General features: G+C 36.9%; 1 protein-coding gene across 11 annotated transcripts; it reads right to left on the minus strand.

Moving 5' to 3' along the window:
* Positions 1-91,961: 91,961 nt before the first annotated feature.
* Fat1 (FAT atypical cadherin 1) lies at positions 91,962-215,371 on the minus strand. Of its 11 annotated transcripts, none has more exons than XR_015453444.1 (31): positions 211,881-212,019; positions 197,179-200,464; positions 163,460-163,774; positions 146,619-146,680; positions 137,385-137,714; positions 136,823-137,033; positions 135,581-135,649; positions 134,431-134,570; positions 129,430-129,705; positions 129,083-129,293; positions 120,123-124,190; positions 119,480-119,676; positions 116,251-116,404; positions 115,193-115,426; positions 113,851-114,240; positions 112,304-112,518; positions 111,954-112,091; positions 109,657-109,800; positions 108,842-109,039; positions 107,662-108,463; positions 107,416-107,547; positions 106,020-106,177; positions 104,637-105,099; positions 102,716-102,869; positions 102,435-102,545; positions 100,111-100,742; positions 99,409-99,546; positions 98,874-98,926; positions 96,720-96,779; positions 94,431-94,466; positions 91,962-93,397 (listed from the first exon to the last, which is right to left on the minus strand). XR_015453444.1 is itself a non-coding variant. In XM_087217149.1 (31 exons), exons 2-31 carry the CDS (start codon positions 200,444-200,446, stop codon positions 93,320-93,322), a joined length of 13,407 nt encoding a protein of 4,468 aa, XP_087073275.1. In that variant the 5' UTR covers positions 200,447-200,464; positions 211,881-212,019; the 3' UTR covers positions 91,962-93,319. The 11 variants fall into 11 exon arrangements, 9 of the variants coding, with proteins under 9 accessions (XP_087073275.1, XP_087073270.1, XP_087073269.1 ...); XM_087217149.1 differs by lacking the exon at positions 98,874-98,926 and adding an exon at positions 96,249-96,271; XM_087217144.1 differs by lacking the exons at positions 98,874-98,926; positions 211,881-212,019 and adding an exon at positions 214,506-215,371.
* Between the last annotated feature and the right edge of the window lie 11,062 nt (positions 215,372-226,433).

A 226,433-nucleotide genomic window follows, 5' to 3' on the forward strand; every position in this document is an offset into this window, starting at 1 on the left:
CTTTGTACAAACATCATAGAATATACTTACACAAATGAAAATGGCTACAAGATCACTACGTGATATAATTTTATGGGATCACAACTGTATATCTGGTCCATCTTTGACAAAAATATTATGTGATATGTGATTATACTTCTGAAACTAAATATTCACTGGGTGGACCTAATAGCTAATTTGGAGAGAAAGAAGTAAATATACGTAAGGTTAAGTCAATAGAAATTATCCAGTGTGAAAAACACAGAGAAAAGTTTGTTTAAAAATGAACAAAACTTCCAATATCTATTAGATTATATTAAATGCAATATGACTGTAAAGATAGAATTAGGTAGAAAAAGTATTTGAAGAAATTATGACTGAAATTTCTCCAAATTTTAGGAAAGATTTTCACATACAAGATATTAAGTGAACTTCACACAAAGAAAGCAAAAACAACCATATCAAGATATATCATAATCAAGATGCTAAAAGCCAAAGATAAAAAGAAGTAAAGTAAAAAGCAACATAAGCTAAGGTGTAGTGACACATGCCTGTAATCCTAGTACTCTGGGAGACTGACACAGGTGGATTGGAAGTTTGAGACCAGCCTGGACAACTTAGTGAGACCTCCTCTTAAAATTAAAAGATAAAAATTTAAAAATGGTCCAAGGCCGTAGCTTACTGCAAAGGCCCTGGGTCCAATCCCCAGTAGCACACAAGGAGGGAGAGGGGTGTCATCATTTAATGTACAAGGAAGGCATGAGGTAAGCTAGGGAGATTTGTCTGTTAGGGTGGGTTAATGGGGAGATTCATTTTTGAAATTTTAAAAATCACCTCATTCATTTCTCTATAGATCTACCTGTTGCCCCTCAAAAGCTTTGCTGAACACAAGCACTAGATCCATTACAACATCTCTTCTGTTTTTTCCATAGTCTAGGGAGAAGGTGTTGCACTTCCAGGCATTATAAATTGAATGTTGTCTGCTGTCCTCAAAGGATGATGATGGAGTGCAAACCACACACGAGCAAAATCCCCAGAGCCCAGAGTCCTTAGGGATTTGCCTGATACTAAAGCATTAGAAATTGATCTAAGATTTGATCAGTTTAGCTCTGCCTCAGTACAACACTGAATATGGGCCTTGTGGTCATTTCTAGCTGGGCTAAGACCTCACCTGAAACCTCCCGACAGGGACATCAGTCCTTTGATCTAAATACGAGTTATATGTTTCCAGAAGAGTCTCCAAAAGCTTGTATTAGGAACTGGATCTGCATTCCATGAGCAATTTCGAACCAACTATCTACTGAGCATTTCTGAGAAATCTCAGTAAGTCAAAAGGTTAGTGACCCAGGAAAGTACAAGTGCAAATATGGGGTTTTAAAACATGAAATGCTCGTGAAATGGCATTGTGTATGTTTGCTGGGGAGGAGACTGTAAATGAAGCTGATCAGGTGCAGATGCCTTAACAGGTGACGGAAGACTGCACAGCTGTCCAGGTGGGTTCCCACAGTGGGACATTTCCCATGCACCTGGGGAGGACGCAGGAACACTCCAAGCTAGGAGCCCACCTACCTCCTCTCCACTGTGCACATTGCCTGAAGTGTTCATGTCTTCTCTTTGTGAAGGCACAAGAACATCAGCAATCCCTGGGTGTGCAGTTGGTGCTTGTTATTCTCTCTTGAACTACAAATATTCCACTTGTCCCCAGAAATGCAGGACTGAATCAGAATCTCAGTGCTTCGGTTTTGAGTGAACATATAGAAAACTCACACACAATTAAGAACTTCTGATTTTGATCTAATGTCTGTTACTCTAAATGTGTAACTGTTATTTTAGCATCAACATATTGAAAGCTTATTAGGAATTAGGGAGATAAAAGCCCTAAACATCACAGTTCAGTTTTTAGTGAAGCCATTGCTTCGTACAGAGAACATAATCCATTGACCATGCTAAGGAAGTCTTTCTCAGTCAGAGGCTGTGACTGCTCATATTCAAGTTTTGTTCATTGCTATGCACACAAGTTGTAACAGAGGGTAGTGTATGAACAAATATTTGCCAACACAGCCCACATCCTAAATGGAACAGAGTGGATAAAACAATGAATGAATGAAGCAAGGGACCCAGTACAGACGGAAGAGCATCTGAGCCTCAGGAGCCCCAGCCCTCTGAGTCAAATGCAGAGTGTGATTTTAATTTTGTTAAGTGAAGCAGGTGAGACAATGAGGGCACCGGTTGGGCAGCTGTGAGTTTGACCCCAGACACCCCTTATCTTACCCCTAAGGAGTGAGGGTGATCTTGTTTATTGCTTACTTTATGGCAAACATAATGCTCCTGGTATTTGTTAGATACAGTAGGCTCTCACCAATAATTCTGAATAAATGAACAGCAAAACTAGCAACCTGAAGCTTCATCACACCCTACATCATGCATAGTCTCCAGTGCTTAGTGTACCAAATTGGTAGAAAATAACAAGGATTCAAATGATTGGTTTTTCTGGACTAGAGCCAGTGATTGGTCCAACAATCTAAATGAGCTATGTAGGAAACACAAATGTAATCTGTTCTGTAAGGGCACTTAGGATACACATTCTTAGGCTACATCTTAAAGCACCAAGTTATTAAACTGCACATTGGTGCCAGGGATTTAGCTCAGTGGTTTCACCACCTGCTGTGCAAGCGCAAGGACCCAAGTTCGATCCCAGTACCAGAAAAAAAAATGTACATTGGAGGATTGGGATGGGGATGAGAGAGAAATCAATTACAACGATAAGAAAACATTGAACATGAAAACATTGAGAGTATCGCCTCAATGTAACAGAGTACTACTCAGCCATCAAAAATGAGAAATTAGAGACATTTATAGCCAAATGGATGCACATTGAGGCGATAATCTTAAGTGAAATAAATAGGACACACATGTGTAAATACCGAATAGTTTCTCTAATGTGAGAAACAGAAAGTGTAAATAAGGACTAAAAGGTATAATAGATAATGTGAGATAGGAAGAAAAGGGGCAAAGGGGAGGAGGAAGTGGGAGGGGTAGGGGAAAGGAAAGAAGGGAATGGAATTAATATGAGAAAATGAAAAAATGGAAACAAAATCTTTATAAATAGGGAGGGATGGAGGGGTTGAAGGGAGGGCAGGGGAAGGGGAAAAAATTAAGAACCAAGAGAGTATGTAAAGGTGCATATCTCCAATGATGAATGTCATTATATATTGTACACCTAAAATGTACCAATAAAAAGATATACAAAAAAATGTGCATCCATTTAGCTAGAAATGTCTCTAGTTTCTCATTCTTTATGACTGAGTAATACTCCATTTTATTTAAAAAAAAACAAAAACCCACATTTTCTTTATCCAGTCTCCAGTTGATGGGCAGTTGGGCTGCTTCCAAGTTTTAGCTATCATGAACTGTGTTTCTATGAACATGGGTGCACATATATCACTGTGGTATGACTTTCTTGATCTGGCTCAGGATAATGAAGAGGGCTGTTGGCTGGATTAGTGTCAGTGGCAGAATGATTTGTATGTACTGCAAAGACAAATAAGAACTGCACTCCTTGGGATGGTTAGTGTTGATTCCTCACAAAACATCCTTTATGTCTCACTCACTCCTCCTTTCAGCAGAAGAAACAAGTTAAGCAAAAGAAATCATGGATTCAATATCATACAGCTAGGAAGTAGCAGGGTACAATTCTGAACTTGGATCTGTAAACTTGAAAGCTGCCCAAGGCCTAGGAATTTGAGAATTCACAGAGCAGTCCTCCTGCCCATAGAAATAGAAAGGACTGAACTTTTGACCCATGAAATAGAAGGAACCCAGAGGCTGCAGAGCTACCTAAACATTTTCTGACTTAGTGAAGGAACTCTCCACTGGCTCCACCTGCAGGAATTTCCACAGGGCTTCAGCCACATACAGAGGGGGTTTTGGAAAGGAGAGTGATCTGCCACCAGACTAACGTGTAGACACCTGGCCTTACTGCTGGCCACTATTGTCATCAAGAACAAATGATTCGGCTTCCCACATATAAAATAGGGATGATGATGCCAACAGATACTGCCCTACACTGTAATTGTAAAGATTATGTAGCTAAAGTTCATAGACTAGAGCCTGGTACCTAGGCTCAATTAAGTTTATTCTTGTTATTTTTATTCTGGTAAAGAATAAACCTGGCTTTGTTACTCAGCGTGAGTGATAACTCCAGGCACATGCTGTGTAAGACTATAGTATAGAAATTAAATGCAGAAATCTTAGTTTTCAATGACCAGTATATATTTTAGTTTTGTGAAATTCTCCATTGGAAGTTAAAACTCAGCATTTTTGAGAAGTTTTTATTATTAAAAATTTCTATTCAAGAAGAGATTATAGTTGGAGAAGGTTTCTTTGCATTTTGATCATTTTATTTAATTAGAGAAAATTGTGCTTTTAATAAGGTTTATAAATAAAATTATTTATTATTCATTTGAACTTTTAAAGGGCATTTTACATATAGGCTACCAAAATACACAGTAGGAAAAGGATAATCTTTGCAATAAATGCTTCTGGGGAAAATGAATTATATAAATTATATTTTTATTTTATCCCATATACAAAAGTAAAACCAAAATTAATGAAAAAACCTAAATATAATACTTGAAGCCATAAAACTCCAAGAAGAAAACATAAAGGAGAATTTCCTGACATTGGCTTTGGTAAGGAACTTTTGAATATTTCACTAAAAGCAAAAGAACAGAAGAGAAAATAAACTAATGAGACTACACCAAACTGAAAAGCTTTTGCATAGCAATAGCAACAAGAAAACAATCAATAAAATAACAGGGCAGACGAAAGATTAGAAGAAAATATTTATGAAACATATATTAGATAAGGGCTTAATATTCAAACTGTATAAGGAACTCATACAATTCAATAAAGTAAACTAATCAACAAATGAGCAAAGAACCTGAATATAGTAAATATTTTTCCAAAGAGAAAATATAAATAGCCAGGAGGCATATGAAAATGTGTTCAATGTCACTAATCTTCAGGGAAATGCTAACTGAAACACAAAAGAGAAAATTTCACACCTGTTAGAAGGGTTATTATCAAAAAGACAAAAGATACCAGGTGCCAGGTGTGGAGAAAGGGAACTCTTGTACAATACTGGTAGGAATATAGGTGGGTGAAGTCATTGGGAAAATCAGAATGGAGACTGATAAAAACATTAAAAATAGAACTACAGGGAGGAGGTGGGGCTCCTGTGTTTTCAGCGCTGAGAGGCCAAGGCAGGCCATCAAAATTTCAAGCCTAGCCTGGGCAATTTAGCAATTTAGTGAGATCCTGTTTCAAAATAAAATATTGGAAAGGGGTTGGGGATATAGCCCAGTGCAATGGCCCTGGGTACTGCACAAACAAACAAAGAAAAACAGAGCTACCAACCTTGAAGAACTGAGCATGGGAAAAAAAGTTTTTTAAAGAGAAATATGGAAAAAAGAAAAAGAATTATCATATTGATTAGTAATCCTTCTTCTGAGTATATACCAAACATAAAGGGATCACAATATAAAGCTATCCTTCACTCTCATGTTCATTGCTATATTATTCACAATAGCCAAGATTCAGAAATAAACCTAAGTGTCCACTGATTGATAAATGGATTTTTGAAAAGCTGGTACACACACAATGGAATATCATTCAACCTTAAAAAGGAGATCTTGCCACTTGCCATGTTAAAGATGAACTTGGAGGACATTATGCTATGTTAAATAGGTCAGATACAGAAAGAAAAACACTGCATAATCTCACTTTTATGTGAAATTGAAACCAACAAAAAACTCAAATATACAAAAGCTGAGAGTAGAAAAGTGGCTACCAGGGGTGGAGAACTGGAGGAAAGGGAAAATGTAGGTCAAAAGATACAAAGTTTGAGCAAGGTGAGACAATTAAGCCTAGAGATCTAATATACAGCATGAAGCCTATAATTAATATTATTGCCTTATATACCAGACATTTACGAAGAGAGATTTTAGGTACCTTCACTATACACACATACATATATGTACACATATACAAACAAATACGCAAAGTTAACTATGTGAGATGATAGATACGTTGACTTGCTGGACTGCAGTAATTAATCATTTCACTATGTATATTATAACAAAATAGCATGTGCACCTTAAATACAGGACTTTAAAAAGTATACTTCCACTTGAAAGAGGAGAAAAATACCCATTTAAGGTAAAAATTTTAAAAACACCAATCAGAAAACAAGAACATCATTTTAAAATGTCTGTAATTCCAATTTGTGGATGGTCTAACATTTCAAACTTGGCAAAAAGCGCAATTGTATTTCTAAGGCTTTGACAGGCGTGCAGGAGGCTGACTTATTCTCCAATAGTCTATTTGTCCCCTTTCCTGTATTCTCACTTTCTCCTAAAGCTATAGTGTAAGACCCATAAACATTAAAATGAATTGAAGTAACAGTCACTAGACATTTTGAGGATTTCATTTTACGCCTTGAAATAATTGGATAGTGGCTGTGCTTCAGAAAAACTGAGCTTATATTTATCATCATTTCTACAAAGACCATGCACTACTAGCACTTCACAAGATGTATTTGTTCTGATGACATATTCATTCACATGTGTCACACATTTTCTTTCTCTTCATATCTAGTATCATTTAAAAATGCAGCCTCTTAGTTCTCCAAGCTCTATAACAGTACAGTGACAAGTGCATTAATTACCTAAGTGTTCACATGGGTCGAGGTTTTCTTGGGAAAAAAATACTTGCCATTCTTTTCAAGAGGCTCATTCTATTTGCAGTAGAGGCAGTAAACTGCTAGTGAGAAAATTAAATTCTGATAAACAATTCTCCTCTCAGCTGGCGCCCTAATTGAAATTGAACCTAATGCGTTTGATGAAGAGCAATCAGAAAGTACACAGAACACCAGTATGCAAAAGATAAAAAGCAGCCCACATTGACCTTAAAAAGTTACCAACTAGATTCAGCAGAGTGTCTTCAGCAGGCTTAATTTCCATTCTCACTGAGTTAGTGTAAAAGGCAGCCCATCGGCTAACCACTGAAGGCTGAAGGTAGTGCCAGTTGGGATCTGGATAATTTTTCATGAAATCTGGTAGATAACAGACATCAAACTTACATTTATACAAGTTACTGAAAACTGATTCAAAATTATGGCCAATTTTACCAAGATAACCTGGTCCTTGTTTAGAATTTATTCCTTATGGAAATAAATTCACAGGAAGAGAAATGAGGGTAGGATTACGCAGAGTTCTCTATAGTAAAAGTTCCTTTTACAGAGATGTTGCCCCCTTGGCTCTCTGAGCAGTTGGGGCTGCATTACATGCCTAGACTGCTGGTTTAGAGCATCATTGTGCATCAATGCCATTGTGCAATCAAAGAACTACTGTTTTCTGCATATGCCATAACATGAAAAGGGCATGGAAAAAGAAATATCATAGCAGTATCACAGGAGAGAGCAACATCAGTGTTAAAGAAATCTTAGCACAGGGCCCATCAAAGTCCTATCTTTTATGTTAACAGAATTCTGAAATTTTATGATACTACATGCAATACTCTGAAAACAAATAATCTACATATCTAGAAATCTGTCCTGAAGAGCAACAAAATATACAAAGGTGTTAAAACTGAAACTGATGTGAAAAACTCACAACAACTTAAAGGAGCAAAACAGGTAAATAGCCAAGTTTTGATTGTCCCTAAGAAATATTATGCAGCTCTTTAAAATGACATATTTCATAAAAAGGATCACACACTTTAAGAAAAGTAGAGTTTCATAACTCGAATAAATTTAAGGTTGAAGTTGGATACAAGGTACTAATTTTGTAAAACATACTTAGATAATACAATCAGAAGATAAGTTCATATTAGGCACAAAAATGATACTTGTTTCTAGGTGATAGGACTATAATTCTGTATTTTTAAAATAGTTTACTTTTCTAAAACAAAAACTAAATGAAAAAGATAATTTTTAGGATGGAAATTTTGAATAGCGGATTGAATTCCAGAAATCTTAATTGGTGTACAAAGTGATTGTTTGGTTTCTATTCTACAGACCTGTAAATTATATGTTTGGAAATACAGTACAAATATGTTTTTTTAAAGTTATATAAAAATTATAAAAGAACTTTCTTCATATGCAAGTGAGTGACCAAAAGAAGAAAAACCCTGCCTGTTCTAATGCTGCCTACTGATGATTTGAACAGAAAGAAACCATGTATAACCAAGAACGTCATCCTGAAAACTAAAAAGGGAAATGTTTTGAATCCATGTACCTTTTTGGACAGTCTGCTATTCAAGTTACTTTGGGATCATCCCCTGGAACACAAATGTTAAAAGGCAGTAGGAGATGGAAGCTGGTATTTTTCCCAGTTTGGAGGTTTTTTAAATTTTTCCCTCAACCTTATTTATTTATGTTTTTTTGGTACCAGGAGTGAACTCAGGAGCTTGCCCTTGTGAGGCAGGCAGTGGAACCACTGAGCTAAATCCCCAGCCCCCCTCAGCCTTATTAAAGTAAGATTGAGGGCTGGAGATGAGGCTCAGTAACAGAGCGATTGGCTGGAACACAAGAGGTCCACGGTTCAATCCCCAGCGCCCCCAAAATAAGTACAAGTAACAGAAATTGTATATATTTAGGTGTATAATGTAGTGACTTTATACATATTGTGAAATGATCGCCACAATCAATCTAATTAACCCATCTATCTCCTCACATGGTTACCTTCTTTTGTGTGTGTATGGTAAGAACACCTATGATCTACTTTCTTAGCAAACTTCCAGCATACATTACAATTAAGTATAGTCACTGCTATGTACACTGTCTCCAAAACTTGTTAATTTTATAGCTGAAATTTTGTAACCTCTGATCAGTACCTCCTCATTTCCCCCTAGAGATTAAAGAGAAAATTAAGTTCCATAAGTGTTCATGTTTAGATGTTTTTAAACCCTACAAACCTTTACAATTTTCCTCGGATTATTATAAGAAAGCAAGAAGACAGAGCTCAGGGAAAGGAGTGTCTGCGCAGCCTGGAAGCACCTGGCACGTAGTAAAGCTCAATGAATATTTGTTACCTGAGTCTTCTGCCCGGCTCTCCTCCCTTTGGGCCCCAATCTGTGACAGAACAGAGGGGAGACATGGAACTGGGGCCCACCCAGGCCATCAGGAGGGTTGGAGGCCAAAGCCCAGACCACTCTGCAGGTCGTCATCATGGCTCTTACCAGAAGGGGCGCAAGTGGGCCCAGCAGAAAAGCGATGCATGTTAGAAGGTAATTTCAGAAGGGACACACAGAAATGCTACCAATTCATGGCTCATTAACAAGGAGAGGTCATGGCCTGGGGCATGAAGAGCCCACCCACCCTCAGGTCCTGTGGTGGAGAGAGAAACCAAGGCTCAGCCTGGCTCCAGGCCTCCTGCGAGGCCAGCCTGTCCCTGCTGTCTGTTAACGGCTCAGAAAAAGTCAGGCCCACTTCCTGGTCCTGAGAGGCTGCCTGGCTGTGCTCACTGTCACCTTTGCAGGTTGTGTAGCCCCTGTGGGTACCACATGGGCCCTGGCCAGGAGTTGCCCTGAGGTGACATGGCAGAATAAAGCTGTTACAGGACGGAAGTGACACAGTGTCCTGTGTGCAGCTCTGTGGGGACAGTGCCCAGCAACCGGCAGGAAGCACAAGGCTCTGCCTGACCACAGTTTGTGCTGTTTCTGCCCCGGGTAACCTTGTGCTCCTGAAACACAAGCAGCTCTGTCTCAGGCTTCTACCCCAGAGAACGGGAGAAGGCTCTGCGGGCTGCAGATCATCACTGGGCACTGCCCTTCTCCTCCTCTCACCCCCATCCTGGGGGCACAGGCCAGGGCCCTGGGCTCACAACCTCCCACACCTGCCCCTGCCCAGGAGGAGCCTCCCTCTTGACCTCGTCCCCCACCCTCCTCAAAGTGAGGAAGAAGGGCGGGAGTTATACAGGGGACTCACAGTGGTGGCCGGGCCTGACTGGACCTGTCCTGGACTCGGTGGCCCCGAGTGTCTGGTGTCCAGGTCCAGGGAGATCTGCCCTGGGCTCCCGCTCATCTCAGGTCCCCAGGTCTCTGGGTCTGGTGAGACCCGCCCTGTGCTGCCCCTGAAGGCCAGGTAGTTCCTGGTGAGTGGCCTGAAGCATGGGGACTTAGCCATCCATCCTCTCATTCGCACCCAAGTGCTTTCCCTGGGCGGGGTCCTACTGCTGTGGCCTCGAGGCCTGGAAAAGCAGCACAGCATGATCGCTGCTGACTCTCTCCAGCCAAGTGACTGTTAGGCAGCCGTCGCTGGACTGTGCTGCCCAGTGACTCCAGGGTTCCGAGTTCTGTTTGGACCTGTCGCCAAGGAAGTGAGGTCGCAATGCTAGGGTCATAAGCCAAACCGCCCCCTCTGATGAGAAGACCCCATGGCCCCTTCCTTTCATAGTGGAACACATCTATCTGTGTGCTTCTTAGAAACAGCAATGAGAAGCCAGAAAAGCTGCCTGTGATGTTAGAGTTTGATGAATCAGAAGTTTTACTTTGGCAAATGTGTAGATGCTTAAGATGCAGCAGGCACAGGGAGAAGTGTGCTTTCCCATCCAAAGGGTCCATTCTCTCTCAAGACACAGTGCTCATGTCAGCACTTAGAGATCTGATGGGTTTGAGGATGATTTTCTTTCCTGGGTTGACTTCAATTGCCTTTCAATTCCAACAGGGACTATGGAGATGATCCCAAAATGTCCAATGTAATTTTCCTTAAAGGATACAAAAGTTTCAGCTGATAACCCCTGGGTGGCCAGGAGTGGAGGACTCACAGCAGGTCATAACTTTCAAGTGCACATGGATAGCTACTTAAACACAGATACCGAACTCAACACAAAGTGCAGTATGCAGTGCAGAGACAGTGTGAGGGGACAGCAGTCTTTGTGAAACCTCCCACCCAGCGGGGGTGCAGAACACTCACGCATCACTTGGGAACGTCTCTTGTGGCGCTGCTATCCCCTCCTGTCCTCTCATCCCAAGCTGACCACGTGGTTTTTGTCCCTGGTGGAGTAGAGAGGGTGGAGCTGGAACCATTCCTTATAAATGTTTCCGGCAGGTCTTCTTCAAGCAGTAACACCAGGCTGGGATCCCTGCACGCTGCTCCTCCTCAGTGGTGGCACCGTCATGGGGGTGGAGCACAGCTGTCCCGCATCCTCTGCTGATGGCCATTCATTCGACTCCCAGGGTTGACCACTGAGCAGTTCCCACCAGCATCACTCAGGCAGGTGTCTTTTCAACCATGGATTCTTCTTCCAGGAGACACACTTGCATGTCTGTTTATTTGCTTTATATCACTATTTTTTGCCTACTTTTTTATCTACAACATTTCATTCCCCTTTGATGTTTCTAATGAAATCTAATAACAAATTCGGGTTATTATCTTCTTTAAAAAAAAAAAAGAAAAGATACTGCATCCATAAAATTACAAAAACATATTCTTTTAAATAGGCATGGAGTCAAGATACAATATTTGAAAATTTATGTCAAAAATTATTAAATAGGAAAGATAAGAGTGTAAATAAAAGGATAGTTCCAAGAATTTTTAATAAAAATATAAAATGATAAAATATTTGAGAAAACAATAGGATACTAGAAGCTTAATCTAAAAAAAATTGACATTCCAGAAACAGGAAAAAGTGAAAATGTAGAAGAAAATTTTCTATTAATAATGAAAGACTATGTGTCCTTCTAGGACATTACTTAGTTCATCAGTAACATTACATTATACTGATTTTACCAAAATTGTGAAATAATTAAATTTATATCATACTTATCATAAATGGAAAAAAACAAGGTCAGCATTTAAAAAGTCAAATAATAGATGAATAAGGATATTATGCGGTGATATAGAGGCTTACCAAGTGGAATGAGCTAAGGAATTAAATGTGTAAGATTTTGGACAGAAAAACCACAGACGGCGAGAAGTGGAGAGAGAAAGTAGACATTTCCCATTATACATCCCTCAGTTTGTGTTTTTGACGTTCTTATTCTATATATGTATTACTTATATGAAAATAGAAATTTATTGTAAAAGAATAATAAAAAAATAATTTACACTTTTGAGAAATGCACAAAAGCACATCTTACCAATATTGAGGTAGCCATAGTTCCTAATTGACAGTAGAGAATCTTGACAGACTGTACCTCACTTTTCCAGCTTTTCCCAGGGAATCAATGGTGACTTTGTTTCCCAGCCTTCCTCCCATGCTTAGGCAGTAAATTGTACAGGATTACATCCATTATTTGTATTCTATCAAAATCTAATTGACAGAATGACTTCAATCCTAAATCTGCAGATATTCACATGAAAGATATTTAACAAATGCTGCATCCTAGCAGAGGGGGTTGTAAAGTACTGAAGAGAGAACATGATTTTGAACTTAGGCAAACTCAAGTTTGAATCTTGTGGCTACAAATTGCTAGTGTGGGACATTCTAAATGTTTTTAATCCTTCACACCTCACCCATCACATGTGAAAAACAATAACAACCAACTAGTAAAGATGCTGAGCATACTCCATCTAATAATGCATATGAAATATTTAGTTCAGTGTTTGGCTATATATGGGAAGTAGTAAATAAATTTTAAATCATAGAATTAATGGCAACAGCCACAGTAACCTTCATTTTTTACTGAACAAAGTAGGTTAGTAAAAATATGAAAAAATTATCATTATAAATGCAGAAGACCCCAAATCTAATTTTAGTTCTTATTACAGTTTTTATCCCTAAAAACTTTCATCTATGAGTGATAATTAGGACTGATTGATTTGCTTTTAACATCTTTATTTTTAGTACTGCCCATTCTCTTAGATTGGCAACACCAGTTGAGAGAAGAGAAAAAGAATAAAATACTCAGAAATTTTAAAAAATTAGACATAATAAGCCTAATGTATCAAGAGTTTACATGTATCAGTATGCTCTTTATGAAGAAAAAGATGAGTCTTTCATTTGGGGTTGGGGCAGTACTAGGGATTAATCTCAGGGCCTTCACACTAAGCTACATCCTCATCCCTTTTTGTTATTTTGAGACAGGGTCTGGCTAAGGTACTGTATTGCCCAGATTAGGGTCTAACTTTGGATCCTCCTGCCTTAGTCTACTAGAGTGCTGGGATTTCAGGTGTGCACCACCACACCCAACTAGGACTGGTCTCTGGAGTTGTTCATAGGTGGTGAAGACTATGACTGTAAGAACATTTTAGAGCCAAGTGAGTGATATCTGAACTCTCCTTTCTCTTATATGGCTTAATGAATCATAATGTCTGATATTATGTATATTATGGATGATAGCTATCATGAGTAAAATATCTGGCTCTCAGAAAAACTAAGATTTTATACTTTCCTAAATGTCCTAAAGGTTCTATTTCTACTAGAGATTAAAGGGTAGGTTTTTTAAATAAGAAGATTGAAACTTTAGGACTTTATCAATTCAGACTGAGTCAGAAAATCCATTTCATGCTGATCTTTAGGCAACAGAGTAAGATGCACCCATTTTCAGTGATGGGAAGTTTAATGATAGGAGATGGGGCTGTCCCTTGGGCTTTCTGCATAGGAAAAGAAGTTTTCATTGTGACTACATCATTTGTTAATAATACAGGCTTGCTTCAATATGAACTGAGTTCATTATTATAGAAATCAAAAATAAGTGACTTACAAGATGCTGGGGATAAAAATATTATGCCCTTTTAACTGACAAGTGAAATGAAGCAAAGAAAGGGGATGAAGTACATTCCCATAAGCCACACAGTGAGCTGGGGAAATGTCCTTCAAAAATTACGGTCTTGACATCCCTGTCACATTCACCCTCCACATCCAGAGCCACTTTTCCCTGTCTTGGCTTCAATGTTACTCTAATTTATCTCTTCAGAGAAGGATTCTCTAAAAATGAGAGAATTAGTGAGTCCTCAGAGGATGTTCTTTCAAAAGTCATTTAATTTAAAAATAAGAGAAATAGCCATAGAAGCCTGGAAGAAAATGAAACAATTAATTAAGCATGTAAACTAACCAAAGAGACAGATAGCAATGTTAATACTGTACTAACCATCATAGCCAATTTGTGAAACTTCAAATTTTACATCACACACTTACAAATGAGGCCACGAGAATACCTGCTTTGAACTGTTCTGTGGCGCTTCAAAGGAAGGTAAATTCCAACTTCACTAGAAGACAATTTACAGTTTATCTTAAATCTTGTACTTTCAGAAGGCCTTAAAATGTTGTAAACCGTTAATAGACATGGAAAATGAATATTTCATCTAAAAAACAAATATCCTAAAGACATTTCCAGATAATCTCACTATTCGAACAGCGTTTTTCCATATATTCAATAAATTGTTGGCCTAAATACACTGAAATTAGAGACAAACCTGGGTCTCTCCTCTAACATTTAGCCACTTTTCTGTGTGAAAGTGGTATATTTCTGGGTATGAGCTATTATTTGTAAGACACATGGTTTCATCTGACAGAATTCTGCCTCCAGAGTTTGCCTAGAGCACCCAACCCCCTAACTGGCTAAGATTGACAGTTACGGCTTTTATCTCTCCAGTTAATTTTCATCTCTTGATCTTTTGCCTAAATATTGTGCAGGATTAGGAATTGTGGACAGGAAGCTAAAAGGATATATTTGTGGGTCAGATAGGGAGAAGAGGTTTTGAATGACATAATACACTGTCTAAATACTGGCAAGAGCTGCTCACTGAAGTGTTTTCAGGAAATACCTAGAGGGAAAAAAGGATACAGGAAGCTAAGAACAAAGGGTGTCAAGTGGCATTGTATTATTCTCCACTACTAGAAGAGAGACAACAATGACAGAATTCACACATAGTTGACCAGGTAGTGATTTTAGAAATCTGTACAAAAATGAAAGCTAACAACAACAAAAAAGCTACACATAGAATATCTCTCAAAATATTTGTATTATTGGTTCAGGCTATAGTCAGGTACAAAAACAACATCACAAAACTCCTTTAAAAGGAAGGGACTAAGAGATAGAGGGAAAGAAGAAGGATGGGTGAGGAAGCAGATGAGAAAAGAACTAAGATGTGTTGTGTACATGTATGAGCTCCTCAAAATGAACGTAATCATTATGTACTGCAAACATATACTTGTAAAAATCAAAATTTAAAAAACCAGAATGCAAAAACAAACCCAAAATAGACTATCTAAAGAGAGTATAATTCCACCTTCTTGTAGTTTATATTGGACTCCTATTCTCTTGATGACTCCTGTACTCCATTTCACTTCCTTCTTTGTATGTGCCCACCACACATAGACACAGATGAACTTCTTTCACATTCTCGTTCAGATTCCCTGACTCTATCTGATTTTCAATAGCTTGGTGGCAAGGGTGGAAAATAAAAGCCAAGAGAAACAAAGATATGGCAATATGTAAACGAGTGGCCACATCTAATTTAAAGTTATTTAAACTGAAATGCTCACCCACATATGCACCTGCAACTTTCCATTTTGCTTGTGTTCTGTGAATAGGAAATTACGACCTCCAAAAGTTTGTAGATGACGTTACTGTCAATCACTATGGGCTCATCCCATCCAAACATCTCTTAAAGTTACTCATTAGAATGATAACCTGTATTATTGTGTTATAAAATGTTGATGTTTAGATAAAGCCAAGCTGCCAGGATCTTTTACATTCTTAAATATCCTGACCCCCCCATAACAAATAGGTTTCTATTTTCCTGAGTCCCAGCTTGGAGTGTGTGGATTTTCTTCCATACATAAGTATCTTCTATTACAGCAGGTTGACATGTTCTCTTTTCCTCAAATATTTTTTGATGTGTTTGTGATTCTCAGAATTCTAGCTCCAAGTGGTAGAAAAAGGAAATTTTGTGTGAATATTTTGAAATCAGGCCTTGTCCTATTACAATGTCTCTTGGGATTTACTTGTGAATAACTGTTAAACTATGAAGTTAGGTTAGGAAGACAGACAGATGTTAGAAGAAGAAAAGATTTATTATTATATTAATTTAGCTCTGGCTACATACATATTTTATAATGCACAAATAACATCACTCTTATGTTTACGAAACTAAGAAGTGGCAAACAATATATTAGAAGCATTTGAGAAATTAAAAAGATTCAAGTAGATAATAATTCTTTGAAATTTCAATTTAATGCCCCTAGAGCATTTACTGTTGGATTATGCAGTCAGTTTTAATCAGCATTTTGATATATATTGTTTATTTCTACACATTTCTTAAGAATTAGCATCCACACTTCACAATTCACAAATACATTAGCACTTAAAATTCTTCTGATTTCCTACAAATAAACTTTCCCCATAATCTCTCATCTCATGTGAAAGTGCTCACTCTATTACTGAGAGAAATTAGGTAGAGATTAGAAAGTAGAAAGAGACAGGTAATAATAATCTTCACATATCTTTACCACAACTTTCACATTTTAAAAAATTATAAATTTACATACTATGAATTATAAAGTGTAAATTATGAATTTATGCATTCCTCTTTTTTACAATACGATAAACTATAAATACAGTACTTTTTTCAGAATGAAAGAGTAAACATTGGGCCTTTCCACTGAGCTACATCCTATCCCTTTTTTTATTTATTATTCTGAGATAGGGTGTTGCTAAGTCACTAAGTTGCAGGGGCTGGACTTGAACTTGTAATTCTCTTACCTCAGGCTTCCAGAGTCCTGGTATTACAAGCACTTGCCACCACATCCAGCTAAGACAGTACTAGTTTTTAGCTGACACATAAACTAGTCTGCCCCTTAGTAAGAAAACAATTAAATTTTGTTAAATGACTTAAACTGATGGTGAGAGGTTATTTAACAACATTCTTGAGTAGAAGTAGTTCAATACATCACAAGCACTATTCAACTAAACTGAATTTTAATAATGGCTGAAATGGCTAAAAACATTGGAGGGCTCTTCTCTTACTCCTAAGAAATAAAACTTAAAATACATTTCAAGTGACAGGTTAAAGAACATAAAAATGATGTTTTAAAAATTTTATAGAATTGAAACTGGGCAATGGTTGCAACATTGTGAATAGAAAACAAGCATTATTTAAAAGGAGTTTTAAAATAAGTAATCATTTAGCAGTAGAATTTAAATTTTATGTTTTGTAAATTTATTTTAAATGCCAATTAATTATTTTAATGCTTAAATGAAAGATGTCTTCACTCTTTTTCTGCTAAGTGATCAGAATGTTTCAGTCTTAAAATTTAGATTCCATTAGTTTGGCGTCTGTCCTAACCCTCATAAATAAAGATTAAAAAATCAAATGGCAAATATTTCAGACAGAGAGCTGCACACTAGTTAAATACTGTTATACAGGAGTAGAACACTCAATGTGAGCATTTTTCTCTTCCTATCATAGGTCAAAATGATTTTTTTTCTACTCTATACTAAGGGGACCTCAAGGCAGGCTGTGTATGAGTGTACTAAGAAAAGGAGGCGGGGATAAACAAGCTGTCAGAGTAAATTACCTGCCCAGACCCTGCTGTAGTACACATAATAAATACCTTGGTAATTCATCCATGCTAGGGAACCAACAAAAATTGTTACCACATTTCAGATTTTATCACAGTGGTCTTGCATATGAAAGATCAGGAAAAACAGTTCATTTCATGTAACATAGCCCACTGCAATAATTTTAAGCAGAAACGTGTAGCATTGCAAAAACTATTCAAAGCAAATTAGGGAAACTATGGGTTGAGTTATATACAATTGAAGATAATCAGTTCTTTAGAGCTGAACTTTGGAGACAGACAAGAAAAGTTCTGTAATTAACTTAGTATTTTAGAATAGTCCGATAATTTAAATAAAGACTACCACAGGACATAAATAAGAGGACAAACTCATAAATAATCTATTTAACAGAAAGGACCAGAATCACAACATTTTCCCTGGTAAACTAGCTTAACGTGCACAAAAACTTTAAAGAAATGATGGAAAAATGAATCAAATGTCTAGGTCATTCAAAATCATCCATAATCTATCATCTAGCTGTCTTTGTGCACACAAATCTTCAGCCCATTGAACATATACTTCTCTAACAGTAACACTGAATCAAGAGATGTTTGAAGTGGGGGATTTTTTGCCATAAACGTATATCCAGGATCTGGGACTTAAAGTTAAATCTGAGTTCCTTCCTTCAGCTGACATCTATAGACAGTGGTGGAGGGAAATTTTTTCTTCCTACTTCCACCAGCTGGGCATGGGGGAGGCTGGATACCTGTGACAGAAATATTTGCACATCTGACATGACCTCTGCTGTTATACACAGGTGTCACACTTTCTAGGCCTTGCAGACATTTTAAAGCTGAGGTTTTTGTGCAGAGGTTCTTGGGAGTTCTTTGAAGTATCCTCTTCCAGGCCTCATCAACTGCAAATCCTGCACCGTGGCCCCATCTGTACTTCATCCTGTAGTTTAAAATCTCAACTCAGTTACTATCCTGTTGATCCTTTCAACTTGTTTCCATGGAGGTTCCCTTAACCTGGAAGGCAAACCTCTTGAGCAAGATTAATTTGAAAATGAACAAATTGTCTCTGGTTCCAGTACTCACACACCCAATATCTTACACTGGTAGCAACACATTGTTTTGCCAGATACAGAAAGCTCTTCTGTACTAGCCACTTCAGCTTTCTCAAGTATACTGTGACAACAGGGCTCTGAGGCCTTTTAACTGCAAGCTTGCCAAGTCTTCTATGAGAGTATTCCCAAATGACCTTGGGTGTAGCTAGTGGAGAGGGTGTGGCTCCTTAAAAGAGTTTGACTCTTAATACCACCTCTACATAGAAATTGTCCTCATAAATACAGCCTTGCTTCAAGCTTGAGGCCCTGAGTTCCATTCCTGGTACCAAAAATAATAATAATTTTAAAATACAGCCTTGCTCTACTTTTTGAGTATTGACCTTCACTTTACCCCTGGAAAGAGATGCAAAAGCTAGCAAACAGTTTAAAAATAAAAATGAAAACTTGGTTTAATCATTTTTATTCTGGTAGTATATGTCAAACTTCACTTTGATTCTTACTATCGACTGTGGCTAGGTATCTAGGTTCAAATATCGAATACAATAGCCTAACACTTGTACATGTAAGTGTACAGCCAATGATGGCAAGTTGTTTTTAATTCCCAGGCCAATTCTGAGTCATTAACAGTACCTGAAAAAGAGGATAAAAGTTGAAACAGTACAACTCATATCATTGAGGTGATCGCATCTTTGTTGACTAGTGATGCCTGCCAAGGGAGCAGACATAACAATTCCTAATACTAAAAAGGATCTACGAAGGCAGATGCTATGCTTGTTTCATTCATCTTACATTTCCTGTCTTAGCAACATGCCTGGAGTCTAGTAGGTATTCAATAAATATTTGGTAAATATATGAACAAGAGTATGTATATGTAAATAAGTGTCTACATACATATACAGCTGCATTAATCACATTTATATTTTTTAAATAATTTTATATATGAGATAACTAATAAATTAAATAGTAGTTGGAGATGGTGGTGCATGCCTGTAATCCCAGCACTCTGAGAGGTTAAGGTAGAAGGGTCACAAGTTTAAGCCCAACCTGGGTAATGTAGTGACTTAGTGAGATTCTGTTCTTCCACCAGAAAAATTAAAAATTGCAAAAGCCCTGGGTTTAATTCCCAGTACCACAAAACAAAGCTATTGTTTGGTATGTGATAGTATGAGTTCAACTATTTTCAACTAACTTTTCTTATATTTATAAGAATAATTTATAAAATCCTAAGACAATATAATTCCTTGAGGCATTTTTTAAAATACACACTGGAAGTCAGCTCAAATGGCAATTATGACAATTATAACATTCTCTTGTAAAATAGCCTAAACAATGCTAATTGTTGTCTATGTTGTCATACAAAATATAATTTTAAATAAAGTTAACTTGAATTTTCAGAATATTTGACTATGTTAATATAATATCATCTACAAAGGAAAAATGACAGATCAGAAAAGATATAAAAATGAATAACTTTGTGGCCCTAAATATGTACTAATTGATCATGTTTGATAATTATTTATCATCTATTTGCTGGTATTAAGTTAATAATAAGCTTAGTGGTTGTATTAAGTAATTGATGATATAGATCTAAAGATACCATTGAGAACATTATGCTCATATAAATGTAAATGTGATTGCATTGTAAGAGATAAGGTAATGAGAAAGCTCAGTTTTAATAAATTTAATTTAATAAAAACATTAATTAAATCACTATTTCTGGAGAGACAGCATTTGTCTAATTTCTTAGACTAAGAAAGAAGTCTTTAGGTAGCTTCTACCTGGAAGTTTCCTTCAGGTGATGGATAAGCATTGTATGCATTTATCTGGAGAATTTCACCACAGGATCCTATACCTCTGGGAATTTAGAAAACATCTGGATGTTTCATAATATTCTTTAAATTTGCCATTTGTGTATTTGGTTTCATAGAAGCACACCTTCTTATATCTAGATCTAGATATTATATACATTGCCAGTGAATTTAATTAGATGACAGTACATAGTCAATAAGAGGAGAAACATGAATAAAAGTTAAACAAATCTATTAGATAAAATGGTATTAATAAAGGTCAAACAGTTTTCAGTGGTTTTCAAATCAGAGGTAGGTGATATTTTTAAAAGCCTAGTTTGGAAAATAGGATCTCAAGATCCATATATAGAATATAAGTGGTTAAACTTAGTAATTACTAAAGAATTATTCATAAAGTACAGATCTAATAAAGAAAATTCTGACTCACAAGATGTCCTATGTAAGAAAAAAATTTCAAAAGAAAATACAAGTGCTTGCTTCACTGAATTGAATTGTGAATTTTAGGTGGATGAGTGAATGAAACTTATTACCTACCAGTGGCAAAATGCACCGCTAGCAGTGAATATGCTCCAGAGGTACATGGACTCAAGGGATATGAGTGAAATCTGACTGATTATGCTCAAATTGTACTTCTGCAATAATTTTCAGACGCATCATTTGTATTCTGGAAAAGTAGTTCATTTTAATAGAAGAGCAGTGTCATATCTCTGAAATCAAAAAAAAAAAAAATAGTCCCAGTAATGTTACTTCTTTGGTGTGGCAAAGCTTACAGCAATTGCTTTCTTGATAACCAGTCCATGGCTATAAAGAAATGAGGATAGAGTTTACTTCTTTTTGAAGGATGATGGATGCTACTATTTGACTGCAGGCAATAAAATACTAAAAAGAAACATTTTAATTATTTTATTCTTTATCTCTTTTTGTTTGTTTTTTGAAATAATGTCTTGCTATATAGTTCAGGCTGGCCTTAGGCTCACTATGTACCCCAGGGCTGGTCTTGAACTCACAACAATCCTCTTGCCTCAGCCTCCTGAGTACTAAGATTATAGGCATGTGCCACTACTCCCAGCTTAAAAAGAAACATTTTTAAAGACCTCTTTAAAAACTAGGAGAATAAACTAGATTTTTAATCTGAATATATCCTAAAAACATACTACACAGGCAAGATGAGCATTCTAGACACATATTTGTACTACTTACTCACATATAGATAAGAAACCATATTGTATGACTCACAAGTACCTACTCAATATTTACTCTAAGTATCTATATGATGCTTGTGTTGTGTTAGGCTCTGAGAGCTGAGACAAAAATAGACAAATGAATTGATTTTTAAAATCTTATAATCTGTCAGATTTGCCTCTAGCTGCCCAGTTCCAGTGATTCTTTAAGCTTAGAATGGGTCCAAGTCACACTTTGTCCCACGGTCTGGACTTTTCCTTGTATTCCTGTGAGAAACTACCACTTCATCCCTGGGGCTGGAGCTCTGCCCTGAAAGATGGTAGGACCTTGAACCCATTAGGGATTTACCAGCTTTACAGCCTCAAAGGACAAACACAATCTCTCTACCCTCAAGATGCCTACTGGAGGCTTTACCAAAAGATAAAATTCCCTTTATTTCCCTGAAATTACTATGATACCATCCCCTAGCTGAATCTTTATCCCTGCCTAGTGACTTTCTGCTTTGATGTCTTATTCAACCCATTAGACCTCTGGAGACAGCACCCTGACCTTTCATGGCTGTATGCATGGTACCCACTGCACCCTAACACCAGACTTCCCCACAGGCAGAACAGCAAGGTGGATCCCATTTCCTGGATTTGTCTGTACCATCCCCTACTCCTCTGTTGCGGTTCTACCCTGTCTCATGAGTAAGAAATAACACTTTTATTCCTAAAATAATTAGAAAATAAATTAAACATATAATAAATGATTTGTTAAATATATCCAAAGCCTATTTCATGTGCTATGACCTAAACATGTCGCAAGAGAATATCAAAAGGAATATGTTAATTATAAATAATTAACATAATCATTACTAATCTGTTCAAGGTCTTTGGAATGGTCCACAATTATTCCCCTTATAAGCCACACATAAAATAATATTACTCTGACAAGAAATTCCTCAGATTACCACTTAGAGTCTAAAATGTTTTAACTTTTAATTCCTCCTCTGAAAATGCAAATTTTTCCATTCATCTTCATAATAAACATAATAAAAAGTTTTTAAAACCCTAAAAGTAACATTCAGAACTCCAAATTGCAGTTATTTGTGAAATGCACTTCTGTGTGGCTCTTTTAAGATCTCAGTTACTACTTGGTTGAAATGAATGAGCATAGAGAGCAAGAATGGCTCACAGGTTTGTTGCTATTATCCAAGGGAAGACAGTTTTGCAGAAAGTAAATTAACGGGACACTGCTTGTCAGGTTCTGCTTTGAAAAGAAGAAAACTTCAAAGGAATAAAATGCAACACTGGTTTACCCAAAATTGCAGAATGAAGAGTACCATTACTTTCAGCTTGAAGTTTCACCTCTCTCCTCCAACATCATCTCCTCTTTTTCTGATAATAAAGAACTTTTTAAAAGAGACTTTTTTCTGAAAGTATTTTAGTGTTCACAATTTTCTACCAAAAATATCTGTGTCTAAGTGACTGTCGCTTATCTTTCTTATGAACTTTGAAAGAAAATACTCATGATTGTTCTTTTGAATATCTTCTAAAATACTTAGATGCAATAAAAAGACAGTGTATATAAATTAAAAATTATTACAGTAAAAGACACATTGCATTAATCCCTTCCAAATAATACTCCCCCTCACTTTAAACACACTTATTCCATTATTTTTGCCACTTTCTAAAGCCGTTCTAAGTCCCCATTCACTCTTTACTTGCACCTTCCTGGGGGTCTCAGTGTCTGGAATCCATTCTCAACTGTTACCTTTCAGGTCCTTTTGACCTTGGGGAAGAGCCAGAAGTTGCCTGGTGCCTGATTCAGTGAATAAGGCTGATGAGGACCAGAATAATGTGTTCATGAGCCTGCCTTTCCATTGGATGGCAGTCAGCAGGGGCATTCACTGTATTTTTTATCACAACTGGTAAAGACATGAGACAGAACTTCTAGAACTGCTTCAGAAAGTGGCAAGAACACTTGTATAAGTGTGTTCAAATATGGGGAGTGGTTCATGGCAATGTGTCTTTTACAATTTACACCTTACAAAACATTCCACTGTTTTTCAATCACCTCTTGTACATTACCTTGTACTGGAAATAAAATCTTGTCATACCACAAGAAGAGTAACATTGGTTCTATGAGAAGAATAGCTTGGATAAGGACAGAGAGATTTGTTCAATATCAGATCAGCCAGGTTTTAATCTATTTCATTAATAATCACCCAGCTATACTTAGGTTTCTTTGAATACTTTATTCTAAATGAAACTCAGAAAAGAAGATGGAAAAAATAGAAGTATAGAATTAAAAAAAGAAGAAGATTATTGGAGGATGTACAGAAGAGTTAAACAGAAGGAATGCATAGCAAAAGTGTGAATTTTGACCCCTTGACTCTGCTACTTGCTATGTGAACCTTGGCAAGTTATTTAACCCTCTGTAGGAGGTTGCAGCTTTCCTTAAGTATTATTACATATGTCGGGTGCATAGATTCCAGGTCCTGAGTAGCTGAGCATTTGTTAAGTGACTAATATTAAACCATACATTTAGCCCCACATTCTGGTTATAACACATGTTTTATAAAGGTGAGTGATATGCAACAGTTTCTTGCCAATGAGAGACACCATGAACTCTGGTGAATATTGTTATATTTCTAGATTGTTACTGACAATTTAAAAATTATGTATTTTATTATATAAATATAATAAATGCAAATTGTTTTAAAATATATTCACATTTCAATACATACTAGTAATGAATGTACCTCTCTGATAAATGTGACCTCTGACCTCTGTTGTCATATTTTGGGTGGCGACATCCTGGGGATTCAACTTTTTGTGTCAAAGAATGATCTCTCTTCTCTGCTATGGGCTGGAAGAGGTAAATGAACTGGACCTGGTTTGAGTTATGTCTTAACTGGTCCTGAGGAACTGTGCTTCAAAGGTCACCTTCTAGAATTCTTGGGGTTTGGTCATCAATATATCTCATCTCTGGAACCTCAGACTTATAAAATGAGACAATGTAGCTCTCCATTTCATAAAACTAGCTATTATAATCATCTCAAATATAATTATTTTATATCCCTGTAGCACTGTATACAGACTACTACCTTACTTTTTTTCCAATTTTAATTTGAAAAGATTTAAATCTTCAGAAGAATTGTAAAAATAATAAAATGATACCTATATACTACTTTCACCAACTGTAAAAGTTTTCTTCCATTTTATCTCTCTACATACACACACACACACACACACACACACACACACACACACACATACATTTTTTGAATTATTTGAGGGTAAGTTGCAGATATCATGACCTCAATAACTGCTGTGTGTCTCTTAAGAGCAAAACTATTTTAAATAACCACAATTATCATACACACTAAATTTAACATTAATACAATTTTCCCAATCATGTTTTTTAGTAATATTTTCTCTGATTACATTTCAAATCTAAAACCTCCATAATATTTAGTAATATAATGGCACTTATAGTAACTTCGCTTTAGTAACTTTATCTTTAGCCAGTCTCCCTATATTAAACAAGATTATAAATTTGAGACACGTACTGTCTTAATTAACTAATTAATTAATCTCTCTGTTTTTGATATATGTACTGTTCTTGCCATAACAAAGGGTATGGTAACTATCTGATGAAAGACTATTTGGAGATCATGGGTGAGTTTTTCCCACTAACTTGAGGACTAACCACAACATTTGATATAGTATTTCATCCTCACAAAAGCTGGGAGAGATTCAGAAATTTTTGTTTGGTTTAAATCCCTATTTCTCAGAGGAGACCTCAAGGAAGCCAAGGAGTGCCTGAGCAGGACCAGGACCAAATGCTCGACTGCCAGAGCTTCATACTTCTGGGGCACTACTTCGGCTTTCCCAGACGCCCTTGGTATCTGAGACTCCATTATAAGAATGTGAAATGTAATTTTCTTGCTCAGCATCTATTAACTTGGGCAACTTCAATAATGAAAAGAATAAGCTACTTTAAAGTCATGCACTGCCCTTCTCTGTTCTGAGCTATTGACATCTAGTAAAACAAGTATGGCACTGAAACAATTTTTCATAATTGAGATAGATGGATATTTGCAATCACTGTGCATCAAACAACAGGCCATTTTCCACCATCACGTGGTACACTGTGCAGTGTTTAACTGGACTGTCAGAACATGAATATCATAATGAATTTAACAATTATCATTTTCCAAGACAATAGACACATTATTGGTTGGAACTGGAGGAAACACTTTAAACAGAGAGCCATTGAACAGCTACTTAATGGCTGCTTTAGTCCTTTCTTATGTAGGTTTAATGAACAAGAATGAACAGTAGGAAAAATTTACTTGAAAATTCATAAAAACTATTTTATTCAAACATTGTATATAATTTCCAATGTCTCTTCCAAAACTACCCTTAAAGAAAATAATATGAATTTTTAAAATTAATTCCCTTAGTGATTTTCACTGGCATACACATAAATTCTCTGATGTTAGCATAACAATTATATAAATTAATACATGTTTTCATTTATCAGCTTAAAAAATAATTGATATATATCCATAAGAAGAATCCAATTCATACCATATTTCATAATTTTACTCTAATAAAAATTATCCTTTTCATATATAAATTGTTAAATTGTAGTTTTTCCTTGTTACATGAAAAGGAAAGCAGGATTTCTTTGAGACTTAGGACAAAGAGATGAATTCCACTTTATTCCTAGTCACTAGGCAGATAAAGTCCCCAGAGTACTACTCACTTGATGAAAGCATTTCTTCTCTCGATTAAATTGATAACTGTAAGTGAAAAAAAGAGCATATGTCACCTAGTCTATAAAAAAATTGTGTGAGGGATAAGGGAGGTGTTGGAATGGGAGGGAGTAAGATTATTGATATTAAGAGGCTCATTTAATTTTCATCACCAGAATGACTGAGGCAGAATACCAAACTATTGAAGTATAATACAGTTTAAGCAGTTTTTGTTTTTGTTGTTGCTATTTTCATCTTTCCTCTTCTACCATACTGTAAACAACATAAGTAATTAGACTGCAGTCAGAAGCAAAATCTGAATCTTTGCTCTACTCTCTAGTGTTTGGCCAAGTGGCTTCAATGTGGGGAAATGAAGAAATACAAGATAAAAGTAGGTTAAAAAAAAAAAAAAGAAGGGAGTAAGGAGGGGAAAGAATAAAAGAAGAAAGGGAGAGAAAGGGATGTTCTTGCTGACCCAAGAAACCTCCTCCCCCCAAAATATAAATAATCTTCACGTCTCCTGCTATTTTAGAACTTTCCTCAAATTCTTTGATTTTACCATTTTTGTTTCCTGCACTCTCTTATCTCCTGCAAGAATCTCAGTTTTCATAAAATGGAAGCACAAGATTTCCTCTTCCAGAAAGCTTTTTACCATTTTTCCTGTTCTTCCCCAACCCATAAGTACAACGTTTTGACTCACATCTGAGAACCCTTGGTATTAGATCTATAAGGGGATTTAAGGTAGTTTAATCCAACTCCTTCACTAAGGGATGAAGAAATGGTTTAATGTACCCTATTCTAAATAGTTAATCATGGCAGAATAAGCTAAAAAAAAAAAGTTTTCAGGTTATTGATGTTTTTCTCTTTTGAAATGCTTTGAAAATTTCAAAACTTGATTGTTTTTCTGTTTTATTACCCCCTGGATATTTTAGAACACAGTTCCTACTAGCAATATCTTTTTTGCATCAATACAATAATCAAAATATAAAGAATTTAGCATTAAAAATTACTACCTTCTTGTTCACACATGACATTCACTTTCACCAATTGACCAAGAACATGAACTTTATAGAAAAAAAATCTAGGACCCTACTTGGTGATCATATCTCTTTGATCATCTTCAAACTATTAGAGAATAGTTTCTCAAGGTTTCTTTAGTTTTCAAGACATGGACACTTTTGAAGATTACAAACCAGTTGATCAGAATGCCTTTCACTCTGGCTTTGTCTCATTTCTCCTCATGACTGCATTTTGGCTACACATTTTTGGCAGAGCTATCATAAATGTGATGTTGTTTCCTCTTAGCACCCTGGTAAGTGTTACACAATTTTGCTTTGTCCCATGTGGTAACATTGATGACCTGACCCAACTGATGTCTATCAGACTTCTTCATTGTAGAATTATTCTTTTACCTTTTGTACAAGTACTTTCAGACAACATCCCATTCTTCGTCATATTTTCTACTACTAGTTTTAGCCTTCATTGGTGTTGTTTGTTTGGGTTGTAGTTATGATGGACCGACAAATGATTTCCCCTTTCTTATATATTAATCAGCTGACGATCTACCATAAGGAAAAAGGTTACTATCATTGCTTTTGATGCTAAAATCCTTCAGTTAGCTACCTGGCTTCTATGTCCTGTTGAAATGCCTTCATCATTCTTTGAGTACCTCATTTTTTTTTAGCATAATCAGATATGTTGTGTTTATTTTTAAAATAACTCTAATGCATCCCTAGAATCAGTCATTTCTCCCAGGACACCTGGTGTTTTTCTGGAATGTGATTTCAGGTATCGATATCTGTATGCTAGAAGGGACATGTAGGGCTAGTTTCACAACTCTCAGGCCCTCATATTTGACAGAGCTGCCAATTATGTGATTGCCTATGTATGTATGTACACACTACACACAAAAATACACATATATGTGCATCCTTAGCAATTTTTTTTACATATGTATAGATCTATCCATATCTACCTATTGAAAACTTTGTGTTTAAACAAATACCTACAATCTCAATCTAATACTACAGGGTTCATTTCCATTTTCTCTCTTTCCCTATTTCCGGCAGTGAGAAACCTAGCTCATTTTATCCTCACAGCACTTGTCTATTGACTCAGAGCCCCAGCATGTAACCAATTTCCCACCAAAGACCACCACTGATCTACATGTGGATGCTCTCTTTCCGCTTACAGCCCCTCTGCCACATGCCCTCCTGCAAAGATGCCTCCTCACATAGCCGGGGCTCCCATAGTCACATAGAGATGCTGCTGCCACTGTCTCTGTTCCTAGCAGGACGCTCTCCTCACCCCATTCTCACATGCATGACGCACAGTGGATTGCACCACTATGGCCCCTCACATAGGCAACTGTTGCCCTCCTCGGACTTCAGTGTTCCTTGCTAAGCCATGCATGTGCTATTTGCACCCTCTGGAGCTCCAAGTGCCAGGATAGGCCACAGTCATCCTCCTCAACATGTGGTTTTTCTCCTTCTTCTCCACTCAGCCTTCCATCCCCACCACTAGGCCACCAAAGCCACTGATTCTTCTTCCTGAATCACTACCCCGCAATAGGACAGCATGCTATCTGCCCCTCCCTCTGCAGAAACCTTGCTTGTCCCCAAAGGGACTTCAACACGCCATAGTACCCCAGTGAAGTAGTACCCCACCAGTATCCGTTGGACAGACACCACCTTAATCTGTTCAAGCCACTAGCCCTGTCCTGCATCACTGCACTTCTCCCTTGCAGGAGCCTATCTTCTTCACCCTCACCTCCTGGCATTTAACTGAGGACAATGAGAGGAAGAGAGGAAAAAGGAAAGGACAGACTCTGAACTTACAGGAAAGTTCTCTGCTTGACTGAGACATGTTTGTAAGCCTCTGAGTTGATCAGACATTATCAATGTCTCTTAAAAATCTAAGAAAAACAGATAGCTCATATATATTCATAGGTTCCTTTCAAATTATACCAAACACAGAGGACATAATAATGCATCTTCTGGAGTTCTCAACAAGTATTCATTGTCTGAAAAAATATATAGTTATAGTACCAGATAGATGTCAGCTCAATGGAAATTGAACTTCACATAATATTTTCTGATGGCCATAAATTAAAGATTGTGATTTATAATTAATGATTACATACATATAATGGATTGGATGAATAAAGTTAATCCAAGTATATTTCAGCAATAGTTCTCTCTACCTTTGTATTCTAGCCTAAAGCACCAGAGAAAATTCTTTTCTCTTAGTATTTTTAATGAAAAATCTATAGTGAATAATATTTTATTTTGAACTAAATCATTTTAACAGGCAGTGTGACATAATTGTGGCTGAAATCTTTGCTATCAAATTGACAGTAAAATGTCTATCTTTCAAATGATTTGATTTGAAAAAGCCATAACCTTCTGTCATAATACTGGTCACTCACAGTGAATTCCTTCTTACGCTTTGTCATTTGCAAAACTGAAGGAAAATCCACTTTTACAATGAAATCATAATGAAGGAATAAAAATTTTAAAAAGCCAATGCAAAATGTTAGAAGCTTAAATCCATCTAAACTGTGCTATTTTATGTAATTTATAATTGAGGATTTCCTAAAAACTTTGGTTATGACTCGTTTTCATAGTGAAGCTGTGTGATTTTTTGTTGGTTTATGACTTTTTAAATATTATTAAAGCCTTATAAACAATACACTGTACATACTCATAGAAAATGACAGATTACCTGTTTTACAGTTTTATGTTTGAAGTGATTGGAAATTTTACAAACCAGGAAATGAGGGATGCTAAGAACTAGAGGGAAAACAACACACCGCTTCTATCTATCTAAATCATAAGCTACAAGTAATTCTATGCTAAGTTAGACTGAGGAAGTAAGCATTGGAGAGAACTTACACAATAATTTGGTGGATTGAATTATGCTACATTGATTTTGATAAGACAGCATATCTCTCAGTGTACAATGTACCAGGGTATCCTTTTCCCAAAATCTCCAGTGGGCACTGTATTCATTTTGTGGGTCAGGAGAAAGAAAATACAGACATCTTATAATCCTTCTTCTCTTCAGACTCTAACTTTGAAACTTTCAGAGGCTGGGACTTTCCAGACTAAATTCCTGCTCTACTAGTGAAAGCATCGAAGTTAAATTTAACCACTTTCACTGTGAGTGATTGTGCATTTTAACACTTTCCTCTTGGGAAGAAGGTTCTTATCAATTCAGCAACCAATCATTTTTAGAGTATTTACCAAGCATAATCACCCCCGGCTATTTGGCAATCCAATGGCAGCTCCAGGTATGTGTGCCATTCACAGCCATCCTGAAGACAGGTCCCTTCATCTTTTCAGTCTTAGTCTAGTGATTCTCTATTGTCAAGTGGCCTATAACAATGCATATTGTGATTCTAATCAGATTAGCATGTTTTAATCACTATCTTTATTTCTGTGGTGTTTCACACTCATTAAAGCTAGTAAAATTTCCACTGCTAATTTAATTAATGAAACAAACCATCCTTGTCAGGCATCATCTTTCTTGCTCCATGTACAAATTTAAATAAAACCTAATGCCTCCAGTGACTCTCTTAAATCACCATTATAAGAGGTAGCAATTAGGCTTGTCTGACCAAGGAAAACCCTTCCCTTTCTCAGAAATTTCTTTATATAAGCCTGACAATCATCACTAAGAAGCAAGGTTCTCATTCAGCACCTCCAGTGATTTGGACTTGTGATAAGTTAAATTTGTTCAGTCCAATTCCCCATCTAAAACCTCAACATAATACACCAAAGTAATCATTTTAGCTAAACGACTTGTCATATCAAAGAGTAAAATAAAGAGCCTGTTGCCTTGTCTGTATGGACCTGAATTAATTGGTTAGTTTAGCTAAAAGTCTGCCGCAGTTTTCATACAAATGTAGCTATTATCCATATATTCTAAAATAAATATAACTCAGATTAACAAAATGTACAAATAAATTATATTTGTAAAACCATGTGTTCTGTTTTTGTTTTTCCTATATATGTAAATGGTATTTGGTTTACCTAGTTGGCCCAAAAGAGTACGTTTAAAATATAAATGCTTGCATCCAGGGATTTAGCTCAGTGGTTCCGCTGCCTGCCTCACAAGTTCAAGGATCCAAGTTCGATCCTTGAAAAAATAAATCCAAACAAAAAATAATAAAATAAAATAAAATATAAATGCTGGTCTAATGCACTAAAACTACTCAGCAAAACTCTACATCTTGATCTTGAAAGCAAGTCAACTCTCCTTATGGGGCTGTGCCCAGACTATTCAGTCTCCTTCTCCTCTTATTCCCAAACCACCCATTTGTTAAATGCTTCCAGCTGTTTTCCAAAAAGCAAGGGCAACCAGGAGTAAGTCACAGCACATGAAGAAAAAAGTTTAGCGAAGTAAGTATAATTAGTATGAATTTGGAAATAAAGGCTAACCAAAACCCTAGTACCTGCTTATATTTTTTTTCTTTCAGGAAAAAGAAATAGCTTGTATGCTGCAATTATTTACTCATGAGTAGTGGATCCTAATGTCAAGATACTCTGGTGAGTAGATTAGTCATGTAAAGAGGACTCTCCCCTCAGTACATCTTTGAGATACAACCTTCATATTTATCTGTATGGACTTCCCTAAGGACATTGGGTATTAAAGCTAAATCATGTTAAATTAGGAAGGGACAAATTTGGGGAATACTAATTGTTTTTACTGAGAATATATTTTTGGTTCTTTAGTTTTCTTAAAGGTTTGCTATCCTCAGGAATAAGATAAGATACCCTTTTATTTCCCTAGAGCTTTAGTTACTGTGATTGTGGCCTTTAAACTCACAAAGAAGACCCAAGCAGAGTTGTGAAGTCTTCCTTTTTGCTGTCCTCAGCACCCTGCTGTCATGGAGACAAGCTCAGGCTGATAATGCTAAGAGACACACAAGCTTGTGCTCCACCACCATTGCTGGCCAGCTGACATCCAGTCAGCCCCTGAAGCAGAGCTGCCAAGAGGACTGGCAGCTGACACAGATATTTGACTGAGGCCACCAGAAGAACTGTTCAGCTAAGCACATGCTCTAGTGCTTACACACAGAATTGGAAGCTAAATAAATAGTTGCCCTTTGAAGTCCCAGTTTTGACGTGACCTATTCAGTAGCAAAAGCTAACTTACACAAGAGAGAATAAAAAGACCCAAAACATTTACAGAGGTATAAAGGTGAAGATAACCTCCTTTTTCATAACTTTTCTTCAGTAGTGGAAATTAAACATTTTGTATAGTGGAAGGAACAACTCTAAGATAGTTCTGTTCATAAAAGAACAAGGTAGGAGAACTTTCAGCACTCAACTTCAAAATCACTATAAAGCTACAGAAATCAAGGCAATATGACTGCCATAAAGATAGACATACAGATCAATATAAATGAACACAAGTCCCAGAAATGTACACATATTTATGACCCATTGATTTTTTACAAATAATCAAAGATGAATTTTTAAGTAAAAGGTCCTGAAAAATTGCAATATGCAAAAATAAGACAATAATAACAACCTAAGATCCTTATCTGCTACCATTTCACATGAGAAATCAATTTAAAGTAGATGATAAGCATGAGAGACCTAAATAAAGTAGACCTAAATATGAGAGCTAAAACTATAAAAATTCTAATGGAAACATGAGAGTAAATAACTATTGCATTGGGCTAGGAAAAATTCTTTAGATGTTACTCGCAAGCCATGATCTATAAACAAATAAATGGATAAATTGGATTTCATCAAAATTTAAAATTTTCATCTTTTCAAGAAATGTCATTAAAGATAAAAGATAAAATATAGGCTGATTGAAAATCTTTTCAAATACATGTTTCACAAAGGACTTGCATGCAGAATACATTATGAACTACAATTCAATATTAAAAATCAAAAAACTAATTTAAAAATAAGTAAAAGATTTGTATAGGTCTTTCTCTGAATATAATATATAAATGGCCAATAAGCCTGTGAAAATATGCTCAACATAAAAAAAATCAATAGGTAATTGTAAATGAAATCTTCAATGAAATACCACTTAATACCCTCTAGGATGACAATAATCAAAATCCAGGCAGTAATGACAGTTGGCAAGGATGTGGAAAAATTGAAATCCTCATACATTGCTACAAGAAAGGTAAAATGATACAGTCTTTTTGGAAACAATTTCCACTCCTTAAAAAATGTTAAACATAAACTTAGCATATGAAACAGGAATTCCTTCTTGGGTATTACACAAGAGAAAGGAAAACCTGTTTACCTAAAGTTTTGAACACCCAAAATTGGAAATAAGCCAAATGTCTGTCAACTGGAGAATTCTTGATTTAAAAAATACAGTATATTCCCTAGATGTGGTGGTGTACATCATTCCAGCTACTGGGGAAGCAGGAGAGTGGCAAGTTCAATGTCAGCCTGGACAAATTAAGTGAAAGGCTGTTTCAAAAATGAAAAAGGTCTTGGAACAGAGCTCAGTGGTGAAGTGCTTGCCTAGTATGCAGGAGGTCCTAGGTTCAATCCCCAGTACTGGAAAAAAAACTATAGTTTTCACATACATTGAAACATTATTCAGCAATAAAAATGCAGAAACTACCAATACATGCTGTAAGACAGATGAACCTCAAAATTACTATGCTAAGTGAAAAATGCATTTTAAAATCAGATATTTTAGGATTTGATGTATATAAAATTTTATTTTTTACTATTTATTTTTATTAATACATGTTTGTGATACATGATGATTACATTTATTCTGAGAAGTTTATACATGTACATAACACATCTTAATTCTTTTTTTACCCTTTCCCTTGCATCCCTCCCAGCTCCCTCCAATTCTTCATCCCCTTCCCATTTGAAAAAGACCTCCCTACTTCCTATTATCTATCTTTTATTTTGCGATTTATATTCTGGGTTTCTCATAAGAGAAACCATGTGATATTTAAGTTTGTGTGTCTAATTAATTTCATTTAACATTATGGTCTCAAGATGCATCCATTTACCTACAAATGCCTCAAGTTTATTATTTCTTATGGCATTTTTATGGCATTTCTTATGGTTTATTATTTCTTATTTCTTATTATTTCTTATTTCTTATCCATTGTGTATAAATAAAACACTGTCTTTATCCATTCATGTGTTGATGAATATCTTATTTCTAAGATTCAGCTATTATAAATTGTGCTGCTATAAACATGGCTATGCATGTAATCACTGTAATATGATGACTTTCTTTCAAGAAGATCCCTAGAAGGGAATAACGGGGTCAAATGGTATTTCTATTTTTAGTTTTTTGAGGAATCTCCATGCTGATCTTCATACTCACTGTACTAGTTTACATTCCCATCAACGATCTAGAATATATAAAGAACTCAAAATTTAGACCCCCTCCCCAAAATAAAAGACCAAATCAAAAAACAGACAATTTAAATGAACAGACACTTCTCAGAAGAACTACAGATGGCCATAAATACATGAAAAAATGTTCAACATCTCTGGCTATTTGGAGAAATGCAAATTAAGCAAAACCGTGATACCATCTTACTCCAGAAAGAATGGCTATCATCAAGAAATCAAATAATAACAAATGCTGGCGAGGTTGCAAAGAGAAAGGAACAAATCTAGAGAGTAGAAAGTAGTTAATGCTCATCTACGACTGGGGATAAGGAGGAGACTTGCAGATGGGCACAGGGAAATTTTGAGGGTAATAGAAACATTCGAAAACTTGACTGCAGTGATGATTACTCAATTCTATACATTTACCAGCAAACTGATTTGAATACATGCAATAGGTGTATTTTCAGAGAAATAATACCCTGATAAACTTTTCTTTTAAAGACAAAATTTGAAGTCTCTTCTGAAAGATGAAAAAGAAGTAAATGCCTGAGTAACTATGATTTTAAAGTAGACAATAGTTAAAATGGAGTCTTTTAAAACTGACCTATTGTTATTCTCTCTGTGAGTGTGTGTGTGAGCATGTGTGTGTCTCAATGACGGATCTGATAAAATGATAACACTTTATTGGCATTTCTGTGGAAAGTGAAAACTTTCATAATGTAATCGTGTGATATGTATATGTATCAATTTCCCAGATGAATGCAACTGTGATATATTCACCAACATATACTAATAAAAAAGCAACTGAAAAATAAAACTAAAAATAATCAATCCAAGAAGGAGGGACAGAACAGCAGGGAACTTATAGCTGTGAACTACATGTCTGAAATGATGAAGGAAAAATGTATACAGAGCAGGCCCGCACTGACAAGGTGGTGACCCTATCTACGAAGTCACTCTACCCCCAGCTCTTCCCCCTCCCATCCTGTCCGTGCCAATCAGCACACAGGGGCCTGGGTCCTCATTCTCTCCATTCACCAGATACCCAGCCTCAGTTTCACACAAGGAACCAAAAGGTGGTCCTAAAGGAGCAAGCGTTTCAGTTTTGCTGATTTGGTCCAGTTGTTTGAAACTTTACAATTTCAAGCATCATGTTATTACTGTATTACAGTCTACTGTCCTTTAGTAGAAATTTGAGCAAGAGGGAAATGTGATTTAATTCTAGTTTCTCAAATTTGTGTAATAACTGTTTAACTACTTTACCATGGAAAAGAAGATTGCACCTGATTTTGTGTTTCTCCAGCCATAAAAAACATGTATGGCTGTGATAGATTAAATCTGGCAAGGATTAAGGAAAAAATCTCTAAGTGATTGCACAGCTTAAAGCAATATCAATAGGTCAGCTCAACATCCCTCTCCCAAGGATCAAGTGCACTTTAACCACACCCAGACAAATGAAAGTCTACTCTATTTTAAAAAATTTCCAAAGAGGAGGCTGGTAGGAATTTTTGCCCCTTAAAGCATTTAGTCTGTCTGAGAAATCCATTTTACCTAGGAATATAATAGCAAAAAAGGGAGCAAGACTGTCTGGCCTGCCAAACCCAAGAAATTTTTATTATTATTATCATTCTGAAATACAAAGGACAAAGTGGGAGATAAAATTCATGCAATGTGTCTAGTGTGTTTCTGATTAATGAATCAGAGGCTTATATTTTATTAAAGTTAAGTAAGCAAGCCCATGAGGGCTTGAGGCTTATGAGGCTGAGCTGTTGCATTTTAATTTGAGGAATTTCAACAATAATAAAGCTGCAGAACATAAACAACTTAAAGTCAAGAACTATTTTCCCCAGAAATCTACTATTCTTTTTCCCAGCTATTACACCGAAAGAGTTGTGGTTCAACTAGTGAATGATAGTTTCATAAATTTAACGTATTTATGGAGTATTCTCAATTTTTATTCTGGGATATAGAACATCTTCCAGCACAAATGGAAAACTGAGCTCACAAGTGGTTTAAAATGAAAAAGTCTGAATAACAAAAAAGTTATTTGACTATATGCCCATGTATATGAAATTATATGTATATGTCTATATATATGTCTATATATACATATATAGAGAGAGACATATATATACTTCTGGGAATATTTTAGTTTAAAAGAAATCAATGCTTTTTAAAAATAATTTTAATTACTCAAATTGCCTAATGTCATGAGGAGCTAAGCTGACTGAAGTGTGATACTAGGTAATGGGCACAAACTGACCATGTAAAAAGAACTCCCACAAAACAAGTGTTTCTCTACATTTCAGTGTGTTAAAAAACACATTAAGTGAGGACGAAGGGTGGAGCAAAGATGGAGCTAGCTTTCTGAATACCCACTGGCAGTGAGAAGAGGCTTACTGCATGTGTATCTGATAGCAGTGCCCGGTCAGGGGAAGCCTGACCGTGAGCATGAAGATATCACATGCCCAGCTCAGCACAGACTCAGGCCTCTGAGCTCCCACAGAAAGTGGCTACATAAGAACTCCTCACTTTCTTTTTGCCGCCACCTCCTCCCTACCTTTTCCTGCACCTTTGCTGGGATATATAGGACTAATATATAAATAAATGTATGAAACATGCAAAGTCCAATTCTGTGTAAGGTAAATATTTAAGGCTTAGCTCTTCCATATTTACCATTTCACCTGAAAGATATTAACATATATATTACTTACTTTATTTCCTCATGTGACACAGAAAATGAGCGTGCCAAGAATTGTAGGAACCAGCTGCTCCACAGTGCCAATATGCAAGGGAAACAGAGGTGGTCCCACAATGCTTTGAGAGGACGCCAGGGTCTTCTGCTTCATAACACCCCAAGGCACCTCAGATGAACTTTTCAATGGGAAGGGCAAAAACTTGACATGTGGTCCTGAAGAGAAAAGAAAGTGACTGCAATAGCAACCAACTCACACCCAAGAAAAAAGAGAAGGTAAGGCTGCCATCCACTCTGTCAAAATTGCAGTGGTTCTGTTAAGCTGCCAGTACAATGGACATGAGTTTCTATGAAATGATGGGCATTGGACTTAGCACTGTTAGGCCTTTTGCACAGACACTCCAACTATGTGCCAAAGACTGCCTTAAGATCGTAAAGAAATCACAGAATTCTGAGAAATGTGTGCATATAAACTGGCTTAGGTGTCTGTGCCTGCCTTAAAAGTAACACAACATTCAGAGCAAGAGGAAGGCAGAGAAAAGTGTTGGTTTTGCAATGGTTTAAATGTATGTGGTCCCCCAAAACTCATGTTAGAAGTTAAATCCCGAGGCAATGATATTAAGAGGTAGGACCTTTGGGAGGTGATCGAATCGTGAGTGCACCCTGTTCATGAACAGGAATGGTGTTCTCCTATAAGTGTTCAAGGGAATCTGTTGGTCTTTTTTGCCCTCCCCTCCTTCTGCTCCATGAGGCACCATCTTGGAAGCAGACAGCAGCATTCAACAGACACTGGATCTGCTGGTGTTTGATCTTGGAATTTCCAGCCTCCCAAATGATTACTATATGGTATTATTGTTTGTAATTTATCCAGTCGGTGGTATGTTGTTATTGCAGCCTCAGTGGAAGACAGTCTTCATAAATTTCATAAGATTTGTTTTCAAAATATGAGCTAACCCATTGAACAGAAGTAAAAATAATCTCTTCAGAGTTTACCTAATTCACTAAAGATTTAAATCCCACTTCATCATTTAAGATTAAAGAAAAGGTCCAATGAGCTAAAAGAATGTTCATGCAAATGGTGGCTAGCCATAAGAGAGAAAGAGGCAGAAACTACTACAGAAGATTTGGGGTTATCTGAATGAAAAAAATTTTCTGTAATAAAAACTTCTTAAATTTGCTAATCTGAGATGGGAATAATTAAAACTATCCCATGAAGCCATTAAACAGATGGTAATCATCCTTTAGTATCAACATCCACAGATGAAAATTCCTTACATAAAATGGTATAGTGTTTGTATATAACTTTTCCACAGCCAGGCATGGTGGCATACACCTGTAATCCTAGCACTTGGGAGGCTGAGGCAGGAGGATTGCCTTGAAAAAATAAAAACTTTTGCACATCCTCTGCATACTGTAAATCACCTCTAGATTAATTATGATCTCATATTAAGTAAGTGTATGTAAATAGTTGTTACACAGTGTTGTTTTAAAAATAATGACAAAACATGCCTTTGCATGTTCAGTACAGAGAGTGTTTTAAATATCATTGATCATTTGTTTATTAAAGCTGACTATAGCCATGGAGAGCCAATTGTATATTTAAACCTGGGGTTAGAATCTCCAAGCATAAAACTCCTTTGCACTCTCATATATCAGGCATTATGACATAAACTGCACACATTTTCTGCTTTAAAACTCACAAAACTGTTTCAAGGTAGCTGAATCAGACAGTGATTCTTAAAATCATAATGATTAAAAAAGAGACAATATCACTGATCTTATACTTGCAAAAGCAAGAATATGAATCTCAGGATGTCCTGAAGATAAAAATTTTTCATTTCTTCCTGTTAAGATGGCTGAAGACCTGGCTTTCTATGGAGGTTTTGAGGGCCTCCATTCAGGAAATTCCCTGTGGTTATGACTAAAAGATGCTAGGCTGGTGCCAGGGATTTAGTTTAGTGGTGCTGCGCCTGCCTGCCTCACAAGTGCAAGGTCCTAAGTTTGATCCCTGATACCAAAAAAAAAAAAAAAAAAAAAAAAAGATGCTAGGCTGGAAGAGATTAAGATTGTGCTGTAGCTCATGCCATACTACAGCCATTAGTGTTTGGAAGAGCCAGGGCCCCAGACTGAACCTGTGCCTGCACAAGTGCTTATTCTGAGTCTAGTCCCTCCCTTTCCCTCTTTAAGTGAAATAAATAGGACACACATGTGTAAATACCAAATAGTTTCTCTAGTGTGAGAAACTGAAAGTGTAAATAGGGACTAAAAGGTATAATAGATAATGTGAAATAGGAAGAAAAGGGTAAAGGGAAAGAGGAAGTGCAAGGGGTAGGGAAAAGGAAAGAAGGGAATGGAATTAATATGAGGAAATTAAAAAATGGAATCAAAGTTTTTGTAAATAGGGAGGAATGGAGGAGTTGAAGGGAGGGCAGGGGAATGAGGAAAATATAAAACCAAGAGAGATTCTGTAAAGGTACAAATTTCCAATTATAAATGTCATTATATTGAATACCTAAAATGTACCAATAAAATAAAATTTAAAAAACATAAAGAACATTAGTTATTGTACTTTATTATGGTTAGAATAATTTCATTATTTTCCAAAACATCAGATGTTAGATTCAATTATACCCGAGAATTTTTGTCTATTAGTGGTTGCCATGGACCAAAGAGCTTTCATTCATTCAAAAAAAAAATTTATGGAATACCTACTATGCATCCAGCACTATTTTAGTTACTAGGGGCAAAAAATTGAAATAATGCCCCTTTCCATTAAAAATGAAGACATAAACAGCTAGTTATGAAGCAATTTATGAAATTCCACAATAGAGTTATGTACAAATTGCTACGAGAGCTCAAAGAAAGAAGTAATCAGAGAGGCATGACAATAATGTACTAAGAAATCATGGCAAATGCTGAAGGGAAAGCAAAAAGGAAAGTTTGAACTCTAAGGCCATGCAGTCTAGCAGCCTTGACTGCCTTGCTAGTACAAGCTAATGCTGCTGCCATTTATGCTGACATCTTCACAACACAGATAAATCTAAAATATTTGTAAAAGAAGAAACAAAGAGAAAGAAATTAGTAAGGCAGTTCTGAAATGATCTTCCACAAAATCTAAATAAAATATGGGTATAAAAAAACATAAGCCCAATTAAGCCAATCCTTTAAATATTTTTCTTTGTCTTTCTGATCTACAAGTTTGTAACAACACACTGAGCTTGATTTCAAAAACACAATTAAAGGCTGGGGATTTAGCTCAGTGGTGCCACCACTTGCCTTGCAAGCAAGAGGTCCTGAGTTTGATCCCTGGTACCAAAAACCAAACAAACAAAAAACACAATTTAAGAGCTCACCTTCCCCTACTTCCACGCAACCCTGAAAACTGCTTCTTTTGCTGAAAAGAGAGTTATTTACAGCTAAATTTTTGTTTGGAATTTTTAAATAGCAGTTAACAAGTAAGAAAGTGGCCACCTCTTTATTAAGCAATGTAAAGTTGGACCACATGTTTATTCTGTCACCTGGGAAAATTATTTCAGATTTTTTTTGTCATTTGCTCAACCTTCCTCAGTTCCCCTCCCTCTAGTACGCCTAGCATTCCTTGCCTGAAGGAGACCACTGACTTCCAAGGCTGAGATTAGAGACAGTGAACGTCTTTCTTCCTTCCATGCTGATTTCCCTTCTCAACAGTGGCCTAGAAGCTGGAGTTTACCGGCCTCCTTTTTCCATGAGGGACAGGAGCAAGTTGGGGTGTTCAAAGTGACCAAAGTTGTGTATGAATATGTGAACCCAAGAGAAAACTTGAAGGTAGTAGGAGAACTTTATAAGAAGCTTTGAATGTTGTGATCTCCTAAAAACTGAGAACAAATTTCTTATAAAATCCTAAATAAATTATTAGTATCAGAATTAAATAAGTGATAGTTATATAAGAAAACACTATTTTTCATTCTGTCCTGTTGCATTATTTGATTTTTTAGAAACAAGGTTGTCTAAAGAGTGGAAATTTGTCAAGAGAATGATTAATAGGAATGTATGAAAAGACTCATGTGGAGCAGCCACTACCCCGAGTAATATCTGTCCTGATGGATCTCTTCCAGGACAGTTCCTCTCTGTGCTTTCTGTATACACCGAAGAGTCCTCCTTCTGCCCTCTTGAGGTTAGAATGGCTTTGGCTATAGTATAAAGGCAAAAAGGAGAGAAACAAAGAAGGAAGAAAGAAACTGGAATTCCAGAACAATCCATCTGGCAAGGCCAATAGAACGGCTCAGTGTTCTGCCTGATACGGTGCACACTGCATCTGTCTTCCCCAGACCAAAACCATCCCAGACCACTACCTTCACTATAGGTGCAGTCTGCCGCAGCTCAGCCACTTCCCGCCAGGAACACTCCCTCTTGCGTGACTCCACAGGCCAAGAAGGAAATAACTGTACAACTGTTGATAAATGTGTGTAGTAGAATCCTGTGGGAATAATAATGATACTGTTTCCAGTAGCTGGGATTCTAAAATGTGTCAGGCACTAGGGTAGGCATTTTAAAGATATTATCTCTAATTACAGTCCTGTAAAACCGAGGAAATTATTTCTTAGAAAATTAGATGCTGAGAAATTAAATGACTGGAGCATGTTTCTGTAACAACCGAGGTCCAGAGGTTGTGTTTTGCCATAATATTTCTTACTTCCCCAAATTTTAACCTCAGTATGAATCCTTTAAATAGTAGTACTCTTGGGTATCGTTTATTGAGCACTTATTGTGTACTCAGTATTATAATATATATAATATATGCATATATATCACCATATTTAATCCTCAGTAGAGTTTTTGATGTTAGACAATGTTATTTCCATTTTACAAATTCCATCTGAAGGGAAAACGCTTGCTACTCTAGATAAGGTTTTTAGATAGCTGTCACTATCTGTGTTACAACAGGCAAGCTGGATCTTGATAATCAGTGTTATTCAGGGAGGAGATGGCACTTGATGTTGTCTATATCTTGATAATTCTACAAGGATCTTGAGAAATGTTAGTTAACACTGTGCTCCTTGTGCATTTATGGAGTTGTGTGTGAGTCATGAACACTGTATTTTATCCACAAGGAATATTGGCTGCATTAAAGTAATGATAGAGACAGTGAGAACAAATTTTGGAGTCATTCCAAACTGGTTTAGCCTCTGTCTCTTAAGAGCTATCTGAAGTTCTGTAATCTAAGCCTCCATCTGCTCATTTGTAAATTATAGATAATAATACCTACTTCATAAACACTTTTATTGTGCAAATCAAACATGACAGTGCACAAAAAACACTTAGCATGGTATTTGGCATCTATTAAGCTCATTCTTTTTTTTTTTTTTTGGTACTGGGGATCAAACTCCGGTCCTTGTGCTTGCGCAGCAGGCAGCAAAACCACCGAGCTAAATCCCTGGCCCTTGGCACCTATTAAGCACAAAATGATTGGTAGTTTAGTTATTTTAAGACAATAAGTAATTACATTTTATAGATTACTCTAGTTAGTATTGGAGACAGCTGTATTTAACAGGAAAAATTCAGAAATAGCATAAAGAAGATAGAAATATATACATCTCTCATGTAAAAGAAGGACAAAGCAGAAACTCTGGGACATACTCTTATATGATGTCCCTGTAGTGTTACTAGGGACACCAAGGCTATTGCTTTTGTTCAGTCATCTATACAATGGCTTCCATTCTCAAGATCACCTCGAAGATAACTTCTGCATCTTCAGCCAAACATCTGAGTTTTGGTCCTCCCTAGGGAAAAGCAAGACAGAAAAAGGTACCCTTTAAGCTGAGTCAACTCCCCTTAAGCCACCTTCCCAAGACTCCTATTCAATTAGTTTGCTTCCTTCTCATTTTTAGGCCTTGGTTAGATGACTATACTGTGCTGCAAGAATATTGGTAAGTATAATCTTTTATTCTAGAAAAATGATATCCATCTAAGAGTATCAAGGTTTGTTTCTAAGGACAAGTGGAAAAATGGATGTTGGAGAAGGCAACTGACAGTCTCTGGCAAACAGAATAAGAATATTACCTTGATTATGCCATGTCCAGGCTAATAGAATGTTAACAGTCTTTTAATTCCATTGTTTGGTCTCAAAGATAAGTCAACTCTCACCCGAGGAGGCAGCACAGTATGTGAAAGATGATTTGTGAGTCAGGGGCAAATACAACTCACACTTTCTGACTTTCCACTGGCCCACAATGCAGTTTCCATGAAATTCACTACCTTTCTAATAAATGACATTGGGTTTTTTAAATGTATGTTTAGGGTTAATAGCCAGGTATTTTTTTTCAGACTTTCAGTTCTTATCTTGTCCACATTGCTTGACAGCTGGTGACTACCCAGTATAAAATATATTTGCCATTAGAATCACTTTGTAAGTAATAATCATTATTTTACCAAAGGCAATGAATACAATTTTGTCAATTGCTCTATAGGTACTATTTTCTAAGCCCTTAATTAATTTTTTTAACCCTCCTGAGTCCTCTTTATTGTTTTTTCTAGCCTAAAATTTATCCTATAAACATGCACTTTGCCCTTCTTGAGACACATAACAATCTTTAATTTGCAAGATTGTTTTCATTCAAAAAAATTTAATAGGAAGGAATGGAGTGGTTGAAGGGAGAGCAGGGGAATGGGGGAAAAATAAGAACCAAGAGTGGTTATGTAAAGGTGCAAATTTCCAATTATGAACGTCATTATACTGTATACCTAAAATGAACCAATAAAATTAATTTTTAAAAAATTTAGTTCACCCAACTCAATCTCTTTTAAGCCAAAATTTGCAACCTATGAGAATGCAATTTGACATTTGTGCACCACTTAGGTCTTTCTAAATAGAATATAAAGAACCTCTTATTCTTAGAAATAAGAAACTATATACGGCTAAAGGCTTCCTAGTACATGGGCACAAGCAGCAAAAGATTAGAAAGTCTAGGCCAGTGAATTTTAAATGAATATTAAATTAGAGTGATTCTCTACCTCCTAATTAAAGAGTTTAATCACAGATAATGAATGAAAAACAAAGAAGAACACATGGCACAAGGAAAGAAATCAAATTACTATATTTAGAAGGAAGGAATCTGAGGTGGTGGGGGCCTGTGCAGTCACCTTAAGTCATCGTGTCTCCCAGGTATTATTTCAAATTAGGAAACCCAAGAAGTTCCTTCTGTTTTCTAGAAACCTGAATATTCCTCAATCACAAATTCTTCTGAAAATGATTTAATAGGGAATTCTGGATTTTATCAACATGTCTTCTCATGGGAAAATGTTGATCCTTAGTTGGTTGGTATATAAAAAAGACAATAGATTATAAAGTCCTAGAATAAGATCTTGTTTGTTTTTTAAAATAATATATATAAACATGTATATTTTTAAAGTTCTAGAAGGATATACAACTGGATATTAATAGCAAATATCGAGTTATAGAATTGTAAGGATTTTTTCCCTTTTGCTCATATACACACATTTTTTTTAACTTTTAGACTAAATATGTACCATTTTTCTAAAAGGAAAAAATACAGTCCACTGATTGGTTTGGCACTGCCCTAATCCCAGTAGCCTAGATTATAAAAGGGCCATGAAACAATCACACACTCTAGATTCAGCAACATCTGAAAAAGCCCCACCTATGACCATGAGGTGTTGGGGGTACCTCTAGACACAAGCGATAACATACAATAAAAGCAACCCCCTAGAGGCCTCCACTCTTGTCCTTATACCTTTATTCCCTTCCTTAGTACCCACCTCCTTCTCCCAAGGAACAGGACACAGTGACAGGAGATAGAAACCAACATGAGACAAAAAGTAGGCACTGATTTAAAAAGTAGTGCCAGGTGATATCTCACATAGCACAGATCAAAGAGAAGTGCTCCTCTCATGCCTCAAAGCCCTTCTGCAAAGGATTCCGTAGTACCTCACCTTCTTCTGTAGCTGCAATAATGGAAAGAACCCAGTACCCATGGCAGGTACTGCTGCTTCAAATCTTTTTGTGTATGTGTCCTTCTTATACATGTAGTAAGAATTTATTTTGATCATAGCCTGTAATTACCATATTCTCCCGTGTCCATTTCTGAGTTCATGTATTTCTGGTTGTTAAACATTAGCAAAGCTCAATACAACTCTATATCCATTCGGCTTAGAATCTTCCTGGAAAGCAGTTCAACTAGGTGGCATTCAAACATAAGAAAAAGATACAACATTATCTCTCAGAGGTTTGTTTGAATGAAGACCCAAGGAGTCTTTGAAGAAAAAACACACCCTAAAGCCATATGAGCTGACTCATCACAATGTATAAGAGATTAAAAATGAGAGATTCAAAACTGAGTAATGTTTGAGTATTATGTCATTTAAATTTGCTCCCATTCTATTTCCCAAGGAAAAGGAGAGCTGTGAGTGAAAAGTGAAAACTCTACATCCTGAAAGCTCTATATATCAGGAGGACACAGCAAAGTCATCTTAGTCTTACTTAAGCAGAAAAAGGTAGAACATCAGTGAATCAAGCAAATAAGAATGTCCAGAGGCAGATTATCACCCAGAAATATAGGGTGTGTTCTTGCAATTTACTTTTGTATTGCTACATGTTTGCAGTACAGAATGTTTACATTCCCCATGAGTTGGTGCATGCACATAACACACGTTAATTCCTTTTTCATCCCTTTCCCTACCTTCCCTCCCTGTCCATTTCTTGATCCCCTTCCTATTTGAGAAAGATCTTCCTATTTCCTATTATCTGTTTCTTTTGCTCTTTATGTATGATTTGGGTTTCTCATATGAGAAACCATTCAATATTTAAACTTCTGTGTCTGATTTATTTCACTAAATATTATAGTCTCTAGTCTCAGGGTGCATCCATTTTCCTACAAATGACTCAAAAGTATCCTCCTTTATGGCAAAGTAGTACTCCACTGGGTGTAAATGCCAGATTTTCTTTATCCATTCATTTATTAGTGGACATATAGGCTGCTTCTAAGATTTAGCTATTATGAATTGTGCTACTATAAACATGGATATGCATGTAGCACTGTAATATGATGTCTTTAACTCTTTTGGGAGGATACTTAGAAGGGAAATAGCTGAGTCCAATAGAATTTTTAGTTTTCTGAGGAATCTTCATACTGATTTCCATAGTAGTTGCAGTAGTTTACATTTCCCACCAATAATGTACAAGTTCTTTTTTCCCTGCAGCCTCACCAACAATTATTATTATTCGATTTCTTGATGATGGTCATTCTCTCTGGGGTAAGATGGAATTTCAGTGTTGTTTTAATTTGCATTTCTTAAAAGCCAGCGAAATGTTGAGCATTTCTTCATGTATTTATTGGCTATTTGTACTTCTATGAGGTGTCTGATTATGGTTTTTTTTAACTGAGTCTTTTTTATTTTGAAAGTTCTAAATTTTTTGAGTTCTTTATATATTCTAGATATTAGTCCTGCCTGCGATAGAGTTGACAAATTTTCCCCATTCTGCAGGTTTTTTCTTTCCTCTGTTGGTTGTTTGTTTTGGTGTGCTGAAGCTTTTTAATTGGATATGATCCCTTTTGTTGATTCTTGGTACTATTTCCTGTACAACCAGGCTTGCAACTTAGATGTATTAATGTACAGACCAACATACCAAGTCAGATCGACTCTAGAAAAAGGAAATAGGAGTTTGTGTTTCCACCTTGATAGAACTGGACTTTGCTGTAGCCAGATGGCTCCAGGTCAGTGTTCACTTGTCAGGCCTGACTTTTGAAAAGTCTGAGCATATGCTTCACAGGGTCATTAATGCATAGGTTTCCAAGCTTCAGATGTTATACCAACTATTGACTACACTTCTTATCTGTCAAAAGTGAACCAACGAACTCACTCTTAAATCATGCCAAACCTCTTCCCTGTGTAACTTCTGGACTTTATCTTTCTGGATATGTCTCCTTTGACCAAATGATTACAAGAACTTGTTGCATTTTGTAGGGATACTCCCCCCAGGAATGTGGTTCTCGTCCTGATTTATCTGTCTCTCTGCTTGTGGATGCTCCTTCATGAGTGACTGGGGGAGACCAAATGCCTAGAGCCAGCTTGGTCATTCCCTCCTGTGACTGGCCACTGGCCCCTGGTACTAGGAAAGCATCACGCAGATCCCATTCTCACAATCCAGCTTGCCAAGAGCCCAACCAGATGCACACACAGATCTTCGTTTTCCCTTCCCTGGAATCTTTCTAGAAGCTTAAGTGAGTTTCTTTTTAAATATATGTTTATTGACAAATATACTTTTTTAAAGAGATGTTTTATTTTTATAGCAAAATTGAGCAGAAAGTACTGAGATTTCCTCCATACCTCTTTCCCTAAATATACACATACACACACGCGCACACACACGGCTTACCCCATTATCACCCAGAGTCTATAATTTTAATTATACTTCACTTTGATACTGTACACTCTGTGGATTTTAATAAGTACATGATGACATAAAGCCACCTCAACACTGTACTATCACACAGAATAGCTTCACTACCCTAATACTCCTCCATATTCTTCCTACTCACCCCTCCCTTCTATAAATTCATGGAAGCCACTGGTCTTTTCATCTTCATAGTTTTGTTTTCCAGCATGTCATATAACTAAAGTTATAGTGTGATGGCTTTCAAATTGCTGTTTTTTACTTAGAAATGCACATTAAAGTTTCTTCTACATCTTTTAATGGTTTGATTACTTGCGTTTTTAGTGCTAAACATTACATTGCATGGTATACTGCACATACTTTATTTTTCCATTCTCCTACTGAAGGATATGTTAGTTGTTTTAAGTTTTGACAATTATGAATAAACCTGCTATAAAACATAGATCTGTAAGTTTTATATGAACATATATTTCCAAAGTACCAAAGTGGGCAATTGCTGGATTGTATAATAAGATGAAATTTAATTTTTAAAGAAATTACAAGTTCATTTTTCAGAATGGCTGTACCTTTTTGCATTCCCAGGAGCAATGCTGAACATTTGTTGCACATTTCTGTTGCACATTTTCACTAACAATTGATGTTGTCAGTGTTCTGAATCTTCATCATTTTAACAGCCATATGTTGGTATCTCATTTTAGTCTTAATTGAGTGAGATTTTCATCAAGTCCCAGGACCCACGCCTGTCACATGTGGTTAAATGCCTTCCTATAGGGTTACTTCTCCAAATTATGGAGTTAGAATATCCAGAAACAAATCCCTCTAGAAGCACAGATCCTACGGAATTTATCAGGGAAAAAATAGAACTAATTCCAAAATGGGTTCCATTTCTGTATTAACTTCCTGTTGCTACTGTAATATAGTGCCATGAACTTTATAGCTTAAAAGAATGGAAATGTATTGTCTTACAGATCTAGAGGCCCAGAAAGGGAAAATCAGTCTCATAAGACTGACGGTGAGATGTAAGTAGGGCTGGTTCCTTGTGCAGACTTGGGAGAATCTACTTCCCTTCCTTTTCCCACTTCACCAACTACAGGACATTCTTTGTCAGGTGTCCTGCTTCCAGTTACAAAGCTAGCAGAGTGAAATAGTCCTCTGTCATCCTGTTGCTTTCTAATTCTGTATTCAAATCTTCCTTATAAGGATCTTTGTTATTACTTTTAGGTGTCACTGGGAGGTGATGAACTCTTTAGGAGGTGGAGTCTTGTGGAAGGGAGTTAGGTCACTGGGAGTGGGCTTTTGAAGGAGATATTAAAATCTTGGCCCTTTCCTCTCCATTTTCTGGCCACCTGAGGTGAGCTGTTTCCTTTGAATAATTTTAAGAGGAGACATTGACTTCCATATTTAACATGCATGCTATAGATATTCATGCTGTCATCTAACAAAATGTAAACAATACCATATACTAGGCATTGACTAGACATCAAGATTTAGAGATAAGTAAAACATGACTCTTGGTCTCATTTAGACCCCATTCTAAATAGGCATACAAACATGGAAAACAATAGTAGGCAAACCTTTGAGAATGTGGGAAAGGAGATATAAATTATGCAGATGGATTTTACATAAGATCTGAAAAATGACTAAAGTATTTACTCATGTGGACTGTCTTAGTTACTTTTCTTGATGTTGAGACAAAATGCCAACTCCCAAAGTTAAAGGAGACAAGATTTATTTAACTTACAGTTTCTAGAGGTTTCAGTTCATAATTGGCTACCTCCGTAGCAGGGTGGCATCTCAGAGGAGAAACAGTTCATGGTGGGCAGTAAGTAGTAAAGCAACAAGGGATGGCCATAGCTCTTTCTAGCCCTTATCCAGGCTTCTTAGGGCAAATAGCACTCACACCCTTATTCCTAGTGTCCTTGATCCTAGAATTGCACTGTGAATCAATTCCAGCATCATACGCTCTAGATCCAGCCACCTCTGAAAAAAAAACCTGTGACTGTATGAGGCTTTGGGGGGACATCTAGACACAAGCCATAACGTGGTCCATACTTTGAGTGGAAGGATAGATATGAAGCAAAAGTGATGTGCTGTAGTGTAAATGTTGGTGCCCTCTCAAAATCCATATCCTAATATGCAATGTGATAGTGTGAAAAAGTAAGGCCTCTGGGAAGTTACTAACTCGTGAGGGCTCCTACCTCATGAATGGGATGATTTCCCTTTAAAATAGGCTGAAAGGAGTGCCTTTGCTGCATTCACCTGGTGGGGACACAGAGAAGGTGCTACCCATGAGGGACAGACCATCCCGACTTCAAGTCTGTTGGCATTTTGATTCCTGACTTGCCAGGCTCTAGAACTGTGAGCAATAAATTTATGTTGTTTATAAACTATCCAGTCTAAGGTGTCTTGTTATAACATCCACAAGACCTAAGACACTGGATATAGATTTATGATGAATAATTAAAGGGAAAGTAGATGAAGAACATGAAATAATGGAAGCACAAAAGTGCATGCTGTTTTTTTAAGACTGTGTTCTATGCTGGTTAAAGAAGAATGTTTGTAAGGAAATAGATGAGACTGTGGAGAACAGAGTGATGGAAATTGAGAATTTAAGATTGGTGGGAGACAGATTATAAATGCTTTTAGCTACTATGTTGAGGAATTTGGTCTTAGCACTTTGAAGCTACTGCTTTATTGACTTCTACTTCAAGATCAATGTTCTTTGCCATTCCCTCTGCAAATCTGGTCCCAACTCCTTGCTTTTTCACAGTGCTCATGCTTAAATTTCTCCTTTATCATCATTCTTTCCTTTTTCCTTATATTTTTTCCTTCAGTTTAAAAAGCCTGAGTTGTCTTACATAATAAAAGAATTGAACACTTGAGGAATCCCACCAGCTACCAAGTTCTCCCTTTCCTACCCTTCACTTCGTGAAGACTGATTAATATTCTGTATAATTTCTTCATCTCCTCTCCTCATTCCTAATTCTGTCAGACCTTTGTAGGGACAAACATCACTGACCTGGCTATCATCCCTGATCTCATTTTTCATCTCTCTCCTTTCCATAACCTTAATTTCTATAACCACATAGTCTTCCTTCAGTTCTTCAAATAAACTGTTATGATTTAGATCAAAAATGTCCTCCATAGAAGTCTCATGTTTAAAGATGGGCTTTCAGAAGATGACTGAATCATGGGAGTACCACACTTCTCAGAGATTTAACCCATTGATGAGTTCATAGTTAGCCATGATGTTCAGAGATGGGGCCTGGTTGGAGGTAGGTCACTGGGAGTCTGGGAGCCTGGCATGGGTTTATTCCGGTCCCTTGCTCCTTCCTTCACTCTCTGATTCTTAGTTGCCATGGGTTGAACATCGTTCCTCTGCTATGTCCTTCTACCATACTGTTTCTGCCTTGGAGCCAGGCTACCATAGATTGAAACTGTGAGCTAAAATAAACCTCTTCTCCTCTAAGTTGTGGGTGTCAGGCATTTTGTCTGAGCAATGAGAAGAGTGGCTAATACAGAACCCAAGCTCTTTCTTACAACAGAAACTTTGTAGTGGAACACTCCCCCATTCTGCATGTGCTCATTTATTCCCATCTTTAACTGAGACCTACTCTGAGAGCATACCCTTAACCATCACAGCTAAAGTATGTCTGTCCCAGTTTTTTTATTTTTATGTGTGTTTTCCTTCATAGCATTCCTCAGAACTTGCACTTAACTTATATATTTGATTCTGAACTTAGAGACTGTAATTTCCAAGAGATCTGATTCCATATCTTCTCTGTAAACTCATCAGAAAGCTTGGAACACAGTAAGCTCTCAATCTTACTGTTAGTAGTTGTTAAATGATTGTGTGCTGCAGAAAATCTTCATAGTCCTTCACGTCCACATAAATTATCTCATCCTAGTACTGCTGCTGGTTTTCCTAGTAACTGCATGAAGTTATTGAGAAACACTGTGCGTTTGTCCTTTGACATCTTTTCTCCTGCTCCTATATCTGCCTGAACAATCACCTAGTTCTTTCTTCTAAGCCTGGATGACATTGTAAGCCTCAGCTCAGGAATTATCACTAAAGAATCCTCCTGAAAGCATAGGAAATGCTCTCTTCTTTCGCTCAGCTTTATTGCACAGCATGTGCCCCTCCATAATAATACTTTTCCTGTCACATTAAAATGATCTCTTTGATCTCCTCACCTTCATAACCACCCATACATCTACATTCAGATTTCTTAAGGAGAAGGCCTATTTCTCCTGCTTTGTAGCCCACCGCTAAAAATAGTGTTTAGTACCTAACTATTGTATACATCTTGAATGACTCTTCTGAAACTTTATTCTTCAGCAAAAAGCAGATTTCAAGAATATTAAGCATCAAAATTGTGGTGGTCTTGCAGTACTTGGAATCTCACCCAGAGCCTCACACAGCCTAGGCAAGTGTGTCCACCACTAAGGTACCCCCCAGCCCAATCTGTGGTTTTAAATAACATTTTGAAATTCCATGGAGGCTGGATTACAAGAGGAGGGGCCTAATGAAAGAAGGTGAGACACTAAGAATGAGCAACAAGAGATGTTGCCTGAGGTTCACATCAAGGTGACCTTAAGGAACATAGAATTAATAAGACAAGAGACTCACTTTGAAGGACAAATAACAGAAAATGTGAATCAAAAAAGAAGAAGGAACTGACAATGACAATATTTTCTGGTTTGCTTAACTGAGTGGGCAGGTATAAACATCTATAAAAATCAAAATGGTATGTGACAGGTTGTCAATGTGTTGTAATTCAGTGCTATTCATAATCTAAATTTTATCAAACTCTCCTATCAGTCAAAGAATATTCTATGTGTCCATTCACATTCCTGTAGTATTAGCTAATGCTAATTTTCTTTATTTGTGCTTTCTGGAGTAGTTACAATACTGTAAAATTGGAATTTAAGTACCTCTCAGATTTTAAGTGCATTAGTCTTTCTTGTTCATTCTGTGTAATTTAGAATGCAACCAATATAAGGGAAGGTAATTTTTATGTTTTGCTTTCCTAAAGAATAATTTATTCTACTCTTTAAACTGATTTTGCACATTCATTTCAATTGTGAATATCAACTTTCAAATTTCATTTACTCCTATCTTAACATCCATATAATTTTATATAATATTCAATTGCTTTCAATTCTGTCATTTAGGTGAACTTCATTATAGTAACTAAATATAGGATGCTAAGAAAATTCAAATAAATCCAAATTTCTCTCTCTCTCTCTCTCTCTCTCTCTCTCTCTCTCACTAAAGAAGTCTGAGTTAGACAAAAATCATTAAAATTTTCCTATAAAATTCTCGGAGAGGAGTGATTGGTCATGTTTGGATTATGTGACCACTCCTGGGTGATCTAATAACTAGAAACTCTGATTATTCAAGTCATGGTCCAGAATTTGGTTCAGGAAGGCAAGATAAATGCCATGAGACAACAAGATTCCAGAGAATTATGGAAGAACTAGAAAATAGTAAACCCTTTAAAGAGAGAATAACAAACAGGTTAAAAAAAAAAAAACAGTTCTCTGTTACAGTAATACACATTTGAAGTTGTTTGAAAGGATAAATTAGAGGATCTATAAAAGCAGATAATACAACTCAATCAATTATAATTCTACTACTAATTACTGAAATGAAATATTAATGTAATCATGAGCCTAAAAAGAAGGAGTTCCTGTCTTCCTGACCAGTTCTTGAAATTTTATTCTGCAGGTTAAAGAAATATCACATGGTTTCTCTTACATGTGAAACTCAAAGTATAAACAGATTAAGGAGTAAAATAAAACATAGATAATAGGAAACAGGAAGGAAGACTTTTTGCAAAAAAAAAAATGAAGAGAACCAAGAAATAGAGGGAGGTGGAAGGAGAGGGGAAAAGTAATTAAGATGTGTTACACACATCAGCTCATGATGAATGTAATCATTATATACAGCAAACATGCACTATTAAAAAGAAATGTAAGTCTAGATGATGCAGAAGAGCAACAGGGTCACATATGGAGTGAGCCCCTTTGAGTCCTTTGTTCTAGGCAGTTCTAGCTGCTGGGATGCAGGAGTGAAGCTAAACACATGAGGTCTTCACTCTTGTGTACTTATGGAAAAATAATTTCAGATGTATTTAATGATTTCTAAGAAAGTAATACAGAATAATAACATTAAAACTTAATTAGGAGTGAATTACTTTAAATTGGCAAAATAAAAGACACCCAGTACCTCTTAGCTAGAAAGTAGGGACTGAAAAGAAGAGTAGAGTTAAGGACAGAAAGAAATGAGAGATCTGTTTCAGGCTCATAATGAAAGATTTCAATTTGGTTCATTCAAATCTAATAGCAGTCAAAGCCATATGCTCTCTCTTTGAGCAGAGACATAATGAAATGTTATCTGTTAAAAGAATTAAAAGAATTGTGCTATTAAAGGAATTCTGCTATTAAAAGAACTGTGCTGGTTTGTAAAAACTTTTAAAGAGTAAAAATTAAACATTAATTTGAGAAAAAGAAGAAATAAGGCATTAATTAGGAGGCTTTTGCTTTTCATCTGATGACATTGGTGACATGGAATATCAAGTCTGTGGTAGTAATGAGAAGAAAAATGGACCAATACCAGATACATCTAGATGATAGAATTGACCAAACTCAATGTTGAGCTAGATGCAGACAAGAAAATAAGGTCAAGGATAGTTTCTAGATTTTAGTCTTAAGGAGCTGATGTATGGAAAGACAAGAGGAAGATGTTTTGGAGTTAAAGATAAACAAGAATATCCTTTGGTCAAGTGAACATTGAGCTGCCTATTAGACATGAAAATAACAATGTCAACTGGACAGATAGACATATGACTCTGAAAAGGTTAAGGTAATGGAAGAGTCTTAAGCATAAAGATATTATTAAAATATCAATATTAAATCAGATATTCTATGGAAAAATGTTGTAGCCTTAGGATTAAAGTACCTTAAACTAAACGCTGAGACTCAAGTATTTAGAAAGTCAGCACAAAATAATGAGACAATAATTTAGACTTAGAAGGATTCAGTGACTAGTTACAAAATGAAAAGCAAAGCATGAAATTGTGGTGTGGTGGATAAGAGACCTTTAAGAAGAAAGCAATCATCAGTGATGTCAAATACGTAGTGATCAAAACTGAGAAGTGACCACTGAACTGGTCAACACAAAGGCCGCCTTTATCATACTGGTAAGTTTAATGACCTGGACAAGAAGAGTTTCAGGGATACAGTGGGAATAGGAGTTCATTAGGCTGCACAGAAAAAATGAAATGAAGAATTGAAGAAATACTGAAGTAACCCTATAAGGAAGAACGGGTTCAGTGTGTTCAAGGGAGGATTTCCCTAGGCTATGAATTATTAGAATAAGCTGATGACAATAACTTAGAAGAGAGTGGGAATATGATATGCACACAACAGAACATTATTTGTGGGTATAAATCTTAAGATGTGAAGAAGGCTGAGATCCAGGATATCAGAGAGGCATTGCCTTTTATGGGAGCCAGAGACCTTCATCCACTATCACAGAGGGAAGACAAAGTGTGAGAATAGAGATAAAAGTATTTAGAAAGATTTGATGTTCTCAGTTGTATGGCTGACAAAGTTATTAGCTGAAATCATAAATCATTTGTTATTTAAGCCATCAGAGATATTAAAGAGAAGAAAAGGGATATAATTATTTCAAAGTGTGAGTAAGCAAACTGCTATAGGCTAAAGTGCCAAGATTGCAGGGCCATGTAGATTGTTGTCTGAGATTCATGGGCCTGGTTTGGGACAGGTCAGGCAGCCAGTAAATGTGTTGTTCCCCAGTCACTTTCAGTACACTGATAGTTGGGTGTTACCAAGTAATGATTTTGCTGGTAAAAAACAACACTGAGAAAGAGTAGCTAGGGTGTTAAGGTTAACTGTGAGGGATTCATTATATTGAGGCCCAGCATTAACTGAGATAAGAAGAAAAAGTAGACATGTTGAGGATTATGGATAATTTACAAACCAATAAGGTCAGTGAACACTGAAAACTCCTAGCACAAAAGGAAATAACAAATTCTGAAAATTTAATGGGAAAAAAGATTGTAGTCAGTGTGGACGAGATCAGAATTTGAGAAAACTTGGAGAGAGGAAACAAGATTTAGATGACAGTTGTGTATATGAAACATAAGAAAAACAATAATGAGTATTTTGGAGACATCTTGTTTATAACATGAATCTTCCTTGGCAATTTTTTTATGCAACTCAGCAAAGATTTACAACTGCTTTTTACAAGTATATTTTGCTGTGGGATTGGCATTTCTTTGACTCTGACCCCACACTGAATAAGTCTCCCTGAACTGTTCAAGGGATTGATTTTTTCATAATTGTCACCTCATCGGTGTGTGACCTAACAACCAAAACAGCTCTTATATGAGGTTTAATAATAAAATTTCCAATTTATTGTTCTAAAATAAATGTTGTACCAGAACACCACATGGCCCATTCATTTACACATTGCCCTCGGACTTGTTCGCTCAGCAACTGCTGAACTGAGTAATCACAGTAGAAATCAAATGGTCTTCAAGACCTAAAATATCTGTCTAGCCCTTTACAAGAAAGCTCCTCTACCTCTGAACTGGAGCATAAATCAATATGTTTCCCCCTTTATAAACCTCTCCAGTGGCTTCTCATCACAGTAAAAGCCTCACTCTTCACACTCGTTTTTCTCATTCTTGATCGAGCCACCTCATGATTCCATGGCCACAGAGGTCTACTTTCTTCTTAAATGCAACAAGGGCCTCTCTACCACAGTGCCTTTCCCTTGTCATTCCTTGTTCTAAGAACAGTCCTACCATAAATCTTTATGAGGCCAACTTGTCTTTCCTCTCAATCTGCAGCCTCAGCTGGGTGTTGTGGCACTTTCATACAATCCTAACACAATGGGAGGATGAGGCAGGAGGACTGAAAATTGTGCATCAGCCTGGGCAGTTTATTGAGATCCTGACTAAATAAAACTTTAAGAAATTTAAAGGGCTGGGGATCTAGTTCAGTGTGAAGGCCTTTGATTCAATTCCCAGTGATACAAAAATCAATCAATAAATCAAGCTTCAGTTTATATCCCTCCTCCCAAAGAACTGTTCTGTAGCACTGGCACTTATCATTATTGCATATATATATCCTTATTTGTATGCTAATAGTTAGCTTCTCTTCATGAGAATGTAAGGTCCGTTGAGACTGGATTCATCTCACATTTTTTGATCACTGTTTGTGGTCCCCAAACCTAGATCCTGGCTCAGAGTAGATGGTCAGCAAATATTGGTTGTGTGAATGGAATAAGAAGAGGAGTAAGAAAAATATTAAACACTTTGGCATAGTCTTCACTATACTCCTTTTTGGTCTATCCTTTAAGGAACTTACTGTCTAGTCAAAGCTATGAAGAAACATACTTGAGTATAATGCAATGGACCACATGTATAAAGTGTCATGCAGTGTTAATGGTAGAAATGCACTGCAGCTTATTTGAATGCTTGGCATGTGCTTTGCAAGTATATCATGGAGACTAATTCCTGTGGTTGTGATGGCTCTTCATGAATTACCCGGATTTAGCTGGACCATATAGAACACTAATAATAAATGCCCATGTGAAGTGAATTGGATCAATTGTCCAATCACTATATTTCAATCAAAATTAGGATTTATTCTTAAAGAATAACAAGAGTTTTCATTTAACTTCAGCTTGAGATTAAATTTCACTGCTCATCACATTCACTTAGTAAATATTTTGTTATTTATGAACATAAATTTTTTGTATTTGTATGAAATACAAGAAAGCAACAATAAGGGCTAGAGATGTAGCTCAGTGGCAGAATGCTTACCTAGCATGTGAAAGGCCCTGGATTTAAGCCTCAGTACTTATAAGTAATAAAGCAATACCAGATTCATAAGCAGAAGTCTGGGTTTATTTTCAAAACTCTTATTTCAATGAGACCTTTATATAAATTATTTAATGATCAATTCAGGTTCAAATTTTTCTGTTATCATTTTTCTCACCCACAAAAGTGTTTTTACATATTTTAAGGGAAGATAAATTAGGAACATTTACATAAAAATGTTTATAAAGTACGTTGCTCTTTTAGAAATGATTAACATTTTAAAATATATTTGATAACTACTGACATCAATTACAATTTACTATTGTCAATTAAATCTCTCCTAGATCTGTTCAACTCATAGAGGAGAGATTTAAAAAACTGTCCCTGGCAGTATTTTGAATCCCTTTGGGATGATTTTCATTAAATTAACAACAGATTTCTGTGCCATCTTTCTTAGGTTACATGGAGATAATATGGGTGGGACTAACAACTGAGTTTTAGAGTCTAACAGATCCACATTCAAGTTTTGACAAGAGCGAAGAGCTATGATATTGACCATATATATTTGGGCAAGCTATTTCTCTATATCTTAGTTTTCTCCTTTGTAAAATGAAAATTGAATATAGAACTATTCCATCAGTTAATCATTAGTATGAAAACAAAATAAAAAGTATTTGTCACCAAGCCCTACATATCATAAAAGCTCAGCAGGTATTAATCAATGAATTTTTAATTAAGTAATCTCTTTTAATTTCTGTATAAAAAGACAAAGCAAAAATGACAATACTGAGGTGACTAAAATCTTTGCAGAGGACATCAGGTATACAATCTTGGAGTCGGACATGTGTCCCTTGATAATTTCTTCATCTATATCTTGGTCCTCTCACACGGTAGCTTCATTCTCTCCAATAAGTGCCCCCAGATGGGTAGGATGTATGGCCTTTGCAAACTATGGCCAACATCTCTCATTTTGTCCACTAAAAAAACTTCAACTTTTTGTGCCAAGTTCTCATTTGAGAAATTCCAGTACACAGCTCCTGTTGGCACCTTCATTACTTATTTGTAGTCTAGTTGATCTATCTATTTGTGACAGTGGGGTGTTGAGGTCCCCCACTACAATTGTATTAGTGCATATATGACTTTTCATGTCCGTTAGTATTTGTTTTATATAGTTGGCTGCACTAGTCTTTGGTGCATAGATATTTTTGATTGCCATCTCTTCCTCTTGGATTGTTCCCTTTACAAGGATGTAGTGTCCTTCTTCATCTCTCTTAATCAGCGTTGGTTTGAAATCTACTTGATCTGCCAAGAGGATAGCTACTCCTGCTTTTTTTCGGGTTCCTGTCGCATGCAGTATTGTTTTCCACCCTTTAACTTTCAGTCTATGAGTTTCCTTTTGAATTAAGTGTGTTTCTTGTATGCAGCATATTGTTGGATTTTGCTTCTTGACCCATTCTGCCAGTGTATTTCTTTTGATTGGTGAATTGAGACCATTAACGTTGATGGTTATAACTGAAACGTATTGACTTCTCATTGCCATGAGTTTTTCTTTTTGTTGGGTTCTCCCCCTTTCCATTTAATTTCTTGTCATGCCAGATGGGTTCATTCTGCTTTGCTTCCTGGGGTTGTGATCCTCAATGTCTGTTCCTACCATATTGTGTAAAATTCTTTGGAGTGCTGGTTTTGTATTCATGAAGTTCCTAAGGTGCTCTTTGTCATGAAAGTATCTTATTTCTCCATCAATTCTGAAAGATAGTTTTGCAGGGTACATCAATCTGGGTTGGAGGCTGTTTTCTTTTAGGGCTTGAAATATGTCACTCTTCTTGCCTTGATGGTTTGCATTGAGAAGTCTGCTGTGATTCTGAAGGGCTTTCCTTTGTATGTGATTTGTTTCTTTTCTCTGACTACTTGTAGAACTTTGTTCTTCTGTTGTGTTTCTGGAATCTTAACAATTATATGCCTATGTGTAGATTTTTTTTTTGATCAAGGCTATTTGGAGTCCTATATGCCTCACTTATCTGTATGTCAAGCTCTTTTCCCCTGCTTGGGAAGTTTTCTGCCATTATTTCTGTGAGGAGATTTTTTTATGTCATCTGCACTCTCTCCTGTTTCTTCATTGAGCCCAATCAGTCTTATGTTATTCTTCTTTGCATCATCTAGCAGCTGCTGGATTGATTTCTCATGTTCCCTTATAATTTTGAAGAAATTTTTCTTTTCCTGGTCACTAATTGCAATCTTATCTTCTATATCTGAAATTCTGTCCTCACACTGGCTCATTCTGCTGTGTAGACTTTCAGTGGAGTTTTTCATGTCCTAGAAATCTATTCGCATCTGTTTTATGGATTCCATTTGTTTCTTATATTGGGATTCCATCACATTCCTGAGCTCCTCTCTAGATTTATTAATCATGTCTTGCAGTAGGGGCACAATTTCTCCTGTTATCTGAGAAATTATTTCTGATTTCATTTTTTCCAGATCCCCTTTTGTTGGCAGTTCAGTGGGTCCAGGTGGTTGAGTATCAGAGTGTTCCATCTCATTTCCCTTTGGGGTTGCTGTAGGTGATCTGGAAGTCTGGTTTTGAGACTTCTTTATGTGTTTTCTCATTTCGACTGGGGTGGGGGCTGTTAGTGCCTGCACGGATTACCTCCTCTGAGCTGGGTGAGGTGGGACAGGGGCCAGGAGCAGTGGTAGGGATGGTGATCCAAAAGCCCTTTCCTGTGGGCTGGGAGCAGCAGGAGGGATGGTGGCTGGGAAGCCCCTTCCTCTGGACCAGGAGCAGTGGGATGGTGGCTCAGAAGCCCCTCCCTCTGGGCCAGGAGCAGCGGGACAGTAGGTGGCCCCAAAGCCCTTTCCTGTGGGCTGGGAGCAGCGGGAGGGATGGTGACTGGGAAGCCCCTTCCTCTTGACCAGGAGCAGTGGGACAACGGCTGAGAAGCCCCTACCTCTGGGCAGGGAACAGTGGGACTCAGTACCTTGGTCTGGTGGTCTGGTGTTCTCTGCGTCTTTGTAGTGTGGAATCAGGTGGCTGCCTGTCTGCAGCGGGGTGATTCGGCGTGTTCTCTGCGACTCAGGACCTAGGTAGGGCATGGGCAGACCTGCCTGTCTGCATCGGGGTGATTCGGTGTCTTCCGCTTGACTCAGGACTGTAGGGGACAGGGGAAGGGGACGTTACCAGAACCTCTGCAGTTAGTCCTGGTCTCCTGCGAGCCACGGCAGCACACGGCGAATTACAGGAAAGGTAGAAAAATGAGACTGAGAAGAAGCTGAGCTTTGGGTCTGATCAGTGCTGCTCTGGGCAGCAAAGACAAAGCCCCCAGCTTACCACACCTTTTATTCAGTACATCGGGAGAAACAAATGTAACAAATGACTTGCAGAGAGTTCAATAGTTCACATTGGGATAAACAAGGTGTAACGGAAGGCTTGCAGAGAGTTCAGTACATCTCCGGCAAACAAGATGTTAATCAGTCCAAGAACAATGAGGAACTGAGCAGATGTTTGTTCTCCCAGGATGTTTCTTGTCCTGGAGAATCACAGCATCACTGGATCACTGAAGTCTCAGTTGTGACCGGAGGCCAAACTGGAGTTATTCTGTAGCTAGGCTGTAGGCAAGAGAACTAGGCTAACCAAATGATTTATCCCTAGAATTATGTAGCATTGCTCCCAACACAGGACCTCGTTAGGGTGTGCACAGACCTGCCTGTCTGCAGCGGTCTGATTCAGCCTGTTCTGTGCAACTCAGGACCTAGGTAGGGCATGGGCAGACCTGCCTGCCTGCAGCGGGGTGATTCGGCATCTTCCGCGCGACTCAGGACCTCCCTGTTGGCACCTTCTATTGGGCTTAATTGTGTTGTATGTGCAGTTATAAGCCAACAATTTCACTGTGATTGCTCTAATTTACTGTCTACCTGATAATACCTAGATTCTGGAGCCACAGTGAATTATTGCCTTGTTGTTTATTCAGTGTGTGATCTTTGAAAAAGTACTTAACCTCTTTATTTCAGTCTTTTTATTTGAAAAATGGAAGTAATTGTTGATAAATCATTGCTATAAACAAACTCATTCATACTAAGGTCTTCAAAGAATGTATGGCTTGTAATGAGCACTCAGTATTGACTATTTTAATCATGATCATTATTGTCATTATAATCATCACCAATATCCCTAGATCAATTAGCTCTTCCCAGCAAGGCAGAGTCCTTTGAGAAATTGGAAGCTTCTGCCATGAGAAGCTTCATTCAAAAGGTTAGAGTGGAAATTGTTCAGAGAAGGTATGGTATATAATTATGACCTTCAGTCTTATTTGAAAACTTAAAAGGATAAATTCATTAGGAAGAAAACTTTCCACAGAGTACATTTCAACTATCTTTGTGAATTTAGAAATAGATTATTTCTAAGGCCTTTCCAGTTCGAAGGTTTATGATTATTTCATAACCACAAATTCCCATGTAATAAAAACAAAGAAAAAATTAAGAAGTCATTTCCTATTTAATGTTCAACAAATTGTAACCTTTTAAGATCTAAGATATGAGCTAGTTTTTTATATTAATCCCAATTTATTAATATTTGCAGGTCTCACAAAGTTCTTCTGCCTATAAATTAAATAATATTGTACCCTAGTTCATGAATAAAGGATGTTAAATTATTTTTCCAAAGTTGTTCTAAAATTATTTTAAGAAGACATGGGATTAAAATAAATCATATATTCTAAGTTTTTCATCATTTCACCGAGTGAGCTCTCATTCATTCCTTAGCAGTCCTAAAGCAAATAATTATGTAACTTTCTCCTTTTAAAAAGTATAATCCTGGATGAAATTATCATATATTACCTCAAAGATATCAAAGTATCTAGGACACTTTCTAGACTATATACTCCTAACAGAAATTATTTTATGTAACATACAATACATTCAAATTAACTTAAAATGAGTAAAAATTAATTTCACATGAGAAATCAGACAGGTGTCAAGGGGAAATTAAAATACGTAACTACTGCAGAAGTTTCTTACTTTGCATTCAATGGCTGTTGCCTCTCCTGGTGCAATTAATCATATAGATAACCATTTAAGAGGCTGTGAGTACTTGTCTTAAGATAATAATTCTAAATATTTTTAGTTTATTTCTTTCTTTAGAACTCAATTAGCATCAAGAGAACAGATGATAAAAAAAGAGTTAATGAAAGACTGTTCTCATATGCCAAGACTCATGTATATAAAAGCAGTATTTATCAAATAGATTTATGCTGCATTTGAAAAGCAACATTAAAAAGTAGAAAAAAAGCTAACTTTTGCTTATTTCTTTTAACAATTTAAAACTGACCAAGATAAAAAGAAGAAACTTTCACTTAGAAGATGAATAAGTTCTGGAGGCCTTACTATAAACTATGGTCACTATAGTTAATTAAAACATATTACATACATGAAATTTGCTAAGACAATAGATTTTACATGTTTTCACTACAAAAGTGTAAAATAATTTAACTATATCAGATGATAAATATGTTAATTAGTTTGATAGTGGTGATCATATCACAATATATACATATATCATACAGCAATTGTATGTTTTAAATATGTAAAATTTTTGTCAATCATACCTCAATAACAGTACAAATGTACAAGTTCTTTAGAAAGGAATGGAAACAATTATACATATATATGAGTATATTTTTCATTAGAATTATTTTTAATTTATGAGGATGATGATGAATAGCATAAATGTATGGATCATTTTCATTAGCTTTACTCTTCCTTAATGAAAATAAGTACTGACCTTAAAAGTATAGTGACATTTATTATTACCATTTTTTGGTTCCTGGTTAGTGATTTTTGTCTCTCTGAAACTGGAAGAAAAAAAAGTAAATTCTCTTGAAATGTCCATGTCACTTCTGTGTCAGAGATGCCAATAGTTTTAAGGCCAGATGATATATGGAATATCACACTTGACCTGACAACCACCTATTCCCAATGGAATCTACAGCTTATTTCTCTGTTAAGAAAGCCAAATCAACTCAAAACAAAACCAGAAAGCCACATTTTTCAATTATGCAGCCAGAATGCATCAAAGGAACATTTTCTTAGAACAAAAAATGGATCAATGGGCATATATTCTGCAGTGCACAAATCACAACATTGAATTTCCACAGTTTTCTACTATATCTCAATGTTCCACAAGGGACATTTATCCTTGTTACAGTTACTAAACTCTTCAAATAAAGACATGTCCCAGACTCCTCCAGGAGATATATTCAATAGCAATTTGGGCAATTCATAGAACTCACCTATCCAGGGAAAAACAGATCATCTCACTGATGTTTGCTGAAGAAGAGAGGTTTTCTGAGTCTTTCCATAGCCCAATGCTATGCTCCCACTTTGTTTCATCCAGTAGGTGATAATACCCTCAGATGTGTCCTTTTTCTATTCTCATTCCACTCTCCTCTCTTCTTTCTGTTATTTTCCTTGACATTTTTCTAGCTTTCCCTCTTCCTACATTTATTTTCTCTCTTTTAAATTTGCAGAACACAGGAGGATATGACTCAGAGATGATCAATATAAATTGGCAACAAAATAACATTTAAACACTTTACATTTTACAAATTCTGACTGGATTCTTTCTCTGAGAAGGGCCTAAAGCACATTCAATAGAAGCTGTAGGGAGGTTCATAGTCCTGATAGGAAAGTTTTCGCTCCAATCACATTTATAGCATAATTTGGGGGAATTTGTAAAATAAGAGACTTATCTCCTATTAGTAACTTTCCTAGAGAAAGACTACACCTATCATGTAAGATTTGGACAAAAAAGAGAAAAATATAACTTTGCTATTTAAGCTACATACAAAAAACTGCATGAGCTAATTTGTGAAGGCAGAAGTTAGTATTAAGAAATGTTCTCCATGTTGGGATGTAAAAACTCAGGAAGAAAGAGGGGTCACAAAAAGAATCCAATAGGAATTTATGAAGAATACATTTTAAATGTACTAATTTTACTTCTATTTTTGTATATGTTCAATAATAATATATGGACATGATATATAAAGTACAGATTGAAATTTTTAGACTTCTAGATAAAAGTACCTGCTATACTTTTATTTTTAGTCATGAAACAAGCCCTTCTGTAGTGTTCTCTTTTCAACATTTTTGAATGGTAATTGGCAGTTTGGGGTAAGCCTTGGCTATTGAGGAGCTTGCCCTATCATTAATATTTGGGTTTGCTTCCGGTCACCTTTCTAAACCTGTAGATGGATTCCCATAGGTGTCTGTTGTCACCATGAGTTTAATAGTCTGACCATGAAACAGATGGTGTTTTCACTATTTTATCTAAATTCACCTCATCCCCTGCAAAGCTAGTTACCCATGCAACTGGTGCCTACAACCTACCATTCTGTGGGGTTTATGGAGGAAACAGCACTTTCTGAATATTTGTGTGGGAACTCTGGGAAGACACTCGCCTGGTGTGCAGTGGAAACCACATGTAAAAAGTTAGGCTATGATGCATAAGGCTCTGTTTTCCCTTTGAGGAAGAGCAGGGCTTAGATTTCCTTACTTTAACTTCTTGAGGACATGTTTGTAAAAGTTGGGAGTTTCAAAATTCTCTTTATACAAAGCACACCTACTGATTTCAAAATCATTTCAAGAGTCACCACGATGATCCAAGAGACCAGAAAAAAAACTTTAAACACAATAACTGTAAGAAAATAAAGTTCAGTATCAGGAGAAAATATTTCATATAAATAATACCAAAAAACAAACAAGGTAACCAATGATGGGCAAGTTTTAAAACAGCCTAGTATTGTCACTTCCTACCTTGAAGTAGGAAATGACATAGGAGTAAATTTCTTAATCATGTCATAACATAATTTCTCATTTGAAAAACTTGTACAATCATGATCTACTCAACACACATTTTGATGTGGATGAAAGCTTAGAATATGTTTCAGAATAAGTAAACTATATCTGCTATTATTATTATCATCATTAATATTATGTTAGTGATGTAGCTATTTAACCAAAACTAGTCATTATGTTAGTGGCTAGAATGATTTAGATATAGACACACTGTAGAGACATTTTTAATTTAAACTCAAGATGATCTCCTTGTCCTGAAAATGTTCATTGGTATTTATGTTAAGCAAAAGCGCTTTGGTTTCCATAGAATTTGTGAAGTTTAGGAGGAAAAGGCATGGAAGCTTGAATCTCTCTGATCTTCCATGCCAAGGTAAAAGATAAGGAACCTATTAGGTGCCACAGAACAAGCAGTATCTGAGAAGAAATGCCGACATGATGTACAAAACTTAGCCAATTCAGAATAAATAAAGAATGTTTTGCCTTTTGACAATGACCATGAGTTTTAGAACCAAACTCAGACTGAGTTGGAATCTCAGTTTAACTACTAGAGCTGGGATTAGTTAAGGTAGTAATTCTACCTACCTTAGGAGTAAATGTAGTAACTTCTACAGGCCTGGTTTCTTTGTGCAAAATACATCACATACATCTATTCTTAAAAGCACACAACAGTGATATATGTGCACCCATGTTCATAGTAGGACAATTTGTAGTAGCTAAAACTTGGAAACAACCCAATTGCCCATCAACTGGAGACTGGGTAAAGAAAATGTGGTTTTTTAATAAAATGGAGTATTACTCAGCCATAAAGAATGAGAAACTAGAGACATTTATAGCTAAATGGATGCACATTGAGGCCATACTCTTAAGTGAAATAAATAGGACACACACGTGTAAATACCAAATAGTTTCTCTCGTGTGAGAAACTGAAAGTGTAAATAAGGATTAAAAGGTATAATAGATAATGTGAAATAGAAAGAAAAGGGGCAAAGGGGAAGGGGACATGGGAGGGTAGGGGAAAGGAAAGAAGGGAATGGAATTAATATGAGAAAAAGAAAAAATAGAAACAAAGTCTTTGTAGATAGGGTAGTGGAGGGGTTGAAGGGAAGGCAGGGGAATGGGTGAAAAATAAGAAACAAGATGGATTATGTAAAGGTGCAAATTTTCAGTGATGAATGTCATTATACTGTATACCTTAAACATACCAATATAATTAATAAAAAATAATTTTTAAAAACCACACAAAGCAAACCAAATGAGACAACATCAGTGATGGTCCCCAGAATAAGGTTCAGTGCATTCTGTAGTATTAACTATCAGTTAGTTTTTATCTTTTTTTCCCATAGAAATGTGCAAGTTCCTAAATAACACATTTCCAAAAGATGAGGTGAAAATAAGCAATTGTGCCTGGGGGATATGCCTATTCAGCTCCTTGATAATTAGGGAGGAAATTAAAATTCTATATTTAGCTAAGAGACATTAAAGAAAAATAAAGGTATTACTGGGAAACCCTCAAAAAGTATCATCTTTTCCTTATTTCTACTCAAACTAATTATGGAGGACAACAGAAACATTTTGTTAATTCACACTAAGGGATGAGAAGCCCCACAGCAAATTACAGAATATCCCAGATTAGTTACTAAATAAATAAGTGCTGTTTTTTAAAAAAGAAACATAACAGTCTTGAAATATAGGAGACAGTGTGCTATTCTACAATTGTGCTGAATTTTAATTGTTTTGGATAATTCTTTATTCCATAGGATTGAATGTTTGTAAACACAGTTAAGGTAATAACCAGAAGGCTCAATGTTGCCATATTGACTAAAATCCTTACCTAAATAATGAAAAAATCAATTAAAGAATTTGGATGAATGATTGATATTAAATATACCAAATTCATAATTTAACTATTATTTTATCATTTTTAAAGTTTTAATATTTCCATAAATGCCAAAGTTACCTTTCTGAATTCAGCAAACAATGAAACTAGCCATGATTGTATTAATGTTTTCACTGACTCTTTTTGAACCATTAATGATTACAGTGGCTGAGGCAACTGTGTGATCTCTTGTGCCTGTTAAGTGGCTGCAATAGGTAATTCAGCTGTCCTCAGACTGTTTGGTTTAGGAGGAAAGATTTTCACTACCCAGCAAACCAAGATTGTTCAAATAAGGCAGTTAGAAGTAGAAGCCAAGTATACACGAAAAAGCAAATCATTATTCTGGAACTCAGAGCACTCTGATACATCTAACAAGGCTATAATAGAAATACCTTATCCATGTCTGATCCACTGACATGAATTTGATAACAAATAACTTATTCTTGAAGAAAGAGCCTCAAATTCAATTTATATCTTACAGTCCAAGCAAATAAGAAAAGACTGACAAATCTGTCTCCATAAATCCCCACAATTTCATGTCCCCTTTGGTTATCTTGAAGAAAAGGCATAGCAGAAAATGAAGTTTTGGGCTACTAATGGGCCACAAAAACAGAAAGTTTGTTTTTTAAGTACTCCAAAAGATCACAGATGTCAAGAAGACGGGTATAACTGGAAGTGATTACATTTATAGACAATAAAGGGAAATTAGAGGCAAAAGAGAATATATACTGTAAAACTATTTAAATGGATAATTATCACCTTGTTCTTAGTATTACATGTAATAAGAGTTCCTGTTTTAAGGCTAAGTTTGCAGAGAACAGAAAGTATGAGAGTACACAGTTGTCCCTCAATATCTAAAGGGGATTAGTTTTAAAATCCTCCTCGCCTTGGATACTAAAATCCCTTAATGTGCAAATCCCTTGCATAAAATGGCAAAATATTGGTATACATCTTCCCCTATATTTTAATCATCTTTGGATTCCTTATCTAATACAATAAAAATGCTATGTCGTAGTTGTGTATTGTAATGCTTAGGAAATAATAACAAGACAAATCTTAAGGAGGCAATTAGTTTTTTCCCAAATATTTTTGATCCATGGTTTATTGATTTCAAGATGTGGAATCCATGGGTATAGAGGGCTGCGGCACATGGTTCTGGGGGCTAAAGGAAAACTGACACTATTCGTTTCTGAACATTGTATATAATTATTTCCTAGTTTAGGTTAAAACAAGTAGTTGTAGTGACAGGAGCTCACACCTACTGAAACTAAAGAGATCCTACAACCTTAGTCAGCAACAGTGGGCTGACTGCATTTCACAGACAAGATTAGCTGTCCTTACTCTTGCTGACACTGGCTGAAGTACATGCTGGAGGGCAGGATTGCTCATTTTTCCCTACCTTTAAGACTACTTTCTACCATTATGCAAGCATCAGATATTGCGCTTAACTTAATAAAAGGGTCTTAATTCTACTAATTTCCCTGTTGACTTTTAAAATTTATGAACCTCTTTGCAAATTAGAACATAAATATATTTACTTTTGATATTTGTCTTTGATTATTATCTTGAATTTTACCTTCTCCAATTCTTATAAAGAATCAGGATAGGATGTATCTTTTTGTTCATATATCTGTATATTCTAAATTTTACCATAAGGTCAACTGTGATTGTCAGCATTATGGATGCTCACCATGTTTGTGCAGACCATTTTAGAAAAACTCACAAATAAATGGTCATCAGACTGCTACTGTCCTATTGAGAAGAGTTACATACTAAGAGTAAGCCTGTGGATAATTATGTGTTTATTGCATTTAACACATCACCTAGTTCAATACTTTAAGATAACTAATGGAAACCATTTCTTCCAGCTCCAAAATGAAGAAAGACTATGATTCTCCTATATATTCAGTAGTCTCTTTCTTAGAGACAATGGATTTTTTGCAAACGGTGTTGTTTCTCTTTGCTTTGGCTTCTGCATCAACCTAGAGACAAGACTTTGGCCTGCTTCTAACAAATAGAAGTACCAATGCATACCTGATGAATTAATTTCATCATGACTATATTAGTTATTTCGTACAGCAAAGCAAGTTACTTATAACATTAGGATTTAAAACCAACAGATATTTTAAGGGGTTTTTTGCTGTTGTTGTTGTTGGTACCAGGGATTGAAATCAGGTCCTTGCACTTGCGAGGCAGGTGGTGGAACCACTGAGCTAAATCCCCAACCTAAGAGACATTTTTAAATCTCATTGCTTCTGTGGGTGCAGCTTAGCTAGGTGCTACTGAGCCGAGCTCTTATAAGACTTCAATCAAATTTGGTCGGGCCTATGTTCTTACCTGAAGGCTTGACAAAGGGAGGATCCATTTCCTGCCTCACTCATCATAGTTGCTGATGCATTCAGTGCTTCACATGGTGCTGGGCTGAGGTTTTTCTCTTTCCCAGTGTCAATCGCAGCACACACCCCTCCCCTTCTTACCAAGTGGGCTTTTCTGTAAGGCAGCTCATAGCATGGCAGATTGAGCAAGCAAATCAGATTGAGAATGCAAATCAGCACCTTTTTGTAACCTAATCTTGGAGTGATATTACATCACTTTTGTGATATTCTATTCTCCATAGAAGCAAATCGCCAGATCCAGTTACAGGCAAGTGGAGAGACTTTCACAAAATCATGGATACAAAGAGGTAGCATCATTGCAGCCCACCATAAGTCTATGTTTTTTACTTTTTCATACATAATTCTTCTTACCAGAGTCCTCAATTATTTGTATCCTGTGCATTATGCATACACTTATAACTTTACTTATATGCATATATAAATCATATTACATATGGTATGTGTTTAATAAATGTCTTTTGTGTTAGACTGAATAATCTTTGTTTAAGACATTTTATTAACTATAATTTTAACTATAAAATTACTGTATTAATCCATCCATGATGTTTATAGTGCTGTTTTGAACAGTAGGGACTCCATAATTTAAATAAATAAAGTGGGGGGAAAAAAGGAAAGGGAAGGGAAAGAGAATGAAGCTGAGCAGAGGGGAGGAGAGGGAAGGGGAAGGCAAAGAGAAGGGAAGGGAAGACACGACAAAGAGAAGAGAAGAGAGAAGAGAAGAGAAGAGAAGAGAGAAAAAAAAGAGTGGCTCTCAAGCATAGATAAGGAAAGCTGGTAACGAATGTAAGATTTTAGTGATCACTCATCCGATCCTTTAAAAATCACTGATTCAGTGTCCAAAATTTTTTCAGCAACATTTCTACCATGGCCTTTTGATATTGAGAGATATAATATGGCTTGGAGAGTGACTGGAGCTCAAGTTTCAGGTGAAAATCCAAGATCCAAGTGTATATTACACACAAAAATTGGTGACATTTTCAAACAAAAGGCATAATTGTGGGATAATTTTGATCATAAAATTCGTGCACATTTCAAAATATAGGCTTCATGAAAAAACTATAGGAATGACTCTAGTCATTTAGTGTCAAAATACATATGTCATAGTTGCCCATGGAGTGTACCCTTTTTACAGGTTGCCCATGTAAAAGTGTCACATGCTCAGAATAGCATGCCTTCCACTTCCTTATGGTAGAGGTTTATATTGTTGGAATTATATTCTGTTACACAACTGATGTAACTGGTGTCACACAATTTATCTACAAGATATAAGATATTTTATTTGGTAAATTCATAAATATAGTAAAAAATAAATAACAAGCAAAGATATCATTAAGTATAAAAATTACATTTCTCTAACTTAGAGAAACAAAAACTGTAACGAAGTGAAAGGAAAAATAAAGATGATAGGACTCAACTTCCTCACATTGTTAGGAAGCTATGATACAAATAAGGTTAGAGGTAACTCAGTTTGTTAGCAACAATATAAGGGCAAAATTCATATCTCATGATCCCTGTCCCAGGGCCACTTCCAATACATTACACCACATTATTCTGAGAGAAATTGAGTCGCAGAATCTGTAATGAGTCAGACATTCTGCTTATTGCTTTTATTTTTTAAATTTTTTTATTGCTTTTAGTTTTAAATGTTTAATAGCAAATACTTAAGGAATTTTTAGGGATAAGGTTAACAAAAATAGCTCAGTATCCAGGTACATTTTGGAAAAATTTAAGTTGGAAAAGTTTACATATATTTTTGATAGCAAAATTTCTCTGAGATTTTAATAAGCTAATATTCAGTGTATATTTTATTCATATCTGCAAATTTATTAATGTGAATTATTTTTTAAATATACTTATTGTGGCTACCTAGGATAAGTTCAGGTTTCTCTTGATAAATTTTTCAATATATGTTGTACTTGTTTCTCTATTTTGTTTGGGGATTTTTCGAGAATTTTTGCATGAGTGAAATTGAGCTATATTTTTTCTTTTATATGTATTTATGCATGTTTGTAGCAGGTTTACACTTCCATTATAAAATGAGTTGGATTCTTCCTCTTTTCTAATCATTAAAAGTTTATAAAAACACCAAAAAAGGAACTCTATAATTTGAACATTTGATAGGATTCCCTCTGATTGTACTGGTTTATTCAAAGAAAAAATTGCGCCACTAGCTTAATTTTATTCATGGGTATAGGATAATTTGAGCTTTATATTCCTGTCTAAATCATTTCTACACATGATATTTTTCTAACAATTTATCTATTTCAACAACATGGTAGCTGGGAGTGTCCTTATTATCTTTTTAATTTGCAAGAAAATTCTGGGTTCCTTTTTATTCATAATATTATATATTTGTGTCTTCCTTATCTTAATCAAAAATGTCAGAGATGCATTTATCTTCTTGGATTTTGTTTTCATGTATTTCAGTTCTGGATTCTGCATCCCTCCTCTGACCTCTGCATCTCTAGAGTGCTTTCTTTTTGTTTAATAAAGTCCAGTCTCACTGAATTGTGAGTTCTCATATCCTATATGGCCTCCAGCCTCACTAACTCCCTGAGTTCTGATTTTCTTTGGTCTTAGATGAGATATTTGCTACTAATCTAGTACTGTGCACTTTATGTAATCCCAATTTTTCCCTTGTGCTAAGGAGAAAATTTTTATGGTATGTGATTGAATATAGCAAAATCTGAAGTCTACTCTATGCTGGTCCTTTGAACCAACCCTGTCTCAATCAGAAAACATATGCTCAGGATGGAGAACAGCAAATCTGGGTTCCAGAAGCTACTTTCCCATGTCTTTCCTCCTGACTTCTCTGCACCTCAGGTCCTAACTCTGCCCTGGGAGCTTCAGATTCTGTGATGCCATCACTTATACCTGGATGCTGTGATCTGGACAAGTGTCCCCAAAGGCCCACATATTAAAGGCTTGGTCCCCAGCCCATGTTGCTATTGAACATTTAAGAAGTCGTCCTCAGCCCATGGTGGTTGGCCATTTAGGAAGTGGAGCCTCCTTGGAAGCCTCCTGGTCATCTGAGGGCCTGTCCTTGAAGGGGATGTTGGGGCCCTAGTTCTTCCTGCTTCCTTTACTCCCTGGCTTCCATAAAGGTAGCACCTTCTTCTAGCCCTCATACCAGCCGTGATGCACTTCTTAACAAGGCCAACTGGACATGGCCTGAAATCCCCAAATCTGTGAGTCAAAATATATCTTTCCTCTTTTTAAACTGATTTTCATATTTGGCTATAATAACACAAAGTTACTAATACACTGACCAATAGCATTTATCCACTTAGCTACTATTGAGTCCTGGTCCAACTATTGAGAATCTGCTTCCTTGGTTTCTTTTGTCCTGCTTTCCTACCTATTTGCCTCTTGAGAGGTTGTAAGCCACTGAATTAGAAAGAAGACAAGTCCAGAAGAAAACTGGAAAATAGAGAATCGCTGCATATGCATGTGAGGAAAGAGTTCTGACCAAAAACAGAAGTCTGAAGTTGAGGCTTGGAGACCAAATATATTTTATCCCTGGTGTCAATCGCATTCATGTCTACACTTACTGCTATGTTGGATAATTTGAGTATAAAAAAGTATCCCTTAAACAATCATTTGAATTTTTAGAAAATATATTTAAGTTGACTTTTCTTTCTGTATCATACATGCCACCTAATTTATGACATGTATCTCATGCACATCTCAGAAATATGAGATACTACACTGTTCAGTCCAGTAAGTACACAAAATGTGTCTGTCCACCATTCCCTTATGACTTTCTAATACCTGCATTCTATCTTGATATGGCTTGCTACCCACAAAACAACAAAAGTAAAGCTGTCTGTTCCCATGACTTTGATGTTCTTTGGTCAACTATTGATAGGAGATCTAAATACAAAAATCCCATTATTAAAGTGACTATAATTTATTCTGTAATTTTTACATTTTTCTCTTTTCACTAATTGGCAATGAAGCTTCTCAGCCAAAGCCTAAGAAAGAAAAATCTAATTCTTTTAAAGTGGCTAACAAAGGCTATGTCATTTTTAATCTTACATGCAGGGATCAACCGTAAAAGGAATAAACAGGCACTCTCCCTGAAGGAAATTTATATCAAACGAACCAAAAATATCATCTCTGGTTTATATCAATCATTTGCCTAATTATCTCCATTTTCAGTACTCTGAATTTTTCTGAAACAAGGCTACAATGCCTGAGAAAATGGGAGGCATCCTTTGTCCCTTGAATTAAGGGCCCTTCTGCTGCCTGTGTCTTTTCTCTCATTTGTTACAGCTAACAATCTGAAAGTGAATGTGCTTAACAGGCTTTGTCTGTGAAGAGCTTCATTTCTTTCCTGTGAAGGAAGCTATAGCCTTGGAATTGTCTCTTCATGCTCTCCACCTTTTGACAGCCCTGAGTCCTTATTTATGAAAGAAGTTTAATTAATGCCCTTGGATAAACTGTTAACCTTTGAAATGGTTTCCTGATACATGGAAGCCCTTTCTTTTCTGCCAGGAATTGATTTTGGAAATGGCCCTGCCTCCTCATAACTTAAGATTCGAGAGAGGGAGAGACCATGCAAAGTGGAGCATAGAGAAGAGGCTGTGAAGGGTATTGATGAAAGATTTGCACTAGGACCTGGGAAATATAGATCATCAAAAATGTGTGGAGTCAACTTCAAAGAGAGATGATGACTTTACAAAAGGTATTATGGACTCATATCATGAAAGACAACCACAATACTGAAAACAGAAGGCTATTTTCAAATGAACTAAAGCTGTGCTCTAAATTTCTAGTAAGAAAATAAAGGAAGAACATAGAGGATGGATACACAGAGAGGAGAAGGAAGAATACAACTTTTACTCTAGCAAATTTATTATATTTTCATGACATGATTTCCAGAGACTTAAAAAAAAATCCAGAGTTCTTCAGAGCTTTAAGTCTTATTAATGCAGATATTGTTTGATGTAAAGTTATGTACTGAGACAGATGTTTATTAATTAAATGTTATTTTTAAAAAGTGACTTTTTCAAATCAAAACATGTAAGGAATATATTGCAGAAGTTACCTCAAGTCTGTATTCCCGTTCTGATATTATCTATTGGTAAAATTAAGTCACTGTGGTCCCTAATCTGTTACTATGGTAGTGTAGTCAATGGTAACCCCATTATCTTATCATTTTCATCATAGTCCCTCAAAATAAAACCATATTGGTTTGTTTGCACAAAAGTTATGGCAAACCTCATATGTAGTAGAGAAAAATAAATAAAACCATACTATAAGTTATGTTATTAACATTTCATTTTTTAGATTTTTACTTGTAAAATCTACACATTTTCTGTGTTGGAGATACAGGTTGCTTATTAAATTAAGAAGGACCAAGTAATAAAGATCTGCATAAAGTAACAATTTGGAGGCTACTGGACTATAAAATAGTTCCATTTTCCTTATTCAAATTCTCAGTGTTAACCTGCCTGCTGTGTAATGAGAAATACCACAGCATTTACCCATTCTGTAATGGGATTTGCAAATTAATGTAATGTGAGTATGTAGGTGCACCTGAGGTAATGTTGTCTACCTTCAAATTCTTAACCAACACTGCCACAGTTGGCTTAAAACTTTACCCTATTATGCAGGCTTCGTTTTCTACTTTGGGAAGTTGAGGCAGGATGAAGATTTGGTTCAATCCCCACTACTGCCACAAACAAAGAAACAAAACACATCCTGTAGAGAGTGCTGAGATTTAGTAGAAATTTTTTTAGAACATTTTTAGCCAGATCAGTGCATGTGGACGCATTACACTTTACTAATCAGGAAGCAGAGCAGAAACATTCTAGTGATCCATCACTCCTCCAAAGAAGCTCCACACACCAGGATGCTTCCTTAGCTTGTGTACTTTTGGCAAGATCTAAGCAAATGAGTGCAGCCCAAGCTATGAGGTTTGACCAGATGCTGAAGAACATAGAAAAAACCAGGAAATGTCTTGATTCATGATTTGTGATTTGGGGGAAGAAATAATTTCCAAAGACCCTTAAATGTAAAGGTTCTTTCTATATTTTATCACTATTGTTCAGAATCTAGAATGTTAGAGGATCACATAATGCAATCACTGCTTTACTAATCAAAAAATTAAGGATCAGAAAGTATTTGCTAATTTTCCCAGTGGTATACAGCTTGACAAGAAACAGCAGTGTTTCTCTAAGAATCTGATTCTTCAAATTCTCAATCTGAAGTTTATGACAATATATAAATGGAAATATTATTTTGATGTAAAACTTAAAAAAAAAAAACAATTGTAAATGTATTTTTCTCCAATCAGTGATGAGAGGTTGTGGTGGAAAGTGTCTGTGACTGTCAAGCACATGCTAAGCACTCAAAAAGGGTTCCCTTCCCTTCAAAGGGAAAGGAAAAATTATGAGAAATAGAAAAAAAGGAAACAAAGTCTTTGTAAATAGGGAAGGGTGGAGGGGTGAAGGGAGGGATAGGAATGGGGAAAAAATAAGAACCAAGATGCATCATGTAAAGGTACAAGTTCCCAATGAGAAATGTAAATGTGTTCTATGCCTAAAATGTACCAATAAAAGAATTTTTAAAAAGGGGGATTCCCATTGATGCAACCACTATGGCTGCTTCCCAAGAGGTTATAGGAGGTGAAGTGGAAGTGATGGGTCTATTTCTTCTTTGAAACCTACAATAAGATTAATATCTAAGATTTCAATTAAGCCTTATCTACTGAGCTATAATAAAAAGTATTCATTTTTCTAATTTTCCGAAAGAAAACAAACTTCATGTTCTGTCATTCCTGAATACTGCATAACACCCAAATCTCAGAATTATGGCCAGGGATGCAAGATTGTCATAACCACTTGAATACAACAATTCCAGGCATCACTTTTAAATACTTGTTCAACATCTGAATAAATTATGGACATCTACTTTGCACACATTTAAACCAAGTTCCATGGCTTCTAGTTTTCTTTCTGGTACTACAGTTTGCAGTGTACATAGACAGTATAAGTTTTCATAAGTTTTCCAATAATCCCACCTTGAAGACGCAAGTGGTCTCTGAATTTTATATTACATCAGATTGCTGATCTTCACCCTGAGTTTCTGACTCAGTATTATGTCTGGAATAGAAACCAAGAATTTAATTTCCAACAACTTCCATGTGATAATGATGGTACCATAAGGGAACACACTTGGAGAACCAACCACCACACTAAAGAAACACAAACTATATGTCATTATAAAACTATAAAGAATTAAATTTGTCACACATACTCTATAAAGCACTGAAAAACATTTTCTGATAGTAACACTTTAGTGCCTATTTTTATAATTGTTAACTCTCCTTATTGAATTGTTCCCTTAACTAACATACAGTTACCTTCTTCATCTCTTCTGACCAGACTTGGCTTGAAATCCACTTTGTCTGAAATTAGGACAGCAACTCTTGTTTTTTTCTGTGATTCCATGGCATGGAATATTGTCTTACATCCTTTGAATTTTTAATCTGTATCATTTTGAATTAAATGTATTTCTTGTATACTTCATATTGTTGGGTTCTCTTTTTGATCAATTCTGCCAATCTGTGTCTTTTGATTGGGAAACTGAGACCATTCACAATGAGAGTTATTACTGAGAGGTATTGACTTGTTCCTATCATTGCCTTATTTTCCTGTTGCTGATTTCCTCATTTTTCCCTTTTTGCTTAGGTGCTCATCATGTCAGGTTTCTTTTTATTGCTGCTCTTTTTTTTTCTTTTTTTTTTTTGACTCACTGACATTGTCAGCTCCAATGTCTCTAGGATATGCTCGAGAATTTTTTGTAATGCTGGTTTGGTGGTCCTGAATTTCTTGAAGTGCTCCTTGTCATGGAAATATTTTATTTCTCCATCAATTTTAAAGGAAAGTTTTGCAGGATATGTAAGTTGGAGTTGGAACTTGGTATCTTTTAGGGTTTGAAACACTTCACTCCAAGTCCTCCTGGCCTTTAAAGTTTGTTTGGAAAAGTCTACTGTGATTCTAATGGGTTTAACTTTGTATGTGATTTGCTGCTTTTCTCTTATATGCCTCACTTATTTGTAAGTTTATTTCTTTCCCTATATTTGGGGAGTTTATGGCATTATTTCTATGAACAGGTTTTTTTATGCCATCTATGTTGTCTTCTGATTTTTCACATGTTACAGTTATTCTTAGTCTTCTTTGTATCATCGAGCAGTGGTTGGCTCAATTTTTCATTTTCTCTTGCTGTTTTTAAAGTGTCTTTGAGCAGCTGGACTTTGAAGGCATCTTGTCTTCTAGTTCTGAAATTCTGTCCTTACATTGGTCCACCCTGCTGCCCATACTTTAATGTGATTTTTAATCTCTTGGATTTCTGATTGAAACCTTTTCATGCATTCTAGTTCTTTGGTAAATTGCTCATTCATGTTTTACATAGTTTTGTTTAGCTCATCTAGCTTTCTATTAGTGTTTTCTGAGCACTCCTGCATTTTTTTTACTTATTAGTTTCATTATAAGTTTAGTTATATCTTCTCTAATTACACTAAGTATCTCTTTGAGCTATTTTCTAACCTCATCCACTATGCTTTAAGAGTAATTCAGGTATGTGGCTTGTATTATTCTGCCCCTAGGTGCTCCTTGGATTGGCTTCAGTGGAGTTAGGGGTTTTGGGAAGTGTTTTGTTGCCTTTTCATCCCTTCCCATGTTTATTAAGAAGGGGGAAAGTGTTTGCATTAGATTGTAGTAAAAAATATTTTATTTGTATGTTCAAATTTGTTCCAAAGAGAATACATAGATTATATAATATTTGAGCAATTAAAATTAAAGAACATTTATTTTACTATAAATGTACTATTCAAATTTCTAAATTTTGCAGGAACAATATCCTAATTTATGCTTCTTAGACAATCATTTATTTCACCCCAATTTTACATTTTTTGTGGGTAGCCCAGCTGATACCCCAATATTTGTTTTCTTTTCTACATCCATTATTATTTCTTCTTTTAAAATCCTGTATGTTGTTATAAATTTTGTTTCATTTAAAGTCATAATCTAAAATGAATTGGGATTCATATTAAAGGTTTCTAAACTTGTCAGTAAATAACAAATAATGCTTTTTGTTAAAGTAAAAAGTTTGTTCTTCCACACACACTTCTTTTCTCCAACTTCAAACTCTTAAATAAAAATAATGGTCTACAAAATTTATTACTCCACAGAACAAAGACAATGAGAAAAGAGATAATAGCAGACAGGAAATTCAAATGAGTGTTTGTAAAACAAAGAACAGATGAAGGATTAGGAAATGACTAAGTGACACAGAGTTAATTACAGCTGAATTGCCTGATTGGTGCATCCAATGAAGCACAGCCGTAGTGCCCCAGGACACTCTTGAGATACTCAGAGCTAGTTGTCCTAGGAATAGCAGCAGGCAGGGCTAAGATGCAGTAATTTATCTGAAGGACTTGGGAAAGTCTGTGCTTAGCATGCTCAATCCTCAGGCTCCACACTAGAAAAGCTGATGACTTTCTTCTTACCCTACCACTCTTTCCCCTCAGGAGGCTGGTGGCTATTTTATGATTGCTTTAGATTTGGATGAAATAAAACATACTGGAGTACTGGGATGAAGAATTACTAGAAATAGGGAATTACATGAGATTCTCAACTCCTTGCTCTTGGTATACATCAGAATATCAGTAGACAGGCTAATACTTCTCAAGAGCCCTCCTGACCACCAAGGCAGGAAACTGGGAGACCTTTGAGGGACCCTTAGTTACTGATGTTTGGAGATGACTAGTGGAAAAGCTATATTGAACACAATGTGCTATAACAATTCTATCAACTCCAGTCACACAGAACACACACCGAATCAGCCCGCTGCAGACAGGCAGGTCTGCCCATGCCCTACCTAGGTCCTGAGTCACACAGAACATGACGAATCAGCCCGCTGCAGACAGGCAGGTCTGTGCACGCCCTACCAAGGTCCTGAGTCATGCAGAAGACACCGAATCACCTCTCTGCAGACAGGCTGGTCTGCCCACACCCCACTGAGGTCCCCAGTCCTGGGAAACACATGCTGAATCAGCCCGCTACAGACAGGCAGGTCTGTGCATGCCCTCCCGAGGTTCTGAGTTGCACAGAAGACACCGAATCACCCGCTGCAGACAGGCAGCCACCTGATTCCACACTACAAAGACACAGAGGACACCAGACCACCAGACCAAGGTACTGAGTCCCACTGCTCCCGGCCCAGAGGTAGGGGCTTCTGAGCCATCTTCCCACTGCTCCTGGTCAAGAGGAAGGGGCTTCCCAGTCACCATCACTCCCACTGCTCCCAGCCCAGAGGAAAGGGCTTTTGGGCCACCTTCTGTCCCGCTGCTCCTGGCCCAAAGGAAGGGGCTTCTGGGCCACCATCCCTCCCACCTCTCCCGGCTCAGAGGGAGGGGCTTCGGAGCCACCATCCCACTGCTACTGGTAAAAGGGAAGGGGTTTCCTGGCCACCATCCCTCCTGCTGCTCCCAGCCCACAGGAAAGGGCTTTTGGGTCACCATCCCTACCGCTGCTCCCGGCCCCTGTCCCACCTCACCCAGCTCAGAGGAGGTAATCTGTGCAGGTGCTAACAGCCCACCACCCCAGTCGAAATGAGAAAACACATAAAGAAGTCTCAAAACCAGACTTCCAGATCACCTACAGCAACCCCAAAGGGAAATGAGATGGAACACTCTGATACTCAACCACCTGGACCCACTGAACTGCCAACAAAAGGGGATCTGGAAAAAATGAAATCAGAAATAATTTCTCAGATAACAGGAGAAATTGTGCCCCTAGTGCAAGACATGATTAATAAATCTAGAGAGGAGCTCAGGAACATGATGGACTCCCAACATAAGAAACAAATGGAATCCATAAAACAGATGCAAATAGATTTCCAGGACATGAAAAACTCCACTGAAAGTCTACACAGCAGAATGAGCCAATGTGAGGACAGAATTTCAGATATAGAAGATAAGATTGCAATTAGTGACCAGGAGAAGAAAAATTGCTTCAAAATTATAAGGGAACATGAGAAATCAATCCAGCAGCTGCTAGATGATGCAAAGAAGAATAACATAAGACTGATTGGGCTCAATGAAGAAACAGGAGAGAGTGCAGATGACATAAAAAATCTCTTCACAGAAATATTGGCAGAAAACTTCCCAAGCAGGGGAAAAGAGCTTGACATACAGATAAGTGAGGCATATAGGACTCCAAATAGCCTTGATCAAAAAAAATCTACACATAGGCATATAATTGTTAAGATTCCAGAAACACAACAGGAGAACAAAGTTCTCCAAGCAGTCAGAGAAAAGAAACAAATCACATACAAAGGAAAGCCCATCAGAATCACAGCAGACTTCTCAACACAAACCATCAAGGCAAGAAGAGCTTGGAGTGACATATTTCAAGCCCTAAAAGAAAACAGTCTCTAACCCAGATTGATGTACCCTGCAAAACTATCTTTCAGAATTGATGGAGAAATAAGATACTTTCATGACAAAGAGCACCTTAGGAACTTCGAGAATACCAAACCAACACTCCAAAGAATTTTACACAGTATCGTAGGAACAGACATTGAGGATCACAACCCCAGGAAGCAAAGTAGAATGAACCCATCTGGCATGACAAGAAATTAAATGGAAAGGGGGAGAACCCAACAAAAAGAAAAAACTCATGGCAATGACAAGTCAATACGTTTCAGTTTTAACCATCAATGTTAATGGTCTCAATTCACCAATCAAAAGAAATACACTGGCAGAATGGGTCAAGAAGCAAAATCCAACAATATGCTGCATACAAGAAACACACTTAATTCAAAAGGAAATTCATAGACTGAAAGTTAAAGGGTGGAAAACAATACTGCATGCATCAGGAACCCAAAAAAACCAGGAGTAGCTATCCTCTTGGCAGATCAAGTAGATTTCAAACCAACACTGATTAAGAGAGATGAAGAAGGACACTACATCCTTGTAACGCGAAGATCCAAGAGGAAGAGATGACAATCATAAATATCTATGCACCAAACACTAGTGCACCCAACTATATAAAACAAATACTAACAGACACAAAAAGTCATATATGCACTAATACAATTGTAGTGGGGGACCTCAACACCCCACTGTCACAAATAGATAGATCAACTAGACTAAAAATAAGAAATGAAATACAAGAACTCAAATGAACTCTTGAACAAATGAACTTAACAGATGTTTACAGAGTCTTCCATCCCACAAAATCACAATACACATTCTTCTCAGCTGCACATGGGTCATTCTCAAAACTAGACCACATACTCACACATAAAACATGTTTAAGTAAGTGCAAAGGAATTGAAGCTATCCCCTGTATATTATCAGACCATAGTACGATGAAAGAGGATATCCATAGCAAAAGAAACTCAAAAAATTTCATAAACATGTGGAAATTGAACAACACACTTGGGAATAACCAATGAGTCACAGAGGAAATTAAAGAAGAAAACAGACAGTTCCTTCAATTAAATGACAATGACAATACAACATATCAGAATCTATGGGACACAAAGAAGTCTTACGAGGGAAATTCAATGCAGTGAATATGCATATTAGGAAAACAGAATGAGCTCAATTAAACAACCTGATGCTGAACCTCAAGCTTCTAGAAAAAGAAGAGCAGGACAAGCCCAAAGTTCATACAAGGGAGGAAATTATAAAGATCAGAGGAGAAATCAATGCAATGGAGACTAAGAGAACAATACAAAAAGTCAATGAAGTCAAGAGTTGGTTCTTGGAATGAATCAACAAAATTGACAAACCTTTATTCCACCTTGTCAGAAAAAGGAAAGAAAAGGCCCAAATCCGTGCAATTAGGAATGAAAAGGGTGAAATGACTACAGGCCCAGCAGAAATCCAGAGGATCATCAATACCTACTTCCAGAACCTATACGCCAATAAGACGGACAACACAGAAGAAATGGACAGATTCCTAGATACATATGAATTACCAAAGTTCAACGAAGAAGACCTAAAAATTCTGAACAACCCAATATCAACCAATGAAGTTGAAAATGTAATTAAAACTTATCAACGAAGAAAAGCCCGGGCCCTGATGGATTCACTGCTGAATTCTACAAGACATTTAGAGAGGAACTGCTGCCACTACTGTTTAAACTCTTCAATAGAATTGAAAGGGAAGCAATACTCCCAAATTCATTCCTGGAAGCAAGCATCACCTTGATCCCCAAAGCACAGAAAGACCCAACTGAAAAAGAGAACTATAGGCCAATCTCACTAATGAACATAGATGCAAAAATCCTTAATAAGATACTGGCAAACAGAATGCAGAAGATCATCAAGAAGATCATACACCCTAATCAAGTTGGATTCAACCTAGGGATGCAGGAATGGTTCAATATATGCAAATCAATCATTGAAATACATGATATCAATAGAGCCAAGGACAAGAACCATATGATTATCTCCATAGACATAGAAAAAGCATTTGACAAAATCCAATATGCATTTATGATAAAAACCCTACAAAAAATTGGAATAGATGGTCTCTGCCTCAAACTGATAGAAGGCATCTATGAAAAACCAACAGCCAATATCATACTAAATGGTCAAAAACTGAAATCCTTCACACTAAAATCAGGAACAAGACAAAGATGTCTACTATCACCACTCTTGTTCAATATAGTTCTGGAAACATTAGCCATGGCAATTAGACAAGAGAAAGAAATAAAAGGAATAAAGACAGGTAATGAAGAAGTCAAACTGGCATTGTTTGCAGATGACATGATACTCTATATAGAAGACCCCAAGAACTCCACCAAAAGTCTTCTAGACTTAATAACCAAATTCAGTCAAGTAGCTGGTTACAAGGTCAACACACAAAAATCAATAGCTTTCCTCTACACAAATGACAGACTCTTTGAGAAATAGGAAAAATAATTCCTTTCACAATAGCATCCAAAAAACTGAAATACCTAGGAATCATCCTAACGAAAGAAATCAAAGACCTCTTCTCTGAAAACTATGGCACTCTGAAAAGAGAGATTGAAGATGATATCAGAAAATGGACAGACATGCCCTGCTTCTGGGTAGGAAGGATTAATATAGTGAAAATGGCCATACTTCCAAAACTGCTATATAGGTTTAATGCAATTCCAATTGAGATCCCAGCAGCATGCTTCATAGACTTCGAGAAAACAATCTAAAAATTCATTTGGAGCAAGAAGAGACCCAGAATAGCAAAAGCAATTCTAGGTAACAGAGACATGGCAGGGGGTATCACAATTCCCAACCTGCAACTCTACTACAAAGCTACTGTGATAAAAACAGCATGGTACTGGCAAAGAAACAGGCTTGAGGACCAGTGGAACAGATTAGAAGATGCAGAAACAACGCCAGACACACTCAGCCATCTCATCTTTGACAAAGGAGCCAAACACCCTCACTGGAGGAAAGATAGCCTCTTTAATAAATGGTGCTGGAAAAACTGGGCTTCAACTTGCCAAAGATTAAAACTAGACCTATATCTCTCATCATGCACTAAACTAAAATCAAAATGGATGAAAGATCTAAATATTAAAATAGAAACTCTGAACCAGTTGGAACAGAGGTTAGGTAGAGCCCTTGAAGACATCGGTGTAGGAAAAGATTTTGTAAACAAAACCTCAGTTGCCCGTGAAGTAGCACAAACAATCAACAAATGGGATCTCTTCTTATTAAAAGGCTTCTTCACAACAACAGAAACCACCAGCAGTGTGAAGAGACAAACCACAATGTGGGAAAAAATCTTCACCTGCTCTTCCTCAGACAAAGGTCTACTATCTTGAATCTATAAAGAACTTACAAAGGTCAGACCTCCCAAATTTAAAGACCCAATCCAAAAATGGGCATCTGAAATGAACAGACATTTCTCAGACAAAGAAGTAGAAATAGCAAATAAATACATGAAAAAATGTTCAACATCACTGGTCATTCGAGAGATGCAAATGAAAACAACACTGAGATTCCACTTCACTCCAGAAAGAATGGCTGCTATCATGAAATCAACCAATAACAAATGCTGGTGGGGCTGTGGGGAAAGAGGAACCCTGGTCCACTGCTGGTGGGCGTGTAGACTGGTGCAAGCACTGTGGAAATCAGTATGGAGACACCTCAAAGAACTAGGACTGGAAGTCCCATTTGACCCTGCTATTCCACTGCTGTGGATCTTCCCCAAAGAATTGAAAGAATCATACCACAGTGACATATGTGCACCCAGGTTCATTAACAGCACAGTTTGTAATAGCTAAAACTTGGAAACAGCCCAAATGCCCATCAACTGGAGACTGGATCAAGAAAATGTGGGTTTTTTTATAAAATGGAGTACTACTCAGCCATAAAAAATGAGAAGTTAGAGACATTTTTAGCCAAGTGGATGCACATTGAGGCAATACTCTTAAGTGAAATAAATAGGACACACATGTATAAATACCAAATAGTTTCTCTGGTGCGAGAAACTGAAAGTGTAAATGAGGACTAAATGTATAATAGGTAATGTGAAATAGGAAGAAAAGGGGCAAAGGGGAAGGAAGTGGGAGGACTAAGGGAAAGGATAAAAGGGAATGGGATTAATAGGAGAAAATGAAAAATAGGAACATAATCTTTGTAAATAGGGAGGACTGGAGGTGTTGAAGGGAGAGCTGGGCAAGAGTGAAAAATAAGATCCAAGAGAGACTATGTAAAGGTGCAAATTTCCAATGATAAATGTCATTATATTGTATAACTAAAATGTACCAATGATTAGAATGAATAATGTAAAATAGGAAGAAAAGGTGCAAAGAGGTAGGGGTAGTGGGAGGGGCAGGGGAAAGAAAAGAAGGGAAAGGAAAAAATGATGAGAAATGGAAAAAATGGAAATAAAGTCTTTGTAAATAGGGAAGGGTGCAGGGCGTGAAGGGAGGGCTAGGAATGGGGAAAATATAAGAACCAACATGCATTATATAAAGGTACAATTCCCAATGAGAAATGTAATTGTGTTGTATTCCTACAATGTACCAATAAAAGAATTTAATACAAAATAATTCTATCAACTGACAAATATTCTGTTTGTAAATGTCTCAAAAATGTTTTCATGCCTTGCTCCTAGAAAATAACTTGTATAGTCAAAAATATGTGACACTGAAAGAAAATGTGAAATGTGAAAGAGATACAAAGCAAGACAAAACACAAATACATAGAGATATGTAGACACTCAAAGAGAGGAAATAAATCCCTACTATCAGTATTTTCAGAGATTAGAAAAGATACTGCAGCCAGTCCTAGCACCCAGAAGGAAGCTCCCCGTCTCCATTCCAGGCTCCTTGGGCAGTGAAGCTCAGCCAGTCCCAGCACCTGGAAGGAAGCTCCCCCGCTGCCATCTCAAGCTCCTAGGGCAGAGAAGGTGAGCTGCGTGGGTGCCAGAAGCATCCCCCCGCCCCGTGGAAATGAGAAGACACATAAACAAGCCTCAAAAACAGACTTCTGGATCACCTACAGAAACCCCAAAGGGAAACGAGATGGAACAATCTGATACTCACCCAACTGGACTCTGTACTGGCAACAAAAGAGGATCTGGGAAAAATGAAATCAGAAATAATTACTCAGATAACAGCAAAGATTTTGCTCATGGTGCAAGACATGATTAATAAATCTAGAGAGGACACAGATAAAAAAACAGAGGATCTGAGGAACATGATCGAATCCCAACATAGGAAACAAATGGAATCCATAAAACAGATACAAACAGATTTCCAAGAGATTAAAAACTCCATTGAAAGTCTGCACAGCAGAATGAACCAATGTGAGGATAGAATTTCACATATAGAAGATGAGCTTGCAATTAGTGACCAGGAAAAGAAAAATTGATTTAAAATTGTAAGGAAACATGAGAAATCAATCCAACAGCTGTTAGACAATGCAAAGAAGAATAACATAAGACTGACTGGAGTCAATGAAGAAGGAGGAGAGAGTGCAGATGACATAAAAATACTCTTCACAGAAGTGATGGCAGAAAACTTCCCAAGGAGGGGAAAAGAACTTGACATACAGATAAGTGAGGCATATAGGACTCCAGCTAACCTTAATCAAAAAAATCTACACATAGGCATATAATAGTTAGGATTCCAGAAATCCAACAGAAGAATAAAATTCTACAAGCAGTGAGAGAAAAGAAACAAATCACATACAAAGAAAAGCCCATCAGAATCAGAGAAGACTTCTCAATGCAAACCTTCAAGGCAAGAAGAGCTTGGAGTGATGTATTTCAAGCCCTAAAGGAAAACAGCCTCCAACCCAGATTGATGTACCCTGCAAAACTATCTTTCAAAATGGATGGAGAAATAAGATGCTTTCATGATAAAGAGCACCTCAGGAACTTCATGAATACCAAACCGGCACTCCAAAAAAATTTTAGACAATACCCTAGGAAAAGACAATGAGGATCACAACCTCAGGAAACCCAGCAGAATGAATCCATTGGGTGTGACAAATTAAACGCAAAGGGGGAGAATCCAACAAAAAGAAAAAGTCATGACAAGACTTTTAAAACTTTTAACTTCATCTCCCTAATGAGTGTATAATTCAATCTTATTATTGTACTGATTAGTATTTTTCTGATTCTAGAATTATACACCATTCCTTGTGCTATACTGGCTATTTATCATCTTCTTATGTCTGCATTTTAATTGGGTTGTCTATGAATGAGCTCTAAGAATTCTTTATATATTCTGCTCATAGGTTATATGCATTGTAAATATAGTCTGTTTAAGGACTTTTCATTTTAGTGATGTCATTTACAGTTCTAAATTTTGATGAAATCCCATCAATTTTTTTCTTTTATACTTCATGGTTTTTGTATCCTAGGTAGTTCTTGCCTACCCTGAATTCATAAATATTTTCCCTTATAATTTCTTCTTAAAGTTTTATACTTTTAGCCTTTCTTATTTAGGTTCATAGATCCCTTCAAGTTATTTTCATGTATGGAAAAAAAGGGTTGAGGTTAATTTTTTATATATGAATACCAGGTGTTCTAGTGCCGTTTGCTGAAGACACCATCTCTTCCTTGGCTCTTGAATCGAGTTTATATTCTATAAAACGCTAATGTTAAATAATCTTTCAAAACTCAGTGGACCATATGTGTGTGGTCCTATTTCTAGATTCTCTGTTTTATTCAAATGATCTATATGTCTTTCCTTACACCAACACTGCCTTGATTACTGTAGCTTTAGAAGAAGTCTTCAAATTGGGTGCTAAACGTCTTCCAACACTGTTTTTGTTTTTGGCTTTTTTGTGTCCTTTGTAATCCTACATAACTTTAAAATTTCAATATCCCGTTCTTCATTTATAGCAAGTATACACAGACCTGAATTTTTATATATACCTTGTGTTTTCTAATCCTGCTAAATTCAAGTACAAGTTCTAGGGGCTCCTAGAGATTTTGTAGTATTTTCTCTGTAGATGATCATTTCATCTACATATAAAGATTTTGCTTATGCCGTGCCAATCCTATCCTAGTTGTGTCATTTTATTGCCAGACTATTTTGTTTTAGACCTATGTTTCAAAGTCTAATGGACAGATGAAGCGTAGGCATATATGCCCTTATTCCCCACTTTAGGGAGAAAGCATTGTATCATCTCCATTCATAGAAGGAGTTTTTGTTGGAAGTATGGAGTACATGCCTTTGATTTGTTGAGAAGGTTCTGTTCTACTTCGTCTCCTGATAGCTTTTATCATGAACAGCTGTAGAATTTAGTCCAATACTCTTTCTCCAACTAGTGACAGAATCATATGGCTTTCTCCTTTCCTCTGTTAAAATGATGACTTTTGGGGGTGGATCTTCCAATGCTGAACCAACACTGCCATCTCTAGAACAAAACCACTTTCTACATACTGCCAGACCTGACTTCTAAGAGTTTGTTTTGTTAAATAAATTTCTATCTATGTTTATACTTTGTTCTTCTATTATTTTTATCCAGTTTTAGGAACAGCACAATGTTGATTTCCTAAAATGAGGGGAGAAGTGTTCCTTCTTTTTTCTGCTTTGTTTGATATAGTTTATCAGTTAAAATGTTTAAGAGCCTGCTGTTGTCATATAGGTAGGTTTTCAAGCTAGGAATATACTTTCTTTAATAGGTGCTATTCAAATTTTGTATTTCCTCCAGAGTTAGTTTCATTAATTTGTCTTCTAAGTTACTTCTTAGAAGTTGTCAAATTTATTTCAAAAAAGATTTTTGTAATATGCTTTGTATATCCTTTTAAATTCTGCAAAATCTGTGGTAATGTCTCCTGGATCTTAATATTGTAATTTAAAAAATGTATAACTGATATTGTGTAACAGGAAGAAAAGGTCTAAAAGAGCAGGGGAATTGGGAGGGGTAGGGGAAGGGAAAAAAGGGAAAGGAAAAAATATGAGAAGAGGAAAAAAATGGAAACAAGGTCTTTGCAAATAGGGAAGGGTGGAGGGGGTGAAGAGAGGGCAAGGGAAGGGGGAAAAAAGTAAGAACCAAGAGACTCATGTAATAGTACAAGATCCCAATGATGAATGTAACTGTATTGTATACCTAAAATGTACCAATAAACTTAATGGGGGGGGGGAGAAGGATGAAATCATGTCATTTATAGGAAAATGGATGGATCTGGATAGCATCATGTCAAGTACAATAATTCAGCCTCAGACAAGTATGTTTTCTTTTGTATGTGGAATCTAGAAAAAAACTGAAAACATGACATAAAAGTAGAAGGAAGACTGTTAGATCTGAGGAAAGGAATTAAGGAAAGATAAGGGGAGATAATAGGGGGTAGAAATGATCAATGTATGTATGTTATACGCATGTAGGAATATGCCAAAATGAAGCCCACTGTTCTGTACAATATACAGTAGTAAAAGGGTAAAAATGTGTAAGTATACAAATGAAAAAACACTTCCAACGTGAAAATAATTTCAAGATCAAAAGAATATTTTTAAAAAGCTCAAAAAAGTGAGCAAGAGATTACTTTAAAAATACTACAAGAACAAAAATGAGATACTAGGGATCCAAATAGAAACAACTGCCTCTGATTTGAACAATCAGAAAAGGGCCAAACTCTTAAAAATTAAATTTTTTTTTTGGTACAGGGGATCAAACTCGGGACCTTGCGCTTACAAGACAGGCGGTGGAACCACTGAGCTAAATCCCCAGCCCAAGTTTAGCACAATGAATAGAAGATAAAGATGGAAAAGGAGCTTCTAGAAAGTAAAACTGAAAAACCATGATGGATAACAGAAATTCAATCAGAAAACAGAGGATGAATTTAATAAGTCAAATAGCTCGAGTCTGAGAGAAAATTGAGAATACAGAGGGCATAAAATTAACAGAGAAATAATACAAGAACATTCTCCAAAATGTGGATTTCTGTAATGAAAGCAGAGTATCAATACAATGAAGAAGAAAAGGCCCACACCAAGATACATCACTAGGAAACCTCACCAGCTTGGAGAGAAAAAAGAATGTTCTAAAACGAATATCCCAAAAAATGTGAGAATATTAGGTCACAAATAATGATCTGGGAATAGGAATGGGCAACTCAATGGTAACACTGGAAGCTAGAAAAGAGCATGGCTCAATAACTAAAAATCTGAAGAAAACTTACCTAAAAAACAGACAGAATGCTATAACCAATCTATTAATCAAGTGTGATAGCACAATAAAAACATTTTCAAAAAATATAAAGAAATACAAAAAGTTACCTCTCATAAATCCTCAGAAAATAACTAGAATGTGCTCTATCAAAAGTTAAGCCAAGAGAAAGATAAGAGTCCAGGGTGAGGGAACATTCAGGATGACAACAAAGGAAAAAATTCCAGGACAACTGTAGACATTCAAGACAACAATCATTGTAGATTGGCCATCAGGTAGAAGGGCTTCATGAATGACAGATTTTCTAATTGTTTTGACAATGTACAAAGAGGAGCCCACACTTCTTTTTTCCCCCCTCTGACTTTCTATTCATAATCCTAAATTAGAGCCTGTATAAAGCATATTCTATATAGCTACAACTCTTATCTCTGCCTGGAATTTGCATTCCTCAGAGCCATATACCTTCCTCCTGATCAATTTCGAATAACAGCTTGTCATGAAGGCTGTCTCAAAATGTTCACACATCTTTCCTTCCCCCACCACACACATTGTTTCTCTAATCCAAGATTTTCTTTGTACTCATTATTCTTTTCACTATTATATTTATTTATTGACCATCAACTTGCCCCACCAAATGTAAGCTCCAAGAAGGCAGAGAAATTCTGTCTGTTTGTATAGAATGATATGTAGTAGGTGACTAAAATATATGCTTTGAATAAATGGCCAAAAGTTTAAAAAACAATCAGTAAAAAAATTAGGTCAACTGCTTAAGAATGTAGAAGTTGCAAAGTAAATGGAAATAAACGTATACTTCTTGGTTCAGAAGAGAATACTTAACATAATTAAAGTAATGAAAATACTATCTGTGGATTAACTGAAAATGGAAAGACAACAAGAGTAATGGAAGCTTGGTCTCCCTCTACTATCATAGTCAGGAGGTAATTTCTAAATTCAGTGACTCAAGAAATGACAATACTGTACATACTTTTGGGAATATGAAAGAATGAGAAAAAACAGCTTAAAGAGTTGTAAATGATTAACAGTCGAATTCATGAGACTGTTTTGTTATACATGGCAACTCTTTTTATATACACACATATCATCTGATAAAAATAAGTAAGGCCTGCACTTAAAAATGTCTTTCTTAAATTTTAAGAAAGCCTCATTGTTGATAATTCATATCACAATGATTGTTACACAGTACTCTGTAAATATCTGTTGCAAGAATGGACGGGTGTCAACTGTATTAAAGATGCAGAGAAAGTAGTTTTTAGGTTTCAGTGAAAACACACAGAAGTGTACGTTTTTGACAACAGAAAGATAAAATGCTTTATAATGACTTTGTTTTTGACAAATCACTCAAAAAATGAAAAACATAGACGCTTTTAAGTTATGGCTAGAAAGTACTGACAGATTTAAAATGTATAAAAGAAAAATGTTAAATTTTAGAAAATATTTATTGTAAATTACATTTTAATAGCCATCTACTGCCACCTAGTGACTACATCTGTAAGTACTGCCTGGTTAGCAACTGGAAAGTGGCTTTTTACACTTTTCATAGCCATCCTTCCATCTCAATTCACCAGCTAAATCCTGAACAAGAATATAAATGGAAAGGAAAAACACGCATCAAAGCTAAAGTTTTTTATTAATAATTTATTGTCAGTAAGAAAGATTGGCTAATGGTAGTTTTCAGTAAAAACCTTTACAAGACCATTGCATCACAAATATACAGACACTATAAAAACTGTGTCATGGTGGTTTTGGTTCTAAACAGGTATGCAGAAGGTCCCCATTACACTTTCCAATAATGAAAAATGTTTATAATTCTGAAATACAGCAACCCATTTAATACATGTGCATGTATCAGATCGTTCCTCTTCCTATATGTACAGCTAGAAATAAACGATTATACCGAAATGTGTTAATGAAATGTCATACTTCAGTGGAAAAGAACATACAGTGAAACCCTGGTTATATTAAAATCAGGGTGCTAGATCATGACACTAACACCATCCAAATCCAGCTGAAAACAAATGCACAAAATATCTTGAAAATCTAGTTAAAACTATGAAAAATCAAATCTGTACATTAAATTTACAAAAAAAGACAAAAAATTAAAATAAATCTATATAAATACATGAATCATGCTAACAAGATGGTAGGACTGATTTTTGTTTCATTATTTTAACACAGACAAATGTAAATACAAAAAGATGTTCAAAAATGACACAGCCAATGAGAATCTCACCAATTACAGTAGGTTAGGACACTGGAAATGGCTAACATATCAAGAGGCGCGTGATTCAGTGCACCCATGCCCATTTTAGCTCACTGAAAAGAAGCGCTTAAGAACTGCTGCAAAGAACAATGCAGATTATTGATATAATTTCTAGGTCCATTAAAGTCCAGGCACTTTGGGGGGGAGTTTGAGCGTCAGACTTCCGTATGTTGCTGGGAATCCAGTGGAGGAATTGTCACTTCTTCAAAGTGGCCATCGTCTCCACTCTCATAGTCACTCATCATGACCTCAGACTCCACTTCACAGCACGCTGACACATCTGAGCAGGAAGCTGTGGAAGCGTACACAGACATGGGCATGTTTTCTACAGTGGAAGCGTCAAAGTTTCTCTGATACCCTGGAGGGTAAGGGGCATAAGGTTCTCTACAAGTATTATTCTCACCAGTGCCTTTTTTTTGAGGTTCAGACATATCAACTGAATAGAAGTTGGGCAGATACTGATTCAAGTTGAACCTCTGCCGATTTCTGGATGAAGACCCCAAGCTACCTGCAGCAGGCATGTTTCTAGGTGAGTGTATAGACTCAAATTGATCACTGAATTCCGGAGGCAAGGGTGGCAGCTCATCAGGTGCAGGAAAGTCTTCTGGTGGTGGTGGAAAATCACTTTCAATATCATAACCTCCAGGGTAATAATCGGTATCAATGGCATTTGGATCTGCTGAGTACAGGGGAGTGTGCTCGTCAATCACCTCGTAATTGGGGAATTCCTGTATGTCTGGCAGAGGGACACTTGGCATCCAATCTGATGTGTCCCAATGGTACCCTGGGTAGGGAGAGAACAAGAAATTTCAGTGTGTCTTATCCTAAATTTCCGTGCCTTGGAAAAGAGAGTCTGGTGTATCAGAGACACAAAGATGCACATGTTTTTGTTCAAAGCTCATCACTTTGGAACTTGCAGTTTTAGTACACACCTAACATTTAAGGAAAGGAAACAAATTCCAACAGAAGCAGTCTGTAGCATCTAAATTACATGCACTTTTCTATAGACAATTCAAATTACCTTTTCACCATTCCTTCTGTCACTTACAACTTACTGCGCTATATGAAGAAAGTATTTAGTTCAATCCTAAGACATTAGTTACTAAGTTTAGTCTTTTCACAAAGAAGTCTCCACTGAGTAAAATATCAAATGTTACTTGATCTGTACTTGATGTGTCATTAAATAAAATACTAATTAACATGACTTGTTAAAATACTAAAAGTAACCTTTAATGTTAAAATTTAGAGAGTAAACTTTCTTTATAATAACATAGTAAGCGTAATATTTAACAGAAGGCAAGCTGTAAAGGTGATCTGAATTGTCTGTAGAAAAATGCATGCAATTTAGATGTTACATACAGTTTCTGCTGGAATATCCTTTCCTTAAATTCCTAAAACAACAAATTATCTTTAGACAGATATATTTCAAAGCATGCTTCCAAATCAAGCAGAATACAACCAAACAAGGGTTGGAAAATACAAAAGTTTTTGATAGACAATAACAACAACAACAACAACAGCAACAACAATCTTTATGCTTTGAAAATGGATCAAAAATCATTTTAGATTGTGTCATTACTTTAAAAAAAAACCTCCCAATTTCAGGACAGTTTTTTTTTCTTCTTAGGATTTTAAAAATCCTTTGACAGGCAGGAAAAGGTTAGGTGAGATGTGCTTCAAATCCAGTGCACAACAACCAGGGACTTGTTTGGTGCTGCAAACACTGAGCGACCAAGCAAAGCAAGTCAGCACTGAGGGCGAATCATTACCAAATGCTTTTAGTGATTATCAATGAACAACTGGCATGCATAAGTCACCTCTTGATTTGCTGAGGTCAGGAGCAGCCAAAGATTCTTTTGGAGGCAGAGTAGAAAGAAAAGAAAACATTGATAATTAAAACAGACAGCTGAAAAGGCAACAAAGGTAAGCACACAGTACAATGTAAACTCTTTGTAAAGGCCCAGTCAGCCGTATAGTATGTCTTTATGCTATTCTCCATAAAAATTCCAAATGGCTGAGAAACTTATGTAGTACAAATAAAATGGGATCTAGAAACACAAGACAAAGATGAGTGATGATGACGAAGAGACTTTGAAAGGACTCAAATATTTTATTTTCCTTGTTTCTGATGATCTAAACCTGAAAACATAAGAGTTTTCTTTGGAATAATTAAAATCCACAAGCTCTAATAAAACAAATTCATCAGGTTTCTCAGGTGCTAATCCAAATACATATACATAATGTACACATACTTTACAGCACATCCTCACCTTTCAAAGTACAAAACTTACAAACAAACATAGACACAGATAACTAAAAGCTAAACATCTCTCCCAACCCTATCCACTCTGATGATGATTGTGCATTTACAGCTAACCTTTCCCTAGAGATCAGTAGCTACACTTAGTCGTTATCCCCTCCGCCCAAATCTGTCACTACACTTGCTCTCTCAGGGCTCTCATTTATACACAGAACTCAAGGCACTACGTCAATGGAAGCGCATGTAAATCTCAGGGTCATGGACACTTATGCAGGCTAAGCTTCAAGTTTTCTCTCTGAAAAGAGGGTGAAAATCCCAGAGTTGTCATGAGGATTAAACAAGACAAATGTAGGGCAGGCACTGTTAGGTACACTGATACTTGTAAAAGTAGTAATTATGGTCGAAATACAGGCATGTCAGTGATTTTTTAAATAAAACAATGCTTTCTATGCATTCTAATGCTCTTGAAAACTCATGTAATAAACTGTTTTGGAAGAAAGTATGTGATTGCTGTCTCTTTTAAAAACTTAAAAGACTGATGGTTCTTAAAAACGAATAAACTAGTATTTAGGAAACATCTGTTGAACTTTTCTTAGTGTACTAAAAATGTAGTATTCCTTTAAAAGTGAGGATTGATAACTTGTTACTAAACAGTCAGTTGATGACCTTAAAATTTAAGCTAGCTTTCAGCTTTAAATTAGATTTATACTTCTTAAGATACAAAACCAATATTTTCCCCCCAGTGGACATTGCAATGAAGAAACTGTTTAAATGCTGCTTCTTTAAACTCCATCAATAATGCTGGAATGTCATCATGTTAAAACTAAAATTCACTAGTAAATAAAGATAGCTTTCTGATTCACTAAGAAAAAAAAATATGGTACTTCTTAAAAAAATAAGTAAGATTCACTGGTAACTGTAACAACACTTTGACCCTTCCTCTTACTATCAAATCTGGCAGGAAAGCATTCTCCTACCTAGATCTTAATATCCACATCTTGACAGCAAAAGTGGCCTAGCAAAAAGACCCACTGAGCTTTACAGTTCTCAACCCGTGATTTGTACACTGGGAATATGAGAATTAAATGGGAACTTGTTAAAACCTCAAATTCTCAAGGCTCAACCCAGGCCTACTTGTTTAGAAACTCTGATGTGGGGAACCAGCAATCAGGCTCTTCATTCTCCTCCAGCTGACCTGATTTCTATTATACTGTAGTTCGAAAACTACTAGCCTGTGCCTTTGGCTTGCGATTAATCTAATTGCAATGAATAAAGGACTAATACATCGAAGGGGTGGTCAATGTCTTTTCTTCTACTTTTGAAGAGATAAAGCTTCACATTAAATAATTTTACTAAATCAAACATTAAAATGTACCTTCTTCCATATTCTACCATTTTCTTTGGCAAGATTCGGGGAAAAAAACCAAAGTCAAGAGTCAGTTTTAGGTCATTATAAAAGCTTTATGATATTTAGTCTTATTCTTGTTCATACAGGGTTTTTTGTATTATAAGTTTTAGGTAGGTAAAATTATTTTTGAATTAATTCTTAGCACTGTACCACTTAAAGATAAATTCTTGAGATCCTATAGGTTATCTAATGTCAGCATAAAATACTATGAGTGGAAAAAAACAACAACAACAAAAAATACAACACAGCATACATAGAAATATTTTTGCGATAAACCTGCATTATGAATATACACACCATCACAACTTAAATATACTGAACCTCTCCAAACCACAAACTAGTTTTTATAACATTACAGCTGGCAAAAGCACAATACTCTCCAGTGACATAGTCACTGCAAAACACAAATACAAAGCAAAACCATTTATATGACTATACCTTCTTTGTTCACTGTGTCAACTACATCATTGACAAGGTGTATTACAGTCACTATGGAAGCTTGTAAAAAGGCACAAAAGGAGTCAATTAGGAAAATCTTAGTTAGAAATCAGTGCATGAAGTAAAATCTTAGTACTAGCAATTTCTGCTCTATAACTTAAAAATCTGAAATTAATGCTTAAATACAACCATATAACGTAATTATCCATGACCTCTGTAGTCAGATCTCAGACTTTTCAAATCAAGCTATATACTTGCTATTATTAATCAAAATAATAAAGTAACCATGGCTTACTAGAATTTAGGATAATTTTTAGCTATACTTTTTTTTTACAATTATAATTATGGATTGTGTTGGGACAAAACAATTCTTTTAATGTCTCATGGGCAATGACTTTATATTTGAAAAACTTGTACACTTACATCTTGACAGCAAACATGGCCTAGCAAAAAGGACCCACTGAGCTTTAGAGTTCTCAATTTGTGATTCCTACAGTGGGAATAACAGAATTAAATGGAAACTTGTTAAAACCTCAAATTCTCAAGGCTCAATCCAGGGCTACTTGTTTAGAAACTCTGGTGTGGGGAACCGGGGGCGGGGGCGGATTTAAGGAGATACATATGCAATGCGAATACAAAACTGGTTTTGGCTCTGTTTTCTCTCTCACCCCAAATTTCTTGTCTTTTAGCAGATAAACTGATTGCTGGTGAGCTAATACTAGCATAGTATAGATTATCTGGGTACTTCCTGTATAAATTCCTTTTTCATCTGTGTGTTAGACTGTTTTTAAACAATCTATACAAGATAAATATGTGGGTGCAGGGAAAATGAAGAGATGGCTCTAAAAGCTGCCCACATTCAGATTCTGGGAACATATGATTATGTTACCACAAAAGGGACTTTACTGACAGGATCCAGTTAAGGACCTGAGGAAGAGGAGAGACCTTCCTGAAATGCTCTGGGTGAACCAGATGAATTGACAAGGGACTTTTTTTTTAAAGAGAAGAATCTTTCCTGCCTGTGGTTGGATGAAGCTATGACTATGCCTACAGATAAATAGTGAAATACAATGTTGCTGACTTTGAAAGATGAAGAAGCCATCTCTAGAACCTGGAAAAAGAAGGAAAGCGATTTCTTCCCCCCAAAACTTCTAAAGAGAAACACAATTCTACTGACACCATGATTTTAGTCCCATAAGACAAGTGGTAAGCTGCTAAGCTATGGAACTATACGATAATTATTTGTGTTGCTCTGAGCCATTAAATTTGTTTTGAACTCTATAAAAGACTTAGAAAACAATAAAATACAAGCATAGACTTTTATTACAGACTAATTTTATGATTGATCACGGTAAGAAGAAAATACTAAAACTATTGTAAATGTCTTTTCCCTGCACCGTACTATCTCGCAACTAAAATTAATAATGAATTTGACCATAACTTGTTAAAAGCATTTAGAAGTATTATAGAGAAGAATGCAGTTTCAACAAAAAGATCTAGAAAAAGAAAAAAAATTGACAAAATTTCTGAAGTGTACTAATGAAGAACATTTAGGGGCCAAGATGTAAATCATTATATAAACTGAAAATACAAACTTTTAATGAAAACTAATGAGAGTAATTCTATTCTGCTTTTGTTGATTTAACAAGCAAAGATATATTAATTTGCTTTACTACAAATAAACACAGATATACTTTGATATCACATGTGACATGCTTGTAACTGGAAATGAAAGGAACACACTTTGAGAAAGGCTCTACACTCTTCTCTTATGGACTCTGTGGACTTAAGAACTACCTAGATGCAATGTACTGTGCACTGTATTACTCTCAATTATGGAATATATTAACCTGCGTCTGATAATTATTAGTAGTGGATTTTTTCTTTGCACTAATGAAGTATCTGTAATATGTAAACACATTATATTTTTACCCCTCAAAACATGATTAAACCTACAATTTCTGAGATTCAAAATTTTCCACTAAAAATCTACTTCATTGTGTTACTGAATCTTGACAACTATCTATACTGGTATGTGTTAATAAGGCAAAGCTGGTTATCAATGCAATTTACTCTAGGGAAATCAGATAAACATCAACAGTGTTATGGATCCCACTGTCAAACCTTCTTCATTAGAAATATAATCAAACTTACTAGCAATCTCTTAAACTGTGCTCTCAGTCAGTACGCTCTGATCCAAATGGGAGCTGGGGCCGCAGTGGGGTTGGGGGAAGAGACAAATAAAACCTTGTAATACCAAAGGTGCCACTGAAATCGTACATTTCAGACTATCACATCTCTCCTGAGAGGGTGCATGAATGTGTATTTTATGTGATCAAAAAAGTTGTTCCAAGGGTTTTTGAAAAACCCACAAAACTTTTTATAACATTTACTGCTATGCAAAAAAAGGTAACAGGTTTAGTTAATGAGAAATTGTCTTTCAATTAATTATACTTTCTTCCCTATTAGATATTTTGCTACAGTTAAAAAATCTATTCATTTGCTACAGTTAAAAAATCTATTCATTAAGAACACTTCAAATACCACTTCAAAGTGGTCTAAGGGAAATACGGAAACATTTAAAAATTTAATTAGGGGACCTAGCGCATTTACATTATTACATAACATAATGTGAACAGCATCATGCACAACCACCAAGCACTCAGCACTTCAATGTTCTGGTACTCACCATTGTCATCACACGATTCAGACTGGAAGGAGCTAAGGGACTGCACTTCAGACAGGCTCTCCCGGGCACTGTATGGCTGTGAAGGCTTTTCCTCTAGAGGTTTCTTGGAAAGACAGGGATCAAGATCCACCACTTTAGCTAAAAGGAAAAGATGAGAAACAAACAGTAAGCTCCATTTGGACCAAGCCTCTGTTATGTTCATTGGTGCCTGAGATTTATTTAATCAATGAACCAGAGAGAGAGAGAGAGACAGAGAGACAAAGAGAGACAGACAAACAGAAAGAGACAGAGAGAGAGAGCAAGACAGCGAGACAGAGACAGACAAAAAGAGAGAGAACATCTTAATACTTCCACTTCCTCTGGCCACATTTTTTTAAAATGCCCCCCTCCAATCATTTTATATACTAAAGCCCCTCCCAAATATAGCTGAGAACCTGTATCAGTTATAAAAATGAAATTATCTTTCTAGAATATCAACTGGAATGTCACTTTCTTAAAATATCATAGCCAAAATTCCTAGGCAGTACTCACTCAAGACATCCAAAAAAGTATTCAAATTTCAAGAATTTCAGATTTTACACCTACTTATCTCTAATAAAAATCCAACATTTTTACTTGAACCACCAGTGGCTGTGGCACAACTTGTAATCTCACTATTTATCTTAGTGACGTTTTAGTGAGATGAAAATACATTGCTCTTACTGTCATAGTCGAAGTCCCAGCTAGGCTTCTGTATTGAGTCACTGTCAGAAGGAGAGTTTGAAGGAGGTGGGGGAGGCAAGTTTGGGGCAACGCTGCAGACGGCCACTGCTTTCCGGTGCCCGTGCATGGACTCGGGGTTAAAAGTGCTGAATTCAGGATGCTCTGGTATAGCAGACCCTTCAAAGGAATTTCGGTCGAGATTGTTTCTAGAGTCACTAGGAATGCTTGGAGTGTAGGAAATAGGACGGACAGGCACCTGGGGTGGTATGTCTGAGTAAATGTTCTTATTTAGCTTTGAATCAAAATATGGTCTTTGCAAGAAAGCTGTGGTTGGTCCCAAATGTTTGTCTTCAGGTTCAGCCTGGTGTTTCTTCTTCCGACTAATCATTTTGCGGCAAAGGACAAATACCACCACCAGCAAAAATATCCCTGCTATAAAAACAATAATTCCTATTCCTTCAGCTAATCCAATATTCCACGGAGTTGATACATATTGATTGGGAGCAGCCTCCTCACAGTGTTTTCCTCTGTACTCGTGGCTGCAGTTACAGTGATAGGAGCCATGTGTATTCTCACAAGGGGCCCCATTATGGCAGGGGTTTCCAGCGCATTCATCAACATCACTTTGACACCTGTCGAGAAGGTCAAGAATGAGGGCACCTGTGCAATATTTCAGATCAATAGTAGTTTAGAAACTAAGAACTAAAATCCCTCCCTTAACAAGAAATGCCAAAACCAAACCAAATATGAAACAATCAGAAAACACAATGTTGACAATAATTGCAACAAAAACTTTTGTGATAATCACTTGATTCTATGCTTTGAATGCGTATGAGGAAGACAAACCTATCATGCCAGTATTTAACTGCCACTTTTCTAGGATTCAACAGATTACTACATCAATCCCATAGGCTAAACATTGGTTTGTTTCTAGTTCTGATGACCGAGCTATCATTCAGAAATTTGAGTTGTGTGTTTTGATAAATGGTAGGTGAGACTAAATTTCTAAGAAACTGTTCTTGTCTGGGAATTTGACAGTTGTGTGAAACATGTGAAAGTTAGGAAACCCTATGTTTTCCATTTTGAAATGTTACTCCCTGTTGAAAACCTTCCCAGGCTCCTTACCCTTGTAGGTAGTAAGAAGTCCGCTCTACCTTTCCAAACAGGGGCATATTGTACACATGTGCAGATCCACTTGCCACTTCTCAAACCTTCCCTCCACCTTTAATAAAATTCACCTTACTTACTGTCCTTCATACTCACTTGGCCTAAAATTCTGATTACTGATAGGTTTTTGTCGAATAATGTAAGATTATTCACTGACTAAAATTACGAAAGTCAATGACAAACTAAGGCCATGACCATGGCAAAATTCAGGATTATAACCACTACAAAGGCAAAAGTATATGGGAATACCTGCGAGTAGGTCACACTAATAGCCACTTAATGAGACAGCAAAGCCTTAAAATGTACTACTGTAGACACTTAAGAGATAACACATAATGAGTAATTTTTTAAAGCTGAACTGATGAATAGTCTAATGTAAAATGACATCCGAAAGTAAAATCTTGTGAGAAGACTAGGGGAAAGGAAAGAAGGGAAAGGAAAACAATATGAGAAAAGGAAAAAATGGAAACAAATTCTTTGTAGGGAGGGGTGGAGTGGTTGAAGGGAGGGCAGGGAAATGGGGAAAAAATAAGAAACAAGATGGACTATGTAAAGGTACAAATTCCCAATGATGAATGTCACCATATTGTATACCTAACATGTACCAATAAACTTAATGAAAAAAAAAAAAACTAGAAGTTTAAATTCACTTTTTTTCAATGTATACAACAAGCACTTCCATGACTCACTTTTGGTACCTAGAAAAATAATAACTATATTTCAAGATTATAAAAGATAGTAAGAGAATTGAAAAAGGTTTCTAGGTGCTACATAAATGTTAGTTATGGCATACTATAAAAAAGTTATTGTTATTATCATCACTTTCAAAGATTGATGAGTTCAGTTTTACAAGCATCTGATTTAGAGAACATGATACTCATTTTATAAAATAATTACAAGCATTTACTGCTTACAAGAACCCACATATTCCTTGTTTATAAACAATACCTCTAAAGTGTAACTAGGCTTTTGAAGCATAATATTCATCTTCTTGAAATTTTCTTTCAAAGAGTAAAAAAGATAAATTATAAAAGTGCCAATGAGGATTATCACACTCTGAAACAAGAAGTCTGAATTAACAAAGTTTCACTGTGTCTGCTAATGAATATGACACTATAGAAAAGGTACAAATACAAATCTTGATAGAAACCATTTACCTTTCTCCCCTAAAACCTGAATCACACTGACAAACAGCACCATCCAAACTGTCAAAACATGTTCCACCATTTTTACAGGGCTCATCTTTGCAGTATGGGCTAAGCTGGCACCTGAAGAATAAGGAAAAAAATATGCATAAATCTCATGAGCCTATTGTAAATAAAGCAAAGCAGAAAACATTAACAAGTGAAGAATGTAAAGACTTTTTACATGCAGAATTACATGTTTTAAAAAGTTAAATACTATAATTCATTATGAAAGTTAAGAAATATACACATACCTCTGACCAGTGTATAATCCTCTACATTGGCAAACAAAGTCTCCATTGTCTACAACACATGTACCACCATATAGGCAGGGGTTGGAGGAACAGGGGTTGACGCTCACCTCACAGTACGTCCCTATGTACAAGGCACTACACTTGCAGTAATAACCTAAATTAGCAAAAAGAAACAAAGTCCTGTTATTCAATGACTCGAAAGAAGTATAGTTATAATGAGTTTTACCTTATACTTTATAGTGATATTTTAGTCTCAGATCTATACAAGCTAGTACAACTCCCATTTTCTCTGGGTAGAGAGTTGTCCATATGGACAAGCATTCCACTGTTGGCACAGGTTGAATAACCCCTGTCTAAAATGCTGGTACTACTGATCATTCAGATTTTAGAGTTTTTGGATTCTGGAATATCTGTGTACAGTTCTATATTCGTTGAGCAACCTTAACCTACAAATTTAAAATCCAAAATTGAAATTTGGAGTACCATGTTGGCATTCAAAAGTTTTAGATTTTGAAGCCCTTCAGATTTTGAATTTTCAGATTAGGAATGCTCAACCTGCACAACCAAATCACGAGGATTTGAAGTAAGAATGCATAACTAGTTTTAGTTAATCATAATTTATGTAAAGTTATCGGGCCAATCACACGTTAAGCCCCTTGCCTGAACGTGTACACAATACTACTTAACATACCAATTTATTTGCAAATCATAAGCATTTAGGATTAAATGAAATGATGAATGTGAAAAGCACTTTAAAGTCAATTTTATAAATTACCATTCAAATTTTACAAAGGATAGCATCAAATTTGTTCAACTGAGTACAAAGAATACCAGACTCTTTATTCATTACTATTTTTAACTATCTGATTTGGGAAACACTACAATCTTTATTTCCTCAACCTCTTTTAAAAGTTAATCATGGTTATGGGATTTTCTTTGGTCAAAGGAACATGGCACTGGGAGCCAGGAGTCTGAGAAGTCAGTATGCAGTAGCTAGGCTTCTTTTCTCCAGTTTCAGTGATCACAGTAGCACATTTCAAGGCAATGCCTTTCTCACCCTCATTTTTAAGTGACAGTGAGGCCAGCCTCCTTGCTGCCCTGATGTGGATAGGTAATTATATGAAAGCAAGCCTTTCCTGTCTTATGCCATGAGATTTTCAGAGGGCTACAATGGAGATAATTTAGCCTACTCTACTGGCCTTAGTGACCAACACACTTTCCAAAGACAGCAGAAAACCAAATCTTTTGAAATTCCACTGAAAGTACTTTTTATTTTTGCTCTACTAATTACAATAAGCTCTATTTAGAAGGCATGATGATTGCCACTTTTCCTAACTGTATTCTATTAGTACTTATAAGTGGCCCAATAGGAGTCCAGGGTTCAGAAGCCTAGAGCACAACACAACAGAGATGGGCAGAGCAACACTTTGGAGGGGTTCGAGGCCTTCCAGAAAATCCTAACACTCCCATTTCAAGACTCCAGCAGACCCTCTGTGGTGAGCAACTGGCTAAATGATGATATAAAAAAAAAAAACCAAGAACAACTAAGTGATAATTTTAAATTCCCCTGGGTTGATGTCTATGGAGCTGGAAGAACAGTTCAGAGTTAACCATGGTTTGTCTGGTACAGGGTAAGCTCAGCATAGAAACATGTCTTGGTCAGGCACTTGAGATATGACAGCAGCAGCTCAGCAGCTACAGTCATGGTGCTCGCCAGTCTAGCCGCTGGGAAAAATTCTAAAAAAAAAAATTCCCTGCTCTGCTCTCTTTTAACATACTACCACCGAATTGTGACTGCACTATTTATACTGACTAATACCTGATCATGTTGTTTGAATAAGAGTAGAAAAAATAAAAATGTTGAGGAACTTAGATGTATACATGGGTACCATTTTAAATATTGTAACACCATGAATCCTACCTCCAGTAGGCGATGGGTGGCAGATGCCTCCATTCTCACAAGGGTTACTTGAACAGTCTTCTGTAGCCGTTAATAAGCACCCAGGAGATATGTCCACTGACTCTTCAATGTGTGCATAGCTTCTTGGTTTGCTATTCAAAGGCAGCTCCTGCCCATTCAAATAAATGGAGTCCATACAACCCCTGAAACCATTACCAACTTGGGGGCTTCTTCCATGCCTTGTTCCTTGCTGGCGGATGTGGCCACCAAAAAACACATAGTTATCCAGATTTAGGGTTTTCAGAGTCCCTGGGGCTGTGCCTGATGCAGTGTGGACTTGGTCTAGAACCAATCTAGCATAGTTTCCATTCACTTCAAGAGACACCACGTGCCACTGCCCATCACTGACTTGAATGCTTTGAACAGAGACAATGCCAGGGCCACTCCCACAGTCAAATTTGTATTGCAGTCTTCCATTATGAATCTACAATAAGAAAAAGTTTGCTGTCCACATTAATCTCATAAACCTTCAGGTATTCTCTGACCAAAAGTCTATATAAGAGAGGAATGTCTGGCAAATGAAGGTAGAAAGAGTAAAGCCTTGCATTAAGTACTACAGAACAATGCTCATCTGTCCATTGTACAAATGATAAAAATGGGTCTTTCAAGGATATTAAGTGTCAAGTGCACATACAAAAAGCAACATGGAAATGACTGTTAACTAAACCCACCCCTGTACACACAATTTACACACAAGCACACACCATATACACAAAGCATCAAGTAATATCAAAAGTCAAAATCATGTTTTATAAGAAAGGCGGACATGATAATCAACACTTTGAACATATACAGGATCACCCTACAAACTCACTGTAACATTGAGATAAATTAGCTAGAGTTTGAATGTTAATAGTTACGTATACCTAAAAATGTTTGTAAAAACAGAAATAAACCTCTATGATCCCACAGAACTTCTCTTCCCATAACACATAAAACTTATATAGGTATAAACAACTCTTTAAATGTGGGATTCACTCATATGGCCTTGATCATTTTTTTAAGGTAGACCATCAGAAAATGAAAATTATAATTTTCAGTCTGCTAAAATCTGAGGTATAAAAGTACATAAAACGGCCAGGCATGGTGCTGCATGTTTGTATCCCAACACTTTGGGAAGCTGAGGCAGGAGGACTTTAGTGTGAATCCAGCCAGGGCAACATAGCAAGAGCCTTTCTCAAAATAAAAAATAAAAAGGTGTGTGTGTGTGTGTGTGTGTATATATATATATATATATATATACACACACACACATATATATATATATGATATAGCTCAGTGTGAAGGCCTTGTTAAACTGTTAAACACAACAACAACAACAAAAATCCTTGCATAAACACATACCTCCAAGATACTGTAATCAGTTCCTCTAGCATACATTACAATTGCATGAGTAGAATAAGTTCTGAGTCTCACTGTCAATTTCATCTCTAATTTGTTCTCATTTTCCATTAGACGGTATTTCACAAAGCTATTTCCAGTAAATGTTACAGATGAACTCCCTGTGAATCACAAACAGGAAAAGTTACTTCAGAGCCAAATTTAAGCATATTTTAAAAGTATGATTTCTTCCCCTCTGAGACTGATGCTTTTCATTTAAGATTATAACATAAAATTAAATTTCTATGGGGAAATGTCTTTTTGCTTAATAAGTAATATGGTGTAACTGAGTCTCCATTTGGAAGAGAAAAAAACTATACTATCACCAATTAATTCTAAAATAATGAAGGGTCTAAATATGAAAATGTTCAATCTAAAATTTTAAGATAATTTCAGAAAATAGTTATATACCCTCAAGGTAGTTTGGTAAACCTTGTTAAACAAAATATAAAATAATTCTCATTCTCCAAAGAAAATGAAACTGATATGAATCTCCAAAGATGAAAACTGGTTACATACAATTATGCAGAATGGACTAAGTAAAACCAATTTCAAAATGACAAAAGATATATTTAACAAATCAAAAGATCAAAACCATACTGAGAGGAGACTGTATTAAAGAGAATGTTTGTAGTTATAACACAGAGCTATACACATTGATAAAAAGAAATAACCAAAACAATCAAACAGACAACCCAGAGGAATGCTAATAGGCAACAAACAAATGAAAAGGTAACTTTCACAAGTAGCCAGAGAATTAAAAATAAAAATAAGCAGATGTCATTTCATGCTTATTAGATGGAGGCATTTTTTTCTTTTAACTGAAAGCCTTCAACATTGGCAAGAGAACAAACAGGGAATGAAACCTTCATACATGACTGGATGAAATAAGAACTTATTCAACTTTTGGGGAAACTAATGTAATGGTATCTTTAAAATTTTTAAATGTGTTTTATCTTTGATGCAGCAGATCCTAGTTTTAGACTCTACTGTAACAAGAAACGAAAGCACCAGTACATGTAAGGATAAACGCATAAGAATTTTTTTTTAAACAGAAACATAATGATTGGAATGTGTACACATAAGGAATATTGACTAAATTGTGGCAAAGAAATGCTGAAAAATATTCACAGCCATTAAAAAGGATTAGATTCACATGTATTGGCTTGAAAACACATCCTTAATAACTACTAAGTTGAGGAAGCAAGAAGTTGAAAGTCTGTGAGATACAGTGCTCTTGAGAAAGAAAAGAAAAATATATAACATACATCACATCGCTTTTTGACTCAAAGAAAAAATTTGTAAGAAACACTGAAAGGATTTTTTGAAATGAAATCATGTTCAGTCACTGAATTCTCACCTGGGCACTGACTGAACTTGCCACTGGGACAGACACAGGTGTACTTCTCCTCTCTGGGGTCAGCAACACATTCAGTTCCTGCAGGGCATGGACTATCTTCACATCCATGTTGGATAGGTGGGCATTTCCCCTCTTTAAGGAAAGAAAAGGGAGGAGGTGGTGATTAACATGAATTTTAAGAAAATGATCTTTCCTGTGTACTCATCACAGGCTGTATACCCACTGTCATGTACTTATGTGTCTCACCTTTGCAGAGACACACTGATGTTCGATGGTGGCGGGGAGTCACAAAACTCAGTCTGGCTGTGCTGTGCGTTGACATAAAATTTTCATCCACAGATACCTTTTCATCACAGAATTTCCAAGGGCAATCCAGGCCTGCACAAAGCTTCTGGAACACAGCCAGTATCCTAACACCAATGATTTCCTCAATATCAGTCACAGAGGAGTTAATCTTGTGCAGAAGTTGTTTGGTTGAAACCTGGGTACTATCTGATTTCTCCACAAAAAGTAAGACATCTAGATGTGGGTGAGGTTCAGAGGGCTCCAAACTAACAATCTGTATGTCGTTCCTCCTTACACCCAGGATGTTCCGTAAAGCCCTCTGGAAGTTGCGCCAGTAGTCACCAACAAATTCTTCTGGAGTGAGGTTGGCAAAGCGAATGGCAATGGTGTGGTTCAACATCTCTTGTGTTATCTGTCTGATATGCACTGTGATGTCAGCCACTGTTGTAAACTTGCCATCTGTTACACTGACATTCAGAAGGTATTGCCCTATATCTAGCCTTTTGTGTGCGATCAGTTTACCCCCTGTGCTGGAAACAGAGAAAAGGCTGTCCATGTCGGGATCGAGACTGTAAGTTAAAGTGTCATATACGTCTTGGTCTGTTGCATGGATTTTCCCAATGACACCGCCAGAATATTCCTCTCCAAAAGCAGTAATGAAAATCTCTAGTGGCAAAATTGCAGGAGGATGGATGCTTTCCTCTATAACCCTGATGTCAATGTGTGTCAAAGATGACAACTGTGGTTTTCCATTATCAGCCACCTGAAAGAAAAATCACTGCTGTCTCTGCCAATGTTTAAAACTTCTTAATAAATACACATTGTAAAAATTATTTACTGTTCAAGTTTTTAAAAATTTCCAATTGCTTGATACCTATTTTCCACATGAGAAGCAAAGGACAAATAGATTCTTCATAGGCCTTTCACTAGTTCAGATGGAAACTCAGCCCCTTACTGTCTATGATAAAGTAACCAAATGAAGAAGTAAGCCTCCTTAAAGTGAAATGGGACAAAAAGAAATGTGTGGGAAAAAAGCCGAAATTATAACTGTAAATTTTTGTTTTCTCATGAAATATAAGCTGTTCATATATAAGAAAATAACCACCAAGCAGCTCTTGTGTGAAAAGAAAGACTTTAATACCTTAACATGCAGCAGGTAATGCTCCTTCACTTTCCTCTGTATGGTAGCTGAGGTCAGGAGGACACCCTGCTGGTTAACTTCAAATGCTCTGTCATCATTTCCGCTCACAATAGAAAAGAAGAATGGTGGACCATTGTGAGAAGAATCCTTGTCTGTCACGACAAGCTGCAGGACACTGAAACCCACTGGCTTGTTTTCCTGCACAAAATTAAAAGAAGAACAGAACAAAACAAAAATTTTTCAACACAACAAAATCTGCTGTATATGGTAAGGGAATGTAAGAATTTCATTATAATATAAAATACACAGAAAACAAAGGCTGACTGCTGACTCACCCAAAAGTGAGAAATGAGAAGTACAGGAGGAAGGCAACAGGATGGAGGAGGGAGGGAGGAAAAGTTGTCAGGGTGGGAGGATGTGGGAGAGGAAAGGGTGTGGGAGAAGCAGATGTAGGTTAACAGAAAGAGGAGAGATGGGATGAGCAGAGTGTAGGTGAACAGGGTGGAGCTGAAGAAGTGGGAGATGGAGAATTAGTAGCAAAGAGGAAGGCCACCAGAGAGATGGAGGTAAATCAAGAACAGCAGAAGACATGACTAAGAAAATCCTTGAGTCCTAGGACACTGGAAGTATCTTTAAAACCAAAGCACAAAAAGAGGAGAAATAAAAGTTTGGGTATGCCTTGAAAATGTTCTTCTAATATTGATGGAGACTGTACTTTTTCTACTTCTCTAAAACACTGCCTTTATCTAAACAAACAAATGAATCTAATTAAAGTGCTCAAAGGACTCCATGAATTGTTTGCATGAAGGGTTTACCTGGATGATTACACTGTAGTTACCCTTGGAGAAGACTGGGGCATTGTCATTGACATCAGACACATCAATGTTCACAGTTGTGGTGTTGACTCTGGGTGGACTGCCATTATCAGAAGCTTGAATTGTGAGTGTGTAACCTGAAATCTTCCCAGAGAAAAGACCAACAAAGCATGTTCATTCACACAAAGTCAATGAATTGGAATCAACTGTTGTATCCAGTACCTACAATTCCCTAACCTACAAATGTGTACACTGTAAATAAAACATTTCCTCAACAACAAAAAAATGCCTCTCAAAAGCATACTCATCTTGTTAAATATTTTATCTTTAAAAATCTACAGTTCTATTAACAGAAATAAGAAAGAAGAAATATGAATTATTAGGAAAAATGTTAACATATCTCAATGTGCTGTTGCTTCAGTAATAACAGAAAAAAGCCTTCCCTGGGGCCTATAGTGGTCTCAGCTATGCTGTCCCTCACCTTTGAGAACTAACTCACTTCTAAACCCCCAGGACCTACCAGGTCACCCTCCCTGCTCCATTTCATGCTTGGATTGTGCTCAGTTGTCTAAATCCCTCAAGATTGTCTTTGTGACCTCTTATAAAAGATATCATGTCAAGTGAGTCACTTTCTTTTAAGTGTAGTTCCCTGTTAAACTTTCTCTTCTAGAATGAGTGGTGGAAGAAGCCAGGAAGCTGGCTAAATCACAGATGAATAACTGATTGAATATTAGTCCTGCAAGATGCTCCCACAAAAAAGGGCTGTGAGGGCAAACTACCCCGGGAAACACCAAAGGCTACTTCCTATGCTATCTCACAATGAACAGAAGTATGTGAAAGGATCGGGTGCATTAGTCAAAAATACTAAATTTTACTCTGCCAGCAGAAGAGCAATCTTACACATAACAGTTATGCTTCCGAAACTCTTAGAAGATCCTTTCACAAAATTTACACATCAAAAAATAAACTGAAGAATTTTAATGATTATTACTGTCTCTCCAAATTACTCAGTCTAATGGGTATCCATTTTTTCTCAAACTACATCCTTTATTACCACTTATGTCCTAATTCCCCAAACCAAGGCTTCCTTCATTTCTCCTTCATGTCATGACCTCTGTGAGGCAGCTCCTGTTCTACTTCCCTTCCTGTATATGACAGTGAGTGGATACAGGGGTGAGTGAATGGACAGACAGATGTTCCGCCTGGCTTGCCTCTCCTCTTTTATTCTCATTTGTTTCTTGTAGATCACTTCTATAGGCATTTCCAAGGGCATGTACTGCATCTACATTTCCAGTTCTCAATTCTAAATTAGACTGAAAAGTCTAAATACTGACAAAGGAGTATTTCCTCAATATGCTATTTCCCATTAAAACCCAGCACATCTGAAAGCACATTCTTAGCATCTAGCAGCCCCATGCACTTATAACCCATGACTTCCCTACCTCTCTACGATGGTACTCACTGACCAAGCACAGCAAGACTAATAGAAGTCATCTCTGACACCACTGCTTCCTACATAGGGCCATATCAAAGTTTTGTGGATTCTAATTTTCCTTTGTAAAGTTTCTTCATTTGCCTTTTTGCTCACTGCTGCTTTCCTAATTCAGGCTCTAGCTGAAACAGATGAACTCCCAATGGCCTTGCTACCTCTCCTGGTCTCCCGCTATTCTAAAATACGACTGGACCTACCTATGTAATATAATCTTCCAAAATGTCTCCTAATATATTTCACCTCACAAGCTTAAGTAATTTCCTCAGGCCTAAAGCATCAAGTGTGACCCTCCGATTCTGGTTTTATGGCCCATGATTTCCTACAATGCCTTTCATTTTAACTCTCTCTACTTCTTTGTATGGATTACTCCAATAAAACTGGGTGAAGTCTCTTAAATATAGTCCATAGTTTCAATTTTCATGCTTTGTTCATATAATTTCTCACAGAGAATTTATTCTCTGAATCTTAATGGTTATTCCAGATTTCTGTCCTTTAAAGCTCTGCTTTAAAATCTGGCCTCTAGTTTCATTAAGTGTCTCAGAATGTTGGAGCTGATTGTAATCTCTTCTTGAATACAAACTTTTATTATCAAACTTTGATATGAGCATAAAAAATATTTCTTATACTCTTGAGATTTTCAAATTGCAATTGCTTATCAACTATTTACTTCCTGTTCCCCAGTTTCTGAGAAGGCTAGTTCTACCATTTTAATAATGCACATTATGCCCAATAGATATGAACACAAAGCACTTGTAGTTATTATCTGGTAACCTGTAAACATTCTAAATCAAAGTTTTACACTTACTGTTTCCCGGTCCAGAAGTTTAGTCACTTTCACTTCTCCCTTGACAGGATCGATGGTAAATGGACTTCCTTGATTGCCTTCTATAATTGAGTAGTGGATGAGGCTGTTTGAAGGACCATCAGCATCATCAGCCAAAACCTAGATGATACAACTCTTATTTAGAGGACAGCTAAGGACAGGACTGATGCTATTTTATGTAAGTTTATAATAAACCATTAAGTGGCCTAGCAAATGACATTTTTGTATCTCCACAGTGTTTTCAAATAAAGCCACTTTACAAAAATTAGACTGACTGAATTAAAAACTCTTGTAAAAATCAAGAGGAAAACTGAAGGGGGAAAAATGCATACCGTAATGACGGACTGTTCAAGAACAGCATCTTCACTGATTACTGCCATGTAGGTGTCTTGGCTGAAGGACGGGGTGTTGTCATTGATATCTGTTACATTAATGTTCGCAGTGGCCACGTCGCTTAATGAAGGCGTGCCTCCATCGGTGGCTTCCACGGTCAGGTAATATTCATGGGCGCTCTCATAATCCAGATTCTCAATGATAAAAATGGCCCCTGAGAGACAAAATTATTTCCAGTATTTTTTTGGGGGGGTACTGGGGATCGAACTTGGGACCTTGCACTTGCGAGACAGGCACCGGAACCACTGAGCTAAATCCTTGGCCCTTACTTCCAGTATTTTATAATTCTACTCCTATTTGCTATTACTGAAATATATAACACTTTTTTAAAAAAATTACTTTTTACTTCAAAAGTTTACTTACCATTTAAATATATTTTCTAGTTCCTTAATTCAACAATTATAAATTATGGATCCTTATTTCACTCTTACTTTCCCAATATCCCTTATAATACTCAAATCACTTCCCTAGTCTACTTTACCTCCATTCCTGCTATACAAATAATTATATCTATCTCTTCCTAACCATAGTTCACGATAGATTTTAATAAACAAAATGTAATTTTAAAAACCTCAATTCTGTGCCTTTTGGTTTCTTCTTTCTTCTTCTTTATAGAAGCACGTCCTTTAAAAAAAATCTCTAAAATAATCCTTTACTTACATTCTATCATTAAAATCCCTTTTTGATTTAACATTTCTCCTAACATCTTTCCTTGTCAGTTCATTATAGTCCATCCTACTGAAAAGAGCATAGGATAAAAGAACCCTAAAAATAACTATTTTATGATATGCATTTTAAAAATCCTTTTAAGATAGCAACACATACCTCTTTATCTAAACTAGTTGCATACAATTAAGCAATTAGAAAGGAACCTTTTAAACTGAGACTGACAGCTATTTCAGAACACAGGTTAGTAAGATGACATCAGTATTTATGCAGCAAGAGTCAACAGTGCCTCTGACCTTGAGGGCAGTCTCAATGTGATGCAAAGTCCTTCAACTGTTATATGTAACAAGCATGATTTAAAAAAAATCAACTTTAATGAATTATCAGATACCCACTATAGAAAGTAACATCCAGGAGGTCAAAACTATGGTTTTACTTGGAAAGCTACAATATATATTTGATATGGGGGATAAAAGGAGTAACTGTGCAAGGTCTTCTACTATCAGCCATTCTTATCTTTACTGACTTGGAACACTTTACATCATCATTCAACTATTGGAATGTACTCTGGTTTTCTATTTTAAATTAATGTGTTATAGATTACAGTGGTTATGCCAGAAACGTATTTTACCAGTTTGAGACTGAAATCTACTAAACCACTTTTATTCTGACTTTAAACAACAAAAAGAAAACTTGAGTTCTTTCTTTAGAATATCTATGCTTCATATGTGCCCTGTCACTTTGTATATGATGAAATACCAGATAAATCTAGCCCTTCTGGTGGAATAAAGGGCCTCCTCTCATTTATATGGTACGTTACCTGTTTTAGAATCTATGCTGAATTTTCCATGTTCATTTCCATTTATTATTGAGTAGGTGATTTCGGCATTTGCTTCGATATCCCGACTTGCTGCATATACTTGAAGAACTTCAGTTCCAATGAGAATGTCCTCAGACACTGTGGCACCATATTCACGATATTCAAATACAGGTGGGTTGTCATTTATATCCAAAACTGACACAACCACAGTGCCAGTGGCCGACAACTTCCTTGGCAAACCTTGGTCTACAGCTTTCAAAACAAGGGTATAGACTGCCTGTAGTTCTCTATCCAAAGGCTTTTCTAACTGAATAATTCCGGATATTTCATTAATGGAGAACTGCCCATTAGCAGAGTCAATCAGTGAGTAGGAAATTTTTCGATTCAATCCTGTTAAAACATGAAATCATATCAAAAATTTTATATATAAAAAACTTATGTTTTAAAAATTGCAACATATTTTTTAAAAGGTAAAATGTAAATTATTTTTAAATTATTGAATCTGATCTAGAAAAAGGCAAGCTCTGAATTACCAATTTCCTAAGTTAAAATAAGTACAACTGTATAGATATCTGGCTTTTGAGGCTATTTTATGATATAGTAACCCAAAGACTTTTTTTTTTGGGTACTGGGGATTGAACTCTGGACCTCGTGCTTGCGAGGCAGGCATCCGAACCACTGAGCTAAATCCCCAGCCCCCACCCATAGACTTTTTTTAAAAAAAAAAAATCTATTTAACATTTAACTTCCATGACAAAGAATTATTTGAAAAGTAACACTTTCAATATTCTTATAATTCTTCAGTATTAATTTCAAGAAGCTACCATCAAAAGGCTATGAAAAACATTTCTTGGTCTTATTTTTTCCACAAAAATTTCAAAAGATTTGTAAAATTATCACCTACAGTATTTGTTTGTGTTATATTCCTATGATGCCCCCCCTAAATTTTTTTTTGGTACCTGGGATCGAACTCAGGACCTTGCGCTTTTGAGGCAGGCGAAGTGCCACTGAGCTAAACCCCCAGTGACACTCAAATTTCTTTATGGCACTAATGGTTTAGCCACAAAATACTCCACTAATTAATTCAATGACCTATGATGGTCACTTGATATCAAGTTACTAATCAGAATTTTATTTACACTACAGATAACCTTCTAGCAGTGAGTTCACTGGGTCCTATTTCGAGACTTCAAATATTCATCAAAAGTGAATTATAAAACAGTGATTAGTTACTCTGTACGACTAAGACAAGGTAGGTTAGACAGGCCCCATTGGGAATGTGTTTCAAAACAGCAGCTCATAAGCTCTTAGCACGGAGGCAAAGAGCATCTGCTGAGGATACCTGTGTCAGCATCGGTGGCTTGCACTCGGGTCAGCAGTGTCCCAGGCTCTGTGTTCTCAAACACGGTCACGGTGTAAGGATCAGCAGTGAATTGAGGGGCATTATCGTTAACATCTTCTAATGGGAGCACAATATTAGCTTGACAGAATCTTCCACCTCCATCTGTGGCCCTGACCAGAAGATTATAAACTGCTTGCTCCTCACGATCAAGGGGGGCTAATGTTTTCAGTTCACCTAAAAATAAGCAAATGTAGGACTCACTTGAAATTTAGGGATGTGAACTGCAATTGTGCACTTTTCTTGCCCTTTTCCTTTACAATTATTGCATCTGGAGAGGAATTTTGTCAATGACAGACTCAACAGCTTCAGGAGCATGTCAAGTTCTTGGGTTCTGAAACCCTGCTAGGCATAAGCTCTTTAAGTGTATCTGAGGCTAGGGCCTCTGACACTACATACAGTATCACAGAAGTAAAACAGCTACCTAATTTATCAAATTTAAAACTTTAAAAAACTTACTCAAAAATACATTCGGATATTTACAATTAGTTCTTCAGGGAAAATGAAAAAGTTTAAGAAAAAACTGTTACTTGATCCCAATTTTAACAAAATACAAATTATAAGAAAAAACAATTCTAATAAATCAAATATCATGGATTTATTTTATAGAAAACCGCTAAATGATGAATTTATAGTCATAAATTCTAGAAATATGCTATGTAAATAAAATTGGCAAAGCAAAAGGTCTAAGATATATTTTAGTAAGTTTAAAAAAAATCCTCTAAACTTTAAACCTTTAGCTCTAAACGTTATAAATCTTTAGTTCAAGGAGATGATTTTGGTGCTATTAATATTTTTTTATTAATTATTTTTAATCTCAACCCAAATGAATGCGCAATTTAAAATTTACATATTAAATTCCTGCTTAAATTTCTAAAAGATAATTTCATATCAGAGTAAATTTGTAAAGGACAAATTTTGAAAGTGATCTAAAAATCACAAATATACAACATGATTTTGCTGGAATACACAATGACATTTACTCCCAACTCCACCATTACCTGTGTCTGGATTTACTTTGAACTTTTCTGCACCTGAACCAAATAATGTATAAGTGATTTCAGCATTGGAACGGATGTCTGCATCTGTAGCAGAGACCTGTACAATCAGTTTCCCAGGAAGGGCGTCTTCAGGAATGGTATCTGAATACAGAGTCTAAAAAGATTTTAAACAATACTGTTACAATAAAAACATTAAAAGTCAGCAATGACTGTCAAGGACATAAAAGAATTCATTTTATTTTGACCATAGAAAATGTGGAAAATAATTGAAGTTAAAACAGCTTTAACAACCATGTTTCTAACCTATTTACCTAAACCAACCAATTTACCTAACCAACCAATTTACCTAAAAATTAGACACTAAATACCTGTTGTATATTTCCAAGTATAGGAATTTCTTCTGTGCAACTGTTTGTAACATATGATCAAATAACTGCATTTGGGAGAAGTAAGCTTCACTTGGGAGAAAACACAAGATTTCTCCAAGGATACAGAGGAAATAGGAGAGACTCAGGCCCCTCTAGTAACTTCTCCAAACTTCTCTTCACATTTGCCCTACACTTTGAACACAAAGTTCTCATTATTATGGAATCCATGCCATAAAGGGAAATAAGAGAAACAGACTAAGACTACTGTATTTACTTTTTAATATGAGCTCAGTTATAGGTGAGATATATTTTATGACTCATCAAACCAGGTATCTTGTAATTCTCTAATTCATATGGTCTTGTCTCGGATTTGGTTATTTCCAAAGATGATACAGTAATGCAAAGGTTGATCAAAACATATACTGATGCTTAAATTTTTAACAAATTATTACAGTAAAAGACACATTGCCAGCAATTCTCCTCAAAACACTCCCCCCGGAGCTCTGAATGCACTCATGCCACTGTTCTTGCAACTTTCAGAAGTGGTTCTGGAATTTCTGTCATGAGTGTCTGTTCGAGCTGTGATCAAAAGTATGGTGAGCGCTGCTGCCAAGCGCCACATAATGGAAAGCAGGCTCACGAAGACGTTACGTTTGTCCTCATCAGTCTATTCACCAGTTCGGGCTTGATGAGACTTCGGGCTCTTCCCCAAAGTCCAAAATGACCACGAAAGGTAAATATTTTGATTCAGTTCAGGACAGGCAACCATAACAGTGTAACTAAACACATTCATGAAAGAGGGCTTCCTGCATCAGAGTGGCAAGAACCATAAAGTGTGTATTCAAAGTGAGAGGGAATATTTGGAGGGGAATTAATGACAATGTGTCTTTTATTATTTTATTATTATTATTAATAATGTGTCTTTCATTATGTTTATTTTTTAAACTTAAATATTCACTGTATTTGTCACTCATGCCTACACATTCAAATAGTATCAATGCTAGAAAACAAAAATATACACTGTTAGTTTCTAAAAGAGGAAGTAATATTCACAGCCTCATCCCACCAAATAGTCACCGAAAAGTGTACTTATAATTGGAATTAACTCCCACTTTCCCTCAAGACTAAATTTTAAGTGTCCATTTACCTGATAATCAGTCTGTTACTCTCTGCAGACATACACATCTCCTTCCACTGAACTGGCAGCATTTTCCAACTGCTCTGTACCAGCCCCACTACTAGCCTTCTGCTAACCTAACCTACTCTTGTCCCCTCCTTTACTCGCAACCCTCTTCACTGGCCAAGGCTGTTCATTAACACAGTGTCATCTGCAGCCAGGCAGTCCATGATAGGACCCTAAGGCTGCCATCTCCAAGTCAGTTACAGAAATCAAGGGGCCTGCTTCACATCCTGAGCATCGTTTTTAGCTATGTCACATCTCTGCTTGCCACCCTGCCACTTAAAAGTCTGTTTCTCATCCCCAACTGCACTGTGCTGGTATTCTCTTCCTTCCACTCTGCTTCGGCCTCCCTTGGGAAATATCTGTCTTCATTTTTTCCCTTTTTGTTGGTATCCTCCTCTCAAATGAATTCAATTATCAGCTATCCACAAAAACTGCCAAGTTTGCGTATCTTTCGCTAATATCATCCCCAATCTCACCATCTCTAAATGTTTAGAAAACACATTCCACTGAATGCCTCATTTCCTTAAATTTCACAGACTCTACACATTTCCTCTAAAGCCAATTCCCACTCCAGGTTGTCTCTGTCACTGCTTTGATCTTCTTCCATTCACTTGTGGAAAATTTAAGTCCTGACTCAACATGCTTGCCACACTGCCATTTCCAGGCAGGGATGGAATGCTGTCACCTTTCCTGGAAAGTATCTTTGGTTCTTTCATTCTTGTGTCATTTCTGCCTATTCTAATATACCCTTATTTTCTTTTTTCCATATCCAACTAATGGACATAACTTTATCAAACTGAACCTCTTTAAGGAACTCTTGAGTCATATTATCTCTATCTTTCAAACATAAAACCATTCAGAGTCCTTCCCTATTTTCCCTAGGATACAGTTCTAATTCCTTGGAATGACCTTCATATCCCTGTATAACCCAGTTTATTCCCCTACACACACACTCCTTTCTCAAGACTCAATACCTTCCCTAGTTCTGGCAAACTAAGTTACTCTTCCCTACACCTCCATTTCATTCTGCATACTCCATGGCCTTTCCACCTCTACTCCTGGTGGTTGAATCACTACTTCCTAGAGGCTAAGCCCAAGCCTTGCCTCTGAACAGCTTGCCCTCATCATCCAGCTCCAGTGACCACTCCTGCCCAGTTGCATCGCTCTCATCTGAAGCCTGGAGGGACTCAGCTCTTCTCTAGCTGTATTTCGTCCTCTCATTAAATGTGAGCTCCATAGGTGCAAGAGCTATTTCACTACCCTCTCAGTTGCTGTGGAATGTAGAAGAGCAAAAATCATCTGGTAAAACAAAACAGAGCTTCATAGAAGACCCACTGGCCGGATGTTTCCCCCAAAATAATCTTATTCCCAAAGGAAGAAAACCCCTTCATGAAAAGTTTACAGAGCATTTTAGGGTTAGACAACTGTAATCCTGTAATTAATCCTGTAATCCTGTTTTTCAAAGTGAGATTTTGATCCATTTACATTTCCCAAAATAATTTTAAAGCCCTTCCAAGTCATGCCCCATTTAAAAATCACCTCTGTGTTAAAGTGATTATAATAGAAAACACATTTGAATTTCAACAGTATTATAGCACCGAATTGTAGTTCTACTGAAAAGATTAAGAAAATATAAATCATAGTAACACATATGAGGAAAGCAGAGCCTACAGCCTACCTTTTCACAAACTGGACTGTTGTCATTTGCATCAAGAACTTTCACCTCAACTATAGCTTTTGATGAGAAGGTCCCATCAGTTGCTGTGATAGTCAGAAGATAACTGTCTTTTTTTTCCCTGTCTAGAGGTTTCTTCACATAGACCTTCCATTCATTCTGAATATTTTCAACAGCAAACTGTCCTAAAGTGTCTCCTCCTATTAAATTGATGGAAGATAACAAATTTGACTTAAAGAGAGAAATAAGTTAACAGAAAAAATAAACTGTATGAAAGATGTATATTATTTTTAAAGGATTAAAAATAAACAGCATATATATTAGCTTTTCTACTTACTATACATTTAAATATTATTATACCAAATATAAGACTGCTAAATAAGACAGCTTCATTGAAGCTAATGTTATTTCTTAAAATTATATTTATTATGCCCTAAGAATAAAGTTCAACAAAAATGAGTTATAAAAATTAAAAACACTAATAAAATTGTTAGAAAGGACTTGAAATACAGCTTAATACATATTAATTCTACTTATTTTAGATATTAACTAAAATTTTCCCTTTAACCTTCAATTTCCATAAAATGCATATTTAACTCACTTCTAATACAATTCAGTTTTGAGCCATTTGGCTTGAATTTTTTACCTGTGATGAAGTATGTGACTTGTTTGTTAATCTCTTCAGAATCAGCGTCTGTGGTACTTAAGATGGCAATTACACCACCTGGTGGATCATCTTCACTCACCGTCCCTTTATAAATCTCTGCAGTGAACCGTGGTGGACTATCATTAACATCAGCGACAGTAACAGCCACGATGGCTGTGGAGGAGAGCTGAACCTTTTCACCATGATCTGATGCAACCACTTTAATCTGGTAAATGTCTCGCTCTTCGTGGTCAAGTTCCTTTAGAGTTGTAATCCAGCCTGTTTCCATATTAATGGCAAAAGATTCGATGATGTCCACACTTTGTGACTGATCTAGACTATACATAACATGGCCATTCATTCCTGAATCTAGGTCTGATGCCCTGACTTGGATGACTCTACTTCCCCCTGGTAGATTTTCAACAATAAATGCTTCATATGGATTGGATTCAAAGACAGGGGTGTTATCATTTGCATCTTTCACTTGGATACTAACATCTACAGAAGCTACTACCTCATACTCATCATGAGTGCACCTGGCAAGTATGGAAAACTGATACCACTTAGTTGTCTCATGATCAAGACTCTTCTCTAGCTTTACTCTTCCACTCTGTCTGTCAATAACAAAGAACTCATCTCTATTACTTTCAGGAGTATTCCCTTTGATCATACTGTAAAGAACAGTCCCACTATGTTCGGCTCTAATGAGATCTATCTCTGTTCCAATAGGCGTATCTTCTGAAACCGTATAGGTATAAAATGGTTCTGAAAATTTTGGAAGCCGTCTTTCTGGTGGAAGTATTTTAACATAGACAGGAACAACAGATTCTTTTGGTGGAGACCCATTATCTATAGCTCTAACAAAGAAAGTGAAGAACTCATTTTCCAAGCCAATTAAGCTTTCCTTTGTAGTAATTATACCAGACAGTTTGTTAATTTCCAAATTCTCCTTAACACTGTCAGAATCTGCTTCAATGGCGTAAGTGACATCAGCATTGGACCCCTCATCAGTATCGCTTGCAAAGACTTTCATAACTGATGTTCCTTTGGCAGCACTGGATCCGATGTTCACTTCATACTTGGTTGCTCGGAACTGTGGTGCATTATCATTGTCATCTGTAAGGATGACATTAATGGTACAGAAAGCAACCTTTCCTCCAGTGTCCTTTGCCATTAAACGAACTGAGATTACTTTCTCTGCAAGGGTCTCTCTGTCAAGTTTTTCCAAAGTAAATACTTGTCCTATCTCATTTGTGTAAAATCTGTCTCTAGCAAAGTCATTTACAATACTATAAGTAATGTGACCATAAATACCAGAATCCTTGTCAGTTGCTTTAACCTCAATCACAAGGGTGTGTATGGGAGCGTTTTCAGCAAGTTCCACTTCATACTCATTCTGAGGAAAAACAGGACTGTGCAAATTGCCTCCAATTACAGTCACATGAACCTGAGCTGAACTTCTAAAAACCCCATCAGAAACAGAAATGTTAAGACTGTAAAATGGCTTCAAGTTGTGCCTGCGCAGGTTTGAGAGTGTGATAATCCCTGTTTCACTGTTAATGACAAAATTTTTATGATCATTTCCAGACAGAATGGAATATTCCAACCTGTCTATATCTGAACTGTCTGCATCATAGGCTTTTACACACATCACAAAATGTCCATGAGTGGCATGCTCACTAATTTTGGCTTCATATATTTGTTGGTCAAAGAGAGGTGGATTATCATTGAGATCAGTGACATCTACTGTGACAATCACATCACTGCTAAGTGGGGGCATGCCACCATCAATAGCTCTTACAAAAATCTTGTGTTGCTGGAACTGTTCATAATCCAATGTTCTAAGCAGTGAAATGAGACCAGTGCTGCCATCTATATGAAAATGATCTTGACTCTTGCTATGATTTCCAAACATCTGGTATGAAATTCCTCTATTTGGTTCTGAATCAGAATCTGTTGCCCTGACTTTAACCACAGACGTTCCAATTACAGATGCCTCAGATAGGGTTGCACTGTAAGATTGCTGAACAAACACAGGAGGGTTATCATTGATGTCTTCCACTATTATATCAACAAACACTTCAGCATGAGCACCAGTCAAAGAATCAGTTGCTCGTATGCTCAGTTTATATGCTGGGTGGGACTCAAAATCCAGAGGAGCTATGACATTTATAACTCCAGTATTAAAGTTAATAGTAAACTGGCTGAAAGGATCTCCATCTGTGATGCTGTAGAACACTTTCAATCCTTCTGGACTGTTGGCTTGTACGTGGACAACCGGGCTGTGCATCTGGATATTCTCTGGAATCTCTGCACTATAGAAAGGTTTTTCAAACACAGGCATGGCTTTATTCATAACAGTGATTGGAACTATGACTTCAGCTGAGAAAGCTGGGTTTCCTCCATCTTTTGCAACCACTGTAACAAGATACTCTTTATTTAAAGTGTCAAGTTCAAATTGCTTTTTCAGTGAAATTTCACCCGACGGTCCAATTTGGAAGTGGTCATGATGTTCTTTAAGGTAATAGTGTACTTCCCCGTTTCTGCCACTATCTCTGTCCACAGCAGTAACATAGCGAATAACATGGCCCACCTCGGTATCCACTTTAACGACAGCATAGTAGGGAAGGTTGATGAACACTGGGGCATTATCATTTTGGTCTTCTACAGTTACTTTCACAACAACATGGGCCACTGCCGAAGGCTTATGTTCTTCTGTCACTTCTACCACCACATCAAATGCCTCCTGCTGTTCACGATCAAATGGTATACCAGTGGTTGACAGCACTCCTGAAGTGCAGCTGATTTTAAATCTGCGATCTGGGTTGAGGATGTGATAGAATAAAGGCTCATTGATTGGATTCCCGATAGCAGTAATGACAGCTAATGTTTTGGCTTCAGTGGAATTCTCTTTCACTACTGCAGAGTAGAAATCTTGGGTAAACTTTAGTTGACTCTCCTTGCTTTCTTTCACGTTAATTTTCACAGAGGTGAAGCTGGCAAATCTGCCATCAGAAGCTCGAATGGTTAACTCATAGCGGCTTCTTAACTGAGTTGTATTTTGTATGGTTATAGTGCCAGTTTTGTAGTCCATAAAAAACTTCTCCCCAATGTTACCTTCAGTGATGGAGTATATCAACTGTGAAAATGCACTGGAATCCGCATCTGTAGCATTTACTGTGATGATTTTTACTCCTCTGTATGTTGGCAACAAAAGCAATGCTTCATATAATGATTTGGAGAACACAGGAGGGCAATCATTAATGTCAATTACGTGTATAGTCACATTAGCTGCATATTCAGCAAATAAACGTGGTGTCCCCATGTCATGCACTTGTACAGTAAAGTGAAAAACACTTGTTTCTTCATAGTCCAAACTTAGCACTGTATGAATAGCACCAGTAGTAGAATCAATAGCAAAATATTTGTGCACAGATGGTTCAACAATGTGATAAACAAGCAAAGCATTTGATTCTTTATCAGCATCAGTTGCCCGAATCACTAGTGGGACATTCCTGTCTGTCAGGACCACGCTATTAATTGAAGCTGATTCACTAATGAGTCCTGAATATTCTGCCTGAATAAAAACTGGTATGTTGTCATTCTCATCCTGTAGATGCACTAGAACAGTTGTATTAGTGGACAAACCAGCCATGTTGGTTCCTTGTATTGTCAATGTATAAATGGGCAAAGTTTCAAAATCCAGGGCTTTTTGAGTGATGATGCTTCCAGAATGTGGATTAATATCAAAAACATCCCCTATATTTCCATCTTTTATTTCATATATCACCGATGACTGACTATAGGCTGTAACTATTCCAACAAAACTCCCAATGCTGATGGTTTCACTAATTTCAATGGAATATTCTTTTGATGTAAACTTAGGAGAGGCATTGTCAGCAACTGTGACAAAGATATGTACAGAAGTCATTTCACTCATTGGTGGATTGCCTTTATCTGTAGCTTTTACCATTAAATCATATTCTTCTTGGTTACTTCGATCCAATTCTTTGGCAGTTTTTATAGAGCCCAAGATGGGATCAATTGTAAAAGAATTTCCAATATTTCCTGGAAGGGGAGAAAAAAATACATGTTAAAAAAAAAAAAAAGAAGCAACAGAGGGCCGGGGATTTAGCTCAGTGGTTTCGCCGCCTGCTGCTCAAATGCAAGGACCCGAGTTCGCTCCCCAATACCAAAAAAAAAAAAAAAAAAAAAAAGAAGCAACAGAAGTAGTAGTTGAACAAACAGAAACAAAAATTAAGTAGAAATGTGGGAGATAAAAATAGTTGAATGGAACCTTAAATTTGTTTCATTTTTCTATAACTGAAACAAGGTATGATTTTTCTTTTAGCCATAAATTATGAAAAGCAAGAAATAGAAGAAATGTCACTCTCTGATTGGAAGTGTTGAAGACAGTTATACTTCCATAAACCAGTTAATAATTTTCTAACCATCCCTCAAACTCCTTCTAAAATGCTTTTATAATGTTAGCATTTAGCAAATGCAATTTTTCAAGATTCTTGCTCATAACAAAAGAGAAACTTTTAATTCACTAAGAAAATTTACATCAAAAGAGCTGTCCTTTATTTTAAATATTGAGGAATAATTCTGTGTAACTCACTCTACAGGTTTTAAAGATTTTTAAGGGAACTCAACCTTTTTTAGGTCAGTTCATCTCCTTGAATATAGTTCCAGGGGCAATTCTGCTTCCACCAAGACATCTGGGGACACCTGTGGTTATTACAGCTTGGAAGGAAAAAGGTGCTACTGGTATCTAGTGGGAGAGAACAGGGAGGCTGCTGAACATTCAACAATGCACAGCATGGCTCTCCACTGCAAGAAGTTACCTGGCCCAAAATAGCAACAGTGCTGAGGCTGAGTAACAAACTACTAGGACAGACTGTTTTCCTTGGTTTTCTTGGAACTTTTTTGGGCCATACTCTGGAATACCCATAGTTTTGCATCTTTTGAAGGAAAGAGTTCTCTGCAGTCCTTCTGGCTAGGATCAAGGTAGTATAAAGGTAATGAGTTTGGATCCATCCATGAGCCCTCCATCCCTTTTTTATGAACAAGCATCCAGAATTCAGTATCCTAGTCATAGTTCTGAATTTATTTTCCTCAAATGAACTATTCTACTTACTCAAAACAAAGTTCACTTGCCATTTAACTGCTTTCTCAAATTCTTATTCTTCTAGGTTTGCAGTTAGTATGGCATTTTACAGACCAAAACTACTTAGTGTGATCTGCAAACTAGGAATTAACCAAGCACTTCTTTGTCCAATTCATTTACAGTCAACACTTCCTTCCTTTAATACATTTTCCAAAACTCCATGACAACATTTTCTGAAGCCAGACCTAGCCTGGTTTTCATTAAGTCTGCCTGGCTCCTTGTCCAGGCCCCAAAGCAGAGCCTGTCTGCAACAGGGAGGAGGCCCATGCTTTTCCATGGCCCGAACCCTGGCCCAAGAACAGGGTCCTGCTGCCTTTGCCAGGTTGCTCAGACACTAATTTCCAGCCTATCTGTATTTAGAGGAAGTACTCTTTCATTGCATTATAGGCAATTACCAGAGATCAAAGATCCTTTTCTCATTTTACCTGTGAATCACCCTCAGCTTCCAAAACTACAACAAATTACATGGCCTGACAGGAAAGAATATGGTGACCTTTGGCAGCTGTCTTTATTCCACCTCTCAGAATTTCCTGTATCTATACTTATAGAGCAGCTAACCTGCTGAAGTTTATACTCATTTACCTATATGTACATCTGTCTTATTTTCTACAGTTGAAATCTTACTTTGCCAATAAAGTTCCAAATATGCAAGTCTTCAAAGTGAAGGAATAAACTGAAATTCTTAGTGCTGAAGCAGGCTGCTAGGCTCAGAATGCACTGCTTTCTCCAAAACTTGCTCCTGGCCTCCAGCCATACTGGCATCTTCCTTGCTCCTCCATCCGGAGCACACATGCTCCATCTCAAGCCCTGTGCTTTTGGTGTGTCCTCTCCTGGAACAGCCCTCCCCAGCTCTTCTGAATACCTGATGGGCCTCCGTGCAATGTGATGGTGAGGCATTCCCTGGCCTCCCTATTCAGTGTGGCTGTTTCTACTTTACCATGTTTTTCTTTCATAGTATGTCTAACAACCTTGTTCTTCATCTACCCAATGTGAAATTCAGAAACATTCTTTGTCTTCTAGAGTATCCTGACTGAAATAGGTGGCTCAGAGCTTTTCACTGATATCAAGGTTAAACAGGAACCCTAAATAAAAAGAAATTAGATTTACACAGGAGAAGGTAATGACATCGTATTTTCACAGGAAACAATGATGGCTCCTGACCGGCATAAATGTGTTCCTGCTAATAAGAACACTCATTCACCAAACACTGAAATACAGGCATGGTATTTGTGAACAAATTAATAAAGCAGTGTATCACATAAGTTAGTTCTAGGCTGGAGGCTTATTCCTCCACTTTAACTGAAATTTCGTAAGCTCAAATTGTTTGCTGTATTTAAACAGGGAAATTGTCTGGACAAACAAGCCAGTTTTTGCTCCAAAGTTGTGACTATTCTGTCTCTTGCCTGCAGGGCATGTAAAGGAGAAGGGCAGGCCAAGTCTCTTTCTTCCTGTGGCTGACAAGCTGTAGATGTGCAGTAAGGCCTGATGAGGATATGGCAATCTCTCCTATGTTTGAACTCTAACTACATAACATAAATTTGAGGAAGAAAGTCAACTCTAATCAATAAATATACTTTGCCAATGTCTATTTCCAGCCACTACAACAGTTGTGAAGGAAAATCCTAATAATCTGCTCTTTAAAATAACATGAGGAGAAGAAAACACCATACAGCAAATGGGACTGATGTGTCTCTAACACATAACTGTTACTGAAACTATCTTTTAATTAAATTCCTTTTTCCCTAATCAGACAAAACCTTTTGCTTAATAAATTGCTGTTAATTAAACATGCTATGTTATGGATGGAATTTATAACTCATCTTTTGAAATTTCTTAAATGTAATCTGACACAAATTAGAAGCAGCTGATTATGAATAAACTGTTAAATGAAAGACAGTATGACTATTTTACAGTTTATGCTATACCAAGAGATGTATATAACACACACATTTACTAAATTTTAACAGTAGTGGTTTCCTACAAAGTAACTGTTTACCACAGTTCTATATTATCAAAAGTATTTTTAAAAAATGTTAAAAGTCCCAATTTCACATCAAATGGTCCAATGGTACCATCTATTCTTTGAAGCAAGATAGAATTCCATTCTTAGAATACCAAATTACTAATCCCATCAGTCATTAAAAGTATTCAAAGAATGCACATGCCTTTTTGCAGACACCAACAATCATATTTTAACCACCCAGTTGTTGAAAATTATGTGAAAGCTAAGGGAAAGTTTAACATTTTCTCCTACATAAACGCAGTCAGTTTGTCTATGACAAAATTACTTATTGAAATGCTCAGGCATGCACAAAAGGAATGCACTGTTTTTCTAACTGTTAAATTCTGAAGCAATGGAAAAACACTTCATCTTTATTCAAGGCACTAACTACACTACAATGCATTTTAACACTGCAATCAAAGGCAGTACATAAAATATTATTTGTGAGTAATGAACTCAATTTGGTTGTTTTAAGGAAAATAAATGAAATTTCAAATGTGTAAAAAATAAAAATAGTTTAGCCATATAAAGTGTACTGGTAAATATTTTGTTAAAATTACTCTCCACTTATGCAGATTTTTATTTTAAGATATACAGATAATCTAGACCTCTACTGATTATAATGCCTAGGGGAGATCATTTCTAAATAGGTTAAGCTCTGGACTTAAAAGTCAAACCAAATATTGCAATCTCTAAGATGTTCATAAACACAGAAGAATGAGACTGTATTTCTTGTACTAACAATGGCACTGAGAAACTTGGGAAATTAAACTGTCTTTTCAGCATTATGATTATCATTTACTCAGAGTATTTGGCATGGGTAGGAAAAGTCCCAAAGCAGCATAATTTGTAACTTTATAATCATGTACGCTAAAGCACACACACCTGTGGACCAATGGTGACTCTATCAAACAGGCATGAATGCCTCTTCCTTGGCATATGAAATGAGCTTCATAAGTCCATGGAATGAATACATGAATGAGTGACCAGAGCATAAAACAGAACAGAGAATAAAAACACTTCACGCTGCCATGATCACTTCTTGATGATGCTCCTTGTTATCACCAGCAGGACCCTGGATTTCTTGCTGATCTTCCCTATCCAGAATTGCCTAGGCCTAAAGCTCCAGTGGCCTTCCTGCCCTTGTTGCCCAAAGGCATGAAACAGCAGGCCCCTCAACGTTTTTTTCCTAGTCTCAGATCCTACTCTCTGACTTACTGCAACAATCCAACTCCATGCATGAAAACTCAACTTTTAAAAGCAGATGAGGGTGAAAGTTGGGGCAAGGGGTGTCCAGGAGGTAAGACACTATTTTTCTGTGAACTAATCTCAGGAAGAACTGGATAAATCAGCATTCTGTCAAAAAATTCCATGCTCTATCCAAAAGAAAATACTTTTTGATAAAAAGTAAAATGTTTAATTACTAGGCTAAGATTTTCCTAAGTGTTTCATAGTTAACCAACAGTGTACAGATGAACAACTGTGGTTAACATAATTTCAGAAATACTGAACTGGTCAAACAAAATTTTCCTTTCTGCAGGATTTCTCCAAAGTCTTCCTATATGCTAATACTGTGACTCTCCAAGAAGTGTGGGTGCCTAAACTTACTGGGACTATCTTTGCTCTCTAATGTGTTAAAATTTAAGCTAAAAAAATTTCCTTTACACTAACTTGTAAAATGGTAGATAAATATCTCTATTCAAGCAATATACAGAATTGTTACATCTAGAACTAATTTCAGAAAAGAAATATAATTTAACATATGCAAAATTGAAACTCTAAAAATACCTGATTCAATTGAGTACAGCACTTCAGCATTTTTCCCCTTGTCTTTGTCCAGAGCTGTAACCTGCAACACAACTGAGCCAGCAGCTGCTGACTCATAGACCCGCCCTTCATAGGAGGAGCTGGTGAACCATGGGGCATGGTCATTCGTGTCACTGACATTCACAATAATCCTTGCAAAGTTGCGTTTCACAGGGACATCCTGATCCCGTACCTACAGGAATCATTCAGCACATTATTAGTTTTCTGGGATTTACTTTCTTATGGGTTAAAAAAAAAATCACTATTACTGTCAAACACATAAAACCTTTCAGGAACCAAATGGGCAGAAGAATGAACAGATGCCATACCATGACTGTGAGAACATGCTGGTGAACAGCTTCATGATCAAGCTTTTCGGAAGTAGAGAGAGAGCCGGAGGCAGGATCAAGACGAAATTTCTTGAGACTCAATGGGTCTATACTACTCTGAAGAGTATAGATTAGTTTGTTTTTCTCATCCTTATCCATAGCACTGATTTGCAAAATTTCTGTTTCTGGCACTGTATCTTCAGGAATAACAACCTCATATTTTGAAGTGGAAAACTGGGGACGATGGTCATTTGTATCTATTACTTTGATGAGAACCTGTAATAAAGGACAAAATGACTCACATAATAATATTCCTAGTTATGGTTTTAATATTTAATAAGTGAGGGAAAAACTGTATGTGCATGGAAAAAAATCTGGTATTTTAGAAAAAGGAAACACAAATGTGAGAAATAAAAGCAAATATTTAGAATACAATTTTTAAAAAATTTTTGTTGATATATTACTTATTTAAAATATAAGCAAAATAATGAAGGTATCTCTAAATTCTTAAAACTAACTTTGGAGATGTAACACTGTTCACAGTAAACATTTATTTCTGAAAGGTAGCTTAATTTCTCTTAGATCTCCATATAGGTGATATCTTTGTAGATTACTCATGGAAAGAAACAGAATTTACTTTGCCAGAGCTTATGGAACACTGATTTGCTAAATTAGATTTGAATCTACAACTACTAATCTATTGACGCAAGTGAGATAGATGATTATGCTATTTAAATTTTTATTCTAATCCAAGATTCCAAATTTCAGTTAAGTTTTTAAATATACAAAAAGAAAGATTAGAAATGTTTTTAGGGCTGTAAATGTAGCTCAGCAGTAGTGTGCCTTCCTAGCATGCATGTGGCCCTCAGTTTAATCCCTAGTACACACAAAAAGTTTTGAAATCCTATTTCTGTGACTTGAAAAATCTACATATATATGTAATAAAACGTTTGTTTCTTAAAAGCAATAGTTAAAAAGATAAACCCTTTTAAATATCTCAAGATATATAAAATTTTTGCATGTAAAAAGTGGAAGTTAAAAAATTCAGTCTTGAGCTAAATTTAAAAACAACAAAAACCATCTACATTCACAGTAAGAAGATTCCTTTTCAGGATGAAAAGATGTACTATATATGGATAAGGCATAGTGGAAATCAATACCAATCATAAAAGATGGTTTCTAGTTTACAAACCAGAAATCTGAGCTTTGCTGGCTCCTAAGGACAAGTGTTTGCTAATTCCAGTGGTGGAGGTGGCTTAAGTCCTAGCAAACACAGCTAAAGCTGTTAACCATACTGGTGCCAGAGGACAGGGAAAGGCCTTTCCGTGACATAGTACCTGTGTTCTCCCAGAATACTACACCAATGACAGACTTTTAACACTGAATTTTTATGGATACTAAATTCATTCACCAAAACACAAAAAGATTTTTATGTAAGTAAACACTTAAAACTATGATTGAGAAGGTATGACTATAAAAGAAATTTCCATTAATTAAATCATGATATACCCATTTCCATTATAAATTTAAAACTTATTTTTATCATAGAGTGGGTATTAGACAGAGAGGTTTAATGCTACTCCAAGATCAATTAATCACTATTAAGTAGAAGGGCAGAGAGTTTTTTAAAAAATCAGTTTTGATAAGGCAACTCAAATGAAACATTTATTGGGCAATTAAGTGCTCTGCATTTCCCTACATAGGACTAAGGGTGTGGAACAAGTGTACACAACAGCCCATGTCCTCATGAAGCCTTTAATCTCAGCAGGCAAAGTCTAACTATGTCTTATATATAACTATATCATGTGAGGTGTTAAGAATCTAGAGATTGGACATTCAGAAAGCTTTTAAGGAGGTGGACTACTCTGGCAGCAGGCAGCACAAAATGAATTGCAGAGACAGAATGGACACAGGAAGTGGAAAAGTGCTGGGGGTAAATCAGAATGTCAAGAGCCCACTCTCAGTGTTCATATGCAACAGCTACCACTGCCTGAGTACTTACTGGGTGTCCGGTTCTAAGATCTTTAAGGGCAAGCACTCTGTATCACCTCACTTAACCCTCATAAAATCTCTGTCAGAGTGATTAACACTGCTGTCCCCATGTTCTAGATGAGAACATGGAAGTTCAGTGTCTCAGATTATTCATGGATAGAAGAAGGAGGTGGAACCAGCCTAGGTACCTATCAGCAGATGAGTGGATAAAGAAATTGTGGTATATTCACATAGTATCATTCAGTCATAAAGAATGAAAATTAGTCATTTACATTAAATGGATGGATCTAAAGATCATCATGTTGAATGAAATAAACGAGGCTCAGAAAGACAAATATTGCATGTTCTTCACAATATGTAGAATCTAAAAATAATGACAATAAAGTAAAAGGAGACTATTATCGGACAAGAGGAAGGGAAGACAGGGGTACAAGGCAACAAGAGGCAGAGTATGATCAAAATATAATGTTGTACACATTGAACACCCCCTAAAAATGTGAAACTGGGGGAGCATATACATATATGAATCTGTCAAAATGAAACTCATTAATCTACATAGGCAGTGTGTATTAATAAAAATGTGAATTAAAAAAAGAGGCAAACCAAGCTTTCTGCTCCAGAATGTGCAATGTCCATGCTCAAGACAAAGTGAAAGAAAATATGAGAGCAAAGATGTTTCAAAGAAATGTTAATGGATTGGGGAAGTTACATGGAGATGTAACTAAGATAAAGCAAAGTGACTGGAGTTAGCACCTGATGGGCATCTGAAGCAGAGAGCCATAGGACAGAAACCAGGGAGAGGCGCACTTTCAGCAGAGCACTGGCATTCACGTTACTACCTTCTCCCAACTACTTTGCTGCAGAGGTGCCCTATGCGACCACAATGGTCTCCTAACCTTAAATCTGGCACCTGCTGCTACTGACCTGCTACTGACTTGCTCTGTTGTTCCTTGAGTTTTACTTACAAACTCACATCTCGCTAGCTTGCTCCAGTGCCTTATCCACACAGTCTAGATTTCTGTGTTCTTCTTCATTTGCTCTCTGTTCTGCTCTCTCTCAGATTTGTATCTCCCTGTTCTCAGTCTCAGACTAGAAATCTAACCCTAATTATGATTGTTCCCTTTGTCTCATACCATTAACAGTCGCCCTGGGCTCAGTAACCATTCTCTTATATTTTGACTTCCCTGGTGGCAATCCCTCAGGATAATATATCAAGGCCCTCTGAAAATGACTCAAAGTAAGTTACCCAAGTATAAATAACCAAAATTCAAGAGAAAAGAAACCTAGACAGTATTTCCTGGGTTTTATAGAAATTTTAGAGATTTACATCATATTTCATACTAATCTTTTAAGTACACTAATTAAAAATAGAGTTTTGGGGAAAGATTTATTTATTACTCACTTAAAATATATATGATAATTAGTAATGAGAATGCTTGACACAGAGGGCTATTTCTCTGGTTAGTCAATCCTGTAAACTATACCGTGCACAGTTACACTCTTGAAACCTTTCCCTTAGAACTATCCTGTTAGATTTATAATGATTTTTGATGTTTTGTTCCCATTTTCATGTTCTGAATTTAACTTCAGGGTCTTATTCTTAAAGAAAAATCAACTGATTTTGCTTGTCACTACAATGAAAGCTGCCACTGACAAAATGGAATTTTAATACCGCAGTGGAACTTTTACATGCAATCTCAAAATGACATCAAGAGCAGATAGTGTAGCATACAATATCAATCTTACCTACATTAAACGTCACAAGTATCTGAAGAGAGGAATAAGATACTCTTTGCAACTGGCTTTACATTATCTACTTCACTTACTAATTGAAAATATGTTGTATACTACTTTTGGTGGGGGGGGAGTTGTTACTGAGGATTAGACTCAGGGCTCTGGGCTGTATCTCTAAGTCTTTTTAAATTTTTTATTTTGAGACAAGGTCTCATTAAATTGCTAAGCTGTCCATGCTGGGCTCAGATCTTCTATCCTCATGCCTCAGCCTCACAGAGTGCTAGGATTACAGGTGTGTCTCACAATGCAATTTTATGACAGTCTTATTTTTTAATGCAATTAAATGATTTAGTAGATAACCCTCAAGATTTAAAATAGTGTAATCTAAAGATTGACAATGAATTCAGAAATACTGTATTTTTTCTCTAATCTTTAAATTCTGCTTTTCTAAGGACATATATATCACACACAAGCCTTTAGCTTCTACTACTCTAATGTAAGCTCCAAGAAGGCAAGATTATTGCTTGTGGTTATCTGATAATTCAGACTCCAAAATAATACTTGGCACATAACAAGTGTTTGCTAAGTAAATGAATAAATGAATGTCTCTGTCTCTTCCTGAAATCCCACAATGATTATTCATCCAGGAATGTTCCTTTTGTATCGCTCTAACAGCCCATACCAAGAAACCAAAGAGAATAAGAGAATTTAATTTAATTTATAGGATTTTAATATTTAGGTTGAAGCCCGGCAATCTGGTCATCTTTTAATCATGAGGTAGGAATAAATAAATGTGTTCAAGGAATCACTGGAACAATTTTATCATTTTTATACAGTCCCAGTTAAGTTGGCAGGGGCAAGATGGGGGGGGGGTTGTAAAAAAAAAAAAAAGTAATTTTAAAGATCAATTATTTTAATCAGCTTTTGTGAAAATCACTTGCACAAATTCACCCTCAACAGGGAAACACTATAAAATACATTACATAGTTCAAACATCAATGCATAATAAAGAAGATTTTAATAGCATATCAAGAGTGTGGTTTGGTTTCAAGTCTTCTGTCACAATTTGCATAGCTGCTTAATCATAGGCAAAAGCCAAATCAGGATTTACAGTTGATTTTCTTTCTTCAAATACAAATTCTTGGTGTATACGCACTGACTTGTGATTTTACATCTTCAGAGGTCAAAATTAACTGCTTATATTGTCTGTGGGCCTGAAATCAGAACTGTATCTCAGTCACCCTCTGACAAATACATTATTAATAATTCACTTACCTGAGAATGGATAGCAGTGGTTCCATCCGTAGCCTCAACTGTGAGGTTATAGTTTGATTTCTGCTCTGCATCAAGAGGTTTGGCAATGACAATGGTTCCAGTGCCCTTGTCTATATCAAAGTGACTGTCAAAGTTGCCACCTAGTTTAGAATAGGATGGATAGAGTTAAAACAGGTCAGAGGATAAAAATCTGCTACTGTGTGGTTTTCTAATATTTTATGGCAGTGAAAAAAGATTTCTAATATAATGATCAAGATGAATCCAAGGAGTCAGCATTTGGAAAGGTAAGAGTGGCCAATTAAAAAGACACTGCTAAACAAACTAATCCCTAACTGTCAAGGAAGCCATAAATTGAGAGAAAGCAAGAAAGCAACTCTGAAAAGAGAAAAATATTGCCAATACTGCCAATAAATTAACTTCAATTTCCTTTATCAGAGGTTCTGAATATCTACTTAATTTATGTCAGTAACTATATAAAAATATCACTAGCAATTTAAAATTTTACTTCTTCCTTCTTTGTGTTACTGGAGACTGGATCAAAGGATTAGCACATGCCACGCAAGCACTTTAGTGCTGAGCCACATTTTCAGCCCACAAAAGTTTAATTATTAAAATAAATTTTGTGATACTTTGGGCCTAATTCTCTAAGAAAATAATTATTACAATAAAGGTTAACTCTGAAAAAAATAGTGGTAGTTAACTCTAATCAAATATTCTATCTATTACACTATTTAAAAACAATTTTCCCATTATTCTCATCTCATTTAATGAATCAAAAGTTTTTGTCCCAATAATGCTATCCCAATGTATTCTCAATTACATTAAAAAAGCTCTTTTCAAATCCACTGAACTTAATATACTTACATCAATGACAGGAAATGAAATGAAAATAAAAGCTTACTCCCATAATGAAGTTCTTCTATTCTAATCAAAAAGCAAAATAATATACACATACACAAGCTCTTAAGTCAAACTTAAAACTATGGATCTAGGAATGATGGTCAACATGTTTACAATTAAAATGGGTGACCAGGAGAAACTATGAAAGAAATAGCAATGAAAAATGGTCACTGGAAATAAAAAAAAAAAAATCAATGCTTTTATTTTAGATCTCATAATCTGAAACAAATTATGTGATCTCAGCAGATACCTTCTGCTGTACAGTTCAGGTCACAAGTCATCTGAAAGATGTAAAAAACTTCTCTAGCAAGTGTATCTCCTGGCACAGCCAAAAAGAGCAAGTAAGCATGGAAAGCAAGCACAGAACAGGAAGAGCAGTCAATCAAACCAGTTCCAAACACAGGAAGTATTAAACATTGAAGTCAGGTACTGCACAACAGCAACCCAGTATTCTGGAAATGTGAAAAAAGGTAAGAGAAAGTTTCATTACACTTAATGAGGAAGGTAATCGTTTCTCCCCTTAAACTATAATATAATGGTTTGAGAGGTGTTGTCAACAATTTCACATAATGATATAAACTGGAGAAAAAGAGCCCAACTGTCTAGTGTGAAAGTTCAAGAGGTAAAGCCTGTACCGCCTCTACCCTGTGACTCCTGCTGCTTATGACTCATCAGCTTCTACGTTCTGAAAGGATATCTAGGGTAACACAGAAGAGGGATGGAAGAGTGAATAGCAATATGAAATTCTCACTAGAGATAAATCAAACACATACTATTAATCTTAAGTATCACTTTAGAGCAAATATTGTGAAGAAACAATAAAAAGCTCTAAGATATCCAAGTTAATGTAAATTTTTAAAGTATACTGAATACAGTATTGCATTATAGGTCAGAGCTAAATTAAATGACAAAAAGGAAGAAATTACTTAGCCACGTAAATTTTAAGAGGGTGAATTAATTTAATGAACCCTGCTTTCTACTAAAACTGAGATAAATACAACTAAAAGTCAAGTCTGGCACCATAAATTTTAAGTTATACAAATCAAAACTTTAGGATTACTCCTTCTCAGCACTGACGTGTGATAGTCACATAGGCAACAAGGCACAGTTACTGTCAATATTCTAATCATCTTCACTAAAAACGATATGCCATGTTATATATAGTAAAAATTACAAATTGGGACCTTAGGTTTCTCTATACAGTAATTTCCTAATGTATTTAAAAAGTAAACAATACATTTTTAAAAACCTTTTATAAAAATACTGATGATTCTGTGAATACAGAGTATCTATTTTTTAAAAAGTTTAATAAATGTATGTTGTAAAAAATTCTGCAATCAAGTTTTATTATCATTTAAAGCAAATTCTTCATTCACAGGTCTCTTAATTTTAAATTCTGAGATGTGCACAAGAATCAGAAACCATACGCAGGTCTGTCTTCTATATAAGTTATACAAGGACAATGAAAACTGAGAAACTGAGCACTGCTTACCAATGATGTCAAACCAAAGAGGAGTGCCAGGAGGCTCAACAGATATTACTCCAATCATGTGAGCAACAGGATCACTTTCCATTACAGTAAAGGTAAAAAATGATTCTTCAAATGAAATTGGCTCTGGAGATGGTTTGGGTTTGGAGATCCACTCAATGTGCAGCCTAGTGGTTGATGACTTTTGAGGGCGACCATTATCAACTGCCTTGATCTATAAAGTATGAATGGGGATTAAAAACAGCAAATCAGAAGTTACATCCCATAACTGAAACACAGATTGGTTCAGTCTCAAACTGAGCTAATTTCAAATATTTAATATTCATATCTGGATATACTACATTTTAAAATGCTTGATGAAAAGAGCAACTGTTTCATAACTAAACTCAAAGTAAATAATAAACACCTGGAATGAGAGCTGAAAAGGAAAAAACAAACCCATACTTCTCAAACATTATCAAGCATTGCTTAACTATTAGGTCACAAACACTGAAGCCATTTACTGCATAAAGTTAGAAGAGATTCAAGACTAGGTCCACAGTCAAAGACTATGATCTTAACTCACTGAAAGAATATCATATTCTCCAGCTGCAGAGAACTTTTTGGATGAAACCACTCCAGTTTTTGGTTCAATAAAAAATTTGCCATGCTCATTTCCATCTTCAATGCTGTAGGAGATTTCTGCATTGGGACCCTCATCTTTATCTGTAGCTATGAGACGATACAGAGGCTCCCGTTTGGCATTTCTTTCTCGTTCTGGTTTTTCTCGCTCTGGGAGTCTGATTTTGTAGAACTTCTGCAAGAACTGGGGTTTGTTGTCATTTTCATCAAGGATTTTCACAATCACTCTTGCGATGGTTGATTTGGGAGGAGTGCCATTGTCTGTCACAGTAACCTGTTTTTTAAAGGTAAAAGATCAACAAAATTTTAAAGATATATAAAGTGAACAACTTCTTCCTAACAAACACTGGCATTTATTAGTATAAACGTCTATTGTTCCCATAATGCTACAGCCTATACATTCTGACAATGACCCTGTAAAAGAGGTACAGCAATCTCTTCCAGTTTTTGTTGTTGTTTTGGTACTGAGGATGGAACTCAGGACCTTGAGCTTGTGAGGCAGGGGCAGCACCACTGAGGTAAATCCCTGGCCCAATCTCTCCCAGTCTTACAGACAGGAACCCAGGGAGCTGGGCAATGGTAAAGAAACAGCTGTCCGCTCTTTTGGCTCTTTCATAACTATGCAGTCTCTTTGCCTTGTGAATATTAAGTGAACACTATCAAAATAATAAATATCAAAATAGTTTTAGATTAAGAGATACATAAAGAATCTGCTTTGAATATTTAAAGAGCCGTCTTTTAAAAATACACTATGTTGGTCAGGGATTTAGCTCAGTGGTTTCACCATCTGCTGCGCAAGTCCAAGGACCCAATTTCAATCCCCAGTACCAAAAAAACAACAACAACAAAAAAATAAAACAACAACAAAAAAGGAATCCCTCAGAACACGCAGAATCAGCCCTCTGCAGACAGGCAGGTCTGTGCACGCCCTACCAAGGTCCTGAGTCACACAGAAGACGCTGAATCACCTCACTGCAGACAGGCAGGTCTGCCCACACCCTACCAAGGTCCCCAGTCCTGCAGAACACAGGCCGAATCAGCCCGCTGCATACCGGGAGGTCTGTGCACCCCCTACCGAGGTCCTAAGTCGCACAGAAGACACCGAATCAGCCCCCTGCAGACAGGGAGCCACCTGATTCCACACTACAAAGACGCAGAGGACACCAGACCACCAGACCAAGGTACTGAGTCCTGCTGTTTCTGGCCCAGAGGTAGGGGTATCTCAGCCGTGGTTCCACTGCTGCTGGTTCAGAGGAAGGGACTTCCCAGTCACCATCACGCCCACTGCTCCCAGCCCAGAGGAAAGGGCTTTTGGGTCACCTTCTGTGCCCCTGCTCCTGGACCAGAGGAAGGGGCTTCTGGGCCACCATACCTCCCATGGCTACCGGCCCAGAGGGAGGGGCTTCTGAGCCACCATCCCACTGCTCCTGGTCCAGAGGAAGGGGCTTCTCAGCCACCATACCTCCGGCTGCTCCCAGCCCACAGGAAAGGGCTTTTGGGTCACCATCCCTACCGCTGCTCCTGGCCCCTGTCCCACCTCACCCAGCTCAGAGGAGGTAATCCGTGCAGGCGCTAACAGCCCCCCACCCCAGTTGAAATGAGAAAACACATAAAGAAGTCTCAAAACCAGACTTCCAGATCACCTACAGCAACCCCAAAGGGAAATGAGATGGAACACTCTGATACTCAACCACCTGGACCCACTGAACTGCCAACAAAAGGGGATCTGGAAAAAATGAAATCAGAAATAATTTCTCAGATAACAGGAGAAATTGTGCCCCTAGTGCAAGACATGATTAATAAATCTAGAGAGGAGCTCAGGAACATGATGGAATCCCAACATAAGAAACAAATGGAATCCATAAAACAGATGCAAATAGATTTCCAGGACATGAAAAACTCCACTGAAAGTCTACACAGCAGAATGAGCCAATGTGAGGACAGAATTTCAGATATAGAAGATAAGATTGCAATTAGTGACCAGGAAAAGAAAAATTGCTTCAAAATTATAAGGGAACATGAGAAATCAATCCAGCAGCTGCTAGATGATGCAAAGAAGAATAACATAAGACTGATTGGAGTCAATGAAGAAACAGGAGAGAGTGCAGATGACATAAAAAATCTCTTCACAGAAATAATGGCAGAAAACTTCCCAAGCAGGGGAAAAGAGCTTGACATACAGATAAGTGAGGCATATAGGACTCCAAATAGCCTTGATCAAAAAAAATCTACACATAGGCATATAATTGTTAAGATTCCAGAAACACAACAGGAGAACAAAGTTCTCCACCCAGTCAGAGAAAAGAAACAAATCACATACAAAGGAAAGCCCATCAGAATCACAGCAGACTTCGCAACACAAACCATCAAGGCAAGAAGAGCTTGGAGTGACATATTTCAAGCCCTAAAAGAAAACAGCCTCCAACCCAGATTGATGTACCCTGCAAAACTATCTTTCAAAATGGATGGAGAAATAAGATACTTTCATGACAAAGAGCACCTTAGGAAATTCGTGAATACCAAACCAGCACTCCAAAGAATTTTACACAATAGCCTAGGAACAGACGTTGAGGATCACAACCCCAGGAAGCAAAGCAGAATGAACCCATCTGGCATGACAAGAAATTAAATGTAAAGGGGGAGAATCCAACAAAAAGAAAAAGTCATGGCAATGACAAGTCAATACATTTCAGTTATAACCATCAACGTTAATGGTCTCAATTCACCAATCAAAAGAAATAGACTGGCAGAATGGGTCAAGAAGCAAAATCCAACAATATGCTGCATACAAGAAACACACTTAATTCAAAAGGAAATTCATAGACTGAAAGTTAAAGGGTGGAAAACAATACTGCATGCATCAGGAACCAGAAAAAAAGCAGGAGTAGCTATCCTCTTGGTAGATCAAGTAGATTTCAAACCAACACTGATTAAGAGAGATGAAGAAGGACACTACATCCTTGTAAAGGGAAGAATCCAAGAGGAAGAGATGACAATCATAAATATCTACACACCAAACACTAGTGCACCCAACTATATAAAACAAATACTAACGGACATGAAAAGTCATATATGCACTAATACAATTGTAGGGGGGGACCTCAACACCCCACTGTCACAGATAGATCAACTAGACTAAAAATAAGTAATGAAATACTAGAACTCAATCGAACTCTTGAACAAATGAACTTAACAGATGTTTACAGAAGCTTCCACCCCACAAAATCACAATACACATTCTTCTCAGCTGCACATGGGTCATTCTCAAAACTAGACCACATACTCACACATAAAACATGTTTAAGTAAGTGCAAAGGAATTGAAGTTATCCCCTGTATATTATCAGACCATAGTGCGATGAAATTGGAGATCCATAGCAAAAGAAACTAAAAAAAACACGTGGAAACTGAACAACACACTTCTGAATAACCAATGGGTCACAAAGGAAATTAAAGAAGAAATCAGACAGTTCCTTCAATTAAATGACAATGACAATACAACATATCGGAATCTATGGGACACAATGAAAGCTGTCTTACAAGGGAAATTCACAGTAGTGAATATGCATATTAGGAAAACAGAACGAGCCCAATTAAACAACCTGATGCTGAACCTCAAGCTTCTAGAAAAAGAAGAGCAGGACAATCCCAAAGCTCCTACAAGGGAGGAAATTATAAAGATCAGAGGAGAAATCAATGCAATGGAGACTAAGAGAACGATACAAAAAAAAAAAAAAAAAGAAAATCAATGAAGCCAAGAGTTGGTTCTTTGAAAGAATCAACAACATTGACAAACCTTTAGCCAACCTTGTCAGAAAAAGGAAAGAAAAGGCCCAAATCCATGCAATTAGGAGTGAAAAGGGTGAAGTTACAACAGACCCAGCAGAAATCCAGACGATCATCAATACCTACTTCCAGAACCTATACACCAATAAGATGGACAACACAGAACAAATGGACAGATTCCTAGATACATATGAATTACCAAAGTTCAACGAAGAAGACCTAAAAATTCTGAACAACCCAATATCAACCAATGAAATTGAAAATGTAATTAAAAACTTATCAACGAAGAAAAGCCCGGGCCCTGATGGCTTCACTGCTGAATTCTACAAGACATTTAGAGAGGAACTGCTGCCACGACTGTTTAACCTCTTCAATGGAACTGAAAGGGGAGTTATACTCCCAAATTCATTCCTGGAAGCAAGCATCACCTTGATCCCCAAAGCACAGAAAGACCCAACTGAAAAAGAGAACTATAGGCCAATCTCACTAATGAACATAGATGCAAAAATCCTTAATGAAATACTGGCAAATAGAATGCACAAGATCATCAAGAAGATCATACACCCTGATCAAGTGGGATTCATCCCAGGGATGCAGGGATGGTTCAATATATGAAAATCAATCAATGTAATACACTATATCAATAGAGCCAAGGACAAAAATCATATGATTATCTCCACAGACACAGAAAAAGCATTTGACAAAATCCAACATGCATTTATGATAAAAACCCTACAAAAAATTGGAATAGATGGTCTCTACCTCAAACTGATAGAACCCATCTATGAAAAACCAACAGCCAATATCATACTAAATGATCAAAATCTGAAATCCTTCACAATAAAATCAGGAACAAGACAAGGATGTCCACTATTACCACTCTTGTTCAATATAGTTCTGGAAACATTAGCCACGGCAATTAGACAAGAGAAAGAAATAAAAGGAATAAAGATGGGTAATGAAGAAGTCAAACTGTCATTATTTGCAGATGACATGATATTCTATATAGAAGACCCCAAGAACTCCACCAAAAGGCTTCTAGACTTAATAGCCAAATTCAGTCAAGTAGCTGGTTACAAAGTCAACACATAAAAATCAATAGCTTTCCTCTACACCAATGACAGACTCACTGAGAGAGAAATAGGGCAAATAATTCCTTTCACAATAGCATCCAAAAAACTGAAATACCTAGGAATCATCCTAACGAAAGAAATCAAAGACCTCTGAAAACTATGGCACTCTGAATAGAGAGACTGAAGATGATATCAGAAAATGGAAAGACATCCCCTGCTCCTGGGTAGGAAGGATTAGTACAGTGAAAATGGTCATACTTCCAAAACTGCTATATAGATTTAATGTAATTCCAATTGATATCCAAGCAGCATACTTCACAGACCTCGAGAAAACAATCTAAAAATTCATTTGGAACAAGAAGAGACCAGAATAGCAAAAGCAATTCTAGGTAACAGAGACATGGCAGGGGGTATCACAATCCCCAACCTGCAACTCTACTACAAAGCTACTGTGATAAAAAAAAGCATGGTACTGGCAAAGAAACAGACTTGAGGACCAGTGGAACATATTAGAAGATGCAGAAACAACGCCAGACACACTCAGCCATCTCATCTTCGACAAAGGAGCCAAACACCCTCACTGGAGGAAAGATAGCCTCTTTAATAAATGGTGCTGGAAAAACTGGGCTTCAACTTGCCAAAGATTAAAACTAGACCTATGTCTCTCACCATGCACTAAACTAAAATCAAAATGGATTAAAGATCTAAATATTCAAATAGAAACTCTGAACCAGTTGGAACAGAGGTTAGGTAGAACCCTTGAAAGACATCGGTGTAGGAAAAGATTTTATGAACAAAACCTCAGTTGCCCGTGAACTAGCACAAACAATCAACAAGTGCTATCTCTTCTTATTAAAAAGCTTCTGCACAGCAAGAGAAACCACCAGCAGTGTGAAGAGACAACCCACAATGTGGGAAAAAATCTTCACCTGCTCTTCCTCAGACAAAGGTCTACTATCTCGAATCTATAAAGAACTTCAAAAGATCAGACCTCCCAAATTTAAAGACCCAATCCAAAAATGGGCATCTGAAATGAACAGACATTTCTCAGACAAAGAAGTAGAAATAGCAAATAAATACATGAAAAAATGTTCAACATCACTGGTCATTCGAGAGATGCAAATGAAAACAATGCTGAGATTCCACCTCACTCCAGAAAGAATGGCTGCTATCATGAAATCAACCAATAACAAATGCTGGCAGGGCTGTGGGGAAAGAGGAACCCTGTTCTGCTGCTGCTGGGAGTGTAGACTGCTGCAAGCACTGTGGAAATCAGTATGGAGATACCTCAAAGAACTAGGACTGGAAGTCCCATTTGACCCCACTATTCCACTGCTGGGGATCTGCCCCAAAGAATTAAAAGAATCATACCACAGTGATATATGTGTGCCCATGTTCATAGCAGTGCAGTTTGTAATAGCTAAACCTTGGAAACAGCCCAAATGCCCATCAACTGGAGACTGGATAAAGAAAATGTGGGTTTTTTTATAAAATGGAGTACTACTCAGCCATAAAAAATGAGAAATTAGAGACATTTATAGCTAAGTGGATGCACATTGAGGCAATACTCTTGAGTGAAATAAATAGGACACACATGTGTAAATACCGAATAGTTTCTCTGGTGTGAGAAAATGAAAGTGTAAATAAGGACTAAATGTATAATAGGTCATGTGAAATAGGAAGAAAAGGGGCAAAGGGGAAGAAAGTGGGAGGGCTAGGGGAAAGGATAGAAGGGAATGGGATTAATATGAGAAAATGGAAAGATAGGAACAAAGTCTTTGTATATAGGGAGGAATGGAGGGGTTGAAGGGAGGGCTGGGCAAGAGTGAAAAATAAGAACCAAGAGAGACTATGTAAAGGTGCAAATTTCCAATGATGAATGTCATTATATTGTATACCTAAAATGTGCCAATGATTAGAATGAATAATCAATAATGTAAAATAGGAAGAAAATGTCCAAAGGGGTAGGGGTAGGGGTAGTGGGAGGGGCAGGGGAAAGGAAAGAAGGGAAAGGAAAAAATGGTGAGAAATGGAAAAAATGGAAATAAAGTCTTTGTAAATAGGGAAGGGTGGAGGGCGTGAAGGGAGGGCTAGGAATGGGGAAAAAAGAAGAACCAAGATGCATTATATAAAGGCACAATTCCCAATGAGAAATGTAATTGTGTTGTATACCTACAATGTACCAATAAAAGAATTTAATACAAAATAAATACACTATGTATATTTAAAACATAAAATTCTCCATATACTGCAGTTAAAAAAACTCATTTTAAAGTTTCATCAATAAAATGGTATATAGCTGGGGATTTAGCTCAGTGGTTCTGCTGCCTGCCTTGCAAGCGCAAGGTCCCGAGTTCGATCCCCAGTACAGGAAAAAGAAAGGCGTATCATTATTCTAAAATACATGCTAAGTATTACCCATTTAAATAGTAGTAATCATTGTTTTATTGTTTGGTCATGTCCTTGAAATGAAGTTTCTACTGTTTAGGAAAGTGGACATAAACATTTAATCTTATGATCAACTTAATATTTTCAGTAAAAACAATGTAAAAAGCTTGCATTTTAAGTAAATTATCCATACACTTTGTTCAGGGATAAAGATCGCAGATTGAAAACAGCAGGTGATTGCTTCTACATGCATGTATCAATTTCACTATTAAAAGTTCATGGCAGTGTACACATTAAAATAATGATCTCAATCAGGGTTATTCTCCCTTCAATCACATCTCCCAAGACAATGTAAGCACTGGCTCTCAAACAACACCATATTAGAACTACAGTACACAAATAAGAAGATATATGAACAAACTATTCTAAAACCTTTGTTTTCATCAGTGTCTTAATATTATCTTCAAAGTTCTACATATTTTAAATCTGTTCCTACCACACCTCTAACATTCATTGAGAAAAAAGTGTTTTGTAGTGAGGTATACAATTAATGTGAAATTTGTGCTCATAACCAAGGTGAGAGAACAAGAGGAAGATGTTAATGTTTATAACTCACTCTTCTCAATATTTTTGGCATCTGGTTATTTTCTTCAGTACCCACTTCTCCCTTCTGTCTAATTCCTACAGCGAATGCACATAAATTCAAAACTCCACACTACCAGAAAGAAAATGAATTCAAAAGAGCTACAAAACTTACGAAATAAACACCCAGATGTAATACATGACAAAATTACTAACAGGAAAGCACTGTGGCTGTGAAATCACCTTTTCTAGAGAGGATATTTACAACTTATCCACACACAGAAACACAAGGCACAGCTATCACAAACCAACTCTTTTACTGACAAAGTTAGGAAATTTCAACCAAAGGTGAAATGAAATTTAGTAGACAGCAGCATGAACAGCAATAAGAAGAAAATTTAAGAATCACTACTTAGACTCTTCTCCATTATCCAGTTTTGATGGAAGATGTGCACAGGAAACACACAATCAAACCAAACACATGGCTTTTCCAGGTCTGGTTCCAATCATCAACAGTAGCCTCAACATATGATTTAAAAATGCCAACAATGGTAATATGTTTCCTCTGCTGGATTTCCCTCTCCAATAGCTAGCTTTCTCTTGGGTTCTTTGGGTGTGCAGGCAATGGCACCTAGTACTGTACACATTACATTCTACCTTCCTCCCCCAACTACTCCCAGACTTCATTCTGCAACCTCTTTACTGTCAGCCAGAAACAGGTGACTAGTAAATGACAAGAAGCTATGTTTTTGCTTTCTCTAAGGATTAAAAAGAATTTTTAATTAACCACGATAATGAGAATCCTTTCCAGAAGAGAACATTTTAGGAGACATATTCAATTTCAATCTATATTTCCTTTAGAAAATTTTAGGAAATATTTTAAAACCACAAAAAATTCCTAATTATGTAATTCTTTAAGAATGGAAAAAATGTGGAAACAAGCTAACTATAGTTCAGAAGGTTGAACTACATCTATAATTATTACCTCAAACACGTAATACTGATGAAAAAGAAAGCTGCAAAAAGTATACAGCTCTTATACAAATGAAAATGGAATCCCAATGACATTATATACAGTTGCATTACTGTGCCTCCGTGTGTGCGTATAAAGTACCAGAACGCAGAACGGAGCACATGGTGGTGCTGTGTATCCGGAGGACCCAAAGATGCAGAAGGGGCCATGAGCTACATTCGGAAAATTTCCATTGTTTTCTTTTTCCTTGAGGCCCAGAAGGTAATGTAACAAAGTATAAGCAGTTACGAATACTGCCCAACAGGTGCATGGTCAACCTTTCTGAACATATTTACAACTGCAAATATGTAAAAAACTAAAAACAAAGCAATGCTTACTTCTAATATGTGTTCATCTTGCTGCTCTCGGTCTAGTCTCCTTGATGTAGTTGTGATAAGACCTGTAAAATATCAAGAAGTTTGTTAATCTTCCAAAAATAAGGTCAATTACAAAACGTTATAACTGAAATCATACTCTCATGACGGTCTGGACAAATTCTAACATCTTCTCAAAGGAAAAAAAGTAAAGAATAAAATTTAAATTCCGGGTATGGTTAATTATTTTAGTTACAATCAACAACATACTGTACTTTACACTTTCTGACTTTAATAATTCTTGGGCATGTCAGATAAATGACAGATTAAGAAAACGAAAAGCTCAAATCAGCCATATTTTCTATTGCTGGCAGCTGAAACTGGCATTTCATCAGAAAAGTTTTTTAAAGTGAGATGAAGTTATACAGAATTTCTTCTTCATCCATATCGCCCCAAAGATATTGTTTCAAAGATAATAGAATTGATTAAAATAACTACTATAAATATATTTTTAAACCTTTAAAAAATATAATGTTAGTAAAACTTACTGCCTTTGAATCATCTACCCTCAAAAATGAACTGGTATCTAACCATATTTACAGATTAACAGGAGTTCAAGGAATATCCTTCACACTGCAAAAGAGCACGAAAATGTGCCTGATGCAGCACAAGCTTGATTTTCCACTAGTCAAAAATCTAACAGTTATTTTTTCTCTATCAAATATTTATGTGTCTCAAAAATGACCAAAAACCACTAGATAGTCCCATGTACTTGTCCTAATGTGGGCACAAAGAAGTTATTATCAATGGTAACATACATCAAGCAATAGCCTGGCATCTTCACTGTAAAACGTTATTTGTTTTCTAACACTTAATCATTCACCAACAACACTGCACAGATACCCACTCTGCTAATAAAGAATTTGCCTATATTCATAGTATCAATTCAATATAAGACCAAAAAGTATTTGATGATTTCCTTTATAGGTTTGGAATTATTGCATTCCCCACATATATGCTTGATATTAATTCCTCTCTGTAACCTAGATGGAACACTAAGTCCATTCAAATACAATAAATTGTAATGCTCCCTTCTTACCCAGTGTACCCTGGCTACAACCATTCATTTACTCTGTCACCTCTCGGTTTAAACAGCCCTGGGGTACCACTGCTCAGCTCTGGAAGCCCTTACATTTCCTGTATCATACATCAACCCATGGAATTATAGTCACTCATTAAAAAATCTTCCTTTATGTGCTACGAAATCCATGAGGGCAGAGTTGCTGCCTGTCTTGCATAGCTTGTGCCACTATAGCTATTAATCTAAAAAAAGTATGAGCTTTTATTCTTAAAACATCACAAAACTAGCATTAAAACTCTTGAAGAGCAGAATTAAAATATGTATTACAGTAAGACAGCTCTTTAAACCTGGAAATGATACAAAAGTATAGCATAAAGGAGCTAACAGAGAGAACCATTCAGCATGTTGAATAAGATGTGTCACATACTGTGACAGGCAGTCTAGGACCTGATGGCGTCCGACAAACTTTGAGGCACAAATCTAAAGTGTGGGGAAGCAGTCAGGCATAGACAGACTTAGGTTGTCTATAAGTAAAAGGGTGAATATGAAAGCTAGAGAATGATGAGCCTACCAACTCCCTGCCCCAAATATAGTAAAACACATAAAACAAGGGGTAATCCAGCTTGAGAATGAAGTAATGTGCCAGAAGAGAATCCCAATGTTCTAAGGCCAAAAGCAGAGACATTTAAGGAAGTATGTCCTTCACATATTCCAGAGAAGCCTAGAAGAGAATACAAAGTGAGGCGGGAAGGTATTTCTAAAAACAGCATTTTTTTAATGAAAGGGACTGCTCTCAGATTAATACAGAGGGTCCATAAGTACCTATAAAGATAATGACATTCTCAGGGCTGGGTTGTGGCTCAGTGGCAGAGTGCTTGCTTGGCATGTCTGAGGCCCTATGTTCTATCCCTAGTACAACCAAAACAAAAACAAAGATGATGACATTCTGGTCCTGAGCTAACCAATACAATAGCCCCTACCCTTATGTGGCTAATAAAATATAAATTAATTAAATTAATTTAAAATTCAATTTCACAGTCACATTAACCACATTTCAGATGCTCAACCGCCATCTGGGACTAGTGTCTCCAGGACAGAACAAGGCAGCTGTGGGACATTCCTCCCAGGAGAGGAAGTTCTACTGAACAGCACCAATACTGACATGGAATACAATCCACAAATTAAGATCTATAAGAAACTTGCGAGTTTGACTTACTCCTCTGTAGAGAATTTATAAGGTATTTCAGATGACAGAAACAAAATAAACAAAAGGGGAAAAGATCTTTCTAGATTTAAAACACTCACACCGAAAAGAATCCTTTATCAAAGGTGACCCTCCATTGCTTTTCTCTAATGCCCCCACCTGTACAGGCAATGAATGTACCTCCTTCAGGTCAGCATGAGGTCAGGTGCCCTCTCCCTCTCTGAGAGAGGTAAACTTAGTCCTTCTCATGGAAAATACTAGGAAGACTGGATGTTTTTAGAGGTACGCTGGATCTCAGGGTAATCAACTGCACTGAGAGCTTACCAGACTGAGAATGCTATCCAAATATCCCATAAATATCATCACTCTGTCCTGTAGAGTTTATTCTGTGTTTATATTTACTCTCACCTCCAGAAAACCACTCATCTCATTACTGCTAATCCTCCTCTCATCCCCTGCCCACTTGACAAATGTGTACCTCAAAAATGAACTCAAGATATACTTTTCACCTATAACCACTACATGTCATAAATTGTGTAGGTATTAAAAGTACTGTTATCCATTTCTTTCATTTTAAACATGTGTCCATCTGCAATGTTTTCTGCTGAATGAAAAATACATAATATATTTAATCTAAATGGTACAAATTCCAGTGATTGCATTCAAATAGCTGAGCCCAAGTGAAATTAAACTCGTCCAACGTCCCCAGTACATCATTAACAGAACCAGATTAGAATTTAGTGCTCCTGAAGCTCAGATTATTTTTTTTCTCCCAATCCCACCAAATCACAATTTATTGCATTACGGTATTTCAACTTTCTATAAACTTGGAACCCATAACTTCCATTAAGTTTAAAAAAAATTAGCAATGACAGTCATTATGTATTTTAAACAATCCAAAAATGCAAATTAGAAAGAGATGCAAAGCAGAAAAATGCATATGCAAGTGCTTCCTTTCATTAAGTTCCTGTTTTATTTCCATTTTCTCCTAGCACCTTTAAGTTAAAAATAGAAATGAAAAGATAAAAGCTAGAAATTATTTTTGCTTGGTCCAGGAAAACACTGCATTCTGTATATCAACCCTATGATAAATGTGGGCGGGCTGAAACAGCAAGTACAGTATCTTCTCAACAATTAAGTTACAAACTTACCTCATAAATTTATGCAAAACTAAGAAACTAAACTTTGCAGCACCTAATAAACATACTTTAAAATTTTTTTTGTGTTTTTAAAGGCAACTTTAGACATTTAGAAAATTTATATAAGAACTAGGAATGTCAGATTAGCTACAATACTTCAATATAAAATTTTACTTTGATATTTCTTACAAATCAAAAGCAAATTCATCTCCAAATTTCTCAAAAGAGATGAAATGAACCTCCAAAGTAGAAAGCACTTTACATATACATATTAAAGGGCTAGTAGATGGAAAATAACATGAGAGGGTCTACTAAGAAGGAGAATATTAGTGCACATATTCAAGTACTTTATTCTGTCCACTCAGCACATACAGATGGCTTAGTCTTGTTTTCAAGAAAGAGTATGAAGGATAGAATTTGGCCAAGACTACATTTGAGAAACATCAAGAGACTACAGAGTGGGGGTACACAGAGATAACAAAAAGAACAAAGGCTCTTGTTGGGGGCTCTATATTCCAAGAAAACTTGAACCTGTTTGGATGATGGGACACATGCAGTCATCTCATCTGTCACTCCAACATAAAACGAACCAACCATCCAGCATTCAAGTGAGGCTCTGGAGGTTCATCCATCCCCAGGCTAACTAATCTGTTGAGCCACCATTGTATGAGAGGTTAGACAAGCCTGGACAAGTCCAGAAGAATTACCAAGTAGAATACTAAATTAGGATTGTCGTTTTAGATACTAAAGTTTTGGAATAGTTCGCTACAAAGCAAGAGTTAACTAATACATCAAATCACCTCATCTCTAACAGTTATTGGGCTTACTAAATGCCAAGGTTCTATATTTTGATCTTTAAACACATTATCTCACTTTATCTACCTACACAGTAATATCTCCATTTTTACAGGCTCAGTGATTAAGATGCCTAAGATCATTTAACAAAATGGGAGTTAAATAAACCCAGGCCATCAGAGTCTAAAGTCCACACTAAAAGTGAGAGAAGCCAGGGAGGAACTGAAGGTTTTGGTTCTTAAAAAAATGGTCTGGAAAAAAAAATGGTCTAAACAACAGCACTGAAGATCCAACAAAACGGTAGCTAGAGAAAGAAATAATATAATTTCTGAATAGGTACAACTGCAATGAATGAGCAAGTACTTGGGATATGTAGTAGGAGTAAAGTAAGGAACAAAACTGTAAAAGATAAGGTCCTATAGCTGGAGGAAAAAAAAATCTGCAGCCCTGTATTTACTAGGCTTGGCAGGAAATGTACTCCGAACCATTTTCCTATTTTTCTATTGGACAATAAGCAGAAGGAGAATGATCAAGGGAAAAAAGTCTGCTTACACTAGTAATTACTCTTATTATTTTCCTAAAACTCCCTACAACCATTCAGCTTTTCTACTCCTGTTTATTTTATAGTAATGCATAAACCACAGAAATCTATGTTCCAGCAAAGCACTATCCAATAGAAGTTTCTATGATGATTGAAAAGTTCTCTAATTCGCACTATCCAAATGGTAGCATCCAGCCATGAGGGCACCAAGCAATTGAAATATGGTAACGTAACTGAAGAACTCAGTTTGTAACTGAATTTAAATAACTTAAACAGTCACTAATCATCTCTGTTCCTTTAGAGTCTCGTGTCAAATGACCCAGGCCAAAATCAAGAACTTTAACTAATTTACAATATTGAAAATCTTTTTCTGTGGTTACATTATGAAGGAACAATTCAATAGCAAATATATGTTATCAAACCACATATTCTGCAAATATCTGTCTTAATCCTAAATTGTAAAATACACAGAATTCTCCAAGATTCTGGTATGCTAACGGTGCTCAGCCATGCTACCTTCTCACACCCTCTCCTGGGGCTACTTTTCATCTCACCAAGCTCAGCTAGAGATGAAGAAAAACTGTTTAACATTGTTAGTGACCCAAAAGTCTCATCTGATGGAGACATAAAGCCTAAGACAGGGCTCTTGTCCTCAAAGGCACCCAACATATATAAAGAAAATCTCTTATCCCTAAAAGATGGAGATGAACATTAAACTATTCTTTCATACTTTGCTTTTTTAGTCAATATGTATTTGTGTATTTTCCTAGAACCAGCTCAGGGGCGAGCATTTTAAAATCAGCAATATCAAGGAAGATTACAGTATGCATAGAATTAAAGTAAGACAGTTGTAACATTCCAATGAAAAGACTGTGAAACTTACATTCCCTGAACAACTTTTAGACTAGTACTACAAAAACCAAAAAGGCAAGGACCAGGAATTTAGCTCAGTGGTTCCACCGCCTGCCTCTCAAGCACAAGGTCCAGAGTTCAATCCCTGGTACCAAAACCAAAAAAAAAAAAAAAACCCAAAAAGGCAAGATGTTGGTGTGAGATGTGTACCTGTACATATATATGTAATGTGTATATAAAGAATGTGTATAGAAATTTTTATAGGCTAACTTCAAGCCATTAGTTGTGGTTACTCCTGGGGAAGAAGACGTAGCCAAAGATAGAGGCAGAAGAGGGGAGGTCACCTCAACTTTTTACTTTACACATTTTACTGTGGTTGTCTTTATTTTTTAATGAGTATAGTACTTAAAGAAATTTAAGCATTAAAATATTTTAAAGCTAAGAGCAGGAGCTAGGGATTATCTCAGTGGTAGAAGGCTTTCCTAGAATGCCCGAGGCCCTAGGATCAATCCTCAGAACGGGGGGGTTGGGGGGGGGAATGGGGAAAATAAGAAAGGGAAAAAAATCCAGAAATACTAATTAATGAGTCCATCTAATCTTAGCCTGAAAAGTCTCAAATGACTTTTTTTTTTGGTACCAGGGATCAAACTCAGGTCCTTGCGCTTGCGAGGCAGGCGGTGGAACCACTGAGCTAAATCCCTGGCCCTCAAATGACTTTTTAAAAGCCTAAAATATATGACCATGGATATAAAAAACTAACTTAGAAATTACTACAGTGGCGTATCTTTTACTACTTCTAGTATGTTTTTGAGTTAAAGCAAACTTCTAAAGAAATGTACCACGTATTCTGAAATATTCTCTTACTACAAAAACAGTCTCCTAGAACCACAGGGTCTTTTAAAATTCTCTAGCCCAACTCTTACATTTTAAAGATGAGAAAATGAGGTCCAGGGAAGTTAAATTAATTCCGGAAGGTCAGTTAGCGATAGAATAGGAACGAGAGTTGAGTTTTTATAAAAGCAAAGTGTTCAGAAAAGTCACTTTACAGATCTAGCCCCACTGGTGGCGAACCTATGGCACATGTGTTTTCTTTCAAGACAAAAGATCTTAACATCTGAGTTTTTTCTAAAGTAAATCCAGTCAGTATTTAGGTTAATTTTAATATTGGCACTTTGCAATAAATAAGCAGGTTTAGGGTTGCAGTTTGAGCACTTCTCTCTAAAAGGTTTGTCATCACTGCTCTAGCCCTTTCAACTAAAAGTCTATATCAGAGTCACGATGTATGAACAGCTGAATCCACTCCTTCCTTCCCACCCCATGCACAAGTGTGAGGATCTAGTTTGTACAATCTCAGAAAGGTTTCCAGGTGATCTGGAATTCAATCCCATGATAATATTCATGGTCCAGATGTTTATTAAAGCTGAAAAAACTCTGCCCCTTCTTATTGTAATAGTTTTATTTTCAATCACTGTAATTATTATTATTGGCCATATTCTGGGATGAAGTATATTATCAGCATCTTAAAAATTCCACTTGAAATACTAAGATAAAACAGGTCTACAGATGTATGAAAGATAAACAGTACCTAAGAACTATAATTAACACTGAAGAAAATACTCGAAAGAAATGGCAACAAAAAAGCCGGGGATTTAGCTCAGTGGTTCCGCTGCCTGCCTGGTAAGCACAAGGTCCTAAGTTCGATTCCCAGTACCAAAATAAATAAAACCCATGAGTCAAGAAGTGGCCACAAGAGGCTACCTGTAGATTCCATCTGCCTTTAAGTTGCTTATTAAAGCCTAAAACAGTTCCCAGAATCTTCTTCACAGCACTGCAATTACTGACCAAATCATTAAATCCTGTTAGAACCCAAGTTAACTGAAATATTGAATCTCTAACTTAATAGAAAAAAATCCAAGTGGATACACAAATTTCTATTTAATAGCATATTTTCCATCTTTTCTGGAATAAAAAAGAAAAGCTGGGAGGTAGCTGAGTGAAAACCCTGGGTTCAGTCCTCAGTACTGCAAAGGTAAACAAGGTCATATTTAGGTTAGACATGTTTTGGTTAAGGTTACCATTCATCCCATCACAAAAGGTATAACAGAAAAAAATCTAAGTGGATACACAAATTTCTATTTAATACCATATACCTGAACCCAGGGTTTTCACTCAACTACCCCCCAGCTTTTCTTTTTTATTTAAGACACAGTCCCTGACTGGACATCAGAGGGAGAGAGGCCTTCATTTCAGACTTCCAGCCTCCCGAACTGTTAAAGAATAAACTTCTGTTGTTTTAAGGCACGCTGTTTGCAGTAATTTGTTAACAGGAGCTTTAGGAAACTAATACATTTTTTATAAACATTAAGAAGTTTACTGAGGTATAATTATTGATACACAATAAAATGCCCATTAAATCTATACAACTGTATTGGTCTAACTGAATGTTTTTAATTGTTAATAAAATGTGCCAAAAATTGCCTATCAGTTCTATCTCTGAAATCTACTTATCTCATATGCTTCTCCATAATAAAAGTAGTAAAGACTGACAAAATATTTTTCCAGTAATCCTATTAACAATAACTATAAATACTAACTTAATGCCTATGAAATATAAAATCTTAATTATAAAATTGTTTCAACTAGGACCAAGATAGAACAAGATCCTTTTATTCTGAATGAACCAAAACAATTTCTCTCTGTCCTCAAAAGAGTTCACTTAACAAGCAACATTCCGAGTATAATTAGATTAATCAAGAAAACCGTTTCTAAAAATTTATCCAATAAAATATTCTCTTTAGCCAAAAAAATTTACATATGCTCAACTTGCATTTACCAAAACTATCCTATGCTAGCCATATTTTTTCTGCAGAGTGCATGCTACTAGGAAAAATTAACATCAATTATTAAAATAAATATGTGAAGATTTAAGGTGTTTCAGAACTTTATAAGATGGGTATTTCAAACCTTGAGCTCCCGTATAATTTTTGTTTTTAATTTCCATGGTATACGACTGAAATAGTTTGTTTTGACTTAAACTATCAAAGAACTACAAGGACTATGGAAAAGTACAAAAAATAAAGATGGCAATAGAATTAGGATTTTAATTTTTTAAATGAAGTGTTCAAGTAAAATAAGGTACTGTGAGATATAAATACATGAGACAGTAACTACAAAACTGCATGCAGCACGTGACCGTAAACACTTTCCATGGAACATTCTAGCCTACAGATCTGTACCTAATCAACTTTACCAAAATGAACTGCCTCAGAACAAGGCTGTTCACCGCAATTTACACAGATCACAGCTTAAGTCTTCAGAACTCAACAGTGGGTAGAGGACATCAAGCAGAAAGAGGAGAAACAAAAATTCAAGCAAGGACAGTGCTTATTTGTGCCAACATTGAAAACTTCTAGTAAGTGAAAAAGAATCATTTAAATTTGCTCATGTTTAAAGTCTTTTATGAGTCAACTGGGAAATAAGTATTAAGCAGCAATCACATACTCAGCATTATGCTTAGTTCTACAATGGACACAATCAAATGAAAAAGGAGAAGTCCTGGCTTTAAGGACTTGAATTAAGATCAGAAATACACAGACAACAGTCAAGACCAGAAACAGCACTGCAAAGTCAGAGCAAACATGTAAAGACTAACAGGCAGGGCATTGGTTCTCCCTACCCCCCTCTCTAAAAACATTGATTGTCTTACAGGCCAACTTTTCCTATAGTTCAAATTTTCCTATAGTTATCACTCAGTATTCATTCATGTCCTCAGAGGTTTTGACTATGAGCTCAGAGATACAGCACTGCACAGTCTTTATTTAGGTGGTGTTCTAAGACCACATTTAACTACAGCCTGTCGAGAGTTCTTTCGGCAGCTGTGGCCATCTGAGCAACTATTGTTTGTCACTGCAGTACTGGTGCCACCAGGATTAGGCCTACAGCCAAAAATGGAATCCTATTCATAGATTGTCAAGGCTGGAAAGCAGCTCAGAATTCATTTACTTCAAACTTTCGGAGCTTCATAGAATATGCAACTAAAACTAATCAAATGATCAGTCTGAAGTCACATAGGAGCTGGCCAAGCAAGAACATGCACCCTACATCACTGACTTATCTTCTCATTTTAATTCTGTTTCTTGTTAAAAACTGATGGTATTAAAACACAAGATCAACAGCTAAATTCAATTTATAGTGAACTGCAGTCAGCATTACAATGTTAACTATAGCAGAAAGAGGAGAGAATGGATCCAACCCATTATAAGGTTAACATCTTGATGACATAAAAGACTGATCTCAATTAGAAACCAAATGCAAAATCTTAAATATAATTTTAGCAAATGATATTGAGCAACATTATTAAAAAAATAAAATTCTTAATATAATTTATCCTAAAAATTTGATGAAAATAATTTTAGGAGGAAAAACACTGTCAATATGTGCAGAGAGGGCACAGAGTAAAATGTGACTTCTTTCAGACTTAGGAATAATACAGTTCAGTATAAAATAAAAATCAGCATGAGGAACAGGTAAGGAAAATCTATACATTCCTTCTTAAAAATGTACATATCTTGGTAAAAACTACAAATAGGTAAACTTATTTTTTAAATGAATCCCTGCATTGTAACATGACTGGACCTTCATTTCCTTCCTTTGCAACTATCAAATGTTACCGGAAACCCTTGGAAGTTGTTTGCAGCTGTAGCTATTTCCTATTGCACTTTGTTCAGTCTCCATTCCAGCCACAATAAAATGCCATTTACTTTGGTTCAGAAAACAATAGGTGTAAAGTGATATAGGAATAGAACATGGATGAGTTCACAGTATACCTACTAGCTATTAAAGCATTTTGTGATTTTTATCATCCTCTAGGGTTACTGCACATAAACTATGTATCTCTACCAAATCTATCTGGAATCAAATCTTAGACTGAAGTCACATTTCTTATATCCAACATAAAATTGTACAGTAAATACACTATGTAAACAAACGAAAAACATTCCATTATATATCGTTGTCTTCAACAAAACACAAGAAATTGTAATTTGAACATAAAGAACTCAAACCAGAAAAAGAAATGGAAAGGAGGGAATGAGGAATATTAAAGAATTGAGACTATATCAATTATTTTAACAGGATATACCAGCACAAAAAATGTGAAGATCTCAAAATTTAGCAATATTTTGTCTTCTACTGAAAAATAGTTATTTCTCAAAGTAGAAGAGATCTAAGAGTCTAAAATCAATTTCCAAGAGTCTAATATCAACTTGCTAAATCTTAAGATTTCAATCTTGACAATGAATATTCTAAATGCTGTCTTTAACCACTTACCAGTCCAATTATTTAAATACAGGAAAACCAAAAATTATATTTTTTTGTTAATTTTATAAGACAACAGGAAATATAAAAGTGACAATTTTATCAAATTTATTCAATACAAGAATTGACTGACGGAAATGACACCTGCCCAAGTGATGCTCAGGGTAAACTATTACAGGGTTTTAAAGAAGAGGTTTTGGTTTTGGGGTTTTTTTGGGTTTTTTCCTGGTACCGTGGATTGAACTCAGGACCTTGTGCTTGCGAGGCACTTATGGTGCCACTGAGCTAAATCCCTGGGCCATTAAAGAAGAGTTTTAAGGAACCCAGAGAAGCAAATCACATATCATCTTTTCTGAGTAATTCAATGGTTACTTAGAAATATCAAAAAGACTTCACACACAAAAAAATCAATTAGTTTTGCTAATAAATCTACTGACACATCAGAGGTCAGGAAATTACTACTAATCTTGTATGGCAAGTACATTTTTAAATGTGCTGAAAAAAGTTTTATGACACATAAAAACTATACAAATTCCAATTTCAATGTCTGTAAGTTGTACTGAAATACAGCCTTGCTTATTCATTTCCATACTGTTTATTTCAGACTCCATGTTTCTATGGCAGAGTTGGGTAGTTGTGACAGATTATGTGGCCTGCAAAGTTGTAAAATTATGTGAAAAAGCTCAACGAGTCCTACAGTACATGGTTAATGAAACTAAGTTTAAACGTCTAGTATTATTTAGAACCATCCTGATGATCTAAAAGCACCACAGAAATAATGTAAGCCTAAAAAGCACCTATTATATGATACACAGTTTCTTAATACTAAGTTATAGAAAAACTGGCTCCAAAACTACACTCATACATCAAAGGCACTGCGTATCAAGAAGTAGCATTTAGGAAATTCTGCCTGTCTGGTCTGGACCTCTCAGTGGTCTTAACCTCTCTGAAATTATGTAATTATTTGTAATTGTGGGGAAATACAAATGAGAAACACAACTAACTCTTGGTATCTGTAGTTTCTACCCATCTCACATGATTGTTATAAAGGTTAAGAATGTAAAAGTCGCTTGTAATATACAAAGTACAGTGCACATGTAAGGTACATTACTAGTCAGTCCCCCTCTAATTCTTAATAAAAGTTTAAAATAAGGGCAAGAAATGGCACAGGATAGAACAGAGGTATACAAAGGTCAAGCGAATAAGACAGAAAGATAAAAAGGAAAGCCACAGTTTATTGGTCTCTTGTGGTTTGTCTCGTTCAAGTTCACCTAGCCTGATGGAGTCAGCTCAAAGAGAAACCACCAGTGAGACTTAGACTAACAGTGTAATGTGTTCCCAACCCAATAATAGTGAGAAGGGATTTAGGTTAAAGATGCACTTCCAAAGAAATGACATTTTAAAGAAAAAGTCCCAACATCATTAAAGCTGAAAGAGCCTCAAAATAATTGTTATACCATTTAAAATCTCAAGAGAACAGAACAGAAGCAGCAGTTGCCAAAAGAACAAAACCCTTTTAAGATGCACATACAGACAAAAAAACACACTAAAAAAAGTCCTTACTTTTTATATACTATTCATTTCTAATGAATTAGTTTTAGCTGTAAAATAAAATGCTTAGTGATTTATTCCTAACAGGAAGATGTACACCAGTAAGAGGAAGTAGAAAGTAATGTATTTACTATGTAAGTAAAATCAGTGGATCAGTGAGATGGGAGCAAAAGTCAAGTATAATGGACGCACTGTCATAATGTGGCAAGTCCATCAATAACGGTAATAAAGGGATTTCTAAAGCACAGCACTTAATACTGTTAGGAGAAAAAACTGCAGATGCCTCTCAGTGGGCACAGCATGGTACAACCTGGGTATAAAGATAAGAAAAAAAAACATGTATTGTATTCTTACACAAAAACCATGAGAAATGGAGAAATGGAAATACAAGTCAATGTGAAGACTTTATCAATGCTCACAGCAGCTTTCTTTCTAATAGCCAAAATGTGGCAATAATGCAAATGTCTGTCAATAGGTGAATGTATATACAAACTATCGCTGGGTATGGTGTGACACACCTGTAATCCCAGTACTCTGGTAAGCGGAAACAGGAGGATCCCAAATTCAAGCCCAACCTGAGTAACATAGTAAGAGACCTTGGCAAAAAAAAAAAAGGGGGGGTGCAGATATAGCTTAGTGCAAAGGTACTGGGTTCAATCCCAGTAAAAAAAAAAAAAAAGATATATATTACTGATACACAATACATATGCAAGAATTTTGAAATAAATATGCTAAGTGTAAGAAACTTTACTAAAAGAGTACATATAAGAGTACATGAGTTCAACTATATAAAACTGCAGGAAATGCAAACTATAGCTAATATAATGGACAGACAGCAGGTCAGTGGTTACCTAGGGATAGGGGCACAGGAAGAAGCAAGAGGGAGGGACATGTGTAGGAAACTTTAGGAAGTCTAGTGTACGTTTATTTGTTTGACTGTGGTGGTTTCTCAGATCTATAAATATGTCAAAACTTCTTAAATGGTGGACTTCAAAAGTGAACAATTTATTATAAGTGAATTACACTTCAAAAAGCTTTGTAAAACTAAAAAATTACTTGCTTTGTACCCCAAACTTGAAAATATCAAGTATACAAGTAAGAGAATAAGACTGTGAGGCCCTTTCCAGTGTGAGCACATGCCTAAAAAGTAATCTTCAAACCTGTATGTCAATTCTAAGCTGCATATCACTCCTCAAGGCTCAAACTGGTAACTTGAACTAAGAAGAGAATTTGCAAGGATGGTGTCAGTTTACTGAGGTTTCTTGTGGATAAGGAAACCTGCAAAGCTCACACTGGTCCCTTTTGTTCTGGGCTCCCTTTCTTCTTTGTCCTTTACACAGCACAAAGCTGCAGCCCTTGTGTTTGCAGGAGCTGGGGCTATCAGGAAGGCCCTGAACAATGTAACGTTCTATCTTCATGTCTCTCCCCTGCCTTGAACAAATGCACAATTTTGTTAAAAGAAGCAAATTTACCCTAATATTGGATATAACCAAACCAAAAAAATTATAAAAGTTTATGCTATCAACAAAAATATATATATCAGAAAAGGGGCATCACAGAGGAGAAATAGTTCAAGCCAAGCAGAAGGCAGCAAAGTAGCTAAGAAGCAACAAGCAGTGACAACAGCAGCCCTCTTTCTGTTCCTTATATTCTATCCAAGGTATCAGCCCAGGGTGGATAGCATTCATGCCCAGGGTGGGGCAGCATTAATCCTAGCCTCACACCTTGAATCAATCCCAGAACCACATCCTTAATCCCAGCATCACACACTCTAGATCCAGCAACCTATGGACTGCGTGAGGCTTTAGGGGAGACATCTAGATATAATACAAACTTTTAATGGCACTGCGAAATATTCATGACTGATTACAAAAGTCCATTTTCCCCAAGACCTCAGAGAGAAAGCCTTACTATGGCCCACATCTCTTGATTTCTACCCCAGTGATTTTCTCACTCAGTCATTAATTATTAAGTAACATGATATAGGGTTCACAGGTGGTATTATAGATGAAGGAATCACAGGGCTTTCTTCAACCACATGGTGGAAAACTAGCCTCATCTTACGAATACACCTGCTAAAAATAAGTCATTTAAAGGTTTTGACAAAGATGAGGCATCTACACATTGGACTTTGAGGATCTGCTTAAAATTTTCTGCCAATCTGGGGGAAGAGACATCTTCAGAGGCAGATCTTGTGAACCTGTATTATATTCTCCTATCATACTCACTCTAAATTTTTTTTTTATCTTCAGAGATGCTAGATGATTTGTGGAAAGATCAGACTTCTTTAATAACCCTACAGTTTATAATACACATCACAACAAATATTCCTGTGCACTATCCTTATTCTCCACTATAACCTGCCTTCAACTCATAAAAACACAAAACCTTTTTGTAAAAGATGATGAGCATTTTTCTTCTGCCCTACCAGCCAGATGATGTGTCCCCTACTCAGGGACTATGCAGTAGCTATGAAATCCTGGAGCAAATCTGCTCTTGCTAAGGATAAGAAAGAGCACAGAAACCTCGGTAGACAGACCTGTTTCTGGAGTTTTCAGAATGAAGAGATTTACAATAGGGTGGCAATGCCATATCAATCACGGTTCTACAATAAGACATAAGAGCAGTGATAGCATTGTTTCAGAGGCCACAGGGATAACAGACATTTCAAGGTTCCCTAATCTATACAATTTCCTTGAACTTCTTCCTCCTCCTCCTGACATAAATAATGCCCCGACCTCCTACAGTTTTGTTCAGATAATCAAAACAACGTTTACTGGTTGTTTGCTTGTCTCTTCAAAGAGCACTTACTTTAATCTAGAGACAGAAAACGTGAAAGTGATAGAAACTTTTAAAAGTCTATCTCATTGCCAGGGATGTGGCTTAGTGGCACAACTCCTGCCTGGCAAGCGCAAGGTCCTGAGTTCAATACCCAGTACTAGGGGAAAAAAAAGTCTATCTCATTAAGTAATTTTAAAATAGGAGTAGTTACACATCTTTGATTTACCACTTCAAGGCTTTTTCTTCTAGATTTCTTTCTCTCAAGGTTGTGATAAAGTTCCCCTGCTCCCCCTCCGTAATCTCTGGACTCTGAAATCGTCCTCCAAAATTCTTATAACCTTCTAACCTTCTTTTATATCTGACAATGCCTTTTAAAATTTCACCTTTTAGTTCTTAGATCTCTTTTACCTTATTTCACAAAAAAGGAGGTAAATTTAATCGCTACTTGTGTAGGAGAAACAATATACCATACAGTTACACTGCTAAAACAAGCCTTATAATCATTTACAGAGGGTGTTTGAAGTCTGGCATGTTCTTGTCTTAATCCTAGCCTTTTTTGTTGAGCTCACAGTCCTACATTTTATTCCCAGTGCCACCTTGCTGCCCCCAAAAAGCTACCAGGTCCTGTAAATTTCTCTCCTATATATAATTAAATTCTTGTACCGCTCAATCAATCTTAATAATCGATCATCAGTTTTCTAAGAACCTAAACTCCATTAGAGGAATATATTAGAATTTGTCCAAAGGACTAGTGTACAATTGTCTCAAAATAAAGGGTATATGATAATGCAATCAAAATAAATTTTGAACTTTGATAAAAGTTTACTTTTATCAAAGAAGAGTCTTCACAAATGTGAAGTTTTCCTCACACTCCACACCCCAATACTAGGGACTGACCTCACTGCTGAGCTGCATGCCCCACCATGCCCTATTTTATTTTGAGACAAGAGTCTCTCTAAATTGCCCAGGTTGGCCTCACCCTTGTGATGCTCCCGCCTCAGTCTCTGGAGTAGCTGGATTACAGGCATGCACCACCACACCTAGACCTTAAGATACTTTTCAAGAGACAAAATATTTCATACATAGATGATCTCTATCATCTTTTTCTTTTCTTCTTTTCGAGACAGGGTCTCGCTATGTAGTTCAGGCTGGACTTGACCTCACTATGTAGCCCAGGTTGGCCTCAAAACTGTTGGTGATCCTCCTGCCTCAACCTCCTGAGTACTGGGATTACAGGTGTATGCCACCACACCCCAAAACAGCTGTTATAAAAATTCATATATTTAATAGTAGAATTACATTTAGGGTTTAAATTTAGGATCACTCATTTAGGAATTACTATTGAAATAACAGTATTTGCTTTTAACCTCAAAGTGAAACTCTACTAATGAAAAAAACCACAGAATAGCTTTATAAAAGCAAACTCAAAAGGGAAAAAAACTCAGACTAAATAGCATTTGAAAATAAAGCCTTGTCTTGAATAACTCGAAAAGAAAATGACTTACCAAAACTGAAGAAAAGTCTGCAACAGATACTTATTCTTAATTTTCCCCATATAAGGAGAATGTAAGCATAAAGATTTCATACAGTAGTGCAAACACATACCTGTTTTAGGATGTATTGAAAAGAATCCTTGTGGATTTCCACTTGTAATTTTGTACATCAACTTGTCATTAGAGCTAGAATCTGGATCAAATGCTTCAATTTGGACTACAGATATATCCTTAGGAGAATTTTCCATTATTTCTGGATAATAAACAGGCTCTGAAGTCTGTGGTGCATTGTCATTGACATCTTCAATCTCTATGTAGATCTCTATAAATGATGAAAGTGGTACGACAGCCCGATCAGCTGCATAGACTGTTAGCCAATAATGGGACATCGACTCACGGTCCAGTAGATCCGAAGTTTCTAGGACACCTAGAGAGAAAGAAGCAAAATATAAAGCAGCATGTCAACAACAAAAAAAATGCCACTCTGAGAAGGTGTCAACCTAAAAATAACTTATTAAAGATTATGTGTCACTTACTAGTTGTGTGATCTTAGGCAAGTTATCTAACCTTTCTGTACCTCTCAGTTTCATTTCCTACATAGAGATAATAACAGTATGTTCCTTATGGGTTGATTAAATGAATACATATATGATGATTACAATATCATATGCTACATAATGTTCTATAAAAATATAGAATTAAGTGTCCATCAAGCACTCAAGTGCTTTTCTTTTTTGGTACCAGGGACTGAACTCAGGACCTTGCACTTGTGAGACAGGTGCGGCACCACTAAGTACTTGAGTACTTTTTTAAAGTGCTCAAAACAACTCCTTGAATGGGTACTAAGTGATCATCTAAGAACACAAACTCTGTATTTCCAAAGATGAAAATTATGGCTGGCTGGCATATGATGGCTTTCCGACAGGTTTACCTCCAATCTGGCATCCCATGCTCCCCACACAGCATTCCTTTAGCCACTGTCGATCTTGGGGAAGAAGATAGGAAGATCACTGTATTAGTCAGACTTACACACTTCCTTTTAAGTGGCCAAGAAAACAGAGCACAAACCTTCAAATTTCAGAATGATGGATTGCTCAGGTCTCTCTATTAGTGCACTGAGTTCTTCCTTTTAGTCTCATTAAGCAAACCATAAGACGATCAGCATGGTATTAAAATATAAATTCTTCAGCTACACTAGAAACTGTGAAAGGGTATATCCTTCTCAAATAGTCTGTACAAAGCTCAGTAAATTTTTATCAAATGAATAAATAAAATACCTAAGTATTTTAACTGGGGCTAATATAAAAAATCTTCCACTGAGAATCAAACCCTTAGGACACATTTCTTGTTGGTCAACAAATAAAAGATGGAATAATGATTATCAGAAGGTTATAGTATCTGCAGTGTTTTGGGCCAGCCATTGAAAATTATCAATGCTTTAATTAATCCCAGGCTTAACAACCTCTCAAAATATTTAAAAGTGCAAATGGTAATTTGTCTTAGGCAAATCCTACTTTTTTATTCAATAGTCTAATCTTGTCCTTTAGTTCCCCAAATATATCACTGCATTTCTTTTTCATGGATTGGTCATTCTGAATTTATGATAACTCTTAGTGTTCAACACCATGGTTCAGGCTGAACTTTAAATATCGTCTACCTCTAGAATCACTAGCTAGTATTTTCAATTTAATGGAAAATATTGTAAGGAAAACAACAAATATCAATTTCATCTGTTTTCAGCAATGAAACATTTTTACTTCAACCAAAATCTGTATTCTCATTTTTTTGAAAAATCACATGTATTTACTGTATACAACATGACACTGTGAAATATGCATTTATTGACTGAGTTAACTAAAATATTCATTACCTCAGTTACCATTTTGAGGTAAGAACACAATATCTATTCTCTTAGCAATTTTCAAGAATACATTGTTATTAACTACATTCACCATGTTTGCACGTGTATTTTATGATCATAAAGTATCTGCATATCTGAGGTTAATATCAAAAAAACTTATACTGAGTGCTAGAAACTTAAGTAAGTACCTGTGAGATGAAATATAGTAAGATGAATGTTTATGGCCACCAAGAAGCACTGTAATTACCTACAATTGCTTCATTAATTCTCACTGAACTTTCCAAAAAGGTCTTTAATTCTACTAGACACACAGAACAAAAGCCTCAGAACTAAAGGAGCTAAATGATCTGTTTAGGTGATAACATCTGAAGATAAACTCAAATATGCTTCCCCTTTACCTCAGACTTAAGTTATACATACTCAATCCATTCACTAAACTAGTAAAATTACATTTATTGTCTGAAAGAATGATCATTTCTAGTTTCTGTTATTCATCATCCCTCTCCCCTGACACAATGGAAGTTGGGGATACAGGATGTTTTCCATACTAACATTACATATGAACAAAATAAATGTACTTATGCTCTTCTTGTGTTCTGCCACTTTATTACAATGCAATTAAATTAATTTGGCAAGTAAAGTATTATTGGAAAATTTCAAGTAGACAGATACCTGGCGATTTTATTCATCACTTTTTCATGCTGCTGTCTACTTTTTTAAAAAACTATCCTTTTACATATGATCATAGGCATTTTAAAAAAATGATAACCACAGAAACCATTTACTCAATGCTTACTGTATGTCAGGCACTATAGGTATTTTACACATATTATCTTATTTAATCTTTACTTCTAATGTCTCTATGCATGTGGTTCTATTATCCCCATTCCATGGAAGAAAATTCAGAGATAACAAATTTTCCCAAAGTAAATGGCAGAGCTGAAGTTAATATACCTAGAATCTGATTTAAAAATCAGCAAACTTCCCTGTTAGCAGTCCTATCGATAGTATGAAAAACATGGATCAAACCAAACTTAACACAGTAACTCTGAAAAGACAAGTAGGACTTCATATTACATATGCTTTGTGTACATGTCAGTAATCAAGAAAGGTATTAAACGCTCATTCATATACACAAGTTTTCTCTAGCATCAGATGAAAGGAAAAAACATATCTAAAAGGCAAATATGAGGTTTATAATAGACAAAAAACAACACTTCCTTTCCTCCTCTATTCCTAGCCAGACTGTTTATGACTTCTGCCGGGAACTGCCTCTCCCACTCAACTGGCCAACCAAGGAAACAGCTGTATACTTCTTTACATGACCTCTAGTCACAGATAGTAGCAGAATTTTGAAGTGCTCCAAAGAATCTCTAGATATTAAAAGGTTAAAAATGAGACAACAAAATATTTCAATTTAAATATGGGCAAAAATTAGGGTGGTATTAACTGGCAGTGAAAATACAAATTTGAATGAGATGCCCAATATTATGATTTCATGAATTCGTGGACCATGTAGAGTTTAGATCCCACACACTGATGTACTTCTGTTATCAGTGGTTCTTTAGAATCTAAAACATTCCCTGCAGAAGTCCTGGTTTCTGAAATGACCCACATTACCAGACAACATCTAGGAATCTGACTAGAAACGATATTTATTCACTAAGTCCCTGCAAGTCTCTGACTTTATTCTGTTTCTTTTACCAATCTTCCCTAAAGCCACAATTAACATTTATAGATTACAGATGGATTTTTTCTGTAAGTAACTTCAGCAGTTACCTTAATTCTATAAATAAAAACAAATTTTCAGGTTTCTATTATGAAAATTTTAAAGTAATATCTTTAACAGAGAAAAATAAAAACAAACTAAGATTTATAGATTTTTTTCTCTAACATACTCAACGTATCATCTGAGTGCACATAAATACCCATCTACAAAGTTTTTAAAGTTTCTGTTCTGTCTTCAAATACCTCTCCCTCTTTCAGCTTCCTTCTTTCTCACCCACCTTTGCTCCTGTTTTCTATTTCCTCTTTCACTTTCAGAGATAGCAACAACAGTATGCAACTAGAGGACAGGCAAAGCCAGGATGTCAACAGAATTCCCTCTAGCCAGATAAAAAGAGGATCAAAGCCAGTGAGAGATAACACAAAAACACCACCATTCCTGTGATGAGGTTAGAGAATAAAAAAGCTATGTGACCAAATGGAGAATCTGTGATCTATTTGGGGCACAGGGCAAGCGTATTAGGCATGCTTGTTACACACTCCACTCAGCAGTGTTATCAGGAATCATTCATTTATTTTAAGGAAGCATTATAAAAGTAATAAATATCTGACTTTCTAACCTCAAGAATACAATGGAGGTATTTAAAAAAATGTTAGTAAGTTTAAAAATCTGAGAGAGGCTGGAATTATGGAGCTAATAAGTAATATTAATAATGCCAAACATACTCGCTAGGATTTCAAATCCACCACCAGATGTCACTATGGCAACTGATTTTAAACATGCACCCAGTGAAATAACTCAATTGAAAGGAAATGAAAAACCAATGCGTACTTCCTAAAAGAATTAGACAAATAGAGGTGAAAATAAAGCTCACAGCAAAATTTTTTTCTGAAAGGATTAATGTCTGCATATTTAACTAAACCAATATTGATGCTGTCTTCTTCCTGATTTACCCCAAATTTATCAGGTATAGAATTAGATGTTCAAGTAAATTGTCAAAAGGTAAATAACAGTTTCCAAGAAAAAATAATTCTTACTACTAACCACTGATAGCTGATATTGCCATGAACTCAAATACTATCTCTGAATAAAGAAGGCCAGCATTCCCACCAACTGACACAAGTGGAAGAAGATGCTTTCAACAAAATAAAGTTACAGTAGGCACTAAATCTGCCAAAGATAATTTAACTGACTCAAATTAACTTTCTTCCCAGAATTTTCCTATTTCTTTGTTTAATACACCTTGGCCCCTATCAAGTCCTAATGCTAAAGCTTTCAAAAGAACTTTGTCATTAGAGTTTTCAGGCACTCTAACTTAAAAATATTTCTAATTAGCAACATGGAGGAAACAAATTCATAAACTGATCCCTCCTTTCTTAAAATACCATGTCACACACATTTGTTTTGTTGTGCTGTGTTTTGCTTGGTTTGGTTAGGTCTGGAGGTACTGGGAACTAAGCTCAGGGGTTTCACACTAGGCTACATACCCAGTCCTTTTTACTTTGATTATAAGACATTAAAATTTTTTTCTGGTATTAGCTTTTATTACTACAGCAAAATACGGAGACAATCAACTTAAGAAAGGTTTACTTGGGCTCTGCTTTGGAGGTTATCAGTACTGTTCATGACCGACTGGCCCCATTACTTTTGGGCCTGGGGTGAGGTAGTCTATCAGGGTTGCAGTATATGGCAGAGGAGGCGGCTCACCTCATGGTGGCCAGGAAGGGAAAGTGAGGAAGGGGTCAGGCACACTCCCAGTGACCTACCTTCCTCCTACCAGGCCAGAACACTTAAAGGATGCATCACCTCCCAGCAGTGCCACAGGCTGGTGATCAAGCCCTTAACACATGGGCCTTTGGGGAGCACATCCAAACCACAACATTTTGGAACCAAGCTTTAAGGTTTAATATTTGATGGTACATATCACACAGCTTTTAAAAAGAGGATGTGTGTGTGCATTAACTACATAGACAGGTGTCACTAATTTCCAAATTGAGTGAAAAATACAAACCTATTCTAAAGGAGTATAAAATATTTCATATACATTTAGTTATGTTTGGAATTTTTTAAATCACACACAAACACAATGATATAAACAGAAAAAAACCAAGATATTCAGAGGATAAAAAAATCCAGTAAACCTGTAAATTTCTAAAAATGGATTTTAAATCTGTAAAATGCATACAATAAAAAACATAAATAGCTATATCAGTCTGTTTAAAGGTTTGTCAGTACAATCTTATTTATCCCTCTGTATCCTACATATACTTTTTTTTAAAAAATACAATTTATTGTGTATACTAAGGGTACATAAAATTATGCAATGGGATACATATATAGTAAAGTTTACTACAGTAAAGTAAATCAATGTATCTGACATCTCACATGATTACCTTTTTTAAAATTTTATTTTCAAGGCAAAAGCAGCTAAAATCTATTCATCAGCACAAATCCCCAAACAATACAACTTTATTACCTATAGTCCTCATGCTGTACATTAGATCTCTAAGTTTCTTCATGTACATTATCTGTTATTTGAAGGAAATAAGAACATACACATTCATTTCCAAGTATTTCTCTATTTCATTTAATCTTAGTAGATGTTTAACAAGGTAATGTACATTCCAATGAATTCAATTAATATTTGAAAGTACATATAAAATTACTTTAAAAGTTTTAGGTCTAAATAATTTAATAATTACACTGCCTAGAGTTAGGTCACAAGTTAATGGCTAAAGGAAAAGCTGTTTATGTATCAACTGTCATTCTGATTTTTTTTTCATTATTTTGATTTAAATCATTTTAATGAAAAAATATGTATCTATCAACTCTTTCAATTAAAATTGTGGCAATAACTTTAAAATTAGCTGAAGAGGCTTTCTGACTTGTAAACTTACTAAAACTCATATTAAGTTCATAATCAGATTTTAAGCATCATGTGTCAAAGCCCAGGGATTTCTTTAGCCCTGCGAAGAGTCATTCCCAGGGCAAGCTCTGTTAAACCATGTTTTCATGCTTTGTTGAGAAATGATTCTAAGTTCTGATTTTCCTTTCAGGATCATTAATACTGTTAATGAGGGCTTTCATGGATAAGCTCCTCTTTTAAAGAGGATCATCCTTGAGTATTAAAAAGTTATCATTTGAATATCTATTAATTGGGTAAAACTACACATATAAGAGCCTTTGGAGACATTGAAATACAAACAATATACATTTACATATTGAAAACAATGTTTCTAGAAGTTTTAAATTTTATGAGAGAATTTCAATATCAATTACTTGTATTTACTGGATGCACACGTAAGTCTTGTATATGTAATATTGTTTATTCACAATTATTCTGAAGATTGATAGTTTCCAATTTCCATATTTGGAAGCAGAGACTTACATTTAAAATTTACTGGTCTACACAGCTAATAACTCATTTAAGCTTCTAAAGTTAAGTGAGTTTTCTTAAGCTACCCACCCCCAGGAGCAGATAAACCAGAAGCCCAAACCTGGCTCACATAACCAGTATGAAAACTGTTTCTGATAGCAGAGCTGTCTCTCTCAAATCCTGACCCCTTTTTTGTATGCCTGGGTAGGAGATCCTCATAAACCCCTGTTAACCAGAAAAATATCAACATCTTAACCAAAGTTTGCCAGTACCTGCCCATGGCGGGAAGAATGACACAACTGAAATTACAAATCCAAGTAAATACAGGCTAAATAGGTGAACAAAGTTGTCTGTACAAAGCTCAAGCATCCAATGTTACTAAGTCCATTTAGAACAAAAAAAGGAAAAAATTACAAAAAGAATTCAAAAGAATCCCACTCTATATTTAGAAAGTTTCTGTATCATATCATCTACTTATGTAAAAAAGAACAGACTAAATGTGAGGTTATCATAACAGCTGTGAATACAGTTAATAACTTTAAAATACTCGGTGGTAGCTGGGAGATCCAGAGTAGTAAACTGTAAACCCACCATAAAAGTTGTGTATCAGATCAAAACTAATTGTTAGGGAACAACCCTCTTTTGGAAAGGAATTTCAATGACTTTTTATCTAGTCCTCAACTAATAGAACAAATTTTTTTATTACTATAACCTGATAATACCTTACTCATCAACAAGGTTTCCACACTGTACATTATATCCAGGGCCATGCTAGAAAATGTGGAACCTGGCTTTATTGATACAAATACTGTACGTGAGTCCTGCTGGTGGCCCACACCTATAATCCCAGCACTTGCAAGGTGGTAGCAGGAGGACCATTGGGATTTAAAGACCAGCCTGAACTATGCATCAAGATCTTGTCTCCAAAAAGGACAACAAACAAACAAACCCCACTTGACTGCTTACTGTATCCCAGGTAGGGCAAGGTACTCAGGAAACTAAGAAGAGAAAAATAAGGTCTTGTGGGAAAGAAAGTTAAATATTCACCAGAATAGCAGGAAGAAGAAAAATAAAGCATTTGAGGACAACATAATATTTTAGCATCCATTACTTTACTAATTATTTTTCATTTATTTACAAATATCTCTTAAAGCCCTAAGTCTCTTCTGAGGTTGGGTTCCTGCCTCAATTTTGTGATGAAACATGAAACAGTAAGACTTTAAAAAATAAATGACAACATAACTGCATTTTGTAAAAAAGAAATGGATAAGATATTCATTAAAACTGCAGAGTTAGAGAAATGAGTAAATTTTATTTTCTCCTGCTTATATTTTTTTCCAGACGGAATATCTGTATGTTTACAAACCACATTATTTTTTAAAAATCAACATGTATAAAGGGTTAAATAACCCAATGTGCATCAACAGAATTTAAGAAATTTCAGAAATATAAAAGCAACCTTTAAAAGAGCAGCTTACAGGTTTTCATAAGCTGCGTAACAACTGCCTAAAGTATTTGTATTGCAAAGTATGTTCCAGTATGAAGACAAGGCACTATTCAGTGATTAAAATGTCAGTTGAAATGACTAAGCCTAATGCCAACTCCTGAAAGCAGCCCCTTGCTAAAGAAGGAATGGAATGAACTTCCCTCCTGCCACAGTCAAGTATTACAGGGGTCACTGTGACACACAGCTCCTCCCCAAGAAACAGTTGTCTCTGCAGTCCTAGAATGCACACGGCAGGTTTTCCTTGTTTTAAGGTTTGTCTAGGAGCCTAGAAAACAAATTTTAAATGCAGAAAATGTCAACTATTTTTCTTAAAATAAAACCTAAGACCCATATGCAATTCAGTTATGCAAAAAGGAACGTGTGTTCTACATGAACTGAATACCAACTGAACCAAATTAAAAAGCCATTTACTTTTTGGCCCCTGTGGTAATGGATCTGTATAAATTCCCACAACCTCTCCTGTCCACTTCCAAGTGGCATTTTTCTCCCTGAGACTGTACTTCTGATCCAGAACAACGACATAAAACCTGCTTCTCTATTAAATTCTATTTTAACTACAAAGCAATTCTCCAATTTTTAAAAGAAAAACAAAAACAAAATATTTGCAAATAGAAGAGAATTTCTGGGCAAAACTCAACTACTTTTAATATCTACTTTGCTGCCAGACTCAAAATCTGTAAGAACTCAGAAACTTAATTTAGGTCATGCTAACCTAGCTATGAACTGATATTGATAATTTAGAAGAAACTGATAATTTAGGAGAAATTCAAGTATGACAGTATGCTAAGAAACATTTCAAATTAAATACTCCTAAATAATCACTGAAATGCACTGCAAGATCTGATTATTTAACCTTACTAAGAATCTTTATGAAGGCAAAATAGCAATTTGCATTAATTTCCTAATTTACCTGTTTTCTAACTTTAGACTTTCTTAGGAAGAAAAATTTGTAGTATTTGTATAACTATGAATTTTTAATTCAGTGTTTTTGAATTCAAAGAAGTCAGGGCACACCTGTGTGTTTCTGTATATTCTAAAATTAAGAACTAAACAATTAAGAGTTAAGAAATCTCCTGGAATATGCAGTATTCACTGACAAACTGAATACAACCAAGATTGTAACTGTGATGTATAGATACAAATTACCTAACCTGCACTATTTTAAGCAAACAGGAAATAAATCTCAAATAATATTCTGAAAGAGTTAAAGCAGAAAAAGACTGTCAATAAATCATAACTATATAGACCATGAAGATATAATTCTTAACATCTGAAGAGACTACATAAGGATAGATTGGTAAATCTCAAGGTAACATACGTTAAAATTGAAAAAAATAAAGCAAGCCAGGAATGGTGGTGCACATATGTAATCCCAGCCTTCTATGAGCTTGAGGCAGAAGGATAGAAAGTTTGAGCCCACCCTGGATAACTTAGTGAGACTCTGTCTCAAAAATTTTTAAAAAAGGGACTGGGGACATAGTCCAGTGGAAAGGCCCGAGGTTCAATCTCCAGTACAGTACATTTAAAAAAAATATTTAAGCAGCAAATAAATGAAATTAAGATAAATTAAAAATATAGCATTAAGAGTAAGAGTAATAATCCATGGGGCCAGGGATTTACTTAGTGGTTATGCCGCCTGCCTTGCAAATGCAAGGACCCAAGTTCGATCCCCGGTACCAAAGTACTAACAAACACTTCATTAAGATTTTCTCTCTTAATACTCCTAACATTTCATAAAATAAAGTGATAATAAAAGATACAGAGTATGAAAATAAACACCATAGAGCATGTAGCTATATATATATTTGCAAAGTGTATAATCAAATTAATCACTAGAAGAAACATATTCAAAAGTGCACAAAGTTAATTGCTACATACTGGTTATAATTAGTCAAATGGTACTGAAATGTATGCACCAAAGAAGGTGAAAATATAAATAAAAACTGATGCTTCCTGATTAAAGTTATAATTGGATGAATGTGTAAGATATTAGAAACATGTTCCTCAATGACACAGTAAACGCCAATTCCATAACAAAGAAATATCTCACTTCTTGTTTTAAACATTATCTGCCGTTTCCTAAACAATTTTCTGAACATTAAATACTGTAAAAATTCAAAAGAGGGGGATCTCTACACAATCTCCAATATTTTTAACTCATGACAAGATATCAGATTTACAGAAGGAAAAAAAGCCATACATGATTTCTTATCAACTATGGTTTTAAAAGTATTTTTAAAAAATATTTCCAAACTCCTGTATGGACTTGCTTTTTCAATAATTTTTGAAAGAAGTGGTCACATATTTTTTTTTCAATTTTAGCACTTAGTTTTGCTTTAACACTACTACTTAGGTTTGCTTTAACAGCTATTTGTTAAAATCTAAAACTAATGAAAGCAAGGTAAATAATCGATTTATAATTTGGTAAGTTCTCAATCAACCATAAATCAAAAAGCCAATAAACTAACACACTTACTGTTAACTAAAAACCATTAAAAGGATAATAGTTTCCAAATTATCTCAGTACATATTCCAAAAAGTAAAAAATTTATACATTTTAATCTCAATTAATTAAACCAAACACTGAAGGGAACTTAGTATGTTCACTCTACAAACCTATTCTGAAATAATATTGGCATATCCATGGCATTAATTATTGCCTTTACAAAAGAAACACAAATCCACACATTAAATTGTTTAAAAAAAGAGACGTGCAAAGAGATAACCAGTAGTGAGAGGCAAAAGCTAAGACATTTTTAATAAGGTAAAAATAGTGAGAATTAGTATACACAGTACAACCATGAAACGTGAACAGGAGTAATGTACATTTGTAATTGTTGACAACACCATTAAAACACTAAACATATTTCTACTACATGGTGTCATTTCTGTAATGCTGTTCTTATTCATTTACCCCTATGGTAGCAAACTCACACTCCCAAATACCTTCACAAATGAACAGTCAAGTGGCCACCAATATGGACACTACTTCCAAACCGAAGATCACCTCTGAAGCTGGCACTTAGTTAAATGATCAAACAAAAGTACGCATGTATACACACACACACACACACAAACACACACACACACGGAATTAAGACACAGCAGTAAAAATCACCGAGTCTAACCCTCTACTTATTTTGCAGATGAAGAAGCCAAAGTTCAGAGAATAAATGACTAGCTATTATGGTACAAAGCTGGAAACCAACACATAACAAGCACCCAGGTCACTTGAAACCCCAACTATGTTCAAGCAAGGCACCAGTATAAAAATGCATGCTGTGCTGGGCCGGGGATTTAGCTCAGTGGTTCTGGCACCTGCCTCACAAGTGCAAGGTCCCAAGTTTGATCCCCGGTACCAAAAAAAAAAAAAAAAATGCATGCTGTGTTAACCCATATTTTAGTAAAAGTGACATATGGCATTTCTGGTTTGTGATGGAATTAACTTTTTATTGGGAAAAGCAAGAGTCAGTGATACCATCTCAGAGATAATGATCTGTCAGAAAAATTCTAAGAAATCTTAGAAAGTATTCCTGGCCCTATCTTTCAATAGTACCAATGACTGACTCAACCACATATCTCAGTGCCTTCTCAAGAGTAGTGTATACATTATTTCCTAACTTAAAAAGGAAACAAGTTAGAGAGAACGTAGGTTTTGTTCTAAGTTTGCTACTTAAAAATACCAGCCTTCTAACAGTACAATCAATCATTTCTATAGCATGCCTGGAAACTGTCCAATTGTGTATTTTGATAAATGTGTCACTTTCGCAATTTATTACCCTCTCTATGCCACAGTTCTTCACATATAAAAATAAGAAACAGGTAAGGATTAAAAGTAAGAAATAGGTAAAATAGTAAGAAATAGGTAAGGTAAATCAGTATCTTGTCTATTCTGATGCTTGAAAAACTAAAGCAAAACCAAGATTTATAATTATTCTTAAAGAGATATGACATTTTAATCCCAACATCTGTAAATCTGAAGATGCTATTACAAATTCAAGAAAGAAAACTGACTTTGAGAATCACATTATTATGAAAGCAGAACTATCAAAATAACTTAAAAAATCAAGGGACTCTTTTAAAGACTAGTGACTTATATTGACCCTCACAATAAAATAACAAAGTGACCGCACTCCTGGTGCTCAGAACTGAAAGGGACTGATACATGCAGAGCAAACCAAATCTAGAACAAGGAGTTATTTCAATTAACAATGTAAAAAACTGTTAGTCAGGAGTGGTGACGGGTACCTGTAATCTCAGCACTCTAGGGGGCAAAAGAAGTTCAAAATCAAGTGCAACCTGGACAACTTAGCAATATCCTGTCTTAAAAAAAAAAAATTTAAAGGGCTAGGGAAGTAACCTAGAGTGAATATTGTGGGTGCAAACGCCAGTACTGCAAGAAAGAAGGGGGGGGATGTTAAATGTTCACAGCATACATTAATGCTGCTGAATTGGGGGTCAGGGCTGTCATAAACTTTCCCCTCAACTCCCAATAAACTACACAGTTAGTTTTTTTTCAAGACACTATGAAGGCTCATTTCAAATATGAAATAAAAATCAAAAGTAAGAAAAATCAAGTAGGAAATACCTATGGCAAAGAAAGACCATTCATTCATTTAACCAGGCTTCTGATACTCTCTCCACTATTTTCATCAAATTTAATCACATTTTTTTTGGTGGTGGTAGTGGTAGTAATACTGGGAATTGAACCCAGTGCCTTTATACTGAGCTACACTTCCCATCTCTTTTTAAAAACATTTAAATATTGAGACAAGATCCCCCTTAATTGTCTGGTCTGGGCTCAAACTTGCAATTCTGCTTTAGCCTCTCACAGTGCTGGGATTACAAGTATGGAGCACTACTACCACACAAGGCTTCTTAGCCCTAAGTCTCAAAACTGCCCAGACAAGGTTCGAACTTGCAATTCTCTTGCCTCAACCACCCAGACACAACTAGGTTTTAAACATTTATTTTCAGAAGTAGTTACAGTTACAGTTTTACAAAGTAAAACTAACCAAGTTCATTAGAAGGCATCCCTAGAATATATCATGATTACTAAAAAGAAAACAAAACTTTAAAGTGTAAGTTTTATACTGTAAAATAGTTAATCTGTAATCACCAAATGTACAAAGATATTACCATGGCATGGAGGAGATAAGGGACATTACAGCATCTCCCTATCTAAGATCTGGGAAGAAAACCTAGGTGTAGGTCTGTGAATCACATCCCTTCTAAGAATTTCTTCGGAATTACTAAAAACTAAATGTTCCTGACATGTTTTTTTATTAATTAATGGATGAAGACGTACTTATTAGAAATGAAAAACATGTTTCTGGAAAAAATTCTTTCTGCTCTTAATGAATTTAACTAGTTAAAGCAGTTTATAGCCAAAAGAAAGTCTATTTCCTAAGAGGAAATTGGTTTGCCATGCCATCAAAACAAAAGGAACAGTAGGATGGAGGAGCACAGTTCTTTTATCTTGTCATCAACAATGACAGGTGTCACAGAGGTCCCCAGGGAGCCAGGCATAAAGCTTAGATGAGGATAAAAATTAACAACAGGACAGCAGGAAAGTCAGCAATAGGAAAAAAGGATCCTTGGCCACAGAGCAGGTGAGTGGGCAAGATGCTAGTCCTGATCTCTGGGAAGGCAGGGAGACTCAATGCAAGGGGCACTGGGGACGGCTGGCATGGACTGCCCATGGTTCCTTACCATTCACCTCTAGTCACAGACATGACCCTGAGCTGCCTCACCTACCTCAAGTAGGCTTCCAGCCACATTAGCTTATTTGTATTTCAGGACTGCTGTTCCTTGTTGTCAAAAATCATATTCCAATGGCTGGCTCTTCACTGAGTTCAGGTTCCAGCTTTTATTTCCTCCTTATGGTCCTTCGCTCACCATAAAAATCAAAAGGAGACCACACAAATCCTATAGGAAAACCTCCACCACATTGCTCTATTTTCTCTCCAACACTGCTACGCTGAAATTGTGTGTATGTGTGTGTGTGTGTGTGTGTGTGTGTGTGTCCCTATCCCTCTTATCTACTGGCTTGACAGCTGTCTCATCTTCCCAGAAAGAAAGATGCACAAACACCATGACACTGTCTACCTTATACACCGTGGATTTCTCAGCAACCAGAACAGGTTCCAGTATGGCCCTCTGTGCAGTCAGCAAACGTTAAGTACCGAAGGAATAAAAGCACGAGCCATCCCTTCACCCAAGCTTGATTTAACCCTCTGTTAAAATTCTCCCAACACTATACTTTCAAAGGCTCTGTGACTTTTTCCAAAGTCCTCACTCTTCAGGGACTGCTGCTTTGCTGTTGTGGGGAGATCCTACCCAGTCTCTCCCCACACACTCAGTTCCCTGTGCCCTGCTGCTCCCAGGTTCTAGGCTATTTCAATGAACTAGAGCTTGTCCCTATGGTCACAGATCCATCAAGGATCATCAGCTTTTAGAGGCCATTCTTCATTCTTTCTACTTGCTCTCTGAAGTTATTAATCCTTTTGGGGATAAGAAATCCCCTCAAAATTCAAAAATGGTTAAAATACCTGAGTAACAACACCAAAATTGTCACAGAAAATTTTTTTAAATCTAAAGGCACTGAATAAAATATTAATAAGATGGATTTTTCCACTTGTTTCAGTAGTTGTAACACAATAAGTCTAACTCATTAATTCCACTGAGCCAACACATAAGCATATATAAATCACTTATGCGAGTAGAACTATAAATGTTCATCTACTTAAGAAAATTAGCCAGAATTTATTGTGTTCATTTTATTATAGAACTTATAGTGGTACATTGGTATTCATTATTAATTGGTTCCAGGAGGTATGAGAGCTACCAAAACATGATGAGGACCAAACAAATTGTTTTGGCTGGAAAGGTAGCAAGGCACAAGGCAACTGACACCACTCAGTTTTAACTTGTATGTTGCACCAAACAAGTGAATACTGGAACAAAGTTTTCAAATCAAAACATTTTGAGTATCAAGTCAGATAAAGCAGTGAAGGTCTGATTGCATTAACCCTTCAATGCCTAGTGCTCTATTTTTGGAACATCCATTAACAATGGATCATAATGAAATTTTTTCCCTCTTCAAATTCTTGTTCCTTGAATTTTTTTAGGTAACATATATGAAATTTAATGCAAAAATTTTTTAAAAGTGCAATCTTCAGCATAAATGGCTTTATCTCTAAGAAACTTTACACTGCACAGTAGTCTTATCTATCAGCTCAATTAAGCCATGATGAAATATGATTTTTTGGTAATGACATATCTTTTTTTAACTGTGTCATCTAGACTGGATGTCCCCTCCAATGATAACTATATCCAATCCCAGACAGGCTGAACTGTACATATCAGTGCTTCCTGCTTGACACTATGGTTTAGAAGGGTCAAGGCTATGGCTGTGAGAGGGAGAAAGCACTTTCGTAAATTTCCTGTTGGCTCTCATACAAGACTTCACTGGCTACTGCTGAGGTAACTGTACTTCCTCCCTAGAAAAATGTACCTGCCTTCCACACCTGAACATTCCTAGGCACAAAAGTGGAACTGACACTTGGCCCACTTTCAACAGAATGAAATAGCTACCAAGCTTCTTTAGGAAACTAAATAATTACCAAGTATTTTCCAAAGCAATCAACATTCCCCCCATGAGTGAATGACCACATGTTAATCATTAACTCTGCAGTAACAGAAGAGGCGACAACCCCACTAGTATTAACGGCAGCACAGTGAGATACTTTCAGGCAATACTGTGAATACTGCAACAAAATTAAACAAAAAAGGCAACCTCAGGAGAGGGTAACACATTAAACAAAGGAGGTGTGGTTTTCATTTACTATAGTGTTCAGTTGTGACTAACTGCTAATGTCAATCTCTTATCATTTTGGCAACTCCTTTTAAGTCCAAAATCAACTCATGAGTTCAGGAATTAAGCAGGTCAAATCCCATTTGTATATAACACACTGTATCTAAAAAGAAAAAAGTCAACCAGTGGCCTCCATAATCCTTTAGGCATGAAAAGTGAAGTATACTGTCACAATCTCAAAGCCAAAAGGATAGAGGTAACCAAGGAGCACATTCCTCTCTTATCTGGTGTTGGCTTTGATTTGCCTCACCTTTCTTTCATTACAGGAAGGGCACTCCAAGGGCATTATACTTAGATCAAACAAAGCATTCCAAAAGGCAAAGGCATTCCCATGAAGCTCTTCTCACACAGAAGGGAGAAAGAGCCTTAAGTTTCATGAATGAATAAGCAGTAATGAGGAGTTTCTGTGTCTTTAAGTGAAATTTCAAATAGCTGATAGCATATGGAACTGCTATTAGAAAACATCAAATGACCACTACAGTGAGGGAGCAATTCAAGCTAAATTCCCTTAATTTTTTTAGTAAGAACACAAAGTATATGAAGGATTAAAAATTCCTACTTCAAATGAAAGATCATTCAGATTTTTTTAAACTACAGCAGATTTTATAATCAGCAAATGAAGCCTGGGGTTGCTTTAGTGTTTCTAATTATTCCTTAGGTAAGGATTATGCACTCAATTTTTGTCCCAGTTAACTGTTCCTTTGAATGTATCTTAGAGGTTTCTTTTTTTAACTTTTCAAAGCATTTAACCAGTAAGGATATTTTCAAGCTGGATAATGCTTTCCATATATGGAATTCTGTAATTAAAACATAACTCTGATTTCTATAATGTCAGAATGTATTTGGTTAGAAGAGAGTTAAGACTTTTTATTAACTTCCACAGGAGACTACTCTCAACTGTTTTCTCTATTGAGAAATAAAACGCTGGCAGATCTTGAACTCTCCATTCTATCTGGTAGGCTGCATTATAACATACCAAAGATTTGCTTATCCACTGTAAGTTGAGAGTCAATTTCTACCCAGATATGGGGGCACATATGTATAATCCTAGCACACTGGGATGCTGAGACAGAAGGATCACAAGTATGAGCTCAGCCTGGGTAACTCAGCAACTTAGCCCTTCTTAAAAGGGCTAGGGAAGTGGCTTATGCAGAGGCTGAGCAAAAAAACAACAAGTTTTTTTAATCATCCAACAACTATTAAGCCCCCATGTTGTTGGAAATACGCTGCTATAAGGATTTACTGCCTGAAAACTGACTATAATGTTTAAAAAAAATAACTATGAAAATAAATTCATCAAGCCCAGATTCCTACTCTAAATTCTCTGACTCTGACTTAGGACAATCCCTAAAGCCAGAATTAAAATATCTATGGGAAGTAAGCATTTGGAAATAAAGCCCCAAGAGCTGTAATCAAACACCTGTTCCATTAAAACAGACAACTACTGTCTGGTTTAGAAAAATAATGGATTTCTTACTTCCAGATGATTAAAGATGCACCCATTCAGTACTGTGCCCTTTAGAATAAGTTCCCCATGGTGCAAAGAAGGCAGAAAGTCTGGGTACCATAATTATTTGTGGATTTTCTTCTCCATTCAATTCTAAAGAAAATATGTAGAGATGTTTTTCCTTCATACTTCCTTCTACCCTTATTGTTTTATTGGTAAGCTAGACTCTATGAGTTACCAGAATTATATAAAAATATGCTATGAAGCTAAGAAAGAATAAAATACCTTTGAATTTGTGAATGAGTTTATCCCCAGGGCTTAGTGAAATCACTTCAGCTTGTTCAAATATATACAGTAAGTAACTTCCTAACATCTGGGTCTAATTTGCTCAAATGCAGCACTACGCTTTAATTTCAATCATCTTAATATTCAATTCCTGAACCTACTGCCTAAATTATCAATTTAAATGTTTTTTAGCACTTTGTTCTTTGGGGCTTTTTAATTGTCCTTCACTCAAGTAAGCTGTGAATAGGACTCTGTGTCTTTTATCTGTTTCATAGTGTTTTGGAAGTTCTGAACATGAATTAGTAGCTGCCCAAGAATTGCTTATTGCCCAAAAATAAATCTGATAATCTGTTCTCAAATCATCCCATCAAGAAAAGTCTGTTTGGGCCAGGGATTTAGCTCAGTGGTTTTGCTGCCTGCTGTGGAAGTGCAAGGACTCGGGCTCGATCCCCAGTACCAAAAAAAAAAAAGTCTGTTTAATTCAATCACTTCACCCCTGAATATATATTAACTACAGACATAAGATAGTGAATTAATTTACAAGAACTACTTTGATTTTAAAAGTAATACCACATTTTTTACTTGAAAGCCCTCGGAGTAGCTTAAATAATAAATTCATGTTAAATATATAATTTTATGCAATAAATAGCATCTAACCAAAAAAATGAAGAGTAAAACCCCTTTTAAAGGGCTCTCCCCCAACCCACAGAACCTTTATCTGACCCATAGGAGACAATGTCTTTTAAAAAATGCATGTAAAGAAATAAGCCTTAAAATGCCACCAGAGACAAAAAATCCAGAAAAGGTGAATTACATCAGAGAATATTGTCCCAAACTTTTGTTTCTAAAGCCCAGATTTTTCAAACACACAACCAGAACTACAGCCACAAAATTAACAATTATAACCACTGCTTCAATTATGATAGTTTGTTAACTTTTTCACTTACAAAATTAGCAGCACTTTGGTTTTCATCTTTAAACCCAAATAGTCAGGGGCCACAAGAATGCAGAGAAATGAGTGAACTGCTGTTGGGAACTTTATTTCTGGTCAGAAATGGAGCAATCTGTATTAAAAGCTTAATTTGTATATCTAGCAAGTTGACTCCCTGGTTGTTTACAGAGACACACACAAACCGGGAAATAATTTGTATGCACAAAAACATGTTATACTAGTATTACAGGTTAGCTGTATGATGGCATGCAAAATACCCCAACTCACATTCTTTAAGAGTATTTTATGAATCGGAAAAGGCTGTGTGTGTATAGCTGACAAAACAGTATGTGTAGTTCGCGCTTACTTTTTAAAACATCCAGCAAATACTGGTGGAAAGGTGTTGGTGGATGTGCCAGTCTACATAGGTTAGGAAAATGTTTCAACAGTGGCCTAAGCAGTGGGATTTACTTTTTTCCTTTTTATAGTAGTTTACATTTTCCCACGCTTTTACAATGACCATCTATTGTTTTCTTTTTAAAATAAGGAATATTTAAAAAAAAACCCAAAACCAGGGTAGTTCTTTGCTAATTTTGTCCCAATGCTATGGAGTGTCAACTGCTCAAGAGAAGAATCAACATTATGAAATCATTTTCAAACTCACCTCTCAGGACCTTTTAAAGGGGACTTCTCAAGCTAAGCACAGGCCCCAGCAGGAAAGAAATTTGCAATTCAACAAATGCACCCTCAGAGATATGGCAAGATGCACCTTCAGTAGCTATGGCAATAATTTCCTTTTATTATTCCCTTGCTCCCAAGAGCTTTTCAACTCTTAAGAGAAGCCTGTAGAAGTTAATAGGTCCTTAAGACGTACTCTGCTCCCTGAACTGATTCCCGTTCATAAGGTAATCATGAGACCCCCACGTGGCCCTTTCACACCAGTTTCAGCAAATCCCCTGCAGTGAAATGGCCCCTGGGCAGCTCTGTTTTCAGCTGGGCAGGCAGAGGCCTAATCAATAGAGTTCCAAGCAAGACAATCCCCACATTCACTGGTCTGAAGAAATGAAGTGGGAGGGAGCTTTATTTTTCCTTAAGCTTTATTGAAGAATGCTATTTACCTGTCATAGTGATGGTTCACCCAGCAGGAGCTTAAGGGAAAAAAACCCCTTTCAGCTGCTACAGCAGATTTCCTGGCCAGAGGCCAGCACAAAATAAACATATTTACTTAAGGTTCATTCACAACTTTTGATGAGAAACTGCTGAAGCTCAAATGAAAACAGGTAGATCTGGAAGACAGGAGGGTAGTGATGACTATATGGCATAGCAGGTTTCAATTCCCCATATTCATTTCAACCCAATGGCATGAAAAATACCATGATTAAAATAAATACAACAGAAAAGCCATCTCAGTGGAGACATTCCAAAATGTACACAGAAAAAAAGGTATAAACCTGAATATCAGACCTTTTTAACTCTGAAAATAGAAACCACTGAAACAACATGAAGATCAAATTTACCCAACAGCAACTACTTTTCGTAAATGACTCTTAATTCCAAGTGTGTGTGTATAGATATATAGATATTTGAATTACAGAAATTAAAACCTGTGGAAGGTTTCGCTTTGCTTCAAAATGGTAGACCTAGTCTAAATAAATCTTTTGGAAAACTACATTGTAAAATATTATTTTAAGCCATCATATACTTTCACATAAAGAAAATGTCTCGTAGATCAAATCATATTAGAAATTATACTATCAACCCTGAACACAACCAAATGAGCTATTTGAATAGAGCAACTTCCCTAACAGATGCTTATCCTGAGAAAAGACATTTGATGTACTCAGAATTTTACAAAAGCTATCATTGGACAATTTTTAACTGAAAACAAGGTTCTGACTTGAAATTAATTGCTGGCTTGTTTTCACACATCCATTAACACATGGCAAGAAACAGCCCGTGTCAAATAACTGCAAAATGAGTTTCCATCTAGCTTTGACACTAGCTTACCATCACAAGAACTGCTTCACTGTAATATTTTTAAAAGCCATGCCAGGATCTATTCTAGGCTATCAGCATGAAATTTTCTGCAACACCAGCACAATGGGCTTTTAATGCCCTCACTGAATGCCACCAGAAGAGGGTACCTGGCATCCACACAATATCAACATGCAGAACTACTTAACTCTTTTTACCTCCCTTTCCACAAAGGTGCGACAACCAATCATGGAGGATTAGACCATGAGACACAGGCTCACCTAAGTAACTGGGCCTTGTTTTGTCGGTGGCCAGCTCTTAACACCCACAAAGAAAGTTCAGAAAAAATTAAGGAATCAGGCAACTTACTTTGGTGATACTGGACTCACCACCCCATCAGAAGTTCTTAGACCTACTTTCCCATCATAAAAATGAAGCCACAGAGTAATTTCTCTCACCATTTTATTTTTTTTCAGAGTTTGGAAGCCATTTTCTCAGTTACTATTCAATCACTTTGTCCATTACCATAGAGGACAGCTATAAATACAAAGAAACATTGGTAAGCTAATGAGCTTTTGAAATGGAACTACTCCAATTTGAGATGCTCTGGAAGTGTAAAGAATCCATGTAAAAAAATGTTAAAGGTCTCATTATTTGATTATATTTTGAAATGTTTCTGATATGTTGGATTAAATAAAATAAAATATACAACTGCAATTAATTTATTTATCCTATTCTTTTATTTTTTATTGTGGCTTGTAGGATATTTTAAATTATAAATACATTTAATACTTTTGAGCAGTTACTGCTTTTGAATTTAGACAATCGTGTTAACATAAATTGTGAAAACCAGTTCACCTATTTCATATGGGCACTTGTATGTAAACAAAATGCTAAATAACAGAAACTTTCCACTAAGTGGGTTGTATGGTCTACTCTGAGACATGAGTTGTTTTGCTAAGTTTTTGGTTTACACAAACTGTACTAATTAGGTACCTAATGCTACATCATCTATAATCCTAAAGCAGAAAATTGAAAACAATGCTCTAAAATGACCTTCATATGACTACATGTAAAAAGACAAAATTTTAAGTTAGCACCTCTAGATTTTTTTTTTGGAGACAAAGTTCTCACCAAATTGCCCAGACTGGCTTTAAACTCACAAGCTTACTATGTTAGCTTCCCAAGTAGCTGGGATTACAAACATCGCCACCATGCCCAGCTTCTAGACTACATTTCTTAAAAAGTTTATTAATTAACTGCTATAAAACCTTAATTTCATCCTATGAAATGTTAAAAATAGAATAATTTGTTTTGATATTTAATGACTACTGAACTTTTCTCCGAGCAATAAATAAACACTTATGTTTTAGTGTCATAGATGATTATTTTTTACTTTATTGTTTTTCTCATCATTTTGAACAGAAGAACAGCTCCTGGGGTTCAATTATTTCTCTAAAAAAGTCTGTTAACAAAGATGCCATCCTTTTCCATGTCAATGTATTCAAAGATATCAACTCCAAAATTTCAGACAGAAATAATAGCAGGATCATTAGTCAATCCATAGTTACAAGTTTCTGTTTCAAATCCTGAGATTTGTTTCAACTTATCGCACAGTACTTTCCAATTTACTTCACTGCATACGTGACCCAGTAACAACTCTAGCATAAGCTAAATTTTACACAATATTAAGTAGTATTAAAATACATCTTTAAGTTATTTTTAATACATTTCAATTTAGGCTTAAACTTCAGCAGGTATATGAGAAGTATGCATCAAGTCTAAAAAGACCAAAGTCTAAAAAGACTCAAGTATTCTCCCATATTTTATTTTCTTTTTCCTCAAACCTAAAGTCTTCTATGAATTTCCAATTCCATTTTCCCCAAGTCTTCCATCCTCTAAGGCAGAGCAATAAATGAATAATTTTTGACAAATTAATTAGCAAGAGAAATGGCATTAAAGGCCAAAATAACAGTTTCAGAACAAAGACTATTGGGAATAACTTCTCCTTATTGGCCTTTATCAGACAGTGTCTCTTTCTTTCCCTTTAGAATGATGTACAACAATGAAGGACTGTTGCGTTGGTATCTTTAGACCTCATGCATACTCCTAGTAACTCTGGTTAAGTCCTAGTTTAAATGAAAATGTATTAAAAATAACTCAAATGTGTGTTTTAATGCAGTCACATTATGACTGTATTAGAAACTAAAGCTATGTCAGGTAGAAAATTATCAAGGCACCATAGTTATTTTCACAGAAAATTTTCAAGTGCCTCTAACTTCTTAAGTATATTTAATATCCAAAAAAAATTTCTTCAAAGGAAAAAAAAAGATCACACAAAAGTGCCTGTGGTAGACTGAAAAATGAACACAAAACCTTGCAACTCTTCCCAGCAAGAGGTAGAGTGTATTTTTTCTACTTGTTTTTGAATCAATTTCCTAAGCAGCAGAATATAGAATATAGACTATATTCAATCTATGAATTCTGAGCCTAGCCTCAAGAGAAAGAACTCCTTCTTTTGCTGAGTGCTTGGAGCTATCCTGTGAACAAGTCCAGGACAGGTGCTGGATGATGACAGGCCCTAGTAACCGCTGCCTGCAGCTAATATCCAGCCAACTGCAGAAGCAGAGCCACCAAGCTGAATAGCAATTGATCAAACACATGAGTGAGTCCAGCTGAAACTAACAGAGGAAACAATCAGCTGTCCAGCCCAAACTGTGCCTGCATCTACAGTGGTTGTTTTTAGGATGGTCTGTTTCCCAACAAAAGGCTAAAATGATACTGTGCTCTGTGATCATATACTTTCCAATTCAGGTTTGGATTTGCCCACACTTAATACACTTGTGCCTTCCAGTCTTTCTTATAATGTAATTCTGTCATCCTAATAATGCTCAACCACTCTCAAACTCAAATCTGTCTCTTCCAAATGGCGTTCTATACATAAGACACAGGAAGAAAACTTCCACAAAGGTCTCCTGTCCTTCCTTTAATCATTTTAAGCGGCAACTAGTTACTTTTTTCTATTCACAAGGGTAAAGCCACAGGCCCTAAGAAACAAGAGAAGTAGACAAAGAGCAAATGAGAATTTTAAATATTTAGATGAGGAAAATGTTTTTAGTTTTCATACATATTATCTTCTTAAAATAGTCTGGCTACTGAATTTACCCACATTTTTTAACCAGGCTTTAAAAGAAGGGGTTTGCTTATAAATTAAAAGCACCCCTGGAGAGAAACAACCCAGACATTTACAATACACAGGCAAAGGACTTTTAAAAAGAATGTATCTGTGTATGTCCAATTTAATAGGGAAGACAGTTTCAAAACTAATGTGAATCTCCAGAAGTAACTGTTTAAGTTTTAAGAAATACATCAATAAATGAAACTAAATAAACATACTACTCTACTCAGCATCTGTTGGGAGTTCAAGATTTTGCTAAATAATGTATAATAAAAATGGGTATTTAGCCTTTATAGTCAAGAATACTTTTTAATCCAAAAAGATAAGACAATATCACCATTCTGCAGCCCAAGCAAACAGAGGCCATCCCAGGTTATTCTCCTGGAAAGCTTTAGAATTCAGGATCCCTAATTACAGGTTTCTGGCCTCGATCTGGTGAGTGAAGTTGTCTGTATAAAAAGGAAAAGAAAAACTAAAAGGAATCTGCCTTGCCACTGAACTAGTCTCTTGTTCTAATTTTTGTAATTTTGGTTCATCTAAAAAACAAGAGTTAAGTGGAAGAGAAGCTGTAACTATAGGCAAACCTACAGAACAAACTTTAAAGGTCTTTCTCAAGAATAGTAACCTAGTTAAGTGTTTCCCATTAATGTTTTATAATAATTATTTAATTTCAAATTTAATACATATCCAACAAGTGCTTGCTGGGTGTCTATATGCCAGCACATTTCTAAGCAAATGGACAGAGATGCACACAGCAGTCTCTACCCTCATAAAACTTATATTCTGGAGGTAAAAGGACAAAAGTAGTTTTTTTTTTAACTTGTTGAAATAATTCTTGATAAGCACTCTTTGTAGATCTCACACTTTAAAAATCACTAGCTTCCAACTTAACACTTAGTTCGTAGATGTTATTGCTTGGTCTGACCCAACTTAAGCTAATTAAAATCAAACAGGGCTATTCTTCACATTTATGCTCTTCTAACCAGTCTCCATCTTCTAAATGAGGTTATCACACAATTAAGAAGAAAAAATTTATTTTATTAATTTTTTAGACCTAAAGATAACTGATTTCCATTCTGTTGCCTCAACCAATATTTACATGTCAAACTCATTTTTTCCCCCTCATGAACATGTAAGCACCTTCACTGAGGCGATAAGCCCAAGAAAAAGTGTTATGTGACAGACATTTACTGGATTCAGAAAAAAGATGAGCATCACTAAGTATTTACTGAATACCAACTATGTACCAAGTACTGTATGTAATGAGAGAAATACAGGTATTTGAGACAGCCAATATATAGATGAAGCTAAAAGCAATCCACTACTCAAAAATAGATACCGGAGATTCTCTCAACTAAAATTTATGGGGGAAGTGTTTGCCATAGAGGTCAAAAAATACACTGCCTGGAAGTAGTGAGAGTATCAATACCTGGTTATGAAACCACAGATCAGATCATTTTTGCTATACATACACTATCTTTCTTGAAAGGCTGTTTGATGCTCCACTTATAATGGCCAATAATCTTTTAAAATAACCATTACTCAGGTTTTTATACTGAATAAGGGGGTTATTCACAAACCTAATGTGTCTTATTAATTTTTAATCCACTTTCATAAAAATTCAGTCCATCAAGAAAGCTAACTTTACCATCACAAGGCTAAGTTTTCTGGCAGATTATTTCACCCTAACAGAAAAATACTAGTAGAGGAACAACAGATGGTTTCCATGGTAAGGTGGCAAAACCACCGTAAAGATCAAACCCTGGCCAGAGAGTTGCTTAACTTATACATGTATTATTTGTAGTATTTATTCTACTGCAACCACGTATCTTATATATTTCAATAGAGAGACAGGGCCATGTGATAAACAGACATGTATAAAGAACTGTAGGTTACTACTTCACTTGAAACAGCCTTGAATGAGTTTCTGTTGAGTGGTTTTAGACATAATGCACAAGTATATATAAATGTGATTTTTCATTATAAAGATTTAATCTCAATCATTTAAGAAATAAAAATACAAACTATTATTAAAGTGTATTAGAAGTATAATGTCAGATTAAGTACCATGTAATATATGTGTAAATCCACTGGCATCCTGGAGCCACTAGTACAGAGACTTACAGCCAGGGATCCAAGGACCCTGAAGGTCCATGAGCATAGGTTCAGCACTTCATAAAGCCCATGGTATTGTAAACCAAATCACTGAATGTCGGAAAAAGAATACACAGCCAGGCATGGTGGTGCACATCCATAATCCCAGCATGCTGGGATGCTGAGGCAGGAGGATCACAAGTTTGAGCCCAGCATGGGCAACTTAAGTGACTTAGTGACACCCTGTCTCAAAATGAAAAATAAAAAGGGCCGGGGATGTAGCTTCTGCAAATGCCCTGGGTTTAACCCCAGTATGGCAAAACAAACAAACAAACAAGAATATAAAGAATATACAGCCTTCAACAGATTCTCAAAAGTTTGTGTAATGCCAAAAACATTAAGAATCACTGTTTTGGAGGCCTAGAAATAGGCATCAGAGTGGCAGAACAGAAGCTTTGTTCAACCTTCACAAGTACAATTATTGTGTTACTATCTACTGCCACTGGGCTCAGAAGCCAGGAGAAAGATGATTAAGTTTGGGTTCACCTTGGGTTAGAAAGACAGGCACAAAAGAGACAGTCATACACCTTCTCTCAGAACAAAGCAAAGACTCCCTCCCTAAGGAAAGGCTTCTTAGGAGGCAACAGTGGCTTCTTAGGGCAACCTAATGGAATATTTATTGTTTGTTATAAAAGATTTAGTAATAAAAGATTTAGACTCTACCCACAAGGAGCTGACAATCTACAAGAAAAGAACAATCAAAAAAGTATACAAAAAGAACTTACTTTCTTCACATGGAACTAAAAGGTTTGACAAGAAAGTTTTATTAAGCATAGCTGTAAGCGATAGTAAGAAATGATCAAGCCAGGCATGGTAACGCATGCCTGTAATCCCAGCACTTCGGAGGCTGAGGCAATGAAAGTTCCAGCCCAGCCTGGGCTAAACAGTGAGTTCAAGGCTAGCCTGAACTATATAGTGAGACCCTGAAAGAGCTGATTGTGTCATAAAATGTACTAAAAGGCAGGGAGATAGGAATCAATGGAGCACAGGGTAGGCCAGGGGCTGCAGAAGGCAAGGGATGGGTTCACATAGCTAAAGCTAAGGGGAAAATGGGATCTGATAAGGGCAGCACATAGAAACTAAACTAGAAGAGACAGGCAAGTTTATAGGGCATTACATACTCTGCTAGATCTTGGACTTTATCCAACAAGGGAGAATGAAAAGTTTGGAGGAGGATTCCATGAAAGATGGAATACCTCTATTCAAGAATCACCTCTGTATTATGAGCATACCCTCAAGTGTATCAAACTTTAAACCACATGGACTTCTATTACACTAATTTTAAGAAGAAAAATAGAATATTTCAAGATTAGTGCACACAATCTTCATTATTTGTTAAGTTTCTACAATTTAATACAGACCTGGCTATATGAACAAAGTGTAACAGCATCTAATTTTACTAAACAGTCCACATAAAAAAACTTACAATAAAGGTGGTACACAGTAAAGATTTAATAAACAGTCACTGTAAATATTATACTAATGGTTAAGAATAAAATTTTCTAGTAATAAGAATACGGTTAAATTATCACAAATATCCCCCATAAAAAGACAATTTAAAGAATCCCATTCAACAGGATAGTTCATTCAGCCACATGGAAACCCTACAATGAGAAGGTTCAATTCAGTGTCAGACATCCTGGAGGAGATAAGGTATAGCTTAACTGGCAGAGCAAACTAACTGATAACACTAGCCCTTGAAGTATGTGCATACTCTTCTAGACTTTCTATCACTGCTGTTAACTGGACAACTGCCAATTCGACAAACACAGGCATGTGCTCTTGAACAGCAGTCTTTCCAAGCCCATTTATTTCTAGTAACAAAGACATGAAAGACTGTTCTTTGCAGCAGTGTGTCTTGTATGGTGAGCATGAAATATTTATAACCAATATGTTTTTTTAAATGCCATTAAAGTAACTGCAAATAAAAATAAACAAAATACCAACTAAGGAAATAATAAAGGCTTGACAATTCCAGCCTTACAAGCCACTCATTAAACTATGAACATCCAATTCTTTTTCTTGCCCAGAGGGATGAGAAGGAGCACTGCCATTCACTCTGGCTGTCTCACCATGCACCAGATGGCTGGTGGGGCCAGCTGCAGAAGCCAAGGATCAAGGAGGACAATGCAAGAGAACAAGGGCAACAAGTAACTGGATTCAAAGGGGAAGTACAAATCTGGTTAGCCTCAGCTTCCTAGGGGCTTAAACTGGTTTTGAAAGATAGCTGGGATCCTAACAACCACCTTAAACATTGTTTTGACAAGAAAAGATTCCAAGCAATTAACATTTCTATACATTTCAGCATTTTTACTGATAATGAACATCATACTTGCAGTTGTAAACATATGTAAGACACTTGATCATCACAGTGAAACTCACCACCTATACACACTATGATTCACTCACTACTAATCACTTCACTAGAGTAATCCTGAATTGCTTAATACCAACACTATTAATTCTAAAGTCTTTTTCTTTTCATTAAGAGGTAGTATGTGGTTCTGAAAAAAATGTCTGAAGACTCTTAAATTCAAGACTCCTTCAAGACCAAGCCTCAAATATAGGGCTCAAGTCTCCAACCTAGCTTCATCTAAGTACCATTCCACTAGGAGTTTTCAAAGAGGCTTCTTTATAGCATCTCTAGATCATTCTAGAAAGAGAGAGAGGAAGGCAATAGAATACAGTTTTGTGTTACTATCCAAGTGGGCTTGGGCAAGTTAGTTAGCCTCTCTGTGAACGCTTCCCTTATCTGAAATAGAGACTTACAGTATTTACCTGGTACTTGTAAGAAATAAGTTAATGCATATAGAGTGCGTAGAACAGACCCTGGTTGTAATACTCAGTTAAGGATATGCAGTTTATTATTATACTGATGCTCAGCATCATTATTGTCATTATCATCTAAACCACCAACTGAAAGATCATGTTGTAAGATGTTTCTATCCGGTACTTTCCAGGTCCTGGCTCCTACAAGTCATTTAGAATTACGTTTATGAAGGCACTCTAAAGTGTCACCACATTCTGTTTCAAACATAACACAGCCTTCACAGTTTATATCCTAACCTCTCCTCCCAACTACATTTCTTCACCCAGTGCTTACAGCATCAACTTGTTAAATACCACAGAAATAACTAGAGAAAAGCTGACCTTGTTTTCTTTCAAAACAAAATCGAATTTTCTTAGGATTTCTAATTAGATTCTACTTTCCCCTTAAAAATCTTTTGCTTCATTCAGAGGAGGATCCTTTCTCCAGTAGATTATTACCATGCCCTGCCTAGACTCACAATCTTGCATACACAAAGGAGCAGATTTTTGCTCCTGAACACAGCAACAGCACACTATCATAACAGAACTTCTGCCAAGGCCTGACTTTCAATCTCATTGTAGCTAGGAAGTAATTTTTTCTCTTAAATTTTCCTAGGAGAAGAACAAAAAGAAGAGGACAGCAGCTGCTGCCACTTAAGGGAGGAGACAGCAACACAAAAGCCCTTTCGCCAGCAAATTTCTTAACTCCCTAAGCGGGCCTCCCACCACTATCTATTTAAGTTCATGCTGCCAGGAATTCTAGACCACTCCAAATAGAAGGAACTGCTCCCACCGCAGTCGCCACACTTCCAACGGCCACCCAGCGCTTTGCCCCTCTTACAGACTTTTCAGTCATGATACACAGCCCATCAGTATCCTCTACATTCCATTTCCTGTCATGGGAGAACAGGCTGTAGTAAAAAAACATAGGTCCTTGGATATACACAGAATATCCTACTTTAAGTTAGGAAAACATAGTTTTAAAACTTGAATGAATAACTAAAATATGAAAATATTCAGAGTCCTGCCAAAATAGGAGAGGTTCTAAAAATATTTTCTCTTTCAGTGAGGTCAGCAATCAGGTTAGCCTGGATAAGAATTCCCTTCTGTCTCTTTCTATGACACAAATGCACTCATCCTATGCCCATCTAAAAACAGCCAGGAGCCAATCTCTGAGCAGTGATACAGGAGTAGTGCAGTAAAACTTTCCATAAATATGCAGCCATTTTCTCTTAAGAAAAATCTAGTCTTCATTTTCTTCCTCATATTTCATGAATGATTTATCTTGTTGTAACAGCTACTTCCATTAATTATTCCAACACTTTCCATCAAAATATATATTAAGTTTCAATCCTGAAATCATGACTGGGATTCTAAAAGTAGCACAGCATTAATAAGTTTAAAAATATTGCTCTTATCTTAATGAAAAACTTAAGTCTCCCTAAATAAACAGAGCCAGAAGGGGAAACTCTCTTACTGGGTGGCACTGTACTAACAGCCAAACGCTGAAGCAAACTATTCTAGACTGAAAAGGAAACATACCTAGGGGCATCTCATCACCATACATCAGAGAAAGAGACTCAGCCAAACACTGCTTCAACACAAGTTTCCACTAACAATTACAATTATCTTTTGGATATACATTTTTCTAGATACTACTTTAGTTTTTAAAATTAACAACAACCACAAAAAATGCAACTTCTTGGTCCTCAAGCAATAATTAACTTGATGAATATCCATCATCTAAGAAGACTAAACAGAATGTATTCTTAACTTTGAAGCTCACAACAAAGCAAGTAAGAACATATTTGAAGTTAAAATGAGTTAAATGCTCAGAAGTACAATGTCAGTCCAACCTAAATGTGAAATTATACACGCTTCAAAGATACTTGCTCCACTAATATTTTTGTTAAATCTACTTTGCATCCTCATTGTACATTTTAAGCAGAGAAATTTGAAGAATCAATTCGAGCTTTGGAAACTGGCTCTCTAGCAAGTCTGACCTTCCAAATAACTTTTCAAGTAACACTCAATTCTTCTAAATCTCAAATGGAAGGGCAGTCATGTGGGCATGGATTTGTCACAACAGTTCACTAATACCTACAGATCTCTCCAGAAAAAGCATACGATACAGAGATTATCAGATCCGCAAATGACTGTCATTCCCACACTCCAAGTACATGTTACCTTCCTGTAAAACCAATTAGCAAAACATGCATAAAATCCAGAGCTAACAAAATAGTCTCTGAGGACATCTATCTGGGTAAGTGATAGAATTTATTTTTAAAAAGCTATTTTTCAGGGGGATGTTTCAGATTTAAACATACTTAAAGAGAAAAGGAAAGATCTTAAAAACAGTGAAAACTAATTTCAAACTGCTGAACACTGTTCTTTTCTACTGTATACAACACTAATTTTTTTTCTTGAAAGAACACTATTCCCAACTGTCCTGCTCAGGAATCTTTAAAATAACTTGGGCTGATAACTTTACTGCCAAAACTATATATTTTAAAGCTTACCAGTCCAATGTATAAATATTATGACATCACTTATTCAATTTCAAAAAGCAAATAAACACAAGTCTAACATACACTGAGTATTTTCCTCTGTAAAGCAAGGACCACAGAATAAGTGATCAAGAAATTTCTAGTTTCTCTCTCATATTTAAGTATCATTATTTACACAAATGCATGACAGTCTTTTATAAAGTTGCTAACCATACTACCTATAATCCTGCCACCTTCTTCTCCTTCCCGCTAAATTACCACTGGGAAAGTCTGGCACTGCCTTTCAGCTCTGAAAACTACCATGGAGCTATTTCAGGTCACTGCCTTATTTGGTTGGTTGTTTCTCTTTTTTTTTTTCTTGGTAGTAAGAATAACCCAATTCCTTAGTGAAAAGTACTAGTTTCTAAATGATTCTTTTTAAAGTAACAATAAAGTCTTTTCATTTGAGAGAAAAAACCCAAAGGCAAGGTTCATATAATTTAAGTCTAACATTCAAGTTCTATTTTCTGACTCAACTTTAACTGGTAAGTTTTTTCATAGGCTTTAAAATCTACTTTGGAGACACAAAAGTAAAAAATAATTGCTCTTAGAAAATTTATAAAATCATAGTTTCAGCTTCACTTCTTAACATTTGGATATTTTTCTATATTAACATTATCCTTGAAAATTCTAATTTATATTGGACAGTATGACAAAAATAGCATTCTACTTTTTACATGAGTAATTGCCAAACACTGCTGATTATTTTATTTTCTCTTGAGTTAAACTACAAGACTCTTAGATATATAATCTGTAGATTTCCTATATCTAACACATGCTAGTGGTATATTATAAATTAGAAAAAGAATCCCTTGAATTAATAAAAGCACAACAGAAAAATATAGCCTCCAAATTAACGACTTCTAACAGAAGTTACACTGTTCATGCGCTATGCATCTTCAGATGTCAGTATAAATACTGGGATGGGTGTTGACTAAAGAATTTTGGGGGGTTTGTAGGTGTGTGGCATTACTGAATATATGCAATTTTAATGTAACAAAAAAAGTTCCCTTTTAGTATGAAGCGATCTATAAACGAAACACTGATGAGATCAGTGAACACAGTGAGGTCAACTTATCACTGTTTAGTGTTATAATTACTCAGTTTGCCTCTATTTCCATTTTCATGCCAAAGGGCAGGACTTTTAAAGCCAAAATACATTCATTTCTTCATTTTTTATTAAAATTTTTTTAGTAGCTTCTATATGCCAGGCACTTTTTGCTAGGCTTTGAAGACAGAAAATGTATGAGCTAACACGTGCCCTGGAAGGCTCATTTGCTGTCACACTGTCAGGAACAATGACAATGTCTCTGCCACCACAGTGAGGTGTACAGGAAGTGCAAAGAGTATACACTCACATCAACAGACCATCTTGGAAACCCAGTTCCAGAACCTTATTCTAGATGAAAGAGTAACATAACAAAGTATTGCTACCATTTCCAAATAATAATGATATATGTAACACCTACTAGAAGCTTTTCTATTTTATTCAATGCATCTTCACATAAATCTTGTAGTTATTATGAGGGTCTCTACCTTATAAATGAAAAAAGTTAGTTTAAAAAATATTTCACTTGTCCAAGACAATGAGTTAACAACTGAAAGAGCCAGGATTTTCCAAGCCAGATATTTTCATTCAATATTCCACTACCTTCCATATGCCTCTCAAACAAAACCTTAGGGAGGTACTAAGTAAAGCAGATTACATTACAGAAGTTTTAGCACACAATCTTCGATGTGTGCACTGCACAATTTTGCAGGTGTGCAATAACCTGTGGATGGCATGGTGCTGCTGGCTGTATTAAGTATGAGCCTACAAACATATTAACTTGAAAAGCCTCAGAAGGGGTTCTCAAAGTTACCCCCAAATCACAACAATGTTTTTGATGATATAAAGAACAAACTTAGCAATGATTATCAGTGTTGAAAAGTTCAATACTCTCAGTCATTTTATGCTCACTTAATCATTGGGGCTCCCCTGGTTTCAACTACCTGGCTTATTGCACATAAACATACACACATGGAGCAACAGAACAAAACACACATGCATTCCCATACTGAACCCTAAATGAGATCAACTGGGAACCGAGGAGCTATCACAAGGCAGATTTAAAAAAAAATAGGAGGGGTGTATCAAACCAGAGTAATACAGACGGATTTACCTGTTTCTTCATCTATCTTGAAAACACCAACACCAGAACCATCTCTAATGGAATATTGGATCTCCCCATCTCTTCCTGTGTCTTCATCATGAGCTGACACTGTCATTATTGATGAGCCAATAGGAACATCTTCTTTCACTACACCCTTTTCCACAAAGCTGGAAAACACGGGTGGGTGTAAGTTCTCGTTCACATCAATCACCTCAACTTCCACATAACACGTGGAAGACAGAGAAACTGGCTTCCCTTTGTCTTTGGCCCTCACTGTGAGATTATATACTTGCTTCCTCTCAAAGTCCAACTGCTGTATAATCCTAACTGCTCCACTGAGTTTATCCACATCAAAGATTCCTTCTCCGTGGTCCAGAAGACTGTATCTCACTTGGCTAGACTGACCTAAATCAGGATCATGGGCTTCTAACCACACGATTATGGTTCCTTCTGGCAGATCTTCTCGAACTTTCACACGATAGTTAGGTGGAATAAATTTAGGTGGGTTGTCATTAACATCCTCTAGTGATACTTTCAAAAGTACAGTAGAAAATAACTGGGGTTCTCCTTTGGCTTGATCCCTGGCTTCAATCTTTAAGTAATGCACATGTTGTACTTCACGATCCAAAGGGTGCACAATTTTAACAACTCCAGTGGTGCTGTCAATTAAAAATTTATCTGTATCTGTCAGAATAGAGTATGTCACATGTCCATTGGATCCTAGATCTTTATCAGTGGCTTCAACCTGGATGATTTCACTGTTTATTTCTTTGTCCTCATTCACTTCAACAAAATAGCTCTCCTGTAAAAATTCAGGTGGATTATCATTGGCATCCAGAATAATGATATCTAAAAGACGCCAAGCTGCCTTCTGTGGTATACCAAGGTCATAAACAGTAATATTCAGGGTGTATTTGTCTGTTGTTTCACGGTCAAGTGGAGATAAAATTTTTAGCATTCCTGTGTCCATGTCAATAATGAAGCAACTATCCTCATTTCCTCCAGAAATAGAATAGATGAGTTTTCCATTGAAGCCAGAGTCAAGGTCAGTAGCGTTCATAAAAATTATATTGGAACCCACGGGTCGGTTTTCCTTTACCTCAATACCAGTTGGAAGAGTATTCCTAAACTGGGGGGCATGAGTATTGACAGAGTGGGAATCAAAGAAAATATCCTCAACCTCCCCCTGACTGTGTAATTTATTTGCCTGCAGAAGTTTCTCTGCCAGCATTTTGGCAACACCAGTCTCTTCACATTGCAAGTTTACCGGCTTGCGACTGGCAGCCACAGTTATGTTGATATACAATGGTGTGGCAAAATTTTCTCCATCTGTAGCTGTAATTCTCAGACTGTGAAAAGATACCTTTGCACCTAAGCCATCCATTAGTGACTGCTTTAATGACAAAACTCCAGAGTTGGGGTTTAACCCAAACAAATCTAGTTCATTTCCAGTTTCGATCTGATACCTTACCAACTGAAGTTCATCAGCATCAATAGCAGAAACAGTAGTTATTTGCTCCCCCACACTTAAATCTCTGGGAACTGTTCCTTCACAATTTATTTTCTCAAACAAAGGTGTGTTGTCATTTAAGTTATTCAGAGTAACTGTTGCAAGGACTTCAACTTCCCGGCGGTATGGCAAGCCCCAGTCTGATGCTCTAATCCTGAGAGTATATACACGAGGCATCAGTTCATAGTCCAAGTTTTCTGAAGTGCTCACAGCACCAGTGAAATGGTCAATCACAAATGGCACAGGATTTATATTTGCAATACTGTAAGTCACATAACCATTCTCACCATCATCAGGGTCTACAGCACTCACTCTCAAGACAGTAGTACCGATGGATGCATTCTCATCAAAGGATGCTTTGTATGCTGTCTGGGTAAATTCAGGGGGATTGCTATTTGCACTTAAGACTTTAACCAAGACTTTGGTGGAGGCTTTTTGGTCACTCGTTGTTACCTCAAATTCAAAATGAGATGCCTGCTGTCTTCTAATTGGTTCTAAAATGGAAATGAGACCAGTGTTGTGATTTAAACTAAATTTAGCTTTTCCAGGTGTACTTTTAAAAACATACCTCAAATGGGAATAACTGGGAATGGCTTTTACCATGACCACAGGTGTACCGGGAGGAGAAAATTCACTTATTTCTGCTCTGTAAACATCCTTTTCAAACCTGACTGGCCCAGCTCTGAACTGTGGAGAAGTCAGATGAATTACTTTTACTGAAGAAAACTGGGGAGGAGTTCCTTTATCTTTAGCCTGTAGTGTCAGATTATAGCCAAAAGGATGACTATCCCAGTCAATGCTACTAATGGCTTTGACTTTATACTCTTTACTCCCTGGAAAGGATCTTACTGTTCTAAACTGTTGAAGAAGGTCACCTGCCACGATGCTTAGAGAAGCTATTTCCCCACTGGCACCCTGATCACAGTCATCCATGGTCACAATTGCATATGTTGGGTCTCTGTCCAGTTCTGACGGTGACAATGTCACTGCTGTTATCACAGGAGCACATTCATTCGCCTGTTCCACATGAACTGTTAGCTTTGCCAAGCTGCTGATACCACTGCTACCATACAGTTTCATTCCACGGTCCACAGCAAGGATTTCTAATTCATAGAGCTGGGTCTCCATGTAATCAAGTCTACCAGTTAAAACTACTGCACCACTGGTTGGGTGAATAGCAAACATGTCTGTTCGGTCTTTAAAACTGTAGTAAAATTCTCCATTAGTTCCTATATCTGCATCTGTGGCACTGACTCTTGCAATACTGGTCCTTATCGGTGTGTTTTCAGGTAAGGAAACACTGTATGAGGTGGGTGAGAATAATGGTCTCAAGTCATTTATATCCAGCACTTGCACTCTGACCCTTGTTCGTGCCTCAGCATTAGTGTTTTTCTCAACTGCTTTGACTATCAATGTGTACTGGTCTTTCACTTCTCTATTAAGAATAGCTGTATTTCCTCCTTTGGTCCTTATTCTTAGAAAGCAAAAGTCTCCGAGAATGTACTCTTCAGCTTTGAACAGGTTTTCATTGTCTCCTGAGACAATTTTGTACCTTAATTCCCACAATGGATTTGTAATGTAAATACCCATCTTAACAGGATGCCCAACATAGGTCTTGGCAGCAGAGTTCTCATGCACAGTGACATTGTACTGGAAATGTGTAAACTGGATAGACGGAGTCTGTTCAAGTCTTTGGCTTCCATCACTATCTCCAAAATGTTGTAGGAGGAGGAGCAGAAGCAGAAGCAAGGCCAAATGTCTCCCCATTGCTTAAATCTCAGGAGCCTAAAATAAAAGAAATAGCAATTATTACTTTGGGGAAATAAAACAAGTTGAGAAGTATAAATTGTTCTAAACCTGACATTCTAATAAAGTATTTTCTATCTGTATGGAATAGAAATAAATACAATGGTTTTGAGTTTTTCCCCCTGCTTTTCAAAGATGAATATCAAGCACTCTTCTAGTATGTCTAGAATTAGTAAGCTTCACAAAAACTTTTTGAATGACAAGTTCTTATTTTTCATATTTGATGACTCAAAAATCAAAAAATAATTAAAGACTGCCAACTGCAATACTAAATTTTATTCTTAGACATAACATAAATATTCAAAGCAAACATAAGAAATTATTTAAAAGGTAAGTGAATGCTGTTTATATTTACTTACACATAATGAATCAAATGCTCAAGTACTTACAAACTTAATGCTACTACAGTATCGTGAGCATACAAAGCTTCTTCCAACTAATTGAAAAACTTTCCTCAACAATGGTTGTATATGACCTTGTATAATGACAGTTTGTAATTTCACTTCAAAATGCATATTTCTTTATAAAAATGATTAAGTTGCCCCAGTATGATGGCATACACCTGTAATCCCAGCACTCAGGAGGCTGAGGCAAGAGGATTGTTGAGAATTCGAGGCCAGCCTGAGCTACACAGCAAGACCCTATCTCAAAAAAACAAAAAAGATCATGTTCCTTCCATACACCCCTACACAATACATTACTATCTAATTTAATCCTCTATAACTCTTTACAGATATTAAAATAATTATCAACTTTTATATGGAATATCTGAAATACTAAAATAAGCACACAAAAAGGTCAGTTTACAATACAAAAACCACAATTCAGCAGTTTGGTATCAGTGATTTTCCCATGTAAGTTAGAGAAGGAAATCTCACCAACAACCGCAATATTTTATCACACCACTATGGTCAGCAACCAGTAATTCATACAGTATCTACTATCTTCAAAACCTGAACCACCTGTCACTCAGGAGCCCCCAGTAGAAGACAAGATAGACACAAACAAAAGCCACGGTCACCAAAGTCAACACATGTAAAGGATCAAATCAATGCAGCAAGGTGACCAGACTACAAGAGGGTCAGAGATTGACTTCAGGAACAAAAAGGAAATTGAAGAAAGGGTGCCTCTGACAAGGGTGAAAGTAGTCCAAGTCCACTGGAACAATTATTCTCAGACCGACTATTCTTGTTTTGTTTTGTTTTTTTGGTACCAGGGATGAAACTCACGACCTTGCGCTTGAGAGGCAGGCGGCAGAACCACTGAGCTAAATCCCCAGCCCAAGACTGATTGGTATTTATCATGCCAATAAATTCATCTTGTAAATCACTTTCACAAAAGCCCCCAGCAGCATCAAGAAGACAGCATGGTACCCTTACAAAGTAACTCTCAAATTAATATTCACAAAATGTGAATGCTACCAAGGTGAAAAAAATACCAGACTGGAGAGCTGGTTTCTTAGCCGGGTTCAAATTACCATGGCAGCATTAATTTACAGTACCTTAACTCAGCTACTGCCAACTTTAGTCATTAGTCATTTCATTAGAGTTGAGGGGGAAAAGACCTGACCTGATATGCTTAAAGCTATTAGAAGCTTAATTGATACTGAATCACATTCAAGTTGGCCACTCTAACTTGTTCTTTAGCTACCACGTCTTCTCCTCAGCAGTCAGGAAATAAGATCTTTGGCCTCTAGAAAAAAATTTCTCCTTAAACAAAATAAGACAAATTTCTCCCCAAACTGTAAATCTCATTTTGGTCAATAGTTTTAATATTCAGGAAAATATGAATCTTATAAAATGATCCAGTGATTGTAACAAAACTAGAAAGTTCAATTCAACCTAAAGAGATTATGGATCTGCTATCAGCCAGCACTAAACTAAGTATGTAGAATTAAAGATTAGTAAAGGCAAAGAAAGATCCCAACCCCAAAGCATTAATAAACTAGGAGTAAAAAATACATGAAGAAAATGCTTTAAAGAACATTTACAAAGATGATATTAAATAATCACTATCTTTTGTTTGAGGAAAACATATTATGTTTTAGAAGACATTATAACTCTTATCCCTTTATTACAAATGAAATGAGAAACCCAACATTTTTCAACAGGGGAATGACACCTCCCAGTTGAAAGCGATGAAGAATCACTCTGGTATTTGTGCAGTACAGGGCAGCAAGAGCAAAACCTGGAGGGAGCCCAGTGAGAGGACATTGCAGTAATGGAAATTGGACACTTCCGTGGTTTCTAAGTGTCCCCCGAAAAGCCCACATGTTAAAAGCTTTGTCACCTGCCCGTAGCACTCTGGAAGATGGTGGAACCTTTAGGAGTCGGGACCTACTTAGAGGAAGTTAGGTTATTGGGAATGTGTCCTTGAAGGGGACACGTGGACCAAAACCTCTCTCTGTCTCTTGGCTTCCCTACCACAAAGTGAACGGACATCCTCCACTATCAGTTCCATGTACTTGTACCACCACCAGCCCAAAGCAACATCACCAAGGAACCCATGCAAAGACAACTCTGACACAGCGAGTCAAACTTTTCTCCTTCTCAGTTTCTCCTATCTCAGGTATTTTGTCACAGTAACAGAAAGCTAATACACAGAAGCCTACTGGTTATCAAAAAAAAAAATTCCAAGTGGGCAGATATTTGGAAAGATCAAGCCTGGAGATATAGTTTGGAGTGTTAGAATATGGTAGATGGTACTGAAAACAACAAAACTGAATGAGAACACGAACAAAGAGGACACAGATAAAATCAAGGACAGAAACTTGTTGCTCCTCAAGATTTGAGCAGTGGAAGAGGACCAACTAGCAAAGGAGACAGAGAGTAGCCACCCAGATAGGTAAGCAAACCAAAAGACAGTGTAAGCAAATAAATCTTGTAGAGAATTTGGAGCCTACTTTCAGAATTTGAAAATGATCCATAAAAACTGACTGGCATTATGCTGCACTGACCACCACTGGTTTTAAAGAAGAAGAAGAAAAAGAAAAAGCTCTAGATTCCCCCAAGACATCAGGAAAAGATGTAAAATTGCCACAGCTGTCCTCTCCCCAAGACTTCCCACTCAGTATAATCAATGCCCCTGCAGTCATCCAACACATCCGCCAACACCCCAATCACCTTCCACAACCCACCCACCACAGTCCTCATCACAGCTGAAATAAACTTTTTGGATTCATAACTGAGGACTTTTAAAACCCCAAATTTATTCTGCAAATTTGACTAACAGAATACGGTACCACTAATTAGAATAAATTATTTAAAGCATTCGCTGATGGGGTAAAATCCGCATTTTAGGAGATATTATGAACCCTCCAGTAACGAAACCAAGAACAGTAAACTCAAGTTTCACTATAAAAACCATCATTAAACTATGGCTGTTAATCTATGCAAAACAAATACTAAAGCTGTGGGGCGGGGTACTAATACCATTTCATCTAAAAAGTATGCTAGTACCTACAGCTCATGGTTATGAAAAGTAAACTTCAGAAACCATTTTAGCCTAGGGCTACACTATTTAGAAGGTGATCACAATACTTGCAATTATAGTAATTTTGGATTTCTAAAATACATTTTCCAATGTGAAAACAAAGAGTGTTTACTTAGTTCAGTCTTTTGGGAAAACAGCCTCAGGTCCAAAGCTTAAATATATTTAGTATAGATCTCTAAAAATCCATAAATATAGGAGGAAAAATAATTTTTTGGTAAAAGCAAGACATTAATATCTTTATATTTCACTATACTGCCTTTCTTCTAAAATGTTTCAATCGATTACCATAAATGCACATCCTTCACAAAAGATAGCCTGTGCTGAGAACATAACTGCACTTATTCACATATTTAGATCTACAACCTAAGATTTAGAAGTGTTTCATATGCTTCAAAGACAATAGGTGGAAATACAGCTTTACATAATACATAAAATTAGTAAGTTTATTATTGAGAGTTTACCACTCTTACATGCACAAATAGTCCTTTTTGCCTTCTTCACATTAGGGAAACATTATTAAACTCTCTATTCCACATAAGATTAAGACAAAAATGTAGAAAGATATTAAAGTTAAGAACTTTGCTTTCACCCTCCTTGTACTCTAGCCAATTTAATATGTTACTGAATGTGGAGCTTATGTTCAGGTCAGTCTTTTCTTTTATGGATGCTGGAGATTGAACTCAAACCCTCCTGACACATGCTAAGCACCTGCTCTACCACTAAGGCTCCAATTCCTTAGTGTCATTTTTAAACGTTCTTTAAAAGATTTCTACAAACTGCAAGGAAGACACCCACATTTTCAAAGCAATGTCACAAAGTGTTTAAAAAAACAAATATGAAATGTAAATAGCTCTTAAAAATATTGTATACCAAATAAAATTTTAATGATTTCCAAAACTCATTTGATATAAGTAAAAGGAACTATAGTATCTCACTTAAAACGCCTGTTACTCAGCTATAATCAATCCACAGCTTCCAAAAATACATTTCAGATCTCACAATGAAAGACTAATGAGTAGATCCTGCTTATTTTCTGGATGCATACTAATTCTTTTTAACCCATCTGTGTTACTTTTCTCTCATTACTGAGACAAAATCCCCAACACTCAAAGTTAAAGGGGAAGGGGTTTATTTAGCTCACAGTTTTTAGAGGTTTCAGTCCATAATGGGCTGGCTCCAAGGCAAGGTAGAGGAGAAACAATTCATGGTACCCAAATGGTAACAAAAGCAACAAGGGACCTTAACAGTGTCTTCCTGCCCCATTTACTTTATTCAGACTACCTAGGGCAGGCAGCACTCACACCCTCAATCCTAGTGCCCTCAGGCCTATCCCCACCATGAGCCAGTCACACACTCTAGACTCAGCCACCTCTGCAAAAGCAGGAGGTTTTGAGGGGACACTTGAACAGAAGCCATAACACCATCTCAGCAGGATTTTCAGTAAATATAGAAGTGAGAGTTATGAACCTAGAAAATGAAAGGCAGCCCTCGGCTTAGTATATATGGCTTGGCATATAGCACTTATTCCGGTAACTCCTGACAGTTTTGTTTGGGGCTATAATAAGTCTGGTTGTTATCGTCAAGATTTAATATAACTATTGCCTTCAAATGCGAACAACTAATTCCAATTTAAGGAGAATGGTCTACTGATACTGACAATGCAGAACTACAAATGTGACTTTTTCAGAACTTTGAAACTTCAGCACTTACACAATTTAATCAATCAAAAACACTGTTTTAAAGGTTTTCTCATCCTTTTGAAAGTTAAACCAGTAAGATCCTAGTTTTTCAATAACCTTGGTATAAAATCTAACTTATTCACGATGTGAACCCATAGAACACATCTGTCAATATTATGAAGACAACTGTTTCTAGTTATTCTGTGTTAGTGCAACATAAAAATCACACAGGTAAACAAGGGCTGCATGTAAGTTTTCAGCTGGGCAAGGCATTCCTGTGCTCTCTTCTTAGCCCCTCTCTTTCCAACCACAGACACAACTGGTGTCACCCTCCAACCACCACATGCACATCCAGGACAAACTGTGCCCAGCGCAAAGCTCAAGGAATAGTTACCCTTGTTGTGATTTAGGATTGACTAGCCTAGGACCGGGGATTTAGCTCAGTGGTTTCACCGCCTGCTGCGCAGGCACAAGGACCAGAGTTCGATCCCGGGTAACAACAACAAAAAAAAGGATCGACTAGCCTAATGTATTTTTCTTTGCAAACAGAAATAATTTAAATGTTTTGGAAGAGTGGTCAGTAATTAACACTGGTCATTTCTACTAAGAAATTGGTAAGGTTTTATTATGGGTCAAATTATGCTCCCTATGTGCTTAGGTACACCTACGGGTGTTTCACTTAATAATGGATTAGGAGTGTGCATGTTCCATGGATAGTAAGAAAGTGGAAATCATCATAGAGAAAGCCCCTCCTCTTCCTTCCTCTCCTTAAAATGTTCTCTTCACCCATTTTCTCTTGTCCTTCCACCTCAGAATACAGGGGACCCACCCTTCCTGTAAACAGACATCCTGGTGCACATAATTCTGCCTCTTCCACAGCTTTTTGCTCTAAATTATTTCTGGAACGCAAACATTTTCAACAATCTCTTCATGACTGCCATCATTTGCTGAGTCTACAAACACACAGATTCTTCTCATCTAAAAATAAACTTCCTTCAAACCTGCATTTTCTTTAAACTAACACCCTATTTTTCTTTTTTCTTACACTGGCAAAAAAAAATCTCTGAAAAAAAAAAAGTTCCTCAGCATCATCTTGACTTCCTTACAACTCTAAAAACACTGCCACCCTCAAATGCTCTACAGAAATCCTTCAGCTCTAGCCTGGCAACAGAAGCAGCTTCCTGCACCACAAGCTAATGTCAAATAAATGACCTTTCCTCATTTTCCCCATTTAATGTCATATTTGATGCCACTCAACCTTCTCCCTAACACCCATTCGTCCTATCAGACTGCCTGAAACAAAGAGGCAATATGTAACATGTAAACAATGGAGGACACTACATCTTCCTTATTCCCTTTAGTACTCTTCTATACGGTGCCTCTTTCACCTTGTAATCACAAGCTTCTGACTTCCATCTCTTCTTGTATATACACGTATTACCACCCTTAAAGATCTAGCTCACAAACTCAGCCTCACTTAAGAAGAATCTCACTTTCAAGCCCTAACCCCCATGTGCCTTGGAGCACTCTTTCTGAAATACCACCATCAGACCTAAGCTATAGGTCTGCTGTATTTTCTTATTTCAGTGAACACTTTTACTATCTCTCAAGTTACCCAATTTTGCAATAGAAGAAATCAAGCAGAAAAGAATGGGGCAGGAGACATAAAATTTAAGATTTATGCGGAGCATGTTTATGCATGCCTGTAATCTGAACTACGTGGGAAGCTGAGGCAGGAAGATCTCATATTTGAGGTCTGCCTGGACAACTTAACAAAATTCTGCCTCAAAATGAATGAGAAGGAAAGGGAGGTATAAAACTGACCTAACTACAGCTTTGTCACTAATCAACCCTGTGAACTGAACAAAGTTACATTAATTCTGTGAGCTCCATTTCTTTAAGGAACCAGAGGCTGGACTATAATCTTTATAGCCTCCCACCCTTTTAACATATTCCTTCTACCTTCCCTCCTCTGTGATCTTTATTAATGCCTGCTAAACCTCCATTGCTAAAAAGTTATCTACACTTACCATTTTTTTTCTTTCTCAACTGTTCTCTCTCCATTTCTCTACACCTAGTTCACACACACAGTTGTTTAGGCACAGTTTCTTTTTGTATTCCTGCCTTCTGGCTCCTGTCTGATTGAAACTTCTTTATGGTATTATTCCGTACTGTAGTTTGAAGATATTCAGTATTTCCCCTTGACCTGATGATTTAAGTATATTCTTAGCCTTAAAGACTTCTGATAATCTGACCTTTACCTACTTTCCAAGTCTAATATCAATACTATTTCCTATTTTAAACTAAAAAGCCTTACTTCCCACAGACTTGCAACAAGTAGAGCAACCAAGCTATCTTGAACCCATGATACCACCCAGTGGTTGGGGCTCTAATGTAACACTTACACTAGTCCATCATCATTTCTGAAAGAATGCAAACAGAAGTACTTTTTCTACTCTCACATACAACTTAATTCTCTTTGACATTGCCTTCTTTTCTTCTATCCTTATCCCCTGCACTATACAAATCATCCTCCATATCTTTATAAGCCAATTTAAATCAGTGTCAGAGATTTTGCTATGTTCTACCTAGACAAAGAAAAAAAGATAAATGAAGTCAATTAAAAACAGGATTAAAGAAACACTGATGGTAACCTAACCAATGTTTCCTATAGATAATATGAAAGTTAAATCCCTCATTCCTTTTCTCCATTCATCACATCACAATAAAGCTACATCATGGTATCTACAACTTGCATGTGTCATTTCCTTTCCTGGAATTATTCCCCCATTCCTTCTTCCCTCAGTATTCATCCTATCCTACATCCACTTACCCATATACCCCAGCTAGCTGAGGGGCTAGGGCGGACTATTCTGATCTTAATGGATCTCCTATCACACTGGACTGTGACTGGTTAATCTTTCCCCTCACTGGACTATAAGTTCCTCAAGGGTAGGAAATCTAATTTGTTCTCCACTATGTATGTTTAGTCCAATGGTGGCACAGAAGAGATCCACAGTTGTTGGATGGGTGAACAGATAGAAGGATGAAGAATTAAGAATAGAAAATGGAAGACAAGAATAAATGGTGGAGAGGAAATATGGAGGGATAACACAAGAAAATAATACACCTGCCCTTTTCAAATCAATAGATAATCCACAGCCATCGGGCCAGTAACAACAGAGCAGATGGCTGCTCTGCAGGGGGCTCTAATTTCCAGCAGCCCAAAAACAGGTAACCACCTATCTGAAAATGCTCCCAAGTTGGCTACTGCGATGCCAGATGAGTGTCTGTATTGCAGACCTTATCACGAGGCTCAATGCTTTAAGATTCTACGAAGGAGGGCCGGGGATTTAGCTCAGAGGTTCTGCTGCCTGCCTTGCAAGCACAAGGTCCCCAGTTTGATCCCCGGTACCAAAAAAAAAAAAAAGATTCTATGAAGGATAAAGATTAAATAATGACTGATTTTCCTAAGTGGCTTATAGAAGATGTTAAATTTCTTCATAGACTTACCTTCATGTAGAGAATGAAATTAAGCAAGAATTTGGCAGTATTTAAATCTAGGGCTTTCAGGTTAAAAAAAAAAAAGATGATTTTTAAAACACTTTAAACACTTTTAAAACACTTTAAATTTGCAATATATAAATTCTTAATCTAATTGAATTTTTTCTTTGTAGTAGTAGGGATCGAACTTGGGACCTTGCGCTTGTGAGGCAGGCAGTGGCACCACTGAGCTAAATCCCTGACCTTGAATACGTTTTTTAAAAGGTGAAATGCTCTTCTCAGGTGAGCAAAAATAGCAACCTTCTGATCTGAAATGAAGTGTAGCAACTACTTTAAAAGCTCTTTTCCAGAGTCTATGGATAAAGTGACACTTGCAAATTGAGCAACTGGTATCAAAAGATGGAGTTCAGCTTCATCACCCAGTTTGCACGAGCGCATGCATACACACACACACACACACACACACAACACACACACCCCTGCTAATTTCCACTCTTGAAAACTCAAATGTACATAGAACCTTAGGGCTTAGTCTTACTAAATCAGGTCCTTCAGGCCAAAAACTAGGCCACTGAGGCAAAATTTAATGCAAGAATACTGTATTAATTTGGTGTGGTTTATGGATTCTATGTAAAACCAGCCAAACATGGATGGAAAAAGAGTGGTGGCAAACTTGATAGGAGAGTAAGGACAATCTCTAAAAAATCTCTTCCACTTCTAATATTCAAAGAAATGACTACTTCATAGGTGGCTCTAGGGCTAAATTTAAAGGTATATACTAGAAAGGCTGGTGCCAGGTGATGAAAATGGTATTAGTTTACATACACATTTTTACCACAAATTTAAATGGTCTACTAACATGGTCAAAATCCAATAAAAACATTTCGGTGACAAAAACATACTGTACAAGTGGTCAACAACTTTCACAGTGATAATTTGGTTCCTATCTAATGTTAATTTTTCAAGAAATGAGTGCACAGATTCAAACTTCTTAAAACTTACACTGAGCCCGGTAAGTGGTACAACTGGCATAACAAGAGTTAAGGGCCGGGGATTTCGCTCAGTGGTTTCGCCGCCCGCTGCGCAAGAGCAAGGACCCGAGTTCAATCCCTGGTACCCCGCCCCCCAAAAAAGCTCTCTATGAGGTTCCAGGAATGTTTGAGAACCAGAGACGCAGAGCAATGCCTTAAAAAAAAAAAAAAAAAAAAAAAAAAAAACTTTCTTGGGCCAGGGATTTATTTAGCTCAGTGGTTTCGCCGCCTGCTGCGCAAGAGCAAAGACCCGAGTTCGATTCCCCCGGTACCAAAATAAATAAATAAGGAGTTATACCAATGTGCATTTTTCAAAACTATAAAATCTTTTAAGTATCCTTACATTTTAAACCTGAAATATATAAAAAGAGAAGAGGAATCATTCTAATTGTGAAATCAAAGCTAGCCTCCTAAGATTCAAGGGCAAAAATCAAAATTAAACTGTATAATAGGTGAACACTTTTCCATGAGTACCTGTAATAACTGGACAAGTTGAATAATAACTAAAAGTCTTCTAATGTGAAAGACATCACTATTGCCTAATTTTAACACACGTAAATATCTTCTTAAATTACTCAATACTGAATATGTGAAGCATTAGGAATCTGCTTTTGAAAAGGGCTAATAAATATCTGAAGGTTACGTGCCTTTTAAATATTACACAATTCTAATAGCTAACTGTAAATACCAAATTTAAAAAAAAACACCAAAAACTCTTCTACCAGCCATGTGGGAGCTGCTTAACAAAAGACGCAGTGAAACCATAGTTCAGACACACGCGAAAATAAAAAAATTTAACAGCATGGAAAATATTTGAGTAAACTGTGATACAAATTGCGTCCTTGTTTGCAAAGCCCTGCAATTCTCATGGGGGTGGGTGATACAGAGACAAGAGAAAGGCTGTTTCCTAAAGGAAAGCACTTTAAGAACAAACGAGTCAGAATCTTTTGCCAACAGTAAGTCCAGCAAGGTACCAAGCGCACCTTTCCAAATCTGCATGCAACCAGTTGCACTGAAACCTCGGAGCAGCGCTCCCTAAAGACACAAAACATCTAAGAGAATCCTGCGACTCCATTTCCAAGATCCTGCTCTCGGCGATCCGCCTTCCTTTCACCCCACCTGTGTGTAAATTTCATAATCTGTGAGGGAGATCCGTCAGTCAGGAGCAGGCGGGCGTGCTCCCGGCGAGAAGGAAAAGGACCGCGCGGAACTCCCGAGCTCGGGGCTGCGGTCCTTCCCCTCGGGCGCGGGACCCCGCCGTGATCCCCCGCGATGGCTCCGGAACCAGCCCCGAGCCGGCGCCCGGCCTCAGCCTGCTCCCCTCAGCAGCCTCTTGGTAATTACCATTCCGCGCACGGTGCCAATTATCCCCTCCGCCCCCGCATCCTCCTGGAGCCGCCGCGAAGCCGGCGCCGAGACTAAACTTTCCAAGAGGGAAGGACTCGGGTCTCCGCAAGCTTCTAGCCGGACTCCTCCTTCCACCCCATTTTCGGGGACACCGGGAGGAGCACGAGCCTGAGCCACGCAGTCTGGGGAGGGAACCTAAGGAGCCGCAGGTCCTCGAGCCGGAGACCGCGAGTCGCATTCCTCGCGGGCACAGACGGCCCCGCGCGCACCGGTGGCCGCGGCTGGGCGCTGCGCCCTCAGGCGCGCTCTCTCAAGGCCAAACTTCACAGCCATCAAACTTACTGCAAAGTTTGCTCCAAGTCACCGGGGTGCTCCCGAGCCGCACACCTCGTTGCCTCAGCGCGCCCCTGAGAGGGAGCCTGGTCTGCCGGGGACCTCACTGGGCCCGCACGTCCGCATGGTGCCTGGACCACCTCGCCGCCTGCGCACCTCTCTCCGAGGAGGCCCAGCGAAGCCCATCCTGCCGGCCGAGAGGACGCCTCACTCTCACTCCTTTCCCCGGTATCCCTCCGCCCTCGGCCACGCCTTCCGGCGCCGGCGCTCGTTTCTCCAGCGCGGAAACTCAAGCTGATTTTCTGCAGTGGTGGGACTCGGTGCCCCCGGGTCCTGAGCAACCAGGACGCTCCGCCCGGGGTCAAAAGAGCTCTGTCCCTACAAAGGCCCGCTGCCTGCGAGGTGAGGGGTAAACGCCCAGGGCGATCTTGCGACACTTCGAGGAACAGATTGGGGCTTGTTCTAAGGCCGCGGTTAGTTATGGCCAGCACACACACTGGTGGAAGGATTTAACACGGATTGTTCCCTGCTAGGAAAGAGGAAACATTAGCTTTGCTCAGGGGGAAGGGAAAGAAGTCAGCTAAGACTAAGGAAAAAGCTCCCCAGGCATCCCTTTAGAATTTTTAAGACCTTCAGGAAACTCCTGAATCTGCATTTGAATGCCTCTCTCTGGGTCTGCAACTGCTTGGAGGGATAAATAAAACACGAGAGATCTCAGAAGACCGGTAGTTAGAGCGGGTCTACTTTCTCCTGAAATCTACACTAAGTTCTGGGAAAGGGGAAGTGTTTCCTCCGCGATCTCTTTGTGCACTGTTTAAAACTCCGGAGCCTCCCGAGCCCGGGTGGCGAGGCGAGCGCTCCCCCACTCCCAGACAGTCTTCAGGACAAAAGGCGGCTGAGCAGCCCCTCGCAGTTTCCGAGACCTTAACTCCGCCCCATGGGGCCGGCAAACTGAAAGACCCAGTGGAACAACTACAAATTCTCTAAAAGAAAGGGAAGCCCCGCTACAGGAACTCTGTTTAGCGCTCCGTCCGCGCGTCCCAGGCGAGGGCAAGGCTGCGGAGAGCTGGGACGCGGCCAGGAGATAAAGGCAGACGAGACCTCTCGAAGTCTTCTGGGGCTCCAACATTTTAACTGTGACGACGAAGAGATCTGATTTCCCTGGAACGGGAGGAGGGGAGTGCTGGGGGGATCGCGAGACAGATGGTGCGAGAGAGTTTTGTTTTAGAGTTTTGCGGTTCGAAGTTATGTAGTTACTTCACGTGCCGTCCTAAAGAAAGTGATTGAAAAAAATTAAGATGACCAGCAGGTTATAACTGGGAAGAAAATATAATGGCTGCAGAACGAGTGTGCTGATTCGTAGCAATATATTCTTTGCTTATTGTTTAGAATACACAGATTCACACACCGAACAAATACACCATTATCCAAACACTGGTTTGGTCACAGATACCATTGCACAAAGTGCTTCTGGAGTTACAGGTTAATTTCATACACGGAACACCTCGGAAGTGGGTGACCCGATCTCCATGCTCAACCAGTCTGCATCCCTTGCCAAATTCTTCCACAAAACCGAGCCACACAAGAACGACAGCCGGGCGGTTTGGAGGCGGGAGACGGAGGGCTTGGGCTAGTGCTAGGAGGTGGATGAAAGAATAGTAAAAAGTACAAAGATACCATTCCATAACAAGAAAATCACAGGATTTTCTAAACAGCATAAAAAATTTTTTTGGAGAAAATTACCGTTCGTTAATAAATATTAGCCCTTACTTTGACTAAAACATCTATTTGAGAATCCCGATTTTGCAGGCTCACTGAAAAAAATAAAATCCCTGGAACAAGTTGCACTTCGTCTTCACAGGATCCACGGAGAGCCACAGATGCAGGCTCCGGTGCTGTCACGCTATTAAGCTCCTTTAGGCCCAACAGAAAGAAATAAGGATGTATTTTTGGCTACCATTACCTATCTCCACATAAAAGAGAGACATGTGATTCAGCCTGCACATATGTCCTTTAAATAGTCGGCCCTCCTTAACTCTGTCTCCAGAGACTCATGGAAATTAGTGGGAAGGAAAAAACGGTTGCCAAACAAAACCCTTTCTTCCAGCAAGACTCTGTATCCAGTCCACCCAAACTGATTTTTGGATGTCCTATAAAGAACGGGCCAGGTAGGTGGTACAAGAAGGCTGCAGTGGCGGCGACCGAGCTCGCTTGAGCCCACGTTCCGGAGCGCGCGGCAGGTCCAAGTTCGCCGTCCGCGTGGACTCCGACAGCAGCGCGCCTTGCCGGGTGCCCGGACTAGAGGGCGCTGCGCCACTGCAGATCCGGCAGTCCCCGAAGCGCCCTCCCTGGGCACCATTTCTATAAGTTACATTCGAAATAATGCACAAACGGCATCGCTTCTCAAGTTCTTTTGAACGGTGCTCTGTGTGTATTTTATGAATTTCCAAAAGCTATGCACACAGATCTTTCCTTTCCGAGCGGTGCAGAGCCAGGGGTGTGTGCGGTGCCCGGAGTGGAGACCCTTGAAAGATACACACGCATCCTACACTCTCTTAGAACCAAACATCCCATGTTATTTCGTTAACGTTTAAACTTAAACACAAAAAGGCATGCACTGAACAAAGCACTCACCACTCCTCGGTGCTCCGCTTTCCAGCCCTCCCGGCAGTTCGGGAAAGCCCACGAGGTTAGGAACCGTGTTTGAAGTGTCAACTTTGCCTCCCTCCGATCTTCAACATATCCCCAACCAGAGTGCGATCCGCTCTCACTGCTGGGACCCAGGTGGCCGCATCTCCAGAGCTTCCTTCCGACCAGGGGGAAACTTGAGCACCAGAAGGAGGCGGCCGGAGAGCGCGCGAGGGCTAAGGGAGAAGGCCAGGGCAAGCCAAGTTTCTCAGGACATGTCCAGGCAGCCAGCCGCCGAGTTGGGGAGTTGCGGTCGGGAGCTGCGGCGGCTTGCTGCCTCTTTTGCTCCCTCCCTCCCTCTTGGAGGAGCTGGGGGAGGGGAGGTGACGTCAGCGCTCCGCCTCGCCCCCTGCTCCCCGGCGCGGACGGGGTTCTGGGCTGGGTCGGCCTCCCCGGCAGTTGCGGCTGCAGGCGCCGAGGCTGCCACGGGCTCGCCTGCCGTAGTCGGCTCGGTGGCCGCAGCCGTCCCCACGGTGGAGGCGTCTGCCCTTCTGCACGCCGCCGCGTCCTAACACTCAGCACCCGACCAGCCCGGAGGCCCGCAGCTCGCACCTCTCGGGCTCGCAGACTCCCTCCGGGCAGAGTTTCCCAAGCCTCGGACTGCAGGTGATGCTCTTCCTCTTCCGCAGCTGCAACTCGTCGCGACGTGTCACCTGCCGGGTTTTCGCTAGGGCAAAAGCATGAACTGTCTCTGCAGACTGGACTGGACGACTTGTACTTTGTAGTCCTCCAACTTCTGGATGTGATGTGTTTTAAATACTTGTGCTCTAGCGCAGATTGTGGTCTTTGTGTTGAAAATCACAGGGCCTTATTTTAATCCTTTCCAAATTCTCCTACGTTTTTATACCCTACTCTGAAGCATAGAAGGTTCCGAGGGGAGGGGAGAAGGGAAGAGATGAGGGAGGAGCCTATTTTTTTAAATGTGTCTTACAAGTCAAACAGTGATTGGGACTAATACACAAATCAGTCGTCTACTGCTCATAACAACGTTTAGATACATGCAAACCCTGACGAAGTTAAATTTATAAGTGAATGCGTCTCTTTTATGTAAGTGTCCAGGCGCCAGGAAAATATCTGCTGTGGAATGTTTTTTAATGCCATTAAAGTACCAAAATATATCTCTTGAACAGCATGAAATTCCGAGGGAGCCATTTATGTAAACCGAGACTGTCCCCAAAAGATTGGCGTTAAAATCGGAAGAGCCCTGGGAAAGGGGCTCTAGGAGGGTTCTATCAATATATTTGCACGTGTTTGTGTGACTCTCTTGGTCAGTTTAGCTGGTGGCTCTCTCTGAACGGTAAAGAGTAAAATCCCTGAGAACACAGGCAACCAGGCAAGCGGCTAGAGCAGGAAGGAGAGAAAAAGATTAAATGATTAGAATATTGCGTATCAATACCTTGAGAAAGTCATAAAACTGTTCTAATTTTCATTATCCTCATCTGTGATATGGAGCCATCTGCTTCACAGAGTAAAAATCTTATTCAACCCCATTTATTTGCCACGGCGATAATATTCATTCATGCAGGCAACACATTTTTTAGTGATCATGGTACAAAGCATGTAACAAGCACACAATATGAACTTAATATTGGTTTTCACCGCCCCCCACCTCACAGCAGTGTCTCAGTTTCTTGGAAGGGAGGCGAGCACTCTAGGAAGCTAAGAGAGGAGGGCTATCGAAAAGCACCCTAGAGGCCTCTGCAGACCCAGGGGCATCCGGAAGGTGCCAAATTCCTAAGGAGGGAGGAGGCCATCAAAAGGAAGACTAGCTTGAAAGGCAGCCTGTCAGGGCCCAGCCCACTTCTCATGCTTCAAAGTTTCAAAGATGCAAACTCTGTCCTTTTATGTCAATAGCTGAAATTAGAAATTGACCCCATATTACAAGTCATCACAATGGCACATAAATTCCCCTGAGATGCTGCTGTTCAAGCCAATTTGGTTTGCTATACTAGTCTTCAGAGTTGTCACAGGTAAGTCAATTATTTCTATCTTTATAAAGCTAAAACACCAAGAGACAAACTTATGTATAACAATTGATGAAGTTAATAAAAATTACATTTAAATGTTAGAAGGGCAAAATACTTTAAAGAAATCTTTAGACTTGTACTGTCCAATGTAGTAGGTGTAGATTAGCTACATGAAATGAAATGAACATTCATTTCTTTAGTCTCTTTACCTACCTTTCAATACCCACATGTGGCTAGCGATTTCTGTTTTGGTCAGAACAGATTTAAAAATATTTTCATCATGATAGTTCTAGTGGACAAAGGTGATCTTTCACACCTTTGTTATGGCTTTTTGAAAAGCTGTTAAAATTTCAGTGCCTCCAATACTGAGTCACTTTCTAAAGTATTCAGAGGGCAGAATTATGAAAGGATTCACTCATTCAGCAAATATTTATCAAGTACTGACAATATGCTAGGTGAAATTATGTAATGCTCAAATTTAATGAGTTAGATGTGTTTAGTGATTAAGAAATGTTCATGTGGCTTAACATGGCCTTTTAGTTTTACATCTTTGCTGAGTACAAGAACCTGGGGAAGTCATAATTTAAAACAAGAAAAACTTCTAAGTCATGTTTAGGAATAGCCCTAGGTCTGAGTAACTCTAAGTAGGCTTGGCTGAGTGGTGACCACCCACATGCTCTGTCTGCCTGCTGCCTACCCATCCTGGAGGTGTCAGAAAGTGTCAGCTTTCTCCACCTCCCCAGGCTTTGGAATTATTTTACTCTTTGCATTCACATTCAGCTCTTCTTTGGTATCTGCTTGTACTCTCCAAGGAGGCCATTAGAACAGACAACTAGTCAATATAAGTATGGGTGATGGTTAACTATGGGTATGTTAATATTCCTCTTCTCTTTCCAGTGCAGTATAACAAGGATTTTCTTAAAACTATACCTTAATGATAAAATTTTGTCTTAGTGGTGAAATTCCAGATGCTATAACCAGTCAGTTGGGAAAATATCTGGAAGCATTACAAATCAGCTACTAATGGCTAACCATTAAAAAAGAAATAAGAACTACAGTGTAAAATATGCCTTCATTTCAAGGATAAATGCATAGTGGACTAGGGTGGTTGTAGACTTTCTCTTCTCAGAAATATATAATAGCAACACCCCACTGTGGTTTGGGAACAGATCTTACAAGATAAATATAAAATTCTTGTGATACTTTTTTAGCTCAGTGATTGAAAGATTCCAAGCCTGCCTTTTTAAGCAGTAAACAGGGACTCATTTAGAAACTACTAAAATTCTTTCTTAGTAGAAGTAGTAAAGAAAGCATTAAACCTGAAGTAAGACAATCTGGATTGAATCCTGTCTTTGGCAGAAAAATACAAGTTTTTCATAAATGCTGAAATTTGGGTGCCACACTTTGTAGAAGTGAATGTTTAAAATCAATAACAAAAAGAAATGTGCCTTATGGATTGTGACAGTAAGTAAATCTACCTTACTTATTGTTACTGTTGAAGTGTGATGACTGTGACTACATATATGTCATTATTCTCTTGAAATTTACCCAGTGTATCTCATCCTGCCACTCCCATCTCATTGATGAAGCCTTGTAGAACGAACAGCAATGAACGATATTTATTTATTCTTGAGCCAGTTAGGCTCCAGACTCTTCAAGTTCTTTATATGTAGTACTGTATCTCATCAATTCCTACAAAAGTCTAGAAAATATTAGCAATCACATTAATTCTTAGATCCTAGAAAGTATTAGCAGTTAATACCCTATCTCCATCTTTTTTTTCCAGCAGTGGAGACTGAACCCAGGACCCTTTGCACTGACTCCCCACCACCACCTTTGTTAAGTTTCTATTGCCAGGCTGAGCTTGAACTTGCAATCTTCCTGCCTTAGTCTCTCAGAGTGCTGGGATTACAGTAGGGTACCACCATACCCAGCATTTATTTCATTTTATAGATGAAAAACAGAGGTTTAAGGTAGATTAGATAACATTCTGGGTCACCCTCCAGAGTGAAACCTAAGCCTGGCTATCTGCAAAGCCAACATTTTTGTCTGCCATTATACACTAGCTCCTTAACTTGTACCTCATTTGTGCCCTTTATGAACCATGGCAGTTTTACATTAAAGAGCTCCAGTGTTGTGGTTTAAGAATTGGCCTAGGAGGAGAGCAAAATGCTAGAGGGAAATAAATATTCCCTTCTAGCAGCTACATTGAATGTGAACAAGTAATTCTTTTAAAGTGAGTCCTTTAAACACAGAGTGAAAGTATCACTGATTGTGTTTAGAAATATATATGTGATACATCCATTAATTTTTTATTATTTTCCTAGGTAGATATGTGCATTAATTACCTTTTGCTCATTGCTGAGCCAAAATACCAGACACCTGAAGGTAAAGGAGGAAAAGTTTATTTCAGCTCACAGTTTATAGAGCTTTCAGTCCCCAGTTGGCTGGCTCCTTGGCAGGGCTGTATGGCAGAGGGGCATGGAAGAGGAGAAATAGTTCCTGGCATGGCAGGCAGGAAGGAAGGCAGCAAGCAGCCAATGCAGTGAGTCTGCCTTCTTTCTGTCCCTTTAGATTATTTGGTTTGTTTGTTTGTTTGTTTTGTTCTTTTGAGGCAAGTCTCACTTTGTAGTTCAGGCTGACCCTGAACTCAGGATGTGGCCCAGGCTAGCCTTGAACTCACAGCAATCCTCCTGCCTTAGCCTCCTGAGTGCTGGGATTACAGGTGTGTGCCACCACATCTGGCTTCTGTTCCTTTAGATTCTAGCTAGGCTACAAGCCTACTGATTCATGCCACCCATCCCTGGGATGGGGCTTCCATTATTCATACCCTTAATCCTAGTATCACATCCTTAATCCATATTTACACACCCTAATCCAGCCTCCTTCGAAACTCCCCACCTATGACTGCATGAGGTTTTGAGGGGTCATTTAGATACAAGCCATAACAATATACATACTCTTAAACACGTTTCTTTTCAATTCAAAATTGGTGTCTGGCTTTTAACTTGTTTAGGCTGAACAGTAGAAAAATATACACTAACGATTTTCAGTGAATTCTGACAAGGACTATCTCACAGGATTGCATGACCAGCATTTCAATTTATATTTTGCCTTTCACTTTCCTGATCTGGAACCACTAGTGTTTCTTTGTCTACCCAGTTCTACTTTCTTTCCCTCATTTATGCTTTTACATATAGCAAGTAGTTATGTGCTTGGAATATTTCCTCTCTATATACTCTTTTGCTATTATATTCCATTCCTTTTCCTGGTAAAAATTGTTGGTCATGAAAGTTAATGTTAAATCAAAACTCAGAATATCCCACTTGGGAAACAAGGTTCAAACCTCTAGCATCTATCTCATTCTTACATTTAGTCCAGACACTCATGACATAAAACTACTGTTTTGGGTTACCTGGACCCTTGTCATGGGCATGTGGATCAGTTGTATAGAGTAAGATGCTAGAAGAAGTGTGCTAGAGGCTTCAGAAAAAATTGGTTTTTTCCTTCCTCCTAAGAAAAATCCACAAATGACATTATTGGTCTGTATGAGCATTGTTAAGTTAGGAGTTAAGTTATCATGTTGGGGACTGCTACAGTTACCTTGCTTACTGATAATGAGACCTAAACCAAGAAAGGCAGATGGTAGTCCTTTGTGAGAGCATGATTCCAAATCATTTAAGCTAGGTTGCATCAGGATTTGGGTTACTGGCATTCTACATAACATTGTAAGCCTATGTCCTTCACTGGTTGATAGGAAAGCCAGATTCCTTGAGGAGGTTCAGGTAGTGCCTAGATAAGTAAAGGCAGAGTGCTGTGGGAGACAGGAGTTAAACATGAAAAGATTTGGGTGAATGTTTTGCCACTGATATTTCCTGGCTGTGTGCATTTGTCAAGTTCCTTAGCATCTTAAGGGGTGATGTGGTTAATTATGATGTGATCAGCTAAGCTCGAAGATGGACCCCAATGATCCTCATTTCCTGAGAGTTACAGCTTTGTGTAGCCTCCTCCCCTATTTTAACAGTGAGAGATTGTGTAACAATAGAATAATCCAAAAGTGATGGTATGTCACTCCTAAGATTTGGTCACAAAAGACACTCTTAAGTTCTCTCTTCTTCTCTGTCTCTTTCTCCATCTCCTGGGGTAAGCCAGAAGTTCACGTTATGAAACTGAAGTCTTTCTATATTATTTTTCAGGGGTGTTCTATCATTGAATTACATCCCCACCCCTCTTTATTTTTTATTTTGAAAGACGGTCTTCATGAGTTGCCCGAGCTCTACTTGAATTTGTGATCCTTCTATCTCAGGCTTCTAAGTGGTTGGGTTACAGGCATACGGAACTGTGCCTAATTTGAAGCTTTCCAGCCACACAGGAAAGTTGAAAGTGGGTCCTCCAGCCTCAGTCATCCCTCCAGAGAACTACAGTTCAAGCAGATTCTCTGACTGCAGCTTAATGAGAGACTCTGAGCCAGGTCACACATCTAAGCTGCTCCTACACCTTTGACTTTCAGAAACTATGCAAAATAATAGATGCTTGTTGTTTTAAACTGGGAATTGTATGTGGGATTATTGCTTAACAAAGAAATTTAGCAGCTCGATACAGTGACACATGACTAATCCTAGCCACTTGGGAGGCCAAGGCAGTAGGTTCTTAAATTTGGGGCCAGTCTGGGTGACATAGAGAGACCCTATCTCAAAATAAATGCCAAAAGAGCTCAGGATGTTGCTGGGTGTAAAGCCCTGGGTTCCATCCTTACTGCCACCACCACCACCAAAAAAAAAAAAAAAAAAAAAAAAAGTAGAACGATGGCTTCCTACCAACAACACAGTGAGGAATTGTTAAGAACATGGATGGGGCTGCAGACAGGCAGGTCTGTGCACGACCTACCGAGGTCCTGAGTCATGCGGAAGACGCCAAATCACCCCGCTGCAGACAGGCAGGTCTGCCCATGGCCTACCGAGGTCCTCAGTCACAGAGAACATGCCGAATCAGCGTGCTGCAGACAGGCAGACTGTGCACGCCCTACCGAGGTCCTGAGTCACACAGAACAGGCCGAATCAGCACATTGCACACAGGAAGGTCTGGGCACGCCCTACCAAGGTCCTGAGTCATGGGGAAGAAACCGAATCACCCCACTGCACACAGGCATCCACCTGGTTCTACACTACAAAGACACAGAGGACACCAGACCACCAGACCAAGGTACTGAGTACTGCTGTTCCCGGCCCAGAGGTAGGGACTTCTGAGCCGTCATCCCACTACTCCTGGTCCAGAGGACGGGGCTTCCCGGTCACCATCCCTCCAGCTGCTCCCAGCCCAGAGGAAAGGGCTTTTGGGCCACCTTCTGTCCCACTGCTCCTGACCCAGAGGAAGGGGCTTCTGGGCCACCATCCCTCCCACCGCTCCTGGCCCAGAGGGAGGGGCTTCTTCTGAGCTGCCATCCCACTGCTCCTGGTCCAGAGGAAGTGGCTTCTCAGCCACCATCCCTCCAGCTGCTCCCAGCCCACAGAAAAGGGCTTTTGGATCACCATCCCTACCACTGCTTGTGGCCCCTGGCCCCCCTCACCCAGCTCAGAGGAGGTAATCCGTGCAGGCGCTAACAGCCCCCCACCCCAGTTGAAATGAGAAAACACATAAAGAAGTCTCAAAACCAGACTTCCAGATCACCTACAGCAACCCCAAAGGGAAATGAGATGGAACACTCTGATACTCAACCACCTGGACCCACTGAACTGCCAACAAAAGGGGATCTGGAAAAAATGAAATCAGAAATAATTTCTCAGAAAACAGGAGAAATTGTGCCCCTACTGCAAGACATGATTAATAAATCTAGAGAGGAGCTCAGGAACATGATGGAATCCCAACATAAGAAACAAATGGAATCCATAAAACAGATGCAAATAGATTTCCAGGACATGAAAAACTCCATTGAAAGTCTACACAGCAGAATGAGCCAATGTGAGGACAGAATTTCAGATATAGAAGATAAGATTGCAATTAGTGACCAGGAAAAGAAAAATTGCTTCAAAATTATAAGGGAACATGAGAAATCAATCCAGCAGCTGCTAGATGATGCAAAGAAGAATAACATAAGACTGATTGGACTCAATGAAGAAACAGGAGAGAGTGCAGATGACATAAAAAATCTCTTCACAGAAATAATGGCAGAAAACTTCCCAAGCAGGGGAAAAGAGCTTGACATACAGATAAGTGAGGCATATAGGACTCCAAATAGCCTTGATCAAAAAAAATCTACACATAGGCATATAATTGTTAAGATTCCAGAAACTCAGCAGAAGAACAAAGTTCTCCAACCAGTCAGAGAAAAGAAACAAATCACATACAAAGGAAAGCCCATCAGAATCAAAGCAGACTTCTCAACACAAACCATCAAGGCAAGAAGAGCTTGGAGTGACATATTCCAAGCCCTAAAAGAAAACAGCCTCCAACCCAGATTGATGTACCCTGCAAAACTATCTTTCAAAATGGATGGAGAAATAAGATACTTTCATGACAAAGAGCACGTTAGGAACTTTGTGAATACCAAACCAGCACTCCAAAGAATTTTACACAATAGCCTAGGAACAGACGTTGAGGATCACAACCCCAGGAAGCAAAGCAGAATGAACCCATCTGGCATGACAAGAAATTAAATGGAAAGGGGGAGAACCCAACAAAAAGAAAAACTCATGGCAATGACAAGTCAATATGTTTCAGTTATAACCATCAACATTAATGGTCTCAATTCACCAATCAAAAGAAATAGAATGGCAGAATGGATCAAGAAGCAAAATCCAACAATATGCTGCATACAAGAAACACACTTAATTCAAAAGGAAACTCGTAGATTGAAAGTGAAAGGGTGGAAAACAATACTGCATGCAACAGGAACCAGAAAAAAAGCAGGAGTAGCTATCCTCTTGGCAGATCAAGTGGATTTCAAACCAGTACTGATTAAGAGAGATGAAGAAGGACACTACATCCTTGTAAAGGGAAGAATCCAAGAGGAAGAGATGACAATCATAAATATCTATGCACCAAACACTAGTGCACCCAACTATATAAAACAAATACTAACGGACATGAAAAGTCATATATGCACTAATACAATTGTAGTGGGGGACCTCAACACCCCACTGTCACAAATAGATAGATCAACTAGACTAAAAATAAGTAATGAAATACTAGAACTCAATTGAACTCTTGAACAAATGAACTTAACAGATGTTTACAGAGTCTTCCACCCCACAAAATCACAATACACATTCTTCTCAGCTGCACATGGGTCATTCTCCAAAATAGACCACATACTCACACATAGAACATGTTTAAGTAAGTGCAAAAGAATTGAAGTTATCCCCTGTATATTATGAGACCATAGTGCGATGAAATTGGAGATCCATAGCAAAAGAAACTCAAAAAATTTCATAAACACATGGAAATTGAACAACACACTTCTGAATAACCAATGGGTCACAGAGGAAATTAAAGAAGAAATCAGAGACTTCCTTCAATTAAATGACAGTGACAATACAACATATCAGAATCTATGGGACACAATGAAAGCAGTCTTACGAGGGAAATTCATAGTAGTGAATATGCATATTAGGAAAACAGAACAAGCCCAATTAAACAACCTGGTGCTGAACCTCAATCTTCTAGAAGAAGAAGAGCAGGATAACCCCAAAGCTCATACAAGGGAGGAAATGATAAAGATCAGAGGAGAAATCAATGCAATGGAGACTAACAGAATGATACAAAAAAAAATCAATGAAGCCAAGAGTTGGTTCTTTGAAAGAATCAACAAACATTGACAAACCTTTAGCCAACCTTGTCAGAAAAAGGAAAGAAAAGGCCCAAATCCATGCAAGTAGGAATGAAAAGGGTGAAATGACAACAGGCCCAGCAGAAATCCAGAGGATCATCAATACCTACTTCCAGAACCTATACGCCAATAAGATGGACAACACAGAAGAAATGGACAGATTCCTAGATACATATGAATTTCCAAAGTTGAACGAAGAAGACCTAAAAATTCTGAACAACCCAATATCAACCAATGAAATTGAAAATGTAATTAAAAACTTATCAACTAAGAAAAGCCCGGGCACTGATGGCTTTACTGCTGAATTCTACAAGACATTTAGAGAGGAACTGCTGCCATGACTCTTTAAACTCTTCAGTGAAATTGAAAGGGAAGCAATACTCCCAAATTCATTCCTGGAAGCAAGCATTACCTTGATCCCCATAGCACAGAAAGACCCAACTGAAAAAGAGAACTATAGGCCAATCTCACTAATGAACATAGATGCAAAAATCCTTAATAAGATACTGGCAAACAGAATGCAGAAGATCATCAAGATCATACGCCCTGATCAAGTGGGATTCATCCCAGGGATGCAGGGATGGTTCAATATGTGCAAATCAATCAATGTAATACACTACATCAATAGAGGCAAGGACAAAAACCATATGATTTTCACCATAGATGCAGAAAAAGCATTTGACAAAATCCAATATACATTTATGATAAAAACCCCACAAAAACTTGGAATAGATGGTCTCTACCTCAAACTGATAGAAGCCATCTATGAAAAACCAACAGCCAATATCATACTAAATGGTCAAAATCTGAAATCCTTCACACTAAAATCAGGAACAAGACAAGGATGTCCACTATTACCACTCTTGTTCAATATAGTTCTGGAAACATTAGCCATGGCAATGAGACAAGAGAAAGAAATAAAAGGAATAAAGATGTGTAATGAAGAAGTCAAACTGTCATTATTTGCAGATGACATGATACTCTATGTAGAAGACCCCAAGAATTCCACCAAAAGGCTTCTAGACTTAATAAGCAAATTCAGTCAAGTAGCTGGTTACAAGGTCAACACACAAAAATCAATAGCTTTCCTCTACACAAATGACAGACTCACTGAGAGAGAAATAGGGCAAATAATTCCTTTCACAATAGGATCCAAAAAAACTGAAATACCTAGGAATCATCCTAACGAAAGAAATCAAAGACCTCTTCTCTGAAAACTATGGCACTCTGAAAAGAGAGATTGAAGATGATATCAGAAAATGGACAGACATCCCCTGCTCCTGGGTAGGAAGGATTAATACAGTGAAAATGGCCATACTTCCAAAACTGCTATATAGATTTAATGCAATTCCAATTGAGATCCAAGCAGCATACTTCATAGACCTCGAGAAAACAATCCAAAAATTCATTTGGAACAAGAAGAGACCCAGAATAGCAAAAGCAATTCTAGGTAACAGAGACATGGCAGGGGGTATCATAATCCCCAACCTGCAACTCTACTACAAAGCTACTGTGATAAAAACAGCATGGTACTGGCAAAGAAACAGACTTGAGGACCAGTGGAACAGATTAGAAGATGCAGAAACAACACCAGACACACTCAGCCATCTCATCTTTGATAATGGAGCCAAACACCCTCACTGGAGGAAAGATAGCCTCTTTAATAAATGGTGCTGGAAAAATTGGGCTTCAACTTGCCAAAGATTAAAACTAGACCTGTATCTCTAACCATGCACTAAACTAAAATCAAAATGGATGAAAGATCTAAATATTCAAATAGAAACTCTGAACCAGTTGGAACAGAGGTTAGGTAGAACCCTTGAAGACATCAGTGTAGGAAAAGATTTTATGAACAAAAACTCAGTTGCCCGTGAACTAGCACAAACAATCAACAAGTGGGATCTCTTCTTATTAAAAGGCTTCTGCACAGCAAGAGAAACCACCAGCAGTGTGAAGAGATAATCCACAATGTGGGAAAAAATCTTCGCCTGCTCTTCCACAGACAAAGGTCTACTATCTCGAATCTATAAAGAACTTAAAAAGATCAGACCTCCCAAATTTAAAGACCCAATCCAAATATGG

This window comes from Heterocephalus glaber, unplaced genomic scaffold (genome assembly GCF_053883595.1).
Source record: "Heterocephalus glaber isolate CG9 unplaced genomic scaffold, H.glaber_assembly_v1.0 deba00001461, whole genome shotgun sequence".
NCBI classification, from domain to species: Eukaryota; Metazoa; Chordata; class Mammalia; order Rodentia; family Bathyergidae; genus Heterocephalus; species Heterocephalus glaber.

Excerpts from the sequence above, each read along its gene's own strand:
- Fat1 (XM_087217144.1), bottom strand. The coding sequence starts at position 200,446 with ATGGGGAGACATTTGGCCTTGCTTCTGCTTCTGCTCCTCCTCCTACAA. Across the intron at positions 96,780-99,408 it reads TGAATCGTGTGATGACAATG|CTTCCATAGTGACTGTAATA; the intron begins GTGAGTACCAGA and ends CCTTTTTACAAG. Across the intron at positions 93,398-94,430 it reads TGACCTCAGCAAATCAAGAG|GGTACCATTGGGACACATCA; the intron begins GTGACTTATGCA and ends CTCCCTACCCAG.